The 288358-nt window shown below is 37.3% G+C and overlaps 5 protein-coding genes, 1 long non-coding RNA gene and 1 pseudogene across 17 annotated transcripts; 3 read left to right on the top strand and 4 right to left on the bottom strand.

Annotated features, from left to right (window-relative positions):
* Positions 1 to 58238: 58238 nt before the first annotated feature.
* Tsp42Eq (Tetraspanin 42Eq) lies at positions 58239 to 210818 on the top strand. Of its 7 annotated transcripts, XM_067776058.1 has the most exons (8): positions 58239 to 59023; positions 59119 to 59251; positions 81255 to 81474; positions 180504 to 180604; positions 186248 to 186421; positions 189240 to 189389; positions 209088 to 209285; positions 209352 to 210818. In XM_067776058.1, the coding sequence occupies exons 4-8, from the start codon at positions 180521 to 180523 to the stop codon at positions 209421 to 209423; spliced, it is 678 nt and encodes a 225-aa protein (XP_067632159.1). In that variant the 5' UTR covers positions 58239 to 59023; positions 59119 to 59251; positions 81255 to 81474; positions 180504 to 180520; the 3' UTR covers positions 209424 to 210818. The 7 variants fall into 7 exon arrangements, with proteins under 7 accessions (XP_067632159.1, XP_067632165.1, XP_067632162.1 ...); XM_067776060.1 differs by lacking the exons at positions 58239 to 59023; positions 59119 to 59251; positions 81255 to 81474; positions 180504 to 180604 and adding exons at positions 181003 to 181070; positions 181131 to 181245 and having other exon boundaries at positions 209352 to 210816; XM_067776064.1 differs by lacking the exons at positions 58239 to 59023; positions 59119 to 59251; positions 81255 to 81474; positions 180504 to 180604 and adding an exon at positions 179020 to 179101 and having other exon boundaries at positions 209352 to 210817.
* Positions 152684 to 236524, bottom strand: LOC137245421 (dynein light chain Tctex-type protein 2B). 4 transcript variants are annotated; one of them, XM_067776068.1, is made up of 3 exons: positions 236323 to 236524; positions 156277 to 156606; positions 152684 to 152974 (listed from the first exon to the last, which is right to left on the bottom strand). In XM_067776068.1, exons 2-3 carry the CDS (start codon positions 156573 to 156575, stop codon positions 152809 to 152811), a joined length of 465 nt encoding a protein of 154 aa, XP_067632169.1. In that variant the 5' UTR covers positions 156576 to 156606; positions 236323 to 236524; the 3' UTR covers positions 152684 to 152808. The 4 variants fall into 4 exon arrangements, with proteins under 4 accessions (XP_067632169.1, XP_067632168.1, XP_067632166.1 ...); XM_067776067.1 differs by lacking the exon at positions 236323 to 236524 and adding an exon at positions 166290 to 166373; XM_067776065.1 differs by lacking the exon at positions 236323 to 236524 and adding an exon at positions 156935 to 157141.
* Positions 186653 to 187338, bottom strand: LOC137243699 (uncharacterized; annotated as a pseudogene).
* On the top strand, positions 221546 to 230610 carry Pgant3 (Polypeptide N-Acetylgalactosaminyltransferase 3). The gene is made up of 7 exons (XM_067776055.1): positions 221546 to 222242; positions 222527 to 222627; positions 225128 to 225308; positions 225668 to 225837; positions 228032 to 228489; positions 228561 to 229349; positions 229406 to 230610. The coding sequence occupies exons 1-7, from the start codon at positions 222109 to 222111 to the stop codon at positions 229565 to 229567; spliced, it is 1995 nt and encodes a 664-aa protein (XP_067632156.1). The 5' UTR covers positions 221546 to 222108; the 3' UTR covers positions 229568 to 230610.
* A 38-nt stretch (positions 236525 to 236562) lies between the features above and the next one.
* Positions 236563 to 239415, top strand: Tsp42Ep (Tetraspanin 42Ep). 2 transcript variants are annotated; one of them, XR_010951322.1, is made up of 6 exons: positions 236563 to 236830; positions 237060 to 237233; positions 237315 to 237470; positions 238231 to 238428; positions 238506 to 238786; positions 239099 to 239415. XR_010951322.1 is itself a non-coding variant. In XM_067776057.1 (5 exons), the coding sequence occupies exons 1-5, from the start codon at positions 236771 to 236773 to the stop codon at positions 238665 to 238667; spliced, it is 750 nt and encodes a 249-aa protein (XP_067632158.1). In that variant the 5' UTR covers positions 236563 to 236770; the 3' UTR covers positions 238668 to 239415. The 2 variants fall into 2 exon arrangements, 1 of the variants encoding a protein (XP_067632158.1); XM_067776057.1 differs by having other exon boundaries at positions 238506 to 239415.
* Positions 238810 to 277385, bottom strand: LOC137245423 (tetraspanin-6-like). 2 transcript variants are annotated; one of them, XM_067776069.1, is made up of 5 exons: positions 276963 to 277381; positions 250931 to 251098; positions 248946 to 249101; positions 246454 to 246645; positions 238810 to 239154 (listed from the first exon to the last, which is right to left on the bottom strand). In XM_067776069.1, exons 1-5 carry the CDS (start codon positions 277020 to 277022, stop codon positions 239083 to 239085), a joined length of 648 nt encoding a protein of 215 aa, XP_067632170.1. In that variant the 5' UTR covers positions 277023 to 277381; the 3' UTR covers positions 238810 to 239082. The 2 variants fall into 2 exon arrangements, with proteins under 2 accessions (XP_067632170.1, XP_067632172.1); XM_067776071.1 differs by lacking the exon at positions 238810 to 239154 and adding an exon at positions 246111 to 246382 and having other exon boundaries at positions 276963 to 277385.
* LOC137245424 (uncharacterized) lies at positions 245080 to 246065 on the bottom strand. Its single transcript, XR_010951323.1, has 2 exons — positions 245555 to 246065; positions 245080 to 245503 (listed from the first exon to the last, which is right to left on the bottom strand). It is a non-coding gene; the product is annotated as an uncharacterized lncRNA (long non-coding RNA).
* Positions 277386 to 288358: the final 10973 nt, after the last annotated feature.

Here is a 288358-nt window from a genome sequence, read left to right as displayed (position 1 = left end):
CAGGTCGAAGAGACTTTCATAGAATATTTTCTGTGCGGACATCAAATATGAATAAGGAGTTAATCTTTTCAGCACAAAGTACTTACACCAAAGGCAGGCCAATCGATATTGCATTGCATAGGGTGGCCATAAGTAAAGAGAAAGCCCTGGAACACCAAGGATATGCTCTCGGTGTTTTTCTGGAGCTTACAACAATATTACGAAGCGAATAAACATGGACAGTCTCAACTCAACTAAAGTTCATCCCACTTTTACAAAATGGATCGGCTCGATGTTAAGCTGCAGAGTGATCACTTCAGAATGGGTTCTAAGCATCAAAACCTGTAAACAGAGGAGCGCCGCAAGGATCCCGTCAGGGTCATTTCGCGACTGTTACGGGATCATTTGGGGACCATTCCGGCATCATTTCTGCATGCATTTCAGGATCCGTCCTGGACCCCGTCAGGCAGGGTCTTTTCGGGATCATTTGGGGACCCTTGATTATTTCTTAATGGATTTCAGGATCGGCCCGGGATCCCGTAGTGGTCATTTCGTGACTTTATGGATCTGTCCTGGTCATTTCGTGACTTTTTCGGGATCATTTCTGAATGGATTTCGGGGTCGGTCAAGGATCCCGTCGTGGTCATTTTTTCTGAATCCTTTCAGGAATCATTTAGGGCCCTTCTGAGATAATTTCTGGATCCGTATGGGATCCCGTCGGGGTCATTTCGGGGTTTTTTCGGGACTATTTCGGGATCATTTCTGGATCCGCGCGGGATGCCATCGGGGTAATGTCAGGACTTTTTGGGGACTATTTCGGGATAATTTTGGGACCCTTCCGGGTTTATTTCTGGATGGTTTTTGGGGTTCCGTCCGGGATCCCATCGGGGTCATTTCGTGACTTTTTCTGGACTATGACGGTATAATTAGGGATCCTTCCGGGATAGTTTCTGAGTGGTGTTTGAGATCCGTCCGAAAGCCTGTCAGGGTAATTTTTGAAGTTTTTCGGGACTATTCCAGGATCATTTCGGTACCCTTTAGGGATCATTTCTGTGTGGTTCTCTGTATCAGTCTAGAATCGTGCCGTTGTCATTTCGGGACTTTTTGGGAATATAATATTTCGGAGACTCTTCCGGGCGCATTTCTGGATGGTTTTCTAGATCCGTCCCCGATACCATCGGGGTCATTTCGTGGCTTTTTCTAGATAATTTCGGGATCATTTGTGGACCCTATCAGGTTATCATCTCATTTAGCCCTTTTTTACTCTATTACAAAAATAAAATACATTAAACAGAAAAAAAATGTAAATAGATAATAGACTTGATAAGCAGGCTAACGTGAACAGCCCATATATTTCAAGTTTGGATGTTTGGATGTTTAGATGGTTGGATGTTTGAATGTCCAGACGTTTGTCTTTGTGACTCAATCACGCAAACACGGCTGGACGGATTTGGATCAAATTTGGCACACATATATACAATAGTCTAGGAGGATTTACTAGCTATATTTTTTTTAAAAGGGGGTAGGTCCCCGCCCCTTGGAACAATTATTATTTAATTATTGTATTTTTTCGTCTGTGTGACTGAATCACGCCAGAACGGCTACACGGATTTTGATGAAATTTGGGACACAGATAGACAATATTCTACTGGCAACATTTTTTTCTATAATGGAAAGGGGGGCGGACGGGGTCCCACGACCCATCGACCAATTACTTTTTAATAATTTTTACACATTATAACTTTACATTTACTGACCTTCACCAATATTACAAACTCAGTAGGTCCAACAAGTCGAGGGCTTACAAAGTCAGCAGTAACAACTTCCGTCTCCTCACCCCCATTCCCCCTCTCTTTCTCTCTGGTGCAAAATCCATATATTGTTATAACTCGATATAAATGTTCTCCTAAATCAATAATTTTTGGTATTTGGCTCATACAGATTGAGATCTAAACAATTTTGGAAAAACGATCGGTAGTGCTCTCCTCCCGCCATCTGCCTTCCTTCAATTGTTTTTATTAGCACGCTTTTATTAGCTTTACTTGTATGTTTATTTGTAACACTTCATTCGCTTCAACGCGCCTGCTGCCTTATTAACATGCTTTTATAATTAGCTTCACTTTATTTGCAACCCTGTCAGGGTTATATCGAGACCCTTCCGGGATCATTTCTGCATGGTTTTCGGGATCCGTCCGGGATCCCGTCGGGGTCATTTCGGGACTCTTCCGGGATCATTTCTGGATGGTTTTCGGGATCCGTCCGGTATTCCGTCGGGGTCATTTCGAGACTTTTTCAGGACTATTTCGGGGTCAGTTGCGGACCCTTCAGATATTATTTCTGGATGTTTTCGGCATCCGTCCGGGATCCCGTCTGGGTTATTTCGGTACTATTTCGGGATCATTTTGGGACCCTTCGGGGATAATTTCTGTATAATTTTCGGGATCTGTCCGGGATCCCGTCGAAATTTTTTCTGGACTATTTTGGGATAATTTGCGGACCGTTTAGAGATCAATTCTGGATGGTTTTCGGGATTCGTCCGGGATCCCGTCAGGGTTTTTTCGGCACTATTTCGCAATTATTTTGGGACCCCTCCTGGTTAATTCTGGATGCTCTCTCCGGAATCCCATCGGAGTTAGTTCGGGGTCATTTTGGGACGTTTCCGGGATAATTTCTGTATGATTTTCGGAATGTGTCCGGGATCCCGTCGGAGCTTTTTCGGGACATTTGCCGGGCTATTTCGGGATCATTTGCGGAGCCTATAGAGATCAATTCTGGATGGTTTTCGGAGTCAGGTCAGGGTCTTTCGGGACTTTTTCGGGACTATTTCGGAATCATTTTGGGACCCCTCCGGGATAATTTCTGGATGATTTTCGGGATTTTTCTGAGATCCCGTCAGAGTTTTTTTGGGACTTTTTCTGAACTATTTCGGGATCATTTTGAGACGATTTCGGCATAATTACTGAATGGTTTTCGGGATTCGTTCGAGATCCCGTCGGAGTTATTTCCGGGCTATTTCGGGATTATTTCGGGATCATTTTGGGACCCTTCCGGGATAATCTCTGTATGATTTTCGGGATCTCTCCGTGATCCCGTCGGAGTTTTTTCGGAACATTTTCCGGACGATTGCGGGATCAATTCTGGATGGTTTTCGTGAGAAAGAGGAAAAGTTAGACGAAGATAGAGAGATAGGTTTAGATGGAGCGGAAAAAAATGGGGAAAAGACGGAGAGATAGAAAGAGACGCTGAGAAAGAGAAAGGCAGAGGGTGAATAAAGAGTGAATAAATAGATAAGATAAGGGGGAGAGAGGGGAAGGGAGAGTAAGATGTAAAAACTGCTTAAAGGTTATGCAGATAGAGCAAAGCTAGAGCAGAACAGTGTTTGCCGGATCTGGTAGTCATATTATAATTCTAAGGCATCTTCCAGTAAAGCAGACGGCAGACTCGAAGCGTGGTCGTTTTAGTTCGTAAAATTTCGCTTTCTTTAATCAAACAGAGATTTTTTCTAGAATATCATATTTTCAAATTCATTCTAAGCACAACTTTAGTTGAAAATTAACATTTCAGTAGAGAAAAAAGCCCTAACAGTGTTGCAGTAGTAGTATTAGAAGAGTTGTCGAATGCGTGACTTTATACTATTTTCACAAACACAGATTGCATCTGCAAATATTTTTTTTATTTTTTATGAAATTGGAGTAGGAATTAATTTTAATTGTTTAATATATGTACATATGTATAAAATGTTTATTCTGTTTTGGTTTTTTATGAACGAAAATGAAAAGAATGCTATAAACGTCCCCGTAAACTTTTAGCTATATTTCTTAGCCTTAAACAATTTTATTTAGCTTTTTTTTGTCCATTTAACATTTTTACTAAAAAGTTTTGTCAACACTGTCTATAATGAGTTCCTCACATGCGTGATATAGTAGCACAAGCTAAAATAATATTACCTGCTATCGTCTCTAAGTACCAATAGTTCGCGCATACAATTTGCACAAAACAGCTCCATGAGCCTCTTGTGCGCTTCACTGACTTTGGTACATCATCAATGCTAATGAGAAAATAATTGCGTACAATTTAGAAGCGCGTAAAAATAAATCCGTAGTAATCGATGCGTTGCAATTTGGTATTCTCCATTGCTAAGGCGGATGGATAATAATAAATTGATGTGGCAAAAGGCGAACGCAGAGTTTGGTTACATTGAGAGAGAATACCAATTTGGTAATAGCTTTGACAGAGAATGGGAAAACGCTTCAACTGATAGCTACTATACGTACAAAACTTAGCAAACTCAATACTCTTCAACTGCCAACACAAAATACGCAAATGAGCCTTCTAAGTTTTAAACAATTCAGCTGATAGTGTGCCAACAACAATTAACTGCTCTCTAGTGTCATCAGATCTACAAACACTATAAAATTTGATTGGCTTTAGGGTTCATTTTGTGGTACGGGAAATGACTGTGTTGATGTAAAAATATGTGGGAAATTGTTGTCAAAATACAAACTCAAAATCACAAAACTTAGACAATATTACCGTTATTTTGGGATAACAGTAGAACATTGGAAAACTAAAATCGCTTAGGTAGAATAAGCAGAGGGCTTAAATAAGAGATTTGTGGCTCGTTTTGATGAGGTTTAAGGTATTTATCAAAGCAAACACACAGTCACATCCAATCATGCTCCGGTGAATTCACAGACAATTGATGCAATCGGTATAGAATTAGATTGAGTTAGTCAGCAGCCGTTTTAGGAAGAGAAAAAATCTTTTGACGGCCCTCACTTTTTTATTTGCGAAAAATTGTCGAGTCAAACCTCCTTACATATATTAAATTTATTTCGTTTATTCTTTTTTATACATATTGTGTCATATTGCTGTGTCAACCTTTTTCACGAGTCAACAACTTTCAGTGCTGTACTAAGCTAAAAGCTAAAAACGCAAATGGTGATGTTCTCACAAGGATAAGCTTTGTATAGATGAGAAAGCCCATATTCATAGGTAGTAAGAAGGCTACACATACCAAGTTATCATATTATTGGTTTTCTACACTCTTTTTACTTAAGCAGTAAATCCCGAAGAAATAAAGTGGATTATAATACCACGAAAAACGTATCAACACCTCGAGATCGGGCTCCAATACCGGAGATGCGACATAAGTAATATCATGTAATTTTAATTAAATTTTCGTCACATACTTTAGCCAACAAACATTACAACCCTAGGACGGATTTCTATTTACCTTCCTACAGCGGCTTGAAAGTAATAAAATAAATAGCCTTGTGGAAGTAGGTTTACACTATCAAGTCCAGAATAGTAAGAGATCCCACGTTGTCAGAAAATCATCATCATTAAGTGACGCTTAACCGTCAAAGCAATGTTTGCCGTTGTGCAACAAGTCACGCCATCTATCCCTGGCCAATAAATTGACTGGAGGATTTTTCCCTCACATAATCCAAGGGCAATCTCTTCATCATTACGAGCCATTGATCGCCATAGGTATCATGATAGGCTTCTATAGCTTGATTTTTGTTTTTCGAGATTGGACATTAGATAATGTTAAACTGGCCGATTCCTTTCTGCTTCTAAATCAGATAGCTGTGTCACTCCAGCCTGAAGAGCACAGGACTTGAGCATAGCGAGTGTAAAGTTTTACCTTAAGAATGCACCATAGTACACAAGTCAAATCAGATTTGACCAGCGCCCAGAACACGAGCTCAGCGAATGTGAGGTTTTACCTCACGGATGCACTATAGTATACGGGTCAAAGCAGGTTTGACCATTCTCCAAGGTTCGTTTACCTTGGTATCAATCGATGATCTGAGTGGACACACCATCACCTTAGTGGGGTTGGTGGCCTATCTAACAACTCTTCCATTCTAAGGGCCATGGCAACCGGTTGCAATGCAATTCCACATTCGAGCTAACCAAAATTAGCAAAAACGGAGTAAGCTCCATGGGTTATCTGCTCTCCGTCGTACGGCTTTAGAATTTTCGCAGCCGAAGTTACTACCGGTTGAGTATGCCCTTACTCCGAACCACCCGCCTAAGTGTTGAGGTGGGGTTAGAACCCCATGCGCACTCGCCGATACGCACACATTACCCACTCCCCCCACGATCACCAATTGTGACCCGCGGTCTAGGACACGAGCGCAGTACGAAATAGTCTTGTTGCCGCCGGCAACCCGCACGTCTTTTATCTGCTATCACAAACGATGTCTGTTATATTAGCATATGACGCCAGAAGGCAGTGTCTTCTTAGTAATAGCAGTAGCTTTTGGCTCTTATGTCGTAAGAGAGGGACACGCCTTTCCTGCTTGGTCTTTCATGAGCAGCTCCCGCCTTATTTTATTGGGATGTCTACGATATAAACTTTAAGAAGTGTGCGCATTGTAGCACTTGTTAGCAAGAGCTACTCTCCGTTCGAATACTTAACTGAAATTGTTTTATTTGTTAAAGCTGGTCCCTCACAATCCCGATTTACGTCCGTGAATAGTTCATATCATCATAAGTAGCAAATTCTACTCTCTGCTGGATAAGGCGATTTAGAATGTGAATGCCTGCAAATCTGACGTCAGGTTAGTCGCCACCACGGGAAAGACAGCTCCAACTTCTATTAGGATTTTGCAGGAGAGCCACAGGTTTAGCGTGCCACGTTTGAAGGTTCAGCTGGTTAAGCATAAGTAAAAGGTCCAGTTTTAGCGAGGAGGTCATCATAGTGGAAGCAGACTCAAAGTATTTGGCTGCCAAACGCGAAAAACTTCCGAGAAATCGAAGCCCTGAGCGTAGTTATTAAATATTAGAATGCAAGCTAAAATTACCAAGCTTAAATAAAACATTTCCTCTGAAAGGCTTATTATGTTGTGGTTCTCTCTGCATATAAATCAGATACGTTCCAGAAACTTGCACCATTTAGGTAATAGTGAATCGTCTAGTCTACCTCTTAGGTTGAGGGATCTTAACGGTTAGTTGATACAAGAGTGTAGCTTGCCTTAAATTACCACATCTCTGCTCCTGGTTCGAGAAGGACCTTCGATAAACGTTTTCTTAGATATGGCTCAGTAACTTGCACTCCAAGTTCACAGTTTGGATATATTGGGAGTTCTGCCTGTAATAGTGTGGGTCTGAAAATCGCCCTTGCTTCTCCATCTACAATCAGAATACCACATCATCCAATATTCTGAAGGCATTGAAGTGTACCAGCATCTTTTCAACAAAGCACGCTCTGTTGAACACAAGTTTCGGGGTGGTTTAACAAAGTTGAGGGACAACGCTTTGGAATTGTCCTATTTAAACCGTGATCGTAGTAGAGAACCTGAAGTTTTGCTGAATCTAATAGTCCGATGTAAATGGAAATTTATCTCCATCTCTGAAGTTGATCTCAATCTAAAAGAAACATAGAGTAAGAATACCGCACAATGCCAAAACTCAAACGGGACTATATCCCCCTAACATGACTCGTGTCAATTGTTGTTACACAAAAATGTGTTTAGTGAAACGTAAAAACATATCTGCAACTACGCACAAACCAAATGAAATCTGATAAAAGCTTGCAACTAACAACAAGAACTACAACAAGGAGAAACATAAAAGCGCCCGGTCAAAGATTTGTCGCATAGCTTGGAAAAAAGTAAAGGCGCAAAATATAAATAAAACAACATAAGCAGGGAGCAACAACAACAACCAGCATTACTCTTTCCTCAGATAAAGATTCAATCATATTGGCAGTATGTCAGGAACAACAAAATAACAAGAACAACAACTACGTGCGAAATCTCAGCTCATTCTCGCTTTGGAAGGCATAAAACAAACCGATTGGTTTTTACGGTCGATAGTGGGGGTAATGCTAAGCGGAGGCTTGAAAAATCGGCTTCAAATGGTGGTTGAAGGTAGCAAACGACAACAGAGAATTTATTGTATGTTGCTGATAAGAAGGCAACAAGAGGAGCAAAGTCACATACTACATACGAGCCGACAATACATACATACATACATATTTAGCATATATGCATCGAAGATATGACAATGAACATAAAAACAAATAAAACAAGTAAGGAAGTCTAAGTTCGGGTGAAACCGAACATTACATACCCAGCTGTACACTTGAAATGCTGTTGTTGCTTGTTTTGTGTGCTTAATAGTGTTACAAGGCGCGCAATAATTCATATACATACATATGGTTCTATTCTGAACAAATTTTTCTTCGAGTTATGGCTTCCGAAACATAGAAAATTGTTTAGTCATAAAAAGGGCCGTGCCACGCCCATTTTTTTTTTTTAATTTGAAGTTTTTCCTATTTATTGTTATAAATCCACTTGGGAAATGAAATACCATTGATATGAAGCTTTTTTTTTGCAAAGATATAGCTTATTTTATTCGTCCATGACCCTTTTAAAAATATTTTATATAAAAGTGGGCGTGGTCCTTAACCGATTTCGTTAATTTTTCTTCAAACCATTCCTTATAGTAAGGGCAACCTCTCTGCCGAATTTCGTTACGATAGGTTTAACGATTTTTGATGTATGATTAATAATATTTGGAAAATTGATTTTATCACAAGTGGGCGGTGCCACGCCCATTTAAAAAAAATTTTTTCAATTTTTTATCAAGAGTCTCCATATCAGTCCACTCGTCAAATTTCAACATTCTAGGTGTATTAATTACTAAATAATCATGTTTTTTGTGTTTTCCAAAATGTTATATATATAAAAAGTGGTCGTGGTTATCATCCGAATTCGCTCATTTTCAATACCAATCTATTCTGGATCAAGATAAGCTCGTGTTCCAAATTTGGTGAAAATATCTCAATATTTACTCAAGTTATCGTGTTAACGGACAGACAGACGGTCGGACGGTCGGACGGACGGACATGGCTCAATCAAGTTTTTTTCGATACTGATGATTTTTATATATATGGAAGTCTATATCTATCTCGATTCCTTTATACATGTACAACCAACCGTTATCCAATCAAAGTTATAATACTTTGTGTACAAATACAGCTGGGTATAACAACAGAGAGACAGGTCTCAAGGAAACAAAGCCAAAAACCAATAAATATGTACTAAAAGGGCAATGAGAAAAGCAAAACCGAAATCCTGGAATGCGTACGCAGGAAACGCATAGCAGTGAAGTCATTAAGATAAAGATGAAACGCATTAGGCTACAACAACAACACTGATTTAAGTAACAAAAACAATAACTTATATACCAAGTAAGGGAATGTGCCCAAAAAGGAGCCACTTCCAAAAAGAAAAGCATACAAAGTGAGTTGGCAAATTGACATACAAAACGTCGAAGATGTGTTTAGCAATTAGATCAACAAGCTGTGATAGGTGAACAAATCTATACAAGTCCTCATAAAAAAATGTGTAAGTGATTTGAAAAAAAGGAGTGCTACTTTCTCTGAGGATCGATAAACCTTATAATACAGTAATCCTGTATATAGGAGAGACGAGCGTTGGCATATGAGAGAATTGGATGGAAAGGGGTGGTAAGACAAAAAGAAGGCAGACAGGTGGTAGAAAGGTTGGCAGGCATTTGTCCAATTCAGGAAAGTAAAATCAAATCCAATAAGAGTTAAATAAGGGATGCCGCAGCGTGGCGTTTGGTCTCTATATATCGCAGGTTCCCCCCCCCCCCCTTCCCCTCTTTTTGTGGGTGCGTTTCGATTATGATCTGTATTTTGACGAGCGTGCAGCCGTGTACTAAGTTGCAGAGCCAGAACAAAACCCTCAAGTTCATCCGTGGCATCACCTGGGGAAAAGACAGGGAAAAGTTTAAATGAAACGCATTAGAGGAAACTGCAGGCCTGTCGAATCACCGCGCCCAGAACTGCCGCGGGATGTCTTCTTACGTTGCCAAAGCATTATCTACAAGGTGAGGAGAGAGTACTCCCTATAAAGGCGACAAACAAGATATTCAGAAACGTTCATCCTAGCAGACATCTAATTGAAGACGGCCCTCCTTGCAGCGACAGAATGAATCATCCCCACAACGTACGTAAGAGTACGTAAGAGTAAGACCTAGAAGACAAACAACAAGGAAAACAGCAACGGGTAAAAAAAGCTGATGAAAAAGAAATCGGGAAGGGAGAAGGTACAAAGATAAAGAAGGGGTGTCACAGGGGTATTGCGATAGGAGATGGAGGAAGAAGGAACATGAAAGACATAAAGGAAGCAGAAAATATTTGAGAAGACGGCGATATAAAGAGAACAACATAAGTTGAGGAAAAGTAAGAATGAACAAGAAAGGAGAAAGAGCAGTAAAAATAAGAGCAGCAGTAAGACGCCAAAACGAAAGGAAAGCGCATATGAAGAAAAGTAGGCACAGAAAAAAAAATAAACAACAATGATTTTGATTAGTTTCTAATTATTTTCCTATCAAAATGAGTCACACTGAAGAGAGGCGTGGTTTGCTAAGATGTCGTATCATAAGCGTTCCTGCTTTATGACAACGGGTGCCAAAGGGGAGATCAAGTGTTGTCTCAATTAATCATTGGTAGTGCTCCCCTTCCTCTGTTACAGAAAACGGACACATTTATTCATTACACGATGTTAATTCATCATTTCACTTACTTCGATACACACCGTTGACATCACGGACAGTACCACAAATCTTCCGGCGAACTTTTCTCCCTAACACCCCCCAGGAAATCCCATCTTTCAAAGAAATTCCGTCTGTTTAAAAAAATTGCACGAAATAGAGTTAACTTGTCTGAAGTAGCGTCTTGTTTCTAATGGCTCGGAGATGTACATCCCAATCCTAATAGAAATGCTGGTATTGCTCAACGCTATTTCGCAGACCCCTATTAACTTTGCAGGAAACTAAACTGAAACGTAGTTAACGTAGTTGCACTGAAAAGGAGCGTTCAGTTCGTTGACTTTGTGTGTCAATTTATGGCTCATTGCGCTACATATATTCTTACATTCGACATTAAGTAGATCGGTTTGCGATAATTGGCGCTGTTTTCGATATCGCATTTATGGTGGATTCAGCAGGGCTTACTGAAATTCTAATACGGATTGATGCATGGTCCTTCGTTGATGTTTTAACAGCTTGGCTGGAAGTCCGTCGTTTTTCGGCGCCTGTGCTATATCTTGGCCAAGATATTGGCATTCTCACTTCGTTATAGTAAAGCGGCGCAAAGTTGTACCATCCTCAATATCACCACTAAAATTTCTACAGGCATCCTTCGCGGTATTGAAACACTGGGATATTCCTGTCAGCAAGCATCTGAAAAATTTTACGTTTTTCTGCCCCTCGTTTCTTTTATCCAAGTAGGTGACACACCGCAGTATCCTTTTTTCCCGAGGCAGCGCAAATTTTCTCAAGGTACCAGCTATTTTTCTGGGGTCGCTACAAAAAAATGTTGGTGTTCGCAGTTGCCATACGTAGCATAGTGAAGAAGTCGTCTTCAAACTTTCTTTGGGGTACTACCCGTACTTTATTTGCTTCTCCGAGGTGTATGCGCGTCTTGACTGCTACACGGTGGTCCGAGCCGTAAATTGATCGTTATAGATTGCGGTTATATGGGACACTGGAGCTATGCCCGCCGTCAATCACGACGTGAACGATTTCATGTTCTTCGAACAAAAGGCAGCTAAGTACTTTTAAGCATATTTTTGTGCTCGAACCTGGTGCCACAAATCTCCTTATTTCGAGCTGCGGTGGAGTCAATCAATCCCATATCCGTTGAGAAATCATGGGGGTGAATATTTCATCAGTAAGACCAAATATCCTTTTCTTAACAACATTGACACTTGCAAGGGCTATATTTGGAACAATAAAACGGCTAAATCCTGATTTATTTTTCATCTAAATTTTCTTTAAATAACCCCAAATTGTATTTACCTTATCAGTAAGACTATTATGGTATTTACAGCTGCTACTCTAGAAAATTTTTGCAATTTAAGCAAGGACGACAATAACACTAACAATAAAGCCCTAGATGACTTTAGCAATATTCGACATATCTGATGGTAGTTACTACTTAAAATACTAGTTACAATATATAGCAGCGAACAGAAAAATAGCAGGGAAAGTTTTTACTAAATTTTTATTCAACTTTTTTCTTATGTTCTTATTTGCCATATTTTTGAAATGATGCAAACCAATTACATGAACATTTTAGAAAAAATTCGAAAGTTCGGGATAATTTTATGAAAATTTCGAACTTATTATTTAGAGCTTTTTAAATTTGCATGTGTATGCAGTTGTGTAGCCCAATCTTTTCCAGCTTAACAAAACATAAGTAATAGAACCGCTGGAATACGCACTGATTTTTGAAAATTTTTTTTGTGAAGGGTGTTTCAGATTTTTTAGCCATATAAAAAAAATTGTTCACTGTTCACACTTCGTATGGAGGAAAATCTCAACACACAATTCGGAAAAAAACTATCAATGTGAACATCCAGATGTGTACCAATTCAATTACTAGAGGTTTTTCTCTAGTAACGACAGAGCTTTGACACTCCCAGATTTAAAAATCAAGACGCGTTGCTTTTACGAAGTACGGAAAACGGGGAATAATTCAATCCCCTGCAGCGAAAATTGTAGTAGAAAACTATCTTTAGTGGTATATTGGTAGTGATGCTAATTTTGTAAAAGCCAACAGTCTTGAGGAAATTATTCATTTTTTTCTACTTTTCTATTAAGTCGCTATCATGTTTCCATACGAATTTTTGACCCACGGAAAATTCTTTTTCGGTCTTCTCGTTGAGCTAGACACTTGATACTTAGAACATAGTTCAGATCAGGGAGACATTACAATGCAAGTGAAAAAAATCCGCTAGGTGGCGCACGGATCGAGATATACAGAAAATTGATTTTAAAATGGAAATTTTGCGATCGACTTTTAACTAACTTCTCGGTGATACAGAGACTTGAAACTTAGCGCATAGTTTGCGCGTCGAGGGCACTACAATACGTGGAAAACAAAATGTCGCCAGGTGATAGACGAATCGAGATAAACGAAAATCCCTAAAAAAACGACCTGCTTTTTATTGCCTACCATGCCGTCTGTTAAGCACCAATACTTTAAATCGACCTAAAATTTGTTGTCCTGGCGGATATTCGAAATTCCAAGTATGGAAGAAGCTATAGGATAAACTGCCATCACATGAAAATACTCAAGATCACATTAAATGTTATATTCAATGGCGTTCTTTACAAAATCTAATTCAAAAGGAGGCTACAATTGATATACTTATCAATGAACAGCTATTCACTGAAACTCAAAAGTGGAAAGAAATTTTATATAGAATTTTGGACACTATTTTATTTTTGGGTGAAAGGGATCTAGCTTTCAAGGCGAAGATATATATGTTGGTGAACGAAACGATGGACATTTTTTTGGGCATCTAAGATCCCATAAGCCATTATGATCCCACACTTAGAGATCATTTGGGGAAAGTTAGGATTTCAAAACAGCAGCACAAACGTTTACAAGTTCACTATCTTTCCCCAGACATTCAGAACGAGTTTATAGAAATTTGTGCAAAGCACGTGAGGGAAGCTGGGTCTACCACATCATCCCCAAAATCAAAATCCCCAAAACAAAATCCCCAAATCAAAATCCCCAAAATCAAAATCCACAAAATCAAAATCCCCAAACTCATAATCCCCAACACAAAATCACCATTTTATGTGTGAAATAAATTCAAATTATGTTTAAAATCGCCGCGACCAGAAAAGGCTAATAATCCATACCAACTTTCTGCATAGGCGGCCTTCGGCCGCGCTTATAAAAAATAACCCTGGGCTACGCCATGCCAAGTCCGGGTGTGTGGTATAACCGTGGCTACCGCCACGGTGATGTCCTTCTGCGTAGTACACGCTTCTCTTAGCTTGTTCGAATTAGAGCGACTAGCAGTCCTATATATGGATAAGTAAAAATATGTATTGCCAAAACATGAATATATAATTATACATACATAAATATGAATGAAGGAGGAAAGAGATATTGCTATTTTTTACACGGTCATGATGTTTATCATAGTACTGGGATTTTGATTTTGGGGATTATGTGTTTGGGTATTTTTTTTTTTTCTTTGGGGATTTTGTGTTTGGGTATTTTTTTTTTGTTTGGGATTTCGTGGCACTCCCACAAGGGTACGATAACGGCGCCAATATGAAAGGAGCTTACAACGGAGCACTACGTCACATTCTCGCAAAAAACTCGAATGCTGATTACTCGCCTTGTGCAACCCACAGCCTCAATTTATGTGGTGTTGATGCTGCAGAATGTTGTACGGCTGCAATTACTTTCTTCGGAATTGTACAAAAATGTTTTACTATTTTCAGCAGCACTCCACAACAATGGGACATCCTCAAAAAAAATGTACCGAGCTCTATTCATAGTCTTACAGCCAAAAGTCAAATTTGACTGCGTAAGCATACGGCGCTGTTACTCAAGTACATCAACAAGTTCGAATATATCTTGCTGTCCTCAATTTGGTTCAAAATACTGACTACCATTAATGAAAGAAACGTGGTCCTCCAAGCTAGAGCCGCCGCCTTAGATGTTGAGGTGCGACATCTAAATGCTTTATTAGCTGATTTGAAGTTGATCAGGAACCAATGGGAAATAATTGTAAACGAATGCAAAACAGTTGCTATTCAATTAAACATCTCGCCAAAGTTTCCGGGCATTCGAAAGAAAAAACCCAAAAGACGTTCTGAAGATAATTTAAATGAGATGATTCCGGATGATTCAGAGTCTGATTTTAAAACCAATATATTCCTGGTGATCGTTGATTCGGTAATCACTGGCATTACTGAACGATTTGCAGCTATAAGAATTTTTAGCGAGACGTTTTCCTTTTTGTGGCAATTTGAAGACATGGATGAAACTACGGTTCGGGTGAGCGCAGCAAAATTTGTCGAAAAATACAAGTCGGACATTTCTCAAAGCTTATAATGCGAAATAATTCACTTGAAACACATTTACGAAGCAAATTTTGATAAAGGTCTGTCACCATTGGAATTGCGAAATGCCATCTACATATGTTCAAAATCTGTATACGATTTTCCCCAACATTTGTGTTGCTTTACGTATCTTTTGCACTATACCTGTCACTGTAGCTAGTGCAGAACGTTCCTTCAGCGTCCTTTAAAGAATCAAAAACTTTCATAGCTCGTGTTTATCTCAAGAGCGAGTTTCCGGACTTGCCACGCTTTGTGGTGAATCCGTTTTGGCAAGACAGTTAAATTTTGATATGATTATACAAATTTTGCAGCGAAAAAAGCAAGTAAAGCCACTCTTTGATATCCGAAATTTCTATATTGAATAACTAAATTTATAATCATCATTAAATTTATCAGAAATGTATTAAAATGTTACCAAATAACTAGAAAATATTATTTGTAACAATATGTGGCTGTTAAAAAAGAATTTTATTTCTACGTCAGCTCTTAGTCCAAAAATCATTTAGTTGATGTGGTAAAATTTTTTTTTTTTATGTAATCCATCAATAATTATTCATGAATGGGACGTAATTAATTCAAGTTAATGAAATGTATTAGTGGATTTTTTATAGGGGGCTCGTAAATTGTTTAGTCCCGGGCCCGGATTTTCTCTCTACGGCCCTGTGTGTAGACATAATAGGATGCCTGTTATTTTCAACTTTTTTCCCCGAATCGCTCCATCAAATTTAACTTAAAAATGTAAAACAAATTATCAAACTAATAACGATTATTATAAGTTCTTTAAATCATACCACAAATGCTATATATTTTCCATATAAAATTGTATGGAATTTCCACTTTAAAAAATCTAGAGTACTAATGATTAACAAAGGGGTCAGCAGTTAAACCCGTTCAAAAATGTCAGGAGAGATACCAAAAGAAATGCTTTGAACTAAATAACTTTAATCCCAAGGATGATATTAAAAACTTTACTTCTGTCAAGAGCTTTGTACAAAAAGCATTTGCACATCATGTTGTGGTTCTGGTATTTAAAATATGTATAGTTTTTCTATCATGATTTAAAATGAATGTTATGTAAATATTTTACTTACTTACTTAATTGGCGCTTAACCGTCTAAGCGGTCATGGCCGTCCAACAAGGCGCGCCAGTCGCTCCTTCGCTCCGCCGATCGGCGCCAATTGATCACACCAAGTGAGTTTAAATCGCTTTCCACCAGGTCCTTCCAACGGAATGGGGGCCGCTCTCTATCTCTGCTTCCATAGGCGTGTTCCGATAGAAACACTTTCTTGGCCTGAGCATCATCTTCCATTCGCATAACATGGCCTAGCCAGCGCAGCCGCTGCGTTTTAATTCGCTGGACTATGTTGATGACTGCGTATAGCTCGTACAGATCATCATTAAATCTTCTTCGGTACTCGCCATCGCCAACGCGTAGAGGTCCATACAACTTTCGAAGAACTTTTCTCTCGAACACTCCCAAAGCCGCTTCATCTGCTGATGTCATGATCCATACTTCTGCCCCATATATCAGGACGGGTACGATAAGTGACTTGTAGAATATGATTTTCGTTCGCTGAGAGAGGACTTTACTTTTCAATTGCCTACTTAGTCCAAAGTAGCATATATTGGCAAGATTGATTCTTCGCTTGATTTCAGTGCTGATGTTGTTGCTAGTGTTGACGCTGGTTCCCAAATAAACGAAGTCTTTTATTATTTCGAAATTATGGCTGCCAACAGTAGCGTGATTGCCAAAGCGCGTATGCGCTGACTCTTTGCTCGATGACAGCAGGTACTTCGTTTTGTCCTCATTCACCATCAAACCCATCTTTACCGCTTCTTTTTCCAGTTTGGAGTAAGCACAACTAACAGCGCGGGTGTTTAGGCCAATGATATCAATGTCGTCAGCATATGGCAGTAACTGCACGCTTTTATAGTATATTGTTGCAGTGCGGTTAAGTTCTGCAGCTAGTATAATTTTCTCCAGCATCAAATTAAAAAAATCGCACGATAGGGGGTCACCCTGTCTGAAACCTCGTTTAGTTTCGAACGGCTTGGAGAGGGTCTTCCCAATTCTGACTGAGTTGATGGTGTTGCTCAACGTTATTTTGAACAGCCGTATAAGTTTTGCGGGGTAACCAAATTCAGACATAGCGACATATAGGCAGCTCCTTTTCGTGCTGTCGAAGGCGGCTTTAAAGTCGACGAATAAGTGATGTGTGTCGATTTTCTTTTCACGGGTTTTTTCCAAGATTTGGCGCATTGTGAAAATCTGGTCGATGGTAGATTTACCAGGTCTGAAGCCGCACTGATAACGTCCAATCAGCCGGTTCACGGTGGGCTTCAATCTTTCCCACAATAAACTTGAAAGGACCTTTTATGCGATATTAAGAAGGCTGATTCCACGATAGTTGGTGCATTTTGCAGTATCCCCCTTATTGTGGACTGGGGAAAGAACACTTAGATTTCAACCGTCGGGCATGCACTCGTCCGCCCATACTTTGCTAAGAAGCTGCTGCATGCGCCTTACCAACTCCTCGCCGCAGTACTTGAATAACTCCGCAGGCAATCCATCAGCGCCAACGGCCTTGCTGTTTTTCAATCTGGTTATTGCTATCCTAATTTCGTCATAATCGAGCGGGGGGACATATATTTTTCATCATCGATTGCAGGATCGGGTTCTTCATCTCTGCGCGGTGAATTGCTGTATCCATTTAGGAGAGCAGAGAAGTGTTCCCTCCATAATCTAAGCACTCTCTGGACATCAGTTACAAGGTCGCCGTTTTCGCTCCTACAGTTGTGTGCCCCGGTCTTAAAACCTTCAGTCTGTTGCTGTATTTTTTGGTAAAATTTTCGGGCGTTATTCCTAGTGGCTATCAGCTCAAGCACTCACGGCTTTCTGCTTCTGCTTTTTTTCTTCCTGAAAAGGTGTCTCGCTTCCCTTTTCAACTCACGATAGCGTTCACACACTCCTCTTGTCGCGCTCGCTTTTAACGTAGCCCTGCAGGCAGCGTCTTTTCTTTCGGTTGCAACGCGGCATTCTTCATCGTACCAGTTGTTTTTTCGTGGCCGCCGGTAGATATGCTCCCACTGCTCGTGTATTCCTTCAGAATGAGTTGTGCTCTCAGAGAGCAGGTGTGAGAGTCGAGATGCGAAATCATTGGCAGTCTGTTGTGATTGAAGCTTTTCGACGTCTAGCTTTCCATGTGTTTTTTTGTTCTTTGGTTTTAGCCGCGCTGAGGCGGTGCGTATTTTGGCTGCAACGAGATAATAGTCCAAGTCGATGTTAGGTCCTCGGATCGTGCGCACATCTGAAACACTGGAGGCATGCCGTCCGTATATCACAATCTGATTGCGAGTATTTCGATCAGGAGACAACCATGTAGCTTGATGTATCTTTATGACCATGTTTCGAGCATCGGCAAAGTCAATCAGCCTCAGTCCGTTAGGAGAAGTTTCATTGTGTAGGCTGAACTTCCCAACTGTAGGGCAAAACACACCTTCTTTGCCTACCCTGGCGTTAAAGTCGCCAAGCACGATTGCTCCAAGACAGGCGCTCGCTTGCAGCCGCACCTAGAGGTGTACAGACGCTTCCGATGAGATCTCCCCGGCTAGCCCTTAAACCGATTGTCAGAGTGGCCTAGCCAGGTTGTCACCTTCTCACATTAGCTCACCGCTAAACGGATGTTCAGAGGCTACCCAGAGGATACTTGGCCGCAAGCGACCGGCAGTAGTGAGCTGCTTGAAACGCATGCACAAGAATCGCTACCAAAAACAGAGTAAGTGCTGTCAAAAATTTTCCACAAAAAACCAAATCAACCCTGTTGATTCGAAACTGATGCAGATAGATATCAAGATCACAGCGTTGTTGTTGCATTTGAATGTTAAATTTCTATCCGTATTTTGATCACGCTTGATTGGAACGCAACTAATGACTAAAACATTTCGTTATGGAATTTCTAATATTTCTATTGCTATTTTCAAATGTGTCGATTTTCTGGTCCACTCCTTAACGTTCAACCATGAATTTAAATTTCGAATTCGGTTTCGTTTGTTCGCAGGCTTAAATTTCATACAAATTTCCTTTGTTGGAAACGTTGCTAAAGCAAATGAAAGCTACGGATCGTGAACAACTTTTTTTCTTTTTAAATTTTTTCTTCGTATATTTTGTTTTGTTTTGACAGTTGTTAATTTGCTATTCAAAATTGTAAAAATAAACTACGGCTTTTGATGTTGCTTATTTGCCATGACACAGCAAATGCTTAGCCGTATAATTTTTGGCGTTTTATGTACAAATACTACACCAGTTTGCAAATACAATGATGCTAGACCATTTGCACAAGATCCTGAACTCCCCTTATAGGGGAATTAAGAAAACCCCAAATAAAAAATTCGAAGTTTTCGTAAAATTTTCTCTAGTTTCTAAACTTTTTGGAAAACGCTTTTCCTACTATTTTCCATATTATTATATGTATTGAATAATAGTGAACAGCAGAAGTACTGCTAATAAAAGCACTACTATAAAAATCCAATGTTACTAAGCCCTTAAGCGAGCCTATAAATATTCCACACAATTATGCCTTAAAAGCATATAGATATAGTATGTACCTAAATGGTGAGTAAAGGAATAGCAACAAAAAGGCAATACTTAGAGAACAATTACAAAACAAGCAGCGGGGCATTCATATGGCTGAGTGGTTAAAAGCATCTGCCTTTACACTAGTATAAAGTATGAATGTTGGAGATTTCGAGTTTAATACTCAGCTCCCGAAAAGTTAGCTGATGAAGAAGTAAATTCAGAAACATGTCCTAGTAACCATCGCCGTTTGTAAACTTTCCAATTTTCTCTAATATCAATAATTATTTTCCATAGTGTTAGTTACAAAATGTATAAAAGTTTGTTCTTAAAATATCGAAATGAGGAAAAAAGAATTTAAATGACGAAATTTGAAATTTGGTAAAAATTTACACTGCCATATTTCTGTTCGTTGCTGTACATTTTTTGTACTCAGCAACAGTGAGAAAAATAACAAGCTCTTCAGTTAATAGCTGAAAAAAAACAAAGCTAACAAATACCCTCCTAACATTTTTATTACATATGTGACACTACACATGCCAACATACATAAATATACGAAATAGATGCATATACAGAAGACGCTCACAAATTAGAACTACTTTGTTCTAATTGCTGTACGTTTTTTTATTTGCATAAAACCATAAAAATTAGGTAAATTTCCATTAAAAAAAAACTGCAATGAAATTGTACCTCATTCAGTTTTTTCATAAAAACGGGAAAACATATGGTAACAACAAAGGGGTGGCTTTCCGTAATTCGATAGTCGACGCTCGTTGATTCGATAGTTCAAGTCGATATCGAACGCTCGATTATGCCATTTTAGTTCCCGTATCTTGGTATGATCTCTTTCGTTTGCAGATTTTAAAGGGTGTTTAGAAAGATTTTTGGAGCTACCAAAATATTTTCTTTTATAAATAGCGTTTGCTTCTTAATCTCTGAAGAAATAATCATTCCCTAAATAATCACCAAAGCATAAAATTATAACTTCCAAAAAGGCAATTCGACACCTTATTTGGTATCGGACAGTTTGTATCGAACGTTCGATACGACGCGTCGACATTTTGTGTTACGGAAAGCGAAAACGATTATTTTATACTCGTTCTTGTTCGATATCGAATTACGGAAGCCTCCCCAGTATATGAAAAAAGACATCAAAAAAACAAAACCTCTAATTACAGTAAATATATTTTTTCATTAAAAATACATAAAAGATCGATAGGAACACATTAAAAAAGACAAAATTTAATCAATAACTTCATAACTAATATTCAGCGATGTGCAATGATTTATTGTTAGCCTCATGATAGGTATTAGAAGCAGCGTTTAAAATTGATGATTTATTCGATTTGATATAGCTGATTGCAGATAGCGCCACATCAAATCATCATTCTAGGGCTAACCGATTCCTGTGAACACATTTACCAAGCTTTTTCAAGATCTGAACTTTGGCTTCCATTTCAGCGAATCATTTTCACTTTTAAACAAACAATGCCAAAACACGTGAACGCGTATCGAATTTCACACAAAAACTGTACAGAACCACGACGAAAATCCAAAGACTACCGAGCGTAACATGAATAAATTGGGGATTCCCCTTTTTGTGTCTATTTTGCAACAAAAAACAAAATACGCTCAGAAATTAGAATTTTCGATTCTAATTTCAGATCGTATAATGTATTGAAAAGTTGATTCTAATTTCTGGACATTCTAATTACTGAAGGTTCTAATCTGTGAGCGTCTACTGTATGTAGATCTTAAACTTATTCCACCTCCAACATCTGGACCTACTTGTTTACTGTTGCATCATATGACATTGTTCTGTGGCTAATACTACTACTGCTGCTTCTTCTTTTTGTAATATAACAACATAAATATTTTAAATGGCTTCTTATTACAATTTTTCATTATCACACCAAATCTGACAACTAGAAATTTCAAACCAAACCAGCAATAGCTAAGTAACAAGTCAACAAGACCGCCAGTTAAGCTTGTCTCTTCAGCATTTTACTTCAATATAGCTTATATTAACAATATTTATAGAGCGAGTATAACTTATTGCTGTTGTTGTTGCTGTTATTGTTATTGTTGTTGCTGTTAATATAGTATAACAACAAGCGAATGTTATCAATGAAATTTGCATTTTCATATTAAGAAGCGTACAGCCAAATGGCCACTGTTTCGGCCGAAGAAAAATATTGACCGGGACTAAAGAAAGTAGAAGGAAATACATATGTATGTAGCAGCAAAGAAAGAAAAAAAGAGATACATTACAAAAGGAGCCTGCGGGCAGCAATGGATAACAGTGCTTGGCTGTGATGGCAGTTGACTGAGGCACGGAAGCTACAATTCACGTTGCATAACTTTGAGAAAGAAAAAATAAAACAATAACAATACAATAAAATAAATTGTAAAGAAGTAAGGACGGCACTGTTTTCGGCTGTTCCGAAGACTTCATACCTTTCATGAATGGGTCTTATGACATTCATAATATCCAAATAATCGGCTGTATAAGATATGAAATACATACATATGTAGTGAACAGATGTACATACCTAAGCGATTTTTAAGATAAATATAAAATACTAGCAGAACCGGCAGACGTTGTTCTGCCCTAAATTTGGTCTATCTGCATACATTTTAATAAGCTTTTTCCGTCTAACTCTGCCCTCCCCCCTCTACACTTTTTCCTAATCCTTTTATTTACTCCTCCCTCCGTCTTTTTCGCTTCATCTATCTCCATCTTCGTCTCATTCTATCTCTTTCTCAGTCTCCTTCTCTCCTTTCTCTTCTCTCTTCTCTCAAGTTATTCTTATTCTTCTTCATCCCTTATTTCCAGTCCCCTTCCGAGTCTCAGTCCCAGTCCCACTCCGAGTCTCAGTCCCAGTCCTAGTCCTAATCCCAGTCACAGTCCGTCTCTGGTCTACTTCCCGAAAAAAACGATCATAAATACTAATATAGGCAAATTTATATACCAAACTAAAAATTTCATGACAATCTTTTTATCCGTTCTCGAGTTATGGAGTGACAATCAAAATGTACACTTCTTTTTATTTATTATTTTTTTTTCAAATTTTGAATTTATTCTAAAAAGAAAACATAACTCAAGAATGGCTAAACCGATTTGGGATTTCAAAATCAACTAACCCTCATCCCTCCTTCCTGTATCTTTCCTAAAAATTTCATGGCAATATTTCTATCCGTTCTCGAGATATGGAGTGACAATCAAAATGTACACTTCTTTTTGCATATATATAGATTTAGATAGGGGAAGCAAATTATGCATTCTGGAGTAAACACTACAGGCATAGGTATATGTGCGAAAAACAATAGTTAGTATACATTTGTTAGGACCTCTATTCTATAAAAATTATGCTATATTTTAATTAAGACAAAATGCTACTAATTTATAAAACTCATCTAAATCGCATTACGAATATTATATTTTAGAATAAACCGATTTTTGGTTCACGTCCCAGAAGAAAAATTATTGTTATTTTAATCCAGACATAACGCTACTTACATACCAAATTTCAGGCAAATCGAGCCATATATACGATAATTTAGAACAAATCGGTCCCTGGTCCACTTTCCGGAAGAACAATTATCCGACATTTTATTCTAGATATAACGCTACCTACGTACCAAATTTCAGGCAAATCGCGCCATATATACGATAGTTTAGAAAAAATCGGGCCCTTGTCCACTTCTCGGAAGAAAAATTATCCGACATTTTATTCTATATATAACGCTACCCACATACCAAATTTCAGCAAATCGAGCCATATATACGATAGTTTAGAATAAATCGGTTCCTGGTCCACTACCCGGAAGAAAAATTATCCGACATTGTATTCTAGATATAATGCTACCTACATACCAAATTTCAGACAAATCGAGCCATATATACGACAGTTTAGAATAAATTGATCCCTGGTCCACTTCCAGGAAAAAAAACTTTTCACAAACACTCTCCGGGTTCCTACTAAGTTATCCTAAAAATTTCATGGCAATATTTCTATCCGTTCTCGAGTTATGGAGTGACAATCAAAATGTACACTTCTTTTTATATATGGGGTATTCCATCCCATTTCGACCAATTTTGAACCCGACCCCTTTAGAATTGGCTGAAAGTTTTTCTTCTTTTTCTAGCTTACGAAAGACGTTTTTCAGAATTTTTTCAAATTTTTTCATCCAACTCAAAAAAAGTTATGAATTTAAAAAAAAAAACACTGTTGTTGTTTTCAAAATGCTATAACTTTTTCAAAAATTGACCGTTTGGGATCTTTTTTTTTTAAATTTGTTTTTAAATGTACTTTTCGGAAAAAATAAAAAAAAATTTTTAAAGTTTTTTTTTAATATTTCAGTTTTTCGAGATTTTTCGAATTTCGCCATTTTTTTCTCATAAAAAACTTCAATCAGTTCTGCAATCATCGCCACTAATCCCGGAGTGGGCCGACTTTTTTTATATTTTTTTTTATTTAATTGAAAAAAAAAATTTTCAAAAATAAAAATTTGTTTTTATCAATTTTATTTATATAACAAAAAAATGTAAGAAAATGATTTTTAAGTATTCTTTTCTTTATATATTATGGTAATCTACGATTAAAATAACCAGGATTAATGACTGATACAGTAAACATGTAAGTTTTCTAAAAATAATGTAACAAATTATGAATTTATTTTCTGGCGTTTAAATATTTTACAAATTCTTTGTTCTTCTGAATTTTAAAAGTTTTTAACACACAAACAACCATTTTTGTCAGGAATTATGCAATGTAATTGTTTAGTTCCTGTAATCGATTTTGTTTTCAAAAATCTTTCATTCAAATGGTTGTTTGTATGTTAAAAACTTTTCAAATTCAGAAGAACAAAGAGCTTGTAAAATATTTAAACGCCAGAAAATAAATTCATAATTTGTTACATTATTTTTAGAAAACTTACATTTTTATTGTGTCAGTCATTAATCCTGGTTATCTTAATTGTAGATTACCATAATAAATAAAGAAAATACTTAAAAATCATTTTCTTACATTTTTTGTTATATAAATAAAATTGATAAAAAAAATTTTTATTTTTGAAATTTTTTTTTTTTAATTAAATAAAAAAAAATATAAAAAAAAATCGGCCCACTCCGGGGTTAGTGGGGATGATTGCAGAATTGATTGAAGTTTTTTATGAGAAAAAAAATGGCGAAATTCGAAAAATCTCGAAAAACTGAAAAATTAAAAAAAAAAAAATTTTTTAATTTGTTAGTATTTTTTCCGAAAAGTACATTTAAAAACAAATTTAAAAAAAAACCCAAACGGTCAATTTTGAAAAAGTTATAGCATTTTGAAAACAAAAACAGTGTTTTTTTAAAAATTCATAACTTTTTTTGAGTTGGATGAAAAAATTTTAAAAATTTCTGAAGACGTCTTTCGTAAGCTAGAAAAAGAAGAAAAACTTTCAGCCAATTCTAAAGGGGTCGGGTTCAAAATTGGTCGAAATGGGATGGAATACCCCATATATAGATAAAATATTTGAGAATATAAAGTTTAAAATATAAAATAGGTAAGTACTTTGTGTGAGAATTCAAAGTTTCACGTTTTTTGTGGTCTGCACGAAAACGCTTTGACCATAAATCACTTATCTCAACAATATATGCCGAAAACGAAAGTATTTGATAAAATTTGAAGCTTCTAGCCATTAAAAATGGAGCAGAAATAAAAGTTTATATGTTTTATATAATATATATACCAACGATCTCTATATTTTTTCAGACAACAAGTATTAGGTGAAATTTGAAGGTTCTCGCTGTTAAAATAACGCAGAAGTTACGACAAGTTTCTTATCTGAACAATCTGTTGTAGGGGACATATGCTATATATACGACCGACCTCTTCGATTTTTGCAGACAACAGTATCTGCTATATATGTAAGCATTTGGTGAAATTTGAAGCTTCTAGCTGTTAAAGTGGGGCAGAAATTATGAAAAGTTTCTTATCGGTCGGTTGAATGGGATATATATTAAATATACGACCGATCTATACAATTTTTTCAGAAAACAATATATGCAGTATACGAAAGCATATGGTGAAGTTTGAAGCTTCAATCTGATAAATTGAGGAAAATGTGACAAAAATCCTCTTTTTCTGAAAAATCGGTTGTATTGAGGATATATGCTATAGTGGTTTGTTACGGCCGGTTCCGACAAATGTCTACTCGGACTAGATACACCCGCTCACTAAATTGTATCAAGATATCTCAAAAATTGGGAGACTAGTTTGCATACAAACAGACAGACGGACAGACGGACATGGCTAAATCTGAAGTGTCTACGTAGTCTGGAAAGGCTCCGGCGTACCAGTGAACATTGAACAATCAAGCACTGTATGCACATTGTTTAAGGCATGTTTCCAAATATTCGTAGTAGTCGTAGGTGTCAAGCACGTCTTTACCTATGACGCGGGACTATCAAAGTACAGCAACGTGACCCGACAGACCTAGAGCTTAGCGCTCAACCTACCTCCCGACGGAATACTTGACGGTGGTACCGGGGGGTAATGGTACTCAGACGGTAGGAGGCTTGGTGCGGTTAAAGTCCAACACTAAGTCTGAGGCTTTCGATGCTTCCTCCTCGTAAAAAAAAAACAAAAAAGAACATGGCTAGATCAATTAAGTTCTTCAACCTGAACATTTTGGTATACTTATTTGTGGGTCTATATCTTCTCAATTAAGGACTTACAATTTTGAGGTTCGTGGCAAACTTAGTATACCATTTCATTTTCATGAAAGGCATAAAAAAAATTCTCAAATAAGGCCAGCGACTACATCGACAATTACAACAAAATATCACCTACTCTTGTAATGTAGAATATGTAGTTATAGCCGATATAAAGATACATGTGCACTGATAAATAAGTAAATAAGGAAAGTAAGAAAATTCGCCAACTTGCAGTTGAAAACAAAAGCAAAGGAAGTGAATCGAAAAGAATGAAAATTAAAAAAGAGCAAATAGTCATAAACAGGGATTGAATTGCTAGAGGCGCTTGGATGACAGAGTTGCCTTCGATGCAAATGTGGAGTGTCTTTTGGTTGCTGTGGCTTATAAATGCAAATGAGCTGATGAACATGGCAGGAAGACAATGACTATTGGTATGAAAAAAGATAGCAGCGAAAAATTTTGAAACAAAGAAAAATCGTCGTTGATAAAACTTTTCATAATAAAAAAAATCGCAAATTTTTATTGCTCGTATTATTTGCTTTCATGGTATGCTTCTGTAAATGTGATTAAGAAATAAAAGATAGGAAGACTGTTTTGAACACAAGAATACAGTTTTACATGAACCTACTGGCTCCTATTAAAACATTTTATCCGAAAGATAGCAAAGTATAGATTTGCTGTCCGCTTGAAAAATTTATATTCCGTACTGCCAAAGAAAAACTTATTCTTTCTTAAAAAAAACGCGATTTGTCTCTTATTTCTTACTTCATCTTTATTTTTCATGTAACCGCCAAATATTGGCCGTCTTCAACAAAGAGGGTCAGTCACTTCTTTGTTGTTTTTATTGTGTTGTAGTAATATATACATCCTCAGAGGACTCAGAGGGGTATAAACCAAGAATGAAGCCCGTTTCCGGATATGCACCGCTGCTGTCACATTCTAATATTAGTACGACTGTCGCTAAAGCGATTTGTTTTTCACCTCCAACCTTTGGATTACTCTACAGATCTGCTCTCCAAATATGTAAGCAGTGACATCTATAGTAAAGGAACGCATACGATTGGTAGCGTTAAGTGAGATATATCATTTGTTCCATTTCACTCCTCAGTGGACTCCCCCACTCCCGCCTAACTGTTCGGATGGTGTTCTTGGGACACAAGAAGACAGCCCGTAGCGATTCTGAGAGCAGTGTTTAAAAAGGCCTCTATTTTCCTCCAGTGAGTAATAATTAGGTTCGGCGACCATATCGGTTAGCCGTAGCATGCAAGCGGCTAGCCCATTGCTGTGTAAGATCTGAATACTGTTACCTATCCAGAACCAATCCCGACTTACATTATGTATGTATTGCTAGCAACTTGTCCCACATGACACCAACTATATTTTCAATTGAAATGTGGAACCAATGCCATTTAACACCCATCTCTCTCTCTGGTTCACCCCTGTTAAAACTACAACTTTCCTTGGACTCCCGTAAGAGGGTATTAATGACAATTTGTGAGTAGTTGCACCTATCCCATCGGATGGGGCGAAGCACTGCTAGGCTAAAATTACCAAGAATTACCAATTTGGTGAGTGTTCTTCGATCACGAGAAAACCGTGTCTGTTGCTGATGGAACATGGAAATACGGACAACCTTTTTTCATGTCGTGGCTAAGTGGGTCTACTCCAACCCTTTAGAAGATGGGACCAAAGAATCCTTCCCTACCCATATTGGTGTTTAAGGTACCAATCGTCATTTTCTTGGCAATGCTTTCCATAGTGGATGCAGCGATGATCAATTTTTATTAGTTTTCGTATAAGCAGTCCTTATCCGATTTATCTGTAACCTTACCTTCATACGGAAAGCAGAGAGATGCTTGATCACAGGTGAAAATGTGTCCACTGTAGTATTTCCAGTAGGGCAGTGATGTTAACGTTTGCGTTCACTAACAATATCCTGATGCCGAATATACCCATAGCCCAGTCTCCTAAGGGCCTCTTGCTCTGGATTGTTTACGATGCCCAGGGAGCCAAAATGAAGCATTACAGCGCGACCAAGACTGCTTCGGTGCTTCGCCCTCTGAAAAAGACACATTCACTCAACGAGTTAGTATAAAAATCCTCATCTGGAAGTTCAAAGAAAATATTAGTTTCAAGCGTGTTGGACCTTAAGTCAATGCCACTATTATGTGATGCTAGCATGGCCGCCTACAACACCGAAGGTCCTGGGTTCAAGTCCCGGGAAGAGCAACATCAAATCTTAAGAAAAAAATTATTTTAGTTGTCCCCCGGCAGTGGTTTGACAAACACAACAAAACACATCAAACTCAAAGTTGGAGTTTGTATACGAGTTTACCTTCTCATTTATGTGAAAATTTGAGTTCTGATATTGACATGTCTAGAGCATGAGTTGTGCTGACGCACTCTGGTGGGATGAGGTTGAAAGCCTGCTTATGTTTCTTCTGATCAATGGGTTTTAAACTATTTCCGCGGGTGAACATATTTCGAGCTGCAATGAAGATAACTATCCTTCCCTGTTTCATGGATTTGCCATCATAAAGGCTTAATTTTCTCTCTATGAAATGGGATACTCCTGCCTTTGTATCGATGGCAATATCTTCTCTCATCAACAAGCCGGGCAGAAGGTCTTTCTTTATTCAGACACCGACATTTAAGGAGCACGTCCGAGTACTTGAAGTGGTCTTTGGTCCTTGGTATGTTAGCACTGGTCAATATCACTAATGATTGGCCCTTTTTCATAGAAAATATTGTTTACATAGCGATTTCCAAAATCTATTAACGTACTGCACTACCGGTTATTTCATTTTAATAATATGTGGACTTGGTTGAGACATCCCCACATAGTCTACAATTTCCACAAATACCGCCGTTTTATTCACTCAGTTAGTACTACTCTCTACTAATCAGAGAATTATCATGAAAATACAACTTATCACATACAACGTCCCTCCAGTCAAAAGCCAAAGTAGTCAGCAAACATTCTAGTACATTGACTAAAACTTTGTGGGGCTATTCGCGATAGCTTTCTGTCCGCAATTAGCAATTCATATTTCAGTTAACAAGGCTACATGTTGTACAAATCAACGGGCATATAAACACAAGCACGATCACAGCACACCTCACTGTTACTTCTGCAGATTAATAAAGCCATTAAAACGGTCAAACCTTCTAAATCAATAAGCTCAGATGGAATAGCTATACCGCTGCTAAAATACCTTGGGCATGTTTTCTAACCGTCATTTGTGCATTTGCAATTCGAGAATAGTCCATGTTCACTCTGTTTGAGACGTGGAAGGAAAACGATGGCGTTACGCTATCGACTGTCAATCCCTCCAAAGATCTTAGGTGTGACGCTCGATAGTACTTTTATCTTCAGGGCACATGCCTATGAAATTGTATCTAAAGTACACAGCTCCAAGTCGCTTGCCGGTTGCCGGCAGCATAACTTACAAAACAGTGGTCACTCATGAACTACGCATCACCGGTTTGGTCGCCCGACTTAAAAACACATACACTGGAAAAGTATGCAGGCGTATGCAAAATACTGCCTTAGAATTACCACGGGATATCTTCTTATGAACCCTGAACACCATATACAGAGTGAGGCAAAAGAGCTCAACTTCAAGGAACATAATGAAATGACGAACAGATAGTTTTTGTTGAGTTCTCACAAAGCGGGGAAGCCCAGCACATAAGTGCTTGATCTGGCTCATGAACTACGCGTCACCGGTTTGGTCGCCCGACTTAAAAACACATACAGTGGAAAAGGATGCAGGCGTGTGCAAAATACTGCCTTAGAATTACCACGGGATATCTTCTTATGGCCCCTGAACACCACATACAGAGTGAGGCAAAAGAGCTCAACTTCAAGCAACATAATGAAATGAAGAACAGACAGTTTTTGTTAAATTCTCACAAAGCGGCGAAGCCCAGCAAATAAGTGCTTGATCTGGCCCCGCCTAGCAGAGGGATCAGGAATCATATCCGTAAGCACTACGATGAGATACGGCACCTACCAACTCAGCCTGTTGATTCATATAAGCATAAGGAGGCCCTATGCTTAATACACACTGAGACCGTAAAAACCTCGCTAGGTCGCGCCTGTTGAACACTGTTATCACTACACTATTGCATAAACTAACTAGTATGTCAGTTGGTATGATATTGGTGTGTTAATTGATATGACCTTAATGCATATACTATTTCGCTTTTGGTGTATATATTGACTAGTTTGTCAACAGGTATGATGCTGACGCAGAGAGTGGCTATTGATGTTTTGTGCGACATCGCCGTGTTAAAAGCACCAGTTGCTAATATGGAAAAAAGACAGAACTCAAACTAGTTGGGATTTGTGACAAACCAGTATTCTTCTAGTATACAACTAGTTGGTTTGATTGAAAGGATAATATACAAAAGAATAACCCGTATCAAAAAGAAACTCCGATGTCAGCAGTAGCAAAAATCCATCTCGTATAATAAAAATAACAATAAAGTTGGTACTTAAGTTTTAATCTCAGCTCCAGGCCGTACACAGCCTACACACCAGCCTGCTTCACAGCAATCAAATAAAACCACGCGACAGCATTTAACACCGTACCAAACTGCGCAGAATGACGCAGAGAACAAGCTGCATCAATGTATATAAATTTGTACTTACGCACTGCCGTTGTTAGCTGGATATTATTGTATATAAAATTTTGTTGTTGTTTGCTGTTTATTTGCAAAACGCCAAGCACGACACTTGAGACCAACTGACGCTTTTGGAAGCACAAGCCAACGACAGTGCTTAACATGTTTCAATTGCCTCAATAATTGTTCCAATAATCATAAAAATCACGAAAATTGCGAGTACTCTATGAACTCAAAATGGGCTGACAAAGCGAGACGGTACAGTGCACAGTGTGCCCCGTACACTGTACACTCTTACTGTTACCCTGCAGCCAAAAGCCGAAGTAGCCAGCAAACATTCTAGTTCATTGACTACAATTTTGTGGCGTTATTCATACAAGTTAGTATTTCCGTTTGGATTTTGTCTGTCGAAATCGATGAAATGCGCTAATGCTTTCTGGCGGCAATTTGCAACCGTTACTTCTGCACATTAAAGAAGTCTTTTAAATCGATAGGCCCAGATGGAACAACTATGCCGATGCTAAAATACCTTGTTCATACGGGCATCAGCTACCTAACGCATTGTCTCTACTTGTCATTTAAGCTTTTGCAGTAGCGTAGTGAGGTTTTCTTGCGCCCGGGGAAAATATTTTTTTGGCCCCCCTACCCTATATTAACAAAACAATATAATTTTAAATATTCAAAAATTACTAAACCAATAAAGTCGTAAGCTGAAGATATCATCCATAAGTAGACTCAAATACATATTTAATAATAATATGATTATAAAACACTAGTAAAACTAATATCAATCTGCAAATTTTCTTTGCCTTTGAGGGAGCAAATACATATATCAATGATATCATCAAAATTTTTTCATTTTTAATAATGTTAGGTCACTTAGGCAACCTTGCCCCATCGTTGATTGTAAATATATCAAAATCAGTTTTAATTTTCTGAATGAACGTTCGCAGCTAGCAATTGATACTGAGATTGTCAAGACTATTTGAAGTGCCACTCGCAAGTTTGGAAAAACATATTCTCGATACGAGATTATAAAACTAAGTAATAATAACATAGTTTTAGGTTCAATTTCTTTTCTACTTCGAACTCATATTTTGCAGTCACATATTTCTATAAAAAGTTCTGTTCTATCGAAATCTGTATTATAAAATTCACCCAAGTTCTTACAATTTCTTTTTAAGTCGTTATTATCCTTGTTTAAAAATTTCCAACGTCTAAGAGAAATCCAAATCTAAAATTAAGGTCATTTATTTATGTAAATCTTGTAGGTATTTCGTTTTGGAGACGATCGAGAACACTCTTCATAACGCGAAAAATTTCATACTCTGCGGAAATACCAACATCTCTAGCCGATTATCCGGGCATTTTGCGGCGCCGTCTTACACGTTGTACTATATCAATATCCCATTTTTATACTCAGTTGAGCAGAGTTCACATAGTATATTAACTTTGATTGGATAACGGTTGGTTGTACAGGTATAAAGGAATCGAAATAGATATAGACATCCATATATCAAAATCATGAGTATCGAAAAAAAATTCGATTGAGCCATGTCCGTCCGTCCGTCCGTCCGTCCGTTAACACGATAACTTGAGTAAATTTTGAGGTATCTTGATGAAATTTGGTATGTCTGTTCCTGGGCACTCAGCTCAGGTCGCTATTTAAAATGAACGATGTCGGACTATTACCACGCCCACTTTTTCGATATCGAAAATTTCGAAAATTCGAAAAGTGCGATAATTCATTACCAAATACGGATAAAGCGATTAAACTTGGTAGGTGAGTTGAACTTATGACGCAGAATAGAAACTAGTAAAATTTTGGACAATGGGCGTGGCACCGCCCTCTTTTAAAAGAAGGTAATTTAGAAGCTTTGCATGCTGTAATTTGGCAGTCGTTGAAGATATCATGATGAAATTTGGCAGGAACGTTACTCTTATTACAATATGTATGCTTAATGAAAATTAGCAAAATCGGAGAACGACCACGCCCACTTTTATACAAAAAATTTTTAAAGTCAAATTTTAAAAGAAAAGTTAATATCTTTACTGTATATAAGTAAATTATGTCAACATTCAACGCCAGTAATGATATGGTGCAACAAAATACCAAAATAAAAGAAATTTTCAAAATGGGCGTGGCTCCGCCCTTTTTCATTTAATTTGTCTAGGATACTTTTAATGCCATATGTCGAACAAAACATTACCAATCCTTGTGAAATTTGGTAGAGGCTTAGACTCTAGGACGGTAACTGTTTTCTGTGAAAAAAGGTGAAATCGGTGGAAGCCACGCCCAGTTTTTATACACAGTCGACCGTCTGTCCTTCCGCTCGGCCGTTAACACGATAACTTGAGCAAAAATCGATATATCTTTACTAAACTCAGTTCACGATCTTATCTGAACTCACTTTATATTTGTGTAAAAAAAGGCCGAAATCCGACTATGAACACGCCCACTTTTTCGATATCGAAAATTACTAAAAATGAAAAAAATGCCATAACAATATACCAAATACGAAAAAAGATATGAAACATGGTAATTGGATCGGTTTATTGACGCAAAATATAACTTTAGAAAAAAACTTTGCAAAATGGGTGTGACACCTACCATATTAAGTAGAAGAAAATGAAAAAGTTCTGCAGGGCGAAATCAAAAGCCCTTGGAATCTTAGCAGGAATACTGTTTGTGGTATTATATATATAAATAAATTAGCGGTACCCGACAGATGATGATCTGGGTCACCCTGGTCCACATTTTGGTCGATATCTCGAAAACGCCTTCACATATACAACTACCACCACCCCCATTTAAAACCCTCATTAATACCTTTAATTTGATACCCATATCGTAAAAACATATTTTACAGTCACCCCTGGTCCACCTTTATGGCGATATCTCGAAAAGGCGACCACCTATAGAACTAAGGCCCGCTCCCTTTTAAAATATTCATTATCGCCTTTCGTTTGGTACCCGTATCGTACAAACAAATTCTAGAGTCACCCCTGGTCCACCTTTATGGCGATATCTCGAAAAGGCGTTCACCTATAGAACTAAGGCCCACTCCCTTTTAAAATACTTATTAACACCTTTCATTTGATACCCATATCACACAAACAAATTCTATAGTCAGCCCTGGTCGACCTTTATGGCGATATCTCGAAAAGGCGTCCACCCATAGAACTAAGGCGCACTCCATTTTAAAATACTCATCAACACCTTTCGTTTGATACCCATATTGTACAAACGCATTCTAGAGTCACCCCTGGTCCACGTTTATGGCGATATCTCGAAAAGGCGTCAACTTATAGATTTAAGGCCCACTCCCTTTTAAAATACTCATTAACACCTTTTATTTGATACCCATATCGTACAAAAAAATTCTAGAGTCACCCCTGGTCCACCTTTATGGCGATATCTCGAAAAGGCGTCCACCCATAGAACTAAGGCGCACTCCGTTTTAAAATACTCATTAACACCTTTCATTTGATACCCATATAAAAAAAAATAAATGTAAAGCGCGATAACCTCCGAGGAGATCTAAGGCCGAGCTTCTCTTCCAATTTGCGTCGTGCTCCTCTTGATTTTTCCCTACAAATTGGCCGGACGGGACCTACATGTTTTATGCCGACTCCGAACGGCACCTGCAAGGCAGATGAGTTTTCACTGAGAGCTTTTCATGGCAGAAATACAATCGGAGCGCTTGCCAGACACTGCCGAGGGGCGACCCCGCTTAGAAAAATTTTCTTCTAATTGAAAAATCTTATTTCTAAAATTTTGATGTTGCTTTGCCCGGTAGTTGAACCCAGGGAATACGGTGTGATAGGCGGAGCACGCTAACATCACACCACGGTGGCCGCCATATAGAACTTAGGCCCATTCCCTTTTAAAATACTCATTTACACTTTCATTTGATACCCATATCGAACAAATTCTAGAGTCAGCCCTGGTCCACCGTTATGGCGATATCCCTAAATGGCGCCCATCTATAGAACTATGGCCCACTCCCTCTTAAAATACTCTTTAATACCTTCCATTTGATACACATGTCATACAAACACATTCCAGGGTTACCCTAGGTTCATTTTACTACAAGGTGATTTTCCCTTATTTTGTCTCCATAGCTCTCAACTGAGTATGTAATGTTCGGTTAGACCCGAACTTAGCCTTCCTTACTTGTTCACAAATATACTTCGTTTTTTCTATTGCTTCTTCACAGAGAGTGTCTCAAATTTCGGATAGTTCAGTCGCTAATGATTTAAGATCATGTTGTTGTTGTTGTTGTTGTAGCAATAATGTTGCTCCCCGAAGGCTTTGGGGAGTGTTATCGATGTGATGGTCCTTTGCCGGATATAGATCCGGTACGCTCCGGTATCACACCACCATTAAGGTGCTAGCCGACAATCTCGGGAACGATTTATGTCGTCACATTAAACCTTCAGGTCATTCCTTCCCTCCCCATCCCCAAGCTCCATGAGGAGCTTGGGGTCGCCAGAGCCTCGTCTGTTAGTGAAACAGCATTCGCCGCGGATAGGTGAGGTTGACAGTTGGGTTTGGAGAAGCTATATATTGCGCTGGCAACCGGAAGGGCTGCGCTACACAGCCCCTTGAATCTGGTATTTTAGTCGCCTCTTACGACAGGCATACCTACCGCGGGTATATTCTGATCCCCTGACCCGCTGGGGTGATTTAAGATCATTATACGCTTCTCTAAAATTCATCCCCCGATCTTGTAATCTGAGCTGCACACTATCAATCCTGCGTAAGAAATCATACCAGAAATGAACTAATGTTATGAAACTAAAATTTAGTATATTTTGGAGCACCAGAATTGTAGCTTCGCTTCTGGCGTCACTTGTGATATTAGTGTCCTCTGCTAATTGTTCTAAGTGTTCTATTACATACTCTAGCCCATCGACGATAAAGCTAACCGCTCGTATTCTGGCGCTACATCATGTTTCAGATTCACGTTTGACAGTTTTTTTAAAGCATTTTTTAATAATTCCCATCGTAACGTTGAACGTGAGAAAAAAATATATATGCTTTCAATTATTCCTCAACCTATCGCAAGTGTTCCGGATATATACATGCATTAGTATAGACAATTTTTTCCAGAAATAAGTTATAATAAAAATACAAATTAAATAATAAAAATACAAATTAAAAGAAGTTCTGCTTTGCGGACCATTTGGCGCCCCCTGTGAGTAGCGCCCGGGGCAAGATACCCCCATGGGACGGTGCTCGTGGCACTTGACCTTTTAAAAGCTTTTGCCACAGTCAACCACCATACACTACTCCACGCGGAAAGAGGAAACATCTTCGTAAGCACTACGGTCCCTTCCAACTCAGCCGTTTAATCCAGATCCAGTGGCTGACTAGTGTATTAATTGGTGTGACCCTGATGACTAGTATGTCATCTGGTACGATTCTGGTGCATATAATATCTAGTTTGTCACTGGGTATGTTGCTGACGCAAAGATTGGCAATTGATATTTCATAGGACATTGTCGTGTTAAAAATACCAGAAAAAACACAGAACTTTAAATATTTGGGATTTTTGGCAAACTAGTATTATTCTAGTATACAACTACATATTTGGTTTGCCTGCAGGGTATTAACTAATATTACGTATACGCAATGGTTCTCTAACCCAAATTTCAAAGAATTTTTATACTCAGTTGAGCAGAGCTCACAGAGTATATTAACTTTGATTGGATAACGGTTGGTTGTACAGGTATAAAGGAATCGAGATAGATATAGACTTCCATATATCAAAATCATCAGTATCGAAAAAAAATTTGATTGAGCCATGTCCGCCCGTCCGTCCGTTAACACGATAACTTGAGTAAATTTTGAGGTATCTTAATGAAATTGGTATGTAGGTTCCTGGGCACTCTTCTCAGATCGCTATTTAAAATGAACGATATCGGACTATAACCACGCCCACTTTTTCGATATCGAAAATTTCGAAAAACCGAAAAAATGCGATAATTTATTGCCAAAGACAGAGAAGACGATGAAACTTGGTAGGTGTGTTGGCCTTATGACGCAGAATAGAAAATTTGTAAAATTTTGGACAATGGGCGTCGCACCGCCCTCTTTTAAAAGAAGGTAATTTAGAAGCTTTGCAAGCTGTAATTTGGCAGTCGTTGAAGCTATCATGATGAAATTTGGCAGGAACGTTACTCTTATTACTATATGTATGCTTAATAAAAATTTGCAAAATCGGAGAACGACCACGCCCACTTTTATAAAAAAAAATTTTTTAAGTCAAATTTTAAAAGAAAAGTTAATATCTTTACAGTATATAAGTAAATTATGTCAACATTCAACTCCAGTAATGATATGGTGCAACAAAATGCAAAAATAAAAGAAATTTTCAAAATGGGCGTGGATCCGCCCTTTTTCATCAATTTGTCTAGGATACTTTTAATGCCATATGTCGAACAAAACATTACCAATCTTTGTGAAATTTGGTAGAGGCTTAGATTCTAGGACGATAACTGTTTTCTGTGAAAAAAGGCGAAATCGGATGAAGCCACGCCCAGTTTTTATACACAGTCAACCGTCTGTCCTTCCGCTCGGCCGTTAACACGATAACTTGAGCAAAAATCGATATATCTTTACTAAACTCAGTTCACGTACTTACCTGAACTCACTTTATATTGGTGTAAAAAATGGCCGAAATCCGACTATGAACACGCCCACTTTTCGATATCGAAAATTAATAAAAATGAAAAAAAATGCCATAATAATATACCAAATACGAAAAAAGGGATGAAACGTGGTAATTGGATTGGTTTATTGACGCAAAATATAACTTTAGAAAAAAACTTTGCAAAATGGGTGTGACACCTACCATATTAAGTAGAAGAAAATGAAAAAGTTCTGCAGGGCGAAATCAAAAGCCCTTGGAATCTTAGCAGGAATACTGTTTGTGGTATTATATATATAAATAAATTAGCGGTACCCGACAGATGATGTTCTGGGTCACCCTGGTCCACATTTTGGTCGATATCTCGAAAACGCCTTCACATATACAACTACCACCACCCCCTTTTAAAACCCTCATTAATACCTTTAATTTGATACCCATATCGTAAAAACATATTTTACAGTCACCCCTGGTCCACCTTTATGGCGATATCTCGAAAAGGCGACCACCTATAGAACTAAGGCCCGCTCCCTTTTAAAATACTCATTATCGCCTTTCGTTTGATACCCGTATCGTACAAACAAATTCTAGAGTCACCCCTGGTCCACATTTATGGCGATATCTCGAAAAGGCGTTCACCTATAGATCTAAGGTCCACTCCCTTTTAAAATACTTATTAACACCTTTCATTTGATACCCATATCATACAAACAAATTCTAGAGTCAGCCTTGGTCGACCTTTATGGCGATATCTCGAAAAGGCGTCCACCCATAGAACTAAGGCGCACTCCATTTTAAAATACTCATCAACACCTTTCGTTTGATACCCATATTGTACAAACGCATTCTAGAGTCACCCCTGGTCCACCTTTATGGCGATATCTCGAAAAGGCGTCCACTTATAGATTTAAGGCCCACTCCCTTTTAAAATACTCATTAACACCTTTTATTTGATACCCATATCGTACAAAAAAATTCTAGAGTCGCCCCTGGTCCACCTTTATGGCGATATCTCGAAAAGGCGTCCACCCATAGAACTAAGGCCCACGCCCTTTTAAAATACTCATTAACACCTTTCATTTGATACCCATATCGTACAAACAAATTCTAGAGTCGCCCCTGGTCCACCTTTATGGCGATATCTCGAAAAGGCATCTACCTATAGAACTAGGGCCCACTCCCTTTTAAAATACTCATTAACACCTTTCATTTGACACCCATATCTTACAAACAAATTTTAGAGTCACCCTGGTCCACCTTTATGGCGATATCTCGAAAAGGCGTCCACCTATAGAACTAAGGCTTACGACCTTTTAAAACACTCATTAACACCTTTCATTTGATACCCATATCGAACAAACAAATTCTAGGGTCGCCCCTGGTCCACCTTTATGGCGATATCTCGAAAAGGCGTCCACCTATAGAACTAAAGTCCACTCCGTTTTAAAATACTCATTAACCCTTTCATTTGATACCCATATCGTACAAACAAATTCTAGAGTCGCCCCTGGTCCACCTTTATTGCGATATCTCGAAAAGGCGCCCACCTATAGAAATAAGGCCCACGCCCTTTTAAAATACTCATTAACACCTTTCATTTGACACCCATATCGTACAAACAAATTCTAGAGTCACCCCTGGTCCACTTTTATGGCGGTATCCCGAAATGGCGTCCACCCATAGATCTATGGCCTACTCCCTCTTAAAATACTCTTTGATACCTTCCATTTGATACACATGTCATACAAACACATTACAGGGTTACCCTAGATTAATTTTCCTGCATGGTGATTTTCCCTTATTTTGTCTCCATAGCTCTCAGCTGAGTATGTAATGTTCGGTTACACCCGAACTTAGCCTTCCTTACTTGTTTTTTTTTTTACTAGTAAGAGATCCTTTGTTGCGACGCAACAGCCACTGCTATGTTGTTTCATTAGTTCAGTTAAAGGTTAAGTGGAATAGAAATTAAGCATATTTGTTTTGTAGTCCAGTTACGTGCCTGCTAGTTTAACTTAATTTAAATAATAGACGATTTTTTTCTCTCGGACGTTGTGCCAGCGCACTGCACTCAAGTGGCCCGATGAAACCAGGCTAATCCTCTTCATTTTATTTTACTTCCTTTATATTAGGTCGGTTGAATGTTTGTCCGCTTTTCATACAAATCTTGAAATCGATTTTTAAGTTACTTTTTATTGAGCTACAATCGTGAAACTTTTCACATAGGTTAGAAGACCGTGACAATGCAACAAAAGGAAAAAAATCCATTAGGTGACGCACGGATCGAAATAATTAGATAAGAATTTGAAAGTTTTCAAACCGGGTTTTGAATAACTTCTCGATGAGCTGGAGGCTAAAAATTTAGAGCTTCATTCAGAGGTCGATGACAGCCGATGACACAATACAAATAGTTTCGCTAGAGGGCACACGGACTGAGATATTCAGGAAAATCAAACGGAGTGGAGGGAATTTTGGGATTGATTTTTGTGTAAGTTCTCATTGAGATACAAGCGTAAAACTCAACAAATAGGTTAAGGCGCCGAGGAAATGTAAGAAAAGGTGAAAATAAAAATAAAATTAAAAAATTTTAAACACTTCCTTTATACAAATGGACAAAAATCAGCGAAAAATGTTACCTTATATAAAGAAATATTCTTGCTAAACTTTGATTTTTAAATTTTGACATTGAAATTGCAAAAATATTTATGAGAAGTAAAAATACAAAGGTGGAGCGCAAATGATTGACTAATAATATCTCCTTTCCTACCAACTTTCCAATCCAAGTAATGTGCGCTTCATTTTTATATTTTTACTTCTCATAAATATTTTTGCAATATCTATGTAAAAAAATTTTTATTTTACTTTTATTTTTAATAATATTATTTTCATTCTAATTCTTATTTATGTTTTATTTATAATTTTTATTGTTACCGAGTCTTTGAGAGGCGGTAGCTTCTTAAGCGCCGGAATCTAAAACTGCTCAGCTACAGAGAAACTCATCAACAGAGAAATATAGATTCACAAATACAATAGATTAAAAGTATACTTATAATTTTTTAATTATTAAGAGAAGATAGAACCGTTTTTTTCATGGCAAAGAGTGAGTCCGAAATATCAATTATTCTCGAGTGAGAGATATAATCTTCACACAAACATAGAAAAGGTTCGTTTAGTTGGAAATCGCTTCTACACTGTTTAAGAATTATAGGTTTATAATGCATTGGAACTCGGCATGGAAAATTCAAATTTAATTCGTTCAAAAGAAATGGGCTTGAAATCGATCCATTTAATAGTTTAGCCATAAGTAGTACACCTAGCATTTCTCTACGACTTGCAAGGGTACGAAGATTTAATAGTTTTAACCAATTAGTGTAAGGAGGAAGATTACACAAGGAGTCCCATTGAAGATTTCTCAAGGCGAAAAGTAAAAACTGTTGTTGAAATGATTCTAGCATATCCACATGAACTTGATAACACGGATTCCAAATTATTGATTCATATTCAAATATCGGCTTCACCAATGATGTAAAACGGATTTTTGTAACGTAAGGATCACTAAACTCTTTTGTCCATCTTTTCACAAATGCTAAAACTCCTCTCGCTTTATTGACAATGCATTTATAAAGAGCAAAAACAGAATCGGATGAGATGACTGCCCTGAGGCACACCGGAGGGATCCAGCGAGTTAGGCCAGGTTGAAAGCCAAACAATTCGAGTTTATATACAAGTGATGAGTGGCATACTTTCAGCTGGAACAGCTTTAATCAAGCAATTTAATAGTTCAAACTAAATAAAACAAATCATGTTTAAGTATAAGCCTCTTTGTTCACGGTATAGGGGGTTATACATAGAAAAAAAGTGCGGTGTAGTTAGTAGTTAGTAAGCTGTCTGAGGACTAAGCGTAAGTGTATCCAATACACTGAAGCGTAATGTGGGGATAATGTACGTGGTAGAGCTGTGGTCGAAACTCGCTTCTTCATTGAGTTAACTAGGATTCAGTTGGTTATACCAAAAGAATTTAAAACGCTTTCCACCTGGTCATTCGAGCGAAATCGGGGTCGCCCTGTTCATCTGCTTCCGTAAGCGGGCTCCGATAAAAGTACTTAACCGGGGCATCATCTTTTATTCGCCTAGCCAGCGTAGAAGCTGTGTTTTAATACGCTGGACTATGTATGCCGACTCATCTGATGTTGTCATCGCCCATGCTTCTGTACCATATAGCAAGACGGGTACGATAAGTGACTTGTAGAGTATGATTTTCATTTACCAAGAGAAAACTTTACTTTTCAATTGCCTACCTAGTTCAAAGTAGCATTTATTGGCAAGACTGATTCTTCGCTGGATTTCAAAGTTGATGTTGTTGTTGTTTGTGTTAGTGCTGGTTCCCAAATATATGAAGTCTTTTACTATTTCGAAATTATGGCTGCCAACAGTGGCTTTGTTGCCAAGGTGCAAATGCGCTGACTCTTTGCTTGATGCCAGCAGGTACTCCGTTTTGTCATAATTTACCATCAAACCCATGCCAGAACACTTAGATTCCAATCGTCGGGCATGCACCCGTCCGACCATATGCGGACTTGTACCTTAATGGTGCTTGTTACCGGAACGTACCAGATCTATGGCTTGCAAATGACCATCAATCATCGATAACACTCCTCAAAACCTTCGGGGAGTGTCTTTATCGCTACAATAAAAAGAGGAGGAAGAAAAATAGCAGTATAATAACAAGGTCGATAGTGATGTGGATTCGGATGATAATAATGATGTTTATGGTTGTGGTCGCGGGTGTGGAAATCGAAGCAAGGAATGGAAAGGAAATGAAGAAAAATATAAAAGTAGCGCAGAGGAAAGAACTGAAGTTAAATGCGAAGACAAGCCCGAAAGCGGGCATCACGTTATCAATTGGCTATCGGATTGCTTCCGTTTGTTATCGTTGAGTTCTCGGTTTGTTATATGCAGGTTTGTTATCGACAAAATATAGCCCAGTTATCGATGTGATTCTAAGGTTTATAAATTTTCTATCGATAACTTTATGTATTTTCAATGAGTTATCGGTAATTTATCGAACAGTCGTTGGTTTACTATCGTAAAGTTTGGACTATTCATTGAAAATCAATTGACAAGTTATCGATTTGTTATCAAAAAGCTATAAATTGTTTATCGATAATCTATCAAAAGTGTTAAAAGATATCGATTTGTTATTTAACAGTTATCCATTTTGTTATAAGAATGTTTTAAATTTGTTAAAGTTTTGTCTCCGTTTTGTTATCGGAAATTAATCGATTTGCTACCAAAAAGTTATCAAGTATATATCAAAAAGTTATCGATTTGCTGTTTGGCAGCTATCCATTTTTTTTTTTTTTTTTTGAGAATGTTAGCGATTTGTTATCATCCTTTTATAGCTTTGTTTTGGTTTTGTTGTAGAAATTGGTTACTGAAAAAATATCTACTTGTTATTAAAAACTCATCCATTTGTAATCGAAAGTTTATTGATTTATTTACGAAAAGTTATCGACTATAAAAAGTTCTCTCATGTTATCCAAAATCCATCGACTTTCTATCAGAATGTTACCAATTTTTTACCATTGTATATTAATTTGTTATCAAAAGTTATTGATACCTTATCTGTTTACTGTATTGTTATCGGTTTGTTAACGACGACTCGTCGGCTTGATATGAAACAGATACCGAAAGAACTTCAATATAAAATTGGTGACATATCTGTAAGCCATCGAAAATAATCAATGATAATCAATACGAAGCCGGGGATGATTCGTCGATGACAAGTCGGTAACAAACCGATTATTCGAAGATATTAATTCGCTATCTATAGCATAGGGACCAAGCTTTTCCCCCAAAGCTCAAAATTATTTCTTTTTAGTACAGTTAGTTATGTTGTGGTTTAACTTCAACCCCTGACGAGCTAATTAAAACCTTAGTTCTCTAGACGTACTTATGCCTCTATGTTTAAACATCGCACTTCACAAGTACTTGGCACTGACTCCCTTTTTTGGTGCAAATGAACTAAGACCATGTTTACACATGCACTGATCTACAATAAATCTACAATAGTCAATCTAGGCGTTCACATTTGTCCCGTCAATAGGAACTTGATTATTAGCTGTCAAATTTTCATGTTTCTTTTTTCGTGCTTCTATTTAGGGATTTACATGGGAAATACATTTATTTAATTACTGATTTGTAGTACAAAAATGAAGATAATCTCGTTATATTTAAACTAGGTCACTGTAATGCAGGGATGGGCCTATTTTCGGCTCCTAAATCAGTTTCAATGCCAGCGAGTGCTTGGTGAGAGGTTTGTGTGTTTTGGTGTTTAGGGGAGTTAGGGGAGTAAAAAAATACATTGCAAATATCGTACGCTTTATCTCAAACGATATTCATCGCAAGAAGGTTGCGGAAACACTAAAAAACTGAAATGAAAATATTCTCTCTCAACCTCGAAAACCAATTCCCAAACTGTGTTGCAATAGTACGAAAACAAAAACATGCATTTTTTGGCAAGAAATAAGAAAAACGGAATAACCATAAACTGAAGTCGACTTTATATTAAGCAGCGCATTATTGATATTCATTTCGCCTTCACATACATTTAATTATATGCAAGCCGATTCATTTTGCAATATATACATAAAAGTATTTAAAAAAGTATTTTTAAAGTAGTAGTATTATTTCGTATACAATCGTGGGAAAACGAAACCCTTTTCAGACTTGTTGGCAGTGTTGCCGTGGGCCTAGAAACAAATGTATCAGTATACAAATAAAAAAAGGTACCAATCGCATAAACAACGACTAATTTTACCAGTTTTATTATAAACAAACCTGCTTTCATTTATAAATTCAAATTATGGAGGAATTTTCAAATTTCTTCAACTCACAAACATATATCGTTAAATTCACACTGCAAAAATTGTTGGAGCATGTGTTGCATGTGTGTTTAATTTACGGCGACCATTTTTCTAATTTTAAAACTTGCTTTGTTTATGATTTGAATCATAAAGGAACTTTTAAAATTACAACTGAAAATTCAGTTCGAGTTGTGAACCACAAAAGCGACATTACATATTTGTGGCCTTTAGTGCGAGCCAGGCATGCTTAACCAACGAACCGATATCATTTCGTTACGATAATTAACGTTAAGAACGTCAAATAAAAAAATTTTTTTTTAAGTAAAATTTTAACAAAAAATGTAATATCTTTACAGTATATAAGTAAATTATGTCAGCATTCAACTCCAGTAATGATATGGTGCAACATAATACAAAAATAAAAGAAAATTTCAAAATGGGCGTGGCTCCGCCCTTTGTCATTTAATTTGTCTAGGATACTTTTAATGCCATAAGTCGAACAAAAATTTACCAATCCTTGCGAAATTTGGTAGGGGCTTATATTCTAGGATGATAACTTATTTCTGTGAAAAAGGGCGAAATCGGTTGAAGCCACACCCAGTTTTTATACACAGTCTACCGTCTGTCTTTCCGCTCGACCCTTAACACGATAACTTGAGCAAAAATCGATATATTTTTACTAAACTCAGTTCACGTACTTATCCGAACTCACTTTGAATTGGTATAAAAAATGGCCCAAATCCGACTATGGCCACGCCCACTTTTTAGATATCGAAAATTACGAAAAATGAAAAAATTGCCATAATTCTATACCAAATACGAAAAAAGGAATGAAACATGGTAATTGGATTGGTTTATTAACGCAAAATTTAACTTTAGAAAAAAACTTTGTAAAATGGGTGTGACACCTACCATATTAAGTAGGAGAAAATGAAAAATTTCTGCAGGGCGAAATAAAAAATCCTTGAAATCTTGGCAGGAATACTGTTCGTGGTATTACGTATATAAAATAAATTAGCGGTACCCGACAGATGATGTTCTTGGTCACCCTGGTCCACATTTTGGTCGATATATGGAAAACGCGACATATACAACTACCACCACTCCCTTTTAAAACCCTCATTAATACCTTTAATTTGACACCCATATCGTACGAACACATTCTAGAGTCACTCCTGGTCCACCTTTATGGCGATATCTCGAAAAGGCGTCCACCTATAGAACTAAGCCCCACGCCCTTTTAAAATACTAATTAACACCTTTCATTTGATACCCATATCGTACAAACGCATTCTAGAGTCACCACTGGTCCATCTTTATGGCGATATCTGTTTTTGTTGTTGTTGTAGCGATTAGGTTACTCCCCGAAGGCTTTGGGGAGTTTTATCGATGTGATGGTCCTTTGTCGGATACAGATCCGATACGCTCCGGTAACAGCACCATTAAGGTGCTGGCCCGACCATCTCGAGAACGATTTATATGGCCACATTAAACCTTCAGGCCATCCCTCCCTCCCCACCCCCAAGTTCCCTGAGGAGCTTGGGGTCGCCAGAGCCTCGTCTGTTAGTGAAACGGGATTCGCCGCTCGAAGGTGAGGTTGACAATTGGGTTGGAGAAGCTATATATTGCGCTACACAGCCCCTTGAATCCCTTGGCGATATCTCGAAAAGGCGAGCACCTATACAACTACCATCACTCCCTTTTAAAACACTCATTAACACCTTTCATTTGACACCCATATGGTACAAACAAATTCTAGGGTCACCCCTGGCCACCTTTATGGCGATATCTCGACACGGCGTTCACCTATGGAACTAAGGATCACTCCCTTTTAAAACACTCATTAACACCTTTCATTTGATACCCATATCGTATAAACAAATTCGAGAGTCAACCCTGATCCACCTTTATAGCGATATCCCTAAATGGCGTCCGCCTATAGTACTATGGCCCACTCCCTCATAAAATACTGCCTTTCATTTGATACACATGTCATACAAACACATTCCAGGGTTACCCTCGGTTCATTTGCCTACATGGTTATTTTCCCTTATGTTGTCCCGAATGCTCTCAGCTGAGTATGTAATGTTCGGTTACCCCGAACTTAGCCTTCCTTACTTCTTTTATTTATATTCATTAATGAATTTATATCCGAAAATTTTTGCAAATGTTTGCAAGCGAGGCATTTTTCAATAGTAATGGTGGTGGTAGCATGTTCCGCCTACCATGCCGATGGTCCCGGATTCAACTCCCGGGTAAGGTAACATCAAACTTTAGAAACAAGGTTTTCTAATCAGGGTGACCCCGCGGAGTTGTTTTGACCAACACTTCGAGTGTATTTCTGCCATGAAAAGCTCCTCAGTGAAAATGCATCTGCCTTGAACATGTCGTTCGGAGGCGGTGGAAAAATGTAGGTCCCGTTCAACCAATTTGTAGGGAAAATTTAAAGGAGAACGACGCAATTTTGAAGAGAATTTCGACCTAAATATCCGCGGAGGTAAATCGCGCCAAGTATTTATTTTTATTTTTTTTTATTTTAACAAAACGATGTTTAATGAAATTGTTTACCTTTAAAACAGCCCTTGACATGCAACCGTTTATGCTTGGAGTAAAATAAACAAAAGACATATTACTCCCTTACCTTTTGTTTTTTTTATACCTTTCATGAAAATGAAATGGTATATTAATTTCGTCACGAAACCGAAAATTGTAAGTCCTTAAAGGAAAATAGATAGACCCACCATTAAGTATACCGAAATAATCAGGTTGAAGAGCTGAGTTGATTTAGCCATGTCCGTCTGTCCGTCTGTCTGTTTGTATGCAAACTAGTCCCTCAATTTTTGAGATATCTTGATAAAATTTGGTGAGCGGGTGTATTTGGGTGTCCGATTAGACATTTGTCGGAACCGACCGGATCGGACCACTATAGCATATATCCTCCATACAACCGATTTTTCAGAAAAAGAGGATTTTTGTAATATCTTACCCAATTTAACAGATTGAAGCTTCAAACTTCACCATATACTTTCGTATATTGCACATATTGTTGCCTGAAAAAATTTATGAGATCGGTCATATATATAGTATATATCCCCCACAACCGATTGTTCAGATAAGGAACTTTTCGTAATTACTGCCCTATTTTAAGAGCTAGAGGCTTCAAATTTCAACGAATGCTTACGTATATAGCATATATTGTTGTCTAAAAAAATTATAAAGATCGGTGGCATATATTATATATATGGTGGTATATATAGTATATATATATAGTATATATAAATATATTTTCGCAAATTTTAGCCCCATTTTAACAGCTAGAAGCTTCAACTTTCACCGAATACTTACGTATATAGCATATATTGTTGTCCGAAAAAATCATAGAGATCGGTTGTATATATAGTATATATCGAATACAACCGATTGTTCAGATAAGAAACTTTTCGCAATTTCTACCCCATTTTAACAGCTATAAGCTTCAAATTTCACCGATTGCTTACGTATATAGCATATATTGTTGTCTGAAAAAATTACAGAGATCGGTTGTATATATAGTATATATCTCATACAACCGATTGTTCAGATAAGAAACTTTTCGCAATTTCTACCCCATTTTAACAGCTATAAGCTTCAAATTTCACCGATTGCTTACGTATATAGCATATATTGTTGTCTGAAAAAATTATAGAGATCGGTTGTATATATAGTATATATCTCATACAACCGATTGTTCAGATAAGAAACTTTGCGCAATTTCTGCCCCGTTTTAACAGCTAGAAGCTTCAAATTTCACAAAATGCTTACGTATATAGCATATATTGTTGTCAGAAAAAATCATAGAGATCGGTGGTATATATATTATATACCCCATATAAACTCTAATTTTAACCCCTTTTTTACGGCTAGAAGCTTCAAAATTCATCAAATTTCATCAAATAGTTACGTTTACGTCATATATTTTTGAAATACGTGATTCGTAGTCATAGTTTTTACATGCAGACCACAAAAAACGTGAAGCTTTGCATCCTCACACAGATTACCTACCTATTTTTTATTTTATATTTATCTTAAAAATCGTTTAGATATGTTCAAATTTCACCAAATGCTTACGGGTATAGCATATATTGTTGTCTGAGAAAATCATAGATACCGGTGGTATATATAGTATATATCCCATACAACCGATTGTTCAGAAAAGAAACTTTGCGCAATTTCTTCCCCATTTTAACAGCTAGAAGCTTCAAATTTCACCAAATGCTTACGTGTATAGCATATATTGTTGTCTGGTATATATAGTATATATCTCATACAACCGATTGTTCAGTTAAGAAACTTTGCGCAATTTCTGCCCCTTTTTAACAGCTAGACGCTTCAAATTTCACCATATGCTTACGATATAAAATATATTGTTGTCTGAAAAAATCATAGAGATCGGTGGTATATATAATATATACCCCATATAAACTCTAATTTTTGCCCCCTTTTTACGGCTAGAAGCTTCAAAGTTCATCAAATTTCATCAAATAGTTACGTTTACGTCATATATTGTTGAAATACGTGATTCTTAGTCATAGTTTTTACACGCAGACCACAAAAAACCTGAAACTTTGCATCCTCACACAAAGTACCTACCTGTTTTTTATTTTATATTTATCTTAAAAATCGTTAAGGTATGTAGATCTGTTCACTATATATTTCTTATCTTATACATCCGATTATTCGGAGATTACGAACGGGATAAGATTATTGTTCAGCCCCATTCATGAAAGGTATGAAGTCTTCGGCACAGCCGAAGACAGTCCCGTTCTTACTTGTTTTTTTTTTTGCTCATATACAAAAAAACTTTCCTTTTTCCCGATGAATTGACGAGCCAGGCGTTCTTGCAGCAGTGCACATGAGCTGTGTGCTATTGTATTGTATTGCATTTCATTTAATTTTCCAGCGCAACAATTTGACAAAATTATTTTAAAGTGCTAGTCAAAACAAGATAAGATCAAAAAAATAGTAACAAAAAATTTAATATTTAAAAATATGACAATAAATAATTAAGTAACAATTGATAAGACATTTTCATTAAAAAATAGTTTAATAGAGCTTAGCCTAGGGATGAAGAACAGAAATTAAGGTTAAAGGAGAGTTGCTATAGTAATACGGTAGCAAGTTTAATATATTTATTTTTGGCCAATTTTTTGTTACAATTGTAATTATTTGGAGCTTTTCGGCCGATAAAATAAAGACAAAACACAAGGTTTCTCTTTTCCTCCTTCGTTCTGGCTTAATAAAACTTTTTCAAATTCTTTTTTTGAAGACGGTTGATATACATAATTCTTCTCGGTACCATTTTTGTACAGCTTTTCACACTTGAATTATCATCTAAGTCAACATCGGGTATATTAATAGAAGTATACGTAGATTTGCAGCAGAATACAGCTTCTCTCTTTGCTTCTCTTCTTTTTCAAATTTTTCCACTGCCCTTTCTTGCTTTTTAATGTACTCTTTGTCTTGAGATGAAACGATCATTTTTATCTCAGTTCTTTGGCAAATTGGGCTTTATTTTTCTTTAAAAGTTGCCATTGTGAAAAATCTTAGAGTATTTAACTTCTGAAATTGGAAATTTGTCCCCTCCTTTTGAATTAACTCACCTCTCTAGTGGTAACCTCAAAATGTCCGCTAGAGAAATGATGACGTTTGTACATTTTCTTCCTCTAATAATAGGAAATCGTATTCCAGACGACGACGAATGTTGGTTATTTTTTTTAACACTCCTCAAAATTATTGACATGATACATAGCAGTTCTTTTGATACAAATTCTTTAATTAAGTTAGAGTCTTTAATCACTGCTGATCACTGCAGTGTATTCCAAGCGGAAATTGCTGCGATTAAGGATGCGGTGGATGGAATGCTATCCAGTGCTACCACGGTTAGGGAATTTAACATCTACTCTGATAGCCAATCGGCTATCAAGGCCTTGAGCTCAACTACAGTGCGATCGAGGGTGGTCTGTGAGTGCCTGACCTCGCTTGCCATTGCATCGAATTATTTTACAATTAAGATTATCTGGGTCCCGGGCCATAGTGATATCCCGGGTAACTGTCAAGCGGATCTCTTAGCCCGCATCGGTATAACTGAACCGGATGAAGATGGCTGTAGGGACTTCGGGATCCCGCTGGCCACCTGTGGATTGCTCCTCCATAGCTGTGCCTCGAATCAGCTCAGCAAACGTTGGGCGGATACCACGTCTTGCAGGGTAGCAAGATCTTTCTGGCCGAAAGTGGATGGCAGGAGGTCTGCTGAAATAATTGGGTTCACTAAGGCTCACCTATCAATGGTCATTGGGGTTTTGACAGGGCACTGTCCCATGGGTATCCATGCGATACGTCTCAATATACTGGAAACTCCATCCTGCTGCAGCTGCATGGAGGATGATGAGGTGGAATCACCAAATCACTTTATGCTTGATTGTCCAGCTTTTGCCAGAATTAGGCGAAAGTACTTCGGTCGCGACTCACTTGGATCTCCCGAGGATATATCCAAAGTTGAGATCGGTATCATTCGGAGCTTTATCGTTGCTACCCAACGATTCTCTAAGTAGCTGGATCTAGGTCACCGTTATTTTTGGTGTATGTGGTATCACAACGGACCTTCGTGTTGTCCAAGTGAGCTATCCTTATCAGGGCAGCTACCACCTAACCTATCCTATCCTAGAGTCTTTAATAAAATCGCATAATGAAATGTATTTGAAATTGTTTCACAAATCCCTTAAACCTAAATTTCACTTTTTAACACATTATGTGCGTGTCATTAAACAATTAGGTCCTCTTAAGTACTTATGGACTTTTCGATTCGAATCTAAGCACAAGGAAGCAAAAATGTATGCAAGAAGTATTACTTCCAGAAAAAATATAACATACAGTCTAAGCATGAAGGGATCTTTAAAGTTTACAGCATTTATTAGGGCCCATAACAAAGGGTTTCCAAGCCAAACGCAATATGATAAAACTGAGCATTTTCAAATTAAAGATTGCAGTTATTTTAAAAATATCGTGAACTTTCAAACTTTTGAATCAATGCTCACGAATATTATTAAAGCCAAATTATTCAACTTTAAGGGGACGACGTATAAAAAGGGCTATTTTTTAACAAAAACTACTTAAGAAGTCATTGAACTATATGAAATAAAAGAAATTGTTATTAGTGTCAATAATGAGGCAAAGTTGGTTGTAAAAAGAATGTTATTGAAAAAAAAAAAAATGTTGAATTTTTTACAAGTCTACCTATTCATTTGTACTACATTAACGAAGGAACTCCTGTCATTAGAAATAAGAATTTTTAGTTCCTGTTTATTCATTAAAAAAATATGTAAACAAGTGCCTATTTATTATAAAAAAATAAATTTTATTGAATTGAAAAATAATAATAAATATACTAAAAATAATTTTAATTTGATGTGATCTTCATTTCAAATCAACAGTTTTTAATGCATATTTAACGTTACTTTCACGTAAGCATAATTTCCAATTAACATTTTTAAAATGTTGTTTCAACGTTGCTCTACGTGAGTATTACATAAATATCATGTTAATTATACATGAGTATCATATCAATAATACATGATCGTCATGTTAATTGTACGTGTTTCATGTACATATATATAAATATCATGTTAATTATACATGAGTATCATATCAATAATACATGATCGCCATGTTAATTGTACGTGTTTCATACACATAAATTTCACGTAAAAATGATAGATTCGAAATGATAAAATTAACATTTTTTCATTTCAGTTGAGAATTGTAAACAAAAAATGTTAACTTTACGTGGTTTTTAGTATTTTTTTGGTTCAGTGTGTATTTTCACAGTTGAAATATGGTATTGCTACCATGACCGCATATTTAATGATTAAATGCGGAAAAGTACACGTACCCCAATAATTAACTTCTGTTTGTTTTCAAACTAATTGTGTGATCTATTGTATTCTGCCATAAAACCAGAGTTGGAACACTGCTCGCAGTTAAGTGGGCTAACAAAATCAGCATATAATGTTAAGTATAAGTGAGGCGTTAATTTGTTGTGGATGTTAGTTTCTGAACGGCAATTCTTTGTCACTTCGATCTGTCTTTGGAACACCCTTCCAACTAGAATACGGCAAATAAGTAATGCACTGCATTTCAAGAAAGAGATAATTTTTTTTACAACTGACTATCATTTCCTTTCATAACTTATTTATTTTACTGATTTCTTATCCTGTTTTACTCACCATCTTCAACCTTCTCTAAGGGTTAAACTTACTTACAGCGACAGCTTACAAGGAATAATCGTGACTAATTGCCTGTGACAGCATTTATTTCACGTTACCAATCACAGACTCAAACATAGCTCTCATCACAGGAATAAAATCGCTTCTATGTTATTATGGCGGCCACCGTGGTGTGATGGTAGCGTGCTCCGCCTATCACACCGTATGCCCTGGGTTCAACTCCCGGGCAAAGCAACATCAAAATTTTAGAAATAAGATTTTTCAATTAGAAGAAAATTTTTCTAAGCGGGGTCGCCCCTCGGCAGTGTATGGCAAGCGCTCCGATTGTATTTCTGCCATGAAAAGCTCTCAGTGAAAACTCATCTGCCTTGCAGATGCCGTTCGGAGTCGGCATAAAACATGTAGGTCCCGTCCGGCCAATTTGTAGGGAAAAATCAAGAGGAGCACGACACAAATTGGAAGAGAAGCTCGGCCTTAGATCTCTTCGGAGGTTATCGCGCCTTACATTTATTTATTTTTTTTATGTTATGAACCAGTACAATGAGCAAGTTACTTAAGCTGCGACTGAATAACAGTAGATGCCCCAAAAAATTACGCAGAGTTTATTATTCGCAACACAATCCGCAGGGGATAATATAAAACTGAGGTAATTCTATATGACAGCATAACACTGCTAATACGCGTCCAAAAATATCTTGAGAGGTGTCAAAAGACGCGTATTGACCTCGGCAACAATAATCCGAAGGCCGAAAATAAAAATTTTAGCTCGTTCAAAAAATATTAACGAAAACCCGGAAAACGACCCCTGAGTGCTCCGAAACGGGTTTGGAGACCAAAACTATTTCCGCGTAAAAATCTTCACAATTTTTTTTATGGGTATCACGAAATCTTCAAAATTTCAACAACCACATGAAAATTTTCAATTTCTTTCGCATATATCTCTTGACAGACCCTATATTTTTATTTTCCGTCTTCGGATTATTGTTGTCGAGAACAATACGCATCTTTTGATACCTTTCTCGATATTTTTGGACGCGTATTAGCAGTGTCAAACTGTCGTATAGAATCACCAAAACTGATTCCTCTTGGCGTGTTATTTGTTTTTTTTTCAGTCACAGTTACGGTTAAAAGCCGCTGTGATTGAGAGGTCACCATCACAGATAACATTGTTCCTCATAAATCACGGGATCGGCCAACATTATCTGATAATGCCGTCATATAAGCGCAGTTTAGATTGTTGACGTCTTCTTTAAAATAATAAAGAAGCAGGAAACATGAATGGAGGCAGTAAATTAAATGTAAAGTTTTGTTTATTTATGTTTAGATGTTAAAGTTTCTACGTTATAATTGAATGTAAGTATTATGTTAACAACAGAGTGATGTGAGTTGTGTAATTCTAACTAATGTGTTAATGTTTGTTTTGTTTTATGTCATATTTTATGATAAATATACAGTCTCCCTGATGAAGATGAAAAAATTTCATCGAAACGCGTAGGAGGAAAAGAGAAACCTTGTATTTTGTCTTTATTTTATCGGTCGAAAAACTCCAAGTAAGTTTAACCCTTAGAGAAGGTTGAAGATGGTGAGTAAAACAGGATAAGAAATCAGTAAAATAAATAAGTTATGAAAGGAAATGAGAGTCAGTTGTAAAAAAAATTATCTCTTTCTTGAAATGCAGTGCATTACTTATTTGCCGTATTCTAGTTGGAAGGGTGTTCCAAAGACAGATCGAAGTGACAAAGTATTGTCGTTCAGAAACTAACATCCACAACAAATAAACGCCTCACTTATACTTAACATAATATGCTGACTTTGTTAGCCCACTTAACTTCGAGCAGTGTTCCAACTCTGGTTTTATGGCAGAATACAATAGATCACACAATTAGTTTGAAAACAAACAGAAGTTAATTAGTGGGGTACGTGTACTTTTCCGTATTTAATCACTAAATATGCGGTCATGGTAGCAATACCATATTTCAACTGTGAAAATACATATATGTATAAGGGTGGTTCAAAAATTTAAAGTTTTTTTAGAGACCTAGCGACTCTCCAATTATGTTACATATAACAAAAAAAATAAACTATGCACAATTTCAGAACTTTAGAATATATCGAAGGCAATTCTGTAAAACTTTGATTTAGAAAGTTCTTGCTGTTTTCAGGATTCACCAGTTAAGCATTCTAGAATTTTTCAGCATAAAATTACTGAATTGTAAAATTGTTATAAAGCTTAAAATATAAAGTTTGGAGCAAAGCCCTTGCTCCGGCTAAATATACGAAGGGTTCCATTGAAAAACTATAAAAAGTTCATTTACAATGGCAACTTTTAAAGAAAACTAAAGCCCAATTTGCCAAAGAACTGAGATAAAAATGATCGATTTATCTCAAGGCAAAGAGTACATTAAAAAGCAAGAAAGAGCAGTGGAAAAATTTGAAAAAGAAGAGAAGCAAAGAGAGAAGCCGTATTCTGCTGCAAATCTACGTATACTTCTATTAATATACCCGATGTTGACTTAGATGATAATTCAAGTGTGAAAAGCTGTACAAAAATGGTACCGAGAAGAATTATGTATATAAACCGTCTTCAAAAAAAGAATTTGAAAAAGTTTTATTAAGCCAGAACGAAGATATTTCTGCACTAAAGGTTTAAAACAACTTTTTTGACATGAATGTGGCAAGGGTTTCAGACCGGAATAAATTTTTCGATCGTGAGGCTGTAGACGCCGAGCTATAATGAGGTTTTTCAGATAGATGCGTTCAACGCAATTTTATGCATGCCGATAACATCGCCATAATCACGCAAGGTGTTGCGTTGTTAATATAAAGGAATTTGAGACTTGAAACCTATTTCGTTTATGTTAAAAGCAAATTTCTCGAAAGCAGCATCTCGAAGGATGTTTGCGACAAATGTAGTCTCTTTAAAGCAAATAATACTAAACAAACGGTAGCTTTTGTTCAACTGTATGCGAAACATTTAAATGAAAAAAGATTTACATTAGCTGAGCGTGATGCCGATCTCAAGATTATTGACAAAAATACTGCGGTTTTAGTGTATGATCTACAAAATATATTTTCACTTCCGAAATTATTTGCTTCAAGCTTTTACTGTAAAAGAAAGTTGCCTGTATTTAACCTTACTGGTACGCTTATACTGCCTGGATGCGACAAAGTAACATACTGCGCCTTATGGAACGAAACTTAGAGCGGACGAAGCGGAAACGACATTGCCAGTGCCTTAATTAAAATATTGACTAAAATTTTAGAAGAGCATCCAAATCTTAATACCATTATATTATGGAGTGACTCGTGCGTTCCGCAAAACAGGAATCGTATAACTGCGACTGCTTTTCTATAATTCTTACACGATCATCACATATTATAGAAATTAAGCAAAAATTCAGTGAGCTAGAGCATTCATGCTTACAACTGGTTGATTGTGTTCATAGCGTAATTGAGAAATATTTACGAAACGTCGAAATTCCTGCTTAAAAATACAAACTTTCCAAATACAAAACTCCGTTTGTTGCAAATGGCTGATAGTGACTTTAAGTGCTATTCTTTAAAATCGACAAATATGAATTTTAAAGATGTACAATTTTTTAAACGCAAATCTTTACTATATTCTGGAAATGATTTGTTCAAAATTGGAAGGAAAATTTTATTTGATAATGCTAATTATTCGTTTACAAATATTCAAAAAAACTAGATTTTCAAAATCCATAAACATTTGGGAGAAACCCTTTCGTTTTGTGCCGAAAAAAGCACTTGGTTAAAATAAAAAGATAGACTTAACAAGTGCCATTCCATTCGTGGAAACCAGGAAGATAGAGCTTTTTATCAAGCTTTACTTAAATTTTAAACTACTTAACGCTTTGTTCATTATTATTTATTTATTTGTTTAATTGTTTGTTTATTTAATTTTTGTTTAAAAACTGAATTGTTATGTTTATTTATTTCTTTATGTTATTTGGTGATACATTTAGGTTATTTTAAAACAGAATGTGACTTTTTTTGAAAAGATGCATTCTACTGTGCTTTTATTTGCTGTGAATTAATTAATTTATTTACTTTTATTAGAAATAAAATAAAACATTTAACTAATTTAAAAAATCGTTAATTTGGTTGAAATTGAGAGCACATTTTGTGTATTTTAAATAAATGTGTATTTTTAAATCCTAAGCGCTTCAAGTTAGTTTTACACCAGGTCCTTTGTTAATGAATTTTTGAAAAATATCTATGCTTTCGTCTTACTTCTTTTTCATTTCACTTTTTGAATAGAGCGTATATTCAAAAAAGTGGGTAACTAATATTAAATATATAAATAAGTAATAAATTTTTACTAGTATTAAGTAAACATATCAAATATTACACTGTAAAAAGACTATGTCTTATATGTGCATTAAATAAATTAAATAAAATTTAATTAATTAAATTAAATTAAATTAAAGTAAATTAAATTTTGTCGTACGTTATACATATTACTGCAAACTTACGGCAAAATTTTACTGAAGAAAATCCTTTACAAATTCAAAATAATAAACAATATATAACAGAATTAAAATAATATAAGAATTTCGTGGACTAGAGGTACTCTCCCAGACTTTGTAGATAATGTAATGAGGCGTTTTGGAGAAATACAATTCCAAACCTCAAACCTGTTTCCCCAAAAGTCTTTTAATGCAACATACACGACATAAATTTTTCCGGGCGACGATATACGTAACATTTTGGAAACACACAAAAACCTGATTATTTAGTAAATAATACACCTAGAATGTTGAAATTTGACGTGTGGACTGGTATTGAGGCTCGTGATAAAAATTTGAAAAAAAAAATTTTAAATATTGGTGGACGAATAAAATAAGCTACATATATCTTTGCAAAAAAGAGATTTATATCAATGGTATTTCATTTCCCAAGTGGATTTATAACAATAAATAGGAAAAACTTTAAATTTGGGCGTAGCACCACGAAGAAAAATTAACCGATCGAAACAAAATTGGGTACACAGATTTTCCATATAGCAGGAAATATTTCTAGAACAGTGGAAGAGATCGGTTAAAGACCGCAAGTTTAAAAGGGCCGTAGACTAGAATAATATGCTATAACTTAGCAAAAAATTGTTCTAAATGAATGATATTTCACCTATCAAGTTTCATTGTAAGAGGAAATGCCACGTGTTATGTAGAAAAGTAATTTATATGAAATGAAATGTGCAATTGAAGCTCACGCTAAGTATACAATTTTCGGTTATACCCAAACTTAGACATTTTTTTTTTTTTTTGTTTTTTTTTTTTTTCAGAAATTGTAGAAAAATTTACGTTTCCATTTGTTTCTAACAGCATTGAGCACTATCTTCTAAATGAACTATGATTTTGCAATTTTGATTTTACTATAATATTTTGAAACACCCTAATACATATAAACATATAAGCAAATAAAAGAAATATTTCCTTTGAAACAGAATAACAAATAATTTAGCAAATAATATACTTAATTAGCTTGACTTTGTTATAAGGTAGAACGAAAACTGTTTGTTCACCTGGTTTTGAAAATTTGTGAAACCATAAAAAAAGTATAAATAGTGCTCACAAGAGTTTTATTGCTTTAAGCACTTTAGAATTAGCAATCGGCGGAAAAAGTCAAAAACTGCAATGAATTTACGGAATAAATTCGCGCTGCTGTTTATCCTTTTGAGCGGTGTCAATTCGCAGCCTCGTATTCCTAAAGCCCATATATTGTATCATTAAATTATACTTTGAAATATTTTGAGATGGTTCTTTGGTAAATATGGAAAAAGTGATTACAGCTGCGCATTGCCTGATGCCATCAAAGTTTTAGTTGGTGTAACCAAAACAAACGGTAATGCAAACGGCAATTAAAGTGAGTTCACACTTTATCTCGAGTTCTTCGCACTTGTATACCTTTCTTCAATTTAGCACTGCAAAGCGCAATTTGTTTCACTGCAGAACTCGGGATAAAGGGTGAACTCACGTTAATTGTAATTTTATCTATATAGCAAGTTTTCTTAGTATAACTAAATGCAATAATAAAACGCTCCACCTAATTATCCATCACCTTTTGTTGTGCTTATTATACCAGCTATAACTTTGACATCAGGCAATGCGCACTTGTAATCACTTTTTCCATATTTACCAAACAACCAACGCAAAAATATTTCAAAGTATAATTTAATGATACAATGTATGGGCTTTAAGAATACGAGGCTGCTAATTGACACCGCTCAAAAGGACAAAGAGCAGCGCGAAATTATTCCGTAAATTCATTGCAGTTTTTGACTATTTCCGCCGATTGTTAATTATAAAGGTTTTAAAATAAGAAAACTCCTCTGGACGTTATTTATACGTTTTTTATAGTTTCCGAAAATTTCAAAATCGGTGATGAAACAATTTTCGCTCTACCAAAATAACGAAGTCAATATAATTAAGTATATTATTTGTTAAATTGTTTGCTATTCTGTTTCAAAGGAAATATTTCCTTTAATTGCTTATATGTTTATATGTATTAGGGTGTTTCAAAACATTATAGTAAAAACAAAATTGCAAAATCATGGGTCATTTAGAAGGCAGTGCTCAATGCTGTTTAAAAAATGGAGACGTAAATTTTTCCACAATTTCTGAAAAAAACAAAACAATAGCAATGTTAGTATACAAAACCCAAAATTTATTTGGTTATTTTAAATTAAAGATCTTTTTAAAAATAAGTATACTTTATAGCGAATACAAATTATCACAAACAAATCATTATATTTTGACTTTGGAAGTATACGGTTTCTGTAGGCTTTCTAAAACGGCCTTTTTTGTTGGTTCCGTCGGAACTTATTTTTGATTAGCCTTGTAACGTAGCGTTACAATAAACCACTTGTACTTATGCTTGTATAGCATAGTCAACAACCACTAATAGCAAACCAATGAAAAAGCACAATAATGGTGCGTAGACTTCTCAACCAGTTTCTATAGCATAGCCAAAAACCACTTGTGTAGCATAGTCAACAACCACTGATAGCAAACGAATGAAAAAGCACAATAATGGTGCATTGATTTCTCAACCAGTTTGCGGCACCACCCATATAAACAGCGAATTAGCATTTTTACAATTCAGTCCTCGCAGGTGAGCCAGCGGGAGTGGTTGTCTTTGTAAAGACAAAATTGCCGCTCCGGCTAGCTAGCCGAGTGGAAGGGGGCGCTGTCATGGCGCGGGTCACCCTCCACCAGAGTTGGACGACGCGAGTGGTGTCTTCAGACTATCCTTCCCTCCGTCGCCCACCCTGGTGTTGAGCGGCCCGCTGCCTTAATGACCAAATAACCCCCCTCCCCCGCGGCTCGGACTGAGCCGAAGGTGCGCTGTCATGGCTCGAGTCACCCTTCACCTGGGCTGGGCGACGCGAGTGGTGTCTTCGGACTATCCTTCCCTCCGTCGCCCACCTCGGTTTTGAGCGGCCCGCTGCCTTAATGACCAAATAACCCCCTCCCCCTCAGCTCTGATTTTAGTAGGCTGGCCGGAGCGGAGGGACCACTCCCTCTAGTTAGCTGGGGAGTAGAGGGTGTGGCCGTGGCGTGAGTCACCCCCTGCTGCACCAAAGCAACGCGAGTGGTGTCTTCGGATTGCCCTTCCCTCCGTCGTCCTGGTCTGGTAAGGAATGACTCGCCGCCCGAACGAACGCACGACCCCCTCTCCCCAGCTCTGGCTTCGGTCGTGAGCCAATGCGTGCGCACAAGGGGCTACCGCTGTGCCGTTAAGGTGCACTTCCCCTCCGCCACGGGTCGACCCACGGCGTCTCGGCTGGTACAACCCCACCCCCCTTACGCACCATCTACTAGTGTGCAAGTAGGGAGGCGGGGGTGTCCAGCGGTGAAACGAGCACTAACCCGAGTCCTCGTAGTTTCTCCCGCAGGTGACTGACCCCGCCGATTACCGAGCCTGCCGAAGACGTTCGATCAGCCCGATCCTGCCGAAGCCGACCGACCAATACAAGTCCGCTGGTACGCCCATCCTATCCCGCCCGGAATACGCTGCCGCTGTCCAGGTAAACTCCGTCGCCAGCCCATCTCCCCTCTCACCACGGCCCTGGTACGCGCTCCGTAGCCCACCGACGCATCGTCGCCCCTCTGGTGCCGCCGCTGCTACGACGACCGTTGGCCGTTCGCCATCCTACCGCCGTTAAGCCGCTGCTACGACGTCCGTTGACCGTTCGCCACCCTACCGCCGTTCAGCCGCTGCATCCGTCACGCCGCTGCTACGACGTCCGTTGGCCGTCCGCCATCCTACCGCCGTTAAGCCACTGCATCCGTCCCGCCACTGCGACGACGACCGTTGGCCGGTTGCCATCCTACCGCAGTTAAGCCGTTGCTTCTATCCCACCGCTGCTTCCGTACCGCCGTACCAGTCCGTCCGTTACCCGACCGTTCAGCCGCCCTACCGAACCTCCGTTAGTCGACGCTCCGCCCCCCTCGCCATCTTGCGACGGAAAGCTGCTGTCCGCCTAATATATCCAGCCGTGTGTGCGTGTGCTCGTAACACATAAATATCGTGTATTTATTCAGTAGGGGTTTGTGGGACCTTTACTCGACTCTGGATCGACTGAGCGTTACCCCAGCCTTAGACAAAACCCACCTCGTAGCCTATACAATTTGCAGCAACAACTGTTTTTCCTCCTCATCATTTGTTATGACTTTATTAAAATCTTGAATAAGTTAAATAACTTTTTCGGCGATATTATTGACCACTTTGATTTTATTACCTAAACTTCTAGCCTCTTTTTTAACTCTGGCTCCTGTTCCCATTATCTTGGGTGTTTGTTTAATAAACTTTGCTTCCTCACTTAGTATATTGGTATTTCCTCTAACCATTCCTAGCTACGCAGGGACAGGCATCTTATTCACAAAGTTCTCTTTGTTTACACAGCTTGGTTTCATGGAAAAAAGTGACAATAACTCCAGTACGCTTAGAGCAGGGTAGGCAGAACGGGAGCTCGAGAACCTCGAACTAGCATCAAATTACGAACGTTTAGACGTAGAGGCGACGATGCTGATAGCGTACAAACAGTTGAACGATGCTGCTAGCCGTAAAAATACCCATAAGACGCTACCAGCAGAAGAGAGAGCCTGAAATCTGCGGTTAAAATCCATTCCGTGAGCGCAACGGCGGAACTCAATTGCGCTGCGATTATTGCAGATTAACCTCCAACACAGTGAAGTGACGCCGAGCGATCTCTTCCTTACTAGTGATAGAACGATACGAGTACTGAGCGAGTAGTATCGATACTTTTCCAAAAAATACTCGAGTGTTTTGTACTCGATGCTTTATTCCAAGTTCTGAATAAAGTATCGATACTTTATTTGCTTTATGTGAGAAGAAAATTTCTCCAAGCACTGTGTAAACATTCTCACTATGAAATAAAAAGACTTGCTAACATATTTTCTCTCATATAAAATGTAGTTTTTAACAATGTAAAGGTTATAAAAGTACTAACGTGTGGGAAAATAATTTCACTTGCAAAGTGTGAAAGCACCCTTAGCCAAAGCAAATGTAGAATTCTTCTTCTTATGTTTTGCCTGCAACGAAAATTGGAAGTTGGCTACTTTTTCATATAAAATGATGCGAGTGTCGTTCGATCAACAGTTCTAAATAAAAATACGTGGAAAATCCTCATGAGTCATAATGTTGCGATAAACGTATCTAAAACTGGTTATGTGACGGTGCTTTAAAACTTACTCCTATTCCCGCCGTACTTGACCCTGGTCAGCCAGCATTTCAGCTTTCAAGACGTTCAATAACAAGGTAACGAAAAGCAACAAGGCACATTTTCGACAAGGATGATGTACTCGTATTACCTAGAAGATATCAAAGAACCAATTTTCGTTAATTGAAGTGATTATGCCCCACCCTGCGACGTTCCTCTGTTTATATATTTTGTGGATCGCATAGATCCCATTGCGACGTTATCATTTAGCTGCCTTACACAGAGCTGATCCTGTCGATGATTGCTATGGCAATGCCCAGAAAAACACTTAGAACATACTCCTGGTGCTACAGGGATTTCTCTTTTTTTATGACCACTCTGTGCAATGCAGTTTTAACTTGCCTTTGGTGTAAGTATGTTATGCTAAGGGGAATAATGCTTCATTCATATTCGATTTTATATAGTAATAAAGAAAATATAAATACAAGGCGTGATATACCTCTGAAGAGAATTTAGGCCGAGCTTCTCTTCCAGTTTGCGTCGTGCTCCTTTCAAATTTTTCCTACAAGTTTGCGGTACTATACCTGCGTGTTTTACGCCGACCCCGTACGGCATTTGTTAGGCAGACGTGTTTTCCCTGAGAAGTTTTAAGATGGCGGGGTATTTTATGCAACCCTCAAAGATTGTTCTAAGCTATTTTACAATCTTTCCACCTGCAATATAGCTAGTTGCTAGTAGGTGATTTGAACTGGGGAAATGTTTTTAGTGTCCATTCGATTTTGGTATCTGTCACCAATCTTGGTACATCTCGCTCCTTATGTGGAATTTAGACGTTTTACACAATTCTTCAGTATCATATCCTGATGGAACCGGCTGGCTATCAATGTGTGACCATTACCCGTTCTCCTATTTCATCAGTCCCTGGACTGTATCTCCCGTAGATGGGACTTTCTTCAGACTGTTTCGCTGGAGCATTCTATTACAAAAATTTTTCCATGAAGCCCTGTTTGACCAGCTGATTTTACGTTTAAATATCCCCACCAAATCGAAATTGTTCAAAACCTTCGCGCTGTTCGGACGTGTTTCTAAGCGCTCGCCTGTTTTTGCATGTAATATATAACTTGCTGTTTTAGTTTTGTTATTGTTTTTTCTTTTATTGTATTTTACTTCGTAAATTAACTGAAATGCCTTGCATTTGTGGCATTTGTGTATATATATATATACTCTATATATATAATATAATATATACTCTTTGTTTGCGGACTCAGAGTTGATCGAAGTCAACCGAAAATTCAATGTACTCAGTTCAGTGAATTTTTATACCTTTCATGAACATGAAATGGTATATTAACTTTGGTCCGATGTTTGTAATGTTGAGAAATATAGAAGATAGACTCACCATTAAGTATACCGAATTGATCAGGGCGACAACTGAGTTGATATAGCCATATCCGTCTGTCCGTCCGTCCGTCTGTCTGTTTGAACGCAAACTAGTCCCTCAAATTTTAAGATATCTCAATGAAATTTGACACAAGGATGTATTTTTGTATTATATTAGACATTTGTCGGATCCGGTAGGATCGGACCACTATAACATATATCTCCCATACAACCGATCGTTCAGATAAGACGATTTTCGTCATTCCTGCCGCAATTTAGAAAGTATAAACGTGAAACTCGGTGATATATATTCTAATATATCATAGAAGATATCTTGAAAAAATCACTTTGATCGGAGCTATATATAGTATATATCCCATACAACCGATCGTTCAGATAGAAAGATTTTTGGCAATTGCTCCCTTAATATCCAATATAAAAACGTTAAACTTGGTGATATTTATTCTAATATATCATTGAAGATTTTTTATTTTATAATTATCTTAAAAATCGTTTAGGTATGTACATCTGTTCACTATATATTTCTTATCTTATACATACGATTATTTGGAGATTACGAACGGGATAAGATTATTGTTCAGCCCCATTCATGAAAGCCGAAGACAGTCCCGTCCTTTCTTGTTTACATTGTGCTGGTGTTTTACCTGCTGACATTGAGTTTTTGAGTGAATCTAATACTGTTTTCACACAGACGGCTTATTGAATAATAAAGGCAGTTTTCTACATTAAGACGCTTATTGAGCTCAATCTTCCCTACAAAATTCGAATCTATAATTATTTCATTAGTGACTAATCGAATGCTTAATGAAGTCAAAAGCACAATGCAACTCTGTTGGGAGCGTTCAGTTTCTTAGTTTTTGGTGTGTTCAGTGCTTAAAAATGTCATTTGTCAAAGTAAATGTTATTGCCTGTCATATAGCATTGTCATTTTATTCGCTTGACATTTCATCCTTCATACTAATCGAGCAGTTATGTGTGAAAGCAAAAAATTTAAGATTTCATTAGAAGGTGAAATGAGATCATTTCTGTGTGAAAACAGTATAATATTCCTTTCTATTGCAAGACTTGCGCGTGTGAGCGTCGCGGTTTTATTCGCTCGCCGCCCCCGACTCTTATGCGGCAGTTACTCACGAACGTACGTACCAAAAACGTGTCAGCTGACACGACCTATCTTATGAGTGTGCAATGTAAACGAAAACTCACCGACGTGCAACGCCCGTACGTACGTAGCCCGGAACGTAGAAATCAAAACAATTTTGATTTTTTCCGTAAGAACGTGTCAGCTGATCGCTCTCTCACTAGACAGAGTTGCCTAGTAAACTTTTGTGCGCTAATTTTTGACCGTTTGCAATTTTATGCAAAAACACCTAATTCAAGTTTGAAAAATTGTGAAAATAATTCGAAATAAATATGTAAAACTGCAGATTATAAATATGTAATCTATTTATACTTATTTAATATTTATTCCGGCCTTTTACAATATCAAAAATTAAATTGGAAAAAGTTGATGTTTCCATAAGCATACATTCAAAATGGTCAATGGCAACAGTGCTTATCTGTAAACAATACACACACAAATATGTTATGTACATATACACAGATGCACACATTAATTCCTACGGGCTTGAGAGTTCGGTCAAACGTGCTTCGTACGACAAACGTCCGTACGTACGGCACACGTCTGTGGGTAACTGCCGCATTAAGCGGCAATTACCCACGAACGTACGTACCAAAAACGTGTCAGCTGACACGACCTATCTTATGAGTGTGCAATGTAAACGAAAACTCACCGACGTGCAACGCCCGTACGTACGTAGCCCGGAACGTAGAAATCAAAACAATTTTGATTTTTTCCGTAAGAACGTGTCAGCTGATCGCTCCCTCACTAGACAGAGTTGCCTAGTAAACTTTTGTGCGCTAATTTTTGACCGTTTGCAGTTTTATGCAAAAACACCAAATTAAAGTTTGAAAAATTGTGAAAATAATTCGAAATAAATATGTAAAAGTGCAGATTATAAATATGCAATCTATTTATATTTATTTAATAATAATTCCAGCCTTTTTCAACATCAAAAATTAAAATGGAAAAAGTTGATGTTTCCATAAGCATGCATGCAAACTGGTCATTGGCAACAGTGCTTTGCTCTAAACAATACACACACAAATATGTTATGTACATGTACACAGATGCACACATTGATTCCTACGGGCTTGAGGGTTCGGTCAAACGTGTTTCGTACGACAAACGTCCGTACGTACGGCACACGTCAGTGGGTAACTGCCGCATTAGGGCCATAGTGTACAATACATAGTGTACAACAGGGCTATTCAAAACTGAAAGTGCACCTGTATTAGTGAGAGCACAGTAGTCGCGGTGATCGTGCGGGTGAATTGATTTTTCATTTAGTCGCTTACAAGCCAACCTAATACTATTTTCACACAGACGGCTTATTGAATAATAAAGGCAGTTTTTTACATTAAGACGCTTATTGAGCTCAATCTTCTCTACAAAATTCGAATCTATAATTATTTCATTAGTAGCTAATCGAATGCCTAATGAAGTCAAAATCACAATGCAACTCTGTTGGCCGCGTTCCGCTTCCGTTTCCGCTTCTTAGTTTTTGGTGTGTTCAGTGCTTAAAAATGTCATTGTCTGCATGGCGGAACGATACAAGGTGGCCGCATCGAACAGCTGATTATAACCTTTTTTATTTGATTTGATACATCAACTACCGGCGCAGTACGATTTTGACATTTGTCCATCGAATTTACAAGTACATGGATTTTTTTTTGTTTGTAGGTATGTCACCATGCTCCCACCTTGTATCGTTTCACCATGATTGTCTGTCTCATCCTACATACTAATCGAGCAGTTACTTCTGTGTGAAAGCAAAAAATTTACGATTTCATTAGCAGGTGAAATGAGATCATTAAGTTTCTGTGTGAAAACAGTATAATATAAACGCACGCAAGTCATTTTCTGTCAAAAATGTCTCATGCACATACAACTTGTATGAGAGCAACTCAAATTGAATTTGCTGCGTGAAAAGCTAACTCGATTTCCAATTTTTTTTCTGCGTGACATTTAGATTTGACGATTGCACACATGCTTTACATTGTCGCAACGCATGCTTATTTGGGTTAGGGCAAAAAACGCCGGTTGTTTGCGTGCGCTAAAAAAACGCGGTGCGGTTTTATTAGGTTCGCTTGTTACTAGCAAGCAACGAGCTAACAACAAGCATATGTATCGCGCATAATTTTTCATACATATTTTGATACCGATCAGCCAATACCCATCACCGATGTTGCTACGCCAAGTGCCAAGCGACGACTAAAGCGGCAATTGCCCACCGACGTGTTCCGTACGTACGGACGTTTGTCGTACGAAACACGTATGACCAAACCCTCAAGCCCGTAGGAATCAATGTGTGCGTCTGTGTACATGTACATAGCATATTTGTGTGTGTATTGTTTTCAGATAAGCACTGTTGCCATTGGCCATTTTGCATGCATGCTTATGGAAACATCAACTTTTCCAATTTAATTTTTGATGTTGTAAAAGGCTGGAATTAATATTAAATACATATAAATAAATTACATATGTATAGTTTGCACTTTTACATAATTATTTCGAATTATTTTCACAATTTTTCAAACTTTAATTAGGTGTTTTTGCATAAAACTGCAAACGGTCAAAAATTAGCGCACAAAAGTTTACTAGGCAACTCTGTCTAGTGAAAGAGCGATCAGCTGACACGTTCTTACGGAAAAAATCAAAATTGTTTTGATTTCTACGTTCCGGGCCACGTACGTACGGGTGTTGCACGTCGGTGAGTTTTCGTTTACATTGCACACTCATAAGATAGGTCGTGTCAGCTGACACGTTTTTGGTACGTACGTTCGTGAGTAACTGCCGCATAATGCTTAGAGATAATAAGAGCCAGTTAAGCAAACATTGTTAGATATGTAAGTAGTGCAATGGACAGCGATTTAAGAGGGATCCGGGCTGTTTACCACTATGAACGTTTTTTTTTCAAACATTCGTCACTTGTATGAATTCACAATGGCTTTGATGTTCTTCCATCGTATTTCAGATAGTTTTGGAAACTCTGGCAGTTCTTAAAAGTTGTTAAAAAATTTGCAAATAGCTGTTTTGTCTCCTATGCCCAGATCTGATTTAATGCATACAGAGTTAAATATATCTGATGATGGATTTTCGGGATTATATGTTTAATATAACAGCTACCTACATACATTTGTATAACAGTTGACAATAGGCTAATTTATTTTGGGACTGAAATAAATTGTAGTTAGATGACAAGTAATGTAGAAATAACTTGCATCTGACTATTTTTCGGCCATTATCATACAAACTTACAGATACAACCCATTCGCATTCTTTTAAGAAATTATTTAAATTGGTTATAAATATGTATATAACACGGGTCAACACAAAATTTGACCTTGACTTCAAAGCATTATATTTCAATTCATTAGGTCGTAATTTGATGAAAAAATTATTGCGACGAATATTAGGGACACTAAAGCGGCAATTACCCACCGACGTGTGCCGTGCGTACGGCCGTTTGTCGTACGAAACCTCAAGCCCGTAGGAATCAATGTGTGCGTCTGTGCGTCATGTACATAACATATTTGTGTGTGTATTATTTACAGATAAGCAATGTTGCCATTGACCATTTTGCATGCATGCTTATGGAAACGTCAACTTTTTCCAATTTAATTTTTGATGTTGTAAAAGGCCGGAATTAATATTAAATAAATATAAATAGATTACATATTTATAATGTGCACTTTTACATAATTATTTCGAATTATTTTCACAATTTTTTAAACTTTAATTAGGCGTTTTTGCATAAAACTGCAAACTGTCAAAAATTAGCCCACAAAAGTTTACTAGGCAACTCTGTCTAGTGAGAGAGCGATCAGCTGACACGTTCTTAAGGAAAAAATCAAAATTGTTTTGATTTCTACGTTCCGGGCTACGTACGTACGGGCGTTACACGTCGGTAAGTTTTCGTTTACATTGCACACTCATAAGATAGGTCGTGTCAGCTGACACGTTTTTGGTACGTACATTCGTGAGTAATGCGGCAGTTACCCACCGATGTGTGCCGTACGTACGGACGTTTATCGTACGAATCACGTTTGACCGAAATCTCAAGCCCGTAGGAATCAATGTGTGAGTGTGTGTACATGTACATAACATATTTGTGTGTGTATTGTTTACAGATAAGCACTGTCGCCATTGACCATTTTGCATGTATGCTTATGGAAACATCAACTTTTTCCAATTTAATTTTTGATATTGTAAAGGGCCGGAATACATAATAAATAAGTATAAATAGATTACATATTTATAATCAGCACTTTTACATAATTATTTCGAATTATTTTCACAATTTTTCAAACTTTAATTTGGTGTTTTTGCATAAAACTGGAAACGGTCAAAAATTAGTGCACAAAAGTTTACTAGGCAACTCTGTCTAGTGAGAGAGCGATCAGCTGACACGCTCTTACGGTAAAAATCAAAATTGTTTTGGATTTCTACGTTCCGGGCTACGTACGTATGAGCGTTGCACGTCGGTGAGTTTTCGTTTACATTGCACACTCATAAGATAGGTCGTGTCAGCTGACACGTTTTTGGTACGTACATTCGTGGGTAATGCGGCAGTTACCCACCGACGTGTGCCGTACGTACGGACGTTTGTCGTACGTAGCACGTTTGACCGAATCTCAAGCCCGTAGGAATCAATGTGTGCGTCTGTGTACACGTACATAACATATTTGTGTGTGTATTGTTTACAACAAAGCACTGTTGCCATTGGCCAGTTTGCATGCATGCTTATGGAAACATCAACTTTTTCCAATTTAATTTTTGATATTGTAAAAGGCCGGAATAAATATTAAATAAGTATAAATAGATTACATATTTATAATCTGCACTTTTACATAATTATTTCGAATTATTTTCACAATTTTTCAAACTTTAATTAGGTGTTTTTGCATAAAAATGCAAACGGTTAAAAATTAGCGCACAAAAGTTTACTAGGCAACTCTGTCTAGTGAGAGAGCGATCAGCTGACACGTTCTTACGGAAAAAATCAAAATTGTTTTGATTTCTACGTTCCGGGCTACGTACGTACGGGCGTTGCACGTCGGTGAGTTTTCGTTTACATTGCACACTCATAAGATAGGTCGTGTCAGCTGACACGTTTTTGGTACGTACGCTCGTGAGTAATGCGGCAGTTACCCACCGACGTGTGCCGTACGTACGGACGTTTATCGTACCAATCACGTTTGACCGAAATCTCAAGCCCGTAGGAATCAATGTGTGCGTCTGTGTACATGTACATAAGATATTTGTGTGTGTATTGTTTACAGATAAGCACTGTTGCCATTGACCATTTTGCATGTATGCTTATGGAAACATCAACTTTTTCCAATTTAATTTTTGATATTGTAAAAGGCCGGAATACATATTAAATAAGTATAAATAGATTACATATTTATAATCAGCACTTTTACATAATTATTTAGAATTATTTTCGCAATTTTTCAAACTTTAATTAGGTGTTTTTGCATAAAATTGCAAACGGTCAAAAATTAGCGCACAAAAGTTTCCTAGGCAACTCTGTCTAGTGAGAGGGCGATCAGCTGACACGTTCTTACGGAAAAAATCATAATTGTTTTGATTTATACGTTCCGGGCTACGTACGTACGGGCGTTGCACGTCGGTGAGTTTTCGTTTACATTGCACACTCATAAGATAGGTCGTGTCAGCTGACACGTTTTTGGTACGTACATTCGTGAGTAATGCGGAAGTTACCCACCGACGTGTGCCGTACGTACGGACGTTTATCGTACGAATCACGTTTGACCGAAATCTCAAGCCCGTAGGAATCAATGTGTGAGTCTGTGTACATGTACATAACATATTTGTGTGTGTATTGTTTACAGATAAGCACTTTTGCCATTGACCATTTTGCATGTATGCTTATGGAAACATCAACTTTTTCCAATTTAATTTTTGATATTGTAAAAGGCCGGAATACATATTAAATAAGTATAAATAGATTACATATTTATAATCAGCACTTTTACATAATTATTTCGAATTATTTTCACAATTTTTCAACCTTTAATTAGGTGTTTTTGCATAAAATTGCAAACGGTCAAAAATTAGCGCACAAAAGTTTCCTAGGCAACTCTGTCTAGTGAGAGGGCGATCAGCTGACACGTTCTTACGGAAAAAATCAAAATTGTTTTGATTTATACGTTCCGGGCTACGCACGTACGGGCGTTGCACGTCGGTGAGTTTTCGCTTACATTGCACACTCATAAAATAGGTCGTGTCAGCTGACAGGTTTTTGGTACGTACGTTCGTGAGTAACTGCCGCATTACCCACCGACGTGTGCCGTACGTACGGACGTTTATCGTACGAAACACGTTAGACCGAACTCTCAAGCCCGTAGGAATCAATGTGTGCGTCTGTGTACATGTACATAACATATTTGTGTATTTATTGTTTACAGATAAGCACTGTTGCCATTGACCATTTTGCATGCATGCTTATGGAAACATCAACTTTTTCCAATTTAATATTTGATATTGTAAAAGGCCGGAATAAATATTAAATAAGTATAAATAGATTACATATTTATAATCTGCACTTTTACATAATTATTTCGAATTATTTTCACAATTTTTCAAACTTTAATTAGGTGTTTTTGCGTAAAAGTGCAAACGGTCAAAAATTAGCGCACAAAAGTTTACTAGGCAACTCTGTATAGTGAGAGAGCGAGCAGCTGACACGTTCTTACGGAAAAAAATTAAAATTGTTTTGATTTATACGTTCCGGGCTACGTACGTACGGGCGTTGCACGTCGGTGAGTTTTCGTTTACATTGCACACTCATAAAATAGGTCGTGTCAGCTGACACGTTTTTGGTACATACGTTCGTGAGTAACTGCCGCATTACCCACCGACGTGTTCCGTACGTACGGACGTTTGTCGTACGAAACACGTTTGACCGAACTCTCAAGCCCGTAGGAATCAATGTGTGCGTCTGTGTACATGTACATAACATATTTGTGTGTTTATTGTTTACAGATAAGCACTGTTGCCATTGACCATTTTGCATGCATGCTTATGGAAACATCAACTTTTTCCAATTTAATTTTTGATATTGTAAAATGCCGGAATAAATATTAGATAAGTATAAATAGATTACATATTTATAATCTGCACTTTTACATAATTATTTCGAATTATTTTCACAATTTTTCAAACTTTAATTTGGTGTTTTTGCATAAAACTGGAAACGGTCAAAAATTAGTGCACAAAAGTTTACTAGGCGACTCTGTCTAGTGAGAGAGCGATCAGCTGACACGCTCTTACGGTAAAAATCAAAATTGTTTTGGATTTCTACGTTCCGGGCTACGTACGTACGGGCGTTGCACGTCGGTGAGTTTTCGTTTACATTGCGCACTCATAAGATAGGTCGTGTCAGCTGACACGTTTTTGGTACGTACATTCGTGGGTAATGCGGCAGTTACCCACCGACGTGTGCCGTACGTACGGACGTTTGTCGTACGAAGCACGTTTGACCGAATTCTCAAGCCAACATGCCAGTTTGCATGCATGCTTATGGAAACATCAACTTTTTCCAATTTAATTTTTGATATTGTAAAAGGCCGGAATAAATATTAAATAAGTATAAATAGATTACATATTTATAATCTGCACTTTTAAATAATTATTTCGAATTATTTTCACAATTTTTCAAACTTTAATTAGGTGTTTTTGCATAAAAATGCAAACGGTCAAAAATTAGCGCACAAAAGTTTACTAGGCAACTCCGTCTAGTGAGAGAGCGATCAGCTGACACGTTCTTATGGAAAAAATCAAAATTGTTTTGATTTCTACGTTCCGGGCTACGTACGTACGGGCGTTGCACGTCGGTGAGTTTTCGTTTACATTGCACACTCTTAAGATAGGTCGTGTCAGCTGACACGTTTTTGGTACGTACGTTCGTGAGTAATTGTGGAAATAATTCGAAATAATTATGTAAAAGTGCTGATTATAAATATTTAATCTATTTATACTTATTTAATATGTATTCCGGCCTTTTACAATATCAAAAATTAAATTGGAAAAAGTTAATGTTTCCATAAGCATACATGCAAAATGGTCAATGGCAACAGTGCTTATCTGTAAACAATACACACACAAATATGTTATGTACATGTACACAGACGCACACATTGATTCCTACGGGCTTGAGAGTTCGGTCAAACGTGCTTCGTACGACAAACGTCCTTACGTACGGCACACGTCGGTGGGTAACTGCCGCATAACTGCCGCATAATTGCCGCTTAATGCGGCAGTTGTAAGTAAACTTTTGTGTACTAATTTTTGACCGTTTGCAATTTTATGCAAAAACACCTAATTAAAGTTTGAAAAATTGCGAAAATAATTCTAAATAATTATGTAAAAGTGCTGATTATAAATATGTAATCTATTTATACTTATTTAATATGTATTCCAGCCTTTTACAATATCAAAAATTAAATTGGAAAAAGTTGATGTTTCCATAAGCATACATGCAAAATGGTCAATGGCAACAGTGCTTATCTGTAAACAATACATACACAAATATCTTATGTACATGTACACAGACGCACACATTGATTCCTACGGGCTTGAGGGTTCGGTCAAACGTGTTTCGTACGACCAACGTCCGTACGTACGGCACACGTCGGTGGGTAATTGCCGCATAATGCGGCAGTTATCAATGTGTGAGTCTGTGTACATGCAGAAACGATATAATGTAGAGACATTGCATAGACGAAAAATCGTGTGAGGCAAGCTTCACAAAATTCTAGTAGGTCACATTCACCACTTACCACAGCAGAATTTGTTAAACTACCACTGTCTGTATTTGTTATTTAATAATTATTTGTACACTTTTTATTCAGCTAATTTAAACAGTGTTCAGAATTTTAACTTTTACTCACTAAAACTCCAATCAGTGTATTTCTGTGCTTAAATTATGTTAAAAATTGTGTCATTTGGTGTGGTGAAAGTGACCTACTAGAATTTTGTTACGCTCCGCTGCTTTCCACCGAAGTTCGCGCATGCAATATCTTTATATTCAAAAAGTTTTGGTATTACTTCATCTTTGCAGAGTTCTGTTGCTGCTGATAATGTTAAAAGCAATACTGTTGTGCGTATGTGTGTGTTTAGCAACTCAGGCCAACAAAACAAACGATATGCTGCTGGGTCACAGATGGTTGGTTCTGTTAGTAAAAGCAAACATACTGAAGCAAATAAGCGTCGTAAGCAAAAGACTACAGTGGAACCCATATCTAATTTAACACCTGCAACCACTTCATTTTCTACATCGGAAAAGGTTACTGGTGAGCAATCCGTCAATACTAGGGAAGTGACTGCCGTGCCGCCTCGTAGAGCCATATTTGTATCACGACTGCATGCTTCGATGACTGTTGATGATGTTCGAAATTATATTTATTCTAAGCTTAATATAACTAATAGTGTTAATATTGACATTTTTATACTCAGCTGAGCAGAGCTCACAGAGTATAATAATTTTGTTCGCATAACCGTAACGTTATAAACTAATCGAGATAGATATAGACTTCTATATATCAAAATGATCTGGGCGAAAAAAGAAATTAATTTAGCCATGTCCGTCCGTCCGTCTGCGAGCTATTTAAAATGAACGAAATCGGACTATAACCACGCCCACTTTTTCGATATCGAAAATTTCGAAAAACCGAAAAGGAGCGATAATTCATTACCAAAGACCGATAAAGCAATGAAACTTGGCAGGTGGGCTGACCTTATGACGCAGAATAGAAAATTTGTAAAATTTGGACAATGGGAATGGCACCGCCCACTTTTAATAGCAGTTTTGCAAGCTGTAATTTGGCAGTCGTTGAAGATATCATGATGAAATTTCTCAGGATCGTTACTCCTATTACTAAATGTGTTCTAAATAAAAATTAGCAAAATCAGATGACGAACACGCCCAATTTAAAAAAAAAAAATTTAAGTCAAAGTTTAACAAAAAATTTAGTATCTTTATAGTATATGGGGAAATCCGCCAAACTTTGGTTTTTTTGGAGAAAAAAAATTTTTTTTTTTTAAACATGGTATCACGCAAATACCTTTTTGTTAGGAACATTGAGGGGTAAATTGGAGCTATATTGCATCGCCGTTACCCGTTTTACATAATGCCTCAAAAAGATATAGTCAAAAGATCGAGCAAAATATATATAAATTGAGGTCGCAATGTTAAATATACATTTATTTCAACACTTCTGTACCGATTATATCGAAATTTTATCAAAATGTGGAGATATATGCTATGCTATGTAAAATTTTTTTAATACACGAGACCCAGTTTTGTAGATATCGGTAAAAATATAAAACCGAATAACCGCCAAATATTTTTTACTACAAAGTTTGCAACACATTTATTTTAACACCTTTCTACCGATTCTTTTGAAACTTTAAAAACATATAGATATGTGAACGAAGTATGTTTAAGTAAAAAAGTTTTAATACCCGAGATCCGGTTTTGGAGATATTGATAAAAATATAAACCCGGAAAACCTTAAATTTTGTTTACTTATTTAAGCACTTCTTAACCGATTGTGTAGAAAATTTATCAGGATGTACATACCTATATGGGATATATTTAGGTAAAATTTTGTTGATACCCGAAACGCGGTTTTAGAGATATCGGCAAAAATATGAAACTGGGTACCCGTAAAATATTTCATACCCGCTTGTTAATATTTTCTCTACACCATAGTAGTATACCATGAATTGCCTCATCTTGGAATATTCGCTCAAGGAAAGTTATTTTTACATGGGGAAAATATACGAAATTTTCGCCAAAAATTGGCAATCGTCAAAAAGTGTAGAAAAAAATTTTATTTTTTTTTAAATTTTTGTACCAAATTTGTGTTTATTTTCATTTACTTTTAAAGAAAAACTGGTTTAAAAAAATACAAAAAAAAATTTCTGCTCTTTTTGGCGATTGCCAATTTTTGTCAGAAATTTCGTATATTTGCCCCATGTACAAACATCAATAATTTTCCTTGCGTGAATATTCCAAGATGAGACAATTGATGGTATACTACTGTGGTGTAGAGAAAAAATTAACAAATGGGTATGAAGTGATAAAAGTAAAATTGTAGCTGTGCCCACGAAAAAACATGCTCCTGAAAAAAATTTACGCAACCAAGTGCTTCCACTTTTCTGCACCTACCTTGAAAACTGAAAGGGGCACATCGAATTTGAAGCCCCACGTATTTTTAGTCCCTGGTAGGCTATTATCGTGCATAATCCAAATTTCAATACTCAGTTGCCTCAAAAAGCTATAAGCAAAAAACTGTCAATATTGAAAATGACCAAAAAAAAAGTATCGCTACTTTGATTGATGATAGTTTTGAGTATTGGAGGGGCACATTAATCTTGCTCATACTTTTAGAATCTCCGTCTCAAAAGCAACATTCAGTTTGAATTCCATAGCGTTTCAGCGATGCCTCAAAATTGTATCGAAAAAATTAAAAAAAAAAAAAAATCAAGGGTATCGCTTGAAGAAGTGTAAAAATCGAAGTTTTTTACGTTTCGAAGTTCTGCAAAAACTTACTATCAACTTTCTTGATTTTTAAAATCATCAGATCGGATAGTCAAAAGGTCAAACTTAATACCCTTGTACTTTTTTCTGGTCTTAAGTTTTTTGCCAGTGTGTAAAACCCGAGTATCCAAAAAAGTAAAAGTTTTTGGATTTGCCCATATAAGTAAATTATGTCAAGATTAAACTCCAGTAATGATATGTTGCAACAAAATACAAAAATAAAAGAAAATTTTAAGATGGGCGTGACTCGGCCCTTTTTCATTTAATTTGTATAGAATACTTTTAATGCCATAAGTCGAACAAAAACTCACCAATCCTTATGAAATTTGGTAAGGGCATAGCCTCTATGACGATAACTGTTTTCTGTGAAAATGGGTGAAATCGGTTGTAGCCAAGCCCAGTTTTTATACACAGTCGTCCGTCTGTCCTTCCGCATGGCCCTTAACACGATAACTTGAGCAAAAATCGATATATCTTTACTAAACTCAGTTCGCGTACTTATCTGAACTCACTTTATTTTGGCATGAAAAATTAACGAAATCCGAAAATTACGAAAAATGAAAAAAATGTCATAATTCTATACCAAATACGAAAAAAGGGATGAAATATGGTAAGGTAATTGGATTGCTTTATTGACGCGAAATATAACTTTAGAAAAAACTTTATAAAATGGTTGTGACACCTACCATATTAAGTAGAAGAAAATGAAAAAGTTCTGCAGGGCGAAATAAAAAACCCTTAAAATCTTGGCAGGTATTACATATATAAATAAATTAGCGGTATCCAACAGATGATGTTCTGGGTCACCCTGGTCCACATTTTTGTCGATATCTGGAAAACGCCTTCACATATACAACTACCACCACTCCCTTTTAAAACTCTCATTAATACCTTTAATTTTATACCCATATCGTACAAACTCATTCTAGAGTCACCCCTGGTCCACCTTTATGGCGATATTTCGAAAAGGCGACCACCTATAGAACGAAGGCCCACTCCCTTTTAAAAATACTCATTAACACCTTTCATTTGATACCCATATCGTACAAACAAAGTCTAGAGTCACCCCTGGTACAGAAAGGCCCACTCCCTCTTAAAATACTCATTAACTCCTTTCGTTTGATACCCATATTGCACAAACGAATTCTAGAGTCACCCCTGGCCCACCTTTGTGGCGATATCTCGAAACGGCGTCCACCTATGGAACTAAGGATTACTCCCTTTTAAAATACTCATTAACACCTTTCATTTGATACCCATATCGTACAAACGCATTCTAGAGTCACACCTGGTCCATCTTTATGGCGATATCGCGAAAAGGCGTCCACCTATAGAACTAAGGCCCACTCCCTCTTAAAATACTCATTAACTCCTTTCGTTTGATACCCATATTGCACAAACGAATTCTAGAGTCACCCCTGGTCCACCTTTATCGCGATATCTTGAAAAGGGGTCCACCTATAGAACTAAGCCCCACGCCCTTTTAAAATAATCATTAACACCTTTCATTTGATACCCATATCATACAAACAAATTCTAAAGTCACCCCTGGTCCACCTTTATGGCGATATCTCGAAAAGGCGAACACCTATAAAACGAAGGCCCACTCCCTTTTAAAAATACTCATTAACACCTTTCATTTGATACCCATAACGTACAAACAAAGTCTAGAGTCACCCCTGGTCCATCTTTACGGCGATATCTCGAAAAGGCGTCCATCTATAGAACTTAGGTCCACGCCCTCTTAAAATACTCATTAACTCCTTTCGTTTGATACTCATATTGCACAAACGAATTCTAGAGTCACCCCTGGTCCACCTTTATGGCGATATCTCGAAAAGGGGTCCACCTATAGAACTAAGCCCCACGCCCTTTTAAAATAATTATTAACACCTTTCATTTGATACCCATATCATACAAACAAATTCTAAAGTCACCCCTGGTCCACCTTTATGGCGATATCTCGAAAAGGCGAACACCTATAAAACGAAGGCCCACTCCTTTTTAAAAAGCTTATTAACACCTTTCATTTGATACCCATATCGTACAAACGCATTCTAGAGTCACCCCTGGTCCATCTTTACGGCGATATCTCGAAAAGGCGTCCATCTATAGAACTTAGGTCCACGCCCTTTTAAAATACTCATTAATACCTTTCATTTGATACGCATATCGTACAAACGCATTCTAGAGTCAACCCTGATCCACCTTTATGGCTATATCCCTAAATGGCGTCCACCTATAGAACTATGGCCCACTCCCTCATAAAATACTCTTTAATGCCTTTCATTTGATACACATGTCATACAAACACATTCCAGGGTTTCCCTCGGTTCATTTTCCTACATGGTTATTTTCCCTTATGTTGTCACCATAGCTCTCAACTGAGTATGTAATGTTCGGTTACACCCGAACTTAACCTTCCTTACTTGTTCATTGTGAAATCAATGACAATAGTTTCTGACGAAATATTAAATTCTCTCAAAGAGCGCACCAAAGGTGCATTTCCAGCAAATGCCGTTTTTACTTTGGGTAGATCGAATGGATAAGATACACGAAGGTTACGTCTAGGGAAATTGAAAGTTATTTTATGCAAGAGATATGGGCAATCAACGATGCCTTGCATCATGTTAAACGTAAACGTTGAAGACAAGACAGATCTACAGCTTTCCAGGGATTGCAAGTTTATCAGTTGAAGACGAGTTATATAGGCCGGAACCGGGTTTTCAAAAATCAGAATACGTAAGGCAAATTTAAGGAAAACCTTTTGTACACGCTTAATCCTCTTAATCGGAAGTTGATTATAGGGCCTCCACACGAAGACAGCATACTAAATATGCGAACGCAAAAAGCTTGTAAATAATAGTTTCAAGGTATATGGGTCTGAGAAATTAGTGCTGTTACGACGTACAAACCCCAAAACTGAGTATGCTTTCGCGATGATGAAATTAATGTGGCTGTTGAAAGAGAGTTTTGTGTCAAATATAACTCCTAAGTCTTTAACTTCATTAACATTTAGCAGAATAACATTTGAAATGCTGTAAGACGTACTGCGACATTCAAAATTTTCGCAAAGGTCATTTTGAAACACTTCTTGATATTTAAAGATAAATGTGATTTACCACACCAAAGAGCATTAACGTCCTGCTGCAGCCTTGCTTCATCGAGAGAATCTTTGACTACAGCAAATAACTTAAGATCGTCTGCATAAAGCAAACACTTGGCGAATGAAAAACAACTTCCAATGTCATTAATAAATAGGACAAACAGTAGAGGTCCAAGAACGCTTCCTTGCGGTACGGCTGAAGTGGCCACAAAAGATTTGGAACACATGCCGTCAACAGTAACAACACAGCGTCTATTCGATAAATAGGATTTGATCCATTCCAAGAAGAAGGAATGAAAACCTAAACAAGCAAGTTTTTTAACTAGAATTTTATGGGAGACTTTATCGAAAGCTTTTGAAAAGTCTTTGTATATACAATCTACTTGATGACCATCAGAAAGCGCTGTTATGCAGTAGTCACTTTAGTTTAAACAAGTTGGTTTTAAAGAAATATCTCGAACGATATTTTAATTTAGATACATCAGACACAGTAGGAGGTAGAAAAATATCAAGAGCAATTTCAATAGTAGGGTGTAGTCAATCCTCAGGAAGAGATAATGGAGAAACAGGATTAAGAGTGGTACCCAGAGAGTCTAATACCAAATAAAGAATCTCATTCTTACAATTTAACACATCTTTGATCTGAACTAGAGGTGTATCCAATAGAGAGTTGAAAAATTCATGTTGAATGCTTGGGGTCAAAAAGTTGGAGCCACTTATGTTTATCCAGTTCACCGAGGGCAAATAAAGATCACCAAGAACTACTATACGATTTTTATCTCGTAACTGAGAGTATACATTACAAATAGCTAAGTTATGGTAAGAATAAATAAGCAAATCCGAACGGTGCGGTATATATGCGTTTGAGAAAAGCTTAGAATTTTAGTTATCAGGTTTTAACCATGTTTCGATAAAGCCTACAACTTGCATTCAGAAAGCAAAACTATTAAGAAAAACGGCGTTAAGTTTAGATCGTAAACCACGAACATTTTGGTAGTGGATATTTAGAAAAACTGAGTCAAAGTCAGTTATGTTGCTAACCCTGCGGTATTGGTCAGACCGTTTTTTGGGCTTTGTACTGCTGTAGGCATAGTAGTGACCTGTTTTTTGTACAAGTGAACCACAGTGTTCCGGCCAAAAAGATATATCAAGTACTTTATTAAAATACAGGTCAGGTACTGTTATTTTAAAAGAAGAAATTTCCCTTTCATATTTAAAGTTAAATTTAAGAAGTAAGGAAGGCTAAGTTCGGTTGTAACCGAACATTACATACTCAGCTGAGAGCTTTGGAGACAAAATAAGGGAAAATTACCATGTAGGAAAATGAACCTATGGTAACCCTGGAATGTGTTTGTATGGCATGGGTATCAAATGGAAGGTATTAAAGAGTATTTTAAAAGGGAGTAGGCCATAGTTCTATAGGTGGGCGCCATTTCGGGATATCTCCATAATGGTGGACCATGGGTGACTCTAGAATGTGTTTGTGCGATATAGGTATAAAATGAAAGGTGTTAATGAGTATTTTAAAAGAGAGTGGGCTTTTGTTCTATAGGTGGATTTCGAGATATCGCCATAAAGGTGGACCGGGGGTGACTGCGGCGCTTTTTTCGTTAACTTAAAAAATCTCTGTGCATCTTTTATGAAAATTTGGAATAAAAAATAGCGCGATTTTTTTTTAAGTTTAATGAATAGATTTTCGGCTGCGGCGCTTTGCTTCGATAATTTAAAAACTTATCTCCTTAAATATGTATATTAAATTGCAGATTCTTCAACAAAAGCAAAATCATAGAGCAAGGATTTATATCTGAATTTATGTCGAGCCGCCACCACCTTACATTGTTCCGACTTGAGAAAAGCATAAGTAATTTCTGTTGTTGCTGAGCTGGCATCACTATTCACCTCCATTCGTGTGTGTTCATGTGTTTAACTGCAACAAAGAAATTGGCGAGTTTTTTGATATTTGGTTTTCCTTAATAAGAATAAGTAAGTGATATTCACAGTTATTTTTTCATTAATTCGTGTATATAAATTACATTAATATATCAAATATCGGAATTGAGTTGATTCATGTGCCTACAGTAACGTAATTGGGCCGGAACAAAATGTGCCCAATGGAACAGTTTTTCGCGGATAACTTTTAAACGGGTAAAAAAAGTTACCTTCCGTTTTCGGATTTTTGATCTAGACGTGAATACGCGTTTTACCTACGTTACTCTTAGTTGCTTCTTCGAAAGATGTTTTCCCCTCAGATGCGTTTGTGGAGGGTCAAAGAAGCCACCTTGGTTCTCTAAACAACCTATGAGACTCGATAACATCAAATCTAGGCTTTACAAATATCAGAAATACTATCTGACTTTTCAAAGTATTTAGTTGCTCGCTCCAACTTTCATTGTCTTAATCAAATGTGTTACAAAAATTATTCAACCAGTTGTAAACTTCAGGTTTTAGTAATCCGAAAAAATATTAAATATATATATTATAGTTTTGTTAACCCTAAGAGGAAAACGTTTGGATTTCCAGCTGCCTTCACTTTCGGTTGTAAGAATGCTAATTCCAATAATGGTATCACAAATTTATTTGCAGATTTCTTTTTATCGACTTATTCATCTAAATCATTTCAAACTGGTCAATATCCGTATAAATTAGAAAGTTTTAATTGCATACTAAATCCAGTCATTGATAACAACACTGTTCTTCAGACCGTTTTGGATTTGAAACCATTTTTTTCTCCCGGGCCTGTTGGTATTCCTAGCTGTGTGCTTAAGTACTGTGCCGTGAAACTATTAAAGCCGATTACTAAATTATTTACGCTATCCATGGAATCATGGTATTTGCCATTAATTTGGAAGGAGTCATTTATCATCTCTTTGCACAAAAAATTTAGTAGATCTAATATTGAGAATTTTAGGGGCATAGCCAAGCTTTCAGCTATCCCTAAAACTTTCGAATGAATTATTACTCGTCAACTTTAGCACATGTGTGGCTCTTTACTATCGTCTAGCCGGCATGGTTTTGTACCTCGAAGATCAACCACTACCAACTCGCTAGAGTTTACCTCTTTAGTAATGGACGGATTTTTAAACAAAAAGCAAATTGACGTAATTTACACCAACTTCAGTAAAGCCTTTGACTCTGTCAATCACGAACTTCTAATTTTTAAACTTGATTTTCTTGGGTTTCAGAAGCATTTACTTCTCTGGATTGAAAATTATCTCGCCAACAGGACTCAACAAGTTTGGTTTAAAAATTGTCTTTCTAAGAAGTTTAATGTAACGTCTGGGGTTCGTCAAAGAAATCATTTGGGTCCATTAATTTTTACCCTGTTTTTATGATTTGCCAAAAATTATCTTACCTTCCCGTACTTTTATGTATGCGGATGATATTAAACCTCTGAGTTATCATCTTTCCATCTCTTACAGACCGACTTGTACTCGTTTCAATGCTGGTGTACAGCAAATTTACTAGATTTCAACTGTTCTAAATGCAAGCTGATGACATTTCATCGTGTGAAGCCAATTTTTGCATCTTATACGTTAAATAACACGCTATTGGAGCGTGTATCTGTTGTAAGTGATTTGGGAGTTCTCTTTGATTCGAAACTGTGTTTCAATATGCATATTTCATCAATTGTGAACAAAGCAACAGGGGTACTTGGATTTGTGAAACGGTGATCCAAAGAGTTTGATGATCCATATCTCACGAAGCTCCTTTTCACATATTTAGGTATATACATCGAATTGAGTCGGTTCAGAAACAATTTTTAATTTTCGCACTCCGTGGCGTTAACTGGGATCCTAACCTTCATCTACCACCATACAAAAATAGGCTGCTTCTTATTAGTTTGACAACTTTGGAAAACCGAAGAATATTACTTGGGGTAATGTTCCTGCACAAGCTCATCATTGGTGAGATAGACTCCTCTTACCTTGTCAGTCACCTAAACTTCGCTGTCCCTAGCAGAGCTTTTAGACACTTTGTGCCCTTCCACCTGTTTACTTGCCGACAAAATTTTGCTAAAAATAATCCTTTGCGGAATTGGTGTTCCACTATAAGGATTTGAATAATTGTATCAGCATGGAATACTCTTTTACAACTTTGCATAATTCAATACTCTAATACTCTCATATATGACCTGATTGTTAATTAAAATAATAACAAATTTAATTTTCGTTTAATTTTGTATATAATAAGCTGGTCTGATCTATTTATGTGGGGTGCGAATAAGACAAAGCTTTTTCCACCTTACAGCTCAACGTTAGTAGATTTTTGTTGCACTAAATATTTACGTTAAAAAAACTAAACAATGATATTGTTGCATTAAATTTAACAAAAACATAAACATACAATGTTGATACCATCATTCGTGGTACTCTTGTCATACTAAACTAAACTATAAACATAACAAATAAGTCGCGGCTATTTCATCGGTGTCTTCTTTCTTGTTAATCGTATATTCCCTTTTCTGCATTATACGTAGGCTCTCTAAAGTATATCTCGTCTTTTCTCTTCGTTCCTTATCTAGTATTCTTGTGTTGGCAAAATCAGCTGAGTGGTTGTTTGTTATTGCATGCTGTGATAGTGCTGTGCTGGGTTTTTGTTTTCTTATATCAGCTTCGTGCTCTGCTAGTCTGGTGCTTAAATTTCGCTTCGTAGTCCCGATATAAATCTTGTTGCAATTCTCGTTGTTGTTTCCTTTGCAAGTTACTTCGTACACTACATTACTTTGTTGTTGCTGGTCTATTGGGCTTTTTGTTTTTGTGAAGCATGTCGCTAGTGTGCAATTCGATTTGTAGGCTAAGCATAAGTTTGGTTTTTGTATAATGTTTGTGAAATTTTCTGAGAGCCTGGGAACGAATGTGACGCTAAAGTATCTTTTGGGTTCATTTGTCATATCTGTAGTTGGTGATGGATTTATTATATTTTGCATTTCTATTATTTTTTGTTGAATTAAGTTATTGGTTAAGTGATCTGGGTAATTATTTTTCTTTAGCGTTCTTTTAATTAATTTAATGTTGGCGTCATGAAATTTGGGATGACTTATTGTCAGTATTTTGTGTATGAAGTTTCTCGCAGTATTTACTTTGTATTTTTTAGGCTGTGAGGATAGGAAGTTTATTAGGCGTCCAGATGATGTAGGTTTGGTGTACCAGTCTAATATTATATTGTTGTTGTTCTTGTGTATTCGGACATCGAGAAATGGGATATTGCCGTTTTCCTCCATTTCCATGGTGAAATTTAGTCTTTCATGATATTTATTAGGAGTTTTTAATATGAGTTCCGCGTCATTTCTTTTGATTATAGCGAATATGTCGTCCACATATTTCACTAAAAATTTTATGTTTGTGTTATTTTGTTGTTTTAGTTCTGAGAAAGTATTGTCAAGTATTTCATCCATTACTATATCTGCAATCGTCGGGGAAAGGGGGTTACCCATGGGCATTCCAAATGTTTGAGTATAAATTTTATTGTTGCAAACGAAATAGTTGTTGTCCTTTAGGCAAAAGTCTAATATGCTTTGAAATTTATTCTTTGGTATATTTGTTGTTTCTTTAATTCTGTCCCATTTTTTCATTATTATTTTCGAGGCTAAAGTGGTCGGTATATTAGAGAAGAGAGACACAACATCAAACGACACCAACACATCTTCATCACATATATTTACATTAGATAACCTTTCTTTTAGGTCATACGCATTGTTAATGTTGTATTTCTCAGATATTAAAGTTTGGAGAATTTTTCCAATATGTTTGGACAAAAAATAACACGGGACATTACTGGACGATACAATAGGACGTAGCGGACATTCAGGCTTATGTGATTTGGGTAATCCATAAAGTCGGGGGGCTATGGCTGTCGAGCTTGTCATTTGTTGCTTTTCTTTGCACATATGAGTTTTGCCTTATGAAGATCGTATACAATGTTGTTGTTTTTTCTCTGTAGAGTGTTCGTTGGATCATTACGAATTACCTTGTAAGTTTTCTTGTCTCATAGTAGCTGGTCAATCTTTTCGTTGTATTCCGTTTTGTATAGAGCAACTGTTTTATTCCCCTTGTCTGTGTCTTTGATAATTATGTCATCTTTGTGAAGTTTAAGGAATGTTTTTGTTTTCTTGTATGTTTCAATTATGAATTTTTCTGCTGAGTTATGACGTATGTTTCGCTTGTAAAGTAAAATTCTGTTGCTTAATTTATTTCTTGCTACTTCTTTATCCTTTTCATCCTCTATTGTTTGAAATATTTGTTCCATTTCAGCTATCGTGCGTATGGGTGAGAAATTTTGGTTTGTTGTTGGCAGTGTAAATTTTCTGCCTAGTGAGAGGAGCCATTTAACCTCTTCGGGAAACACAATGTTCGTTCTGTTAACGAACCAGTCGGTGTTTCCGTTGATTCCCAGTTTTCGTAATTTTTCGCGCTTAAGATCATTTATTTAATTTTCGTTTGTTTAGAGTTGAATTTGTAAGATGACCATCGTGGTCATCTTTATTCTTGCGTCGTAGTTGACGCAGGTTATCGCCCAAACGCTTTAACGCAACTTAAGTAAGGCACACAATATTAATTGCGTAGACTTCTCGCACACACACCGCTTTCAATACCAAAACAAGAAACTGATGAACTTTACTTTTTAAATATATAGTCTTTTTGAAATTTTATTTGTTGAATATAAAAATATTCACAAACTTAGAAATTTAATATATATATATGTATATGTGTGAGCTGCTTAAATTTTTTGCTTCTTGACGAGTTGAATGCGCGAAATTAATTGGCGTCATTCAAAGTGACGTTTATGAAGGTAACCCTCATTGTGAGTGATTGGTGTGGTCAAAAAATTGACGTGGTTAATATTTAATGATTGATGTTATGGTCACTCAACACTTATCATAAGGGTTGCCTTACATCATCCCCCTTTGGAAAAAAAGAATTGGCCAAATTCTTCTGTCCCAAACGTGATGTATTTTATCTTAATAAAAGTTTAAGATTGTTAAACTAAATTTAAATCTACATCTATGTTTAGATCTAAATTAAAAATGAAATTCTAAAGTCTAATTCTAAAGTAGGACTTAAATTTAATTTTTATAATTAAAAAAAATTTTTTTGTGTTTGAATTCTACTGTATGAATTAAGTTCTTAATTTTTAATGATTGTTTAAATTTATTTGATTTCATTATCTTTTTTTTTTCTCAAATTTGTAATAAAAAAATTATTTCTAATTTAACAATAGAAATTAACTTTAAATTATCTTTGAATTTAAAAATTTAATTGAATTAATTTTTCTTATTCTATTTTTATGTACTATTTTTTTCTTTTTCGTTTCGTCATCAATTAACGTGACGTTTACGCCGTCAATACCTATTACGGTATACGGACCAATATAGATACTACTATGCTTGTCGCGGGTTCTTTTTCAAGCAATACCTTGTCAAATACCTTGACAGATATTGGTTGTGAACTTTTGTTATATCCGGTTTGATTTTTTAATTTGTGTTCTGTAACTGTTTTATTCGCTAATTCGTGAGTTTTTTGAAAACGAAATTTAACTTCTTTCGAATAGTTTTCTATGTTGTAAATCGGGTCTATTTTATCGGTTTGCAGTTCCTTTGGTAAATTAGCTGCTTTGCCAAAGACTAATTCATATGGTGAGAATTTATTATCGAATACTGTGTTTGTTGTTGTGTTGTGAAGAAAAGTGAAATATTTCAAGTAAACATCCCAGTCGGAAAAATTGGGATTTAGAAAAGATCTTAAATATTCATTGAAAACTCTGTGATTTCGCTCTACTGTGCCAAGAGTTTCATGATGGTACGCTGTGGAAAATTTATGTTCTATTTTTAATAGTTTTGTTAACTCTGAAAAAATTTCATTTTTGTATTCGGTACCTAAATCAGTTTTAATTGTTTTCATAATGCCATATATTAGTATGAAATTTTCAAAAATAGCTGATGCGGCCGTTTTTGCACTTTTGTCAGGTATCGCAATCGTTACTAAGTATTTGCTGAGATCGCATATAATGGTGACAGCGAACTTTTTACCATTATCGGATTGAGGTAGAGGTCCTATAGTGTCAATGACAACAATGTCGAATGGCTTACATGGTGTTTCGGTTAGGACTAAATTTTCTTTTGTTTTTGGCTTAACCTTATTCAAAAAACATTTTTCGCAGTTTTTAACAAATTTCGCTATATCGCGCGTCATACCTTTCCAATAATATTTGGTTGTGAGTTTTGCATAAACTTTTTTGCTACCGAAATGTCCTCCTAAAATTGGGTCGGTATGGTAAATTGTTATTAATTGTTGTTTTTTGTCTTCGTCTGTCACAGTTTCTACGGGTTCGGTTAGGACGATTTCTAAATGTTTTAAAATTTTATTCCCAATGGTTTTCAGATCTGATATCGAAAAATATTTAAAAAGGTTATCATTTTTTTGCAATTCAATTATATTAATATTGCGCTTGCCAGCTTCTTTTTGTAGCTTCAAAAGTAATTCATCTAAATGTATTATTTTGTTAGCACACGCAACCTTAATTAACTCAATCTTTTTGTGTTTTAGATGCGCATTTAATTCAAAATTCGTAATTTTACCACTTTTATCATAACGTATTTGGGATTTTACTCTGGGTATTTTCTTTGAGAATTTGTTTGAAAAATTATCATAAACTTGTAATTTTATGTTTTCTTTTACTTTTTCTTCTTTGAGTATTTCTTGTTGCATTAATTGTTCTTGTTTTGTCTGTGATCTTGTCTGTACTGCTAAAATCGATGTTCCTGAATTTTTTATTTCTTCTATTGTGATGCGAGAGAGTGCATCTGCTCCTACGTTCGTTTTACCTTTTATGTATTCAATAGTGAAGTTGTACTCTGCCAGTTCAAGTCTGATACGTGAAACTTTTGAAGAGGGATCTTTCATATTGAACAAGTAAACTAATCGACGATGATCGGACTTGACTGTAAAGTGTGTGCCATATACGTATGGTCTGAACTGTTTTATTGCAAAAAATATAGCTAAAAGCTCTAACTCAATTATTGATTTCTTTTGTTCTGAATTATTAAATGATTTGGACGCGAAACAAATTGGTAAGTCAATGCCATCTTTATTTTGACTTAAAATGGCACCTTAACCTATTTTTGAAGCGTCGACAGTAATTATAAATTCCTTTTTGAAGTCTGGGTATTGGAGAATTTGAGGAGAAATTAAAGATTTTCGAAGTTTTTCAAATGCTATATCACATGACTGATCCCATTTAAATTCTACTCTTTTCCTGTTAAGTTTATTTAAAGGTGCTGCTATGGAATCAAAATTTGGTATGAACCTTCTGTAATAATTGGCGAATGCCACGAATCGTCTTACTGCATCTTTATCGCAAGGTTTCGGATATTTCTTTATTGCAATTATTTTGGAATCGTCTGGAAGTAGACCTTTTGACGAACATTTGTGTTCTAGGAAAGTGACTTCTGAACGCATGAAGTTGCATTTTTCGGGATTGAGACGCAAATTAAATTTTTTGCATGTTTGAAAGACTTGTTCTAAATTTTTAAGATGGTGAGCTTCGCTACACCCAATGACTATGAGATCATCGACATATAAAAAGGCTTGGTTTGGAGAAATTCCTGAAAAGGCAATTGACATCATTCTTGAGAATGAATTCGGAGCTACGTTTAAACCGAATGGTAAAACTTTCCATCGAAAAGCACCACGATCAGTGCTGAATGAAGTGATGTCTCTAGAATCTTTATTTAATGGGATTTGGTGGAAACCTGAATACAGATCCAATGTAGAAAAATATTTGGCTCTGCCTAGATTATCAAGAATATCGTCTATTCGTGCAAGTGGGAATTTTTCTGCTATCAATTTTTTGTTTACGGCTCTAAAGTCAACACACATCCTGTAGGATTTCTGTCCATTTGGATTTTTCTTTGGCACAAGTATCAATGGACTATTATAGTTGGAATAGCTGTGTTCTATAAGATCGTTTTGCAATAAATTATCAACTTGTTTATTAATTTCCTCTCTCTGACAGTATGGTAAACGGTAATTTTTTATGTAAACAGGATTTGTATCTGTCAATCGTAATTTCTGTTCATAAAAGTTGTTAAGTGTCATACGATCGGTCTTTAGTGCAAAAATATCATCATATTTTAGACATAAATCGAGAAGTTTTGGTTTGGCATAATTTGGCATTTGCTTTTCTAAAATTGATTTTAATTCCTCTGACCTTTTCGAATTTTTTGAAAGATTATTGATTTTATACACGTTGTAGTTGGTGATTTCATCCGTAAGTATGTTGCAATTTCTTACGTATTTTACCTCGTCAGTGACGTTTAATACCTTTATTATCGGATTGTTAGTGTCAACAATACACTTTGCGGTGAACACACCATTACAAATTTCCTGTGCGTCTATAAAAACTGGATGTTTAGATTTTTTCAGCTTAAATAAGCGATAAACTTCGCATCTAGGAGGAATTACCAATGTATTATCGGTTGTATTATGTAAAATTGAAATTGTATGAATATTTTTGCCAATGCCAATTGTTATGCTCTCGTTTGCATAGTCTATGATGCAATTGTATTTTTTCAAAAAGTCTTTGCCTAAAATACCATCTGACGGTATGTTGAATTTGTCATCTACTACATTTAGAGTATGTGGAATTGAAAAATTTGAATAAAAAAGTTCTGTTTTAATGGTACCCAATGTTGAAACTGTATCTGTCGTAACACCCGTTATATTTATAATATTGTTGTTATTTATAGAAACATTTTGTTTTAAACTTGAAAGTTTTATAATTGATATATCAGCCTGTGTATCTACTAAGAAAGTGCATGTTTTAAAAGAGTCATTGCAATTCAGTTCGATAAAATCTGAGTAGTTCAGGTTTAGACAATAAATTGATTTATTTTGAAAAACGTTATTTAATTCAGATTCTGGTCCCCCAGTGTTCGCTCCTGAGGGCCGTTGGCGTTTAAAGTGCGTACACTAGCGTTATTTGTAGTATTTGGACGTCGATTGTTGTTGTTACTGTTGTTATTGCTGTTGTTTCTGTTTACGGGCCGGCTATTGTTATTTCGAAAATTACCATTACTTCGCGAGCCATAATTATTGTTGTTATTATGCCTATAATTGCTATTGTTGTTTCTGTTAAAATTGTTGTTGTACCTCGAAAAGTTGTTCCTATTATATTGATTTGACCTGAAGTTACCTCGAAAACTATTATTTTGCCTGTTATAGCGTGATCTAAACGCTAGTACCTGCCTTTCACTTGTTTGGTTATTTTGTTCTACGATCATTTTCGCAACTACATCCTTAGAATCAGTAAACGTAGTTGACGCTAAAATTGATTTTACTAGGTCTGAGCGAGTGTTAAGCCGACAAACGTTGACGGTTTTTTCGACTGCCATTTCGTGCGCTTTTCCCTGAGTCATTCCTTCTATAACTAATGATCGTTCCAAAGCATCGGAGAGTTCCTCAACACGTTTGGCGAATTCAGTATGATTATTATTAAAAACTTTTAACGATGCAATTTTTCCTGCGACAACTTTTGAGTTGTCAGGTTTTATTCTACCTTTTAATGCATCTTTTATTTGTTGAATTGTTGTTACTTCATTTGGAATTGCCTCACGCGCTTTCCCTTCTAACTTAGATTTTATAAACGAAATGAAAGTATTTGTCAAATTTTCTTCCATCAAATCTTCTATCAAAACTATTTTATCTATAAAGGATGCAAGTGAAAGCGGATCGCCGCTGTAGTTTTCTCTAATTATGGATGCACACATAGTAATAAAAGTTTTCTTTTGCTCTGGAGTCGCCATTGTTGGTTGTTCTTCGCTAATTGTGTCTAAGTTATTATTGTGGAGTGAATTGGAAAATCCAGGGAAATCCTCAAGAAAAGATACGTGACTTTTTTTAATAATATTAGTTTTGTATACTGAAGTTGTCGATGCGTCAGATAATTCTTCCTCAGTGTCAAAATCAGAACTTGATTCGCTTTCTTGTATTAATTCAGAAAGATCTTTGGGTATTTTTATATTGCAGTTAATTCTAGAAAAACATTTAGTGAGTTGTTCTCTGCACTTTGACAAACTTTCGATTATTGAACTAGGCTTATCTCGATTTTCAAAATATGAATTTACTTGTATTATAATTTGGTTATAGCTTTTAATTAAAGCATCTTCATATTCTATTGATTTTTTCGCTGAGATAGATCGGTTATTTAAAACTCGTTTAGTAACTTTAGTGAAATTAGAGCGTAAATTTTTGAAATTGGAATCAAAATCTGACATTTGACAACTGACATCTGAAAACTTTATTACATTTATTGAAAATGTTTACCTCCGTGGCAGAAAAAAAAATGTTTCATAAAAAAAAAAAATTCGGAAAAATGTTAAGATTAACGCTGTAGGCACTGTTTATACAAGAATGAATTTGAAACTATTCATTCGCTCAGTAATTGTGGTTTGTAATTTAAAAAAATTTTTTTTTTTTGTTTAAAAATCAGAGAATATTCGAAATATTCAAAATCGATGAGTTAATTGGTAAATGGTAAAAATTCGCATATTCGAAAGGCACTGTATTTAAGACTTATTTTGTAAATGCAAGTGAATGTTGAAATATTTTAACCGCACTGTATTCGTTTAATAATGCAAAGAGAAAAAACTGTTGGAATATTTGAAAGACACTGTATATAATGCACAGTTTGAAAAGAGTCGCAAATGTAAGATATGTTGAAATATTTGGAATACACTGTATTCGTGTGATGCTTCGAAGGAATTGTTAACTATTTGAATGGCACTGTATTTGTTGCAAAAAAATATGTAAATGTTTATGATATTCACTATGTTCAATTTCCGAAGAAATAATTGGAAAAAGGGAAAAGTAAGCTTTCACCGATAAAATAAATTTTCACCATTACCATTATGTGACTGTAACCTGTCTATATTGATATTTGAAGTCAATGAGAGATTTCAAAATTGATTAGCTTCGAATAATTATCGCAAAATTTGGCGAAAAGGTTTGATATTTTTGGTATTATACATATAAAATTGATGTATAATTTGCGTTTCAAAAAGGTTTTAAAAAAATGTGAAAATTTGAAAAAATATTTTTCCGATTGTATTTATTACGAAGCAGTGTTCGCATTTAAAATAAAAAATTCAAGTTCCATGTTAATGTTTGAAAAAGAAAGAATATAGTAATATATGAGTGATAATTTGCATGTGATGGCCGTATATTTAAAATTACTATGTTTAATGTACATTTGAATTTTTTCGAAATTTGAATGTTTATATTGCAATATAATAATTTTATGTATGTAAGTAATTTGAAAAATTCAATTTCTTAATTTAATTAGTTTAACATGTTATTGGCTTTAAAGTAGAAAAAGTATGTTGCTACATGCGTAGTAAACAAATGTTTAAGAAAAGTACGTTTATAATCAAAAGTGTCAAATTGTGTTGCTACATGCGTAGTAAACAAATGTTTAAGAAAAGTATGTTTATAATCAAAAGTGTCAAATTGTGTTGCTACATGCGAAGGCTACATGTGTATTACGAAAAATTGTTGCTAAGTTTATAGTATACATGTATTTATATTGAGAAAGCCAAACTACCTACGTATGTACAAAGTTAAAATTTTATATACGTATATATTAAGGTACTGTACCGCCCTTTTTCTGCTTTGTTTGCTGCCTTTGCTTGTATACTGCTGAAATTTGTTGTTGTTGGTGTTGTCTTCCGTTGCTGCCGTTACCAAGTTAATCTTTCCCTATTTGCCTCTCTCTTCCGCTATGCTTTTTTTCTTTCTCAGGTTGAGTTGGTGGTGTTGGTGGAGTAAATGGCGTGAATAATTTACCACACTTAACGGTGCTTGGTAATAGCGTCACTGGTGGTTGTGCTTATCATCACCGTTATGGCATATTACAGCCAGTTCAAAAAATTTTTAACATATATGTGTATGTATGTATGTAACACCACAATTTTCCAATAACTTTTCTTTCTTTTTAGTATATTAAATGTATGTATATTTTGGATTTTGTTCCAAAATTTTTGTAAAAGTCCACTTTTAGTTTTAAATTTGGTTTTTATTTACCATTTAAAAATTTTTTTGAAATTGTATTAGTTTTTGTAATTTATAACTTTTTTTTTTTGTAGGTTTTTGAAAATTTTATGATTTTTTTTTTTTTTTTTGTAGATTTTGAAATTTTATACTTTTTTTTTTGTAGTTTTTGGAATTTTATATTTGTTTTGTAGGTTTTGCAATTTTATGATTTTGTATTTTTGAAGTTTTATTAAAATAATGTTAGTAGTCTTTTTGAAATTTTGTAATTTTTTTTTGTAGACTTTTTGTAATTTTGTAGAATTTTTTTTTGTAGTCTTTTTATAATTTTATAACTTTTTTTGTATTTTTTTGAAATTTTATATTTTTTTTTTTGGAATTTTATATATTTTTGTATTTTTTTTGTAATTTTTCGTAAATTTTTGAAATTATCTTACTTCGAGTAATTTTCTTTTTTGCATATATTTTATGAATTTTGCAAAAAAATTTTCTTCATATTGGCACAACCACCACGCACTTTTCCGTCGCAACCACCACGCACATATTCTTCCAGACTTTATTTTTAATTATGCTGCTTTTGTAGTGCAGGGAATTTTTTCCTTCCCCGACGCCAGTTTTTGCCGCAGGCATGGCCACGGTCGCCATGTAAGATGACCATCGTGGTCATCTTTAAGCCCCCATTACTGATACTTAGCATAGACTTGACTTGACTTGGCGTAAACTTGGCAACTTAGCCACGATTATACTCCACTTGGCGCATAATATCTGGCTTCATAATCAGCGTTGAAATTTATTTTTAAATAAATGTCAATTTGTATGACAAAATGTCAAAATGAAATGGAAACAAACAAATGGCATCTCAAAATGTAAACGTCACTTAGAACTTACATAGAAAATCAAAATTCAACAGACTTCTAAGTCAAGTTAAGTTTTGAGTAATCAGTAACATGCAATGTTAATTTAACAGAACTGTAAGTGACAGTTCGCAAGCCAAGTCAAGTCTATGCTAAGTATCAGTAATGGAGCCTTTATTCTTGCGTCGTAGTTGACGCAGGTTATCGCCCAAACGCTTTAACGCAACTTAAGTAAGGCACACAATATTAATTGCGTAGACTTCTCGCACACACACCGCTTTCAATACCAAAACAAGAAACTGATGAACTTTACTTTTTAAATATATAGTCTTTTTCAAATTTTATTTGTTGAATATAAAAATGTTAACAAACTTAGAAATTTAATATATATATATGTATATGTGTGAGCTGCTTAAATTTTTTGCTTCTTGACGAGTTGAATGCGCGAAATTAATTGGCGTCATTCAAAGTGACGTTTATGAAGGTAACCCTCATTGTGAGTGATTGGTGTGGTCAAAAAATTGACGTGGTTAATATTTAATGATTGATGTTATGGTCACTCAACACTTATCATAAGGGTTGCCTTACAAATTTAATTTTTAAAGTTCTTATGTATTTAATCCTAATGTTAGCTTTTAAATTTACAAATATTTTATTAAATTTACAAATAGTTTGTTATTGAATTATATTATTTTTAGTAGTCGACCGCGTTGTGTCTGTTGTTGACTTTAAATAAAATAAAATAAAATAAAAATATTCTCAAATTCCGCAGCATTTTCCAGCTTGAAATTTAATTTCTATACTCCTATAGAAGCCGTATACTACTCATTTCATTTTTCGAATATGCGAATTTCCATAAGAAATTGACGCCTCACTTATACTTAACACAAGATGTTGATTATTTTAGCCCACTTAACTTCGAGCAGTGTTCCAACTCTGGTTTTATGGCAGTATACAATAGATCACACAATTAGTTTGAAAACAAATAGAAGTTAATTAGTGGGGTACGTGTACTTTTCCGTATTTAATCATTAAATATGCGGTCATGGTATCAATACCATATTTCAACTGTGAAAATACATATACCTATGTATTAGGGTGGTTCAAAAATTTTAAGTTTCTTTTTAGAGACCTAGCGACTCTCGAATTATGTTAGGTTAGGTTAGAGTGGCCACCGGTGCGAGCACCAGTGCACTGAGGTCCAAAAAGGTCCCATTGTGATACCACTTGGATCTCTCCACTACTCAAACCAACAGCTCGATACAGCAAACGTCAGGAGTTTCTTAGGTTCCAACTTAGCCCGAACACAAAGATCGTGAAAGAAGGGAGATCCCAGAAATGTCTTCCTCTTATGCCAAAGCGCGGGACAATCGCACAGAAAATGTTTGAATGTTTCTATCTCCTCTTCGTCTTTCCAGCTCCTGCAGTAATCATTATAGGGAGCACCCAGCCGCTGTGCGTGCCTCCCGATTGCTATGTGGTTGGTTATAAGTCCAACCACCAGAGATATGTCCCCCCTACCAAGAAGAAGGAGACTTTTTGTGCGTCTCGCATCCCATTCAGGCCACACGAGCTTGGACTGGTAGTAGAATTCAAGACTGCTCCACCTCACACCCGCTTCCCTAAGGAAAATCCCTTTCAAAATGAGCTTACAGGTACCGAGCGGCATGCTCAATCCCTTCCAGGACGACGAAAGCGGAACGGATGTGCCCGCTCTTGCAAGTTCGTCAACCATCTCATTGCCCGGTATATTCGAGTGTACAGGCACCCATACCAGACTGAGGGAAGTTTGCTCAGCGATCTCGTTAAGAAAAATGCGGAACTTCTCTACTGTCCTGGACTTACATGTGACCGATCCAAGTGCTTTTTTTGCAGCCTGGCTGTCAGAGTAAATACAAATTTGGTTATAGCCGTGAGCAGCCTTCCCCAGGTAATCAGCGGCCTCATTTATAGCAGCCACCTCCGCCTGAAAGACGCTGCAATGTTCAGGTAGGCTATATGATAGATTCCACCCTAGTTGAGGTGCAAAGACACCGCTACCCACCTTATAATCCAGTTTGGAGCCGTCGGTATATATCTGCAGCCTATTGCTCAGATCTGGCGGCTCCTTCAACCAATAATCCCTCCAATTATGTTACATATAACAAAAAAAATAAACTATGCAAAATTTCAGAACTGTAGAATATATGGCAGTTCGGTACAACTTTGATTTAGAAAGTTTTTGTTGTTTTCAGGATTCAGAAGTTAAATATTCTAAGATTTTTCAGCATAAAATTACTGAATTATAAAATTGTTATAAAGCTAAAAATATAAAGGTTGGAGCAAAGCTCTTGTTCCGACTTAATATACGAAGGGTTCGATTGAAAAACTAAAAAAAGTGCATTCACAGTGGCTACTCTTAAAAAAAAAAAACAAGTAAGGAAGGCTAAGTTCGGATGTAACCGAACATTACATACTCAGCTGAGAGCTTTGGAGACAAAATAAGGAAAAATCACCATGTAGGAAAATGAACCTAGGGTAATCCTGGAATGTGTTTGTATGACATGGGTATCAAATGGAACGTATTAAAGAGTATTTTAAAAGGGAGTGGGCAATAGTTCTATAGGTGGAAGTAATTTCGGGATATCGCCATAATGGTGCATCAGGGGTGACTCTAGAATGTGTTTGTACGATATGGATATCGAATTAAAGGTATTAATGAGGGTTTTAAAAGGGAGTGGCCCTTAGTTGTTTAGGTGAAGGCGTTTTCGGGATATCGAACAAAATGTAGATCAGGGTAACCCACAACATCATCTGTCGGATACCGCTAATTTATTTATATATGTCATACCACGAACAGTATTCCTGCCAAGATTCCAAGGGCTTTTGATTTTGTCCTGCAGAACTTTTTCATTTTCTTCTACTTAATATGATAGGTGTCACACCCATTTTACAAAGATTTTTCTAAACTTACATTTTGCGTCAAAAAACCAATCCAATCACCATGTTTCATCCCTTTTTTCGGATTTGGTATAGAATTATGGCATTTTTTTCATTTTTCGAAATTTTCGATATCGAAAAAGTAGGCGTGGTCATAATCGGATTTCGCCCATTTTTAATACCAAGATAAAGTGAGTTCAGAGAATTACGCGAACGAAGTTTAGTAAAGATATATCGATTTTTGCTCTGGTTAACGTGTTAACGGCCGAGCGGAAGGACAGACGGTCGACTGTGTATAAAACCTGGGCGTGGCTTCAACCGATTTCGCCCATTTTCACAGAAAACAGTTATCGTCATAAAATCTATTCACCTACTAAATTTCACAAGAATTGGTAAATTTTTGTTCGACTTATGGCCTTAAAAGTATTCTAGACGAATTAAATGAAAAAGGGCGGAGCCACGCCCATTTTTAAATTTTCTTTTATTTGTGTATTTTGTTGCACCATATCATTACTGGAGTTGAATGTTGACATAATTTACTTATATACTGTAAAGATATTAAATTTGTTGCTAAAATTTGACTTTTCGTCATCCGATTTTGCTAATTTTTATTTAGCACACATAATAATAGGAGTATCGTGCCTGCCAAATTTCATCATGATATCTTCAACGACTGCGAAATTACAGCTTGGAAAACTTTTAAATTACCTTCTTTTAAAAGTGGGCGGTGCCACGCCCTTTGTCCAAAATTTTACTAATTTTCTATTTTGCGTCATAAGGTCAACGTACCTACCAAATTTCATCGCTTTATCCGTCTTTGGTAATGAATTATCTTACTTTTTCGGTTTTTCGAAATATTCGATATCGAAAAAGTGTGCGTGGTTGTAGTCCGATTTCGTTTATTTTAAATAGCAATCTGAGATGAGCGTCCAGGAACATACATACCAAATTTCATCAAGATACCCCAAAATGTACTCAAGTTATCGTGTTTACGGACGGACGGACATGGCTAAATGAATTTCTTTTTCCGCCCAGATTATTTTGGTATATAGAAGTCTATATCTATCTCGTTTAGTTTATGCCGTTATTTATTATCTTTATGCGAACAAAGTTAATATACTCTGTGAGCTCTGCTCAGCTGAGTATAATAAAGCCCAATTGACCAAAGAACTGAGATAAAAATGATCGTTTCATATCAAGACAAAGAGTACATTAAAAAACAAGAAAGAGCACTAGAAAAATTTGAAAAGAAGAGAAGCAAAGAGAAAGAATCCGTATTCTGCTGCAAAATCTACGTCTTCTTCTATTAATATACCCGATGTTGATTTATTGGCCTAGATGGTACCGATGATGAATTATGTATATCAACCTTCTTGCAGAAAAGAATTTGAAAAAGTTTTATTAAGCACGGACCAAGATGTTTTTGCACAAAAGGCAAGGGCTTCAGACCGAAATAAAGTTTTCGAACACGAGGCTGTAAAGGCCGAACTACAATAAAGTTTTTCAGATAGATACGTTCATCGCAATTTTATGCATTCCGGTAACATTGCCATAATCACGCAAGACTTTGCGTTGTTAATATAGAGGAACTTCAAACTTACCAATTGAACTTCTATGGTGTTCATGTTGCCATCACATCAAGGCAATAGTTTAGAGTAGTGTATTTACATTATTTTCGGGTTATTCAAGTTCACCTGAAACTCCCATACTCAAAAGGTTAAAGAATCTTAGAAAAAAGTTGTTCGGTCAGACCACACAACACAATTTTTTCTCCTGGAGAATTTGAGTCAAGAAATAGTGCAACGGAATCCTTGCTATATTATTTTAGTAAAAAGACCAGTTTTGAGATGACTATCTCGAACTTATTTAACTGACGATGTTGGTGTTGGGGCAACCAATATAAAAAGTTCATTGGAGAGCACCTGGACCTAACATCACGCTCGCTGGATGGCTAAGCATATAATTTATTTCTTTTCCATAGTCACGGAGCTTACCTTTGCACCTTACCGATGTTCAGAGAGTACTTAGGTTATGGAGGGAACAGTTATCTGCTCTCCCTAAGGGAGAAAACGATGTGCGTCACAGGGATCATGAGCCCCATTCCGCAATCGATGGTGATGAAATTTAAGTCCCCCCACCCGATTATGACGGAGTCAGAATATCATTACCCAGATTAAAAGGCAACAAGGCTGCGGGCACAGATGGATTGCCTGCGGGGCTATTCAGATACGGTGACGGGGACTTGGTAAAGCGCATGCAGCAGCTTGTTTGCAAAATATAGTCGTATGATTGCATGCCAGGCGATTGAAGGAGGATCCTGCAAATTGCGCAACTATCGCGAAATTAACATTCTTCATATCACATAAAAGGTCCTATCAAATTTATTGCACTCATTTGATAGGACCTTTTATGTTGCAGTTGTTAGCGCCATACTTTCGCTCATTTGGTCTGCAGGTGGAATTTGCAGAATGGTATGCAATACTAATGTCTGGGCAGTATTCACGGCTCCTGTTATGCTGATCATTGACAATCTGCAACGCTCTCAGGTTTTTTGGCATATGTATTTTTTGTCTGGCTCTCCACGAAACTCGGACCCCATACCATTCTTTCGCTCCTCTTGTAGACACCTGCATGTGCCGGCTATTATTACTGAGACGTCAACTGCATATGCCGTGAGGATAAATGGCCCTCTATCAAACCGCTTGAGCAATTAGTTGATGACCTGCGTCCACAGCATAAGTGATTATGCCCCACCCTGCGGCGTTCCTCTGTTTATAGATTTTGTGGCTCGCAAATATCCCATTGCGACGTTATCATTTTGCTGCTTTACACAGAGTTGATCTTGTCGATGATTGCTACGACAATGCCCAGAAAAACACTCAGAACATACTCCAGGTGCGCCAGGGATTTCTCTTTTTTTTACGATCACTCTATGCAATGCAGTTTTAACTTACCTTTGGCTTGCAAAAGGGAATAGTGCTTCATATTCCATATTCGATTTTATATATGTAGTAATAAAGAAAATATAAATACAATATACCTCTGAAGAGAATTTAGGCCGAGCTTCATTTTCAATTTGCGTCGTGATCCTTTTAAATCTTTTCCTACAAATTTGCGGCACTATACATACCTGTGTGTTTTACGCCGACCCCGTACGGCATTTGTAAGGTAAAAGTGTTTTCTCTGAGAAGTTTTTAATGATAGAAATACACTCAGAGTGTTTGCCAAATTACTGCACAAAGACTGTTTCCAAATTTCTGATGTTGTTTTGCACTGGAGTTGAACCCAGAATTTTTGGTGTGGGAAGCAGCGCCCGCTACCACCACACCCCAACTATTAATTTCCCTAACGTTTTAAAAATATGCCAAACTTATAATCCTGCAATCTTGCGGGTGCAGATGGCTGGTTCTTCCCGCTTTAGGTATGATAACCTTCTTCAAGATGGCGGGGCGTGGTTCAGTTTTATGCAACCCTCTAAGCCATTGTACAATCGTTCCACCTGCAACATAGCTAGTTGGTATTAGGTGATTTGAACTAGGCAAAAGTTGTTACTGCCCATTCAATTTTGGTATCTGTCACCAATCTTGGTACATCTCGTTCTGTATGTGGAATGTAGACGTTGTTAAATAATTCTTCAGCATCATATCCTCATGAAACCGTCTGACTATCAATGTGTGATCATTTCCCACGGTCGTATTTCATCCGTCTCTGGACTGTATCTCCCGTAGATGGGACTTTCCTCAGACTTGCTGTTTCGCTGGAGCATTCTATGACAAAAAATTTTCATGAAGCCCTGATTGACCAGATGATTTCACGTTTAGATATCCTCACGAAATCTATATTCTTTCCAGTACTCCTCAAATTCCGCAACATTTGCCAGCTTGAAATTGAATTTATATACTCCTATAGAAGCCGTATACTACTCATTGCATTTTCGAATCTGCGAAAAATGAACAGACCCCTAAATCCATAAGAAATAAACGCCTTACTTTTAACACAAGATGTTGGTTATGGTAGCCCACTTAACTCCGAGCATTGTTCCAACTCTGGTTTTATGGCAGTATACAATAGATCACACAATTAGTTTGAAAACAAATAAAAGTTAATTAGTGCGGTATGTGTACTTTTCCGTATTTAACCATTAAATATGTGCTCATGGTATCAATGTCATATTTCAACTGTGAAAATACAGATATGTATTAGGGTGGTTTAAAAATGAAAGTTTTTTTTTAGAGACCTAGCGACAGTCCAATTATGTTTCATATAACAAAAAAATATACTATGCACAATTTCAGAACTGTAGAACATATGGAAGACATTTCTGTAAAACTTTTTTTTAGAAAGTTCTTGTTGTTTTCAGGATTCAGAAGTTAAATATTCTAAGAATTTTCATAGTGGCTACTTTTAAAGAAAAATAAAGCCCAGGTGACCAAAGAACTGAGATAAAAGTGATCGCTTCATCTCAAGACAAAGACTACATTAAAAAGCAAGAAAGAGCACTGGAAAATTTTTAAAAAGAAGAGAAGCAAAGAGAGAGAATCCGTATTCTGCTACAAAATCTAAATCTCCTTCTATTAATATACCCGATGTTGACTTAGATGATAGTTCAAGTGTTAAAAGCTGTACAAAAATGGTACTGATAATGAATTATGTATCTCAACCTTCTTCCAGAAAAGAATTTGAAAAAGGTGTATTAAGCAAAAACGAAGATGTTTCTGCACCAAAGGTTTAAAACAACCTTTTTAACATTAATGTGGCAAGGGCTTCAGACCGGAATAAATTTTTCGATCGCGAGGCTGTAGAGGCCTAGATACAATGAGGTTTTTCAGATAGATGTGTTCAACGCAATTTTATGCATTCCGGTAATATCGCCATAATCACGCAAGACTTGAGACTTAGCAATTGAAACCTATTTCGTTTATGTGAAAAGCAAATTTCTCGAAGCACTGCTGTTAACATTCTCACTATGAAATAAAAAGACTTGCTAATATATCTTCTCTCCTATTCATATGCTAAAATGTAGTTTTTAACGATGACAAACGTTAGAAAAGTACTAACGTGTGGGAAAAATAATTTCGCTTGCAAAGTGTGAAAGCACCCTTAGCCAAAGCAAATGTCGAATTCTTCTTCTTATGCTTTGCCTGCAACAAAAGTTGGAAGTTGGCTACTTTTTCACATAAGATGGTGCGAGTGTCGCTCGATCAACAGTTCTAAATAAATATACGGCAATATACTCATCAGTCATAATATTGCGATAAACGTGACGGGGCTTTAAGACTTATTCCTATTCCCGCCACACTTGACCATGATCAGCCAGCATTTCAGCTTTCAAGACGTTCAATAACAAGGTAGCGAGAAGCAACAAGGCACGTTTTCGACAGAGATGATGTATTACCTAGATGCTTCGTTAATTGAGACAGCGAAATCTTGCCTGCTTTTTAAGTTCACAAAATGTATATAGGCTACCAACCAGAACCAATTTTCGTTAATTGAGACAGCGAAATCTTGCCTGCTATTTTAAGTTCGCAAAATGTATATAGGCTACCCTAGTGCTGGTTTACTTTTCTGATAGACATGAGAAATTACTGAGGGTGCCAAAAACTGGGTAGTGCAACATGTTAGGAAACTGGAGATGCAGTACTTAAAACTCGTATGACATGGGATCTCGACGATAAAGCAATTGGTACGGGCTTCAGCACAACAGCATACAATAATGGTATCAAGAATGGTGAATGCGTTTTCATTCAGAAATAGCTGAAGAATGAACTTCTATGTGTGACATGTCGCCATCACATAATGACAATAGTTTCGATCTTCAAGTTCACCTGAAACTCCCATACTTAAAAGGTAAAAGAATCTTAGAAAAAAGTTGTTAGATCAGACCACACAATTTTTTTCTCCTGGAGAATCTGAGTTAAGCAATAGTGCAATGGAATGCTTGCTATATTATCTTAGTAAAAATACCAGTTTTGAGATGACTATCTCGAACTTATTGAACTGACGATGTTGATGTTGGGGCAACCAATATAAAAAAAAGGTTGGAAAGTACAGCGAAATTTATGAAGAGATTACTCAAACTGTCAAAAAAGCATTGCAGTAACATTTATGGTACCTCTCCGACGAACTGGTCGGATTATCAGCTTTATTCCAAGAAAGCGGATTATGAAAACAAAGTGAACATTGTGAATAAGATGCCCGTCTCTGAATCACTAAGTAAATTGGCAGACTTTGCTAATAGTGGAACAATGCTGTTGTTTACTAAGCTAACATTAAGCAAAGTTTTTCAAACAAACACCCAAGTTAATGAAAACAGGAGCCAGATTTAAAAAAAGAGGCTAGAACTGTGGCTAATAAAATCAAATTGGTCAATAATAGCGCCGAAAGAGTTATTAAATTTATTCAAGATTTTAACAAAATAAATAACCAAATTAAATAAGGTTTTTGTAAACTAACTTTTCTATTGTTTTTTTTTTCTTCAGAAATTATAGAAAAATTTACGTTATAATTTATTTTAAACAGCATTGAGCACTGCCTTCTAAATGAACTATGATTTTGCAATTTTGATTTTACTATAATATTTTCAAACACCCTAGTACATATAAACATTTAAGCAATTAAAAGAAATATTCCTTTTAAACAGAATAACAAACAATTTAGCAAATAATATACTTAATTAGCTTGACTTTGTTAAAAGGTAGAACGAAAACTGTTTGTTCACTTGGTTTTGAAAATTTGTGAAACCATAAAAAAAGTATAAATAGTGCTCACAAGAGTTATCTCGCTTTAAGCATTTTATAATTAACAATCGACGGAAGAAGTCACAAAGTGCAATGAATTTACCGAATAAATTCGCGTTGCCGTTTATGCTTTTGAGCGCTGTCAATTCGCAGCCTCGTATTCTTGAAGCCCATACATTATATCATTAAATTATGCTTGGAAATATTCTTGCGATGGTTCTTTGGTAAATATGGAAAAAGTGATTACAGCTGCGCATTGCCTGATGCCATCAAAGTTTTAGTTGGTGTAACCAAAACAAACGGTAATGCACAATAGCGCAATGATGATGACAACACGTCACATATAGATGTAGCTGCAATTAAAGTGAGTTCACGCTTTATCTCGAGTTCTTGGAACTTGTATACCTCTTTAATTTAGTACTGCAAAGTGGAATTTGTTTCACTGCACAACTCGGGATAAAGGGTGAACTTATTTTAATTGCAATTATATCTATATAGCAAGTTATCTTATTATAACTACATGGAATAATAAAACGCTCCACCTAATTGTCCATCACTTTTTGTTGTGCTTATACCAGCTATAACTTTGACATCAGGCAATGCGCACTTGTAATCACTTTTTCCATATTTACCAAAGAACCAACGCAAAAATATTTCAAAATATAATTTAATGATATAATGTATGGGCTTCAAGAATACGAGGCTGCGAATTGACACCGCTCAAAAGGATAAACGGCAGAGCGAATTTATTCCGTAAATTCATTGCAGTTTTTGACTATTTCCGCCGATTGTTAATTATAAAGTTTTTAAAACAAGAAAACTCCTCTGGATATTATTTATAACTTTTTGATAGTTTCCGAAAATTTCAATATCGGTGAAGGAACAATTTTCGCTCTACTAAAATAACGAAGTCAATATAATTAAGTATATTATTTGCTAAATTGTTTGTTATTCTGTTGCAAAGGGAATATTTCTTTTAATTGGTTATATGTTTATATGTATTAGGGTGTTTCAAAACATTATAGTAAAAACAAGATTAAATCATGGGTCATTCAGAAAGCAGTGCTCATTGCTGTTTAAAAAATGGAAACCAAATTTTCAATAATTTCTGAAAAAAAAATAAAATAAAAAAAACAATAGCGAAGTTAGTATACAAAACCCAAAATTTATTTGGTTATTTTAAATTAAAGATCTTTTTAAAAATAAGCATATCTTTTAGCGAATACAACTTATCAAAATGAAATCTTTATATATTGCCTTTGGAAGTAGACGGTATCTGTAGGCTTTCTAAAACGCCCTTTTTTGTTGATTCCATCGGAATTTGTTTTTGATTAGCATCTACAATTTGCAGCAACAACTGTTCTTCCTCCTCATCATTTGTTATGACTTTGTTAAAATCTTGAATAAGTTAAATAACTTTTTCGCCGATATTGTTGACCTCTTTGATTTTATTAACTACAGTTGTAGCCTCTTTTTTAACTCTGGTTCCTGTTCCCACTAACTTGGGTGTTTGTTTGAAAAACTTTGCTTCGTCACTTAGTATATTGGTATTTCCTCTAACCATTCTTAGCTGCGCAGGGACAGGCATCTTATTCACAATGTTCACTTTGTTTATATAGCTTGGTTTCTTGGAAAAAAGTGACAATAACTCCAATACGCTTAGAGCAGGGTAGGTAGAAAGGGAGCTCGGGAACCTGGAACTAGCATCAAATGACGTACGTATAGACGTAGAGGCGACGGTGCTGATAGCGCACAAACAGTTGAACGATGTTGCTAGCCGTTAAAATACCCATAAGACGCTGCCAACAGAGGAGAGAGCCTGAAATCAGCGGTTAAAATCCATCGCGTGAGCGCAGTGGCGGAAAATATGAAGGAAGACTCAATGGCGCTGCGATTGTTACAGATTAACCTCCTACACAGGGAAGTGGCGCCGAGCTAACTCCTCCTGACTAGTGATAGAACGATACGAGTACTGAGTGAATAGTATCGATAAGTTTCCAAAAAATACTCGAGTATTTCGTACTCGATGCTTTTTTCAAAGTTCTATGTAAAGTATCGATACTTGACTTTATTTCGTTTATGTGAAAAGAAAATTATTCGAAGCACTGTTGTTAACATTCTCACTATGCAATAAAACGACTTGCTAACATATTTTCTCTCATGTAAAATGTAGTTTTTAACAATGGAAAACGTTATAAAACTAATTTCACTTGCAAAGTGTGAAAACACCCTTAGCCAAAGAAAATGTTGAATTCTGCTTCTTATGCTTTGCCTGCAACAAAAGTTGGAAGTTGGCTCCTTTTTCGTATAAGATGATGCGAGTGTTGCTCGATCAACAGTTCTAAATAAAAATACGTGCAATATACTTATCAGTCATTATATTGCGATAAACCTATCTACACGAAAAACTGCTTATGTGACGGGGCTTTAAGACTTAGTCTTATTCCCGGCTCACTTGACCATGTTCAGCCAGCATTTCAGCTTTCAAGACGTTCAATAACAAGGTAAAGTAAAGCAACAATGCACATTTTTGACGGAGATGTTGTCTTACCTAGAACATATCAAAGAAGCAATTTTCGTTAATTGAAGTGATTATGCCCCATCCTGCGACGGTCCTCTGTTTATAGATTTTGCGGATCGCATAAATCCTATTGCGACGTTATAATTTTGCAGCTTTACATAGAGTTGATCCTGTCAACGTTTGCTACGGCTATGCACAGTGAAACACTCAGAACATTCTCCTGGTGCTCCAAGGATTTATCTTTTTTATGACCACTTGTGCAATGCAGTTTTAGCTTGCCTTTGCTGTGAGCATGTTATGCTAAAGGGAATAGTGCTTCATTTATATAGTAATAAAGAAAATATAAATACAGGGCGTGCTATACCTCTGAAGAGAATTTAGGCCGAGTTTCTATTCCAATTTGCGTCGTGCTCCTTTTAAATTTTCTCCTGCAAATTTGTTGCACTGCTCAACTGCTCAGGCGATTCGATGAGGACCCGTAAAATTTACGGCTTACGCAGATGACGTTGCCATTGTCATAAGTGGAAAGTGCCTTCCAACGATTAGTTTTTTGATGGATCGGGAGCTTCGGGATATTCATACCTGGGCATCTAATGTGGGGTTGAAAGTCAATGCGGAGAAGACGGATATGGTCTTGTTTACAAAGAGGTACAGGGTCCCAAATTGGTTCTGCCCTAAGTTAGGAGGGGTGACCTTACAGGAGAAACCTTGCACAAAATATCTAGGAATCATCCTAGACAGTAAGTTGTCACGGAAGCTCCACGTGGAGGGTGAAGGAGGCCTCAACGGCACTCTATGCATGTAAAAGAATGCAGGGGTGTACGTGGGGCTTATCGCCATCTCTTTCTCATTGGGTTTTTACAGCGATTGTAAGCCCTATTCTATACTATGGAGTTCTTGTTTGGTGCAAAGCCACGCAAAAGACAACATACCTCAAAAAATTAGAGGGGGTATGCAGACTATCGATGTTTAAAATTACGGGAGCCCTGAAAACAACCACGACGGCTGCACTGTATGCCATTCTGCACATTCCACCTGTAGACCTGGTAGCAAAGAACATAGTATTAACAACTGCAACCAGGCTCGGTGCCTCGGGGCAGCTTGAGCGCCGACCATATGGCCATGGTATTATAGCGTCATCAACCACAAGTCGAAGCGACTACCTGATTCCCTATCTGCACTTCGGGGGAGATCTTAAGGCCACAATAGAGATGGACGGTTGGCGCAAGGGTCCGCAAATGGCGGACGAGGCGATACATGTGTACACAGATGGTTCCAAAGTAGTGGAAGGAGTAGGGTCTACGGTATACTGTGCTGATCCGGAAATAAGCAGATCCTATAGGCTGCCGGATTACTGTAGCGTTTTCCAAGCGGAAATTTTAGCCGTAACCTAAGCTGTAGAAACCCTGGAAGAGAATGGCTTAAGCCGCAACCGTATTAACTTTTATATTGACAGTCAAGCAGCAATTAAGGCAATAATCTCGCATAGCATAGCATCTAAATGCGTGTTAGAGTGTAAGCAGTCTCTGAAGAGAATCGGGACAGGGAGAAACATACATCTATATTGGGTTCCAGGGCATATGGGAATAGATGGGAATGAAAAAGCGGACGAACTAGCTAAAAAGGGCGCATCCCTTGAAGCTTGCTCCATAGACATCCCAATTAGACTGGGAGAGATTAAGCGAAGGCGAGAGGTGCACATGATCGACCAAACAGGAAAGGGCTGTAAAGTGGAGAAGATTATGTGTAGGTCTTACAACCTTAGACTAACAAAGTTGATTCTATCATTAAAAAGAGAGGACTGTAGACTCATGACGGGTATTTTGACTGGACACTGCCTTCTGGCGTCACATGCCTTTAAATAAGGCTTGGTCAGTGATAGCAGATGTAGGAAGTGCGGGTTGGAGGAGGAAACGATCGAACACGTTCTGTGCTCGTGCCCTGCACTTGCCAGGCTAAGACTCCAGCTATTAGGAGTGATACAGCTGTCAGATCTAGAAGCAGCAAGTGGATTAATTCCTAGGAAGCTTCTAGTATTTGCCAAGAGGACGGAGTTATTTTATAACATAGGTCATGGTTTTTGATGGGGTTTTTCAGTTTGGTCGTTAAATCAAACTTCTGGTAATACTACGGACTCAATCAGTCTATGTGAGGTCCTCATGGACCGGCCAGTTCAACCTAACCTAACCTAATATCTCGTTACAAAACCCCTCACAAACGAGCAGCCATTTTTCGCAAATTCCATAGCCGGTAAAGTTGAAATCACTCATCAACCTTTTCGGGGAAAAATTTACAAATTTAAAGTTTTTTGTCCTTCCAACTTTAAAATCCCTTCATGGTATCCTCGGAAACGACAGTCTTAGAGATTTGGCAGCCGTGGTTAACATTCTCGACAATACGCTTACAATCGGTAAAAACACAGTCATCAAAATCAAACAAAAATTCTCAGCAGGCGTTAATAAAATCGATATTCGAACTGATCATATAACCGCGCAACAGAAACAGGACATAACCAACCTGACCCCAACCTATTTTCGGAACCAAACGCGAAGCTCACCTACACAACTACTGTAGTTCGAGAAATTAAACATCTTCCGGCAGTCCGGTTTATTCTAAATATTACCCTTATCCTTTAGCCATGAGAGATTTCGTGAGCCAAGAAATCGAAAAATTACTAAGGGACGGAATAATAAAACCTTCCAGATCAGCATATAATTCTCCAATTTGGGTAGTACCAAAAAAAATTGGATGCTTCTGGTCAAAAAAATATAGACTGGTAATCGATTACCGAAAACTCAACGCAGTGACAATTGCAGACAAATACCCAATTCCCGAAATCCACGAAGTAATTTCCCAGCTAGGATGTAGCCAATTTTTCTTGGTTCTCGACCTGAAAAGCGAGTTCCATCCAATTCCATTGAAGGAATGCGATATGAAGAAGACAGCTTTTTCGGTAAATAATGGGAAGTACGAGTTTACTCGACTCCCATTCGGCTTAAAAAATGCACCAGCAATTTTCCAGCGCGCCCTTGACGACATTCTAAGGGACCACATAGGAAAAATCTGTTATGTCTATATAGATGTTGTTGTTGTTGTTGTTGTAGCGATTAGTTACTCCCCGAAGGCTTTGGGGAGTGTTATCGATGTGATGGTCCTTTGTGGGATACAGATCCGATACGCTCCGGTAACACAGCACCATTAAGGTGCTGGCCCGACCATCTCGGGAACGATTTATATGGCCACATTAAACCTTCAGGCCATCCCTCCCTCCCCACCCCCAAGTTCCATGAAGAGCTTGGGGTAGCCAGAGCCTCGTCTGTTAGTGAAACGGGATTCGCCGCTCGAAGGTGAGGTTGACAATTGGGTTGGAGAAGCTATATATTGCGCTACACAACCCCTTGAATCCCGTCTATATAGATGATATTATAGTGCTTGGTAAGGACGAACGTAGCAATTTAGAGAACTTGGGGGCTATTTTCCGGACGCTTGAAAATGCTCGCATGAAAGTACAATTAGACAAGTGCTAATTTTTTAAGCCCGAAGTAGAATTCCTAGGAGTAATTGTTTCACGCGATGGTATAAAAAAAAATCCTGCGAAAGTAAAAGCTAAACATGAATTCCCCTATCATAGAACGTTGAAGGATCTGAGATCGTTTCTCGGTTTTTCAGGATATTACCGACGTTTTATCCGTGACTATGCTAAACTTGCAAAACCATTGACCTCATTTCTAAAAGGAGAAGATGGTCGAGTTTCAAAAACAGCATCAAATAAAAAACTAATAAATCTGAACAACAATGGTAAGCAAGCTTTTGACCAAATTAAGAATTCCTTATTATCAGAAGAAGTTATACTTACGTACCCAAAAATGAAACGGTGGAAATGTATTTGGAGGAATACAACTACGAACTCATATACAAACCCGATAAGACAAACGTCGTGGCAGACGCTCTTTTCAGGCCACCCAAAGCAGAAATAAACATTCTCACGACAACAGATCATAGTGATGAAAGCTCTGCTCACACCAGTTACGGAAGCACCAATTAACGCCTTCAAAAATCAACTATTCCTACGACTTGGAAACGAAAATAGCTACACTTTTGAACTCCCATTCCCTAGTTATCATAGACATGTTATAACGAAAACTGACTACTCCACACAGGACTTCATCATAATCCTTAAACAGCGCTTAAACCCAGCACTTGTAAATGGACTCTTTACGACATAAAACATCATGGGCAGAATTCAAGAAATATACCCTCTACACTTTAGAAACATAAAAATCCGCTTCACACAAACCTTGTTAGAAGATATCGCAAACGAAACCCAGCAGGAAGAAATAATCCTAAGAGAGCACAAGCGAGCTCATAGGACTGGCCGCGAAAACAAAACACAAATATTAAAAAAATATTACTTTCCTAGCATGTTTTCAAAGATAGACAAAAAGGTCAAACAGTGTTCGACCTGTCTTCAACAAAAATATGACAGACACCCTCCCAAACCCGAAATTCAAGTCACACCGATTCCACAAAATCCTGAAGAAATCATCCACGTAGACATTTACTCCACAGAAAAAAGATTCATTCTCACTTCTGTCGATAAATATTCTAAATATGCTCAGGTAAAAATAATCCCATCCAGAGCAGTTGAACCCATAAAGGATCCAATTCGCGAACTTATGATTGCATTTGGAATTCCCACACTTGTAGTTATAGATAATGAAAAGTCACTGAATTTCATCTCTGCTAAAGGACTAAATGAATATTGAAGTTTTCGTACCACCCCCTTATGCTAGCACGACAAATGTACGAGTGGAAAGATTCCACTCAACCCTTTCCGAAATAATGTGATGCTTAAAGTCAGAAAACAATAGCCTACATTTCGAAGAATTACTTTTTAAATCTGTTCAGGAATACAATTCGACAATTCATTCAACTACTAAGAAAAAACCCCTAGAAACATTTTTCGGTACTAGAATTACCACAGACCCTCAGGAGTTGGAAAGACACAGACATGAAAATGTTGATCTACTTAAAAAAAAGCAAATAAAGGACCTTGATTACCATAATAAGACAAGAGAAACAACAAAAGATTATTCCATAGGAGAGGGAATATTTGTCAAAATTAATAAGAGATTAGGCCCAAAACTATCACCTAGATACAAAAAGAAAATAGTTTCAGAAAACAATAGGAGTACAGTAAAGACACATTCAGGCCGAACAGTTCACAAAAGCTATATCAGCAGTTAGTAGCAAAACATTTCCGTTAAGAACTGGTACTTGATTCCTTCGTTCACCGAGCAATAACATATAAAAATAAAAGGAAAAAAGAAAAAAAAAAACACTTTGAAAAAAGAGGTTAATTCGAGTTCCTGAATCGAGTTCCACCGAATCAAATTAATTTAATGGACATTAATTGAACTGAATTGTGTTTAATCAAATTGATAAGAATTTGATTGAAAATTACAAAAATTTTAATCACATTCAAACGAATTTGATTTAAATAAAATTAGGAAACCCATTAAATTAGGAAAATATCGAGTAAAATGCTATAAGCTTTCGGTAGATAATAGGTACATTGAATTGTTATAACTGCCATAGGCCAACGATTAACTAGCTTAAGCCGAAATAGCTATAAGTACATAACTATCATTCTACGGCCTTCGCAGAAACCCAAATCATAGATTACTCGAATGCACAACTTATAACTTTGAGAGAAGGAACAGCAAAAATAAAATAGAGAACATTTAAAATCATTCACATAATAGACACGAAGCAATATGGCATACTAATAAAAGAACTTGAAAATACAATCACGTAGAATATCCGAACCAACCACCCACTATATCCTTTCCTCAATCATGAAATTCTCCAACTTCACACACTTCTTTCAAAACTAACCCCTAGAATTAAAGCTAAACGTTCATTAGATTTTATCGGTACAGCATGGAAATGGGTTGCTGGTAACCCAGACCACAATGACTTGGAAATAATTAGTTAAAATATTGGAAACTTATTGGAAAACAACGATAGACAAGTACTAATAAATAAAAAATGTTTAGAAAAAATTAATGAAGCTAGTAATATAACGAATGAGATTCTAAAAAACTTTAAACAAAATGAAATTTTAAAACTAGAATTAGGTCTTAAAATTAAATACAAATTACAATTAATCAAGGAAGAACTTATTAATATCGAATACGCCTTACACTGTGCAAAATCAAATATTGTAAATTCATTCATATTATCAAATCTTGAAATAAATACGATTGAAGAAATTATCAAAAAAGAAGAGATACCTTACATAAATATTGAAGAAGAATTAGAGTTTACCGATATAAGAGTAGCCTCAAATGGTACGTCAAATATTTATATTTGAAGTTTGCCTACTACCAATAAAGAAATGTGCGAGAAAATTTCACTCAAAAGTGTAAAGAAAGAAAATAAAATTAACAAAATTGATTATGAAAAAATACTAAAATATAAGACGAAAACATATGGAATAAAAAAGGGTTGTAAGGAATATAATAAAATAACAATTTGTAATGAGGAAAATTTAATAGAAGTAAGTAATAATAGTTGTATAAACAATCTTATGAATGGCAAACGCTCTAACTTCACCCGTGTCAACGCAGACCACATAAGCAGCCTAGAAGAATTACAAACGGGAATATTGTTTTTGAATGACTCAACGGGAGAGTTGAAATAGATGGCAAATTTATAGATATGAATGGAACATTTATAATCAAATGCCACAACTCCACCATAAAAGTGCGAAATAAAATTTTTTACGTCCACGAAATGACCAATTTGCAACCCCTACCAGCCGTTTTACAACAATCAAATCAGAAAGCGCCCTTTGAAGAGATATTATCCTTAAAGTTGATGAAGGACCTCCAAATACAAAACACAAAAAAGTTGGAAACGATCGACAAAATTAGTAAAGTTGGTTTAACTTCCAATGCAGCACTCATTATATCCATAGTCATAGCAATAATACTACTCGCTTTAAAAACAAAGAAGCCAAAGGACTTTCAAACTAAATACAATAAATCAAACGACCCTAGCATTCCAAAATCTACGGATTTGAGGGGCGGAGGGAAGGAGCTAACGCTTTACCTCACAAATGCCATTCACAAACAGCAGAGTCATATCTGGATAATACAACACCCCACATGCTCAACTCAGACATTCCAACGATTGCCGTTCCCGTGGGAAACGCCGACTCAGCAAACACAACAATGTGTCCAGTTAGAGCAGTGTTAGAGCAGTTGAGCTTGCATCGTTCACCTTAGAATATTTTTAAGTTAGTTGTAATTTAGGAGCTGTAGTTTAATGTTGAAATAAATGAAGAGGGTGGCGAAAAAATTGTTCGTGTTCGAAAAAGATTTCACCTTATCGGCAACTCTTTGCTCGGGCGAAATGAACAGCGGGGAAACGCAAATTTGTTCACTTATATTTTACAGGCGAACGAGAGGAAAACAAAATTTAAGCAATTTTTTGTTTTGAAATTTGATACTCTTATAATTATATGTTCTTTTATTATTAGAAATTGTTGGAGGTCCTCTAATTTAAAATAAAAACAGCCGCTCTTCTGAACAATAAAGAATGTTTTATTTCGACTTACTTCAACGTCGGTTAGATACACACAGATAGAAAAGAATTATTCGTAAGTTAAAATGGCGAATACAAAGAAAGAATTCGCAAAGCAAAAAATGCGATTACAAGTTGCAAATGAAAAACAGAGTTGCCACATGAAATAGAATTTCAACACTCCTCCTCAAATCTGGTATTCATTTGCAGTCACAAATTAATAATTTAACTCAAAAAAAACTTTGAAGTTATTTTACATGTACTAGATTAAACCTAACAATTTTACAAACTTGTTATGATTTAACTTGCTTAGATTTTTCGTAAATACATCTGCAATATTATCTGAGCTTGAACAATATTGTAATTCAATTAAATTTTTCTGATACATATCTCTTATATGATGATATTTAATTTCTATGTGCTTACATCTTGTATGGTATACAGCATTTTTGATAAGATGTAATGAGCTTAAATTATCACCATTTACAACAATTTTGTCAGGCCTATGTACATTTATTTCGTCCAAAAATTGTTTTATGAACATAACCTCTTTTGCGGCAGTTGACAACGATATGTATTCCGCTTCGGTGCTGCTCAAGGCCACTGTTGATTGCTTCTTCGACTCCCAAGACACCGCACCACCGGCTAAAAGAAATACATAGCCAGTGAACGATTTGCGCTCGAGTGACTCTCCACCCCAATCAGCATCAGCATAGCATTGTATCGGCGTTCCCTTCTTACTGTACGTGAGCGATAAATCAATCGTAGAACATAAATATCTTAACACCCTTTTTGCCGCTGCCAAGTGTTCGCTATGTGGCTCATTATTATGCTGCGCAAGCTTGCACACTGTATGTATAATATCTGGCCTTGTGCACAACGCCAGATACAACAACGAGCCTATCAGCGACTGGTACTCTTGTTTGCCAACGCGCTTGCAACTAGAATCAGCGCATAATATTTGTTGCTTAGGATCAAGTGGTGTTGCTATAGGACGACAGTCTAACATGTCATGTTGTTGCAGCAATTCTTTGATTTGCCCTTTTTGTCGTATAGCTATTGCGCCCCTTTCACCTTCTCTTTCGACTTCCATACTAAGAAATAATTGAACAGGACCCTTATCTACCACTTGCAGTCTTTTCGAAATTTCGTGTTTAATAGAGCTCATCTCTTTCTTGTTTGAGCTGGCTATTAGCAAATCATCTACATACACTGCTAACAAATTGATGTGCCCGTCGTGATGCTTCGTATATACGCAAGGCTCTGTTACACATTGTTTAAAACCAATATTAATTAAAATGTCATGCAACCTCATATTCCATTGACGTCCTGCCTGTTTCAAACCATATAAAGCTTTCTTTAACTTTAAGACTTTATTGGGATACTCGCTGTTTGTAAATGTTTCAGGCTGCACCATATATATTTCGTCATCTATGATACCATTTAAAAACGCAGATGAAACGTCAACATGGTGTAGGTATAGCTGGTACTCTGCAGCTAACGCGAAAATTGTACGGATCGTAGAATACCGCACCACAGGTGAAAACGTATCGGTATAGTTCACCCCATATACTTGGCTGCACCCTTTGGCTACTAGCCTTGCCTTAAATCGATCAATTTCACCGTTCTTGTTTTTCTTGATCGAAAATACCCATTTGCACTTTATGACTTTCTGATTTTTTGGTAAATCTACTAGCTCCCATGTATCGTTGTCTAAAAGAGCTTGATATTCAGCACACATTGCTTTACGCCACTCACTTGCATGGTCACTAGACATGGCTTCACCCACTGTATTCGGAATATCAACATCATTGAGAAAATTTGCATAATGGTATTCTTTCTTTGGCCTTCCTGGTTTCCCTGACCGCACCAACTTAGGCCGACCAGGTCCTACTTGTTTAGTAGCAGGCTCTTCATCACTTTCTTCTTTTGCAGATTTATAATCACTCTCTGGGTCATCTTCAGCACTAACACGTTCATTATCTAGCTTGTCTTCAGTGCTAACACATTCACTTTCTGGCTTGTCTTCAGTGCTAACCCACTCACTCTTTAGCTTGTCTTCAGTGCTTACACATTCACCTTCTGGCTTATCTTGATTTGACTTTAAAATATATAAATCAACGTTTAGATTTTCTTTCGGAATAGTTGGTTCTATAAATGATACATCACGTCTTAAAATAATTCCTCTTGTGGCAGAATCATACAAGCGATAGCCCTTGGTAGCACTACCGTAACCAACCATTACATACGCTTTTCCCTTAGCATTAAATTTACTTTTAGGTTTTTTATCTAAGGCGTAAGCCACTGATCCAAATGTTCTTAGATGTGACACAACTGGTTTTCTTTTATACCATGCCTCATAAGGCGTCATTTCATCGACTGCTTTTGTTGGTGACCTATTTCGCAAGTAGGCTGCAGTATTTACAGCTTCTGCCCATAATGTATCACTCAAATTCGCACCAATTAGCATGCTCCGTGCCATCTCTACCAATGTCCGGTTATAGCGTTCAGCTACACCATTCTGCTGCGGGGTGTAGGGTACCGTGAACTGATGCAAAATGCCACAATCTTTTACATACTCCTGAAACAAATTATTTGTGTATTCAGTGCCATTGTCACTTCTAATAGCTTTAATTAGACACCCAGTTTGACGTTCAGCGAAAACCTTGAATTCTTTAAATTTACTGAAAACTTCGCTTTTGTGCTTCATTAAATAAACAAAACCATATCTTGATTTGTCATCTACAAATGTCAATACGTATTTCGAACCACCAGCCGATGTTTTTACTGGCCCAAATACATCTGTATGTACTAGTTCAAGTAATTCGCTTGCTCGATTTGAACTTGATGTAAATGGTTTTGTTACACATTTACTCTGCATACATACAACACACTGAATAGATTTTGGCACATTTACTTGAAGCCCGTTCACTAAATTTTTGTTTACAAGCATACGCATGCTGTCATAGTTCAAATGACCATACCGTGCATGCCACTTCATTGCTTCATTCTGCTGGCCTGCAAAGAATAACATTTTCTTATTTTCTGTGAACAAAAACATACCACCAACTTTGTTTCCACGCAATATTACGCTGCCGTTGTTTTCATATACCGTGACAAAATCTTTTGCAAATTTAACACAAAGGTTATTTTTCACTGCTTTCGATACTGAAATAAAATTGCATTGCAATACAGGAACATAAAGTACATCAATCAGCTGGATTTCTTTCCCTTCTGCTTTTAGTCGAACTGTTCCCTTTCCCATTGCTTCTATACATTTGTTACCAGCTAACAAAATGTTTTCATTGTATTCATTCAACTCATCGAACATGTTTCTGTCACAACACATATGCGACGTGGCTCCGCTATCGATACACCATACGTTCGACTGCAAGTTGTTTGACTCAAACGCTGAGAACAGAGTAAATGCTTTTGGTTTCTCGTTTGTTTTATCTGTCTGTTCCTGGTTTTTGTTGCTTTTGTTGCATTGTGCAGCAAAATGACCCGTGCGTCCACAACTAAAACATTTTAAGTTCGATCGATTTCTAGAACATTTACTTCGCTGCGACGACTTGCTGCCACTGCTTTTACCCTTTTCATGTGCCATGAAAACTTGCACGCTACTTTCTGCAATAGGCGACACACTCATTTTTCGACGTTGCTCTTCCTCAAGCAATTTAATTTTTAACAAACTCAGCTTTGGAAGCTCATCGCGTGACTCTAACGAGACAACTAAATTTTCGAAAGAGTTCGGAAGACTAGCTAGGAGCATTATTACAAATAACTCCTCCTGCAGATCTATACCAATTTCTGCTAGCTTCTCAACTATACTCGAAAAATTGCTTAGATATTGTTGTACCTTATCACTTTCTGCCATGCGCATATCCAGTAGCTGCTTAAATAAAGACACCTTTCGCGCAGGGCCTTTTGGTCGATGTATATCCTGCAACACACTCCATGCTTCTTTTGCTGTTTTGCATTTTTTCACGTAGGCAATTTGTATTGGCGTTAGGCTTAACACAATTGTTGCCATGGCCTTCTCATCACTCGATTTCCATGCTTTTTGTTCAGCGTCTTCGGCTTCTGTAGCTGGCTGCATAAGTGCACCTGACACCACATCCCAGAGCTCCTTGTATACAAGTATACTTTTTACTTGAACGCACCATGCGTCATAGTTGGACTCATCCAACTTCTCAACATTAAAAAACGAGGAATTGTTCATTTTTCTTAGCACTTTATGTAGGGGCTGGGCCCATAACCTGTTGGAGGTCCTCTAATTTAAAATAAAAACAGCCGCTCTTCTGAACAATAAAGAATGTTTTATTTCGACTTACTTCAACGTCGGTTAGATACACACAGATAGAAAAGAATTATTCGTAAGTTAAAATGGCGAATACAAAGAAAGAATTCGCAAAGCAAAAAATGCGATTACAAGTTGCAAATGAAAAACAGAGTTGCCACATGAAATAGAATTTCAACAGAAATAAATCAATAAGTAATGCACAATTGGAAGCTGAGTGGAAAAAGTGAAATTCCTGTATTGCTGTAAATTCTATTTTTTATGACAACGTATCAGTCGGCCAAGTTATCCATTGTGGACAAGGCAACGGTTCCAAAATGTTGAGCACCTCACTGAAACAAGATTGTTAAAGACCCACTTTATGGTCCTTTCCGACGCCTTTTCCCTATGCGAAAAAACGAAGACATGTACACAATTTTACAATTGGTGGAACTCCAAATTTTTGCTTCAATGGTGGCAAGGAGTGGTAAGAATAACTGACAAATATTAGAATGCCGACTTGTTTAGCCTGTAATATTGGCGAAAACTAATTGAAAAAAATTAACTTATTCAAATGTGCTGCAAATAGTAATTGTTAGTTTACAGTGAATCATTTAGCTCCAACTGTCCCTTAATTGCCTCCGAACCGCTTTCTCATTCATGTATATTCTCCTCACGCTCAATCAATACCAACCTAAGTGCAATACTAAACATTATTTTATAAATTTTTTATTTCTATTTTTGTTGTATTTTAAGGAAATATATGCTTGGTTACAAAATTTACACAATTGTAAGTAAATTATTTGTTCACTGCCAATTCGCAATAGAGCATCAGCTGTTTGAAGTGAACTTTTTTTCGCCCGAAATTTGCCGATAGGCGGAAAAAGTTCACCCGAAAAAAAGAAGTGAAGGCGAACACTTTTTCGCGTGAACTTCGCGATAAGGGTGATTTTGTTTATATTGAAATACCATCATATGGTATAACTTATATTTGCACAGTTTGTGTTATTCAATTGAGAAAGACTATGTGATATACTGTTTGTATTTTTAATGAACAACCACAGAAAAGAACATGGTACGGCGGATTTTGCTTCGATTGTGGACTCTATGCGTCGCTAAAATTGCAGCACCTGTTGTTGTTGCGATTGCTTCAAGTTTCCAAATAATACGCGGGTGATTCTTAGTAATTTAGCATTAATGATTTGAAAGTAAATTTCTAATTAATAAAGCACTAAATTATACAAATATTATTTAGCGACTCTGGCGGTCATATATGCGCTAAACCGCATGTAGTTTCACAAATTCTAATTACACTGGTTTACAGCCAAAATGCATCAGAGACGCCATTATGAAACTCCTATGTAAAATCACCCCCTGATTCCGAAAACCAAGGTTATTTTTAAGTCTATGGTACCGTTTTTGAGATGTTTGCGAATTACCATTTTTTCCAAAAAAAAAAAAAAAATTTGGGTCCACTTAATCATATATATCTCAGAACGAATTGAGCAATTCCAAAACGGAAGCTTTCCTATAAACTGTGAATAGAACACTTTTTGCTGGTCCCTGCAGATTCAAAGATAACGAACAATCATTACGGATTTTTTCAATTTTTTTTGTAAGAATATAAAAAAATTTGTACTTTGCGAGGAAGGATCTCGAAAACTTTCTATTTTTTGCAATTTTTTTTTTTGCTCTCTAAGCTCTGTTTTATTACAAAAAAAAAAAAGCTTTTAATGAACAAAATTGATGGACTAATACAAAAGTTATAAGCATTCAAGTAAATATATCCATTTAATACTTCGTATATCAGTTATTTAGCAGGTAGTTTCGAAGGGTTATTAGATACAAAAAAATGTTAGTTTCGTTTTCTCAAACCCAGGTACATTTCAAGCAAGAGCATATTTTTAAGGCAAGTAGTGTTTTCTTTGTAGAACTAAGGAACCTTTTTGTCTAGGTAGGCTTGAATTTTTACTTGATCTAAGTATAAATAAGAGTACATGCGCCTTGTTCCTTCATAATATCTGCATGGCTCGCCGGATACTGTTCAGTTTATAATTGCAGTTTATAACCCGTCATTTACTTAAAAATATAATATGAATAAAAGGGCGCGAGAGTTTGGGTGTACAAATGATCCAGATATGTTCTGTTTCATCTGCGGCCAATTTATCGTTAAAAGGATGCGACGTGTGTTTTCAAATCCTTTGAAAGTTACATACTATAAGTATTTTGGAATTGAGCCCAAAAACCATGGACACCGAATACTGTGTGCACCACATGTCGAGTGGAATTGTTTTTTTCGGAAACCGGAACAAAAAGGTGCGTTGTAAAAATTTGGAATTTGCTCCATTTTAAAGCATAGCTGACTAATTTCTGAAACTATCTATTTAGGCGACATATGAAATTTATTACACCAATGAAGTGGAGGGAACCAACTTGCCATTCAACGGACTGCTATATTTGTACTACAAAAGTACATGGGGTTGGATAGTCAAGAAAAGTAACCTATGCGAGCGTATCTACAGTGTCATTACAAGAACTAAATTCAACGGAAGCTACATTGTCACAATCAAATTTAACTTTAGTCCCGGCTCCAGTTTCATTGTCAACAGCAGTATCTGATTACGTGGCATCATGTTGTACTGGATTTCAAAAGGAAAAGGAAAGAACCTCTTTGCCACAAGCGCAACTCAATGATTGGATAAGGGATTTGGAATTGTCAAAGGCCGAACTACATGCCTCTCGTATGCAACAATTTAAATTTGCTTCATCCGATGTTAAGGTAACATATTATAGGACTCGTGACGAACAATTTTCCAAGTACTATACGAAGGAGGACAGTGTTTGTTACTGCAAAAACATTGCTGGTCTATTCAAACAGTTTGGTGAACCACATGATTCAAAAGAGTGGCGATTGTTCATAGACGGCAATAAATTAAGTTTGAAGGTCGTATTATTGCATATTGGCAACCAAAAGCCATCTATCCCGAGCGCGCATGCAGTAAATACGAAGGAAACGTGTGAGATAATGCAAAAATTGCTCATATTAATCAAATACGAAGAACATGATTGGAAAATATGTGCCGATCTTAAAGTCGTTAGAATGCTATGTGGTCTACAAAGTGGATACACAAAATACTGTTGCTTTCTATGCAAATGGGAAAGCCGAGCTCATCAAGACGACTGCATCATAAAGGATTGGCCAGAACGAATCGAGTTCCAAGTTGGGGTGGATAACATAAAATACTCCCCACTTATAAAGAAGGAAAAAATAATTCTACCTCCGCTCCACATCAAGCTCGGCCTTATCAAAAACTTTGTCAAGGCTTTCGACGAAAAGGCGAAGCTTTTCATCATTTGAAGACAATTTCCAGAGATTTCAGAAGCAAGAATAAAGGAAGGGATTTTTGTGGGACCGCAAATAAGGAAAATGATGACCAATAACCATTTCAAAGAACTATTGACATCAGTGGAGGCAGCAGCGAGGGATTCTTTTGAAAAGGTCGTTACTTCTTTTTTAGACAAACACAAAAGTCCTAACTACGAGATAATAGTGAACGACTAAATCAAAAACTATGCGGAATGGGTAAATAAAAAAACATATTTAAGACCGTTTTCTCAGTTAACTTTAAAACCTATCTGCCCGATAAACAAAAATTTGTATAAAAATTTTTAAATTTACATGAGAATATATTGCCCTAAAGCTGAATTCATCGTCCAGTTCCGAACAAACAAGAACGAGAAAAATATAAACAAAAAATTTGTTCTGAATTAAAGGACAAATCCAGCCTAAGAACATTATATACTAATGTGTCACTTATGTATTTATCTAATATACTTTTTTATTTTCTTTCAGGAGTAAATACGTCTTTAAAAATTCATTTTCTACACTCCCATTTGAATTTTTTCCCGCAAAGCTTGGCGACGAAAGTGACGAGTCTTTCCAACCTTTGATTCGGGGGGATGGTATAATGGTGTGAAGATGATAGCGTGCGACAACATCGCGAGCTTGCGGTGGCTGGAGGAACTGGTTCCAAACCTCCAAAGGCAAGACACGAACGCGCGGTTTGAGGTGGTTAATAAAGCGCAAATCACCACGGTACCAAAAGTTAAGGTATGGATACAATACGTAATGAAGTCGGAGGATACACTGCGGCTTCTGCAGAATGAGAATCCGAACATACCGACACAGGATTGGAAGGTACATCTTCCAAATAAACAAGCAGGCAGAGGATATTTTGTACACGCAGCTTGGCAAAATGTCCTTTTGCACTGGCAAAATTTACATGTGACTCAGGAAATGAAGTCCCGAGGATTAAAATCCTAACACGCTAGAGGTGGGCGAAGTCGAAAAGGACCTCAAAAGCCTAAGGGAAAAACGACAGTTGGAGGTCCCCGACGTCACCACGAAGTTGTTAGCAGAGAACCAACCGCCAAATGGTGATGTGACTCGCACAGAGGAACACCCGGCACAACAGTTACGAGAGGCTAAAGGGGGCCTCGAATATTCTAAAGCAAAAGAGCAAGGGGAGGACGATGACGTCACGGCGAAGGTTCTGGAGGGGAACAAACAGCCCAATGGTTCTGCGAGTCCTACAGATAAACCTCCAACACAGTAAAGTGGCGTCGAGCGAACTCCTCCTAACCCTGGAGGAGGGTTCGTTTGACGTGGCGTTGATCCAGGAGACGTAGCTCTCATCGGGAGGAAAGGTTTCTGGACTTAGCGCTTGCGGGTTTGGTTTTTACTACGCGCAAACGGAAGGACGGGTGCGAGCTGCAGTAATGGTAAGGAAACAGCTGCATTCATATATGCTGCCTAATTACACTACTGAGGACCTCGTAGTGGTGGCCGTTGAGCAAAGGAATAAGAAGGCATTTATCCTGGTGTCCTACTACATGGCCCAAGCTGCGGAGGTTCCACCGATGGAGTGCAAAAGGTTACTACAGGAGGAAGGGCGCAAATGGCGGTTGGTCATAGGCGCAGATGCAAATGCGCACCACAATGCGTGGGAAGGAGCAGATACGAACGAGAGAGGCGTCACGTAATAGTGAGGAATCCCTTGAGGTGCTTCTCGACAAACATTTCCCATCGGGAGACGGTTTAGAAGAGCCAGCAGACATCACTCACACTTCGATCACGGAGCGGGTAGTGCCGGGCTTGGTGACCGAAACCAAGACCGAATGGGCAGTGAAAACGTTTTCTAAGTTTAAATCGCCGGGCCCAGACGGAATATTCCCGGCCATGCCACAAGTTTCAAGTATAGCGGTCGTGGAATGGCTTAAAATAACATTCGATGGGTGCAAACCGCACTCTTGGAGAACTGCTCGTGTAGCTTTCCTACTAAAGGTGGGGAAGATCGGTCACGTGTATCCCAAAGACTATAGACCCATTATCTTGACATCATTTCTGCTCAAAACCTTTGAGAAGTTGAAAGATGTGTACCTAAAGTCCAACGTGGATGAAAAGCTGCTCTCCACAACACAGCATGCGTACACCAAAGGCAAGTCGGTAGATACCGCATTGCATAGGGTGGTAATTAGCATAGAGAAATCCCTGGAATATAAGGAGTCTAGAAGTCTTCTTGGACATTGCCGGGGCTTTCAATAATGTTTCAAAATGGGCGATTATGGATGGTCTTAATTACATTAAATCCCGGCTAAATCAGATGGATCGGCTGCATGTTAAATTGCAGGAAGATTATATCACAATGGGGATTGTGGATCGGGCGCTTCGGGATATTCATACCTGGGCATCTAATGTCGGGTTGAAAGTCAATGCGGAGAAGACGGATATGGTCTTGTTTACAAAGGGGTACAAGTTCTCAAATTGGGATCTAGGAATAATCCTAGACAGTAAGTTTTAATGGAAGCTCAACGTGGAGGAGAGCGTTAAGAAGGCCTCAACGGCACTCTATGCATGTAAAAGAATGCTGAGGTGTACGTGGGGCTTATCGCCATCTCTTTCTCATTGGGTTTTTACAGCGATCGTAAGCCCTAATCTACACTATGGAGTTCTTGTTTGGTGCAAAGCCAGCCAAAAAACAAGATATCTCAAAAAATTAGAGGGGGTATGCAGACTATCGATGCTTAGCATTACGGGAGCCCTAAAACCAACCCCGACGGCTGCACTGTATGCCATTCTGCACATTCCACCTGTAGACGTGATAGCAAAGAACATAGTATTAACAACTACAACCAGGCTCGGTGCCTCGGGGCAGCTTGAGCGCCGACCATATGGCCATAGTAGTATAGCGTCATCAACCACAAGACGAACAGACTACCTGATTCCCTATTTGGGCTTCAAGGGAGATCTTAAGACCACAATAGAGGTGGACGGTTGGCGCAAGGGTGCGCAAATGGCGGACGAGGCGATACATGTGTACACAGATGGTTCCAAAGTAGTGGAGGGTCTGCGGTATATCGTGCTGATCCGGAAATAGGCAGATCCTACAGGCTGCCGGATTACTGTAGCGCTTTCTAAGCGGAAATTTTAGCCGTAACCAAAGCAGTAGAAACCCTGGAAGAGAATAGCTTAAGCTGCAATCGTGTTAACTTTTATATTTACAGTCAAGCAGCAATTAAGGCAACAATCTCGCATAGCACAGCATCTAAAAGCGTGTTAGAGTGTAAGCAGTCTCTGAATAGAATCGGGACAGGGAGATGCATACATCTATATTGGGTCCCAGGGCATATGGGAATAGATGGGAATGAAAAAGCGGACGAACTAGCTAAAAAGGGCGCATCCATTGAAGCTTGCTCCATAGACGTCCCAATTAGACTGGGTGAGATTAAGCGAAGGCGACGGGTGCACATGATCGACCAAGCAGGAAAGGCGTGGGTTCAAGCGCGGGGCTGTATAGTGCCGAAGATTATGTGTGACGGGTATTCTGACTGGACACTGCCTTCTGGCGTCATATGCCTTTAAATTAGGCTTGGTCAGTGATAGCAGATGTAGGAAGTGCTGGTTGGAGGCGGAAACGATCGAGCACGTTCTGTGCTCGTGCCCTGCACTTGCCAGGCTAAGACTCCAGCTATTAGGAGTGATACAGCTGTCAGATCTAGAAGCAGCAAGGGGCTTAAGTGCTACACTCAGAGAAAAATCGCGTTTTAAAATCAAAAATAAAATTTGAATTCTTCTCATGCACGTTCTAAACGAGGTCATTCTCGTTTTAAAAATGAAAATTTTCAAAATAAAACAAATCATCTTTAAATTAAAAATGGAATTTTTAAAATAGACATGCATTTTGCATTTTAAAATGTTTTATATTTGATTTAAAAAAATTACACATTACAAATAAAACTTGATTTTAAGATCATGTACCCTGATAAGGAAGATAGTTTGTATTCGAAACGGGAAATGTTAACCAACAAAATTCAACGATTTTATGAAACTAATCTCCACAGTGATTCCTGCAAACAACCCTTTGCCAATGCTTCAACGAACAAAGGTAAATAAAAACAAGTAAGGGAGGCTAAGTTCGGGTGTAACCGAACATTACACACTCAGCTGACAGCTTTGGAGACAAAATAAGGGAAAATAACCACGTAGGAAAATAAACCTAGGGTAACCCTGGAATGTGTTTGTATGACATGGGTTTAAAAGGGAAGGTATTAAAGAGTATTTTAAAAGGGAATGGGCCATAGTTCTACAGGTGGACGCCATTTCGAGATATCGCGATAAAGGTGGGCCAAAGGTGACTCTAGAATGTGCTTCTACGATATGGGTATCAAATGAAAGGTGTTAATGAGTATTTTAAAAGGGAGTGGGACTTAGTTCTATAGGTGGACGCCTTTTCGAGATATTGACCAAAATGTGGACCAGAGTGACCCAGGACATCATCTGTCGGGTACCGCTAATTTATTTGTATATGTAATACCACGAACAGTATTCCTGCCAAGATTCCAAGGGATTTTGATTTCGCCCTGCAGAACTTTTTCATTTTCTTTCACTTAATATGGTAGGTGTCACACCCATTTTACAAAGTTTTTTTCCAAAGTTATATTTTGCGTCAATAAACCAATCCAATTACCATGTTTCATCCCTTTTTTCGTATTTGGTATAGAATTATGGCATTTTTTCATTTTCGTAATTTCCGATATCGAAAAAGTGGGCGTGGTTATAGTCGGATTTGGGCCATTTTTTATACCAAGATAAAGTGAGTTCAGATAAGTACGTGGACTAAGTTTAGTAAAGATATACCGGTTTTTGCTCAAGTTATCGTGTTAACGGCCGAGCAGAAGGGCAGACGGTCGACTGTGTATAAAAAATGGTCGTGGCTTCAACAGATTTCGCCCTTTTTCACAGAAAGCAGTAACCGTCATAGAATCTATTCCCCTACCAAATTTCACAAGGATTGGTAAATTTTTGTTCGACTTACGGCATTAAAAGTATTCTAAACGAATTAAATGAAAAAGAGCGGAGCCACGCCCATTTTGAAATTTTCTTTTATTTTTGTATTCTGTTGCACCATATCATTACGGGAGTTGAATGTTGACATAATTTACTTATATACTGTAAAAATATTCAATTTTTTGTTAAAATTTGACTTTTAAAAAATTGTTTTTAAAAAGTGGGCGTGTTCTTCATCCCATTTTGCTAATTTTTATTTAGCACATCGGATAGTAGTAACGTACCTGCCAAATTTCATCATGATATCTTCAACGACTGCCAAATTACAGATTGCAAAACTTTTAAATTACCTTCTTTTAAAAGTGTGCGGTGCCACGCGATATCGAAAATTTCGAAAAATCGAAAAAATGCGATAATTCATTGCCAAAGACGGATAAAGCGATGAAACTTGGTAGGGGGTTGAACTTATGATGCAGAATAGAAAATTAGTAAAATTTTGGACAATGGGCGGGGCCCGCCCACTTTTAAAAGAAGGTAATTTAAACTTTTGCAAGCTGTAATTTGGGAGTCGTTGAAGATATCATGATGAAATTTGGCAGGAACGTTACACCTATTACTATATGTATGCTTAATACAAATTAGCAAAATCGGAGAACGATCACGCTCAATTTTAAAAAAAAATTTTTTTAAGTCAAAATTTAACAAAAAATTTAATAATTTTGCAGTATATAAGTAAATTATGTCAACATTCAACTCCAGTAATGATATGGTGCAACAAAATGCAAAAATAAAAGAAAATTTTAAAATGGGCGTGGCTCCGCCCTTTTTCATTTAATTTGTCTAGGATACTTTTAATACCATAAGTCGAACAAACATTTACCAATCCTTGTGAAATTTGGTAGGGGCTTAGATTTTGGGACGATATCTTATTTCTGTGAAAAAGGGCGAAATCGGTTGAAGCCACGACCAGTTTTTATACACAGTCGACCGTTGGCCTTCCGCTCGGCCGTTAACACGATAACTTGAGCAAAAATCGATATATCTTTACTAAACTCAGTTCACGTACTTATCTGAACTCACTCTGAAATCCGACTATGACCACACCCACTTTTTCGATATCGAAAATTACGAAAAATGAAAAAATGCCATAATTCTATACCAAATACGAAAAAAGGGATGAAACATGGTAATTGGATTGGTTTATTGACGCAAAATATAACTTTAGAAAAAAACTTTGTAAAATGGGTGTGACACCTACCATATTAAGTGAAAGAAAATGGCAGGAATACTGTTGGTGGTATTACATATACAAATAAATTAGCGGTACCCGACAGATGATGTCCTGGGTCACTCTGGTCCACATTTTGGTCAATATCTCGAAAAGGCGTCCACCTATAGAACTAAGGCCCACTCCCTTTTAAAATACTCATTAACACTATATCGGTGAAGGAACAATTTTCGCTCTACCAAAATAACGAAGTCAATATAATTAAGTATATTATTTGCTAAATTGTTTGTTATTCTGTTACAAAGAGAATATTTATTATTTGCTTATATGTTTATATATACTAGGGTGGTTCAAAATATTATAGTAAAAACAAAATTGCAAAGTCCTGGGTCATTTAGAAGGCAGTGCTCAATGCTGTTTAAAAAATGGAGACATAAATTTTTCTACAATTTCTGAAAAAAAAAAACAGAAATAGATAAGTTAGTATACAAAACCCTAAATTTATTTGGTTATTTTAAATTAAATACTTTTTTAAAAATAAGTATATTTTATAGCGAATACAACTTATCAAAATGAAATATTTATATATTGCCTTTGGAAGTAGACGGTATCTGTAGGCTTTCTAAAACGACCTTTTTTGTTGGTTCAGTGGGAACTTGTTTTTGATTGGCATCTACAATCTGCAGCAACAACTGTTTCTCCTCCTCATCATTTGTTATGACTTTGTTAAAATCTTGAATAAGTTAAATAACATTTTCGGCGATATTATTGACCACTTTGATTTTATTAACTACAGTTCTAGCTTAATTTTTAAATCTGGCTCCTGTTGCCATTTACTTGGGTGTTTGTTTGAAAAACTTTGCTTCGTCACTTAGTATATTGGTATTTCCTCTAACCATTCTTAGAGATGCAGGGACAGGCATCTTATTCACAATGTTCACTTTGTTCCTTGGAAAAAATTTACAATAACCCCAATACGCTTAGAGCAGGTTAGGCATAAAGGGACCCCGATAACCTGGAACTAGCATCAAATGAAGAGCGTATAGACGTAGAGGCGGCGGTGCTGATGGCATACAAACAGTTGAACGATGCTGCTAGCCGTAAAAATACCCATAAGACGCTGTCAGCAGAGGAGGTGGAAACGGACTTCCAGGTATCTGCAAGGCAGACGAGTTTTCACTAATAAACTCTCATGGCAGAGGGAGTCGACCACGCTTAGAAAAATTTTCCTCTTATTGAAAAACTTGTTTCTAAAATTTTGATGTTGCTTTGCTCGGGACGTGAATCCAGGATAGTCGCTGTGGTAGCCGGAGCACGCTACCATCAAACCACGGCGAAAAAGCAGCTAGCTCCATAGAATTTCAATACATTTTAATTTGTCATGCAGTAGAGCTATTTCGTTCTACTTTGAAATTTTGGTGGATGGAGTTAGCAGCATTTATAGCATCGTCGACGATATTGGTATTGAAAATGGTCAAAATCAGATTTAATTCACGCCTACTTTGAAAAATACAAATGAAAACTTGTATTATATATAGATCCGATCAAAAGCGGATAAAGACCTGGCCTATTTTGACGAAAGAACGGTATTTAACATGCGCGAGAAGCATTGACCTTGTTGAATGAATAAATTGGAGCCTTCGAAATAGGTAATGAGGTTCTTTGATGTAAATTATCTTATGTAAGGTAGTAAGAGTTCTAACCTTTAGAAGGTTGCCAAAAGATATGTCTAGCAACTTTTCAGAGAAATAGGAAACGTGATCAAGCCTATTCAGCCCACATACTCGTAGATATCTGGCAATGTTATTTTAAGCAACATTTAACTTCTTTTTGCTCGCATAGTCACAGCTAGAAAAAATCTCACAGCCATAAAGAAGCATAGGTATTAAGTACGCTTTGGATAAAATTAATCGTATATCTAGCGGAATGAAATACTGTATCAACCACAGTGTACGGAGCATTCCGCTATCAGAATAAATTTTTAGCACGCAGCTCAAGTGTCTGCTGACTCGAGTAGGGCACATTCACACAAATCATGAAACTGCGAAAACAAATCGATAAGTCCTCAATGTCATTTCGATAACTAACCGATAATAAATGGATAACAAATCCATATTTCGCTGTAATGAAATTGATTAAAACCCGTCGATAACAATCTGATAACTAGCCGATAAGGTTTTTGATGGATACCAGCCTATTAAATCGTCGATAACAAATCGGTAAAACGACAAAACAAACTTATAGCCCAATGATAACAATACGATTACTATTCGTTAAAAAACCGGTAGCACTTTGATAATAAACCGATAACTTTTCAATAACAAATCGAAAAACTCATTGATAACATTAGTTTGCGATAATAAAACGATAAGAAAGAAATGTATGACATCCATCGATAACAATGGCATAACTCATTGGTAACGGTTGTTATCAATAACAAACCGCTAACATCTGGATAAAAAATCGGTAACACGCCGCCCGTTTTCGATTTCAATTTAGGTTTCTCATCTCTCCTTTCTACTGCCCGTGTTTTTTCCTTTTTCCCTGCCTTTCATTTCCTTTACACCCATCACATAGAGTAAACCAATTCCAGACATTAAGCTTACACTTAATACATTGTTGAGTTTAAATAAACTTCTAAATAAAATTACCTCGTTTAGGTGAAACGTTTTGTGATATGTCCCTAATAATTTAACTGCTGGGTCTTCGTAAATTTTTGTACTAAGCTATTTATATTCAAATTTACATAAATACAACGATTGTGAACTATGTCCGAAAACATTCTACAATAAACTCAGCAATAAAAGCACACGTGAATGTCCTGTCGTCAAAGGCGGCAAGCTTTTAACATCCACCTACCTCTCGTTCAGTAAAAGCTCAGCACTCGTTAGCTATGGAAGCTCGTTTATTCTTTATATACCAAAAATAGAGTTACCACCATATAATAAGATGGTCGTTCGTATACCAAATTTGTAAAATTGTCAATTTTTTCATCCATCAAATTCCGCATCCGGAAGCTGAGGCCTTGATTTTTTCTTCTATTATGGATAGGAAACACACAATGCGATGCCTATGAGCAAAAGAATGAAAAATAAATTGTGTATTATAGAATACAAATATTTTACTCGGTACTTTAAAATAGAGGGAGGAGGAATATTTGGTTAAGATAGTGGGTTATGTAAAGTAATGATTTTGAAGGCGTGTGACATTTTTAAAAGAGTTTAAATAAAATAAGCTGTTCGAAGACGGGCCGGTATCATATAACACCAACACAGATCGAAAACCATTTTCATACAATGACTAATTTAAAACTATCAACCTTTTTGCAAACTAAATAAAATCAAGTAAGGAACGCTAAGTTCGGGTGTAACCGAACATTACATACTCAGTTGAGAGCTGTGGAGACAAAATAAGGGAAAATCACCATGTAGTAAAAAGAACCTAGGGTAACCCTGGAATGTGTTTGTATGACATGTGTATCAAATGGAAGGTATTCAAGAGTATTTTAAGAGGGAGGGGGCCATAGTTCTATAGATGGACGCCATTTAGGGATATCGCCAAAAAGGTGGACCAGATGTGACTCTAGAATTTGTTTGTACGATATGGGTATCAAATGAAAGGTGTTAATGAGTATTTTAAATGGGAGTGGGCCTTAGTTCTATAAGTGGACGTCTTTTCGAGATATCGTCATAAACGTGGACCAGGGGTGACTCTAGAATGTGTTTGTACGATATGGGTATCACATTAAAGGTATTAATGAGTGTTTTAAAAGGGAGTGTATATGTGAAGGCGTTTTCGAGATATCGACCAAAATGTGGACCAGGGTGATCCAGAACATCATCTGTCGGGCACCGCTAATTTATTTATATATGTACTACCACGAACAGTATTCCTTCCAAAATTCCAAGGGCTTTTGATTTCGCCCTGCAGAACTTTTTCATTTCATTCTACTTAATATGGTAGGTGTCACACCCATTTTACAAAGTTTTTTTCTAAAGTTATATTTTGCGTCAATAGACCAATACAATTACCATATTTCATCCCTTTTTCGTATTTGGTATATAATTATGGCATTTTTTTCATTTTTCGTAATTTTGGATATCGAAAAAGTGGGCGTGATCATAGTCGGATTTCGGCCATTTTTTACACCAATACAAAGTGAGTTCAGATAAGTACGTGAACTGAGTTTAGTAAAGATATATAGATTTTTGCTCAAGTTATCGTGTTAACGGCCGAGCGAAAGGACAGACGGTCGACCGGGTATAAACACTGGGCGTGGCTTCAACTTATTTCGCCGTTTTTCACAGAAAACAGTTATCGTCCTAGAATCTAAGCCTCTACCAAATTTCATAAGGAATGGTAAACTTTTGTTCGACTTATGGCATTAAAAATATCCTAGACAAATTAAATGAAAAAGGGCGGATCCAGGCCCATTTTGAAATTTTCTTTTATGTTGACATAATAAATAAAATTTTTTTTTAAAAAGTGGGCGTGGTCGTTCTCCGATTTTGCTAATTTTTATTAAGCATACATATAGTAATAGGATTAACGTTCCTGCCAAATTTCATCATGATATCTTCAACGACTGCCAAATTACAGCTTGCAAAACTTCTAACTTACCTTCTTTTAAAAGTGGGCGGTGCCACGCCCGTTGTCCAAAATTTTATTAGTTTTCTATTCTGCGTCATAAGTTCAACTCACCTACCAAGTTCCATCGCTTAATCCGTATTTGGTAATGAATTATCACACTTTTTCGATTTTTCGAAATTTTCGATATCGAAAAAGTGGGCGTGGTTATATTCCAATATCGTTCATTTTAAATAGCGATCTGAGGTGAGTGCCCAGGAACCTACATACCAAATTTCATCAAGATACCTCAAAATTTACTGAAGTTGTCGTGTTAACGGACGGACGGACGGACATGGCTCAATCGAATTTTTTTTCGATACTTATGATTTTGATATATGGAATTCTATATCTATCTCGATTCCTTTATACCTGTACAACCAACCGTTATCCAATCAAAGTTAATATACTCTGTGAGCTCTGCTCAACTGAGTATAAAAACCAAATATGAATCTTATGAGGAAGCATTTTTAGTAGTTCAAATATATAATTTTTCAGATTCAAAACTACCGAGCTATGGTGTGTTAAAAAATGGTCTTGGATCACGAATTGTAAAACACGAGATGGGCACTGAAGTGTTGAGTTTTCTTTTTCAGTGAAAAATAACCGTGAAAGCTTTTATTAGCTGTTCTGGCTATGCTGAGATTCGATGTATATTCGGCAACGTGTAGAATTGATCAAGCTTTTCCTTACGCCCAAGAATATTGGCACTGTCACAAATGTGACAATGGGCTAGCAGGCTTATCTGTAATTGTGGCTGCTATTCTTAACAGTTACAGCTTCGCTGATACTTTAGTTGCTGAAATTCATAGGAAATTCCACATTGCAACTGCTGGACGTAATGTCCCACTGGGAAACAGGGAATCCTTATAATGACCCTTATTCAGAGGTCTGATTCTAGGATGGATTGAAATTCGATGACAGAAGAACGGGTGCTAGCATCAATGGGCCGAACTTCAAGAAATCGATACCAATGGGATGCTAACCGAACATATTTCAGACAGAAATCCATACAATAGAAGTCTGCGGAGAGGCTCATTCTCGAAGAGCATTTACATTATGTCGGACAGCCAGGCGGTCCTAGGTGCCTTGCAATCCTACACAGTTACATCTAAACTAGTAGACTACTGCATTAAAATCCCTAATGACCTGGGAGCCAAAAACAAGGTTTTGTTAGGATGGGTTCCCGAACATCAGGGGCGTGAAGGTAATGAACATGCAGATTACCTAGCAAAGCAGGGTGCTATAAAAAATAGTCTATGGTCCAGAGCCCTTTTGTGGACTCACAAAAGCATACCAGGGAAACCATTAGTAACTGGGAAACAAAACAATTCAGACGTCACTGGATTGACTGTCCACGGCAAAGGCAGGCCAAACTGTTTATACCTGCGTAAGTTAAATCTATCCATACTCAAATTTATCATTTCTGTGAGCTAGAGGATGAAACGCCGGTTCACATTCTCTGCGAATGTGTCGGTCTGGCAAGGCAGAGACTACCCGTCTAGCTGGTGTTACTCTTAATCCTTCTGTAATGTAGAGTAAAAAGCCTGAAGAGGTACTTAGATACGTCAATAGCCTCTACATACAAAATTAGGCTGAAAGGTCATGCGCAATAGATATTCGAAGTTCCAGGTATGGAAGAAGCTACACGATAAACTGTCATCAGACGAAAATACTGAAGATCACATTAAATGTTATATTCAAAAGGAGGCTACAATTGATGCACTTATCAATGAACAGCTAATCACTGAATCTCAAAAGTGGAAAGAAATTTTATATAGAATTTTGGAACACTATTTTATTTTTGGGTAAAAGAGGTCTAGCTTTCAAAAGCGAAAGTATATATCTTGGTGAACGAAACAATGGACATTTTTTGGGCATCTAAGATCTCACAAACGTTCACAAGTTCACTATCTTTCCCCAGAAATTCAGAACGAGTTTATAGAATTTTGTGCAAAGCAAAGCACGTAAGGGAAACTATATTAGATCAAGGCATTAAAGCCAAGTATTTTGCTATTATCGTTGATGCTACGTCTGATGCTAGTCACGTTGACTACGTTCATTTTGCGCCAACTCCATTTTAATTCGAAAGCAACAAATTGTACAATTCAAGAACGGTTTTTGGCTTTCGTGAATTGCAACCAACTTTGTTAGCTGACCTAATCATGTGAAAACGACTTCATTAAACGGAAAAGTGAAGCTTTTCAAGACCAAAATAATGACATATCAATTTTAAAAATCGGACGTCAAATAACCAAGTTACAACGAAAAAACCTTTTCGGCTGTATTTCGAAGGATCAGAAAAAATTAAAAAAAAAAATTTACGAAACCCTCTCAGCATAATCTTTAAATTTAGGGGCGGACATTAGCAACTTTTTTTCGACCCAGTCTATGGGACATCCTCAAAAAAAATTCACCGAGCTCTCTTCATAATCTTTCAGACAAAAGCCACATTTGACTGCGCAAGCATACGGAGATGTTACCGGCATTTTCAGGTACATCAACAAGTTCGAATGCTGTCCTCAAAATACTGACTACCATTAATGAAAGAAATGTGGTCGTCCAAGCTAGAGACGGCACAATAGACGTTGAGGTCCGATATCTAAATGCCTTATTAGCTGATATGAAGTTGATCAGGTACCAATGGGAAACAATTTTAAACGAATGCAAAAGAGTTGCTATTCAATTGAACATCTCGCCAAAGTTTCCGGACATTCGAAAGAGAAAACCCAACAGACGTTCTGAAGATAATTTAAATGAAATGATTACGGATGATTCATAGTCTGATTTTAAAAACAATACATTCCTGGTGATTGTTGATTCGGTAATCACTGGCATTACTGAGCGAGACGTTTTCCTTTTTGTGGCAATTTGAAGACATGGATGAAACTACGGTTCGGGCGAGCGTAGCAAAATTTGTCGAAAAATACAAGTCGGACATTTTTCAAAGCTTAGAATGCGAAATAATTCACTTGAAACACATTTACGAAGCAAATTTTGATAAAGGTCTGTCACCATTGGAATTGCTAAATGTCGTCTATGTTCAATATCTGTATACAATTTTCCCCAACATTTGTGTTGCTTTACGTATCTTTTGCACTATACCTGTCACTGTAGCTAGTGCAGAACGTTCCTTCAGCGTCCTTTCAAGAATCAAAAACTTTCATAGATCGTGTTCATCTAAAGAGCGAGGTTTAGGACTTGCCACGCTTTGGGTTGAATCCGTTTTGGCAAGACAGTTAAATTTTGATATGATTATAAAAATGTTGCAGCGAAAAAAGCAAGAAAAGCCACTCTTTGATATCCGAACCTTCCAAATTGAATTATTAAAAGTTATAATCATCATTAAATTTATCAGAAATGTATTAAAATGTTACCAAATAACTAGATAGGATTATTTGAAACAATATGTGGCTGTTAAAAGAGAATTTTATTTCTACGTTACAATAAAATAGGATAAATAGTAAATATTCTGTGTTAATTTTATTTTCAGCTCTTAGTCCAAAAATCATTTAATTGATGTGGCAAACATTTTTTTTGATGTAATCCATCAATAGATTCATGAATGAGACACCATTAATTCAAATTAATTAAATGTATTAGTGGTTTTTTTATAGAGGCCGTGAATTGTTTAGTCCCGGGCCCGAATTTTTTCTCTACGGCCCTGGGCGTAAGCATGTTATGCTAAAGGGAATAGTGCTTCATTAATATTCGATTTTATATAGTAATAAAGAAAATATAAATACAGGCGTGATATACCTCTGAAAAGAATTGTGGCCGAGCTTCTCTTCCAATTTGCGTCGTGCTCCTTTTAAATTTGTTCCTACAAATTTGCGGCACTATACATACATGTGTGTTTTACGCCGACCCCGTACGGCATTTGTAAGGCAAAAGTGTTTTCTCTGAGAAGTTTTTAATGATAGAAATACACTCAGAGTGTTTGCCAAATTACTGCACAAAGACTGTTTCCAAATTTCTGATGTTGCTTTGCCGGGGAGTAGGTGTGGTAGGCAGCGCACGCTACCACCACACTCCAACTATTAATTTCTCTAGAGTTTTAAGAAAAAAGATGCTAAACTAATAAGTCTGTAATCTTGTGGGTGCAGATGACAGGTATGATAACTTTTCGAGCCATTCTTCAAGATGGCGGAGCGTGGTTCAGTTTTATGCAACCCTCAAAGATTGTTCTAAGCCATTGTACAATCGTTCCACCTGTAACATAGCGAGTTGGTAGTAAGTGATTTGAACTAGGCAAAAGTTTTTACTGTCCATTCACTTTTGGTATCTGTCACCAATCTTGGTACATCTCGCTCCGTGTGTGGAATGTAGATGTTGTTACACAACTCTTCAGGATCATATCCTGATGAAGCCATCTGACAATCAATGTGTGACCATTTCTCGTCCTCCTATTTCATCAGTCCCTGGACTGTATCTCCCGTAGATGGGACTTTCCTCATACTTGCTGTTTCGCTGGAGCATTCTATGACAAAAAAGTTTCAATGATGCCCTGTTTGACCAGCTGATTTCACGTTTAAATATCCCCACCAAATCTATATTCTTTCCAGTACTCTTCAAATTCCGCAACATTTGCCAGCTTGAAATTGAATTTCTATACTCCTATAGAAGCCGTATAATACTCATTACATTTTTCGAATATGCGAAAGATGAACATGCTCTTAAATCCATAAGAAATTAACGCCTCACATTTAACACAAGATATTGACTATGTTAGCCCAATTAACTTCGAGCATTGCTCCAACTCTGGTTTTATGGCTGTATACAATAAATCACATAATTAGTTTGATAACAAATAGAAGTTAATTAGTGTGGTACGTGTACTTTTCCGTATTTAATCATTAAATATGCGATCATGGTATCAATGCCATATTTCAACTGCGAAAATACAGACACGTATTAGGGTGGTTCAAAAATTTAAATAACGCCCAATTGACCAAAGAATTGAGATAAAAATGATCGTTTCATCTCAAGGCAAAGAGTACATAAAAAAAAGACAGTAAAAAGCAACAAAGAACACTAGAAAAATTTGAAAAGGAAGAGAAGCAAAGAGAGAACCCGTATTCTGCTGAAAAATCTACATCTTCTTCTATTAATATACCCGATATTGACTTACATGATGGTTCAAGTGTTAAAAGCTGTACAAAAATTGTATTGATGGTGTATTATGTATATCAACCTTCATCCAAAAAAGAATTTGAAGATGTCTCTGCACCAAAGGTTTAAAACAACCTTTTTGACATTAATGTGGCAAGGGCTTCAGACCGGAATAAAGTTTTCGATCGTGAGGCTGTAAAGGCCGAGCTACAATGAGGTTTTTCAGATAGATGCGTTCAACGCAATTTTATGCATTCCAATAACATGGCCATAATCACGCAAGATGTTGCGTTGTTAATATAAAAGAACTTGAGACTTAGCAATTGAAAACTCTTTCGTTTATATGAAAGGGAAATTTCTCGAAGAACTGTTGTTAACATTCTCACTATGAAACAAAAAGTCTTGCTAACATATTTTCTCACCTATTCATATTCTAAAATGTAGTTTTTGACAGTGAAAACCGTTGTAAAAGTACTAACGTGTGGGAAAAATAATTTCACTTGCAAAGTGTGAAAGCACCGCCAAAGCAAATATCGAATTCTTCTTCTTTTGTTTTGCCTGCAACAAAAGTTGCAAGTTGGCAACTTTTTCATATAAGATGATGCGAGTGTCGCTCGATCAACAGTTCTAAATAAAAATACCTGCAATATACTCATCAGTCATAAGATTGCGATAAACGTATCTATAGACTTATTCCTCCTATTCCCGCCGTACTTGTCCATGATCAGCCAGGATTCCAGCTTTCAAGACGCTCAATAACAATGTAACGAGAAGCAACAAGGCACAATTTCGACAGAGATGATGTATTACCTAGTAGATATCAAAGAACCAATTTTCGTTAAGGTTAAAGAATCTTAGAAAAAAGTTGTTCGATCAGACCACACACCACAATTTTTTCTCCTGGAGAATCTGAGTTAAGAAGAAGTGCAATGGAATCCTTGCTACATTATCTTAGTAAAAATACCAGTTTTGAGATGACTATCTCGAACTTGTTGAACTGACGATGTTGGTGTTGGGGCAACCAATATAAAAAGTTCATTGAAGAGCACCTTGGCCTATACATTACATTCGCTGGATGGCCAAGCATATAAATTGTTTCTTTTCCATAGCCATCAGCAATAATGCAGCTTTCAATTACCTAGTTTTTTGAAAAAAAAAAAGGTTGGAAAATACAGCGAAATTGATTAAGATATAACTTAAACTGTCAAAAAAGCATTGCAGTAACATTTATGGTACCTATCCGATGAACTGGTCGGATTATCAGCTTTATTCCAAGAAAGCGAATTATGAAAACAAAGCGAACATTGTGAATAAGATGCCCGTCTCTGAATCACTAAGTAAATTGGCAGACTTTGCTAATAGTGGAACAATGCTGTTGTTTACTAAGCTAACATTAAGCATAGTTTTTCAAACAAACACCCAAGTTAATGGAAACAGGAGCCAGATTTAAAAAAAGAGGCTAGAACTGTGGCTAATAAACTCAAATTGGTCAATAATAGCGCCGAAAGAGTTATTAAATTTATTCAAGATTTTAACAAAGTCATAACAAATGATGAGCAGGAAAACCAATTGGTGCTGCAGATTTTAGAGGCTAATCAAAAACAAGTTCCGACTAAACCATTTAGTTTTAGAAAGACTACAGAAACTGTCTAATTCCAAAGGCAAAACATAAAGATCTGATTTTAATTTGTATTCCCTATAAAATGTACTTTTTTCCAAAAAGTTTCTTACTTTAAAGTAACCAATTTAATTTAAATTTTTTTATACTAACTTTTCTATTTTTTGTTTTTTTCAGAAATTATAGAAAAATTTAAGTTTCCATTTGTTTTAAACAGCATTGAGCATTGCCTTCTAAATGAACTATGATTTTGCAATTTTGATTTTACTATAATATTTTGAAACACCCTAATACATATAAACATATAAGCAATTAAAAGAAATATTTCCTTTTAAACAGAATAACAAACAATTTAGCAAATAACATACTTAATTAGCTTGACTTTGTTAAAAGGTAGAACGAAAACTGTTTGTTCACTTGGTTTTGAAAATTTGCAGTTCTCTGATCCGAGCCTTCCATATTAAATAATTAAAAGTTATAATCATCATTAAATTTATCAGAAATGTATTAAAATGTTACCAAATAACTAGATAAGATTATTTGAAACAATATGTGGCTGTTGAAAGAGAATTTTATTTCTACGTTACAATAAAATAGGATAAATAGGAAATATTCTGTGTTAATTTTATTTTCAGCTCTAATTCCAAAAATCATTTAATTGATGTGTTTTCCAAATTACTGCACAAAGAATGTTTCCAAATTTGTGATGTTGCTTTGCCAGGGAGTTGAACCCAGGATCTTCGGTGTGGTAGGCAGCGCACGCTACCACCACACTCCAACTATTAATTTCTCTAGAGTTTTAAGAAAAAAGATGCTAAACTAATAAGTCTGTAATCTTGTGGGTGAAGATGACTGGTATGATAACTTTTCGAGCCATTCTTCAAGATAGCGGGGCGTGGTTCAGTTTTATGCATCCCTCAAGGATTGTTCTAAGCCATTGTACAATCGTTCCACATGTAACATAGCGAGTTGATAGTAGGTGATTTGAACTAGGCAAAAGTTTTTACTGCCCATTCACTTTTGGTATCTGTCACCAATCTTGGTACATCTCGCTCCGTGTGTGGAATGTAGATGTTGTTACACAATTCTTCAGGATCATATCCTGATGGAGCCATCTGACAATCAATGTGTGACCATTTCCTGTCCTCCTATTTCATCAGTCCCTGGACTGTATCTCCCGTAGATGGGACTTTCCTCATACTTGCTGTTTCGCTGGAGCATTCTATGACAACAAATTTTCAATGATGCCCTGTTTGACCAGCTGATTTCATGTTTAAATATCACACCAAATCTATATTCTTTCCAGTACTCTTCAAATTCCGCAACATTTGCCAGCTTGAAATTGAATTTCTATACTCCTATAGACGCCGTATAATACTCATTACATTTTTCGAATATGCGAAAGATGAACATGCTCTTAAATCCATAAGAAATTAACGCCTCACATTTAACACAAGATATTGATATCCCACTTAACTTCGAGCATTGTTCCAACTCTGGTTTTATGGCTGTATACAAATAGATCAAATAATTAGTTTGATAACAAATAGAAGTTAATTAGTGGGGTACGTGTACTTTTCCGTATTTAATCATTAAATATGCGATCATGGTATCAATGCCATATTTCAACTGTGAAAATACATATACGTATTAAGGTGGTTGGGTGGTTCAAACATTTAAATAAAGCCCAATTGACCAAAGAACTGAGATTAAAATGATCGTTTCATCTCAAGACAAAGAGTACATAAAAAGGAGACAGTAAAAAGCAAGAAAGAACACTAGAAAAATTTGAAAAGGAAGAGAAGCAAAGAGAGAACCCTATTCTGCTGCAAAATCTACATTTTCTTCTATTAATATACCCGATGTTGACTTACATGATGGTTCAAGTGTTAAAAGCTGTACAAAAATGGTATTGATGGTGTATTATGTATACCAACCTTCATCCAAAAAAGAATTTGAAAAAGTTTTATTAAGCAAGAACGAAGATGTTTCTGCACCATAGGTTTAAAACAACCTTTTTGACATTAATGTGACAAGGGCTTCAGACCGGAATAAAGTTTTCAATCGTGAGGCTGTAAAGGCCGAGCTACAATGAGGTTTTTCAGATAGATGCGTTCAACGCAATTTTATGCATTCCAATAACATGGCCATAATCACGCAAGATGTTGTGTTGTTAATATAAAAGAACTTGAGACTTAGCAATTGAAACCTCTTTCGTTTATATGAAAGGGAAATTTCTCGAAGAACTGTTGTTAACATTCTCACTATGAAACAAAAAGACTTGCTAACATATTTTCTCTCCTATTCATATTCTAAAATGTAGTTTTTGACAGTGAAAACCGTTATTAAAGTACTAACGTGTGGGGAAAATAATTTCACTTGCAAAGTGTGAAAGCACCGCCAAAGCAAATATCGAATTCTTCTTCTTATGTTTTGCCTGCAACAAAAGTTGCAAGTTGGCAACTTTTTCATATAAGATGATGCGAGTGTCGCTCGATCAACAGTTCTAAATAAAAATACCTGCAATATACTCATCAGTCATAAGATTGCGATAAACGTATCTATAGACTTATTCCTCCTATTCCCGCTGTACTTGTCCATGATCAGCCAGGATTTCAGCTTTCAAGACGTTCAATAACAATGTAACGAGAAGCAACAAGGCACAATTTCGACAGAGATGATGTATTACCTAGTAGATATCAAAGAACCAATTTTCGTTAAGGTTAAAGAATCTTAGAAAAAAGTTGTTCGATCAGACCACACACAACAATTTTTTCTCCTGGAGAATCTGAGTTAAGAAGTAGTGCAATGGAATCCTTGCTACATTATCTTAGTAAAAAGACCAGTTTTGAGATGACTATCTCCAACTTATTGAACTGACGATGTTGGTGTTGGGGCAACCAATATAAAAAGTTCATTGGAGAGCACCTTGGCCTATACATTACATTCGCTGGATGGCCAAGCATATAAATTGTTTCTTTTCCATAGCCATCAGCAGTAATGCAGCTTTCAATTACCTAGTTTTTTGAAAAAAAAAAAATGTTGGAAAATATAGCGAAATTGATTAAGATATAACTTAAACTGTCAAAAAAGCATTGCAGTAACATTTATGGTACCTATCCGATGAACTGGTCGGATTATCAGCTTTATTCCAAGAAAGCGAATTATGAAAACAAAGTGAACATTGTGAATAAGATGCCCGTCTCTGAATCACTAAGTAAATTGGCAGACTTTGCTAATAGTGGAACAATGCTGTTGTTTACTAAGCTAACATTAAGCAAAGATTTTCAAACAAACACCCATGTGTCGTATATATACCGAATGTCGTCACACATGTATATACACGATATATTACTTACGTATCAGGATGTTCGTTTACTAATAAAAGCGTTCAAATGTTAGTTAAAATTAGTAGATATAATTAGTAATCATTTTATAGCAAAAGTATTTGTGATTACAGAGTTATGAATTAATATATGATATTTTATATGAAACCGCACTGCTCGTACTCGTATGACCGCTCTTCGGAGATATTCGTTTACTAGTGACGCCGGTAGAGTCGTGTTGTCAGTGTTGAACTTGTAGGGATGCATTTTAATAGGCGTGACAGCTCGGCTATTCCTGACCTGAATCGTCCTCGATTTCGTCGTCGGATTCAAGTTCAGGGCTATTGCTACACCAAGGTTTTATCTTATCGGAGGAGTAAACGGAGCAAAATTTCTTGTTTGTTATTTGGTAACCTGGGATGTCTTCCAATAAATAGCGATCATTTCCCAGGGCTTTTCGAACTATGTATGGCCCACGGTATTTAGGCTCAAGCTTTCTTGATTCACCCGTCGAAGGTGGTTCATTCTCTATTACAAGTAGGTCTTCTTCGGTGTATATTTTTGGCTTTTTATGTCGTTGATCGAAACGTTTCTTCCATTTCTCACGTTCGTTGACAATGTTGACTTCGGCTTGATTGCGTTTTTCTAAAGCAGTCAACTTTGATGGCTCTTCGTCGATATCACTATGTATGGCGGCAAGTAATTCGTTAGATACGACGTCTCGGAGTTTAAAATCGAAGACAAGTTCGTTTGGACTAAAACCTGTCGTAGCATTTTTACGCGAATTAACTGACCATTGGAGATCTCTCAATTGCAGATCCCAGTCTTTCGGATTTTCGGTGGTAGTTCGCAGAAATGTTAGAATACATTGGTTCGCGCGCTCAACCTGACCATTTGCACGAGGTGTGCGAACAGCAGTTTTTGTGCGTTTAATGTTATTTTCATTGCAAAAATCTTCAAAGGCTTTCGAAGTAAAAGATGTTCCTCTATCGGTTACGATGTGCGATGGAAGACCAAAATACGATGACATTTCGTTAAGGGACTTAAGAACGTGCAATGTTTTAGTATCGCGAGCGGGCTTTACAACAAGAAATTTACTAAATGCATCAGAAATAGCAATTACGTAGCTATTTCCTCGCTTGCTGCGAATAAAGGGACCTAGGTGATCTATATGAATACGATAGAACGGAATTGGCTTAATAGCGTCGATATAGAGGCTGCCTTCGCTTTTGTCAGTACGTTGTCTTTGATAGCAGCATTTTATACAAGCAGCTATATAGCTCTTTACGTACCTTCTCATATTTGGAAACCAGTACGTCTGTTGAATGCGTTCGAGCATTTTTTCAAGAGCGGGATGACCTGTCTGATCATGGCATAATTGAACAATGCGCCATCGTACACCTTTGGGTACAACAAATTTTGCACCACCAGGTTGTTTTCTATACAAACGGTTGTTACGGAGTTGATATTCTGATTTTATTGCTTGTGTTTGCGATGACTTTACTGTACCATTTAAATTATTTATGTGTTGTCGTAGTTTTTCGTCCTGCATTTGCATCGTAAGGAGCCAATCATTCATGTCGATATTTACGTTCAATACGAATCCAGCTGGCTCAACCTCCCTAGCAGGTTGGTCAGGCATTCGGCTCAATGCATCAACATGTTGTAACCTACTACCTTGACGATGTACGCATTCAAAATCGTACTCGGGTAATTTTAGCCACCAGCGTGCTATTTTGGACTTAAGTTCTTTATTCTGCTTTACTTGCGCGATTGCAGAGCAGTCTGTTACAAGACGAAAGGGTTTTCCTAGTAGGTATATGCGAAAACGTTGTAGTGTTTCCACAACAGCGAGAACTTCGAGCTCGTAGCTGTGGTATCGAGTTTCGGTATCGGTGCAATGACGACTATAATAAAATACGGGCCGCAATTCACCCCCATCGGTTGATTGTAGAAGTAGACCTGCTAACCCAGCACTACTTGCGTCGGTATGTACTTCATGTTGGGCATTGTAGTCATATAACACAAGGATTGGTTCATTCGTTAGTAGGGAAATTAATGTTTCGAAAGCATGCTGTTGCTCAGAACCCTAAGTAAATTTTTCCTGATTATTTTTAGTTAGTAAAATGCAGAGTGGTTTCGATAAAATTGAATAGTCCTTTACGAATTTTCGAAAGAAACCCGTGAGACATAAAAATCTTCTTACCTCCGTTAAATTGGTAGGCCGTTGAAAATTCTTTATGGCGTTGACCTTATGTAGTCCCGGTGTAATGCCGTTCTCGTTAATGCCGTGTCCAAGGTGCTCAATCTCTGTTGCCAGGAACTTACACTTATTAGGGCGTAGTGTAAGTCCTGCTTCTTTTAAAAGTTTTAGGAACCGCTCTAAACGTAGCAGTCCTTCACATACAGTTTTACTTGGTATTACGATGTCGTCTAAATAAATTACAACTTCGCCCGAATTCATTTTAGCCGCGATTTTATTCATTATAGACTGGAAAGTTGCCGGCGCGTTTACGAGACCGAAAGGCATACGGTTAAACTCGAAGTGTCCATCTGACGTTACGAACGCGGTATATTGTTTTGACGGCTCATCGATTTCTATCTGATGATAGCCCATACGGAGGTCGAGAGTACTAAAATACCGGTTACCCGCGAGTTGCGCAAACTGTTCCTCCATGTTCGGCATGGGGAATGGTTGTTTCACTGTGTTTTTGTTAAGGCAACGGTAATCTATGCAGAGTCTATGCTCTTTGTTCTTTTTCTCCACTAAAACAACTGGAGACGAAAACGAAGATTCGCTCGGACGAATTATATTATTTTCTAACAACTCCGAAATTATTTGCGATATTATCGGACGTTTAGCAAACGGAACTCGATATGGTTTTAACTGAATCGGCGTATCATTCTTTAGAACAATTTTCATTTTTGAAACCCCGCATTTTCCAATATTTTCGATATTACTTGCAAACACTCCTCTGTACTCGTTTAGTACGTTTTCGAATTGTTGATTCTCTTTTTCATTTAACCCGTGTGGACTAGTTATGTTACGAACTTGCTCGATACGACATTCATCGTTTTCAATTATTAAACGCGTACTCGAACCGCACAGTACATCCTTCCCGAGGAGTACGTTTTCCGAAATTAGCTCGTCACTAATAACCACTAGATTTGCTTCAAATGCGTGATCATCAATCTTTAACAATACATTCATTACGCAAGTGGAAATGTATTCTCCACCACCAAAACCTCGTAGCACTGTTATTACGTTTTTGAGTGTTCCTATACGGTTAGCAAATGTTTTTCGTACTAGCGTACGGGTACTATCTGGGTCGACGAAACCATTTGTGGCATGACCATTTACGCTTATATTTTTCACGATACCGTCGTTATTTTTTTTTAACATTTTTATAAACAACCGGAGCTTCTATTGTGTTTACGATATCTTTCTTTGGGGCCGGACACTCTTCACTTCTATGTGTCGTGCGTTGACACTTTGAACACCTTTGTTTTTTCTGTGGCTCTGTACAATTAATAGCTAAGTGACCGAATTTAGCACAATTATAGCACTTTAGATTATTTGTTGCACGCGGGATTTGTTTATTGTTAGACGAATCAACGCATTCTTTCACAACTACTGGTTGCGATTTTGTTGTGGAATAACTTATTTTTGGTTTATATGCACTTTGTTGTACGTCGTTATAAACATTGTAACTCATTATGTCCTTCAACAAATCTTGACACCGCGTATATTCGTTCGATATTTTGCGTTTAAGATCGTTATCATTTACACCATTTATAATGTGTCGCGCAATACTAGATTCTGTTAACCCACCTTTATTTCCGAGTGCTAACATTTTATAAAAGTATTCAACCGGCGATTCGTTTTGGTGACGTTTTGTTCGCGAGAGTTTTATATGCGAATCCGCTTCATTAATCGTACACGGAAAATCTGTTAAGAATTTGTTTACAAACTGTGGCCAATTTACAAACGCGCACTGTAGTGAATCGATCCATAATTTTGCGGCACCACGCATTTTTTTTTGCACAGCAAAAATTATGGCACTTTCTTGCCAATTATAGGCATTTTTCAGCATTTCAACACGTTTAACGAATTGTATTGAATTTAAAGATGTTTCGCTTGTTGGGTTATAATCAGGTAATAGCTCAACAATATCTTTGATCTTATAAGAAGAATATTCGGAATACAATGGGATTGGAACACTATTTGCATGAAAAACATTGCTTCCAATTGGAATTTGTTGGAAAGGTGCAGTTGGTATCTCTGCCCTCTGCCACTGCGGCATGAAATTGCCACTTACATACGTTGTTGTTGTTGTTGGTTGCATATTTGTATTACACGTATACACGGGTGTAACAGGTGATGACGATATTGTCGGCTCGAAATTTTGCGTACGCATATTCACTCGCGCATTTACATTTGTCGTTGTTTGTTTATTTCCTAGGCGCTCAATAGTTTTCTCGAGCGCAGATATACGTTCTACCATAGTGACTTCGTCTGCTTCACTTTCATATTCGCTAAGATTATTTTCTTCATTTGTATTTAAACGTTGCAGGAGTTGGTTTTTCGTGCCAGAAGTTGGCAAACCAGCGTCCTTGCATTTTTTTCGCAATTCTTTTAAAGTGATATTTATTTTCGACATTTTGTTTTGATTGCTTTATTCGATGTTAGTTGTATACACGACAACACAAATGTACGAGCGATTAGTAATGACACACGTGCGAGTACGAGATAGATATAGACACGATTTTTGAAACGTTAGCGAATGCGTATTATGAAACACAAACCAAATATAAAACGAAAATACAAAGGGATGCGACAATTGATGTATGTATGCACGAATTGCAAAACTACCAATTCGAATTTTGCCGTTGAGCGCAGCTACAAAGCGTATGTCGCTGGAGCCCTAAAATTTGCCGGAGTCTCACAAAATGTGTGGTTATGTTTCGTGTTAAAACGTTTGACACTGAAACTTTCTACTTCACGCATTTTCACAATTAAACCCGTTTTGTTATTTAGTTTTGATAACGCTTGTTGCAGTTACGCATTTTATTAATATTTTAAATTAATAATTTCACAAATTTTCGCACCGTTCGTAGGCGTAGTTCAATCTTACTTCTGAACTGTCGTATATATACCGAATGTCGTCACACATGTATATACACGATATATTACTTACGTATCAGGATGTTCGTTTACTAATAAAAGCGTTCAAATGTTAGTTAAAATTAGTAGATATAATTAGTAATCATTTTATAGCAAAGGTATTTGTGATTACAGAGTTATGAATTAATATATGATATTTTATATGAAACCGCACTGCTCGTACTCGTATGACCGCTCTTCGGAGATATTCGTTTACTAGTGACGCCGGTAGAGTCGTGTTGTCAGTGTTGAACTTGTAGGGATGCATTTTAATAGGCGTGACACATGTTAATGGAAACAGGAGCCAGATTTAAAAAAAAGAGGCTAGAACTGTGGCTAATAAACTCAAATTGGTCAATAATAGCGCCGAAAGAGTTATTAAATTTATTCAAGATTTTAACAAAGTCATAACAAATGATGAGCAGGAAAACCAATTGTTGCTGCAGATTTTAGAGGCTAATCAAAAACAAGTTCCGACTAAACCAACAAAAAGGCCGTTTTAGAAAGACTACAGAAACTGTCTAATTCCAAAGGCAAAATATAAAGATCTGATTTTAATAATTTGTATTCCCTATAAAATGTAATTTTTTTCCAAAAAGTTTCTTACTTTAAAGTAACCAGTTTAATTTAAATTTTTTTATACTAACTTTTCTATTTTTTGTTTTTTTCAGAAATTATAGAAAAATTTAAGTTTCCATTTGTTTTAAACAGCATTGAGCATTGCCTTCTAAATGAACTATGATTTTGCAATTTTGATTTTACTATAATATTTTGAACCACCCTAATACATATAAACATATAAGCAATTAAAAGAAATATTTCCCTTTAAACAGAATAACAAACAATTTAGCAAATAATATACTTAATTAGCTTGACTTTGTTAAAAGGTAGAACGAAAACTGTTTGTTCACTTGGTTTTGAAAATTTGTGAAACCATAAAAAAAGTATAAATAGTGCTCACAAGAGTTTTCTCGCTTTAAGCATTTTATAATTAACAATCGACGGAAGAAGTCACAAACTGCAATGAATTTACCGAATAAATTCGCGTTGCTGTTTATGCTTTTGAGCGCTGTCAATTCGCAGCCTCGTATTCTTGAAGCCCATACATTATATCATTAAATTATACTTTGAAATATTTTTTCGTGGGTTCTTTGGTAAATATGGAAAAAGTGATTACAGTTGCGCATGTCCTTATGTCAAAGTTTTAGTTGGTTTAACCAAAACAAACGGTAATGCACAATAGCGCAATGATGATGACAAAACGTCACATATAAGATGTAGCTGCAATTAAAGTGAGTTCACGCTTTATCTCGAGTTCTTGGAACTTGTATACCTCTTTAATTTAGTACTGCAAAGCGCAATTTGTTTCACTGCACAACTCGGGATAAAGGGTGAACTTATTTTAATTGCAATTATATCTATATTACAGCAAGTTATCTTATTATAACTACATGGAATAATAAAACGCTCCACCTAATTGTCCATCACCTTTTGTTGTGCTTATACCAGCTACAACTTTGACATCAGGCAATGCGCAACTGTAATCACTTTTTCCATATTTACCAAAAAACCAACGCAAACATATTTCAAAGTATAATTTAATGATACAATGTATGGGCTTTAAGAATACGAGGCTGCGAATTGACACCGCTCAAAAGGACAAATAGCAGCGCGAAATTATTCCGTAAATTCATTGCAGTTTTTGACTTTTTCCGCAGATTGTTAATTATAAAGTTTTTAAAACAAAAAACTCCTCTGGATATTATTTATAACTTTTTGATAGTTTCCGAAAATTTCAAAATCGGTGAAGAAACAGGTTTCGCTCTGCCAAAATAACGAAGTCAAGTATATTATTTGCTAAATTGTTTGTTATTCTGTTTCAAAGGAAATATTTCTTTTAATTGGTTATATGTTTATATGTACTAGGGTGTTTCAAAATATTATAGTAAAAACAAAATTGCAAAATCATGGGTCATTTAGACGGCAGTGCTCGATGCTGTTTCAAAAATGGAGACGTAAATTTTTCTACAATTTCTGAAAAAACAAAAGAATAGCAAAGTTAATATACAAAACCCTAAATTTATTTGGTTATTTTAAATTAAATACCTTTTTAAAAATAAGTATATTTTATAGCGAATACAACTTATCAAAATGAAATCTTTATATATTGCCTTTGGAAGTAGACGGTATCTGTAGGCTTTCTAAAACGACAAAAAAGGTTCAGTGGGAACTTGTTTTTGATTGGCCTCTACAATCTGCAGCAACAACTGTTTCTCCTCCTCATCATTTGTTATGACTTTGTTAAAATCTTTAATAAGTTAAATAACTTTTTCGGCGATATTATTGACCACTTTGATTTTATTAACTACAGTTCTAGCTTCTTTTTTTAACTCTGGCTCCTGTTGCCATTTACTTGGGTGTTTGTTTGAAAAACTTTGCTTCGTCACTTAGTATATTGGTATTTCCTCTAAACATTCTTAGAGATGCAGGGACAGGCATCTTATTCACAATGTTCACTTTGTTTCTTGGAAAAAATTTACAATAACCCCAACACACTTAGAGCAGGTTAGGCAGAAAGGGACCCCGATAACCTGGAACTAGCATCAAATGAAGAACGTATAGACGTAGAGGCGGCGGTGCTGATAGCGTACAAACAGCTGAACGATACTGCTAGCCATAAAAATTGAATTGCCCTTCAAATTAAGAGCGAATAGTCGTAGAGGCGGCGATGCTGATGGCGTACAAACAGTTGAACGATGCTGCCGTAAATTACCCATAAGACGCTGCCAGGAGAGGAGGTGGAAACGGACTTCCAGGCATCTGAAAGGCAGACAAGTTTTCACTGATAAGCTTTCATGGCAGAGGGAGACAAATTTTTTCTAAAATTTTGATGTTGCTTTGCCCGGGGCGTGAATACAGGATAGTCGGTGTGGTTGGCGGAGCACGCTACCATCAAACCACGGCGAAAAAGCAGCTAGCTCCATAAAATTTCAATACATTTTAACTTGTCATGCAGTAGAGCTATTTCGTTCTACTGTGAAATTTTGGTGGATGGAGTTAGCAGCATTTACAGCATCGTCGACGATAGTGGTATTGAAAATGGTCAAAATCAGATTTAATTCACGCCTACTTTGAAAAATACAAATGAAAACGTGTATTATATATAGACCCGATCAAAAGCGGATAAAGACCTGGCCTATTTTGACGAAAGAACGGTATTTAACATGCGCGAGAAGCATTGACCTTGTTGAATGAAGAAATTGAAGCCTTCGAAATAGGCAATGAAGTTCTTTGGTGTAAATTATCTTATGTAAGGTAGTAAGAGTTCTATCCTTTAGAAGGTTGCCAAAGGATATGTCTAGCAACTTTTCAGAGAAATAGGGAACGTGATCAAGCCTATTCAGCCCACATACTCGTAGATATCTGGCAATGTTATTTTAAGCAACATTTAACTTCTTTTTGCTCGCATAGTCACAGCTAGAAAAAATCTCACAGCCATAAAGAAGCGTGGGTATTAAGTACGTTTTGGATAAAATTAATCGTATATGTAGCGGAATGAAATACTGTATCAAGCACAGTGTACGGAGCATTCCGCTATCAGAATAAATTTTTAGCACGCAGCTCAATTGTCTGCTGACTCGAGTAGGACACATTCACACATGTGTGCTTTATATATAAAACATTTATGCGCATACTCTTGTGCTTTCCATGAAGCTTCTGAGGATATTAATTGTACTAAACCCATAACCCTTTACTTTCAGTTCATGCCCATGTACATAACTTTAACAGCACAAGGCACTTTTTTCTCAATAATCCTTCCTATGGCACACACTTGAGCTATGTGCTAATTTTTTTTTCAACTTTGAACAGCTCATGTGTATGAGCATCGAATTTAGTGAGCAATTCTTTCCCACATGAATGTGTGCTATGTGTGTGTGTGCAAATACGAACCCTGATAGTTTTCTTCACCAAAAGAGTTGTAGCCCTTTAAGAAATATCAAAACCTCCTATTTGAACAGGACTGGTGAGCAAAAAAAGATCGTCTATATTATCAACATCTAACGTTAATTTTCGATCAAAAAAAACATGAAACTGCGAAAACAAATCGATAACTCCTCAATGTCATTTCGATAACAAACCGATAATAAATGGATAACAAATCCATATTTCGTTGTAATGAAATTTATGAAAACCCGTCGATAACAATCTGATAACTTGCCGATAACGTTTTTGATGGATACCAGCCTATTAAATCGTCGATAACAAATCGGTAAAACGACAAAACAAACTTATAGCCCAATGATAACAATACGATTACTATTCGTTAAAAAACCGGTAGCACTTTGATAATAAACCGATAACTTTTCAATAACAAATCGAAAAACTCATTGATAACATTAGTTTGCCTTAATAAAACGATAAGAAAGGAAATGTATGACATCCATCGATAACAATGGTATAACTCTTTGGTATCGGTTATTATCAATAACAAACCGTTAACATCTGGATAAAAAATCGGTAACACGCCGCCCGGTTTCGATTTCGATTTAGGATTCTCATCTCCCCTTTCAACTGCCCGTTTTTTCCTTTTTCTCTGCCTTTCGTTTCCTTTACACCAATCACATAGAGTAAACCAATTCCAAACATTAAGCTTACACTTAATACATTTTTGAGTTTAAATAAATTTCTAAATAAAATTACCTCGTTTTCGTGAAACGTTTTGTGATATGTCCCTAATCATTAACTGCTGGGTCTACGTAAATTTTTGTACTAAGCTATTTATATTCAAATTTACATAAATACAACGGTTGTGAACTATGTCCGAAAACATTCTACAATAAACTCAGCAATAAAAGCACACGTGAATGTCCTGTCGTCAAAGTCGGCAAGCTTTTAACATCCACCTACATATCGTTCAGTAAAAGCTCAGCACTCGTTAGCTTTGGAAGCTCGTTTATTCTTTATATACCAAAAATAGAGTTACCACCATATAATAAGATGGTCGTTCGTATACCAAATTCGTAAAATTGTCCATTTTTTCATCCATCAAATGCCGCATCCGGAAGCTGAGGCCTTGATTGTTTCTTTCTATTATGGATAGGAAACACACAATGCGATGCCTATGAGCAAAATAATGGAAAATAAATTGTGTATTATAGAAAACAAATATTTTACTCGGTACTTTAAAATAGAGGGAGGAATAGGAATATTTGGTTAAGATAGTGGGTTATGTAAAGTAATGATTTTGAAGGCGTGTGACATTTTTAAAGGAGTTTAAATAAAATAAGCTGTTCGAAGCCGGGCCGGTATCATATAACACCAACACAGATCGAAAACCTTTTTCATACAATGATTAATTTAAAACTATCAACCTTTTTGCAAACTAAATAAAAAACCAAAAATGAATCTTTTGAGGAAGCATTTTTAGTAGTTCAAATATATCATTTTTCAGATGGTGTGTTAAAAAATGGTCTTCGATCACGAATCGTAAAACACGAGATGGGCACTAAAGTGTTAAGTTTTTTTTTCAGTGAAAAATAACCGTGAAAGCTTTTATTAGCCGTTCTGGCTATGCTGAGATTCGATGTATATTCGGCAACGTGTAGAATTGATCAAGCTTTTCCTTACGCCCAAGAATATTGGCACTGTCACAAATGTGACAATGGGCTAGCAGGCTTATCTGTAATTGTGGCTCCTATTCTTAACAGTTACACCTTCGCTGATACGTTAGTCGCTCAAATTCATAGGAAATTCCACATTACAACTGCGGGACGTAATGTCCCACTGGGAAACAGGGAATCCTTATAATGACCCTGACTCAGAGGTCTGATTCACGGATGGATTGAAATTCGATTACAGAAGAACGGGAGCTGGCATCAATGGGCCGAACTTCAAGAAATCGATACCAATGGGATGCTAACCCAACATATTTCAGGCAGAAATCCATACAATAGAAGTCTGCGGTAGAGAATGTCTGAGGAGAGGCTCATCCTCGAAGAGCATCTACATTATGTCGGACAGCCAGGCGGTCCTGAGTGCCTTGCAATCCTACACAGTTACATCTAAGCTAGTAGATTACTGCATTAAAATCCCTAATGACCTGGGAGCCAAAAACAAGGTTTTGTTAGGATGGGTTCCGTGAAGGTAATGAACATGTAGATTACCTAGCAAAGCAGGGTGATATACAAACATTATTTGGTCCAGAGCCCTTTTGTGGACTCACAAAATCACACCAGGGAAACCATAAGTAAATGGGAAACAAAACAATTCAGACATCACTGGATTGACTGTCCACGGCAAAGACAGGCCAAACTGTGTATACCTGTGTAAGTTAAATCTATCCATACTGAAATTTGTCGTTTCTGTGAGCTAGAGGATGAAACGCCGGTTCACATTCTCTGCGAATGTGTCGGTCTGACAAGGCAGAGACTCTCCCATCTAGGTGGTGTGACTTTTAATCCGTCTGTAATGTAGAGTAAAAAGCCAGAAGAGGTACTTAGATACATTAATAGCCTTTACGTACAAAATTACAATTAGGCTGAAAGGTCATGCACAATAGATCTGCACAAAAGTCGCAGTGCTTCCAGGCCTAATAATAGTAATAGTCTCTCATTGGGCCCACAATAATATCACTTTTACTACCAACAACAAACAAATCGATTTCGGCAGAATACGAACATAACATCACAAACTATGAGGATATACTCTGCGGTATCCGCAAATACACCAATGTAGCGTACTATTTATATAAGAAACAAAATTATGTCCACGATAACAATACTTCTATATCAGATGACAAGCTGTTACATCCAACGACTTTTTCCAGCATTTCCCATGGACATATCTGAAGGATTGAACCGTAAACAACGCAGGGTTTTCAGATCATTGCCTACCGACAGAGCATCTACGTAGTAAGAGGGCACGCGGTAAAATGTCCATGTGACTTCTCATCAGATAAGCTCATGGAAACTAAGATTGGAAAGATGCATATGGGTGCCCTATTAGGGGAACAAGAATTTTAACAGCAGAGCACTACAGACTCTGAAGATCAGCACGCATGGACTGGACATGAAATCAAGAAGCCTCAGTCGATTCTTTGACGGAAGAAACTGCTGACCACATACTAAAAGGTTGCAAAACTCGAAAAATATAACAAGTTCTTTGTTACCAGGAACCAAAATTTGGTGGGGTGCTGCGAAGTTTAGGTTACAGCTTTTTCTGTGACTGTGTATTCAATCGCAGCAATTTTTATTGTTATATAGATATTGTGGCGAATGTTGACATCACTAGGCTGTTAGTAAATAATCATAATCACGGAACAACAAAAACATGAAGCATCCACTCTTATATACATGTCCACGTTACAGCTAGCAACAATTATGAATAAGGCGACGAAGTGATATCTCACACACACACATGTAGTCATCAGCCGAAGTAGTTACTCACACATACACACGCATATGGCTATAAACTACAAATATACACGTATATAGCTCATAACAAACCAGAAGGTGAAACGTCTAGACCTTTGGAGAAATGTGCAGACGAGGCAACAGAGAGTATAAAAGCAGCGCAACTGAATAATAACTAATCAGTTTTGATTTAAACGCGCTATTGGTTGTGACGTTTAATTGTGAAGTACTACTCCCAAAGTAAACTAAATAAAGACCATTTTGCAATACAGAATATTGCAGTGATTTATTCAACAGTTTAGCGATTCGAACGTCAGCAGAAGGTTTCAAATAAGTGGAATTTCCCCTAAATTCGTTACAATATTATCTCAGCTGCAATTCGCAAGACAATATGAACCCACGTATCCATTACTTTTTCTGCTGGCCTGCAGGGATGCCTACTAGTTTCAAACAAAACTTCTGAATATATTTCTTTTTTGGCTTTGATTTTTATTTTAAACAAGCCAAATGAAGCCCACTTGCAGAACGGCAAGTAAAATTTTCAACTCAAGACCTTGGGAAGTGTCAACGATGTTGACGGTCATTTGCCGGATGCAGATCCGTTACGTTCCGTTAACAAGCACCATTAAGGCGCCAGCCCAACCATCTCGGGAACGATTTAGTATGACCACATGAAACCTTCAAGGCCATAACATCCTCCCACCCCCTAGATCCATGAGGAGCTTGGACCATACCTGGCTGTTAAAGTTACAGATTCGCCACGGGTAGGTGAGGTTGAGAATTGGGTTGGAGAAGCTATATTTGGCGTTGGCAACACCTTGAAAGGCTTTTGCTACACAACCCCTTGAATAAATTTGGTATTTCAGTCGCCTCTTATGACAAGCATACCTGCCGCTGGTATATTCTAAGCCCCCTAACCCGTTGGGGCCGAGCTGGGCAGTCAAATTAGGTTTCAATAACCTAAGCTCCCTATAGATTTCTGAACTACCTCAATATACACATAATCTTACCTCTTATGCTGTAATCGCTTAACACGATCTCTTATATCTGCAGCCAAAGTTGCAGCCATTTGTAGTGAACGCCACGAATCGTACGAACGTCCAAAACGATCCCATGTCAAACGTTCTTCAATCGCTTTCGCAATCAACTTATAAACAGCTTCCATACTAAAATTATTACGAAAAAATTCCCAATCACGTTCTGGGTTTTCTACTGCATTTTCGGCAACTTCATCCTCACCACCACTTGAGTTCAATTTTTGTAAAGCGCGCTTCTTACCCAACATCGATTCCATAAGCAGTGCATTCATGCGATTTGTGGTGCGCACAGAGGCTGTGATACTGTTTAGAGTAAATAGATGAAGGAAAGGTTATAGAATGTTTTTTTTTTAATAAAGGCATGTTTAAAGAATCTTATTTTCCGAAACAAATTAATGAATTCAAATATTACCGCGTACGCACGCCAGTCCATGTGGCCATTTTCGATAGTCGATAAATTTCTTTATTATTCCGTGGTGGTTTTACTTAACTTTCAAATAAAGTTATTAAACAAATATATTTTTCATCTCGCCGGAACTTGCCACTTTATCGAAAATGCAACTCGCATACAACTGTATCACTGAATTGACACCAGAAAGCGACAAACCCACAGCACGCGCCAAATACTCACCGCCAATTGACTGATTTGTTTAACGCTATGATGTACGAATACGTTTTTACGTTTACAACAACAACAGTTTTATTTTCACAAATACACACATCCACGCTATCATATACCGTTAGGAAAGCTTTCAATGCCAAACATTCTTTGCCAGTCCAAACTTCCCCCATGTATTGCATATGTAGAAGTTGCGATTATTTCAAAAATATTGTGACATTTGAGGTTTGATTTCAATTGAACTATTAGCGTGTTGCAAGTAATAAATCACCAGTTTTACCAGAACCTTTGCGATTGCACCCACCCACTCACCAGCACCATGCTGCGAAATCAATGAGCGATCAACTGCAAACTGTAAACTTTTATTGGGTGGTAAGGCATAACAGAGCAATATGGTAAAGTGTATGACAGTAGTGGTGTTTAAGTGCGACCTTCACTCTAATGGTGTTGGCATATGTTTACTAAATATGCATGCAGTATAAAAATATTGATAGCAAGGTGGCGCAAGGCTTCGCTTAAGATAATTTTAAACTATTTACAATGAAAATTCACTGCCGCAGACATCAACATGAGCTCTACGCAGACATCGACATAGTCCAGCGAATTAAAACGCAGCGGCTGCGCTGGCTAGGCCATGTTATGCGAATGAAAGATGACGCTCCGGCCAAGAAAGTGTTTCTATCGGAACCCGCCTAGGGAAGCAGTGGTAGAGGGCGGCACCAACTCCGCTGGAAGGACCAGGTGGAAAACGATTTAAACTCCCTTGGTGTAACCAATTGGCGCTTTCTTGTTTATTTGCTGGATGTAGTGCTGACCTAATGGAAGTACCTTCCATTCTAGTGTCGGTATATTCAGGTTCCACTGCTGCAGTAAGTTCGGATAGTCCTTTAACTTTAGCGCACATGATATTCATGACATGCCTTTAGAAGTTTGGAAAAACTTCTTGTAAATATTTTAAAGTTTTAATATTGCTGCGCCTTATCATCTGAACTACGTTACACCATCCCGATGAACCTTAGAGTGGTAAAGTTGATTCGCTCCGTTTATTCGCTAGGGACACACGGAGTCATAGCGTTTTCTCCCTTAGGTATCTCTGAATAAACCAGAGTTTAGACCACCGCCACTTCGCAAAGCGGCCTAGTGCGGGGAATACTTTGAAATGCAGCACACCGAACTGGTGCAAGCGCCTTAGCCATGTAGTAGGACACTGTGGAACCCTCACACCAGTGACAAACTAGTTTAAGACCCAAAAGGAGAGAGGACTATTGGTAGTTGGGTCAAGTTTAGAGTAACCGGTATAATCAACCGAGTACAAACGATCAAGCTACATCTTAACTAAGCCATTGCTTTCAATCTAGAAAACGTAGAAAGCATACAATTAATTTCATCTTCTGTAGACCAAATATAACGCACTCAGAGAACACACACTTATACCCCCGAATTTATATACTAATAACAATTTTTACGGACAAAATTTCAATAATATTTGTGATGCCAAATCCATCGGCAGGAGTTGGCATGGAATGTCCCATATGTAATACTGATTGCATTATCGATTGTATGTGTATGTATGTTATTTAGCAACTATTTAAAGTTTTGGGTTTGTGATATTGCGCCATCATGCGTGTGGCGAACGTTTACTCTAACTTAATAGCTGTTTATGCTGACTTATCTATATACTTAATTCATTTATAACGCCACTGCTCACCAAGAAAAAGCTTGGTCAAAATTTCAAGTTGCTTTCTTCACGAGTTTTTCTGAACATAGAGCTACATTGAGCGAAATCAGTGAGCTTTGATCCGAATATCATTGCTTGGAATTACTGTTACTATCACGGTTACCACTTTGGTCCATTTGGATCAATAATGGTCCTTTCCAATCCCATTTAGTCCGCTGGTCCCTTTTTTTTCAATTTTGGTCCTTTTTAGGCTGTAATCAAGATTGTTTGTTTTCACTGAGGGAAAAATGTGCAACACCGCCCACAAAATTTCCCACCTTCATTAACACTTAGCTAATTTACAATTTACCTCAATGGATTTCTTACAAAAAAATTGCTGTCATTAAAATGTAGGAGAACAATGGCACTTCACCTAACAAGTAGTTTAGAAAACTGTTGGACCTTGAAGCAAACCAAATTTCGTTAATTGTTGATGAAGCAAGTGGGCAATCAGAAAATCTTATTTTGGTGGCTAGATATTTCGATCGGTTATCAAAAACTTTTCGTGATAGCTTTTTGTCACTGTTTGAGCTTAAAAAAGTTGTTGCAAATGGACGTGCATCTCAAAGAAATTTTACTTAGTTGTCCACTGATGAAGACAATCTTGCATTGAAAGCTAAATCAAAGCATGAGACTAAGTTTTTTTAAACGGTTTTATTTAACTTGAGTTGACAGGCTGCACGGCCGCATGCACGGCCGTTGTGCAAGAATCTTGTAATTGAAATTTAAGTAACTTCCCGATAAGCTACAAGCTTGAAACTTGGAATATAGTTCAGAACCCGATGACAATGCAATAATAAGAAAAAAATCGCCGCTAGGTGGCGCATGGATGGAGATATTCGCAAAATTCGCATTTGTGGTTCGATTTGGCTCATATTTGGAATACATAATACATGCAAGAATGGAAATCGACCTGTGAAAACAATCGCCGCTAGGTGGCTCATGGATCGAGATATTCGCAAAATTCGCATTTGTGGTCCGATTTGGCTCATATTCGGAACACATAATACATGCAAGAATAGAAATCGACCTGTGAAAAAAAATCGCCGCTAGGTGGCGCATGGATGGAGATATTCGCAAAATTCGCATTTGTGGTCCGATTTGGCTCATATTTGGAACACATAATACATGCAAGAATAAAAAACGACTTATGAAAAAAATCACCGCTAGGTGGCGCAAGGATCTAGATATTCACAAAAATCGTATTTGTGGTCCGACTTGGCTCATGCTTGGAACACATAATACATACAAGAATAGAAAGCGACCTATCAAAAAAATCGCCGCTAGGTGGCGCATAGATCGAGATATTCGCAAAATTCGCATTTGTGGTCTGATTTTGCTCATATTTGGAACACATAATACATGCAAGAATAGAAATCGACCTGTGAAAAGAAATCGCCGTTAGGTGGCGCAAGGATCGAGATATTCACAAAAATCGTATTTGTGGTCCGATTTGATTTGGTTCATATTTGGAACACATAATACATACATGAATAGAAAGCGACCTATGATGTCCGATTTGGCTCATATTTGGAACAAATATTGCATACAGTCCAGTAGAAGTGACATCAAAATATTTTGGAGTTGGAGGAGGGACAAGCATACGTGGCGCAGAGTCGAGTAAAGTCTTTGGAAGGATTATGTATTGAGGACTTAGGTTGTAACAAATTGTCAGGAAAGAGTCCTTGTAATAATGAGTCACTAAATAAATTAAATATAATGAGAAATAAAAGGCAATTAAATAAAGACTAAAAACTTGAAAATAAAATAATTAAAAAAAAAGTTTTAAGTTAAACGGTTTTATTGAAAACAATACTTACATGAAATAATAATAATACGAAAAGCTAGAAAATAATTAGGTAGTTCCTAGGTACTAGTCATCACACTCCTTATCAATCTAGGGCGTTGATCAGACAATTAAATAAAAGCGTTAGACGCGTCATATTTATATTGATAGTCATATATAAGACCAACTGAACCTTAATCAGGTTATGCTACGCCTCACATTTTTAGAAATTTCACGCGCCCAACGCTTTTATTTAATTGTCTGATCAACGCCCTAGATTGATAAGGAGTGTGATGACTAGTACCTAGGACCTACCTAATTATTTTCTAGCTTTTCGTATTATTATTATTTCATGTAAGTATTGTTTTCAATAAAACCGTTTAATTAAAAATTTTTTTTTTATTATTTTATTTTATATTAAGCGCACTTACCACTGTTTTATGTTCAAGTTATGCGTGCAAGCATATCGATAGGCCAAACAAAATGACTCCTAAGAATTTTTTACAAAGAAATCCTATTTAAGATTTTTGATAGTGTTTCTTTTCATTTGGGGTATCGATTTTTAAATTTTTCTCACACAGCAGAAAACAAATTGACGAGTTTTAGGAGTTCCAAGGCTATTGTGGAGAGTATTCTTCACACTTCGATGCGGCTATATTTTCTATTTTTTGTGTCTGGAAGTTAATGGCATTTCTGGTATACAACTGTCAAATTCAAAATCAGTTACAGAATTAAAATTTTCTTTATATTTCCGGCCTGTGCTAAAGAGTTCAATCAGAAAAAGTTAGTCTGCTGATAATATTTCATCAATATGAAGCACCTTTTGAGTAATTTAAGGTACAATGATTATATAAAAATATTGGAAATTTAAAAAGCGGCAGTGTACATAATTTCACTGAAAGAAAAAGACTGGTAAAATCAACCGAAATACGGATCAATTCAAAAAAAATTTCTGTCAATTTTTATCCATCGCAACAAGATGTTGAATCAACTGCGCGCAAATCGTTGATTCGTAATTGACCGTTTTAGTGTCAAATGAACAAAAAAAAAGTTGTTGCGACAGCTTTATACGAAAGTACCTATGTTGTCATATACATACATACATAAATATGTGAATACATAAATACGCAGGCTTGCTACATATACATACATACATATGTACGCACTTACTAACCGAACTTCAGTTGGCCGCACATCAAATATGCTGGCACACATTAAACATTATACGCTTTATTATTTTGTTTTATTAAACGCACTTTCACCAAATTTTATATTTTATAATTTATTTAATTTATAGTTTTGAAATTCGCTTTGCGAATAGAAATGAAAATAGTAGTCACAAAACTGATTCTCAATTCTTTCAGTTGCAGCTCAGCTCATTCTCAATTTTTTCTATCGCATGTAGTTGCCACACTGGATTGTTTCGAACAAAACTTGTAGTATAAGTTTGTCATAACATTTTAAATAGAGAACTTGTAAGTTATAGAAAAGTAAAGAATTAAATCGCAGGAAGGTAATTCACCACTGGAGTAACTTTACATGTAATTCGGCAAGCTTAATTCTCGTAACACTTTATTTTGAAACGATCCCAAAACAACTCAGAATTTTATGCTGTCGGAAACATCAACATTAAAAAAGGATATTTTTTTTATCTTATTAGATTCGTTCGCGTGAGTGAAAATTTGTAAAAACTTGAACAAAATGTTACTAACTTTGGAATAATCCTGTTAATTCAAACAAAACTTTTGCAACAAGAGGGCGCAATATTGCATTTGCAGTTAGACTTATTAGAAATCTGTCAATTTTACAGAATTTTGTTAACTTAAGAGCCATAATTTCTCTTTTGTTGAAATAACTAAACTAATTTGTTCGCTTGACAAAGAACTCTGCCGAATTAACCATAATTCGATCAATTTCACCGAATCTCCGTCAAGTCAAGAACAACAGAACCGATTTGTTGATTTTACTAGTACTACTACTAGTGTTAGAATACTAAGTATCTTAACCAAAGAAATATTTTTATTGGAAGTAAGGCAGAAATATTTTTTGAAATCGTTAACTTTACAAATGCTCAACGTAGATCTGATACAAACGCTTTGTGGCAAACTATTCCCATTGGAGAACAGACCCCAGAAACTTTAATTTCTCGTATCTAGTCAAATGGAATTTTGACCATTACTACATAGTTGGAACTTTTAAAACTTTGCAATGGTCATTCTAAGGACGTTGGCTTGATTAAATAAATGTTAGTTTGTGAGTATAATACAATTATATGGAAAAAAGTGTACATTTCAAAATGCGCACTTACTGAATCTAGGCCATAGATGGAAAAATTGAAGCGCGCTATTGGAAAGAATTTTTTTTAACTTTTAGACTGATTTTATAATAAAATTGATACAACCGAGCTCTGGAGAAATTTAGTTTAAAAATAAGATTCTTATGTACATAAAACAGAACTAGTTTAGCTGGGTTTTCCTCTAATGGTTTTCTTTGAAACAATTATTTATATAATGCTTTTTATTAAAATGAAGGTGTGTGTGTGACCTTGTACTTCACCACAACCTGGAATTAAGGATTTTCCAACGATTTCGATACATTCGTGAATTGCCGAGTTGTTTGTAAGCCAATTAAAATTACAAAAATGTTGGTCCATTTCTTTGAGATTGGGTCCTTTTTATACTCAGCGTGCTTTGCAAACAGAGTATTTGATTGGATAACGGTTGGTTGTACTGGTATAAAAGAATCGAGATAGATATAGACTTCCATATATCAAAATCATCAGTATCGAAAAAAAATTTGATTGAGCCATGTCCGTCCGTCCGTCCGTCCGTCGGTCCGTCTGCCCCTTAACACGATAACTTGAGTAAATATTGAGTTATCTTCACCAAATTTGGTACACGAGCTTATCTGGACCCAGAATAGATTGGTATTGAAAATGAGCGAAATCGGATGATAACAACGCCCACTTTTTATATATATAATATTTTGGAAAACAGAAAAAACTTGATTATTTAGTAAATAATACACCTAGAATGTTGAAATTTGACGTGTGGACTGATATTTAGACTCGTGATAAAAATTTGAAAAGATTTTTTAAAATGGGCGTGGCACCGCCCACTTGTGATAAAATCAATTTTACAAATATTATTAATCAAATAAAAATCGTTAAACCTATCGTAACAAACTTCGGCAGAGAGGTTGCCTTTACTATAAGGAATGCTTTGAAGAAAAATTAACGAAATCGGTTAAGGACCACGCCCACTTTTATATAAAAGATTTCTAAAAGGGTCGTGGACGAATAAAATAAGCTACATCTTCGCAAAAAAGAACTTTATATCAACGATATTTCATTTCCCAAGTAGATTTATAACAATAAATAGAAAAAACTCCAAATTTAAAAAAATGGGCGTGGCTCCACCCCTTTTATGACGAAGAAATTTTCTATGTTTCGGGAGCCACAACTCAAAGAAAACTTAACGGATCGTAATAAAATTGAGTACACGAAATTTCCCTATAACAGGAAATATTTCTAGAAAAAATTAACGAGATCGGTTAAAGACCACGCCCACTTGTATATAAAAGATATTTAAAAAGGTCGTAGACTAGAATAATAAGCTATAACTTAGCAAAAAATAGTTTTGAATCAATGATATTTCACTTATCAAGTTTTGTTGTAAGAGGAGATGGGGAGACATTTTTTTTTTTTAAACGGGCGGTGCCACGTGTTAGTAGAAAAGTAATTTATCTGAAATGAAATGTACAATTGAAGCTCACGCTGAGTACATAATGTTCGGTTACACCCGAACTTAGACACCTTTACTTGTTGCGATTAATTTTGGTTCCAAATGAAAACATAGTGTGGCAACCGTGGTATAGTTTATGAAAAAACAGTGGAACTGACCTGCAAAAATCGCGAGTACTCCATGCATGCATGTATGGAGTACTCGCTATGGACCAAGCGAGTGCTCCAAAATTAACCACAATTCATACAATAAATATGGTCTAATTAACATTGCGATTTCCTAGGACTGGACCATATACTTCAGCTCCAGTGGCGGATCCAGGCTGCTTTTTGAGGGGGGTCGATTTCAGTCAGTAATTATCAGTAACAAAGTTCACATCAAGATACTTTATACGTGAAAATGCAAGAAAAAACAACAGTCGAAACATATAGCAGACCTCTATTTTTTAGGGATAAATTTATTAGTATTTTTTTGCATTGTTTAATAATTTCATACACATATTTGGTTTCATTTAGTTATTCAAATTAACAATAGTACATCCAATTTTTTAACATCATTTTTATCTTCTGCATAGTTCATATTCACATACTAAGTTTAATTCTACGCTTCCCTTTTTTTACATATCTTTCAATATTAAGGTCAATATCAATCTCAATATCGAAATGGGTATTTAAAAGTGCAAGATCAGTGAGTCTGTTCTCGGACATTGTGAACCGTAACCACGTTTTCAACCGGCGAAGTGTCGAAAAACTCCTTTCAGCACAAGCATTGCTAGCTGGAAGCGTGGCCAGAATTTTGATAAGAGCATTTATTGATGGAAACCCATATTCATTACAATCATTTAAAACTTTTTCAGCTGATAGTGGAATTGGTTTTTTGTGTTCCTTATCAGACCAGCTTGCGTGGTAGAAGTGGCAGAACTTCAATTAAAAGAAAAATGGTGGTAGATCTACCACTTTAGTGGTAGAAGTTCGAACACTGGCGATTAACTTTCTCGCGATTCTACTGAAATTGAATATGTGCACTGCTGTTTCTACAGAGATGACAAATGGCCAGTAGAAAGTGGTGAAAAATGTGTAGAGTGAGAGTGAAGATTCCGAATAAACTTTATTCAATAAAGTAAGGTTTGTGCCAGTATGTTATCAACAGCGCAAATATTTCTGAGCATTGGACTGATTTGCATGAGCATTCTTACTGTTGACCGCTAATAATATTTGAAAATTGATACTCAATTAAAGCATGCATACAAAAACTGCATCATGAAAAGTAATGATCAAATATCCATCATTATATTTATACAAATACTGCATATAAAGAGTGGGTTTCTGGGACTCCGTGAAAAAAATTTTGTTCCGAATAAATTTTGGAAAAAAATATCTAATCTGTCGCTACTGTCCAGCTAAGCATTACATCAGAGTAATCCATGGAGTACTCCAGTGTGACACAAGTGGACCACATGATCCACCGATTTTTGCAGGGTGTGATCACACATACATACATGAATTTATCTTGAATGCATTAGCATTGAATCCAAATAAAGCTCAAAACGCCTTGTTGTGCACCATGGCGTATGAGTGTCAGCAAAACGATGAAATTCAATGCACGTCAGATAGGCAAATTTGTATTGTTGTTTACATACCAATTTTCAATAATAGCGCAACTTTTAAATTGCAATTAAAGTGTTACATGAACTTTTCGAAACTTAAGCGCATCCGAACTACTTTACTGTGCATGTCTTGTTATGGTAAAGTAATTATTTAGTGTGAAATCCTCATTATTAACAAAATAAGCAGTGGAAGTTAATGAAACTTTTTAACGCATTAACCGCTTAAACTTGAAACGAAAGTTGGTTCTTTTAAAATGCTAGCTAAAATGTGGGGAATAGCATAAGAAACAATTTTCATGTCTCTTTCCTCGCGATAGCAAAGCTTGCGGTTGTTTTTTCTTAAACTCAGTCACTCATTGCATTTCATTTCACTTACTATTTATAACTGTTTTATTTTTTTTTTTTTTTCTGCACTTAATCTCAAGTTGGATTTCCTTATCGAAATCTTTTTATCGTCTATTTTCAATTTTTTATTTTTTTTTTTTTTTTTTTTTTTTGCACTCCGCCCTACTTACGCCTTTACTCGATCCATTGCAGCCAATCTTTGTTATTCGTTCCTCCTACGTTTGCTAATTTCACTGTAATAAATTGTACTGAATTGCTTGGCTGTCTTAAAAGCACATTTTGGCTATTTATTTGCCATATTGTTAGTTTTTCGTTGAGCTATCAATATACACATCTACGTTCATACAAACAAACTGGTAACTGCATATCCTTCTATTGAAATCTAATTCTTTGTTAAGCGTGTTTTAGGCACTCAACCATTTTTTCCATTAGTCTATCTACTTTCATCGCTTCTAATGTTTTTACATTCTTTAAGCCTTAATACATTTTCCCAAGCAATTTTTTGCAAGTGTGTGTAGTTGTGTGGTTGTTTTTTAACTGATTTTGGCTCTGCAGGTGCCAAAAGTTGAACTCTACACCTACTTACGCTTTACAGGGTGCAGCGAATTTGCTTTAAGAATTATCTTTTATTTAAGGACACAAGAACTTCCAAATGCGAAGCTAGTTGGTTAATTAGTTGATGGCATAGGTGTCCACTGCCTGCAGTTAACGCTGACGAGCCGTTATTATGACACAACTCGTAAACATCCCTGTTGCTCTGCAGGTCAGCCACTAGAATTTTAAACCAGTTGTAGCTCGGACAACCCCCGCTTATACACATTCTCTGCCCTTTTAACATTGACACATCTTTATAACTGGCGTCTTTTCACTCTTAGCAAACTAAATGACTTGAGAGATATCACATTCTTACCTCCTGTCAAAAACTGCAGCCTTCAACGTATACTTTTTCTGAATATATCCATTATTGTAAACTTAATGCTTTCAGAAATATCCATCAAATAGGCTTTGTAATGGGATTTGTAATGCTATCTTATCCTTCCTTTTCATGTTCCTCTCTCTTCCCTCCCATCTTATTTTGAATATAAATAAAAGTATTAAATAGGTCAAAAAACTACTCACGTACTAAAGTTCAGTGAGGTTGCATCATACATCATTTTGTTTCAAATTTATCGATCTCTGATTCACTTCACAAAAAAGAGCATCCAATCCTCTCTCTAAAATAATAAGCTATCAACGTACCAAATCCTGTTACATAAGAGTAACCAGATCCGCAATAGCAATCGATTCAAAACACTGTCCGGATTCGAAAAACTACTCGGTTCTGAAAAAGTACCCGGTTCCGAATGCACCCATTTCTTGAAAAGTACCAGGATCCGAATAAGTGCTCAGATCCGAAACAATACAAAGTTCCGAAAAAATACCCGGCTTTAAAGAAAGTGCTTAATTCTTAGATATGTCGCTAATTTACTTCAATGTTAAAAGTAGCCGAACTCCAAAAATTATCCGGTTCTAAAAAAGACTCAGATCCTTAAGAGGGCCTGGATTAAAAAAAAAGATTTTAAAGAGAAGCAGGATCCGTCAAAGCATATGGCTCTCAAAAAATAACCGGATTCGGAAAACTGCTCGGTTCTAAAAAAGTTTCTGGGTCAAAAAAGAATCCGCATAGTTTTTTGACCCGATTACTTATTAAGAATCGAGCACTTTTGCGCATTCGGGTAGTTTTTTGATTATTGGTAAAAGTTCCTGGATCTACAAAACTAGCCGACTCCAAAAATGTACCCAGATTGAGAAAGGACCCGCTTCTGAAAAAGTACCCGTATTCACACAAATACCCGGCTCTAGAAAAGTATTCGGATCCAAAAAAACTACATGGTTCTAAAAAAGTAGCCGTTTGTAAAAAAACGCCTGGATAATTTTTCACATCCGGGTACTTTTCCTATTCAGTCAGTATTTTAGAAACAAAAACAAATATAACAAAGTCACAACATTCGAACCTAAACTTATGTGAATACCTTTTCACACATCCATACATACATACATAAGGATTTATATATTGTAGTAAAATATTAGTAACGGAAAAAATAAACACGAAGTACCAGATATTTTGACATATATTTTCATTTAAATAACAGACAAGTGAAAAGTACGGATTGGTATTTGTTTTTCGGTTCCAAATGTACTGTTGTTGCTATTTTAGCAGTGATTCGCCCCATCCAATAGGTGCGACCGATCACAAATTTTAATTAATATCCTCTAACGGGAGTTCAAGGAAACTTGCTGTTTCAACAGGGGGGACCATAATGAGAGGGGTATTAGAGGGTTGGTTCAACATTACAATTGAAGAGATGGTTGGTGTCATGTGGGGACACGTTGCAAACAGGGCTTACATTTTGTATGTCGGGGTTGATTCTGGATATGTAAGAGTTTAACTTGTTACAGTATCCAGATCGAAGTTGAGCTAGAGTGACTCGTGTTTTCCTGGGGAGTGTGCGTATCTCTTCTGCAAGTTTTGGATATTGTCCTTTGAGTACTAGATTCACCGGACAATTCCTGGCATAAAGGTCCGACGCATGTTTGTGGAGTTCACTGAGGGCCTGTTTGTGTTTTTTGGCTTCATACGGCTGTGTTCGCAGGTGTCGTATTTCCTCATAATGCTTACGGAGATCACTCCAGGGGCTTACCCTGGGCGGTGTTGACTCATCAATCAGATGTCTGTTCGGATTCCCAGGTTTCTAGGTATTTAGCAGGAACTGTTTGGTTGGCATCTCATTTCTCTCCCTGATGGGGAGTATTCTCGCCTCATTTGTAGATGGTGTTCTGGGGACATAAGAAGACAATCCGTGGCGGTTCTTAGAGCAATATTTTGGCAGGCCTGTAGCTTCTTCCAGTGGGCAGTCTTTTGGCTTGGCGACCATATAGGGGACGCGTGGCATGCAATCGGCTGGCAAATTGCTTTATAAGTGGTAATGAGCGTTTCTTTGTCTTTTCCCCAAGTACTGCCAGCAATTAAGTTAATAGTATATAGTGAAGCAGAAAGAGTTCAAAATATATAATTTGTTCTAAATAATGTCCAAAATGCGCCTCTAAGTCTTAGTTCACTCTGTCATTCTTCTTCCGTCCGAATTAGATCTAATTTCATTAAAAATCACATTTAAAATCAAGCCAAACCATTAGCTGGTATTTCATTCAGTACAATGTCATGAAGTTCTACTCTAACCTCGATGATTTCCCTAACTTTTACTAGAAGCTTATCGAAATGTGACAAAAAGCAGGAAACGATCAACAAAAATAAAACAAAAACGAAAAAGAAAATTATATTTACAGCTCTTTATTTGACATAAATCGGTCGGTGTTGTGTCAGATTTTGTTATATAGCATATATAAGTCATAGAAATTGTATCGCCTAATAAGACCTCGTTCACATAATCCGAGATAACCTTCATTATACTCAGTTGAGCAGAGCTCACAGAGTATATTAAGTTTGATTGGATAACGGTTGGTTGTACATATATAAAGGAATCGAGATAGATATAGACTTCCATATATCAAAATAATCACGATCGAAAAAAAATTTGATTGAGCCATGTCCGTCCGTCCGTCCGTCCGTTAACACGATAACTTCAGTAAATTTTGAGGTATCTTGATGAAATTTGGTATGTAGGTTCCTGTGCACTCATCTCAGATCGCTATTTAAAATGAACGATATCGGACTATAACCACGCCCACTTTTTCGATATCGAACATTTCGAAAAACCGAAAAAGTGCGATAATTCATTACCAAATACAGATAAAGCGACGAAACTTGATAAATGAGTTGAATTTATGACGCAGAATAGAAAATTAGTAAAATTTTGGTTAATGGGCGTGGCATCGCCCACTTTTAAAAGAAGGTAATTTAAAATTTTGCAAGCTGTAATTTGTCAGTCGTTGAAGATATCATGATGAAATTTAGCAGGGACGTTACTCCTATTACTATATATACGCCTAATAAAAATTAGCAAAATCGGAGAAGAACCACGCCCACTTTTAAAAAAAGATTTTTTGAAAGTAAAATTTTAACAAAAAATTTAATATCTTTAGAGTATATAAGTAAATTATGTCAACATTCAACTCCAGTAATGATATGGTGCAACAAAATACAAAAATAAAAGAAAATTTAAAAATGGGCGTGGCTCCGCCCTTTTTCATTTAATTTGTCTAGGATACTTTTAACGCCACAAGTCGAACAAACATTAACCAATCCTTTTGAAATTTGGTAGGGGCATAGATTTTATGATGCTAACTGTTTTCTGTGAAAACGGGCGAAATCGGTTGATTCCACGCCCAGTTTTTATACACAGTCGTTCGTCTGTCCTTCCGCATGGCCGTTAACACGATAACTTCAGCAAAAATCGACATATCTTTAATGAACTTAGTTCATGTACTTACTTGAACTCACTTTATCTTGGTATGAAAAATGAACGAAATCCGACAATGACCACGCCCACTTTTTCGATATCGAAAATTACGAAAAATTAAAAAAATGCCATAATTCTATACCAAATACGAAAAAAGGGATGAAACATGGTGAGGTAATTGGATTGGTTTATTGACGCGAAATATATGTAACTTTAGAAAAAACTTTATAAAATGGTTGTGACACCTACCATATTAAGTAGAAGAAAATGAAAAAGTTCTGCAGGGCGAAATAAAAAACCATTAAAATCTTGACAGTTATTACATATATAAATAAATTAGCGGTATCCAACAGATGATGTTCTGGGTCACCCTGGTCCACATTTTGGTCGATATCTGGAAAACGCCTTCACATATACAACTACCACCACTCCCTTTTAAAATCTCATTATTACCTTTAATTTGATACCCATATCGTACAAACACATTCTAGGGTCACCCCTGGTCCACCTTTATGGCGATATCTCGAAAAGGCGTCCACCTATAGAACTAAGCCCCACGCCCTTTTAAAATACTCATTAACACCTTTCATTTGCTACCCATATCGTACAAACATATTCTAAAGTCACGCCTGGTCCGCCTTTATGGCGATATCTCGAAAAGGCGAGCACCTATAGAACGAAGGCCCACTCCCTTTTAAAAATACTCATTAACTCCTTTCATTTGATACCCATATCGTACAAACAAAGTCTAGAGTCACCCCTGGTCCACCTTTATTGCGAAACCTCGAAAAGGCGTCCACCTATAGAACTAAGGCCCCCTCCCTTTTAAAATACCCATTAACACCTTTCGTTTGATACCCATATTGCACAAACGAATTCTAGGGTCACCCCTGCTCCACCCTTATGGCGATATCTCAACACGGCGTCCACCTATGGAACTAAGGATTACTCCCTTTTAAAATACTCATTAACACCTTTCTTTTGATATCCATATTGTACAAACAAATTCTAGAGTCACCCCTGGTCCACCTTTATGGCGATATCTCGAAAATGCGACCACCTATACAACAACCACCACTCCCTTTTAAAACCCTAATTAGTACATTTAATTTGATACCCATATCATACAAACACATTCTAGAGTCACCCCTGGTCCACCTTTGTGGCGATATTTCGAAACGGCGTCCACCTATAGAACTAAGGCCCACTCCCTTTTAAAATACTCATTAACAACTTTCGCTTGATGCCCATATTGTACAAACAAATTCTAGGGTCACCCCTGGTCCACCTTTATGGCGATGTCTCGAAACGGCGTCCACCTATGGAACTAAGGATTACTCGCTTTTAAAATACTCATTAACACCTTTCATTTGATACCCATATCGTACAAACGCATTCTAGAGTCACCCCTGGCCACCTTTATGGCGATATCACGAAAAGGCGGCCACCTATACAACAACCACCACTCCCTTTTAAAACCCTCATTAATACCTTTAATTTGATACCCATATCGTACAAACACATTCTAGAGTCACCCCTGGTCTACCTTTATGGCGATATTTCGAAACGGCGTCCACCTATAGAACTAAGGCCCACTCCCTTTTAAAATACTCATTAACACCATTCGTTTGATGCCCATATTGTACAGACAAATTCTAGGGTCACCCCTGGTCCACCTTTGTGGCGATATCTCGAAACGGCGCCCACCTATGGAACTAAGGATTACTCCCTTTTAAAATACTCATTAACACCTTTCTTTTGATACCCATATTGTACAAACAAATTCTAGGGTCACCCCTGGTCCACCTTTATGGCGATATCTCGAAACGGCGTCCACCTATGGAACTAAGGATTACTCCCTTTTAAAATACTCATTAACACCTTTCTTTTGATACCCATATTGTACAAACAAATTCTAGGGTCACCCCTGATCCACCTTTATGGCTATATCCCTAAATGGCGTCCACCTATAGAACTATGGCCCATTCCCTCATAAAATACTCTTTAATGACTTTCATTTGATACACATGTCATACAAACACATTCCAGGGTTTTCCTCGGTTCATTTTCCTACATGGTTATTTTCCCTTATGTTGTCACCATAGCTCTCAACTGAGTATGTAATGTTCGGTTACACCCGAACTTAACCTTCCTTACTTGTTTTCGTATAAATTTTCACTTCGATAATCGGTAGTTATGAACAAATTTTAGAAATGTCGGCTTTTTTGCAAGACCTAAACCATCTCTCGCATGTCAACTCTAAATAAAAGCAGGAAATTAAAAAAAAAAACTCTTCTGGCTTGACCTTTTCATAGTTACACCGACATATTTCGAAACAAAATTAAAAATTATGTCGGTTTGGCATAATCAAATAAACATTTAACAAACATCTGCAAAATGCTTTCTTCTTTAGAGACTGCTCCAACTGCCGTCTTTGAAACTGATTGCCAAAATAATACCACAAGTAACTGCGGCGACCTGAAAAACGGAAAAAAAATGATTGAGTATCATGTACCCGTGAAGTTCTATGTATAAAATATAGGAAAATAATAACTTAAAGTTAAATAGGGGTTAACTGAGGTAACTTTACCAGAAACAAATAATTTTGAGATTTTTGAGAAGAGCTCCGCCGGCTCTGATATCGACAAGTTATTGTTTCATTATCGGCTTTAAATCGATAGCAAGTTATTACCGTCAAGTTACCGCTTTGTCATCATTGGCTTGTCATTGCTTTTTGGTTTTTGTATTTTATACTGAAGTTTTATCTGTATCTGTTTCATTTAAAACCGATGAGTCGTCTATAATAGTTCTTTAGACCGCCGATAATAGACTGTATAGAAATCGATAACATTCACATCCACAACTTTGCGATATCACATCCGTAACAAATAGAAATAGGACAGGTCGACAGCATCTCAGACCCAGAAACCGGACTATATATTTTGATGCGATGAATCGAAATCTGGCCTCAAAATTGCCCTATCAGCACTGGTTTTCGAGATATCCTAACCTAAAAGTTGAGGTTTGAGGTTATGTAGCCTTGCAGATGTTTTCTTTCCAAAATTAAAGTATTCTTCTTTCAAATGGCGTTGAGCTTGCTCAAATATCATTTTTTTTTTTCGCTGAGATATCGCATTTTGAAATTTTCATGTTTTTAAATTTTCCTACACCTGAAAATCGATTGAGATAACATAGACATGATATAGTCGATTACTAATTTTCTTGAATTGTGTCTTATTTTTTTTAAATTTTGTCTCACACCATAAGTGTGCTAACTCACCACACCCCTCACTATCTCACCCTCGGGTACCGAGTCACACACAGCCCTGGCCCCTAGAAACCACCCCTATCATACCGCAAGCAGGATAACCCACTTAACCCTGGGGACCGCGTTTACTCGCATATTTTTCTTAAAATAAGTCTTATTTATCTAGATATCTCACACCACAGGTGGGCTAACCAACTTTACTCCTAATCCACCAACCCTCACGTATCTCCTAAAGAAACATGAAAATTTCAAAATGCGATATCTCAGCGAAAAAAATTATATTTGAGCAAACTCAACGCCATTTGAAAGAAGAAGACTTGTGTTTAAAGATGCCATCCTTTAATTTTGGTGAAAGAAAACAATTGCAAGGCTACATAACCTCAAATATGGGCAAAAACGGTGTTTTTAGCACTTTTAGGTCAGGATATCTCTATAGAAAAATTCTGAAGCCAGATTTGGATTCAGCGCATCATAAATCTTCGGGAATATATAGTCTAGTTTCTGGGTCTGAATGTTGGTTAAATTTTTGTCGGCCTGTGTAATGGATAACTTTCCAATAATATATCCTTAGCTTTCGATAAATAAACGGAAACTTTTCCACAGTAAATCGGAAGTTTTCGACAACTTTTTGTTAAATATAGATAAATTTTCGATAACAAATTGATAAAGCGCCCATAAAAAATTGATTAAACTTTTATTACAAATCGATAACTCGCTATAAAAAATGTCCATATCTTTTGGCTAAATTTTCTATACTTTGTCGATTATTAGTCGATTATCATTTTAAAAGAAACCGTTTACCCGTCGATAAAAAATCGATAACCTTTCCTATCAACAGCAAATTTATAACTACTCGACATCAAATCCACAACTCTTTATCTCGTCGATAACACACCGATAGCAAAGCGATAACTCTTCGATAAGAAATGCATAAAACATGCATAACCGATCGTCGATAGCAAACCAATAACTCATATTTAATAGTTCTTTAAAGTTTCGATAGTAAATATAACATGCCGTCCCTGATTTCGGGTTTGTATATAATCTTTCCGCTCCTTTCCTCTCCTTTCTTTTCTTCTCCTTTCCTTTCTTTTTCTTTCCTTTCCTTTCCTTTCCTTTCCTTTCCTTTTCGTGCGTTGAATTGAAAACCGTAGCGATATTCATAAGCATCGTTACTTTTTACCGTCTTTCAGTGAGTTTTACAGCTCTTAGGAATGCTCTGGATCATTGAGAGACTTGAGAAGCAGATGTCGTGAAATTTTCGCACACGTGAAATGTGATAGGCAGATGTCGCCGCTGTTTTTCATTTAAATCATACGGCGAAAGGCTAAGCAGCGACATCTATTTTTGAAAAAGTAGGTATATTAAAGGCAGCGTTGCCAACCTAAAAAGAAATAATTAACAAATTATCTGGCACACAAATTGAACGAGACTTCTATCTGGATTTATCTGGCTCAAATCGTTGTTGCTGCATTTACATGCAAAATTATTTATCTGGCTCATGATTTTGCCACCGGATGATAGCTTTTATCCACATCATTATCGACATTATTACTAGCTACTATTTTTCGTCCTCCTCTTTTTCTGTTTGATCTTCTCTACATTTACTTCTATTCGTTATCTCCTTTATATTGGCTTTTCTATCGTTCTTAATATCCATTACTGATTTGCTGTCGGATCATATCAACTCTACCCCGTACTTTCTTTCCACATAACGCTACATCTTAGTGACTATACTTACGGTTACATCCTTTTTCCCCCATACCGTGAGCAAAGAGGTTTACGCATCAAAAAAAACGTCCCTTCCCGCCTTACATTCTAACCGCATGCACTGTGCCTACAGCCCCGCAAGCTACGCAACCAATCGTTACAATTTTCTCGAATTAAGATAAATGGATTTACTCTGGAAGTTTTCTAAAAATTGAATCACACTAACCTGAAAAACTAATGATGACCATGAAAAGCCCTTTATCCACACTTGCGAAATAGCGTAGTGCTCCTTTCCTTTTCATAACAGCCCACCTTATATAGTTCATTTCCGATAATTTCGCCTTTTTGATAACAACTCGTTGGTATAATGGAATTTTGTTTTGGGTAATCTTCGGGACCATTTTTGCCCCAACATTGCAGGTAAATTTGAGAAGAAAATGATAAATTAATATGTGAAGAGTTGTTTTATATAAAATAATTATTTCGTAATAGTCTTGCCTCTTTTTGAATTTGTATCATTTTGTCTTTATTACAACTCATATATGCTTTCCAAGCATCATCAACATCTTTATGTGCAACTTTATCACTCTCAATATGTCCAACGAAACCAAAAAGAGAAATAATATTCGCTATGACTAATGCAAGCAAACTGATGTTATGCTAAACAAAAAAAGAGTTAGTTTTAGTTTACGAATTTAAATATAATCAAAAGGCTATTCGTTTAGGCGTTCCAATTTACGAAACGTCATAAGTTAATCAGCTAAAGACGTTAGCGTAATTATAACCGTTACACCAGAGTTGCACTTTATAAGTCTTTTAACATACCTGTCCAAATTTATAGCTCGGATAAGAGGACGATGAGTTGGCCTTTGCAATATTCGAAAAAAGAGCTAGACAATGGTCCTTCCCGCGATTGCAACGCCGTACAGTGAAGGCAACTTAATGATAAAACTTCTTTGACTTAACACCAATTTGGTGCCAGTTATCGCAAAGCAGAACTGATTGGCGTACATTGCCTCGTAAAGCCAAAATCACGAGGCGGCTAATCAAAAGTTGTTCATTAAACGAGTGATACCTCGTTTTCACACGCAATGCATTAAAAATATATTGGCCTGCTCAACCATAAAGTCAGTGACCTATCCATACATGTCCTGCATGACAAAATGAGAGACATTCACGCAAAACGACAGTCTCGCATTACAAGCATACGAATTTACTCCGAATTGGTGCTAAAAGTATGCTCAGAGAAACGGTTGATAGAGATACTTGTAGCAACTGCGCTACGCTATATGTACCATGTATAGAAAGGCCTTTTGTTGAACTGGTGCCCTTCTAGTGCATCCGAAACCATTACTAGTTCGACCTCAATCCTTTTTACATGCTTGCAACTGGAGAATTGAATAGTGCTTATTTGATGATGTATACCTACAGTTCTGAATCAGAAATTTCTATCATTAGTTACTGACTTCTATATATAGGGCGAACAGACTCGGAAAGAGATCCTGGGACCACAATATAGTCGAAGTGTTGGTGCAAGGATGCGGAAATGGGGGAACATACTATACAGGCGTATACCGATGGTGCCAAATTTACGGAAAAGTTCGGGTCTGCTATTTACTGCGCCGATCCAGAAGTACGCAGATTCTACAGGCCCCTTGATCGCTGTAGTGTCTTTCAGGTGGAAAGTTTTCCCGTGAATAAACCAGCAGAATTTCCCAAGAAAGCATGCTTAAGCTGCAAGCGCCTCAACAAATATATATATATTGATAATCAGACGGTCATTAAGGCAATAGTCTCACATAGAACGCCATCAAGAAGTGCCCTGGACTGCAAACAGGATAGACTTCGATCAGGCCAGACCATGCATCTATACTTGGATCACATTCATAAACGGGGGGGAGGGTAACGAACAGTCTGATGAGTTGGCAAAGGAGCCAACACTGCGAGTCCGCTTGGGAGAAATCAAAAAGAGGCAAGAGCTGCATATGATCCAGCAAGCAGGAAAGGCGTGGACAGAAGCGCAGGGCTGAAAATTTCTAAGATCATTTGCAAATCCAACTTTAATGTTCTTTCAATGTTTCTCCTATCTCTAAAGAGCGAAGACTGAAGGCTCATGATAGGCATACTAACTGTACACTGCCCTTTGCTGTCACAGGCCTATAAGTTAGGTCTCGGCAGTAACGGCAGATGTGAGATACGGATTGATAGGCACGTTTTGTGTTTTTATGTCCTGCGCTCGCGAAGTTAAGACTCCACTAGGGCGGCAGAATTGCCAGGCGTCGAGGCGGCATTTAAGCTAAGTCCACGAAAACTTTTAGTATTTTTCAAGTTATTTTGTAACATAGTCCTGATACCTCGATGGGGTTTTCCGTTTAGTCGTTAAAAAAGTTCTGGTAACACCACGAACACATTCGGCCTATGGAAGAGCTTCATGGACCCACCAGTTCAACTTAATCTGACCTACTGACACCCACACAGGTTCAGTCAGCGGAAAACTATCTGATTTACTAGGGTGATTGCAAATTATATCTCCAACTATTTGTTGGTCAGTCAAAAGTTTTATTGCAACAACGAAGTCTCGAACAAATGTTAATTCCTCTTCGGAGAAGTTTTTTCGTAGGGTCTTACGCCGAATTACTTGCGCTTTAGTTTTGGCAACTAAACATCTGTCTGAATTAACGTCTATACATACCCTACAAAACATCTAAGGAATAGTGAAATCTGTTTGCTAAAAATGTGAGCCGTAGCATAACCTGATTAAGGTTCTGTTGGTCTTACTTATGACTATCAATAGAAGCAGGGCCGGATTAACCCTCAACGGGGCCTTAGGCAAACGTCATTTTGGGGCCCTTTTTTCACGTCCGTTCTCTTTTTTCGATTAAAAAATACAAGATTATATGTTTCATAAAAATTTTAATGTAATAAGCAAAGAGTCAGCGCATACGCGCCTTGGCAACCACGCTATTGTTGCCAGCCATAATTTCGAAGTAATAAAAGACTTCGTTTATTTGGGAACCAGCATCAACACTAGCAATAACATCAGCACTGAAATCCAGCGAAGAATCAATCTTGCCAATAAATGCTACTTTGGACTAGGTAGGCAATTGAAAAGTAAAGTCCTCTTTCGGCGAACGAAAATCATACTCTACAAGTCACTTATCGTACCCGTCCTGCTATATGGGGCAGAGGCATGGACCATTACAACAGCAGTTGAAGCGGCTTTGGGAGTGTTCGAGAGAAAAGTTCTTCGAAAGATTTATGAACCTCTACGCGTTGGCGATGACGAGTACCGAAGAAGATTTAATGATGAGCTGTACGAGCTATACGCAGACATCCACATAGTCCAGCGAATTAAAACGCAGCAGCTGCGCTGGCTAGGCCATGTTATGCGAATGAAAGATGATGCTCCGGCCAAGAAAGACTTTCTATCGGAAGCCGCCTATGGAAGCAGAGGTAGAGGGCGGTCCCCACTCCGTTGGATGGACCAGGTGGAAAACGATTTAAACACCCTTGGTGTGACCAATTGGCGCCGGTTGGCGGAACGAAGGAGCGACTGGCACGCCTTGTTGGACGGCCATAACCGTTTAGACGGTTAAGCGCCAATTAAGTAAGTAATGTAATAATATCAATAAAATTATTATCTACATTTTAAACATGTCATTATCTACATTTGTTTTCGGCAAATTCATCAATTATATCATCAATATCGATTTTGTTCAATAAATCTGACTCAATGCAAAGTATACCTAATATCTCGAGTCGTACTTATCTGGTTGAAGCTCTTTCAGCAGCTTTCATTCTTTTTAATTGCGAGAAGGATCATTCGGCAGAACAATTTGTGATCATTAATGTTAACAAAATCCGAAGAGCTATTTCTGTGTTGGGAAATACATCGGCTAATTGATCTTCCATTAGAATCTTATACACATTACTATGAGTTTTTTTTTGCATCAGTGTATCTGGGGTTCACGTAACTTTGGAATTGTTTCATTTCAATGAAACATTTTTCCAAGTCTAGAATAAAAAATAACTCAGTTATTTATAGCTTCGTAGAGAAAAGTTGATGAGAAATGCAAATCTTTCTGAAACGTCCATATACTTTCACTGTGAAGATTGTCGATGATTTCGAGGAAATCTTTTGTCTTAAAATCATCGCGAGGCGAAAATTCTACTACTGGAGCATTTCCGTCATTAGGTTGTTTTTTTTGTTTTTCTACGACGAGTACGTTTTACGATTTTTGTATAACGTACACCAGTTAATAATTGTTTTGTTTTTTCCTCGAAATCATTGAACTTTTCACGGAATGAAACTAAACTCTCTTCTAACGATCCGTGCAAAAAAGCACACGTTTTCAAATCTGCTTTTTCACTTTGCAATGACTTACACACTGAACGCGTAGCAGTCAAAATAGAGTTGAAGGCTTCTACACACTCTCTTTCAAAAAATAACCGAAATTTACCAAAATAAAAACCATCAGTGTACATTTTGAGATAATTCTTTTTTATTATTCTATATACTCTCCTTCACTTCGATACACTTTTTTCACGCTAATACAATTTGTCAAATGAGTCGGAAATATCCTTTTTAGGAACCTTGTTTAGTTCGTCGGTCGTTGCCTTTTGAATGCGGTCAATTGAGTTTTATTTATTTGAGTAAAAATTATTTTCAATTCTGATTATATTTTTCTTTCACTATTAGAATTTTATGTTTGTAAGAAAATTTTAAAAGTCTTTTTCATTTTTCGGGGGCCCTCTAAATTGGGGGGGCCCAGGCAACTGTCTATTCTGCCTACTTGTTAATGCGGCCCTGAATATAAGTTGACGCGTCTAACGCTTTTATTTAATTGTCGGATCAACGCCCTAGTTTGATGAGGAGTGTGATGACTAGTACCTAGGACCTACATAAGTATTTTCTAGCTTTTAGTAATATTATTACTTAATGTAAGTATTGTTTTCATTAAAACCGTTTAACTTAAAAATTTGTTTTTTTTTTAATTATTTTATTTTAGATCCGTGTCAAATTAGCATGGTTTTGCTTCACATTAGGAGGCATTGCTTACTCCGAAAAAATAATTTTTGTACGCATATTTTTGAAGAAAAGGCATGCAAGGTGAGATGGTCGTACGAAAAGTGTAAACCACTTTTTACCATAACAGGGAAATAAAATTACCCCAAATATTGAGAATTGTTATTATTTTATTTTCTTTTTTCCTTGTTTCTGCTTAGCTTGCAAACTCACTATTTTTCCTATAGTTTCTACAAATTAAATACAATAAACATTTCTCTAACAATCTTTGAGCTTTCATATTTAGTTTATGTTATCTCATGCTTGTCTTATCAGTAACGCGAACGATAACTTATACGCGATTTCGAGTTAAGCCTTTTCAAAAGCACTAACTGTTCGAACAAGTGCCATTTATGATAAAAGTGCCATACATATTTATGTAGAACCATACTTTCCGATTTTTAATGTTATTTAGTAGATTATTAACAACTGTGTAAAGTAGATGTAAATCCAGCCACAAACTTCGAGTGAATTTTTAAAAGCGATTAAAGTGAGACAATAAATAAACAATTGTAGTTTATAAAGCGAAATGAGCACATAAATAGCAAATATAGTGCATATGTTCAAATATATTGAAAAAGCGCGAAAGAAGTTAACCTAATTAGCTCCATCTGATTTAGATCAAGATGTCTTGTGCAACGTCTACATTAAAGTTGTTGGCTTTTCTAATGGATATAATTTGTTGCGTGAGTAATTATCAATTGGTCACTTTTTGATCCACTTTAGCATTGAGTTTGTTTATTTACACGGTTAGAAACCTGAGTCTAAATTTTAAACCATTCTTCGGTTTATGCACTTTTGGAAAAATGTGTCTACTAAAATGAAAACCTCTCAACTTACTACTATGTTTTTTTAATTTTCATCGATTTCAATTTAAAACTTGTCTTAACAATAAATTTAAATCTTAAAATTATTTTAAATAAAACCAAAAAAGTCTCAAAATCCAAAAAGAGAAACTTATAGTCACTTACTGGTTAAGAAAAAAAAAGTTTCACAAATCTCGAAATAGAAACTTGTAGCCATTTCTAGGTTAAAAACAATACCAAAAAGTTTTAAAAATCTAAAAACAGAAACTTGTGTACACACCTGGTTTTAAAACAAACCCAAAAGTTTTAAACCGGGGGTGTTTGAAAGTTTCAAGTTTTAAAAAAGTGCTGCAAGTCACAGATTCTTCTTCGGAACATTATGTTATACAGATAAGGTGGTATGATTTGATTTCATACGCAGATGTGAAAGCTCAGTGGAAAAGAAAAGCATGCTCTGAAATCATCACAAAACAGTACTGAAATAAAGTCTTGAACAAGCTCCAAATAAATTTGAAAGTAATGCCGTATAGTCTCGTCATGTATCATAAAATGTTCACAAATTTAATTATCTCCAAAGTCATCCCGAGGGGGGTATTGCAAAGCTCTCTAAAACAATTCAGAAAAAGTGCCAATTTACCCTTGAATCACTCTGAAATAGTTCCCAAAACCAGCGCCGAAATTGTCACGAAACAGCCTAGTTATTCTTAAAACAGTTCCGGAATTACTTCGTAGAAGTCCCGAAATAACACCAAAATAATGCCGAACATTATGTCTGAACATAGTTCTGAATTAGCGCCACAAATATACATAAAAACAAGTAAGAACGGGACTGTCTTCGGCTGTGCCGAAGACTTCATACCTTTCATGAATGGGGCTGAACAATAATCTTATCCCGTTCGTAATCTCCGAATAATCGGATGTATAAGATAAGAAATATATAGTGAACAGATCTACATACCTTAACGATTTTTAAGATAAATATAAAATAAAAAACAGGTAGGTACTTTGTGTGAGGATGCAAAGTTTCAGGTTTTTTGTGGTCTGCGTGTAAAAACTATGACTACGAATCACGTATTTCAAAAATATATGACGAAAACGTAACTATTTGATGAAATTTGATGAATTTTGAAGATTCTAGCCGTAAAAAAGGGGTCAAAATGACAGTTTATATGAAGTATATAATATATATATCACCGATCTCTATGATTTTTTTAGACAACAATATATGCTATATACGTAAGCATTTTGTGAAATTTGAAGCTTCTAACTGTTAAAACGGGGCAGAAATTGCGCAAAGTTTCTTATCTGAACAATCGGTTGTATGAGATATATACTATGTGTACCACCGATCTCAATGATTTTTTTCAGACATCAATATATGCTATACACGTAAGCAGTTGGTGAAATTTGAAGCTTCTAGCTGTTAAAATGGGGCCGAAATCGTAAAAAAAATATATATATACTATATATATATACTATATATACCATCATATATATATTATATATATCACCGACCTCTGTGATTTTTTGACACAACAATACATACTATATACGTAAGCAATCGGTGAAATTTGAAGCTTATAACTGTTAAAATGGGGAAGAAATTGCGCAAAGTTTCTTATCTGAACAATCGGTTGTATGGGATATATACTATATATACAACCGGTATCTATGATTTTCTCAGACAACAATATATGCTATACACGTACGCATTTGGTGAAATTTGAACATATCTAAACGATTTTTAAGATAAATTTAAAATAAAAAATAGGTAGGGAATCTGTGTGAGGATGCAATGCTTCACGTTTTTTGTGGTCTGCATGTAAAAACTATGGCTACGAATCACGTATTTCAAAAATATATGACGTAAACGTAACTATTTGATGAAATTTGATGAATCTTGAAGCTTCTAGCCGTAAAAAAGGGGTCAATATGACAGTTTATATGAAGTATATAATATATATACCACCGATCTCTATGATTTTTTCAGACAACAATATATGCTATATACGAAAGCATTTTGTGAAATTTGAAGCTTCTAACTGTTAAAACGGGGCAGAAATTGCGCAAAGTTTCTTATCTGAACAATCGGTTGTATGAGATATATACTATGTATACCACCGATCTCAATGATTTTTTCAGACATCAATATATGCTATACACGTAAGCAGTTGGTGAAATTTGAAGCTTCTAGCTGTTAAAATGGGGTAGAAATTGCGAAAAGTTTCTTATCTGAACAATCGGTTGTATGAGATATATACTATATATACAACCGATCTCTATGATTTTTTCAGACAACAATATATGCTATATACGTAAGCAATCAGTGAAATTTGAAGCTTATAGCTGTTAAAATTGGGTAGAAATTGCGAAAAGTTTCTTATCTGAACAATCGGTTGTATGAGATATATACTATATATACAACCGATCTCTATGATTTTTGCAGACAACAATATATGCTATGCTTATAGCTGTTAAAATAGGGTAGAAATTGCGAAAAGTTTCTTATCTGAACAATCGGTTGTATGAGATATATACTATATATACAACCGATCTCTATGATTTTTTCAGACAACAATATATGCTATATAAGTAAATATTCGGTGAAATTTGAAGCTTCTAGCTGTTAAAATGGGGCTAAAATTTGCGAAAATATATATATATATACTATATATATATACTATATATATATACTATATATACCACCATATATATACTATATATACCACCGATCTTTATGATTTTTTCAGACAACAATATATGCTATATACGTAAGCATTCGCTGAAATTTGAAGCCTCTAGCTCTTAAAATAGGGCAGTAATTACGAAAAGTTCCTTATCTGAACAATCGGTTGTGGGGGATATATACTATATATACGACCGATCTCATAAATTTTTTCAGGCAACAATATGTGCAATATACGAAAGTATATGGTGAAGTTTGAAGCTTCAATCTGTTAAATTGGGTAAGATATTACAAAAATCCTCTTTTTCTGAAAAATCGGTTGTATGGAGGATATATGCTATAGTGGTCCGATCCGGTCGGTTCCGACAATGTCTAATCGGACACCCAAATACACCTGCTCACCAAATTTTATCAAGATATCTCAAAAATTGAGGGACTAGTTTGCATACAAACAGACAGACGGACAGACGGACAGACGGACATGGCTAAATCAACTCAGCTCTTCAACCTGATTATTTCGGTATACTTAATGGTGGGTCTATCTATTTTCCTTTAAGGACTTACAATTTTCGGTTTCGTGACGAAATTAATATACCATTTCATTTTCATGAAAGGTATAAAAAAATATACCGAAATACAGCACCCCAGAATTGTTTATACTGTATACAGCAACCACGTGAACATTGCCAGCTCCCGATATTTTTGGACGCGTATTAGCAGTCGACCGTTGCTCTAGGCTGCAGTGCTGTGATGGCAGCATGCTCCGAAAACCACACCGATGGTCCAAAAAAACACCAAAAACTTAGAAAAAAATTGCCAAGCGGTGTTGCCCCTCGACAGTGACTAGGCAAATACTCCGAATGTATTTCTGCCATTAATAGCCTCTTAGTGAAAACTCATCTGGCGTGTGGAGTTGGCATAGAATATATAGGTCCCGTTCCACTAATTTGTAGGGAAATTTAAAAAGTACCACGACACAAATCAAAAGAACAAAACAAAAGCTCGCCCTTAACCTCTTCGGAGGTAAATCTAGTCAAGTAGTTATTATTTTATTACCATAAAATCAAAACATAATAATATTAATGAATTATGCTTTTCAAATCTTATTTGAAATTGTAAATTTTTTGCCCCCTGTTTCTACTACTTAATAATTTTCATGAGTTTGCAAAGAAACAACAGGGTTAATGGATGTCAATTCAAGTTGGGAGCAAGATGGCTGCATTTGTCAAAAAAATGTTGTCAGCCGTGCAAACCTACTCTGGCTGGCCCGTTAAGATCAAAATGAATTCGATTTTGTCGGCGAGTTAACACGTGCACAGCTGACTCGCGAGTCAGACTTATCGTGTGTAGACCTTATACAAGAAAAATTTTCATTTGCCAGAAGAAATTATGAAAAAATTGCCTTATTAAGGGAGTTCAGGATTTTGTGCAAATGGTCCAGCATCATTGCATTGCAAACTTGTGTAGCATATTTTTACAATACACTAACAAAATATACAGCAATGCATTTGTTAGGTCATGGCAAATACGCAACATCAAAAACCGTAGTTTATTTTTTCAATTTTAAATAGCAAATCAACAACTCTTAAAACAAAGTATGCAAAGAAGAAATCGAAAATGAAAAACTTTTTCACGATCCGAAACGTTCATTCGCTATAGCAAAGTTTCCAACATTGAGTCACAAAATTTTGAATACCCTTATTGTATTTTTCTTGTTTCGTATTTTGGAAGAGGTATTAGAATGTAAAACGACGAAAAATTTAAGAAAATATGCAAGAAAATATATAGTGTCATATAGGTATTACAAAAGGAAAATAAAAAAAAAGTTTTTAAACGTTTTCTTGTGATCGGGGTACCGCGCTTTGCTCGGTAAAAATATTAATGTTGAAAACTTTAAAAAGGATAATAATATCTAGGTCGTGATCCGCCTGTGAAAAGTCCTCTGAAAATTCTTTCCTTAACTTTTTAATTTTCTTCAAACTTAGACCATCCTTGTTTAAAACAAATATTTTGAGATTGAAACGAAATATTCCAAACTGTACGCAAATCCGCGAGCACGCTTTTGGTTTCCCAATATTGCTAGCATTACTCAATAAATAATAAATATTAGATAATAATAATTGTTCTATTGTTGTTTTTTTTTTTTCATTTCATGACACATGCACAACTGCATACCGAAAAATCGAAAATGATTAGATAGCAGGAGCTTTCATGATATCAGCCAGTGCATATTCCTTAATACAATTTAATGCCAGCGACTCCATCAAGGTACCATGCGTTATGGGTATTGTGTTAGGTGGGTTACTTTTCACTACGACAATAGTGGGTTGTTGCGGGACAATACGTGAATCACCGCGTACTATTTTTTTTGTAAGTATAAGTAAGATACCATAAGGAAGACATAAGGGATATCCTCAAACTGGGCTTGTAACATGTATTTTTAACCTTAGAACCGTGACATGGCCATACAACCTAATCTCGTGTCTTGGGCACTCAGTGCCCAGTAATGTATTTTGTATGAAAATTTAAGCTTTTTTTAAGGTTGTTTTATGAAAAAGCCAATATTTCGTTTATTTATTTATATAATTCAATGAAACATATTTATTTTATTATAAACAGATATTTTTTAATATATAAAAGTAAAAATCTTATAAAGTTTAAGTTTTGGACCTCTCGAATGGGTGAAGTTCTCTGCTGTCTTTTTGATGCGTTGTGACTTGCTGTTGACGTTGTTGGAATATTGTCCTCGTCTTCACCAATATCTGAGTGCGTATCAGCTTCGGCATTGTATTTTTCGAAGTAACACTTTTCGCAAGTCCTTAACTAGTGTTTGGTGCAGGTCGGAGTAAGACAATGGTCGCAAATTGCCGTTGTTTTGTTGTCGACTTTAGCAGTTCTGCAGGTTCCACACCGTCGTTTCAAAGTGTTTACCTGGGAAAGAAAAATAATGAAATTATTTTTAAATTATATAAGCTCGGAGAACTTACCTGTACTGTTGGACGCGATCTCGATACGGAAGGAACTATTTTAAAATCTATCAAATCCATTGCAATTTTATTTGCAGAATTAATTTTTGTTTTGGATCGATTGTGCAATTGTTTCTGTGCTAGCTCCATTGCCAAGTCTTTCAAAAATATTTTGCGCTTTTCAGACTTATGGATGTTCCATGTAGGGTTACTATGCTCAAAAAGCCTGAGTGCAGCAAGTGCAGCAACGTCCAGCATATTATAAAACAATGCCATGCGCCAGCGGTTTGTTTTTCTTTTGCCTCTGAATCCGCGTAGCATTTTATCAAAAGTATCGACTCCTCCTTTATGCTCATTATAGTCATGTATTACTTGTGGTTTTTTTGTCACAGGATTCACTTCTTCACTGGCATGGGCTGTTGAAAATAGTAGGACGTTTTTCTTTGAATGTGATGTAAAGCTTACCAATTGTATTGAATTTGAAAAGCAAAACACTGATTCAAATGTACCCCTTTTTTTTTGCTTCTTCAGAAGATGTAAAAAGCTTTGGCAATTGGGGCTTATTTCCTCTTATTGTGCCCACCAAGGTCGTATTCCGTGCAAGCAATTCCTCTGCCAAGTCGTAGCTTGTGAAAAGGTTGTCCATCGTGATATTTACACCCTTATCCAAATAGCGATTACTGAGTCGCATTACGAGACTGCGCGCGATGCCAGTAGACCTCTGTTCATTAGGCTGTGAACCCAAATATACCTCACCTGAAACGGGATAATTGGTTTTTGCGTCAACAAGCCAAAATATTTTTATGCCATATTTTCCAGTCTGAGATGGAATATATTGGCGGAAACTGCATCGGTTTCTTGTTGAAAGTAACTGCTCATCAATTGTCAATTCCTTACATGGAATGTAGGGCGTCGTCAAATTCTCCAAGAAAAATGTCCATACATGACGAATAGGCGCCAACTTATCGTGCCGTAATCTCTCAGCGCGAGTCCTGGAATCGTCAAAGCATAAAAAGCAGCACAATTGCTCAAATCGATACAATGACATCACTGCTCTATAAAAGGGCATGTTCATTTTGTGAAAAAGATCCTTGGATTGAACTAAGTTTGCTTTTTCAGCACCGGCGTATAAAATTATTGCAATAAAAGCATATATTTTATTAACATTCGTGTCCTGCCAATATCTTAATTTTTTTGGAACTGCTTGACGCATATTGGCTTCAATTACTCTTTTAGCTTTCCTATTCCTTTCAAGAGCAATACCTTCAACAAGAGACACTGGGAAAACACGTATGAATGCGTCCCTTTTTGACTCAAATCTTTCCGTGCATATGGACATTGATTGTCTGCGCATTTCCAATGCCAGTTCTGTTCGCCGTTCTTCAGTTTGAATTGGCATTGACCACCATACAGTTCGGTCGTTGCTTCCTTGGCCACAATATTTTTCTCCACGATTTCTCCCAATAGCGGAACTTGAAAAAGATACGTTTTCAGCGGGATCCATATCTAGCGGTGCTTCCTCGTGGTCATATTCTTCAAAACGTGGGTTTGGAATGGGCGGTGCATTTTCGTCTCCAAAGTCAGACTGGTCGCTGGGTATTGGTTCATCATCGCCTTCAAATGTAGGGTCGTTTCCACCATCATCATCATCGTTTTCGTGCTCATTGAAATAATTTGCAAGATTTTCCTCTTCTTCTTCAGTCAATTCACGGCGTAGGTTTGCCAAATAAACTGCTAATTGCTCACTCATTTCAAACAAAATTTTTATAAAATATGTAATCAAACTGTTCACTTGAAACTTTTAGGCAGAACTGATAAAAATGCAGAATATCCTCCAAAATCCGTTAAAAATTTATATGTTTCCATACAAAATATATGAATAAATATTATGGGCACTGAGTGCCCCAATTCACGTACAGAGAACCAACCATATGAAATGCCGTTACTATTTTATTTTAACAGTTATACACCTGAAATTTTAAAACACCATAAAGAAATCTACAATTTATCAGTCTGCCAAAAAGAAATTTAATAAGACTTCCCGGTCCCCAGTAATTCAACATCAAAACCTAATATGGGCACTGAGTGCCCAACTCACGGTTCTAAGGTTAAAACGTAAAAAAAATCGGTCGCTTATTTCAGAAAAAAATAGGGTTAGTTTGAGAATACCCTTTTAATAGTTTTTAGCTAAAAAAAACATGGTTTTCAAAACATTTTTCAAGTATGCCATATTCTTGTTGCTACTGTTGGGTGCACAAATCGCTGTGATATTTTTACTACCAATCAACTTTCATAATCTCGCCGCAGAAACAATACAAAATGCTTGGAATCGTCAAATGAGTGATGAAAGCATGAATAATTATCAAATTAGGGTAAGTAAAATGTAATCATTTAATTAAAATGAGATTGAGCTTTATGATCATAAGTAGAATTAGGGCTTACCTTCCGTATATTTATTTTGTATATTAGCAAAAAAAAACTTAACGAAAAATGCCAAAATTACCTATCCCGGCTACAGATGCGATTTTAACACAATTCCAACTTGAGCATGTCCTTCTACTTACTTAATTGGTAGAGATGGGAAAGTGGTAAATACCCAAATGGTAAATACCCAGTAAATTGGTTATTTATTTATTTATTAAGCTATTGCATAGATTTTATCGCGGGCTTGGCGACTAAATCAAAAAAAACCGTAACGGATATTTGTCAAAAAAGATCCAAAAAGCTCGAAAAGGTTCGAAAATGTTCGTAAAGGTTCGGTGTTAGCAACAGGCCAAATACATAAAATTGGATCTCTATCATAAACAGCGGTGGGCACACATTTACACGGTTACCAAATTGAGAATGTGTTAGTAAACACGAACGCGTAGCGAGCACGAAAGCAAAATCAATTATTTATTTAGTTTGATTTCAATCATAGTGTACAAGTACAAGTATAGGTACACTATGATTTCAATGCTTGAACGTTGAGCATGTGTCACACGCACTCTTTGGTACTCTGTTTTAAGCGCGCGTGCGACACTTCCTCACCGTACGACCATCGACATCAAACTCATAGTGTACCTATACAAGTGTGTCAACTAATCGATAAACGTCAAAACTACAAACAGCCTCGCTCACCTGATGCAAATCTCAGGTCTAGAGTTGCATTTTTGGTACGTAAGAGTATTTCAAGCTAAGTTGCATTTGATAATTAAATAAAACTTTGTAGTATTTACAGATGAAATAGTTGCATATATTTCCGCGGAAATTGATATAAAATTAAAATGTTGTGGAAAAGGAGCAACACTTTTGTGACTACATAAACCCTTTTTCTATCTTTTACGACTCTGCACAGAACCATAATTGACCGTTTTCAGCAGAAACAACAATGGCAGCCCAGACTTTCCCGTTATGCTCACTTAAGCGAGTGCCTGTCAGAAAGAAGTCAACACACTTGTACTTGTACACTATGATCAAACTAAAGCCGGAGTCATTGGTGCCGTATGTCGTATCGCTGTATCCGTATCCCTAACGTAATCAGCTGTTTATCGTTACGACGGTAAACCAAAACCCAATTGGTTGGCTACGATACGGTTACGACCTTAGCGGCACCAATAATCGATTGCATTGATTCTCATAAGGTTGGTCGAATCAGCTGTTATAAGGTTACCGATACGGTTACCGATAAAGCACCAATGTCTCCAGCTTAAAAGAGCTGTCGTTGATTTTCACGAAGTAGCCATTATGCTATCGCTTATCGTATAAATATATGGCCGCTTACAAGCCAACCTAATAAAACCGCACTGCGTTTTTTTAGCGCACGCAAACAACCGGCGTTTTTTGGCCGAACCCAAATAAGCATGCGTTGCGACAATGTAAAGCATGTGTGCAAACGTCAAATCTAAATGTCACGCAGAACAAAAATTGGAAATCGAGTTAGGTTTTCACGCAGCAAATCCAATTTGAGTTGCTCTCATACAAGTTGTATTTGCATGACAGAAAATGACTTGCGTGCGTTTACATTAGGTTGGTTTGTTAGCAGGTGCTCACGCCCACCCCGGATCATAAAGTTAAAGTTAAAGCGAAAGTTAAAGTTAAAATTAAAGTTAAAGTTAAATTTAAAGATATTTAAGCCTCACTGCGAGACTCTCCGAGTGTAGGACTCCCTTCTTCCATGAAGGCCTACCCACTAAAACCTAACCTCCCACGGCCCGCGCAAATCCCCGTACCTGGGACCGCGTTTAGCATTACTTCGGGTACGGGTGCGCGCTACGTGAGCTCTATGGCTACTCTCACGCTAATGGGCTAGGCATCCGTCTTCTCGTTTACTGGTAAGTATATGCCTCACATATGTGCTGACCGTATCCCATCTGTCTCTTCGACAGGTCATGTTATTAATGACACTGCCCGGGGATAGGTCGCCAAGTACCTCTTCTACCCTCCTTCGCTGATGGGAGAAGTGCCTGCATTCGAAGAAGGTGTGGCGTACATCGTCTATTTCCCCACAGTACAGACAGCTCGGGCTATCAACCTTACCCATTCTGTGTAGGTATTTGCGGAAGTAACCATGTCCCGTTAGAAACTGGGTCAGGTAAAAGTCTACCTCTCCGTGCGGTCGCTTCAACCATGGATCAAGTTCAGGGATTAGTTCCCTAGTCCACTTTCCTACGATGCTGTTGCTCCACTGATCTTGCCAACGTCGGATCGATTCTTCTCGCGCCTGCATGGCAACAGCAGCTCTACTTGCTTGCGATCCGTTGTCATATATTGTTTTTCTTTCCTCAACGAGAAGATATATCGGTATGGTTCCCGCAACGACCAGGACAGCTTCAGCTGATACCGTGCGGTAAGCCGAAGATATTCGCAGCGCCCCTCTGCGTTGGACCGAGGTGAGGGCGACTCGGTTCTTCCGGTATTTCATTGCGTCCGCCCAGATTTCTGCACCATATAAGAGTATAGAATCCGAGGCTGATGCAAGCAACTTCCTTGTGCATGGCTTTGGGCCACCTGTGTTTGCCATTAATCTACTCAACTGCGCTATTATGCGCGCAGCTCTTTCGCAGGTCCCTCGTATGTGATCCGAGAAGTTGAGTTTGCTGTCTAACCTCACTCCCAGATATTTCGTTGAAGCGAGTGTTTCTATTGGCTGGTCCCCAACCATCATGTTCCTGGTAGTGGGAATACGTCTCTTTGTGAGGATGACGATCTCCGTTTTGGCTGCTGCTAACTGGAGACCGTGCTCAGCCATCCACCTATTTACATTACGCATGACCTGGTTTAATTTTAGCTGTGCCAGCTCGCAGCTTGGTGCTGTTATCAGAGCTGCCACGTCGTCTGCAAATGCAACGAGGAAGGTGCTTTCTGGCATGTCTAATCGAAGAAGACTGTCGTAAGTTATATTCCAGAGATCGGGACCTAGTACCGAACCCTGGGCTGCTCCACCTGTTATTTTTACCTTTTTTTGACCGTGAGTACTTTCATATATTAGATACCTCTCTCTTAGGTAGTCCCTTAAAATTTCTAACAAATATTGCGGTACTTTGAAAGTGCTTTCTAGTGCCTCAAGCATGTCCTCCCACCTAGCTGAGTTAAAAGCGTTTTTGACGTCCAGCGTGACCAGCAACACTATAGGTCTTGCTCTGTGGCACGCTGTCTCGGCTTTCTTGACTGCGTCTATAACTTCTGCTATGGCATCTATTGTAGAGTGCCCCTCCGAAAACCATGCTGTCTGGGCGACAGTCCTCCGGCGTCCTGTAACGCTCTGGTGAGGCGTTGCTTCAGGAGACTCTCCATCAATTTCCCTGCTGTGTCCAACATACATAGGGGACGGTAGGATGATGGAGAGTTGGGATCTCCTTTCCCTTTTGGAATGAGAACCAGTCGTGCTGTCTTCCATATGGTGGGGAAAATTCTTTCTTCGAGACATTTGTTGTACATGTGCAACATAAGTTCTGGGCAGTCGTTTGCAGCTAGTCTAATTGCCTCCGCGGGTATTCCGTCGGGCCCAGATGCTTTCCTAGGTTTCATAGTTCGCACGGCAGTTTTAAGCTCTTCTTCTTGGAATGGTTCCACGTTGCGATCTTCATGGGTAACGTACCCGCCCTCCCTAGGCAGTTGGGTGGGAAACAGGCCATCCACAATGTTCCTTATTTGGTTCTCGTCCATCAGCTGGTTTGGCGGACGGAACTTCTTCATTACTATCTTATATCCCTGCCCCCATGGGTCTCGATCCACTTCCTCGCAAAGCGCTTTCCAGCACTTAAGCTTGCTTTGCTTAATGGCAGCACTAAGAGCTTTCTTCGCTCCTTTGTACGCTTCCGACTTTTCTAGAGCCTCAGGCCTGCCGCGCGCGCGAGTTGCTAGCCTTCGCATCCTGTGGCATTTTCCGCAGCTCCGCGATTTCGCTATTCCACCAGTATACCTGCTTTTTACCCCTCCACACTCCCCTCCGTGGCATAGAGAGGTTGCAAGCGTGGCGAAGACAGCTCATTGTCTTTTCAACCGTCTCTTCCGTCGGACTGGAGTTGTTGATTATCCGTCGGGCATCCCCCAGTACTGATGCGGAGAACGTGGCAGAGTCGACCTTGGATGCGTCCCATGCTTTTGTTCTGCGTGGCCCGTTCGGAATCTGCCTCTGACCGGGATCGTTTAGGTGGAAAGTGATGTAGTTGTGATCGCTGCCAGTCAGATCCTCTATGACTCTCCGTCCAGCAGCGGTCAGCAGCAGGCTTTCTGACACTAGTGTTACATCGGGGATCGAGTATCCAAAGCCTGGCCGTAGGTATGTAGGGGTCCTACCAGTGTTAAGCACGTTCAAACCGAGCCTGGCTGCCATCTCAAGGACTAACCTTCCACGGGTGTTAGTCTGCGGCATTCCCCATTCGAGTGCTCTTGCGTTAAAGTCTCCCGCCACAACCAGGTTACTAGTTAAGTCCCTCAGGTCGTCTTCAATAAGTTCAAGCTTCTCCCTGAACGTTTGAATGGGATCATTCGGGGACAAGTAGCAGCTTACTATTGTGGTATTATTCGTAGTTAGGCGGACGTAGCCTTGTCCGGCAACACGGTTCACAATATTGGCGTTTGCATCTGTCATCCAGATTGAGGCGGTGCCGGTGTTGTCTATATGCCAATCATTTCGGGCTCTATAGGGTTCGCTGATGATAACGCTGTTAGCTTTATGGTCTAAGACCAACTGTTGTAGTAGCTCATCAGCAAGTCTGCTCCGGTTTAGGTTGCCTTGGATAAAACTAATCACTATTGAATTGAGACTTTGGCCTTTGCAACAGCGAGTGCCGCTCTGAAAATGCTGCATGCTCCAGATCCAGGGACATGATCGAGCTTCTGTGTATTACACAGGTAACATTTTGGAGCTGCGGTACAGGCCGAAGCTTTGTGGCCGCTTTGCCCACACTTCCAGCAGGCGTTACTCCTGTCTGGACCCTTGCATTCTGCCTTCCGGTGTCCGTAGCCGAGACACCTAAAGCAGCGTTGTACTTCTGCTCGCTGTCTGATTCGGCACTGTATCCATCCGATCGGAATTAAGTTAAGTTAAAGTTAAGGTTAAAGTAAAAGTTAAAGTTAAAGTCAAAGTTAAAGTTAAAGTCAAAGTTAAAGTTAAAGTTAAGGTTAAAGTTAAAGTTAAAGTTAAAGTTAAAGCGAAAGTTAAAGTTAAAAATAAAGTTAAAATGAAAGTTAAAGTTAAAGTTAAAGTAAAAGTTAAAGTTAAAGTGAATGTTAAAGTTAAAGCGAAAGTTAAAGTTAAAGTTAAAAATAAAGTTAAAATGAAAGTTCAAGTTAAAGTCAAATTTAAAGTTAAAGTTAAAGTTAAGGTTAAAGTTAAAGTTCAAGTTAAAATCAAAGTTAAAGTTAAAGTTAAAATTTAAGTTTAAGTTAAGGTTAAAGTTAAATTTAAAGTTAAAGTTACAGTTAAAGTTAAAGTTAAAGTTAAAGTGAATGTTAAAGTTAAAGTTGAAAATAAAGTTAAAGTTAAAGTTAAAGTGAATGTTAAAGTTAAAGTGAAAATTAAAGTTAAAGTTAAAAATAAAGTTAAAGTTAAATTTAAAGTTGAAGTTAAAGTTAAAAATAAAGTTAAAGTTAAAGTGAAAGTTAAAGTTAAAGTTGAAAATAAAGTTAAAGTTAAAGTGAATCTTAAAGTTAAAGTTAAAGTTAAAGTTGAAAATAAAGTTAAAGTTAAAGTGAATCTTAAAGTTAAAGTTAAAGTTAAAGTTAAAAATAAAGTTAAAGTTAAAGTTAAAGTTAAAGTTAAAGTTAAAGTTAAAAATAAAGTTAAAGTTAAAGTGAATGTTAAAGTTAAAGTTGAAAATAAAGTTAAAGTTAAAGTTAAAGTGAAAGTTTAAGTTAAAAATAAAGTTAAAGTTAAAGGTAAAGTTAAAGTGAATGTTAAAGTTAAAGTTGAAAATAAAGTTAAAGTTAAAGTTAAAGTGAATGTTAAAGTTAAAGTGAAAGTGAATGTTAAAGTTAAAGTTAAAAATAAAGTTAAAGTTAAAGTGAAAGTTAAAGTTAAAAATAAAGTTAAAGTTAAAGGTAAAGTTAAAGTGAATGTTAAAGTTAAAGTTGAAAATAAAGTTAAAGTTAAAGTTAAAGTGAATGTTAAAGTTAAAGTGAAAGTGAATGTTAAAGTTAAAGTTAAAAATAAAGTTAAAGTTAAAGTTAAAGTTTTTTTTTTTTTTTTTTTTTTTTGTCTCGTGGAAGGAGGAAATGCTTTATGCACTGACCGGGATATTTAAGCCTCACTGCGAGACTCTCCGAGTGTAGGACTCCCTTCTTCCATGAAGGCCTACCCACTAAAACCTAACCTCCCACGGCCCGCGCAAATCCCCGTACCTGGGACCGCGTTTAGCATTACTTCGGGTACGGGTGCGCGCTACGTGAGCTCTATGGCTACTCTCACGCTAATGGGCTAGGCATCCGTCTTCTCGTTTACTGGTAAGTATATGCCTCACATATGTGCTGACCGTATCCCATCTGTCTCTTCGACAGGTCATGTTATTGATGACACTGCCCGGGGATAGGTCGCCAAGTACCTCTTCTACCCTTCTTCGCTGATGGGAGAAGTGCCTGCATTCGAAGAAGGTGTGGCGTACATCGTATATTTCCCCACAGTACAAACAGCTCGGGCTATCAACCTTACCCATTCTGTGTAGGTATTTGCGGAAGTAACCATGTCCCGTTAGAAACTGGGTCAGGTAAAAGTCTACCTCTCCGTGCGGTCGCTTCAACCATGGATCAAGTTCAGGGATTAGTTCCCTAGTCCACTTTCCTACGATGCTGTTGCTCCACTGATCTTGCCAACGTCGGATCGATTCTTCTCGCGCCTGCATGGCAACAGCAGCTCTACTTGCTTGCGATCCGTTGTCATATATTGTTTTTCTTTCCTCAACGAGAAGATATATCGGTATGGTTCCCGCAACGACCAGGACAGCTTCAGCTGATACCGTGCGGTAAGCCGAAGATATTCGCAGCGCCCCTCTGCGTTGGACCGAGGTGAGGGCGACTCGGTTCTTCCGGTATTTCATTGCGTCCGCCCAGATTTCTGCACCATATAAGAGTATAGAATCCGAGGCTGATGCAAGCAACTTCCTTGTGCATGGTTTGGGCCACCTGTGTTTGCCATTAATCTACTCAACTGCGCTATTATGCGCGCAGCTCTTTCGCAGGTCCCTCGTATGTGATCCGAGAAGTTGAGTTTGCTGTCTAACCTCACTCCCAGATATTTCGTTGAAGCGAGTGTTGCTATTGGCTGGTCCCCAACCATCATGTTCCTGGTAGTGGGAATACGTCTCTTTGTGAGGATGACGATCTCCGTTTTGGCTGTTGCTAACTGAAGACCGTGCTCAGCCATCCACCTATTTACATTACGCATGACCTGGTTTAATTTTAGCTGTGCCAGCTCGCAGCTTGGTGCTGTTATCACAGCTGCCACGTCGTCTGCAAATGCAACGAGGAAGGTGCTTTCTGGCATGTCTAATCGAAGAAGACTGTCGTAAGTTATATTCCAGAGATCAGGACCTAGTACCGAACCCTGGGCTGCTCCACCTGTTATTTTTACCTTTTTTTGACCGTGAGTACTTTCATATATTAGATACCTCTCTCTTAGGTAGTCCCTTAAAATTTCTAACAAATATTGCGGTACTTTGAAAGTGCTTTCTAGTGCCTCAAGCATGTCCTCCCACATAGCTGAGTTAAAAGCGTTTTTGACGTCCAGCGTGACCAGCAACACTATAGGTCTTGCTCTGTGGCACGCTGTCTCGGCTTTCTTGACTGCGTCTATAACTTCTGCTATGGCATCTATTGTAGAGTGCCCCCTCCGAAAACCATGCTGTCTGGGCGACAGTCCTCCGGCGTCCTGTAACGCTCTGGTGAGGCGTTGCTTCAGGAGACTCTCCATCAATTTTCCTGCTGTGTCCCACATACATAGGGGACGGTAGGATGATGGAGAGCTGGGATCTCCTTTCCCTTTTGGAATGAGAACCAGTCGTGCTGTCTTCCATATGGTGGGGAAAATTCTTTCTTCGAGACATTTGTTGTACATGTGCAACATAAGTTCTGGGCAGTCGTTTGCAGCTAGTCTAATTGCCTCTGCGGGTATTCCGTCGGGCCCAGATGCTTTCCTAGGTTTCATAGTTCGCACGGCAGTTTTAAGCTCTTCTTCTTGGAATGGTTCCACGTTGCGATCTTCATGGGTAACGTACCCGCCCTCCCTAGGCAGTTGGGTGGGAAACAGGCCATCCACAATGTTCCTTATTTGGTTCTCGTCCATCAGCAGGTTTGGCGGACGGAACTTCTTCATTACTATCTTATATCCCTGCCCCCATGGGTCTCGATCCACTTCCTCGCAAAGCGCTTTCCAGCACTTAAGCTTGCTTTGCTTAATGGCAGCACTAAGAGCTTTCTTCGCTCCTTTGTACGCTTCCGACTTTTCTAGAGCCTCAGGCCTGCCGCGCGCGCGAGTTGCTAGCCTTCGCATCCTGTGGCATATTTTCCGCAGCTCCGCGATTTCGCTATTCCACCAGTATACCTGCTTTTTACCCCTCCACACTCCCCTCCGTGGCATAGAGAGGTTGCAAGCGTGGCGAAGACAGCTCATTGTCTTTTCAACCGTCTCTTCCGTCGGACTGGAGTTGTTGATTATCCGTCGGGCATCCCCCAGTACTGATGCGGAGAACGTGGCAGAGTCGACCTTGGATGCGTCCCATGCTTTTGTTCTGCGTGGCCCGTTCGGAATCTGCCTCTGACCGGGATCGTTTAGGTGGAAAGTGATGTAGTTGTGATCGCTGCCAGTCAGATCCTCTATGACTCTCCATCCAGCAGCGGTCAGCAGCAGGCTTTCTGACACTAGTGTTACATCGGGGATCGAGTATCCAAAGCCTGGCCGTCGGTATGTAGGGGTCGTACCAGTGTTAAGCACGTTCAAACCGAGCCTGGCTGCCATCTCAAGGACTAACCTTCCACGGGTGTTAGTCTGCGGCATTCCCCATTCGACGGCTCTTGCGTTAAAGTCTCCCGCCACAACCAGGTTACTAGTTAAGTCCCTCAGGTCGTCTTCAATAAGTTCAAGCTTCTCCCTGAACGTTTGAATGGGATCATTCGGGGACAAGTAGCAGCTTACTATTGTGGTATTATTCGTAGTTAGGCGGACGTAGCCTTGTCCGGCAACACGGTTCACAATATTGGCGTTTGCATCTGTCATCCAGATTGCGGCGGTGCCGGTGTTGTCTATATGCCAATCATTTCGGGCTCTATAGGGTTCGCTGATGATAACGCTGTTAGCTTTATGGTCTAAGACCAACTGTTGTAGTAGCTCATCAGCAAGTCTGCTCCGGTTTAGGTTGCCTTGGATAAAACTAATCACTATTGAATTGAGACTTTGGCCTTTGCAACAGCGAGTGCCGCTCTGAAAATGCTGCATGCTCCAGATCCAGGGACATGATCGAGCTTCTGTGTATTACACAGGTAACATTTTGGAGCTGCGGTACAGGCCGAAGCTTTGTGGCCGCTTTGCCCACACTTCCAGCAGGCGTTACTCCTGTCTGGACCCTTGCATTCTGCCTTCCGGTGTCCGTAGCCGAGACACCTAAAGCAGCGTTGTACTTCTGCTCGCTGTCTGATTCGGCACTGTATCCATCCGATAGGAATTTTACCTTTCTTTAGTAGGGCGTTGCCAATATTCTCGTCCACTTCGACGACCGCCATTTTCTGTTCTCTTTGGTTTGCTGCGAACACAGAGACACGGAGAGGTCTAGTGATTTCTTCTTTTCCGACCTCCCTCCTTATTGCGTCTTGGATTTCTGTTTCAGTTGTGAGACAGTCCATGCCAAGTACTTCCAACTTCATCCGCTTGGAGAGCTGTTGTGCTTCACCGACCTCTCCTACTGCACTACCTATAGCTGCTCTGAAGGCCGTCCGGTCACTGCAGCGCGCCGTTGCAATCAGTACGTTACCAGATTTGGTTTTTCGTACTGACCGTACCACCGTACCTGTGTCATTAGGGCGGATCTGGCCGCGTATGGCCCCTAGTACCTGGGCATAGCTTTTGCCTTCCACAGGTTTTACCACGAAAGTTGCTGCTTGTCTCCTCTTTCTCGCCCGTTTTTGAGCTTTAGGAGCTTGGACGGGGGTTGCCTGCTTGGTTGGCTGGGCCCGCTGTTTCAGCCTCCGGCGCGCTACATTGGACCAAGACTCACCTTGTGAAAGCGTATTTGTTCTTTCATCTCGTTTCTTTTTGGCTTCCAAGTCCTCCGAGTGGGAATCTGAGCTCGTTCGTGCCCTCTTGTTTTTCGGCCCGATTCTCTGCTCTCATCTACCTTTTGGGCCCTTAACGATCCCATGCAGCTTAACGCTTCCTCGAGAAGAGCCATACCGGTTTTTATGTCCTTGGACACGGTCTTCTGCTTGAGAGCGGTTTCCTGCATCTCGCGCAGCACTGATACCGCGTACTCCAGCAGTTCGTCTTGGCTCTTCCCTTCGAGGCTTGTGTAGGAGAGTGAGCCTCTTGGCGGAGTCGCACGTTTCTCCTTCCCAACAGCGCGCTGTGCAACGACATTGGGTGAGCTGACCGACGCTTTTTCCCTTGCAGTAGCAGGTGTTGACTGGCTGGGGTTATTGCGCAGCTGTGCTTTCGCTGCCTTTGTCTTTTCCGCCGATTCGGTGCCTTGTGTGGGCATTACCGACAAGGTCGCTTTAGCGGGGGTTGTTAAAACCGGCGATCTCAACACTTTAGTGCTCTTCTTGAACACCGCTTCATCGCCCCTTTCTTTCTCGCTTTCTCTACTTTTATCTTCCTTTGTTGTTTTTATTTTGTTGGTCATTTGTTCTATTGGGTCTCCGCTTCAAGCCGCTATCTCCGCACGATGTGCAGTCGCCGTCTTCAATTCCCGTGGTTATCTTTGCAGAAGCAGGGAGGCCACGCGTGGGTTGACACAGGTCCTTATGGGAGTCTGTGTTCAGAGCCAGAATACAGCGTTAGTCAGGAGTCGTCTCAACTGAGCCTGCACCACCAACTTAATGGCGACGTGCTTCGAACGTACTTGAAGACCTGCCAAGGTTTTAACGAGACGGAGACGATGCCGATATTAACCTACCAGCCGTTTCGGCAAGGTGTCACCCTTGCTTATTAAGGTAGTAGCCTATCGTCATCGCCAGCCCGTAGCAATCAGTTCATAATCATATTTCCAGTTTTGGTCAACAGGATCTTACTGGTCTCGATCCTGTGGATGCTTGATGGGGTATTTTAGGGCGGCATCCTATCGCCCTTCCACCGGAACTTTGGGATGTGTTGCCCTTAGAGCAACACATTCCCATTTTTCCACTGGATTGCTCGTTTTGGTTCGCCCTGAGTACTTAATTCACTCAGTACCTCCCGTCTTGTGGGAAGCGTTCCTCTATCCACCACCTGAGGAGGCGCCCGGTAGGGGACCGATACCCCCGCGGGAAAGTTAAAGTTAAAGTGAATGTTAAAGTTAAAGTTAAAAATAAAGTTAAAGTTAAAGTGAAAGTTAAAGTTAACAAGTAAGGAAGGTTAAGTTCGGGTGTAACCGAACATTACATACTCAGTTGAGAGATATGGTGACAACATAAGGGAAAATAACCATGTAGGAAAATGAACCGAGGAAAACCCTGGAATGTGTTTGTATGACATGTGTATCAAATGAAAGGCATTAAAGAGTATTTTATGAGGGAGTGGGCCATAGTTATATAGGTGGACGCCATTTAGGGATATAGCCATAAAGGTGGATCAGGGTTGACTCTAGAATGCGTTTGTACGATATGGGTATCAAATGAAAGGTGTTAATGAGTATTTTAAAAGGGAGTAATCCTTAGTTCCATAGGTGGACGCCGTTTCGAGATATCGCCATAAAGGTGGACCAGGGGTGACCCTAGAATTTGTTTGTACAATATGGGTATAAAAAGAAAGGTGTTAATGAGTATTTTAAAAGGGAGTGATGCTTAGTTCCACAGGTGGACGCCGTTTCGAGATATCGCCATAAAGGTGTACCAGGTGTGACCCTAGAATTTGTTTGTACGATATGGGTATCAAATTAAAGGTATTAATGAGGGTTTTAAAAGGGAGTGGGCCTTAGTTCTATAGGTGGACGCCGTTTCGAAATATCACCATAAAGGTGGACCAGGGGTGACTCTAGAATGCGTTTGTACGATATGGGTATCAAATGATAGGTGTTAATGAGTATTTTAAAAGGGAGTAATTCTTAGTTCCATAGGTGGACGCCGTTTCGAGATATCGCCATAAAGGTGGACCAGAGGTGACCCTAGAATTTGTTTGTACAATATGGGTATCAAAAGAAAGGTATTAATGAGTATTTTAAAAGGGAGTAATCCTTAGTTCCATAGGTGGACGCCGTTTCGAGATATCGCCACAAAGGTGGACCAGGGGTGACCCTAGAATTTGTTTGTACAATATGGGCATCAAACGAATGGTGTTAATGAGTATTTTAAAAGGGAGTGGGCCTTAGTTCTATAGGTGGACGCCGTTTCGAAATATCACCATAAAGGTGGACCAGGGGTGACTCTAGAATTCGTTTGTGCAATATGGGCATCAAACGAATGGTGTTAATGAGTATTTTAAAAGGGAGTGAGCCTTAGTTCTATAGGTGGATGCCGTTTCGAAATATCGCCATAAAGGTGGACCAGGGGTGACCCTAGAATTTGTTTGTACAATATCGGTATCAAAAGAAAGGTGTTAATGAGTATTTTAAAAGGGAGTAATCGTTAGTTCCATAGGTGGACGCCGTTTCGAGATATCGCCATAAAGGTGGAGCAGGGGTGACCCTAGAATTTGTTTGTACAATATGGGTATCAAAAGAAAGGTGTTAATGAGTATTTTAAAAGGGAGTAATCCCTAGTTCCATAGGTGGACGCCGTTTCGAGATACCGCCATAAAGGTGGACCAGGGGTGACTCTAGAATTCGTTTGTGCAATATGGGTATCAAACAAAAGGTGTTAATGAGTATTTTAAAAGGGAGGGGCCTTAGTTCTATAGGTGAACGCCTTTTCGAGGTATCGCAATAAAGGTGGACCAGGGGTGACTCTAGAATGTGTTTGTACGATATGGGTACCAAATTAAAGGTATTAATGAGAGTTTTAAAAGGGAGTGGTGGTAGTTGTATATGTGAAGGCGTTTTCCAGATATCGACCAAAATGTGGACCAGGGTGACCCAGAACATCATCTGTTGGATACCGCTAATTTATTTATATATGTAATACCTGCCAAGATTTTAGGAGTTTTTTATTTCGCCCTGCAGACCTTTTTCATTTTCTTCTACTTAATATTGTAGGTGTCACAACCATTTTATAAAGTTTTTTCTAAAGTTATATTTCGCGTCAATAAACCAATCCAATTACCTCACCATGTTTCATCCCTTTTTTCGTATTTGGTATAGAATTATGGCATTTTTTCATTTTTTGTAATTTTCGATATCGAAAAAGTGGGCGTGGTCATTGTCGGATTTCGTTCATTTTTCATACCAAGATAAAGTGAGTTCAAGTAAGTACGTGAACTAAGTTCGTTAAAGATATGTCGATTTTTGCTCAAGTTATCGTGTTAACGGCCATGCGGAAGGACAGACGAACGACTGTGTATAAAAACTGGGCGTGGCATGAACCGATTTCGCCCTTTTTCACAGAAGATAGTTAACATCATAAAATCTATGCCCCTACCAAATTTCAAAAGGATTCGTTAATTTTTGTTCGACTTATGGCGTTAAAAGTATCCTAGACAAATTAAATGAAAAAGGGCGGAGCCACGCCCATTTTGAAATTTTCTTTTATTTTTGTATTTTGTTGCACCATATCATTACTGGAGTTGAATGTTGACATAATTTACTTATATACTGTAAAGATATTAAATTTTTTGTTAAAATTTTACTTTAAAAATTTTTTTTTGTAAAAGTGGGCGTAGTCCTGCTCCGATTTTGCTAATTTTTATTAAGCGTACATATAGTAGTAGGAGTAACGTTCCTGCCAAATTTCATCATGATATCTTCAACGACTGCCAAATTACAGCTTGCAAAATTATAATTACCTTCTTTTAAAAGTGGGCGGTGCCACGCCCATTGTCAAAAATTTTACTAATTTTCTATTCTGCATCATAAGTTCAACTCATCTGCCGAGTTTCGTCGCTTTATCGGTCTTTTGTAATGAATTATCGCACTTTTTCGGTTTTTCGAAATTTTCGATATCGAAAAAGTGGGCGTGGTTATAGTCCGATATCGTTCATTTTAAATAGCGATCTGAGATGAGTGCTCAGGAACCTACATCCCAAATTTCATCAAGATATCTCAAAATTTACTCAAGTTATCGTGTTAACGGACGGACGGACGGACGGACATGGCTCAATCAAATTTTTTTTCGATCCTGATTATTTTGATATATGGAAGTCTATATCTATCTCGATTCCTTTATGTATGTACAACCAACCGTTATCCAATCAAACTTAATATACTCTGTGAGCTCTGCTCAACTGAGTATAAAAATAAAGTTAAAGTTAAAGTTAAAGTTAAAGCTAAAGTTAAAGTTAAAAATAAAGTTAAAGTTGAGGTTAAAAATAAAGTTAAGGTTAAAGTTAAAGTGAATGTTAAAGTTAAAGTTGAAAATAAAGTTAAAGTGAAAGTGAATGTTAAAGTTAAAGTGAAAGTTAAAGTTAAAAATAAAGTTAAGGTTAAAGTTAAAGTGAATGTTAAAGTTAAAGTTGAAAATAAAGTTAAAGTAAAAGTTAAAGTGAATGTTAAAGTTAAAGTGAATGTTAAATTTAAAGTGAAAGTTAAAGTTAAAAATAAAGTTAAAGTTAAAGTTAAAGTGAATGTTAAAGGTAAAGTTGAAAATAAAGTTAAAGTTAAAGTTAAAAATAAAGTTAAAGTGAATGTTAAAGTTAAAGTTGAAAATAAAGTTAAAGTTAAAGTGAAAGTTAAAGTTAAAATGAATGTTAAAGTTAAAGTTGAAAATAAAGTTAAAGTGAATGTTAAAGTTAAAGTGAATGTTAAAGTTAAAGTTGAAAATAAAGTTAAAGTTAAAGTTAAAAATAAAGTTAAAGTTAAAGTGAATGTTAAAGTTAAAGTTGAAAATAAAGTTCAAGTTAAAGTTAAAGTGAATGTTAAAGTTAAAGTGAAAGTGAATGTTAAAGTTAAAGTGAAAGTTAAAGTTAAAAATAAAGTTAAAGTTAAAGTGAATGTTAAAGTTAAAGTTGAAAATAAAGTTAAAGTTAAAGTAAAAGTGAAAGTTAAAGTTAAAAATAAAGGTAAAGTTAAAGTTGAAGTTAAAGTTAAAGTTAAAAATAAAGTTAAAGTTAAAGCGAATATTAAAGTTAAAGCGAATATTAAAGTTAAAGTGAAAGTTAAATATTCATTTTTATTTATTCAATAAAAGTAAAAAATTTGTTTTTTTATCGGTCACCACGCTTAAAAAGGTTAACTTGAATTAATATCAAAGAAAACAAAATGTTGCATAAATATTATAATTGCATAAGTTGATAATATGCAATAGCTTTACCGCGGCAGTCCCCGAGTGCCATACGTCCTTTTTTTTATTTATTTATTTATTTATTTATTTATTTATTTATTAGTCTACAATTTAAAAATGTATACAGACTAAGATGTTCAATTTACTTAAAATATGTAGTATATGCGATATAATTAACATATTTATTCTACAAATTTAAAAGAAGGATAGATTTTTGTGCATCAATTCTTATACGTATGCCCAAGCAGGCAGCCGTCGTGAGGATCTCTGAAGGACGATAATTGCTCAGAAAGGAGCTGTGTGCCCATTAGGGAGCCGAAGTGAAGTGCTCATAAAGGAGCCAACGAGAAATGCTCATGAGGGAGCTATTTGCCCAGTAGGGGGCTCTCGTGAGATGTAATGTATGTTGTAGATGACGCTGTGATCAGTACGTTTTTGTAATGTATTTATTAGGCGTATGATCTTATCACACTTTTAAGTGTTTTGATTTACCTATGCTTGCATTAGATAAGCATTTTCTAATTTAGGTTAAATAGTATACTTTCCTTTATTAAGAAAGGCGAGTCTGAAATATCGAAATTGATGTAGTGCTTGTTGAAATCCAGACACAAACAACGAAAAGCTTCGTGCATTTCAACATTAGTCTTTATCTCACTAAGTAAAAATGGGCTATTCACAATATATATGGAAAAAATGTATAAATACCCAAATATTTACCCAAAAGAAAGGTGAAAATAAACTTTTGGTAAATATGGGAAACAAACACACAAATTCGTTCCAAAATGTACCGGATTTGTAATGTATTGGTGGGTAGTTATCCATTGCGCTCTCGGTTGAATTAGTTTTAATCTGTAATCCACCGTTTTTAATAAATCATTACCCGATTATGCATACCGTTGCCCAAATTTTAACCCAGTAAAAATTTTAAGTCAAAAAAGAGTCAGAAAAAATTTCTAAATTGGAGCGTCTACAGTCGCTATGAGCTCATTTTGGAGGCCGAGACCAATGTATTTCCGTTCTTGCAATGGTCGTCCTATATGATGCTATTAAAGTATATCATTTGAGCCTAAATAAGAGTCCGAAATGAGTGTCAAAGGCGTTTAAAGAGATCATATTATACTCTACTGGAACACTTGCCTGCGTCATTATAAACTCCGATTGTATGACATCTATTTGGCCTATTTATTAGGCATCGTCAGCGGTTATTGGGGATATATATAGTTCGACACACCTGGACAGAGCGTGGCAGCTTGCGGTCACATTAAAATTGCCGAGAAGCGTGCATGAGCGGAAAAACGTCAATGCTTATAAAAAAAAGAACAGCAAGAGTAACAATAATGTACAAATGTAATTCATTTTGTATTAAAATGGAAAATTGTTGTAACAAAGTATCAATATTTGTTCCGAATTCGCTGATAATTGATAATTTTTGCATGCTAGGTTAGGAGCTTTTAGGCCGTTAAATAAAAGCCAAAAATTAAATTTTCTTTTACTCTCCTACGTAATCTGGACGCTTTTCTGATTCCTACATTGTCCACTTATTTTGGACTCGTTTCGGATTCTTAAATTATGAGTGTCGTGAGAATGTTTGAGGGGTAGCTTTGTTTACGTAAATATGTGTACCCTATAAACATTCTCGAAGCGCGCACAGTTCTGGTGTTCAATAAGGGTCCGAAATATGTGAAAAATATCAGACTCAAAAATAGTATCACCTTAGAGTCGTTTATGACTTCAATTTGACGAAATTATGAACAAACGAAAAATATTAAAATTAGTACACTAGGCAGCTCCGGAATAAAAACTCAGAAATTTTTCTGCGACAATTTATTCTAAATAAAAATTTAATGCAACTAATACTAATTTCATTTCAATCTTACCCTTATGAGAGATTTATCACAAAATTGTATCCCTATGTTTTCCGGGCAAAAATTCTGCTTAAAATACCTGAAAAATTGTCATTCAAAAACACAAAATTAGTAGTATACGAAACCAATAAGGCTCATATATGATATCGGAAGGAGGCCTGTATAAGACTTATGTTAGAGGTAAAATATGAGCGTGCTAGAATTCATATAGCTTAACCGTTTAATCGGTTATGGCCATCCAACAAGGCGCACCAGTGGCTTCTTTTCTCTGCCAACTGGCTCCAATTAGTCACACCAAGGCAGTTTAAATCGTTCTCCTCTTCCTCTGCTTCCACAGGCGGGTTCCGATAAAAACTCTTTCTTAGCCGGAGCGTCATCTTTTATTCGCGCAACATGGCCTAGCCAGCATAGCCGCTGCATTTTAATTTTATTTTTTTCCTTTATTAACAACTTTGGTATACAATATGTATACATACATCAATTTTCTCAAAAAATATAAAATTTTGTGCGAGAAGATAACGACGTGTAGAGGTTCATAAATCGTTTGAAGAACTTTTCTCTCGAACACTCCCAGAGGGTGGATCCGCGTGTAGAAGTTTACGAAAGTGGGGAAATGTGATTGGCCAGAGCGATTCTTTTGCATGCTGTTCAAGCAGCTCACTAGTTCCGGTCGCTTGTGGCCAAGTATCCTCTGGGTAGCCACTGAACATCCGTTTAGTGGTGAGCTAGTGTGAGAAGGTTACAACCTGGCTTGGCCACTCTGACATACTCGGTTTAAGGGCTAGCTTGGGGATCTTTCATCGGCAGCGTCTGTCCACCACGAGGTACGGCTGCAAGTGGGTGTCTGAATTGGATCAAGCGGTTTGCTATATAAAAGTGCAAATAATATTTTCATCCCCACTGAGCGGGTTGTTCGCTGGGCTTGTCAAAACACACTCCAATGAAAAGCAACAACAAGCCTCGGATAAGAAGACAACCCTTTACTGGTGACGACCTTGGCAAACGTTAAAAGGACAATGATTTGAGGGCATGCATCTGGAACGTCCGTTCCCTGAATATTATTGATGCACATGCCCGGCAGGTTGATGTCCTCGTCAAAGCAAAAATAACACAATCATCATCATTCATTAATTGACGATTAACCGCCTTAGCGATTTTGGCCATTTCATTAAAAGACACGCTAGCTATCCCTATTAATCGATAACCGAGCTAAGGGAGGTCTGGTCTTTCTCCACTTACTTCTCCCAACTTAGTGCTGGTCTCTCCCTTTATCTAATTCTAATAACACACTCATAAAGTTACCTACCCAGAGAATCTCTATATCTCTTCCGATGTCCGTCATCCGATCACGTACAGGACCATAAATCTGCCTTAGAACTTTTCTCTCGAATTCTCCAAGGGATAGCATCGAGCCAGGTTAAGTATTTTAGAGAGTGGACCATAAACCTGCCAATTCGATAGATTAGTGTATAATGAAATATCTCATGTCCCAGCTGACATCTTCCGGCCGTGAAAGAAATGGTGGAGTACACAAAGTCGGATGGTTCAGCATACTGCTCTGCTAGTACTAAGCTCCTTGGAAAGTAATTTTTCTCTCTCAAGAACTTAGGGATATTAAAACTTAGGAGTTTCTCAGATACTTTCACCCATTCATGTATCAACTGTAGAAACTATACAGGAACACTTGAAGAAACAGCACTAAAGATACGGCAGACGCAAAATGCTCAGCCATTTCATCCTCCAGATAAGTGAGGCCAGTTAAGAGACAAAACTGACTGATACATTTGAGTATTCAGTCGAACCCCCAGCGGGTTAGGTGGCTTAGAATATACTCGCGGCAGGTATGCCTATCGTAACAGGTGACAAAAATACCATATTGTTTCAAGGGGTTGTGTATCGGAACCCTTTCAAGGGGTTGCCAGCGTAATTTATAGCTTCTCCAACCCAATTAGCAACCTCACCTACCCGTGGCGATTCCTATTTCTTTAAAAGCCGAGGCTCTGGCTACCCCGAGTTCCTCATGGATATAGGGGATGGGAGGGCGTGATGGCCTAGAAGGTTTCATGTGGTCATACTAAATCCTTCCTGAGATGGTCGGGCTTGTGCATTAATGGTGCTTATTACCGGAACCAAAACAAATTTCCTATCGATATAAACATTTAATTGTAAACGCATTTGTGTCTTAATTTTTCACTTTTTACCAAATATCAAACCTGGATATTTTCTTTTTAGTATGACTGTTGTGGAAAAAATGGTCCAAATGATTACATGGATAGCGGTCTCAGCATACCGCCAAGCTGTTACCTCAATCGCAAACCTTCCATACCCAATGATCTTTATACGTCGGGCTGTATTGATAAGCTGGCGCAAGCATTTGGAAATGGTTCACGCATCGAAGTGATCAGCGATTGGACATTGGTGGGCGTAGAGGTAAATTGGCTTATTTTTGTCATCTTTCCTTTTAAATACTTGATATGTTTTTCATTTTTGTTTCAGGGCAGCACCATTATTGTCGCTTGCATCTTGGGCATAAACTTTAAGAATATGGAAAGAAGACGACGCTTTTAAAAAAAATCTTCAATATTAGTAGCTTCTCACGAGTTTTTACAGTATTTTTTTTTTGTGCATATTTTTGTAAAAAAAATTTTTATTTTAAGTAACCAAATAGTATGACCAAAGATTTCAGCATTAAAATTTAGAACATAGCCTAAGTGCTTCAAAAATTTAACACTTAAAAAAGCTTCAGGTGGTAACACTGGTTTTCTTAAGAATTCCATGTCGGAGAAGTTAATTCATCCATTTGGTTGTATTGCATTTTTTTTTTTTTTGTGCATATTTTTGTAAAAAAATTTTTTATTTTAAGTAACCAAATAGTATGACCAAAGATTTCAGCATTAAAATTTAGAACATAGCCTAAGTGCTTCAAAAATTTAACACTTATAAAAGCTTCAGGTGGTAACACTGGTTTCCTTAAGAATTCCATGTCGGAGAAGTTAGTTCATCCATTTGGTTATAGTCAATCGACTGCTTCGCAGCTAATAATATGGTCATCAGCATAAGGAGATTCACGGCTGGCAGAGCAGAATACAAGGCGCGATACATCACCGAAGAGATTTAGGCCGAGCTGCTTTTTGAATTTACGTCGTTCTCCTTATAATTTGTCTCCGAACGGCATCTGCAAGGCAAATGCGTTTACACTGAGAGCTTTTTTTTTTTTTTTTTTTTTTTTTATGTATCCTAATTCTTATTTATGTGTTATTTATAATTTTTTTGTTACCGAGTCTTTGAGAGGCAGTGGCTTCTTAAGCGCGGAGATATAAAACCGCTCAGCTACAGAGAAACTCATCAGCTGAGAAATATAGATTCACAAAAGTGTGAACCTCTTGTTAACTTACGAAATCATAAGCAACGAAGTCGGCTGCACTAACAAAACACGTGTCTCTCCAGATGCTTTGATTTTTCCAAAACTAATTTCAACAATTTAAATAAAGAGCTTTCTGAGATAACGTGGCCTCGATATAAAGAGGATGTAGAGGAAAACGTTTTACATTTTAATAAAACCATTTATACTTTATTTGAAAAACATGTGCCCAAACGCACATGCTCGTACATTGAACCAGTGCAAGCTTGGTTTACTAAAGATGTAAAAGCTTTAAAAAATAAGAAATCACGTTTATTCAAATTATATAAGAGAACCGGTTTACATTCTCATTATGCACAGTACGCTATTTTCCGTCATAAGTATTTTGAACTTAATAAAAAGTGTTATAAAGCTTACATATGTAAAATTAAAAGAAACATTATTTGCCACCCGAAGTCTTTTTATGATTTCGTAAATTCTAAACGCAGAACTAACGGGTTTCCTTCTGCCATGAAGTTTAGAAATAGCATTTCCAGCGACGATCAAGAGATTGCAAACTTCTTCGCTCAATTTTTTCACTCTAATTACTCTGCTGTGGTTGATTCGTCACATACAAATTATCCGTATGAGCTCCATTCTAGTAGCTCAATATATGCCCCACATTTGTTGCCTGAAGATGTTCTACTACATCTAAAGACCCTAAAAGAATCCTTCAAATACGGTCCCGATTTGATCCCAACATGTTTTCTTAAAAAATGTGCGGAATGCATTTACCAGCCCCTTACTGATCTGTTTAACCTCTCTTTAAAAAATGGCATTTTCCCGACGGCTTGGAAGGAATCTTTTCTTATCCCACTCCATAAAAAAGGAAGCAAGTCGTCTATTGAAAACTATCGTGGAATAGCAAAGCTCTCCGCTATCCCTAAGCTTTTAGAAGCAATCGTTACTAATCACCTTACATTTTCGATTTCTACATTGATAGATATTTCTCAGCATGGCTTTTGTAGAGCCAAATCAACCACAACCAATTTGCTTGAATTTACAACTCACGTCTTTAATGGGTTTAGAAACAATCATCATACCGACGTTAATTACACTGATTTCAGCAAAGCATTCGACAAAGTACGCCACTCATTTCTTGTTTATAAACTCGAATTGCTTGGTTTTCAACCTGGCCTAACTCGCTGGATCTCCTGCTATCTTTGCGGTAGAACTCAAAGAGTCATTTTTAAAAACCTTTGTTCGAATGTCATCGATGTTCCCTCCGGTGTGCCTCAGGGCAGTCATCTCGGTCCTATATTGTTTTTGATCTTTATAAACGATGTTTCCACGACTATAAAATATTCTAAAATTTTAATGTATGCCGACGACGTAAAACTTTTTAAGTCATACGCGTAGGTTGAAGAACTTTCTGGACTCCAGGCGGATTTAAATCGTTTAGTTACTTGGTGCAATGCGAATTTTATGCCTCTCAACATAGAAAAATGTAAATCCATGTGTTTTTCACGTGGGAACATACAGCCAGCTTCCTACACAATTAATGGCCAAACTCTGGAAAGCGTTGATGTTTTTGTCGACTTGGGAGTTACAATGAATTGCAAACTTAGTTTCAACCCTCATTAATGCCACAGTCAATAAAGCGAGAGGGGTTTTAGCATTTGTGAAAAGATGGGCAACAGAGTTTGGTGATCCTTACGTTACAAAAACCCTTTTTACATCATTGGTGAGGCCGATATTAGAATATGGATCGATAATTTGGAATCCGCGTTATCAAGTTGTGGATAGACTAGAATCAATTCAAAAACAGTTTTTACTTTTCGCCTTGATAAATCTTCAATGGGACTCTCCGTATAATCTTCCTCCTTACACTAATCGATTAAAACTAATAAATCTTCCTACACTTGCAAGTCGTAGAGAAATGCTAGGTATACTATTTATGGCTAGACTTTTAAATGGATCGATTTCAAGCCCATTTCTTTTGAACGAAGTAAACTTGAATGTTCAATGCCGAGTTTCAAGGCATTATAAACCTATAATTCTTAAACAATGCAGAAGCAATTTCCAACTACGCGAACGTTTTCTATGGTTGTGTGAATATTATAACTCTCACTCGAGAATAATTGATGTTTCGGACTCGCTCTTTGCCATAAAAAAGACGGTTCTATCTTCTCATGACAGAAATACACTCAGAGTGTTTGCCAAATCACTAGCGAGGGCCGACCCCGCTTAGAGAAACTTTTTTTAAATTCTGATTGAAACAAGTAAGGAAGGTTAAGTTCGGGTGTAACCGAACATTACATACTCAGTTGAGAGCTATGGTGACAACATAAGGGAAAATAACCATGTAGGAAAATGAACCGAGGGAAACCCTGGAATATGTTTGTATGACATGTGTATCAAATGAAAGGCATTAAAGAGTATTTTATAAGGGAGTGGGCCATAGTTCTATAGGTGGACGCCATTTAGGGATATAGCCATAAAGGTGGATCAGGGTTGACTCTAGAATGCGTTTGTACGATATGGGTATCAAATGAAAGGTGTTAATGAGTATTTTAAAAGAGAGTAGTCCTTAGTTCCATAGGTGGACGCCGTTTCGAGATATCGCCACAAAGGTGGACCAGGGGTGACTCTAGAATGTGTTTGTACGATATGGGTATCAAATTATAGGTATTAATGAGGGTTTTAAAAGGGAGTGGTGGTTGTTGTATAGGTGGTCGCCTTTTCGAGATATCGCCATAAAGGTGGACCAGGGGTGACTCTAGAATGCGTTTGTACGATATGGGTATCAAATGAAAGGTGTTAATGAGTATTTTAAAAGGGAGTAATCCTTAGTTCCATAGGTGGACGCCGTTTCGAGATATCGCCATAAAGGTGGACCAGGGATGACCCTAGAATTTGTTTGTTCAATACGGGCATCAAACGAATGGTGTTAATGAGTATTTTAAAAGGGAGTGGGGCTTAGTTCTATAGGTGGATGCCGTTTCGAAGTATCGCCATAAAGATGGACCAGGGGTGACTCTAGAATGTGTTTGTACGATATGGGTATCAAATTAAAGGTATTAATGAGGGTTTCAAAAGGGAGTGGTGGTTGTTGTATAGGTGGTCGCCTTTTCGAGATATCGCCATAAAGGTGGACCAGGGGTGACTTTAGAATGCGTTTGTACGATATGGGTATCAAATGAAAGGTGTTAATGAGTATTTTAAAAGGGAGTAATCCTTAGTTCCATAGGTGGACGCCGTTTCGAGATATCGCCATAAAGGTGGACCAGGGGTGACCCTAGAATTTGTTTGTTCAATACGGGCATCAAACGAATGGTGTTAATGAGTATTTTAAAAGGGAGTGGGCCTTAGTTCTATAGGTGGATGCCGTTTCGAAATATCGCCATAAAGGTGGACCAGGGGTGACTCTAGAATGCGTTTGTACGATATGGGTATCAAATGAAAGGTGTTAATGAGTATTTTAAAAGGGAGTAATCCTTAGTTCCATAGGTGGACGCCGTTTCGAGATATCGCCATAAAGGTGGACCAGGGGTGACCCTAGAATTTGTTTGTTCAATACGGGCATCAAACGAATGGTGTTAATGAGTATTTTAAAAGGGAGTGGGCCTTAGTTCTATAGGTGGATGCCGTTTCGAGATATCGCCATAAAGGTGGACCAGGGGTGACTCTAGAATGCGTTTGTACGATATGGGTATCAAATGAAAGGTGTTAATGAGTATTTTAAAAGGGAGTAATCCTTAGTTCCATAGGTGGACGCCGTTTCGAGATATCGCCATAAAGGTGGACCAGGGGTGACCCTAGAATTTGTTTGTACAATATGGGTATCAAAAGAAAGGTGTTAATGAGTATTTTAAAAGGGAGTGGGCCTTAGTTCTATAGGTGTACGCCTTTTCGAGGTATCGCAATAAAGGTGGACCAGGGGTGACTCTAGACTTTGTTTGTACGATATGGGTATCAAATGAAAGGTGTTAATGAGTATTTTTAAAAGGGAGTGGGCCTTCGTTCTATAGGTGCTCGCCTTTTCGAGATATCGCCATAAAGGTGGACCAGGGGTGACTTTAGAATATGTTTGTACGATATGGGTATCAAATGAAAGGTGTTAATGAGTATTTTAAAAGGGCGTGGGACTTAGTTCTATAGGTGGACGCCTTTTCGAGATATCGCCATAAAGGTGGACCAGGGGTGACTCTAGAATAAGTTTGTACGATATGGGTATCAAATTAAAGGTATTAATGAGAGTTTTAAAAGGGAGTGGTGGTAGTTGTATATGTGAAGGCATTTTCCAGATATCGACCAAAATGTGGACCAGGGTGACCCAGAACATCATCTGTTGGATACCGCTAATTTATTTATATATGTAGTACCTGCCAAGATTTTAGGGGTTTTTTATTTCGCCCTGCAGAACTTTTTTCATTTTCTTCTACTTAATATGGTAGGTGTCACAACCATTTTATAAAGTTTTTTCTAAAGTTATATTTCGCGTCAATAAAACAATCCAATTACCTTACCATGTTTCATCCCTTTTTTCGTATTTGGTATAGAATTATGGCATTTTTTCATTTTTCGTAATTTTCGATGTCGAAAAAGTGGGCGTGGTCATAGTCGAATTTCGTTCATTTTTCATACCAAGATAAAGTGAGTTCAAGTAAGCACGTGAACTAACTTCATTAAAGATATGCCGATTTTTGCTCAAGTTATCGTGTTAACGGCCATGCGGAAGGACAGACGGACGACTGTGTATAAAAACTGGGCGTGGCATCAACGGATTTCGCCCATTTTCACAGAAAACAGTTAACGTCATAAAATCTATGCCCCTACCAAATTTCAAAAGGATTGGTTAATTTTTGTTCGAATTATGGCGTTAAAAGTATCCTAGACAAATTAAATGAAAAAGGGCGGAGCCACGCCCATTTTGAAATTTTCTTTTATTTTTGTATTTTGTTGCACCACATCATTACTGGAGTTGAATGTTGACATAATTTACTTATATACTGTAAAGATATTAAATTTCTTGTTAAAATTTTACTTTAAAAAAAATTTTTTTTTAAAAGTAGGCGTGGTCCTTCTCCGATTTTGCTAATTTGTATTAAGCGTACATATAGTAATAGAAGTAACGTTCCTGCCAAAGTTCATCGTGCTATCTTCAACGACTGCCAAATTACAGCTTGCAAAACTTCTAAATTACCTTCTTTTAAAAGTGGGCGGTGCCACGCCCATTGTCCAAAATTTTACTAATTTTCTATTCTGCGTCATAAGTTCAACTCATCTACCAAGTTTCGTCGCTTTATCTGTTTTTTGTAATGAATTATCGCACTTTTTCTGTTTTTCGAAATTTTCGATATCGAAAAAGTGGGCGTGGTTATAGTCCGATATCGTTCATTTTAAATAGCGATCTGTGATGAGTGCTCAGGAATCTGCATACCAAATTTCATCAAGATACCTCAAAATTTACTCAAGTTATCGTGTTAACGGACGGACGGACATGGCTCAATCAAATTTTTTTTCGATCCTGATTATTTTGATATATGGAAGTCTATATCTATCTCGATTCCTTTATATATGTACAACCAACCGTTATCCAATCAAACTTAATATACTCTGTGAGCTCTGCTCAACTGAGTATAAAAACTTGTTTCTATATTTTTGATGTTGCTTTATCCGGGAGTTGAACCCAGGATCTTCGGTGTGGTATGCAGGGCACGCTACCACCACACCACGGCGGCAGCTGGAAGAACAGAACAGATAGCAAAAAGAGTCATGGATGTACGCTTTATAAGAGGTCTAATTATCGAATTGGATTCTATGCAGCAGCGAAAAGGCTATGATTACAAGTTTGGCGCGGCCATGGCGGAGAAGGTTTTTGCCTACTGGGCAACATTGTAGAGCACTACAATCTATCGGTCTTGTATGCACTCATTACATCAGAGTTTCGTATCCAAGCTCATTCAACAAGGAAGAATTACTGTCAGCTAGTTTTCGTAGTCCAACATCGTTTGCCCAAATTCGAATTTAACAGAAGTTGGGAACGATTGGCTCCCTCGAGGTAAGGACAGGGCAGCGCACCAGCCAACCAACGGACTTATAAAGAGGTGAATGAACTGGGAATTGCGGTGAAAAGGGGCAAAGGCGTAGTTCGTTTCTCCCTCGCAGAAGGAACCAGCGCATTCCTGTATTGACAGTCAGCTCCCTTTTGCCAGATATAAATAAGGAACTGTCTTGGTCTATATAGGAATCAGCGTTAACAGCGAAATCAGCATTTAACTTTTGGGTCCGGTTTTTCAGTACAAGTTCAACTCAGTTTGTCAGTTAAAATACGCTTAAACTTATTCTGCTGTTTTTCAGTCTAATTTAACTGAATTTTAAGCTGATCTCAGGTGATCGATCTGGCCGGGTTAAACTCTAATTCACCTAACGGTGATTTGCGTTCGTTCGAAATGGCGTCGAATATACGCAAAAAGCATTTGGGCTTGAGTACCATTAAAGATCATGTTGATAACTAGCATACGTCTTAAATCTTAAGATTTGTTACGACACAGTCGCTCAACTTGAGAGTCATAGTGTACACAGCAAAAGAGAGAATTTTTTATAAAGCGAGAAGTGCTATTACTTAAGTTGAATAAATAATAGTTTAAAAAATACTAAAAAAAACATGCTTTATTGCTAACCGAACTAAAAAATAGAAAATAATTTTCAATTAAAAAGAGGTTATATAACAGTAGTAGAAGGTCAAACAATCATTTATAGTTAATCACCTCAAAAGAAAATTATAATAAAATTTAAGTTATTAACAGAATAATTTAATTCACAGTAAAAAGCGTGGGGTGCTTGATATTGAATGTTACAATAATTCCATTTGCAACTATCTGAGAGGAAAGAATTGAAATGTAGTCAAATGCACCCCACGCTTTTTAATCTGAATTGAATTATTCTGTTAATACCTTAAATTTTATTATACTTTTATTTTGAACTGATTAACTATAAATGATTGTTTGACCTTCTACTAATGTTATATAAACTATTTTTAATTGAAATTTATTTTCTATTTTTTAGTTGGGTTAGCTATAAAGCGTGTTTTCTTAATTTTTTTAAACTGTTATTTATTTTTAATTTTTTAGTTCAAGTAATTTTAAAAGTTTTAGTCCAGAGTGATGAAACCTCGAAACGCCAACGGTCCATGGATGAATCCAACCCCACGGCACCGAAAAGGGCCAAGACGCAGGGAGGCTGGACGCGGTCTTTCGCCGAAATTGCCAAGGATCGGAAGATCATTGCCATTATAGACGAGAGCAGCGAAGATGGCAGGATCCCGAAACAACAGTGGAAGTGGATCGAGGCCGCGATCGCTACGGTGGCCGTTAAGGTTAAGAAAGACAACCCTGGTCCACCGCCATATTACACCGATGCAGAGTGCTTCCAGGGCAATGTCAAGCTAATTGCCTGTGACGACGCCAGGTCGGTAAACCTCTATAGGGCCGCCGTCGCGCTAATAAGGGTGGTATATCCGGGCGCGCGCCTCAAGGGTGTGGAGGCGCGTGATATCCCCTCACGACCAAGTGCTAGAGCCTGGGTTCCAGTGACGCCAACGAACCCAGCTGACATCCTGGAGCTGCTTCAGGATTACGTCCAAAAGCCGGATGGGCACTGGACGGACTCCAGCGCTGAAACCATAAACTTGCTTATGGATACACACTTCCCTGCAAGCGCGGGCGTGTCTTCAAATATTGTTAGCGGAGGGTCACCTAATGATCAGCTAATAAACGAAATCACAGATGATAAAAGGATTGATTGGGCTTTACAGACCTTCAAGCCCTATAAATCGCCGGGGCCGGATGGAATTTTTACGGCTCAGCTACAGTATACTGCTGAACTTATGAGGCCCTGGATAAAAGGAATGTGTATAGATTGTCTTAGGCTCAATTACGTACCAGCATCGTGGAGAGAAGTCAACGTGGTCTTTATTCCCAAGGCAGGGAAAACCTCCCACTCTAAACCAAATAATTATAGGCCTATAAGCTTATCTTCTTTTCTACTAAAAGCATTTAAAAGACCCCTAGAGGACTACATCAGGAGGAGGATTGAGCCATCGCTTCTTTCGCAAGCTCAACATGTCTATACTAAGAGTAGGTCAACTGACACGGCCGTATCCGTTATCGAAAGGTCACTTGACCTCAAGGAATACACACTGGTGGCATTTCTAGATATAGCGGGTGCCTTCAACAACGTTCTCCCTGAGGCTATCATCTCGGCGCTGGCCGATCTGGGGGTTGACGCGTGCTTGGTGGGGTTTATATACAATCTGCTTACGCGTAGGCAGATTAAAACTAAGCTAGTTGGATGCGTGATCCGCAGACCGGTCTGCAGAGGCACTCCGCAGGGCGGCGTTCTCTCTCCGCTACTTTGGGTGGTTACCGTAGACCAACTACTACGTCTCATGGAGGCAGAAGGTCACCAAGTGATCGCGTATGCAGATGACATCTGCGTCACCATGCGGGGGAAATTTCCGCAAACTCTTTGCAACCTAATGGAAGGGGCACTGTCCAAAATTTCGCACTGGGCCACATCCACAGTTTTGGAAGTCAACCTGGATAAAACCGAGCTTGTCCTTTTCACGAGGAGGTACAAAGTACCAAATCTTACACCGCCAAGAATTGGGAGTACGTTCTTAGTTTTTAGTGATCAAGTCAAGTATTTGGGAGTCATTCTGGATAGGAAGCTATTATGGAGTGACCATATAGTGGAGCAATTCAAGAAGGCAGCAGCAGAGCTGTTCACCTGCAAGAGGGCAATTGGCACCTCCTGGGGATTCTCCCCTAAGGTGACCTACTGGATTTACACAGCCATTGTGCCCCCGATTCTTCTTTATAGTGCCTTGGTCTGGTGGCCTGCACTAGCTAAAAGTACCTATCTTAAAATGCTTCAAAAGGTGCAACGGAGTTCGGAGCTCTGCATTACCGGAGCTCTCGGCTCCACTCCAGATTTCGTTACATACATATATGGATACATAGATGCATAGATAGATACAGGCCAAGCTAATAAAAGCGTATTAAAAAGGGCTCCAGTATGCTCTTTTGTAGATGTGCCATGCATCCACTTTTATCATTAATAAAGGAATGCGTTTTTCGCATTATGTGCAAGGTTTCAAATCTATGGCCATTTGGGGTGGTCATAAGTTCAATTGACCTTATGTCCGTTAACCTTATGTCATCTTATGTTATCGAGCCTTTATACGTGTGCAAAGTTTCAATAAAACTTATGGCCATTCAAAGTGGTAATAAGGCCAATTGACTTTATGGCCGTTGACCTTATGTCACCACACCATCACATTAATGTATTGTCATCGAGCCTTGATACGTGTGCAAAGTTTCAATCAAACTTATGGCCATTCAAAGTGGTAATAAGGCCAATTGACCTTATGGCCGTTGACCTTGTGTCACCCCACCATCACATTAATGCATTGTCATCGAGCCCTGATACGTGTTGAAAGTTTCAATCATACTTATGGTCATTCAAAGTGGTAATAAGGCCAATTGACAGTATGGCCGTTGACCAAATGTCACCACACCATCACATTAATGCATTGTCATCGGTCCTTGATACGTATGCAAAGTTTAAAATTAATCAGACTTCTAGAAACCGGTGAAAATTAAGCTCAAAAATTCCGTTACATAGGTACAAGCTAAGCTAATAAAAGCGTGTTAAAAATGATAGTTTCCAACTTGTGGTTCTTTGACTGGAGTCAAGTGTAAGATTCCAATACTACAGTATTGTCACGAAACATAAAATAAAATATATATAATTTATTTTTCAGAAATTACGCTTCTTTACGGCTATCAATCAGATGTTTATTTCTCACAAAAAAAGCTGTTTGCTTTGGTGGTACCACCGTAGAGATTTTTTTAACTTCACCTTAACTCGATATCCAATGTAGGATATCAACTGGAGAAACGTGGTGAATATTCATTTGAAAACTTTATATTTCTCAAAATATCCCAAAGGTTGTATAATAATTTGAAAATGCTAATGACGTTGGAGATCAACTCGAGAACTATAAATTTACCCCCACCAGGTTAGGGGGTTAGAATATATCCGCGGTAGGTATGCCTGTCGTAAGACGCGAATAAAATACCAGATTCAAGGGGTGCGCAACCCTTTCAGATTTCACCTATCAGCGGCGAATCCTGTTTCATTAACAGCCGAGGCCCTGGCGACCCCGCACTCCTCATGGACCTGTGGCCTTCAAGATCGCATGTGGTCATAACAAATCGTTCCCGAGATGGTCGGGCTTGGTACGGGAACGTACCGGATCTACATCCGGCAAAGGAGCATCAACATCGATAACACTCCCCAAGGCTTTCGGGGAGTGTCCTTATCGCTACAGCAACAACAACAGAACTATACATTTTACAAAATTTTTCAAAGATTGGACAGTGGTTGGAGAATGAAGTTGGATATCAGCTTGAGAACTATCGGGTTTAAGAATAACTAGATAATGATGGTGGATATCACCTCCGGAACTAGAAATATCTTTCTTGTTGGGTAAGCAAAATCCAGCTGTTGTCGTATCTACAAATTATCTAGATAATAAAAAACCAATGTTGCCGTACAAAAAAGGCTACCCCAAAGGCGGCCTTAAACTGTGACTGAAAAACTTTTCAGTAGTTTAACGGGAGTTTAAATTTTACTAGAGTATAAGCTTAGCTTAACCAACTACTGAAAACCCGGGACTTAAGGGACAATTAAACTTTCTTAACCCTAACGCCATAGTCTTAACCATACCCATATCCATAACCATATCCAATGTGATCGATTAATGGTGCATTAACCTAAAAGGCGTGAAAGTTTTCATAAAAATGAAGAAACCCCAAAAAATTACAAACATATTCCACAAAAAATAAGTCTCTTAGTCATATATCCAAAACAAAAATTAAAATCTACAAAAAGTTATTAAATTCACCAACTCAAATATTTTTAATATGGCGAGACCCCAAAAACTAATTGGTTGGCTATGGTATGGTTATGGCGTTAGCGTTATGGTATGGCACCATTAATCGATTACATTGATTTCCATAAGGTAGGTTCGATCAGCTGTTTTATCTGGTTATGGTTTTAAGGTTATAAGTCACTATTAATTGCCCCTTTAAGGTAATGAACGGCAAAGTTCAGCATATTTCATGTCCGCCTAATTGAATGCTACATTTATTTCATTGCATTGAGGTTTGCGACCATGGTGAAAGTGGTAGGTCACGGAATTGAAGTGTTTGAAAGTATAAGGTGTTTTGTGTCTACAAAATATTAAGGCACCTGCAATGCAACCCTGTTTGTGACAGCTGGCAGCTTTTCTACTGTTTACACAAGTTATGCAAATAAAATTCGGTCGTCAATAATTTTTAGTGGTTTATTCGTTTAATTGCTCCGCTTTAGCGGTTATAAACAAAAACAAAACCTGTTAGCATGAAATATTATTATTTGTTGCAGTGTCCAATTGCAAGTGCAGCAAATTAGAAATATCAGTTCCAGCTTTAGCAACAATCACCTTTAACTCCAATTGGAATAACAAAGCAAAACGACCATTCAATTTTTCAGTGCCGGAGTCTCTTCGCCCGTCATACATTGTAAACAAAAACAAGTCAACAAACATTTGCTGAACTCATTCACGTACTGACCAAGCAGCCAAGTGGTAAGGGTAATCGGCTCACAAGAACGCGCTTAAACGAAAGAAAACCGCTAAGACAACATTTGGCTTGATTGCATATATACATATCTACTTAAGTAGTGATAGTGGTGCTGCTAGTTATGGTCATATAAATTGCAATAACAACAACAAAACGATTAGAATACGGAATAGTTTCGCTATTAGTAAGAAGAGCGCTTAATAGAAGAACATAAATAGTGATGGGTTTGAGATTTCAACAATTGAAGAAGCTATGGCTACTTTACCTGTTTCTATTGTTTTTTGCGTTTTTCATGTTTGCTCTAAGCATTAATTTATATGTGTCCAGTATACAAGGATATGATCCGGAAGCAGTGTAAGTAGATGCATGTGCATAATTTTAAGTTATACAAATGTACCCAAATACTTACAAACATGGCATACCAAGCAGCAAGCGTGTGCACCGTTATAATAGTGGTTTGGCCAATCACGCTTCTGCTCTGTGGTAACCGACCATCATAGTTGAACGCTTTATTTTTTTTTTTATTTTTTTTTTTTTTTTTTTTTTGAAATACCTTTTCCTAGCATTTTAATACACATTTTTTATTGTTCTGTTTGTCTTTTCGTTTTGCTTATCAACATTGCATACGCAATAATTAGCCATCCGAAACCGCAACCCCACCGCCGCTCGCTCTGGCATCCGAGGAATATTGTGGCGCATTATATTGGTAAAGGCGATATATTTGGCAATATGACTGCAGGTAAAAAAAAATGTTTTAATTATTTATGTGTTATTTACTTGATACACACTTGCATACAGGGTTAACTAAAAAAAATTGCACTCAAGTTGAAGGTAGTTGATCGCGTAACTTTTTTTATAACAAATATCGATTTGAAAATAATTTAGAAAATCTTAACCGATTATACTTAGAACTGAGGAATGAAACGATTTGGGATGTCGCTAGAGTTCAAGGCTTTTCCGAGAACCATTCACTAACCTTCCGTGTAGGCTCGAAACTCCAAAACAAAAGGGGCAGGGTATATTGGGTTTCTTATTTATTACGTCCTTGCCCTAGGGCAGTTCAGGAGTATGTTTCAAGTGGAAGTAATCGATATAAGGCTGTAGGCAGAAATTAACCTGCAATGTGGATGTTCCAATCAGTAAGCTACTAAGTAAGCCACTCTCAAAGATATGTTTTTATGGGCGATGAGAAAAGAGGAGACCACCCACAAAGTCTAAAGCTGATAAGTATAACACCTATAATTTTAGCTATGGCGTCGCATACCATTAAAAAAGTCTCTAGGGCAAACAAGGCTAGCACAGGTAACAGACCAAAATCAAAAGCAATGCTGAAAATTCAAAAACCCGAAAGTTCAGTGTGTCAAAAAAGTCTGCCGAGACAGACGGGCTAGTATTACGAGGTGCTAGTACCGATACGCACAGGACTCAACCCGTCAAAAGACTGCCTACACCCGTACCACTCTAAGTCTTCGGTTGTTTTTGTTGTTGTTGAGATAAAGCCACTCCTGAAAAGTTTCGGGGAGTAATGTCCAATTGCTGCATATAGATCCGATACGCTCCGGTATCAATCATCATAATGTTACTGGCCCGACCATCTCGGGAACGATTTAATATGACCACATTGAGCCTTCTAGGCCATCCCAACCCCCCATTTACTGGTTCCATGAGGAACTTAGCGTCGCCTGCTAAGTATGTGTTTGATAAATTCATATTTGTAACAGGATTCGCCTCGCGTGGGTGAGGTTGACAATGCATTGAATCCCCGAAGCCTTCGGCAAAGAAAAAAGCATTTGCTGTGATGCCGTGAAGAGATGGTTTCACAATAAATGAATAGGACGAAGTACACTACCTCAAATAACAATTACACTGCGCTTGGAGTCCTTTTGTCTTAGAAACCATTACTTCTATTTCCGTTTTTGATCAATAATAACTAACGAATATGTTAATGGAGAGGGAATTAACCCAGAAAAGTTACGTCTTCATCAACAGCAACTTTCGTTTATTTTTGTGTGGCCGACTGTGACTGGCTAACTATCACAATTTAAATTCCTTCGGCGGGGATTCAGATGTAATTTAACTTTTTTATGTACCTATCGTCCTCTGCATGTACATACCTGCCTTCTGAGTTACATTATTAATAGCGTCCGTTTTGATCGATCTTGTCACTCACAGTTCGGCCACACCAGAAAAACTAAAATAAACACTCAACCAAATGACAGCGTAACGTTAATCAACTCAACCAAATTAATATGAACTAAATCCTGAAAATGCGATCTTAAGAAAGAGTTGAAGTAGGAAACGCAAAGTGCGTGCCCTATCATTGTCTGCAACAACGTGCCATACAAAGAACGATCGGAATAACTAACTGCTTAGATTCTGTGGATGCGCACTATGTTTCAATTTTCCAAAGTGTGTTCCATATCAGCATCCCTTTAGAGATAACAACTCCCGTTGGTGTATTTAAATCGGGGTTCCTAATCCGGGAAAGGGTTACAATCAAATTATTGTTGTTGCTACTATACACTCACACCCCTTCCCGTAAGTTGAAGGAGGATTACCGTCATTTGCGACATATAAACAAGTTGTTCTTGTTGTTGTTGTAATTATAAAGACAGGTTTTGTGGAGTCTTATCGATGTTGATGGTCCTTTGTAGGATATATATCCAGTAGGCCACCCCGCCTCCCACCCTCTAGAGCCATAAGTAACTTGCGGTCGCCAGACCTCGGCTGCTAAAGAAACAGCATTCGCTACAGGTATTGAAAATTGGGTTGGAGAAGCTGTAAATTGCTCTGGCAACCCCTAGAATAATTTAGGTATTTAAGTCGCCCCTCTCGACAGGCATACCTTCTCGGGTATATTCTAACCCCCCTAACCCGCTGGGGGTGTATATATACATGAAACGCTCTGGCACGGTCAGCAGAGACTATGCCGTCTACCGTAGAAGTGATTTCTTTGACCACGCAAACTTTTTGCTCGACTCATCTCAAAACCACCTGTCACGTCATTTTAAACTTTCAGAAGCAAAACGATGTAAGAAGATAGGCCTAAGTAAATATATAAATAAAATATCATCTGAATGCTTTGCTCTATATTTTTTGAGTTTAATGTCATTTATTATGCACATTTATTACGTAGGTGTACATAGATATGTATATCAGTAAATATGCACATAAATATTTGTATATCTCATATAATCGATATTCCCAAAACTATACATTTCTACCTTCTTATCGTACAGATGATTACAACATAAATCTGTTCAAGCCCATTGATGGCGAAGGTGCTGAGGGACGTCCAGTTGTGGTACCTGCTCGCGAAAGCTTCCGCATGCAAAGATTTTTTAGACTAAATAGCTTTAATATATTGGCCAGTGACCGCATACCCTTGAATCGCACGTTGAAAGATTACAGAATAGGAGAGTAAGTGCATTAATAATACAATCAATTCATTGAGCATGAACAATTATGAATTAAACATTTTTTAAAAAACAAAGCGTGAAACAAACAAACAAACATCATCAACAACTATTTGTATAAACAGTAGTATATATGTAAAATCAGAAATAACAACAAAACTTAGAAGCCATGCCTAACAACAAAAATTATAGTAATTTAAGCATTTTACTGGCATATTGCAATGACCGTGGGACGCTGACAAAGCAAAACTAAAAAATAACCCGAAACAAAAAAAAAATTTAAATCTCATTTGCTGTTTTGCCTTTATTTATATAGCACTTACTTATAGGTATTTATAGCTTTTGTTTTATCTTGTTTTAAAGATGTCGCGACAAAAAATATGTCATCACTGAAATGCCCACAACAACGGTAATTATAGTTTTCCATAATGAGGCTTGGTCGGTATTGTTGCGCACAATAACCAGCGTTATCAATCGGTCGCCGCGGAAACTACTTAAAGAAATCATATTGGTTGATGATGCCAGCGATCGCAGTGAGTTATTATACAAGAAAAATTAAACTTTGAAAAATATTGATGAGCCATTCCATGTCAAATTGGCTAATGTTGAGCATTGAACTATTTCGACTTGAATGATTTTGATGGCTTATCCCAGATCGACTAAAGGAAAGTCATTGCAAATTAAAAAGAAGGTTTAATCGAGATTTATTCACGTTTTTTAAATATTTTTACAGGTCTTGTATACTCCGAACCCCATATGATTTTTTTTTAGAAGATTTCCATGGAACGTGAGAGTTTTCGAAACCACCATACCACAACGGCCGGATTTTGTTTGTCCCGAGTTTTTACAGGCCGAGGTTTGTTAAGCGTTGAGATCTAAAACTGATCAGCTACACAATAAATATCCACAGCTGAGTATTATACATAACAGTTGGAAATAATAAATATACTACATTGTTGAATAAGTGAACATTTTATATAAAGATTTTATTTTTATTTTTTATTTATTTATTTTATTTTTTTTTTTTTTTTTTTTTTTTTTTTTTTTTGTTACGAGTTAAGATAGGATAGGACAGTTTTCTTTATAGTAAAAAGTGAATCTGTTATATCAAACGAGTTCGAATGAGAGTTTAAATCGTGACACAAACACCGAAAAGGTTCATTTAATTCGAAATTAGTTCTTCACTGCCTCAAAAGAAGTAGTTTGTAAGGTCTTGACGCTCGTGATGGGACATTAAAGTTTACTTCGTTCAATAGAAAGTGGCTAGAAATCAGTCCATTCAGTAGTTTAGCCATGAATAATACGCCTAGCATTTCTCTACGACTTGCGAGAGTTGGAAGATTGATAAGCTTTAACTGACTAGTATAAGATGGAAGATTATACCCAGAGTCCCAATGAAAATTCCTTAAAGATAAAAGTAAAAATTGCTTCTGTATTGAATCTAGTCTATCTGCATGAACTTGATATCGCGAATTCCAGACTATTGATCCGTATCGGTCTAACTAATGTGGTAAAAAGGGCTTTAGTTACATAAGGGTCACTAAATTCTTTAGACCATCGTTTCACGAATGATAGAACACCTCTAGCCATAATAGCCATAGTAGCCATAATATGAAGGTTGAAACTAATTTTAGCATCCATCGTAACTCCCAAGTCAACAAATTAATTTACTGATGCGAGACAAAAAATATTAATTGCGTAAGGGGCTGCTGGCAAAGATCTCCGAGAGAGGCAGATGAATTTACATTTATTGAGGTTCAGCGGCATTGAGTTTGCGTTGCACCAATCAACTAAGCAGTTTAAATCCGCTTGAAGCAAGGGACGTTCGTAAATAGACGCATAGGACCTAAAAAGTTTTACATCATCAGCATACATTAAAATTTTGGAATATTTTATTGTGGTACAGATGTCATAAATAAACAGCAAGAACAGAATTGGACCGAGATGACTGCCCTGTGGGATGCCAGAGGGAACATTAATAACATTTGAAAGAGTATTTTTTAAAATTAATTTTTGCGTTCTACCGCTGAGATACGAAGAGATCCCCTGGGTGAGACCAGGTTGGAAGCCAAGTGGATCAAGCTTGTGGATAAGTAAGGAGTGGGAAACTTTATCAAATGCTTTACTGAAATCAGTGTATATAACATCGGTGTGAAGATTTTCTCTAAATCCATTAGAAACATGAGTTGTGAATTCCAGTAGGTTGGTAATGGTAGATTTGCCTTTACAGAACCCGTGCTGTGATCTGTAATCAACGTAGAAATGGAAAATGTTAGCTGATTAGTAACAATGGCTTCAAATACCTTTGGGATGGCAGATAATTTTGCAATTCCCCAATAATTTTCTACACATGACCTACTGCCGTTTTTATGAAGGGGTATAAGAAAATATTCCTTCCAAGCAGCAGGAAAAAATCCATGTTTTAGGGACATATTGAATAAGTCAGTTAGGGGCTGATAAATATGTTCAGCGCATTTTTTAAGTAATAGTTAAATCTAAAATATTAAAAATTGTAATACTTCGCGACAAAAGAAAATTTTAATTTTGCATAACTTTGAAAGCAGCTCTTTTTACAGTCCAGTTCTTTGTATAAAATCACGACACGTTTCGTTGCGCTAACAAATCATTCACTTTAAAAGTAGTCGACTCCAACACTTGATCGATTTGACATGCAATGACCCATATAAATAATAAGCTGATCTAATTTTCTTTACTCGTGTTTTTTAGCTTATCTAAAGAAACAATTAGAAGCCTATATCAAAGTGCTCACAGTGCCAACACTCTTGTTGCGTATACAAAAACGTGGTGGATTAGTGCCAGCACGTTTACTGGGCGCAGAACATGCTAAAGGCGATGTGCTCACTTTTTTGGACGCGCACTGCGAATGTACGCGAGGTTGGCTAGAGCCACTGCTACATCGTGTCAAAGAGTCGCGTACCAGTGTAGTCGCACCAGTTATAGATATTATATCGGACGACAATTTTAGTTATACGAAAACATTTGAAAACCATTGGGGTGCATTTAATTGGCAATTGAGTTTTCGCTGGTTCGGCACAAAACGACGCACAGCGCTAAGAAGTGCAGATCCCACACAACCAATTGCTTCACCAGCAATGGCTGGTGGTCTATTTGCTATAGATAAGCATTACTTCTTTGAAGTTGGTGCATATGATAAAGAGATGAGAGTATGTAGCTATTATATGAGAAAACGAAATTTGAGTGTTTACTAAAACTATTTTATTTTACTTCCGAACAGATTTGGGGTGGCGAAAACGTTGAGATGTCTTTCCGCATATGGCAATGTGGTGGACACGTCGAAATTTGTCCTTGCTCACATGTTGGACACGTATTTCGTAGTACTACACCTTACACCTTTCCCGGCGGCATGAGCGAGGTATTGGGCAACAATTTAGCGCGCGCTGCTATGACATGGATGGATGATTGGCAATATTTTATATTACTCTATACATCTGGTCTATCATTGGAAACACGTTCACGCATTGATGTTAGCGAACGTTTGTCGTTGCGTGAGAAATTGAAATGCAAACCATTTTCATGGTATTTGGAAAATATTTGGCCAGAACACTTCTTCCCAGCACCCGATCGATTCTTTGGAAAAATCACTTGGCTCGATGGTCAGACAGAGAGTGCACAAACATATACAGCACATATGCGAAATTTACCAGGAAATCGTTTAACGCGTGATTGGTCACGCGTCATTAATGAAATTGATAGTAATGCTGAAAAGTTTATGGCAACAATCGATTTGGATCGCGACAAGTGTTTGCGTCCAATGGAAAAGGATGTGCCGCGTAATTCTTTACAATCAGTTACGGTGGGTGATTGTAATGTGCATACAAAATCGATGGATATGTTTGTTATAACGCCAAAAGGTCAGATAATGACTAACGACAATGTGTGTCTGACTTATAGTGAGCCACGCCTGGGCATCATACAGCAGTTAAAAAGTCGTAATATAACAACAAATGTGCAGTTGACACAATGTTTAGATGATCCACGACAATTGTGGATTTACGACATGGATGTAAGTGGTGGAGATTGTAAAATAGTATTTCCTCTAATTTTTTTATTTTTTTGTAGACTCAACACCTTTCGCATCGAGAATCAAAACTTTGCCTTACATTGAAGGCAGCTAAAATGCCACGTACCCAAAAAAAGGAAAAAATCGTTGTTGCCATTAATTGTGATTCTAAAGACATTACACAAAAGTGGGGTCTCATACCACTGCCATGGAGAGTTTAAAACAATATAGAAAAACAGTATTTAGGGAATAAAAACAAACAAAAATATAACATAAAGATGCGCATACGTAATAAACAATTATTAAATGCCAATTAACTTAAACAATTTTACACAACAATAATTAGGTAATAAAAAACTAGTAAAGAAGGCGCGCGAAAATGCGCTAAAACATAAAACAAAAAGAACAACGGAACGCAACACAAAATGAAGAATTAACGCCTGCATAGTGTATTTGTGATATTTTTTTACTTAAAAATTTTGGATAGTCAAAAAACGAGTTTTATGTTCGTCCACCGTACATATGTATTTACATACTTTCATATATGGAAATCAAAACCACCAACAGTCACAGAAGGAAACACAGCACAAATATAACGGAGTTAATATCAACAAAAGAAGAACAAAAACCACCAAGTAACATTATCAATATTCTAACCTACTATATATCTACCTACATACAAATATCTACATTTATTTATATATATTTATTACTTTAAATGCTTTTATATTTGTTTAATAGGTTTTTACTAAGTTTTGTGCAACATTAATATATAGATATTATTTATTTTAACATGTAATTTTAAAACATGTATTGTAAACAAGGAAAAAACACACATAAGTTTTTTGTATACAAAAAATATTTAACTGGTACATATTTATATACTGAATAAGATTTATACTTAAAATTAAGAACAAAAAATTAAATACTCTCACCTAGATTGTTGGGCTCACCTGCAGAACTTCTTAACTCAGAGTTAATTTTTAAAATTTGTCATATTGTGTAAGGGGTAGAACCTCAAGAGCAGCTAACTCTGAGTTAAAAAGACAAAACTTGTCGTTCGGCAAGTGGGCTTTAGTCAATTATATACCATACAGGCTACTAAATCAAGCTCAATCGCAAGCATATGTCATGAGCTTTTATCGCTTTATTACTATTTATGAACTGCTACTGCTTCTAGTGAATTTAAATAAATTTGTTTTTTATAAAACCTAAAAAACTGAAAACTCGCAAATTAACTACTTCATTATACTCAGCTGAGCAGAGCTCACAGAGTACAATAACTTTGATTGGATAACGGTTGGTTGTACAGGTATAAAGGAATCGAGATAGATATAGGGTTCCGTATATCAAAATCATCAGTATCGAAAAAAAATTTGATTAAGCCATCTCCGTCCGTCCGTCCGTCCGTTAACACGATAACTTGAGTAAGTTTTGAGGTATCTTGATGAAATTTTGTATGTAGGTTCCTGGGCACTCATCTCGCTATTTAAAATGAACGAAATCGGGCTATAACCACGCCCACTTTTTCGATATCGAAAATTTCGAAAAACAAAAAGTGCGATAATTCATTACCAAAGACGGATAAGGCGATGAAACTTGGTAGGTGAGTTGAACTTATGACGCAGAATAGAAAATTAGTAAAATTTTGGACAATGGGCGTGGCACCGCCCACTTTCAAAAGAAGGTAATTTAAAAGTTTTGCAAGCTGTAATTGGGCAGTCCTTGACGATATTATGATGAAATTTGGCAGGAACGTTTCTCCTATTACTATATGTGTTCTAAATAAAAATTTGCAAAATCGGAGAACGACCACGCCCACTTAAAAAAAATCTATAGTATATAAGTAAATTATGTCAACATTCAACTCCAGTAATGATATGGTGCAACAAAATACCAAAAAGATAATCTCAAAATGGGCGTGGCTCCGCCCTTTTTCATTTCATTTATCTAGGATACTTTTAATGCCATAAGTCGAACAAAAATTTACCAATCCTTGTGAAATTTGGTAGGGGCTTAGATTCTAGGACGATAACTATTTTCTGTGAAAATGGGCGGAGTCGGCTGAAGCCACGCCCAGTTTTTATACACAATCGACCGTCTGTCCTTCTGCTCGGCCGTTAACACGATAACTTGAGCAAAAATCGATATATCTTTACTAAACTCAGTTCACGTACTTATCTGAACTCACTTTGTATTGGTATAAAAAATGGCCGAAATCCGACTATGACCACGTCCACTTTTTCGATTTCGAAAATTACGAAAAATTAAAAAAATGCCATAATTCTATACCAAATACAAAAAAAGGGATGAAACATGGTAATTTGATTAGTAATTGGCGCAAAATATTACTGATTCAAGGTTCGATTCGAGCTCAAGGCCAGAAAAATATTTTTTTTTTTTAATGATAATTATTGTTTTTTTAATTTTTCTAAATTTGAAAAATTGTATTTTGTTTTTGGAATAGTAAGTGGAAAATTTTCCAGACAACCGGCTAAGCGTTCATCATCAGTACGCTTTAGGCATGCTGCGCTAACCATTTAGCTATACAGCGGTGGTTTGTTTGACTGGAAAATTTGCTACTTATATTCCTTTTTACCAAGCCCTTGGAATCATGGCAGGAATACTGTTCGTGGTATTACATATATAAATATATTAGCGGTACCCGACAGATGATGTTCTGGGTCACCCTGGTCCACATTTTGGTCGATATCTCGAAAACGCCTTCACATATACAACTAAGGGCCACTTCCTTTTGAAGCCCTTATTAATACCTTTAATTCGATACCAATATCGTACAAACACATTCTAGAGTAACCCCTGGTCCACTTTTATGGCGATATCTCGAAAAGGCGTCCACCTATAGAACTATTGCCCACTCCCTTTTAAAATACTCTTTAATACCTTCCATTTGATACCCATGTCATACAAACACATTCCAGGGTTACCCTAGGTTCATTTTCCTACATGGTGATTTTCCCCTATTTTGTCTCCAAAGCTCTCAGCTGAGTATGTAATGTTCAGTTATACCCGAATTTAGCCTTCCTTACTTGTTTTTGTTGTGTTTTGTATACAAATTTCTTGTTGAATATCTGATAAGCAATAACTCGAACTACCCAAAACAATTTATAATTTTTATGAGTTTAATTAATTATGTATGCATTAACTATATTTCAAATATGTACCCAAGTACATTAATAATTATTTGATCGCTTAGCGCGCAATCCAAATCTAAATGGGCAATGAACGTTTAACGTGCTTAAGAAAAAAGTTAAGGTACCCAATCTAGCATTAACCGAAAATTTGTCTGCGTTCGTATTTGTGTATGCGCGTAGTCAATATGTTTTAAAATAACTCATTATCAAATTATCAACAATGTGGTTCATTAGCATGCCCTGCGTGATGGGAGGGAAGCACAATAATACCTACCCATCATCCAGTATAATGAAATACCCAATCAACCAGAATGTCAGATAAGAGAATGTGCTTGAGCTTTAAAGGCACTTCAGCAACATTTTACTTAAAGCTTGGCATTTTATAAATAAGGAAATGTAAACATATTTTAATTACCGACCACAAGCAAATTATCGAATCCCGATTCGGTCCCCAGACCATTCTTATCCATGCATCACTCTTTTAGTGCTTGGGACTGAAGAAAGAAACAGTCAAATCCACTATGCGTCCGTGAACTAAAAATGGCCCAGAATATAGTACAACGCCGAAACTGGACTGTCTCCAAAACAAATATGACGGAAAATCGTTCCAATATACAAAAATTATACACCATGTGAAACTATGGAAAAATCGAAAAAAGCATGCCGAGGTATACACCACAGCCCAGAAAAGTGTTTTCTATGTATGGACCCACTAGTAAGCTTTCCGAACTTTTAACTCCATACATCAATATTAAGAAGCCGCGATTACGAGCTATTGTAAAGTTTCAATGATATTAAACAATTTGAAAGATCGACCGACATACGCAATGTATATATGTATGTCACTCAAAGTCATTGGCTGCCTACCAGTTGTTGTTGTAGCGATAAAAACGCTTTCCGAAGGTTTTGGGGAGTGTTGCCGAAGTTTATGGTACTTTGATAACGTCGCCCACCAGTGACCTCACCTATAGAAACGATATAGTTTCTATAACTATCGTTAGATAAGCAAATTACTAATGGTAGCGCGTTGACGCTAACGGCAGCGAACTTTCCCTATGTCTTCGAAGATTAGTTTACCAATGCACAATTAAACTTCCGCGCAGTTCAATTATTTTCAACAGCCTTGCCGAAACCACTCCTCCGGGTCAAACTGTAGAAGCTCACAATATGGATGAATTGTTTAAAAAAGACGGAGATGGCAGCATATATGTCTTCAGAAGGCTTACTAAAGATTTAAAAAAAATCAGAGCACATATATCGGTCCTATAGTCAACCACTGACTTGCCGCGGTAAACGTATGTATGCATATGTTGGCAGTTCTTCTCCGAAACTTATCAGGTACTATAGCATGTCTGTTGTTGTAGGCCAAAGGTTCTAGGGGACAAACAAAATGGTTCCCGATATTTTGATAAGACCTATACTGAGCTTCATAGAGCGATATATATTTTTTCCCCATCATACTGGTGGTTTTACGTCAACTTGAAGCCTAACAAGTTGTGGATTGGAAACCTCCAACCTTGTGAGAAGCGTGCTCCATATAAAAACGTCAGTTTGGGCACTTAGGCTTTCCAATGGGCTACACCTTTTCCAGTTTAAGTTCAGAAAATTACAATTTAAGTGCAGAAATTCCAATTTAAATTCATAAAATTACAATTCAAGTTCAGAATTTTCATTTCAATTTCAGAAAATTACAATTCAAGTTTAGAAAAGTGCATTTCAAGTTCAGAAAATTACAATTCAAACTCAGAAAATTGCAAGTAGGGTGTTATTTTTTTTAAGTTATTCCAATTCATACTACATAATGTAATACTTATATGTTATTTGCGGAAGTGTTGATGCTTCGTTGACAATGGTGGCTTGGATATACTGTACCCCAAGTTTTCTCCAAGGCGTGTACATCCCGAGCTAAGAAATCAAACGGAGGATAACTCTTTGCAACAAGTGCATGAAGATGCTCCGGCCATGAAAGAACTTGGAAAGTAACTGGAAGGGGGAGACCTCCATAGAGTTGCGAGAGGCAGGTGGAGGAAGACTTGATCTGTGCACACAGTACGTATATGTTACTTGTGGGATTGTGGACGCTCAGTGGATTTCGCCATCACTGCTGTAATACTCAATGCAGATCTATGCTTGTGACCTTTATAATATAGCTGGATGTCCTTGTAACTCACCTCTTATGAGAGGAGGAGAGAGAAGAGAGGAAAGGGTTTTTTCTTAGCTATCTCCTTAATGTTAGCAAAATTGAGTTAAGGGAGTTAAGAAGTCCAATGCTTCTTTAACAGATAGTAGGCCTTCATATCCTTGTATCAAATTATTAGCGCTAAAATTTACCATCTTACATACTTCAATTTCCATTGCATGAAAGAAAAAATTCCTGACAAACTTTCTTGAACTGTAATTATCTGAACTTAAATCGTAATTTTCTGAACTTGATTTGTAATTTTCTGAACTTGAATTGTAATTTTCTGAACTTGAAATGAAAATTCTGAATTGTAAATAGCTGAATTTAAATTGGAAATTCTGAATTTAAATTGGAAATTCTGAACTTTAATTGTAATTTTCTGAACTTAAACTGGAAAAGATGTAGTAAGTACAAACGGACGTAAGTCTAGCTGTGGAACTTGCGCTTTTCTGTCAAGCTGAGCATAATAGGCGAAGGTAAAAAAGTGAAGTCACGGTTCGGAAACAAGGTGATTTTAAAACGTTCTTTCTGATTTAAGTATCAGTGGGACTTACGGCGACTCGTAGCTTGAACTGGAAGTATGGTGTGATTGTATGTAGTAAACGCATGTTGGGCAAGATTGACTACCGTTTGTAGGTCAACAGTCAAGAACCTGGTACGGTAGTCTTGTAAATCTCTTGAAAATCGACTATGGCGATTATCGCCTATCGACTGGTTATTTAGATTCGAATTGTAACGGATTCGACTGTTCAAGTAGTTAATTTTTTTGTTGGTTTTATTCAGTTCTGCGGTTCTAAAAGACGTTGAGGAGTTATTGTAAGCCATTTATAGTTCATATATATTTTGTGATTTGCTCCTTTGGAACCTTTATGGAACCGTCAGTACTCGAATATTGACAGTTAATCGATTGCTTTATGTGTTGAATTCAAATTGGATTTTAGAAAGAGCATTTTGAGTTTTAGTCCAGTTTATAGTCAGCTGGATTTTCGAAAGCATCAGTTGGAATTCAGAATTGCCAATTGGGATTGTGAATGTCTCATTTGGATTTCAGAATTGTCATTTGGATTTTAGAAATGTAAATTGGATTTTTGAAGAACCGAAGTGGATTTTAGAAAACTTCTATTGGAATTTAGAAAATTAAAAAAAAAATGATTCACACTATCCAATTTAAAATTTTTAAAATCCAATTGCCTGTTCTTCTATCTTCTAAGAAAACACAAATTGGATTTTAGAAAGGGTCAATTGGATTTCAGAAAGTGAAAATATAATCCTTTTAAACGTTTTCTTAAATCCAATTGATACTTTACAAAATCCAAATGACGTCTTCTGAAATCCAATGGACAGTTCTAATATACAAATGACGCTTTTAAAATTCCAATTGTTAGTTCTAAATTCCAACATATGCATTCGAAAATCTAATTGATAGTTCCGAAATCCAATTGACGCTTTCCAAAATGCAACTGACTATTATAAATTCCAATTAATCCTTTCTAAAATCTATCTGGAAATGATGTAGTCGATTTTCAATCAATGCAAAAGTTTCTACTCGCCTAATCGGTTTGCCGAATAATCGATTGTAAACTATAGCCCTAATTGTAACCCCATCAAATGGGTTAGGATTAGTGTTCAAACCACCTACCTTGTGCAAAAAAACAACGGTAACGATGAACGGTATGGGCCGGATGATATGGCAAACTCTGGAAGAGCTCAACGTCTTACGAAAGTAAGAATCCACAAGAACTCAAATTAAAAGCATACAGCAGCTATCTTTCCATGCAAAGTTTGTAGGTACGATTAAGCCGGTATTCATTTTAATTAAAAAACTGTACCGAATCACTTATGTAAACCCTTACCTCACCGCTCATACTATTAATGTGTTCATTGGGCTCAGACAGCAAAACGAATGTAAAAAAATTTCATTGACAATCAATGTTTAATATTTATTTCATTACATACAATTTTCTCGCATCAACTTCAGTAACCGCTTCGAGGTGTAAAAGGAAACAAATCGCGTGCACTGAACGACTATTTTTTCTCTTATTTTTAATTTTAACGCGGTTTAGCAGTGAAATTTAATAAAAATAAAAATGAGTGTAATATTTTCGACGGTCAAAGGTTTCGTATTTGTCTTTAATTTCTTTAGTTTGGTGAGTATACAGAGAAGCCGATAAGCAACAAAAAATCCATAAGCAAATGTTTAATCTCTCAAACCATCTTCAACAGAATCGACTTATTAATTAATATTAGCACTTGTTGTTGTGCTAGCAAAATTTGTTTGACCTACATATTTATTTATTTATAATTTACTGTTTGTATTCTTTTTTTTTTTCCGCCGCTAATTTGGCTTTCTCCACCTTTGGTCCGGCACCTCTCCAGCTACTTGGCGTTTGCATTATTTGTTTAAACATTTACGGTCTGGAATTTGCCGTACCGAATACGGATCAGCACACTTATTGCATAGTTGGTATTATTTTGGGCACTTTTGTATGCATGGCCACGCTCTTTGGATTTTATGGCGTTGTTAGCGAGTCGTTGGGTGTCATTGTGATGGTATGTGTAGTGCAAATTCATATTCCTTATTTCTACTTTTTTAATTTTTGTTGGTGTCATATTCGCAACTCCTCTTTACAGTATTCATTCTTCATGCTAATGTTGTTAGCGACTCAGCTGCTGCAAATGCAAACATATCAGCATCAGAATTTCTATACGAATGCGTTGGATTTGCTGGAGGAGACATGGAATGATGTGGACGGGAATCCTAAGAGAATGCGTTCAGTGGAGATAAATGTAAGTACAATTATTATTTTGGTTTATTTGACTTGTTTACGCGTGATTTGAGTTGACTGTGATATGATTGGGGCCCACCTTTTTTATTGGATGTGACGTGATTTTTTTAATATGATGTGATCTGAATTGTTATTGTACTATGTGATTGGTTTGAAGTCATTTCGTTTGGTCTTTTCACGTCACCACAATTATCAGTTTAAAGATTAATTCTGTCAACTGCCCGAAATGTGATGTAATTTTACAGAATTGAATGTAATGACATTTTCTTCAATTGCAAGCTATGTGATGTGATTCATTTGGATTTGATCTGATTGGTTGCCATGTGAGGTGATGTAATGTGTATTTTTTTAATGTGATTTTATTCGATTTAATTGTTTTGCTTAAACTTTTTTTTTTGCATAATGTGATTGTGGTAAAAAAGATGTAAGAGTAGAAAAGAAAGAAGGGTCACTATGATGATAATACTGACGACGATGGTAGTCGTTATGCCATGATATCATGGCCTGTCATACGGTGTTACATTTAGTGCTGTGATAGCTAACCTTATACCACACGATGTTGTAAGATGAAATAATGTGATCAAATCTCGATATGATAAAAATTAAATTTAAAATGCATTTATTTTAATTATATTGGCTTTTTAGTTGTTTTGTTTTTTTTTTTTTACTTATCTTCATTTATTATTATTAATTTCCTTATGGTTTCATGTCATATTTGTTTTAATTAACTGTAATTATATTACATATAATTATCTCTTCAGTTTTACTGTTGCGGTCTTTACAATGCCAATGACTACAAATATCGTCGCATGGAGACGCCAATCAGTTGTTATCGCTATCAAAATGCCACGGTTGAATCGAATATATTTTCGCGCGGCTGTGTCGAAGCACTCGAAACATCATACCGCAAAACAATGGAGCGTGGAAATATTTTCAATTGGTCGCTGCTGATATGTGAAGTAAGTAGAGCGATTTCCGAAACAAAAATTTAGTTCATTTTAAAATCTCATAAATTTTTCTTAATCTTCAATTCGAGTGCGCTGTCTTTCTGTACTCATGCATTTTCAGTATATTACTTTACAAGCGTTATCGCTCAACGGATCGCACATCAGATTTTGAGAATAATTATGTGCCCAATCAACCAGTGCTGGCACGCATGAATCATGTCAACTCGCGTAGTCATCTACTATCCAATTAATGACTTTGAATACAAACTTTATTATAGAAAAATAAATTAAAAGACAAAACAGCACATAAATCAAATGCAAGAAAGCAAACAAAGAAATCAAAACTTAAAATGAACAACATTTTTGGGCAGTATGTATCGTAATTGTATGCTATTTTTGTTTTTTTTTTGTTCTTAATATCATGAGTAGTGTAAACAAATAAATTATAAGTGACTATATATAAATTTATTTATATGTATGTATGTATCTTTATAAATAGAAAGTTTAAAAAATTCGAGATATAAATTCATATTTTATCAAACATTTCATCATTCACTTCAACAAATCATGTAGTGTTTTAAAACCAGCGATTAAACGAATTTCGCTGATAGAAAATTTTATTTTAAAAGTTAAGATATCTTATATTAGTGTTAGCTAATCACCTTACTATAACTCTTGATAGGCACCCGTTCTTTGATGTATGAAAGCTAAGGCAGTGGAAAATATTGCAGCCAGCAACTGGAACGAAAAGCATGAGATCATATAATTTTCGTTGATGCTAATATTGCAATTAAGTAGTAACACGATATCGAATTCAAAGTATCGATGCGATACTAATGTCAAGTACATATCGCTATAAAAATATCGGTTAACATCAATAGCACAAGAAAAAATTTTCTGTTAGAACTAATGTTACTACACCCCACCAAATGTACTGGCCTTGAGTATGATCATCTTTAAAGTGGAAATATAATATTACTAGCCTTTACCCGCGGCCCCGTCCGCAAGGAGAAAATGAAATATGTGGGCTATTCACGTTAGCCTGCTTATAAAGTTATCTGTTTAAAATTTTTTTTCTGTCTAATGCATTTTATTTTTGTAATTGAGTAAAAAAAAGAACTTTATGAGCTGATAACCTGATAGGATCCCAAAATGATAACGAAATTATCCAGAAAAAGCCACGAAATGACCCCGACGCTATCGCGGACGGATCCCGAAAACCATCCAGAAACGCCCCGGAAGTGTTTCCAAAAGTTCCCGAAGTAGTCCCAAAAAAGCCCGAAATGACAACGACACGATTCTAGACTTATCCAGATAACCACACAGAAATGACGCCAAATTGATCCCGAAATAGTCCCGAAAAAGTTCCGAAATTACCCTGACGGGCTCCCGGACGGATCTCAGAAACCATCCAGAAAATATCCAGGAAGGGTCCCTAAATTATCCCGACTAACTCCAGAAAAAGTTCCGAAATGGCTCCGAGGGGATCCACGATGGATCGCGAAAACCATACAGAAATGATTCCGGAAGGATTCCAAAATGATCCCGAAATAGTCCGGAATTGACCCAGATGGGATCCCGCACAGATCCAGAAATGATCCCGGAGGGGTGCAAAAACTATCCCGGAAAAGTAACAAAAAATCCCGAAATGGCTCCTACGGCATCCCGGACGGATCCAGAAATGATCTCGGAAGGGTCACCAAATGATCCCAAAATAGTCCCGAAATGACCCTGATGGATCCGGCAAACCATCCCGAAATAATACAGAAAAAGTCACGAAACGACCCCTAGAGGATCCCCAAATGATCCCGTATTAGCCCCGAAAAGGTCCCGAAATAACCCCGACGGGATCCCGGACAAATCCCGAAAACCATCCAGAAATGATGCCGGAAGGAATCCCAAATGATTCCGTAAAAGTCCCGCATTGATTCCGACGGGATCCCGAACGAATACCGAAAATCATCCAGAAGTGACGCCGGAAAGGTCCTCAAATGATCACCTAATAGTCCCGAAATGACCCTTAAGGGGTCATGGACGGATCCCATAAACCATCCAGAAATGATCCCGATATATTCCCGAAGAAGTCCCGAAATGACCCTGACGGGATCTCGAACGCACCCCTAAATGACCCTGACGGGATCCCGGACAGATCCCGAAATCCATCCAGAAATGATCTTGGGAGGGACCCCAAATGATCCCGAAAAAGTCCCGCAATGATTCCGAGGGGATCCTGATCGGATACCGATAACCATCCAGAAGTGATGCCGGAAAGGTCCTCAAATGATCACCTAATACCAAAATGACCCTGACGGCATCCCGGACTGATCCCAAAATCCATCCAGAAATGATCTTGGGAAGGTCCCAAAATTATCCCGAAATAGTCTCGGAAAAGTTCAGAAATTACCCTGACGGGTTCCCGGACGAATCCTGAAAGCCATCTCTAAATGATCCCGATAAAGTCCCGAAATGACCCTGACTGGACCCCGAAAGGATCCCGAAAACTATCCAGAAATGATGCCGAAAGGGTTCCCAAATGATCCCGTATTAGTCGCGAAAAAGTCCCGAAATGACCCCGACGGGATCCCGGATGGATCCCGAAAACCATCCAGAAATGATGCCGGATGAGCCCCAAAATGATCCCGAAAAAGTCCCCAAATGACCCCGACGAGATCCCGGACGGATCCCGAAAACCATCCAGAAATGATGTCGGAAGAGCCCCCAAATGATCCCGAAAAAGTCCCCAAATGACCCCGACGATATCCCGGACGGATCCCGAAAACCATCCAGAAATGATGCCGGAAGAGCCCTCAAATGATCCCGAAAAAGTCCCCATATGACCCCGACGAGATCCCGCACGGATCCCGAAAACCATCCAGAAATGATGCCGGAAGGGTCCCCAAATGATCGCGAAATAGTCCCGAAATGATTCCGGAATAGTCCCGAAAATGTTCCAAAATAACCCCGACGGGATCCCGGACGGATCCCGTAAACTATACAGAAATGATCCCGGAAGGGTCCCAAAATGATCCCGAAATAGTCCCGAAAAAGTCCCGAAATTACCCCGGCGCAATCCCGGACCGATCCCGAAAACCATCCAGAAATGATCCCGGAAGGGTCTCGATATGACCCTTACGGGATTACAAATAAGGTGAAGCTAATTATAAAACCATGTTAATAAGGCAGCAGGCGCATTGGAGCGAATAAAAAGTTAGATAGAAACATACAGGTAAAGCTAATAAAAGCGTGCTAATAAAAACAGTTGATGGAGGGCGGATGGCGGGAGTAGAGGAGAGGACCACTGATCGTTCCTCCAAAATTGTCTAGATCTCGTTCTGTATGTACCAGATACCAAAAACTATTGATTTAGGAGAAAATTTAGATTGAGTTATAACAATTTATGGATTTTACACCAGAGGGGGAGATAAAGGGGGGCGGGAGGAGGGTGCCACTGCTTACTTTGTAAGCCCTCGACCTATTTGACCCCTTGAGTCTGTGATATTGGTGAAGGCCAGTATACGTAAAGTTATAATGTGTAAAAATTATGAAAAATAATTTCTCGAAGGGTCGTGGGACCCCCACCCCTCTTTCCATGTTCGAAAAAAATTTCGCTAGTAGACTACTGTCTGTGTCTCAAATTTCATCAAAATCCGTGTAGCCATCCTGGCGTGATTCAGACGCAAAGACGAAAAAATATAATAATTAAATTATAACTGTTCCTAGGGGGCGGGGACCACGCCCCTTTTGAAAAATATATAGCTAGTAGATCCTTCTAGACTATTGGCTATATGTGTGCAAAATTTCATCCAAATCGGTCCAGCCGTTCTTGCGTTATTGAGTCACAAAGACAAACGTCTGGACAAACATCCAAACATCCAAACATCCAAACATCCAAACATCCAAACATCTAAACATCCAAACATCCAACCATCTTAACATCCAAACTTTCCCATTTATAATATATATTAGATTAGATTATTGTAAGCTAACGCAAGATATATTTAACCCGTAAGTGTGGAAAGCAGTGAAGTATGCACTAAATTCTCTCTTCGTGAAAAACCGTGTGAACAAAAACCCGAGTCCATTTGTGTGCAGTCCTCGCCGTCGCACTATGGAAAATCGTTGAACAACTGCTGATTAAAAATGGTTTTTTCAATATCGCTTGCGTCATGCTTTTTTATTTTAATCAATAGTTTAAGGAACAAACTAGACTATAATATCAAAAAATTATATATATTATATGAAATTATTTTTTTACACCATCACAAACTTTATAGTTTTAACGGACGTCCATGTTAAGCCCGTTCCCTTCATAACTTTCAAATTGATTTTAATGTTATACGTTACAGGAAAAGGTATGATGTATTATATATTTCTGGAAACTTCGTTTTTTGAATAATATGAAACAACTAATATGTTTTTAATATTATGTTAATGTTTACCTTAAAATAATTGCAAAATAAAATATCGTGAAAAAGTGTTTTAAAGTTCATCGAGACTTTTGACAGTTGCCCATGTTTACCCACGCTTTACATTTTATGTTGATTTGTAGCCTAGCTATCCATACATATAATCAAATAAAAAAAGCTGCGGAAATTTGCGATTTCCGGAGTAACTAGTAAAAATGTGATAAAAGTTAGAAAACTGAAAACCGCTCGCTATCTATTGGGGTTTTAAATGTTACTGTTTACATCAATAGTTTGCAGTAAGTTTTGTAATTTTTCATTGACATTGTGACATTAATAAACAAGTTCCACACCAGAGAACAGCGCTTTTTCTTAATAAAAATCACAGTTTTCTCGAGTGACCGTGAGGGTTGAATACAGGTTTAAACAATAATAAAAAAAGTAATGTATTATCTTTTCAAATGTCATAACAAAAACACTAATTGCAGTTTTGCCTAAGTTTTTGAATTTCAGTGGACGGATATATATTATTACTATGTATTATTCCTATTTTTTTATCAATAAAAATTCCAGTTCTCAATTCGAAACTTTGTGGGCGGATAATACATTAAACTAAGAATTTTTAGTTTTTTATATTTTATTAGGTAGACTGAATGAGTGCGAAGCATGTGCATGGGCACATTTGGTTTCTACCTTCTTGCGCAAGGAACTTAGGCATATGTTTACGAGTACTTATGAATGTAGACCTTAGGTAGGAAACTAACGAGGTTAAAAGCGATTATAACGGAATTTCCAAAATACCCTTTGTTTTAACGCACTACCCTCATATTTCATATTAGTATATAAACAGAACAAAATATTGGCGAATTAACAGAAGTGTAATTGTTACGAATACAAATAACTACGTGTTTTGTAGTCCTTGCAAAATGTCTACTTTCAAGTGTTTTAAACGTGAAATAATACTTTCGTATATTGAAGAAGGAAAATCATTGGAGGCATTATCAACAGTTTTAAAAGAAAATTATCATGTATCTGAAGACAACTTATGTTTCATCTTCAGTGATTTTCAAAGACATATTATTCCTACTTTTAATAAACGATAGAAGCTTCACGGAAAAATGATACATTTTTAATGAAAAACAGTAATTGACTAGAAACAGAATATTCAGTAAATTTACCGAACTCTGAAGACGTTACAACCGACTCCACACCATCTAATTCTTCCGGAAAACGTGAGAGACCGTGCGTATCTTATCCAGATTTGTCAGAATCCAGTAAAAGAAGAAAAAATACAATGCTACTTAATGAACAAGCTCTGCTGAAATTACAGGAGTGAATATAAATTTTATTAAACGACTTTACATAATTCCGTAAGCTCTTTCATCGGGTGTAATGATAAATGCTAAAAATTTGGCAGTTATGCTATGGAGACTGTCATGATCTATGTGAGCAATTGAATGGTACTACATGCCATCTTCAGTTCACAAAATTTTGATTCATGGAGAAAATGTCATAAAGTATTTTGCAGTACTTCCTATTGGTCAACTTTCGGAAGATGCACAAGAATCCCGTAATAAGGATTATAAAAATTTTCGTCTGCATCATGCTAGAAAATGCTTAAGATCCGCTACAAACGACATATTTCATACTCTTCTTTATACGTCAGATCCTTACATAACCAGCATTAGAAAACTGTGAAGAAACTTGATGAAGATACCTTAGATCTTTTGAAAGTGAACGGATTTATTTTAGATCCCGAAGTTCATCAAGTATAAATAACATAATAAACATATATGTACAATAACAATAGTAAACATTACAATAAATTAATTAATCTGTGCTCAATTTCAATCGCCATTTTTTTATGTTTTAATTATTTAAATTGATTTGAATTTTTATGTACTATTTGATTTTTGTGGGCATTATAATAATAGTATTCATTGTTAAAAAATAAGTATTGCATATTTTTGATAACTTTGAATTTCTTTTATTTTTTAAGGTATGGTTTTAAATTAAATCATAATAGAATATATTGCATTTTAAGCCATAAACCCTATTCTATATCTGTGCAAAATTTTAGAACATAATCACCCTTATCGCGAGTTTTATTTTCACCCGAAAATATTCACAGTTTTTGTTCACCCTATCGCAGAGGGTGGCGAAAAAATATTTCGTGTTCGAAAAAGATTTCACCTTATCGGCAACTCTTTGTTCGGGCGAAATGAACACCCAAATTTGTTCACTTATATTTTACAGGCGAACGAGAGGAAAACAAAATTTAAGTAATTTTTTGTTTTGAAATTTGATACTCTTATAATTATATGTTCTTTTATTATTAGAAATAAATCAATAAATAATGCACAATCGGAAGCTGAGTGGAAGAAGTGAAATTCCTGTATTGCTGTAAATTCTATTTTTTATGACAACGTATCAGTTGGCCAAGTTATCCATTGTGGACAAAGCAACGGTTCCAAAATGTTGAGCACCTCACTGAAACAAGATTGGATAAGACCCACTTCATGGTCCTTTCCGACGCCTTTTCCCTATGCGAAAAAACGAAGGCATGTACACAATTTTACAATTAGTGGAACTCCAAATTTTTGCTTCAATGGTGGCAAGGAGTGGTAAGAATAACTAGCAAATATTAGAATGCCGACTTGTTTAGCCTGTAATATTGGCGAAAACTAATTGAAAAAAATTAACTTGTTATTCAAAAATATCAATTTTTAGCTTACAGTGAATCATTTAGCTCCAAAGGGTTAGAACTTTCCCTTAATTGCCTCCGAACCGCTTTCACATTTATGTATATTCTCCTCACGCTCAATCAATACCAACCTAAGTGCAATACTAAACATTATTTTATACATTTTTTATTTCCATTTTTGTTGTATTTTAAGGAAATATATGCTTGGTTACAAAATTTACACAATTGTAAGTAAATTATTTGTTCACTGCCAATTCGCAATAGAGCATCAGCTGTTTCGAAGTGAACTTTTGTTCGCCCGAAATTGCCAATAGGCGGAAAAAGTTCACCCATACAAAAGAAGTGAAGGCGAACACTTTTCCGCGTGAACTTCGCGATAAGGGTGAATATTCAGAAATAAAAAAAGTTTTTGATTTTTAATCAGAAGCAGGCCTTTATTTTCCATAGTGCGTCGGCTGCGCAAGTGATGAATCTATCTCTCTTCCTTCTTCAACTTCAGACGAACTAAAGTACTCTCGTTTCAGGTTTTTGTTTGAGAAATAAGCTCACCCCCCCCCCTCCCCCCTTCCAAACATGACCATAAGGATCTTGACACTTCGCATTCATTCCCGTCCACAGAAAGTTTGTTGTTCTAATTGAACATTTTGAAACCTTTCCTGTTCAACTGATCTGTAAATTGGTTCCCTTCATCTTTTCTATTTCCAAACAAAGGCAGGCATTGAGAGAACACTATGGACACTATGTGGATCGGCGCCCACGTATGATATATTTCGTTGTAAGTGAGAACGAGGCACGCCTAATGATTTTATCAGCACATAATTTTCGTCTTGTGCGAACGAGTTCCAAATATGGCAGCGGTCTTACAATCAGTCCAAACAGACTATTATATTTTTACTTTATACGATAAACAAACTCATCCACAATACTCACCTGCGTGGCATTTAGTGTGAACCCAGCGACGGACAATGCCTTGCTAGCGCGACATGCAGCAAATGTCACCTTCTCCAAGCAGCCATTATTATAATGTACCCAGGCATCATTTTCTACATAAAAGCAACTCACAGGCAAGGGCATATTGGCAATTGTGTAATCACTGTAATTATGTAAACCACAACAATGAAACTGAAATTTTAGAAAACATTTTAATCAAATATTGTTGTAATTAAAATTAGTTATTTGAAGTTTTACTGAACTTTATTAAAAACTTCAATAAGAAATAAATCTTAAACTGTCCCTGAATATAGAAATAGTGTAACCATCATTTAAAGCATTGGCAGTAAAGGAAATACTTCCCTGGGGAGTGTTATCGATGTTGAAGGTCCTTTGCCGAATTGGGAATGATTTGGTATGACCATGTGAAACCTTCTAGGCCATAATGCCCTCCCACCCTCTAGATCCATAACGAACTTGGGGTAGCCAGAGCCTCGGCTGTTAAAAAAAGGATTCGCCACGGATAGGTAAGGTTGACAATTGGATTGGAGAATCTATACATTGCGCTGACAATCCCTTGAAAGGGTTGCGCTACACAACCCCTTGAATCAATTTGGTATTTTAGACGCCTCTTACGACACTTCATTCACTTTGTAATTCTATTACCCTTTTTATCGCTTACCACTTTATATCACAGCAAAATTTTACTATTTTGAGCTTATGTAAGGTTAGGCTGAACTGGTCTATATGTAAGAACCTCACATAGACTGAATGAGTCCGTAGTGGTACCTACCAGATTTTGGTTTAACAACAAAACTGAAAAACTATATCAAAAAGCAGGACCTATGTTTTAAAATAAATCCGTCCTCTTGGCAAATACTAGACCGACGCCGCTTGCTGCTTCTAGATTTGACAGCTGTATCACTGCTAATAGCTGGAGTCGTATCAAGCGCAGGGCTCTGGTCCAAAACCTGCTCCATCTTTTCCTCCTCCAACCGGCACTTTTTAAATCTGCTTTCACTAACCAAGACTAATTTAAAGGCATATGACACCAGAAGGCAGTATCCAGTGAGAATACTCGTCATGAGTGATAAGTACCTTTGTGAGTCTAAGGTTGTAAGACCTACACATGATCTTTGACACTTCACAGCTCCGCGCTTGGGTATATGGCTTTCCCGCATCATGTGCAACTCTGATCCGCTTTTTCATTCCCATCTATTCCCATATGCCCTGGGACGCAATTTAGATGTATGCTTCTCTATATCCCGATTATTTGCAGGGACTGTTTGCACTCTAACACACTTTAAGTTTAAGCTATTTCCTACTGGTGTTTCTACTGCCTTGGTTACGGCTAATACTTGCGCGTGAAAAACGATACAGTGATCTGCCAACTCTTAAGATCTGTTTTGTTTCGGGATCAGCATAGTATACCCCACACACTACTTCTACCTCTACTTTGGAGCCATCTATGTACACTAGGCCGGTCGATTTAAAAATCGCTTATTGCTCTGTGAAAATCGTATTCTAGGGATCAAAATAAGAAACTTTACCGAAGGAACCATACCTTTAAAACGAATTCTGATCCCCCCCCCCCCCCCCCCCCCCCTTTGGGTCGAACTTTTGGGTAGGGGCAATTTCAATTCTACCTGCTGTGTCTTGTGGTGGCGATCTGCAATTGTGTCACAGTGATACCTTCATTTTTTAAAACGGTTGAATAAAAAACCCACACAACTATGTTTACGACATGCAAATGCATCACAGTGATGCCTTGGTTTTAAAAGGGGGTTGTAAAAACGCTAATTTCTAATAATTTTTTCTTAATTTCTTTTCTATTACTAAGTTAAATTCAATTTTTCGTTTACATATGTTCTGACTAAATAAATTTCTAAAGAGAAAAATAAACTCCAAAAAGAAAAAACATAGGCATTTCAAAGTGGGATTTTTCAAAATTTGCCCCTACGACCCAAAGGGAGGGACATCAGAATTCGTTTTAGAGGTATGGTTCCTTCGGCAAAGTTTCTTATTTTGATCCCTAGAATATGATTTTCACAGAGCAATGGGCGATTTTTTGCCTCCCCACAAATCGACCCGGCCTAATGTACACATATATCGCCTAGGCCGCCATTTGGGCACCGACATGAAAATTTACTATACTTTATATGATATTCGAATAAATTTTGCCCAACTCTGACGACAACCCCTATTATGGCTCTAAATGCACTTTTGATGACGCTTCACTACTATGGCCGTATGGTCTCCGCTTAGGTTGTCCCGAGGCACTGAACCTCGTTGCAGTTGTTAACGCTATGTTCTTTGCCACCAGGTCAATAGGTGGAATGTGCGGAATAGCATACAGTGCAGCCGTCGTGGTTGTTTTCAGGCCTCCCGTAATCGTACAGTATTTCGAGCTTAAGGATCCATACAATTTAAGTGGCATACAGTGTTTTTATTACCTAATTGTTCACATTCTTATTGTATTATCTACTACTTACCCTGCTTTCAATGCTAGCCATTGAACCTTCACTTCTCATTTCTCTTTCCCAAAGCAAATGTAAGTTTTCCACTGTCGACGTAATTACATTGCTGGCTTGAAAATGTATTACAATATACAATTGAGTGAGGAATAAAATTGTAACTAAAGCACAATGCTGAAAAGAGGAAAATAATTCAATGAGTACATATTTGAGGTACTTAATTAACATTTTGATATATTTAAAAAAATGTGCTGAACGGCCCATGTGGTTTTGCCCGACACGTATGTACCTATAGATATCAAATCATTACACATCTGCGTAAAGCTTGTATTCCTCACGGAGCTATTGGATTGGTGTTATAAAACATCAATTGGCATATCCGTCGATGGCATTACGATACCAACTGTCTTACTTCCAAAAATACTGGGTGTGACGTTCGATCAGGATCTACATTTTGGCTAGCATGCATCCACAATTGTACTTTAAATCCAGAGCCGTAACAAAATCCTCAAATATCTTGCCTGCAGCACTTGGGGTAAAGATAAAGGAAACGCTCATTACTACTTACAAAACAATTAGCCGGCCGTTTGCATACTACGCGTCCCCAATATGGTCGCCAATCCTAAGTGATACACACTGGACGAAGCTACAGGCCTTTGAAAACACGGCTCTCAGATGAGGGGGTTGTATTCGTATGTCCCCAGAACGCCATCTACAGAGTGAGGCGAGAGTACTCGCCATATGGGAGAAAAATTAAAGGCTGAACAAACAGTTTCTGTTGAATATCCAGAAACCTGGCGATCTCAACAAACATCTGATTAAAGACGCCCAGCCTATCAGCGGCTTAATTAGTCATCTCCGCAAGCATTTTGAGGAAATACGCCACTTGAGAGCTCAGCCATATGTAGAATAAAAGCATAAAGAAGTGAGTTATATGCACAAAAAGGCGTTTGACCTCTATGCCAGAATTGCTCGGCAAACCTCGTTCTCAAAGTAAACTAACCTGCACTCGCTGTACAGGAAAGTAAACTCCTGTAGCTCATTTTTTTCTGGGAACTGTAATAGGTTAAACACTTACATATCCAGAATTAACCCCGACATAAGTAATAAATGTCCTGCTTACAACGTGTCTCCACATGACACCAACCATCTTTTCAATTGCAATGTGGAACCGACCCTCTTAACACCCCTTTCCTTCTGGTCCTGCCCTGTTGAAACTGCAAAGTTTCCTCGGAATCCCGTTAGATATTATTGTTATTGGATGAGGCGAAGCACTGGTACAACAAAAATAACATACATATGCGCAACTCAAATTCAGACAGGCAGCTTCTGCTCGCAATGTCAAAAGCTTGTTTTAGAAACCACGAAGGAGTAGTGCTTGCCGTTTATCTTAGGATTGATCTTTGATAAATCTACCAAATATGAAGCATCACTTATAAGTGTCAATATTAATCAGACTGTTTACGGCTCATTATCTTCCTTGCTATTCAGCAATGATGATAAGTGCTCCCCCCCCCCCCCCCCCCCCCCCCCCCATATGCTTGAGTATACTTTAAGCGTCAGTTATCAATTCATCTGCTCGAAACGGTCTTGAAACATTTAGTCATTCGCCCAAGTCTCTATTGAAACTTTTTGGCAGTTATATATTCAAATGAGCCAGCATTTTAAGTCCCTCGCACTCATGCGTTTCGGCTTCATGTTTCTTTTTTCTAACTAGGTATGTACCTCATTTGCCATTTTCATAATTGTTGTTTTGACCGCCAAAACAAAACGGATATAGAAATTCCTTTTTCGGATATAAATCCAATATGTTCTGCTACTACCATTTTCAGATACTAGCCCGATTGTCGCGGGTACGAATGTTTTGACATTCTGCCTTACCGCCGGTATATTGTAAGCCCCCCGTAACCCGCAGGCTTATTGACCAAAAAATCATTAAATCTTTTTCTAGGATTATGATATTTTATACCTTATTATATATAATTATTGTATATAATTCTTACCAACCACAGCATCATTGCCTCCGATTGCTTCATAACTCCATAGCCAATTATAGCAGATAGTACTGTTAGTGAGCCGGTTATTAAACCAAATAAACAGTAAGCTAAGTGGAAATCAAGTACGGAATTCATGAATATCATGCAAAGTAATATCATTATAAGACCAACAATCTGTAAAATAATAAGATTTAATGAGCTAGAGTTGGTTAAAAACGCAGTGCAACGAAATCAGAAACACGACATCGTATAGAATATAGTTACGGTCCAGCACGTCTGAGTTCTTTGTTCTTAAAATAAATCACAAAGGGTCTTTGGTGAAGTTGAATAAAATGGAAAATGTTTAACATTTCATACACACTTCATTTCTCCCTCATTAGTCCTCCGGTTTTTTTCCAAGTTAATAATTTTAAAGGAAATCTTTAGCAAAAAGTTGCGCTAAAGAATAGCAATTTTATGATGTCTTAGGAAAGAACTGTAAAAAATGGCGGTTACAGAAAAGGGGCGATTCAAAGTGCTAGTGTGAGATGTTTTAAATTTTATAAGAATTATTATAGCCTGGCTCACCAAAGTTGAAGCTATTCAGAACTCTACACATATAGCTCAAAAACATTTTGTGACCATATAAGCCTTGAAATGCAAATTTAAAAGAAATTGTAAGAGTCCAATGGTTTAGGGTTTTTTGGAAAAAGCTTTTTTATTTTTGGTTACTCTGTTGTAAACATGATGTTGTACAGTGTATTTATTGTTAATAAATTATTATATTTTACTAGCGGCCCGGTACGTGCTTCTCTACGTATAAAGTGAAATATTAAATCAAACTCATTTATTACAAAAAAAAAAAGATATTTTATTATTTGCTAGCTATTTTAAAACTTAATCCAAAACATTTGGATAAACAATATTTTTTGTCTTTCCATTTTGAACATGAATAAACAAACGGCTGGGGGTGCCGACTCTGGAACAGGCAACATAAAGTTGCCATGTGAAAAACATGATTCCTCCAAATTCACACCACAAACGTTAAGTGTTTTCCCTTAGGCTTTGTTGATGGACATCGCAAATGATAAACGCACAGGATATTTTAATCGTTTGAATTCAAGTGGCATATCAGTTGAAATCATAGGGATACGCGGTATTAAACAAACTTCTCCTTTTGATTTACCAGTTAAGATCGTAGCTTCAATCAAATTTGGCAATAAATTGTTCACTGCCGATCTGGTGCCACTGCACAGTTTTGGTGGATTAATATTTCGCAATAATATAATCAAAGAACCCACTTTCAGATTCAAACAATGCGGTGGCATACCAGCCGGTTCTAATGAATTTAAAAATTCAATTGGATAATTCATTGCCTCATCTTGATTCATAGCACTGTCAATTGATTTTTATGTCGTGACTACACCTGGGAGTTTTGCTTGAATTTGAAAATTAATGGCATTGATATGAATGTTCTTCGGCGCTAAAATGGCGCGTTCTCTCAACCAATCATGATTTCTGTAATTCTGAAGAATATTTGGAAAAACACATTCAATCAATTCATATATCGATTTCGTAATTTTACAAAAATTGTTCGGTACAGTGATCAATCAGTTGTTTCTGTCGATTTTTATTTCGCCATCACCAATTTCTAACAATTGTTTTGAAAACTCATGGGCAGCTGGATCATTTTGTAGGTGAATACGCATATTAATGTTCAGTGTAAATTTTTGTACATATCTCCAAAGAACTGATGACTTCAAACAGGCATTTATTTCATCAGCAGGAGTTGATCGAGGAATGACAGGCAATGTTTGTCGAAAATCCCCTGACAGTAATATCAAAGCACCACCAAAAAGCTGTTGATTACCACGTAAATCTTGCATTGTTCGATTAAATGCTTCTAGTAATTTTTCATTTGCCATTGTACACTCATCCCATAAAATAAGTGACGTTAATCGCAGAACTTTTGCCAAGCAGAATTTCTCGAAATGTTGCAAGTTGGAGTTTCAATCACCTGTACATTCAATGGCAATTTTAACGCAGAGTGTGCTGTCCGACCACCTTCTAATAATGTAGCAGCAATTCCCGAAGATGCAAGTGCCAATGCAATTTTCTGTTCCGATCGAATAGTCGCTAAAATCAGTGATATAATGAACATTTTGCCTGTACCACCAGGCGCATCCAAGAAATATAATCCGCCTGCATTATGGGAAATGGCTTGCATGATTTTGTCATATACATGTTTTTGCTGAATATTCATTTTGGTTATATTCGATTGTACAAATAAACGAAAATCATTAGAATTGAATTCCTGCTCACGTTGCAATTCACGATCAAACAGATCATACATCTCACGATTTGGTGCGATCATACCCAATTGTACTAATATTTTATTTGCAATCGTTAGACACATATCTTCAATTATTATCAAAGCTTCGTTTTATATTTCCAAAGTTATCAACAAATCAGGATTTCTTGCATGATGACGCATACGAATTAAAATATCTTCTGCAATATAATGTTTATATGTTTTCCATAATTCAAGTGGATTTGATAGCATACATGTGGATAATATAATGGCAAATAGCATTCTTATTTGTTGAGGATGAGCCGAAATAGATGCATCATGAAGTGTTGAATCCCAATGTGCATCATCCTCTAACAAATGCAAAAGTTTGCATGCTTAACGATATGTTTGACACAAATGACCGTTGACTGTTCTCAATTCTTGAAATGATTTTGGGCCATTCGCGTTAAGTAATAACAATCTCAAATAAAAACACTCAACATTGTTTGGATGTACTGTATATATTCTCCCAATTGCATCTGTTTGGAAAATGCCAGGATGACCATGAACTGCTGTTAAATTTTTTCGAAGACACATTCCATGTGTAATACTGAGGCACTTCAGAATATATCAGGCAATGTATCAGTTTCGCATAATTTCAAAAAATCTGTTAACGTAGTTGCTGGTGGTTGTGCTGCTCTTTCCAATACATTTGCTACATTAAAATAAACACGTTGGCCATTCTCAAGATGTACAGACAAGTGAACAACCGCATGATGTCTTTCGTGCATTGGAAACGACATAATCCTCCAGACAGCTTCATTGCTACTAATATAGCGCCCCATTTGATACTGAGTAATTTCATCATTTGTATTATCACCAGCAACACGGAACATTGCCATATCGCTCCCTTTATTTACATACTTGCAAACATATTTGATGGATTTGACAGAATTACAATATTCCACATTTATATGAGCATTGAATATTTTCGATAATAATGGACAATACGGAACCACCCAACGATTATCAACTTCAACTTCCTGGTTATGCATTCTAATGGTTGCCGTTTTGCCATTATCATTAGGTGATCTACGTCGATACAACGGATTTCCGTCATTACCCGTTATTGTGTCTGAAGTAAATTGCCTTGGGTATCGTTTCGAACACTTTTCATCAATCATACATAGTGAATTCACATTTAGTTCACCACACGGTCCATGTATCATGTTTTTAACGACAACTTGAAATAACTCAGGATCAGCAGTGTGATTAGGAATTTCAGCTGATATAAGGTTATCGATTTGATCCGGTTATCCGGTTAAGGTTATCGATGTACCAGCCAAATTAGTATATGTGCGTGCAGCAATCCCCTTTTCTGCCATTCGATGGAGTACATATGGCAACGCACCTCCCCAAATACATATAATTTCACAATTAAATCCATAAGTGCTTTACATTTTTGCCGAAAAACACGCGCAAACACGCGCAGTAATGTCATGACGATCGGTTGTCGACTGTCTTGCAAATAAATTGTTTTTGATGTCATCCCACTGCGGATTACATGTAAATATAATGAACAGATCCGGTCGTTCATATTCCGTGGGCTGCCAATATACGAAGATGGCAGTATAGTTAAACGTCCGATATCATTAATATTAGCATCACTCGCTATCGCATCTCGCAAATGAATATATTGTTCAGATCTTTATTTTGCTTGGTTTAAACGAATAAAATTAAGACGTACTGTTTCTATTTTGGCATACATATTGTAACGAATTTGCTTGCAAATCCTCTTATTTGCAATCCTCTGCTAAGTTCGAATCACTAAACTGTTGAATAAATAACTCCAATTTGTAATAATGCAAAATGGCCTTTATTAAAGTACTTCACAATACACTCAACTGTGCAACGAATAGCTTGCTTAATAACCACACTGATTGATAGCTCAATGAAACTCTACTATTCAAAATAATACTGCTATTGCTCGCTAGATATCGTCTTAATCGCAACTGCTTGACAACTCAAATCAAACTGAATTCTTCTTACTCGCCTGCACCGCTTTTATAGTTTACGCTGCATACTTCTAGGCTCTTCGATTTCCAGAAGTTACTAGTTAGTTCGGCTACAAAATTGCCAGCCACAACTACGTGCACAAATTATTGCTCTCTCTTGTGACAACTCAAATAAGATATATGCATGTGTTTGTAGTTTACAGTCTCCCGCACACACATAAGCGTATAAGTAAATTCATTGGTGTGTGACATCTCATCTCTCGCTGCCTTGTATGTAAATGTTGCTCGTCGGAATGTGTACATATGTGTAGACGCAAGTATTGATTCGTTTATGTAGATACATAATGATTGAATTATTGATGTGAATTCACGTCACTGCTTAGCATCGGCCTGGAGATGGCAGCACTCCTCAGTTTTGCTAATAATCGTAACACTGCCCTCCACCTAAGTCTGATCGTCCCGATCAGACAAATCTCCCAATCTAAACGCCGCTAGCATCTCCAAATGCACCACTCTTCTACTCCGTGGTTTCTCAATGCTTTGTATGCGGTAGATGGTATCACTGATCTTCTTCACAACCTTGTACGGGCCTTCCCAACTGCACCGAAATTTGGATGGAACACCTTTCCGCCGGTGAGGTTTGTATAACAGTACCAAATCTCCCGCCAAGAAACCTTTCGAATTATTGTTCTCATGGTACCTGTGTTTCATCGTACCACTCAATACCCTGGTTCGTTCCTTCACACTCTGTTGTTTGGCCAATGAACCACTTCGTAGAGCTTGCGCTGTACGAATTTTCTTTGCATAATCGGTATCGTTCCCACATTTTACAACAGTAGTGCGCTCCGGCTTGAAACTGCCCTCGCATTCTTTCTCGGAAATTCGTTGCTTCGTTTTCCTGCGTCTTTTAGGTTTTGTCAATGCCAGTGTTTCTCTCGCAGGTACTTTTGATTTTGATTTATTTGGCCCATTCGTTTCATCAACCTTTACCTTTGACTTTCGTGGCCTTTGTCGACTTTTCTCCACCAGTACTCTATTACTGCTGAAACCTTTTTCCAAACTGAAGTTAATTGGCACATCCTGGTTCTTATAATGCATCGCCCTTCTCCGCATATCGATCTTGATGTCATGGTCAACCAAGAAATCCACTCCCAATATAACTTCATCGACAATCTCCGCCACAACGAATTTGTGTAAAACCATGACCTTCCCAATTAAGACTTCACATATTACTTCTCCCTGGACTTGATTATACTCGCCAGTGACCGTACGCAACCTTGCTCCAGGTAACGGTTTTACTCTCCTGTTGACCAAGTCAGATCGGATCAAGGAATGAGATGCGCCCGTATCTACAGTCAGTACTCGTTCTTTGCCATCCACATTCCCTCTGACGGTAAGACTGCTTGATTTCCTTCCAATTTGCGACACAGATATCACAGGGCATTCAATAGCTGGATCTAGCTCTCTACCTCTTACTCGCTCTTGCTCATCTCCTCCAGCTTTGCGTTTACGGCCACCCACATTGTTGGAACTATTAAGACCAAGATCGCAATGACGTGCTATGTGACCGGACTTCCCGCATTTGAAGCATTTGATAACTTTTTCACTTCGCTTTTGCGATCCTTTCAGTGCCTCCAATATTGCGTCTACCCACTCTGGCCTTTCTACTTCCACACGGCGTGCTTTGAAAACTGGCCTACACAGAAGAGACGCCGTTTCCTGAATCAGAGCTTGTGACACCGTTTCTGCGAATGTTAGCTTTGGGTTCGCGTATGTGGCTCGCTTCGTTTCGACGTCCCTTATGCCATTTATAAAGCTCTGAATCTTCACTCTTTCTGTGTATTCCACGGGTGCATCCGCATTTGCAAGATGAGCCAATCTTTCAATATCTGAAGCAAACTCCTGTAATGTCTCATTTGCTTTTTGGTAGCGGTTTTGCAACTCAATTTGGAATATCTGTTTCCTATGCTCGCTTCCGTAACGTCTCTCTAAAGCGCTCATCAATGTTTCGTAGTGGTTCCGCCCGTACTCTGGGATGGTCTGTAAGATTTCCGCGGCAGGCCCTTTCAGTGCCACGAACAGAGCTGCAACTTTATCTTCAGCATTCCATTGGCTCACTGCTGCGGCCTTCTCAAACTGTAGCTTAAAGACCTGAAAAGGAACAGAACCGTCAAAGGATGGTGTCTTTACCTTTGGATTACTCGCTGAAACAGCTGGGCGGTTTAGTTGTAACTGCTCCATACGACCTTTTAACGCTTCTATTTCGGCATCAATTTTGTCCTCGAGTTGTAAAATTTTTGCATCCTGCTCTTCCAGTTTCACAAAGAGCTGCGCTGATACCTGTTCCGAAATTTGTGCCGACATTTCAGATATACGTGCCTCTTGCGCTTCCAGTTGAGATGCCAAATATGTCTTCTGTTCTTCCAATTGTGTCTCCATCTTTGATGTAATCTGTGTCGACATTTCTGCCATACGCGTTTCTTATGCTTCAATTTTCGATGTTATTCGTGTCTCTTGGGATTCCATCTGTGATGACATTGTCGATGTTTGAGCAGATATTGCAGCCAAAATCATGTTCAAGTCTGTGCTCGTAACTGTCTGCGATGTTTCGTTTTTCTCTTCAACTTTTGTTACTTCCTCGCCATCAAGATGAAAGTCATACTTTTCCACATCAATTCCTTCCCCTTCCATTGCCTCTCGTAGCCGTGCCTGAAGTTCAAGTTTAACGCCGCTTGTATTCAATCCACGGCTCTCCAACTCCTTCTTTAGTTGCTGGATCTTCAATTCACTGAACTTTGCCATGTCCTTGTTGTCCTCTGGAATTTATTCAACAATTCCTCTTCTGACACCAATTGTAACGAATTTGCTTGCAAATCCTCTTATTTGCAATCCTCTGCTAAGTTCGAATCACTAAACTGTTGAATAAATAACTCCAATTTGTAATAATGCAAAATGGCCTTTATTAAAGTACTTCACAATAACACTCAAACTGTGCAACGAATAGCTTGCTTAATAACCACACTGATTGATAGCTCAATGAAACTCTACTATTCAAAATAATACTGCTATTGCTCGCTAGATATCGTCTTAATCGCAACTGCTTGACAACTCAAATCAAACTGAATTCTTCTTACTCGCCTGCACCGCTTTTATAGTTTACGCTGCATACTTCTAGGCTCTTCGATTTCCAGAAGTTACTAGTTAGTTCGGCTACAAAATTGCCAGCCACAACTACGTGCACAAATTATTGCTCTCTCTTGTGACAACTCAAATAAGATATATGCATGTGTTTGTAGTTTACAGTCTCCCGCACACACATAAGCGTATAAGTAAATTCATCGGTGTGTGACATCTCATCTCTCGCTGCCTTGTATGTAAATGTTGCTCGTCGGAATGTGTACATATGTGTAGACGCAAGTATTGATTCGTTTATGTAGATACATAATGATTGAATTATTGATGTGAATTCACGTCACTGCTTAGCATCGGCCTGGAGATGGCAGCACTCCTCAGTTTTGCTAATAATCGTAACAATATCAACGATGTACTGATGATATGGTTTACCACATCTCAAGATATAATTTTGTTTTTGTGGACGAACCATCAATTGATACGAATAAAAATTCATGGCACTAAGTTTTTTCTGTACATGTAGACCTGAAAATAAGTGCAAAATGTGACTTAAGAAATTTATGCAAATGATGAAATGTCAACACACTGAAAATATTATTTACCTGTTCGTGGATCAATCATTGGTATACCATATCCTAGCCATCGTCACCTTTGCAATATTGGGTATTGTAATGCGTCGTAACTACGATGAAGATCCGAAACACGTTGCAATTGCTCATTTCTGCAATGAAGTATAATATCACGGGATTGAAACTGATCACCAACAATTACAATTGCAACCTCATCAATTGTCGGTGCATTGAATCGCCTTTCATGCTCTCCAAAAGGTGTTCTATCAGCCCTTATTACGATTTTGTGATTATCAGATGGCATACGATGGAGAGCAATTTTGAACAATTGAACTAATACGTTATGCTGATGGAGAAACCTTTGTAGCTAACAAATAATTTCTCGTCTTGTATTCAAAGCAATTGCACAACGTTGATCCAATTCACGATATTCATCACCAATAAAATAAATTTGCAAAAATTTATAATCAGCGTCGGGGTATGGCAATAACTAACCAGATTGATGATAAATTTGGCCCTGAATCTGCAAAATGTATGCAATTTTAGGTATATTTTGCATAATAATTTTTAAAAATATAGAATAAATTTATGATTCAGATTGATTGGGACAATCTTGTTTAAGTATTTACCTTAAACGTCGGCATAAAATTATATCTAACAATGTTAGTAGCACCAAAAGAAGTCATTTGAAATGCCGAATTGTATTGTTGAATATGACTCAAAAAGTGCTTCGAATTTTCAGAAGTCCCAAAAATTAATGAAGACAATGGTTCGGGTGAAGTTTCTATTGCTAGCAATCTCACTTTGCCATTAGCACCACACATGCCGGGCGTTTCATCTGCAAAATTTAGCCGCATAACAATGTGAAGATATTGCGTCCATTATTCCAATATATCCGTACATACTGTAATCAATCTGACTGTTGTTATTAAAAGCAGCACGCATAATACAACAGATCTATTTCGTGCATTACGTTCACGCTGCGATGCATTAGCTTGTGCTCGTTCATCTGGAGTCTGTGATCGCCTTTCTAATGCCGCAGCATTTACATGACGCGTTCGGTGACCTCTATTTCCTCGTGTAGGTCGTCGCATTTTTCTTTCAATTAAAAAAGAATAAATTAAATTTAAAAAAATGTCTACATTAATAGTGGTACACCATATGTTTTTTCAAATAAGGAAACACACATGCGTTCGTGTAATTCACTTCAATAGTTCAAAACTTACTGTTTTTTGCTCGGAAATTCGCTTTGCGCTATATTTCTTCTTTTCACAAATTCACACAAACTTCAATAATTATTAAACAAAAACACTATTTGCATTTTTATGTAATAATTTGCCCCGCGTAATTTCGGACACTACTGAACGTATTGGGCTGCTTCGTTTATTCTGCTATCGAATGGTGTTGAGGCCACAGAAAACGCTCCAGCGATGTTTACACTCCAATGCCATTTATTCTCCTAATTCGAATTTTCTTAATGCTAAGAGCCAAAGCTCTATATACCTATCTATACAAAATATTCATGTATTTCTCTATGCAAAAAAAAAATGCACCGTAATATTGTTAGATGTCTTTTCAAAGCCTACTTTGTTTGTCGATCTGCCTGCTACATACATACATGTTGATATAAATATAATGCAAGTAAGTTTGTAGGTGGGAATAATAAGTAAGCTTATTAAGACGAAAGTACATAAATTTTGAGAGCGAAGGAGCGTAGCTAAGTAGGTAACAAACCGTTTAGTAAATGACTAAACTATTATTGATTTGTGTTGGTAATAGGTTTTTTTGACCAATCGTTTCTTAATTGCAAATAAAGATATTTATTTCAATTTTTCCACCTAACGTTTCGCTAGACTTCCTAGCATAATCAGAGGTGATGTAATATATTTGTTATTTAAATATTAAAACTAAATGGTACTAATGCTTTTACATCACCTCTGATGATGCTAGGAAGTCTAGCGAAACGTTAGGTGGAAAAATTGAAATAAATATCTTTATTTGCAATTAAGAAACGATTGGTCAAAAAAGCCTATTACCAACAAAAATCTACAAAAATAAATTGACCGGAAAAATCATAATATTATTGATTTGTTTATGTTAATATGAAAACGTATAATCCGCTGGCTAAGTGGGATGAATCTAACCAAAAAATTGGTTTTTGGTGTGTTTTTCAAAATAATTTCACCATAAATTGAGCGCTTTTCAGCTCCTTCAGGTAAAAAGATTATATTGTTATGTGATTGAATATACCATTTTAACTGGTTGTAGTACATAAGAATGCAATCTCTTAACCTGAAGGCGAGTTCCCAATTGGTCTATATCTTGAGTTCTTAGTTACCCAGCGAAAAGAAAATCCCTCTTTTCATTAGCATTTACCAACAACTTACAATGGATACTCATGTGGTTCAAACACATCCTAGGGTTATCCGGGTCCACGTTTTGGTCTAAATCTCGATACCCTAGTCACGGAGGGGCAATCATCAACAGCTCCCATTTGCTACCCGTATTGTACAAACACATCCTAAAGTTATCCGGGTCCACATTTTGGTCTATATCTCGAGACCCTAGTCAAAACACAAACCATCTACTGAATAGTCAGAACAAAGCCTAAAAATTTGGTTTGGATAGGTGAGCCCGTTCTTGAGTTATAAAATCACAACGAAAAATGGCATTCTTTTTTATATTGTAACGAAATTGCTTGCAAATCCTCTTATTTGCAATCCTCTGCTAAGTTCGAATCACTAAACTGTTGAATAAATAACTCCAATATTGAATAATGGAAAAATGGCCTGTATTAAAGTACATACTTCACAATACACTTATACTTTGCTACTCGCTGGCTTAATAACCAAACTGATTGATAACTCAAATGAAACTCAACTATTGGCCGCCAGATCGCGTGCTTAATCAATAACTGATTGATTGCTCAACACAAACTGAATTGCAGCGCCTCTACATCTGTTGCCTTTTATACCCTTTGGTTTCCTCGTTCGCATTTTTCCAGAATCTACTAGCATTGTCCATGAGCTCTCAAACTTCTCAGCTATAACTAAAATTGCACAATTTTATACATCTTTTAGGCGCTTTCAGAATCTACTAGTCCAGTAGCTCTCAAACTTCGCAGATATATGCATGTGTTTGCGCATTGACTCTCCGCTGCTCGTATTCGTACATGGTACATATGTGTAGACGCAATTATTTCTTCGTTTATGTAGATACATAAAGATTGAATTATTGATGTGAATGTTTGTAGTTTACAGTCTCTCGCGCGCACATAGGCGTATAAGTAAATGCATCTGTGTGTGACATCTCTCTGGGCTGCCTTATATATGTGTATACTTGATTTGATTATTAACGTAAATACTGCTTGGCATGGCCTTAGCATCGCCTTAGTGATGGGATAACTTAGTGATGGTAATATCCGTGACACTGCCCTCCACCTAAGTCTGATCGTCCCGATCAGACAAATTTCTCGATCTAAACGTTGGCAGCCTTTCCAAATGGACCACTTTCATTTTGGTTCGTGGTTTACCGATGGTTTGTATGCGGTACACTACATCGTTGATCCGTTTTACAACTTTGTATGGGCCTTCCCAATTACACTGCAATTTCGGGGACAAACCTTTTTTACGTTGTGGGTTGTATAACAGCACCAAATCTCCTTCCTGAAAACCTTCTGAATTAATTGCTTTATCATATCTGGCTTTCATCTTGTCACTCATAATCTTTGTTCGTTGCCTTATCAGATCATGTATTTCTCTTAGCTCTTCTCCCAAATCACTAGTGGATTTCCTAACATTTCTCTCCGCACTGGCATCTATCCCAAACTTCAAATCAGCTGGCAGTCTAAGGTCATTGCCAAAAATTACTTTTTCAGGGGTTTGGCCCGTTGTCTCATACACTGCTGATCGGTAAGCCATCAAGAATAATGGTATGCGGGTATCCCATTCCTTATGGTACTTGTCTACTACTTTCCTTAAGTGCTCCTCCAATGTTCTATTGAAACGTTCCACCATACCATCGGACTGAGGATGCAATGCAGTTGTCCGTGTTTTCCGAATGCCCAACTTCTTGCATATTTCCTGGAACACAGCTGATTCAAAATTCCTGCCTTGGTCAGAATGTAACTCCATTGGTACACCATACCTTGCAACCCATTCGTTTTTAACCACTTCTGCTACTGTTTCTGCTTCTTGGTTTGGGATTGGGTATACCTCTGGCCATTTACTGAAATAATCCATAACCACCAGTACGTATTTGTTTCCGCGGTTGCTAGTAGGAAATGAACCTGCGACATCCATGGCGATCCTTTCAAATGGCGCACCTGAGTTATATTGCCTCATCTGGCCATGACTTCGTGTTCTGGGCCCTTTCGCTCTGCTGCAAACCTCGCAGCTCGCAATCCACTCAGTGACCGACTGACGGCAACCAACCCAATAGAATCTCTGTTTAATCTTCTCGAGCGTCTTCGTAATTCCAAGATGACTTCCGCTTGGACCATTATGTGACAGATCTATATCTTCTAGCTGACAATTTCTTAGTTGTTCCTTGTCCCATTCATCCGTACACGTTATAGTCATTAGCCGGACATCTATAATGTCTTCTTTAGCCTCGGCCTTTGAGCAGTGCTTGCATTCCAGACTACATGGTCTTCGTGACATTGCATCAGCATTTCCATGGGTACTACCTTTTCGATGCTCAATGGAAAGGTCATAGATTTGTAGTCGATCGATCCACCGTGCCAATTGTCCTTCCGGATTACGGAACTGCAGAAGCCATTTCAACGCTGCGTGATCTGTCCTGACACGGAATCGCTGGCCGTAGAGGTATTTGTGAAAATGTTTAATGCACTCTACCAATGCCAACAGCTCTCTCCGTGTAACGCAATAGTTCCTCTCTGGTTTTCCAATTGAACGGCTGTAATATGCAACTACCTTCTCTTGTCCATCGACCAGTTGTGATAAAACGCCTCCTATAGCATATTATTGGGGCAGTGCACAACCGCTCTTTCAATGTTTGGAAAGCTACTTCTTGCTCCTTCTTCCATTCAAAAGCTTTATTTTTTTCTTGTTAGCTCATGGAGACTATGGGCTACGCTGGCAAAATTTGGTACAAATCGGCGGTAATATGTGCACAGCCCAAAGAAACTTCTCAATTCATGCAGATTCTGTGGTCTTGGCCAATCCTTTACTGCCTCTATCTTTTCATTCGCTGTACAGACACCTTCTGTCGTTACCTTGTGGCCCAAATAATTTACTTCCTTTTTAAACAGCGTACACTTTTTGGGACTTAACTTCAGACCAGCGCCAGCTATTCTCTGGAAAACTTCCTCCAAGTTCTTAAGATGTTCATCAAAGCTCTTGCCCAATACGATGATGTCGTCCAGGTACACCAAGCATGTTTTCCAATGTAGTCCTTTCAGTACCTGGTCCATGAGTCTCTCAAAAGTAGCTGGTGCATTACAAAGTCCAAAAGGCATCACTGTAAATTGCCAAAGACCATCACCGACACTGAAGGCTGTTTTCTCTTTATCTTCCTCCTTCACCTCAATTTGCCAGTAGCCGCTTTTCAAGTCCAGTGTGGAAAACCATTTCGTACCAGATAGCGAGTCCAGAGTGTCGTCAATTCTTGGTGACGGGTAGCTATCCTTTTTCGTAACGTCATTCAACTTCCGGTAGTCCACGCAAAACCTCATTTTTCCATCCTTCTTCTTTACAAGTACTACCGGTGAGCTCCATGGACTAGCTGATGGTTCGATGACGCCGCTGTCACTCATTTCTTGTATGATTTGACTCACAACTTCCCGCTTCGCCAGTGGAACACTACGTGGAGCTTGACGGATCGGCCTCGCATCTCCAGTGTCAATTTGATGTTTCACAACATTGGTGCGGCCTGGTTTGGAACCATCCTGGTCAAATATGTTCGCGTATTTTATGAGCAGTTGTTTTGCCTTACTCTGATAGGCTTCCTCTAGCCCATACGTCCATGCCGTGATATATTTGAAAGATCAGTATTTCCAGATGAAACGTGTTCCTGGAGCTGTTCACAGTTAATAACTACTTCGGCCTCTTGGCATCTTCCCAAAATAGCTCCTTTGGTCAAATTGAATGGTGACTTGAACTCATTGAGTACTCTTAGAGGAATACGTCCATCTTGTTTTGTCATAGCCAGGGTTTTTCCTACAAGTATGTTCAGTGCTGATTTATTTGCTGCTTCGACTACCCACAATTTGTTTGTCCCACAATCTCCATCAATCTTTGCCCAGATGACTGCTTCTGATTTTGGTGGTATTTGCTGACTCTCTTCCACCAGCACTCGTTTACTGCTGTAGCCTCTCTCGTAGCCGAAATTAAGTGGCACATCCATGTTCTTATATCGCATCGTCTTGCTTTGCATATCGATCTTGATGCCTTGGTTGATTAAGAAGTCCACTCCAATTATGATTTCATCAACAATACCTGCCACTATAAAATTGTGAAGTACCGTGACGTTCCCAATTGCTACTTCCATTCTACTTCTCCAATTACCTGGGTGTCCTCTCCCGTGGCTGTACGTAATCTTGCTCCAAGCAATGGTCTTATCTTCTTGTTGACTAAATCTGATCGAATGATGGAATGGGATGAAAACCGTATCTACAGTTAGTAAATGTTCCTTTCCATCCACATGTCCTCCGACAGTAAGATTGCTTGACCTTCTTCCAATTTGCGAGATAGAGATTATGGGGCATTAAATTGAGGGAGCCAGCCGTCGCCCCTTGCGGCTGACTCGCTTTAGTTTAACGATTGAGTGGATTTGGAGATTTGCTCGTCTCCTTCAGCTCTGCGTTTACGGCCACCCACATTGTTGGAACTATTGGAATTGCTACTGCAATGACGTGCAATGTGACCTGGGTTACCGCACTTGAAACATTTCATAACTCCGGCATTTTTCTATTGTGATCCCTTCAGAGCTTCCAAAATTGTATCTACCCACTCCGGCCTTTCTACTTCCACACGATGAGCTTTGTATGCTGGTTTACTCAATAACGACGCCGTTTCCTGAGTCAATGTTTGCTTTGGGTTCGCGTATGTGGCTCGCTTCGTTTCGACGTCCCGTATGCCATTTATAAAGCTCTGAACCTTTACTCTTTCCGTGTATTCCACGGGTGCATCCGCATTTGCAAGATGAGCCAATCTTTCAATGTCCGAAGCAAACTCCTGCAAAGTCTCGTTAGCTTTTTGGTAGCGGTTTTGCAATTCTATTTGAAATATCTGTTTCCTGTGTTCGCTTCCGTATCGCCGTTCTATCAATGCGTCATAACTGTTCCGTTCGTACTATGGAATAGTCTGTAAGATTTCGGCAGCTGGTCCTTTCAATGCTACGAAGAGTGCGGCGACTTTATCTTCCACATTCCAGTTGTTCACTGCTGCGGTCTTCTCAAGCTGTAGCTTAAAGACCTGGAAAGGAACAGAACCGTCAAAGGATGAAGTTTTTACCTTTGGATTACTCGCTGAAACTGCTGGACGATTTAATTGTAACTGCTGAATCCGATCTTTCAAGGCATCCATCTCCGCTTCCATTTTATCTTGTCGTTCACTAAAACCCTCCAACTGCGATGATATGCGATCCTCTTGCGCTTTCAACTGCTGAGCCAACTGAGATATCATATATGTCTTCTGTTCTTCCAGTTGCGATGCCATATATGTCTTCTGTTCTTCCAGTTGAGATGACATTTGCGACGACATTTCTGAAATACGCGTTTCTTGTGCTTCCATTTGTGATGACATATACGTTTTCTGTTCTTCTAATTGTGATGACATTTGTGCCGATATTGCAACCAATATCATGTTCAGGTCTGTGTTCGCCATTGTCTGCGGTGTTTCATTTTTCTCTTCAATTTTTGTTGTTGTCTCGTCCTCATCAGGATAAAAAACATACTCGTCCACATCAATTCCTTCTGCTTCCATTGCCTCTCGTAGCCGTGCCTGAAGTTCGAGTTTAACGCCGCTTGTATTCAATCCACGGGCTTCCAACTCCTTCTTTAGTTGCTGGATCTTCAATTCACTGAACTTTGCCATGTCCTTGTTGTCCTCTGGAATTTATTCAACAATTCCTCTTCTGACACCAATTGTAACGAAATTGCTTGCAAATACTCTTATTTGCAATCCTCTGCTAAGTTCGAATCACTAAACTGTTGAATAAATAACTCCAATATTGAATAATGGAAAAATGGCCTGTATTAAAGTACATACTTCACAATACACTTATACTTTGCTACTCGCTGGCTTAATAACCAAACTGATTGATAACTCAAATGAAACTCTACTATTGGCCGCCAGATCGCGTGCTTAATCAATAACTGATTGATTGCTCAACTCAAACTGAATTGCAGCGCCTCTACATCTGTTGCCTTTTATACCCTTTGGTTTCCTCGTTCGCATTTTTCCAGAATGTACTAGCATTGTCCATGAGCTTTCAAACTTCTCAGCTATAACTAAAATTGCACAATTTTATACATCTTTTAGGCGCTTCCAGAATCTACTAGTCCAGTAGCTCTCAAACTTCTCAGATATATGCATGTGTTTGCGCATTGACTCTCCGCTGCTTGTATTCGTACATGGTACATATGTGTAGACGCAATTATTTCTTCGTTTATGTAGATACATAAAGATTGAATTATTGATGTGAATGTTTGTAGTTTACAGTCTCTCGCGCGCACATAGGCATATAAGTAAATGCATCTGTGTATGACATCTCTCTGGGCTGCTTTATATATGTGTATACTTGATTTGATTATTAACATAAATACTGCTTGGTATGGCCTTAGAATCGTCTTAGTGATGGGATAACTTAGTGATGGTAATATCCGTGACAATATATATAAGATGTTATTAAAGGAGTTCAGGGTTGTCTGCATTTAGTAAGAAAATGTATCCCATAGCAAATGTACGTAAACAAATAAAATATGGATTGAAATAATGATTAATTTTCTATTTAAAATGTGTTCTTTTCTTTCTTCATTTTTCAAACTTCATGGCTCATTTATATGGTTGGCTCATCTCATCAGCTGTTTTTCATTTCACTGGTATAGGGACTGCCAAAAGGAGATGGAAAATGCAAAACGTCCAGTAGCTCTCAAACTTCGCAGATATATGCATGTGTTTGCGCATTGACTCTCCGCTGCTCGTATTCGTACATGGTACATATGTGTAGACGCAATTATTTATTCGTTTATGTAGATACATAAAGATTGAATTATTGATGTGAATGTTTGTAGTTTACAGTCTCTCGCGCGCACATAGGCGTATAAGTAAATGCATCTGTGTGTGACATCTCTTGGCTGCCTTATATATGTGTATACATGATTTGATTATTGACGTAAATATCGCTTAGCATGGCCTTAGTGATGGTATAGCTTAGTGATGCTAATATCCGTGACACTGCCCTCCACCTAAGTCTGATCGTCGCGATCAGACAAATCTCTCAATCTAAACGCTGCTAATCTCCCCAAATGAACCACTTTCATTTTGGTTCGTGGTTTGGTAGTGGTTTGTATGCGGTACACTACATCGTTGATCCGTTTTACAACTTTGTATGGACCTTCCCAGTTACACTGCAATTTTGGGGACAAACCTTTTTTTCGTTGTGGATTGTATAGCAGCACCAAATCTCCTTCCTGAAACCCTTCCGAATTAATTGCTTTATCGTACCTCGCTTTCATCTTGTCACTCATAATCTTTGCTCGTTGCCTTACCAGATTGTGTATCTCTCTCAGCTCTTCTTCCAAGACACCAGTGGATTTCTTGACATTCCTCTCCGCATCGGCATCTATCCCATACTTCAAATCAGCTGGCAGTCGAAGGTCATTGCCAAAAATTACCTTTGCGGGAGTTTGGCCCGTTGTGTCATGTAATGCCGATCGGTAGGCCATCAAGAATAATGATATGTGTGTATCCCAGTCCTTATGGTACTTGTCTACTACTTTCCTTAAATGCTCCTCCAATGTTCTATTGAAACGTTCCACCATACCATCGGACTGAGGATGCAATGCAGTTGTCCGTGTTTTCCGAATGCCCAACTTCTTGCATATTTCCTGGAACACAGCTGATTCAAAATTCCTGCCTTGGTCAGAATGTAACTCCATTGGTACACCATACCTTGCAACCCATTCGTTTTTAACCACTTCTGCTACTGTTTCTGCTTCTTGGTTTGGGATTGGGTATACCTCTGGCCATTTACTGAAATAATCCATAACCACCAGTACGTATTTGTTTCCGCGGTTGCTAGTAGGAAATGGACCTGCGACATCCATGGCGATCCTTTCAAATGGTGCACCTGAAATATACTGCTTCATCTGGCCATGACTTCGGGTTTTGGGCCCTTTCGCTCTGTTGCATACCTCGCAATTGGCAATCCACTCGGTGACCGACTGACGGCAACCAACCCAATAGAATCTCTGCTTAATTTTCTCGAGTGTCTTCGTCATTCCAAGATGACCTCCACTTGGACCATTTTGCAGCTCGCTGAGCACGTCAGGAATCCTCTTTCTGGGAACAACTATCAGTTTCTTCTTGCATTGACCATCCTCACTCTCCCTTCGTGACATTGCATCAGCATTTCCATGGGTACTACCTTTTCGATGCTCAATGGAAAAGTCATAGATTTGTAGTCGCTCGATCCACCGTGCCAATTGTCCTTCCGGATTACGGAACTGCACAAGCCATTTCAACGCTGCGTGATCTGTCCTGACACGGAATCACTGGCCGTAGAGGTATTTGTGAAAATGTTTAATGCACTCTACCAATGCCAACAGCTCTCTCCGTGTAACGCAATAGTTCCTCTCTGGTTTTCCAATTGAACGGCTGTAATATGCAACTACCTTCTCTTGTCCATCGACCAGTTGTGATAAAACGCCTCCTATAGCATATCATTGGGGCAGTGCACAACCGCTCTTTCAATGTTTGGAAAGCTACTTCTTGCTCCTTCTTCCATTCAAAAGCTTTATTTTTTTTTGTTAGCTCATGGAGACTATGGGCTACGCTGGCAAAATTTGGTACAAATCGGCGGTAATATGTGCACAGCCAAAGGAAACTTCTCAATTCATGCAGATTCTGTGATTCTGTCTTGGCCAATCCTTTACTGCCTCTATCTTTTCATTCGCTGTACAGACACCTTCTGTCGTAACCTTGTGGCCCAAATAATTTACTTCCTTTTTAAACAGCGTACACTTTTTGGGACTTAACTTCAGACCAGCGCCAGCTATTCTCTGGAAAACTTCCTCCAAGTTCTTAAGATATTCATCAAAACTCTTGCCCAATACGATGATGTCGTCCAGGTACACCAAGCATGTTTTCCAATGTAGTCCTTTCAGTACCTGGTCCATGAGTCTCTCAAAAGTAGCTGGTGCATTACAAAGTCCAAAAGGCATCACTGTAAATTGCCAAAGACCATCACCGACACTGAAGGCTGTTTTCTCTTTATCTTCCTCCTTCACCTCAACTTGCCAGTAGCCGCTTTTCAAGTCCAGTGTGGAAAACCATTTCGTACCAGATAGCGAGTCCAGAGTGTCGTCAATTCTTGGTAACGGGTAGCTATCCTTTTTCGTAACGTCATTCAACTTCCGGTAGTCCACGCAAAACCTCATTTTTCCATCCTTCTTCTTTACAAGTACTACCGGTGAGCTCCATGGACTAGCTGATGGTTCGATGACGCCGCTGTCACTCATTTCTTGTATGATTTGACTCACAACTTCCCGCTTCGCCAGTGGAACACTACGTGGAGCTTGACGGATCGGCCTCGCATCTCCATTGTCAATTTGATGTTTCACAACATTGGTGCGGCCTGGTTTGGAACCATCCTGGTCAAATATGTTCGCGTATTTTATGAGCAGTTGTTTTGCCTTACTCTGACAGGCTTCCTCTAGCCCATGCGTCCATGCCGTGATATCATTTGAAAGATCAGTATTTCCAGATGAAACGTGTTCCTGGAGCTGTTCACAGTTAATAACTACTTCGGCCTCTTGGCATCTTCCCAAAATAGCTCCTTTGGTCAAATTGAATGATGACTTGAACTCATTGAGTACTCTTACCGGAATACGTCCATCTTGTTTTGTCATAGCCAGGGTTTTCCTACAAGTATGTTCAGTGCTGATTTATTTGCTGCTTCGACTACCCACAATTTGTTTGTCCCACAATCTCCATCAATCTTTGCCCAGATGACTGCTTCTGATTTTGGTGGTATTTGCTAACTCTCTTCCACCAGCACTCGTTTACTGCTGTAGCCTCTCTCGTAGCCGAAATTAAGTGGCACATCCATGTTCTTATACCGCATCGTCTTGCTTTGCATATCGATTTTGATGCCTTGGTTGATTAAGAAGTCCACTCCAATTATGATTTCATCAACAATACCTGCCACTATAAAATTGTGTAGTACCGTGACGTTCCCAATTGCTACTTCACATTCTACTTCTCCAATTACCTGGGTGTCTTCCCCAGTGGCTGTACGCAATATTGCTCCATGTAATGGTCTTATCTTCTTGTTGACTAAATCCGCTCGAATGATGGAATGAGATGCACCCGTATCTACAGTCAGTAAATGTTCCTTTCCATCCACATGTCCTCCGACAGTAAGATTGCTCGACCTTCTTCCAATTTGTGAGATAGAGATTATGGGGCATTCAATTGAGGGAGTCAGCTGTCGCCCCTTGCTGCTGACTCGCTTTAGTTTAACGATTGATTTGTCTTGGATATTTGCTCATCTCCTTCTGCTCTGCGTTTACGACCACCCACATTGTTGGAACTGTTAGGTTTGGTGTTGCAATAACGCGCAATATGCCCTGGCTTTCCACACTTAAAGCATTTGACTGTATCATTATTCTTCTGCTGCGTACCCTTCAATGCTTCCAAAATTGCGTCTACCCAGTCAGGCTTTTCCACTTCCACTCGATGAGCTTTGTACCCTGGCTTACTCAAAAGTGAGGCTGTTTCCTGAGTCAGTGCATGCGATACCGTTTCAGCAAACGTTAGTTTTGGATTCGCATATGTAGCCCGCTTCGTTTCCACATCTCGTATGCCATTTATGAAGCTCTGGATTTTTACCCTTTCAGTGTATTCCACGGGTGCGTCCGCATTTGCAAGATGAGCCAATCTTTCAATATCTGAAGCAAACTCCTGCAATGTCTCATTTGCTTTTTGGTAGCGGTTTTGCAACTCAATTTGGAATATCTGTTTTCTATGCTCGCTTCCATAACGTCGTTCTACAGCAGCCATCAATGCTTCATAATTGTTCCGCTCTCCTTCGGGAATCGTCTGTAGGATTTCCGCTGCTGGCCCCTTCAATGCCACGAACAGTGCAGCAACTTTATCTTCCGCATTCCAGTTGTTCACTGCTGCGGTCTTCTCAAACTGTAGCTTGAACACCTGGAAAGGAACAGAACCGTCAAAGGATGGTGTTTTTACCTTTGGATTACTCGCTGAAACTGCTGGACGATTTAGTTGTAACTGCTCGATACGTCCTCTCAAAGCATCCACCTCGGCCTCGATTTTATCCTGTCGACCACTGAAGCCTTCATGAAACTGGGTTAGTTTTTCTTCCATATGCGCTTCCAGTTTAGATGATATACGGACTTCCTGCTCTTCTAGTTGTGTGGAGATCTGAGATGATATCTGTGCCGACATTTCTGAAATACGCGTTTCTTGTGCTTCAATCTTTGATGTTATTTCTGACGACATTTCTGCAATATGTGTCTTCTGTTCTTCCAGTTGAGTTTCCATCTTGGATGTTATACGTGCCTCCTGTGATTCCAGTTGAGATGCCATTGTCGATGTTTGAGCAGATATTGCAGCCAAAATCATGTTCAAGTCTGTGCTCGTAACTGTCTGCGTAACTGTCTCTTCCATTTATGTTGTTTCCTCGCCATCAAGATGAAAGTCATACTCTTCCACGTCAATTCCTTCTACTTCCATTGCCTCTCGTAGCCGTGCCTGAAGTTCAAGTTTAACGCCGCTTGTATTCAATCCACGGCTCTCCAACTCCCTCTTCAGTTGCTGGATCTTCAATTCACTGAACTTTGCCATGTCCTTGTTGTCCTCTGGAATTTATTCAACATTTCCCCTTCTGACACAAATTGTAACGAATTTGCTGCAAATCCTCTTATTTGCAATCCTCTGCTAAGTTCGAATCACTAAACTGTTGAATAAATAACTCCAATATTGAATAATGGAAAAATGGCCTTTATTAAAGTACTACACAATGACACTTATACTTTGCTACTCGCTGGCTTAATAACCAAACTGATTGATAACTCAAATTGAACTCTACTATTGGCCGCCAGATCGCGTGCTTAATCAATAACTGATTGATTGCTCAACTCAAACTGAATTGCAGCGCCTCTACATATGTTGCCTTTTATACCCTTTGGTTTCCTCGTTCGCATTTTTCCAGAATCTACTAGCATTGTCCATGAGCTCTCAAAAGTTCTCAGCTATAACTAAAATTGCACAACTTTATACATCTTTTAGGCGCTTCCAGAATCTACTAGTCCAGTAGCTCTCAAACTTCGCAGATATATGCATGTGTTTGCGCATTGACTCTCCGTTGCTCGTATTCGTACATGGTACATATGTGTAGACGCAATTATTTATTCGTTTATGTAGATACATAAAGATTGAATTATTGATGTGAATGTTTGTAGTTTACAGTCTCTCGCGCGCACATAGGCGTATAAGTAAATGCATCTGTGTGTGACATCTCTTGGCTGCCTTATATATGTGTATACATGATTTGATTATTGACGTAAATATCGCTTAGCATGGCCTTAGTGATGGTATAGCTTAGTGATGCTAATATCCGTGACAATATTGATAATTATTTGCTGCCGTAGTGGTAAGTTTTTTATAAAAAAGTAGTTTCACATCACTTTAAGTTATTTTTTAGTAAATGCATCTTATTTAGCGCATTATTTTCCCGCAATATGCAAGAATAGCAAAGTTTTATTTTTTCTCTCCATTCCATTCGCCTAACACCAACACGCTAATTTTGACAATCTGGACAAAGGTACGTTGTTGCAGTAGATATGAGCCAACCATATAGTTGAACTACGTTCAAATTTTTTATAGCAAGTTATGTTCCGTCCCAATCCGATATATTTTTTTATTTAAAACATTCGCCCTTAGTGAAATCAGCTTTTTCTATGGCCAGGTCTTCCGATTCCGTGATAGTGCTTGGCGACTTCATTCTACCCGTGCGTCTTGGAGAATCATAGACGGCTTGTTGCCCCTTCCTCTTCTAGTGCTACCTTCTATGACTTCCTAAATGGCCTTGTTGATGTTGGACTTCGCCAACTAAATAGTATACCTTATAATTTTGGAAAATGTCTGGACTTAATATTTACAGACGACACATAGAATAGTTCGATTAATCGATGTAATCCATTCGTATTGCTTGAAGATGTATATCATCCAGCTCTTGCGTTATTTTTATAATCGCACAATCTTTCCTAGCAATGTTCAACCAACCTGAGAGAGATTCCTCGTCGGCTTCTCTTTCTGAAAGATAAGTGGTCTGAGTTAATCATTGAAATTTGAAAAAATAACTTGGCCCGAGTACAATGGAGATATTGAAAAAAGTATCTTTCCGAGTTCTCAGTTTGTGGAGTCTCGAAACTCTCGTTTGTGTTCGAGAAGAAATCGTAAGCACTACAAGAAACTGCCGCGAACAAAAATTTTTTATTTTAGTTTTCAACATTAATTTCAATTTTATGAATTTACTATTCAAATAGACATTTTTTATTGCATGTACGAAACTTTTGACAGTGAAATATGTTTTACATATAGAGAATACCCCTAATACTTAGGCGAAGTTGTTATATATATTCTACATTATCTATTAATCTACGTGATACCATTTTCATTGCAATTGGGTTCATTTTCAAATTCAAGTGTTTACAACTCAGTTTTGTTTGGAAGGTTCGAGGAACTTTGCTATCGTTTTACATGCATTTTCTTCTGATCGACTTCCGGTATCGCACCGATATAGTGTTATTCCATCACGAATCGAAAACCTTTGCCCTCAATCGATAAATGTGAAAATGTATATCTCTTTATAAAAGTAATCACCAATTATGGATTTAGTGAATACGTTACATCACTAGTACACACATGACATTAATCCGATTCACCATTCCCGAGTTACTGTGATTTAAACAAAACTTTTCTATCACGGATTGTTATTGTGTGTAATAATGCACAATAATGGCCACAGGCCCGGGCCGAAAGATCGATGAGCTTTGCAACAGAATAAACGGCTACCTCCCTTCTCTCCAGTTTTTTTTTCTTCGCCTCGCCTGGCATTATCACCGACTAAATCATCCGCGACCCTATTTTGAACTTGACGTCCCAAATGTCGACCATTTTGAACATCCACGACGATGGCACTACGCTACCGACTGTCCTACACCCCAAAATCTTGGGTGTGACGTTTGATCATGATCTACATTTTGGTGAGCACGCAGCCGCAATTGTTCCAAAAATCCAGAGCCGTAATAAAATCCTCAAATCCCTTGCTGGCAGTACTTGGGGAAAAGACAAAGAAACGCTCATTACCACATACAAAGCAATTGGCCAGCACCGGCTAGGGACTTAAGGAGTCATCTCTGTAAGCATTTTGAGGAAATACAGCACCTGAGAACTCAGCCGTATGAAGCAAAAAAAACACAAGCAAGTCCTTGGTGGAATCCACAAACAGGCGTCGGACCTTTATGCCGGGAATTGCTCGGTGAATCCGGTACTCGGGGAACAGTACCCAAAACTTGAGGAAGAGGAACGCATACTCCCCAGGGAAACGCGAGTCACTCTGGCTCAACTTCGTTCTGGATACTGTAACAGGTTAAACTCTTACATATCCAGAATCAACCCCGACATACAAAATGTATGCCCCGCTTGCAATGTGTCCCCACATGACACCAACCATCTCTTTAATTGTAATGTGGAACCAACGCCTCTAACACCCCTTTCATTATGGTCCACCCCTGTCGAAACAGCAAGTTTCCTTGGACTCCCGTTAGAGGATATTGTCACGGATATTAACATCACTAAGTTATACCATCACTAAGGCGATGCCAAGGCCACGATAAGCAGTATTTACGTCAATAATCAAATCATGTATACACATATATAAGGCAGCCGAAAGATGTCACACACAGATGCATTTACTCATACGCCTATGTATGCGCGAGAGACTGTAAACTACAAACATTCACATCAATAATTCAATCATTATGTATCTACATAAACGAATAAATAATTGCGTCTACACATATGTACGTATACGAGCAGCGGAGCGGTAATGCACAAACACATGCATATATCTTATCTGAGTTGTCACAAGAGAGAGCAATAATTTGTGCACGTAGTTGTGGCTGGCGATTTTGTAGCCGAAACTAACTAGTAACTTCTGGAAATCGAAGAGCCTAGAAGTATGCAGCGTAAACTATAAAAGCGGGGCAGGCGAGTAAGAAGTAATTCAGTTTGATTTGAGTTGTCAAGCAGTTGCAATTAAGACGATATCTAGCGAGCAATAGCAGTATTATTTTGAATAGTAGAGTTTCATTGAGCTATCAATCAGTGTGGTTATTAAGCAAGCTATTCGTTGCACAGTTTGAGTGTTATTGTGAAGTACTTTAATAAAGGCCATTTTTCCATTATTCAATATTGGAGTTATTTATTCAACAGTTTAGTGATTCGAACTTAGCAGAGGATTGCAAATAAGAGGATTTGCAAGTAAATTCGTTACAATATTGATGACAATTTGTGATCGGTCGCAGCTATTAGGTGGGGCGAAACATTGCTACAACAACAACATCACGGATTGTTACACACTATACTCACTATACACACTATAGCCCAGAAGTCTAAATCAAGGGGTATCTCCGACCTTTTTAAATCGGAGCCAAAGCTCGGCAAAGCTCTAGCTGAAAGTTGTATCAATTGTTTGTGAATACCCGCAACACGCATGCGTTCACGCTGACTCACATACATACATACAATACATATTTCTATGCATACAAATATACATACCAAGCAAAATGCGTTGGAACACCAAAATATACGTCGAACTAAATTGTGCGTGCAAATCATATTGCAGTATGAGTTGTAGAGTTTTAATAATTTTTTTTTTTTTTTAATTTACAATGAATTTATTATTTTCCGTAGCGCTGCACATCAAATGCTATATAATTGTTATTATAATTGTTTTTCTTTTTTTAACGGTTTTGAATTTTGTTTGCAGTAAAATTTATGTGATATTAATGAAAGTTCAAGGAAGTTGTGTTACGAAATAAATTAAACTCATTCATGAATTAATTAAAAATGTCTTTTATATTGTGGGCGTACTTCTCAATGAAGTGTACTCTTCAACCGCGTGTTATAATTAAACTGATTCTGTCTCCCACTAAACACCATTAAGCTTACTCACTTAGAATACAAGTAAGTAGCACATTTTGCAAAATCTCCTTAAAATACGTGTGATTTTTTTAGAACATCGTGTTTATTCTTATTTACCACCACTGCAGAGCGTATTGTGTAGGTTCTTTTTTAATCAAGTTGCCTACATTCTGCATAGCTGACTTACTGTACAAACGTAATAGTTTTAAGCGGGAGTCATTGGTGCCGTATGTCGTATCGCTGTAGTCGTATCCCTAACGTAATCAGCTGTTTATCGTTACGATGGTAAACCAAAAACCAATTGGTTGGCTACGATACGGTTACGACCTTAGCGGCACCTATAATCGATTGCATTGATTCCCATAACGTTGGTCGAATCAGCTGTTATAAGGTTACCGATACGGTTACCGATAAAGCACCAATGTCTGCAGCTTTAAAAGCAGTGATACTTCTCTGTAAGAGCCAGTTGTTCATCTCATGTTAACGATACCCTTCAGTTTAGCCGTAGCTGGTACAAACAGCGCATAGTATATCTTACTTTTGGTTTAAGCTAATGGGTAATTTCTCAATTTTGCCTTTTTCCCTGTTTCTTTTTATAACCAGCTGTATGTGTACACAATCGGTTAGTGGTGAATTTTAATTAACCAAACATTAGCTGTGATTTTTATTACTTTCATTTACATCTGCATTTAAACTTTGTGTGGACTGCTAAGTGCACAACTTTATCCACACTTATGAAATAATGTTTTTAAACCAGTACTATCAAGTTTCATTATGTAGTTTTTATCGACTTGTTTATTGTTTTACCATCCCTAATTAAAAAACGAGATGCCAACAAGAGGAAATGTAACTAATGTAGTTCAATTGTTTTGATATTGCGAGCCAATGTTGCCAAATATTTTATTAGGCTATGCGCAATTGCAATGAAAGATTCGTTAGTCGCAAATGTAGATGCATATACATGTAAAAAAAGACAGCTTTTATATACTCAGCCAAGATCTTTTATCGTACATTTTATTTAATTGCAGTTTACATACTAAGTAGTATCGAACTTGGGTGCGCTTATTAAACGATTTCTCCCAGTCTTATTAGAAATATACCACTTGATAGAAAAAATAAGTGTACCGAGTTTTTTCACGATTGATGAATTTCTTTCTGGTTATGTCTACAGAAACGTGGAAGCACGATTGATAAAAAAGGGGCGGTTCCACGCCCATTTTCATATTTTATTTTTTCCACCGATTTTAAGTTATTTTTCGAAAAGATAATGAATTTTTTATTCGTTTACGATTATCTCAGAAAAGTGGGCGTGGTCCTCAAGCAGTTTCGTCCATTTTTTAAGGCGTTATAAGAGAAATACTATGCCTTTTACATTAGCTTGGGACTTTAATGGGCCAATTAAACTTCCTTAACCAACGTCATAGTCGTAACCATACTTATATCCATAACAATCTCCATTTTACATCATTACATCCAAATTACAAACATATTCCACAAAAAATAAGTCTCTTAGTCATAACGTATCCAAAACAATGAATAAAATCTACAAAATTTTATTAAATTCACCAACTCAAATATTTTTAGGTTATGGATATGGCGAGAAACCGAAAACCAATTGGTTGGCTATGGTATGGTTATGGCGTTAGCGTTATGGTATGGCACCATTAATCGATTACATTGATTTCCATAAGGTAGGTTCGATCAGCTGTTTTATCTGGTTATGGTTTTGTGGTTATAAGTCCGAATTAATTGGCCCTTAAAAATCTTTTATGTGAAAGTGGGCCGATCCCTCAACCGCTTTCGTCAAATTTCTCGGGCTTATTTCTTATAACAAGAGTAATTAGTTTACAGCGTTTTGTATTGACAACTTTAACGGTTTTCGATATATGGTAAATTAAGTTTGAAGTTATCATGTTTACAGCCGGACGAACGGAAATGGCTTAATGAAATTTTCTACCTTATCATTTTGGTATACGGAAGTCTACATCTATCTGCATTGGTTAATGCTGTTACAAGCTTCCGTTATGCGAACAGATTTAATATACTTTTTCAGTAGATCCTTCCACATTATCTTAGAAGCCATGCTGTAGTTGAAAAGCATTATCTCTGTAACTAAATGAGCTATATAAAAAAGATGCCCAATTCCATTTTGAGCATACGATTTCTCGTACTTGTTTGAGGAGAGATTTCTCGTAACTATCTGCTTCTAGCGAGATTCTCGAAATACTCGTAGAGCTTGCGAGCTTTTTGAAATTCAATTTAATCGATGCTTTGACTGCTTTATATAGAGCTTACGATTTCTTCTAGAGCACAAGCGAAAATTTCCACAATAAAAAAAAAAACACAAGTAAAAAAACAGAGTATATAAATACTGTTAATGTAGAGAAGCTCGCGAGATTTACGAGTGCTTCCAGATATGAGAATCTCGCGAGAAGCCAAGTTCTCGATTTCTCGTATCTCGAAATACTCGCTTGTATTCGAGAAGAAATCATAGGCTCTAATTTCATTTGCTCTAACTATTATTAATTATTATATAGTATTCTAATCACATTCCGTTAAAGTCAGTAATTTGTCGGGCTTTTTGGTTGAACTGAAAGTTTAAATAGGCCTCAAGGTTGGCTTTGTGCTTCCTTCTACCGTTATGGCGGAGTTGAGAGATGCAATGCTTCCCTGACCTAAAGTCAGGGTGGTGGTTTTGCACTCCTAACAGGAATCAGTGAATTCATATTGAAGTTTAAAAACTGGCGTGGTGCCATATAAAAACCAAATTACTATTGATTTTGTCCCTGGCGTGGTGCCGTTTAATAACCAAAAAAATAACATTTCGAGAAATACCGGAACTTAAATATTATTGAATAACGGAGATATTGCAAATACTCATAGAACCGTGCCATTGGTCCCAAATCACAAGCCACGTACTGTAACGGTCATTCTCATATGTTTTATTTACTTTAGTCGTCTTGTGCAGCGTTTATTGTTATAAATAAGCAAAAATTTAAAGTGATTTTATACCGCCCTCAAAAGTCTGCATAGCTTCGTCAAAAATACGTTCTGTATATGGATTAGAGCAGACCTAACATATTCTGTGACTCATTCTTCGATACAACATATTTTTTTCTTGTACTTTGAGTTGCATTGTGTATATTTATATTGTTATCAGTTTCTTTTTCTCTGGCTTCACTATTTATACGACCAGCTGGTGAGTTCGTTATTTCAATTAAAAAAATACGCGATTGTTTGGATTTTTAATACGTAGTACACATACGTACATTAGATCGTACCGCGATGCACGGAGATCACGAAGATCCCCTACCTGTCAAATAATAACCGACAGGTAGAATGGCTGTCGCAAATGGCCAGAGAATAGAAGAAAGGTTTGTTTTTTGCTTGCCTTTATTAAATTGAAGTGTCATGAATTGCCCATTTGTGTTTCAAATCAATTTTTCTTGTAAATATGTATACAAAAAATCAGACTATTTCAATTCTAAAATCTAGTTAATAGATAAAATATGAGCAGCCAGTTTTGCAAACATTTTAAAATATGTAAAAAATGCGAAAATGTTTGAAAAACACTGTTTAGCAAATGGTTTAAGTAATCACTTGTGAAATTAAAGACAAATTGGACCTCTACCTGTCACAACTGAAATATAAATAAATATCAGAAACACCGCACGATAACGAATATCATTGACAATTTAGCTTTTTAAGCTCTAGAGCAGAGCCGGCCAAAAGTTGCACATTGTGCAATTTGAGTTCGTATTTTCACACAGATACTAACGATGTGTGATCACGATCATTTGCTTTCGCTTGTCACTCACTAAAATCAACAGTGAATGCAAAAGGAAAAGTCCATGGTACTTTTTGGGCACATAATAAAAACAATATGCTGCAATGTTAAAGTGACTTTTAAAACGTTTTAGTTAGAATTATTAAGTTCCGTTGAACATACATATTAACATTGACAATTTAAATATTAATACTTAATAAATAATTTTATTTTTTTATTTTTTAACTTTTTATACGTTCTACTTAGTTTTATAAATTTTTATACATTTTTTTTTATTGAATAACTTTATGTTTTGAAAATATATATTTCTATCTTTACATTTACTTTGTTTTGTAGTTCTTACTTAATGAAAAAGTGATTTTTTTAAGTAAATTTTGCATTGAAGCAACACCATACCTTCTTTTATAAAAATTTTTATCTGGCTAGCTCGACCTCCACATTCTTAGTTATATGAATATAAGTAAATATTGTTAGGATTAGCTTGAAATCAAATAACCAGAGTCGTTTTTAATTTCGAACTTCACAGTCCACATTTTCTTTTAGCACACTGTGGGGAGTTGTCACTCAATTTTTACACACACTTATGCAATTGTTTTAGTATTTGTGTGGCCGGCTCTGCTCTAGAGTATATCGCCGGCCACAAGAAAGACTAGCACGTTTCAATTACCATGGAAGATTAACATGATTCGTTGTTCGCGTGGAAGACTAACACGTTTCAGTTGTTTATTTTATCTTTGCACCGTAATATTTATTTATGACTTTATTCAATAAAAATATAATGAGGGTAAAAAATAAATGGAATTTCATCACAAATTCAATATAGTTCTCGAGATATTGATGAAAAAATATATGACAATTTATTTTTCCTGTATAACTTTAAAGTAACGTTGGATAATTAGCCTCGTTATACATCGACATCCTCCGTAGTGTAGCCCTCGAAGATCCAAAATAAAAAAAATTTGAATTTTTTTTTTTTTTCAATAAGAAAAATGTTTGGAAGAGACTCGTTTTCTCAAAATGAGCTAAAAAATATGGAATTCTGTTTCTAAAGCCTATCATTGAACCAGAACGTTTCCGTGAGCAATGAGCACTATACGGAGCTAAGAAACTCGCCTGATGATGGTTAATGTTTGTTTGGCCACAGCAGGAAGCAAGTCAATAGAAAGCCGAATATTACAAGTGAAGATGTTAAGGATGTAACCTTAAAGCTTATTACGTAAAAGACTGAAGTATTACTATCTCTTACTCCGAACACAAGTTTTTAAAACCAAGTGAAGAAAATCATGCTTCAGTAAAGTATTTCACTATAATTGTTTTAACAGTTGCTCCCTTTGACGACGTACATAAAGCTGCAGACATTGGTGCTTTATCGGTAACCGTATCGTTAACCTTATAACAGCTGATTCGACCAACCTTATGAGAATCAATGCAATCTATTATTGGTGCCGCTAAGGTCGTTACCGTATCGTAGCCAACCAATTGGTTATTGGTTTAAGGGGGAGTCATTGGTGCCGTATGTCGCATCGCTGTAGTCGTATCCCTAACGTAATCAGCTGTTTATCGTTACGACGGTAAACCAAAAACCAATTGGTTGGCTGCGTTACGGTTACGACCTTAGCGGCACCAATAATCGATTGATTTGATTCCCATAAGGTTGGTCGAATCAGCTGTTATAAGGTTACCGATACGGTTACCGATAAAGCACCAATGTCTGCAGATTTACCGTCGTAACGATAAACAGCTGGTTATGTTAAGAATACGACTACAGCGATTCGACAAACGGCACCAATGACTACAGCTTAAATAACACAAGTGTGGAAACTTTGAGGCAAATATGTGCATAGTGAATTTGTGAGCATAAAGAGAAAGGCAAACAAATAAATCCCTGTAGAAAAATCTAGAGCAAGTAATGAATGTGCCTGATATGGAAGTAGTACAAAATTATTAAAAGAAAATGATTTCACCGTAAAGAAATGAGTTCCCATCTTAGGAAAATGTGTAAGATAAAATTAAGTGATTTATTTTTTTTAGGTGAAATAGTAGTGTCCAAGAAAATTTTACATTTCCTTTATATCTGTGTTTTCTATGAAGCGGTGTCACTTACCTGCAAGACGCAAACAACAGACTGAGTATTGCATCAGAAGCAAATTTGTCAAAATTGACACATACAAATTGTAATCGCCCTCGAGTAAAAGAGAATAAGCTGAACAAGAAAAGAAGAACACTTAAGCTCAAAAAGAATTGCAAACATTTATTCTAAAACCTCTGGTATTTGACTGACTGTGTTCTTACAGGGTCTTTGATCAAGAAATAATGAAAATTTAATTCTTGACGAAACCAGGGCACCCTGCTACATTTCCACTGCACCAAATGCGTAATTTTTAATGAAACATTTTAAATACGACGCATTTCTGAAATGACTACCTTAAGCGGGAGTCATTGGTGCCGTATGTCGTATCGCTGTAGTCGTATCCCTAACATAATCAGCTGTTTATCGTTACGACGGTAAACGAAAAACCAATTGGTTGGCTACGATACTGTTACAACCTTAGCGGCAGCAATAATCGATTGCGTTGATTCCCATAAGGTTGGTCGAATCAGCTGTTATAAGGTAACCGATACGGTTACCGATAAAGCACCATTGTCTGCAGCTTTAATCGCATATGTAAATGCGATCCACACACGCTTTTGACATTTCTTTGCCAAAAGAAACCCCACAAGAACATAATAGTTAACCGATGTGCTATATAGTTTACTGTGCCAACTTATAAATAGGAGTTCCCACAAATTTTTCAAAGCCAAACCGGCAAGTCTACCAGAAACAGCTCTGTATTTTTTATATCTTTTCTTTTTTTTTTTTAGTCTGCTATCAATGATGTCAGTGTCATGTATTGCGATAGAGTGGTGTACTGGTAGACGAGTCTTGCAGGGAAGTTTATCTGAAATGCGAATGGAGCTAATAGCCATCATCCGGTGGCAAAGATCCTGGGCCAGATAAATAATTTTGCATGTAAATGCAACAACGACGATTTGAGCCAGATAAATCCAGATAGAAGTCTGGTTCAATTTGTGAGCCAGATAATTTGTTAATTACTTGTCTTTAGTTTGGCAACGCTGCCTTTAATAAACCTACTTTTTTAAAAATAGCTGTCGCTGCTTAGCCTTTCGCCGTATGAGTTAAACGAAAAAGCGCGCCGACATCTGCCTATCATATTTCACGTGTGCAAAAATATCAGGATCTGCTTCTCAAGTCTCTCAATGATTCAGAGCATTCCCGTGAGAATTGAGCGTGATCCGGAGCTGTAAAACTCACTGGATGGCGGCTAATGGTAACGCTTTCAAATGGCTAATTTGAGACCAATGTAAATGCAATATAGTTGAACACGTGACCGAGGCTGTTTACTATTGTAAACGTTTTTTACAAACATTCGACACTTATGTGAATTCACAATGGTTATAATGTTCCCTAAAAAGAAAGGAAAAGTTTGTGCCACCCTGTAAAAAAGCGAAACTATTTGAAACAAATTCTGAAATTGGGCGTTTTTGAAAAGGATTTGATATATATTCATTTGTTTTAAATGTTTTTTAAAGAAAAATATTGTTTTTCTAATATATTAAAAACTAAGTTTGACTTGTCTTGGACTTGTTCTTACAAAAATCAGTCTTTTTCGAAGGATCTCAGTTTATAGCAAAAAAATTTAAATAAAATACAGTTTTTTGTACTTCAATTGAATGAATTAACTGTTTTAAACTATACTTAAAAAATATTAGCTTAAATTGCCATTTTTGGGAAAAATTACATATAAAATTTGTAGTCACGTAAAAAATAACGATACGTCTCTTAGACGTATTTTTAAAAAACAATCGTATATACAGCAGTTTCTTGATTTTACGAACGCCATCGTTGCAGGGTTTGTTCGTAAAATCGAGCACCATAACATTTCTCATATATTCTTGATTAAAATAACTAAAATAACCAGAGAAAGTACACGTGTTCTTTAAAATTGGTTCTACTCAAATAACAAATGCAAAAAAAGAACAAAAAGTAAAAAATAATTTCAATTGTTATCACCGTATAGCATACATGCATATTGCATATTTTAGCTTAGGTGTATGCTCAGAAAAGTTCGAACAATACCTACCATGTGCTTAAATCAGTAAGAGAGTATTTAATGTTTAAATTGTTTATGTAAAAAATTGATTAATCATTGTTTGTTTGACAGGAATATTGAGGTAACTGTTTACTGCAGCTTTTTAAAGCTCCGTCAAAACAACCAAATTTGAAGCCTCAACATTGTTTTGCTTGGCCCACCGAATGCACGTGCCAAAACTTTCAATAGCGTCTGTATGCTCAACTTTTGGCTCTTCAACTAAAATTTTTTATGATACAAAACACAAAATGTGTTAGTTGTTCGTACAACCAAGTACTATCGATGCACGTTTGTTCGTACTATAAAGTACTCAATGTAAAAATTTTGATTGTATTCAAAGTATGTTTGAGCTCTAGGCCAATATATACATATGTTTATTAAAATACAGCAAATGTGTTTAAACAATGTATATTTATTTGTCGAATGGTTTGTCTTGCCAATATTTCGACTTCAATCTGAAGTCATCTTCAGGAACTTATGACTGCACCAGTCGACCAGGTGCAGTCATAAGTTCCTGAAGATGACTTCAGATTGAAGTCGAAATATTGGCAAGACAAACCATTCGACAAATAAATATACATTGTTTAAACACATTTGCTGTATTTTAATAAACATATGTATATATTGGCCTAGAGCTCAAACATACTTTGAATATATTAACTAAAAGGCCGGAATACAAGAAATTAATTTTGATTGTTCGTAAAATCGAAATTTCGTAGAATCGAATGTTCGTAATATCAAGAAACTACTGTATTTCAGCAAACAAAACAGTTACTACTGAAAAACACCCCCCACTGACAAGCTGGTAATGGTAGCTGAGAAAACTGAGAATGTTCTCTCTTTACGATTGTGGGAGACTGAGAGCAAAATTAAAATGACGGGTGTCTCACAGACGTACGTTATCTCACTGGGGTTAAAAATCTTAGAAGGTATATTCACTTTAGAATTTGGGAGTAATCCCCAATTTTTTATTGAAACTTAACATTGTAACTATACGCTATAACTATTATATAGCATTATTGAGCCGCTCATTTGTATCATAAACTAGCGTACCCTACATACTTTGTTCTGCACGAGACACATACTCAAATATTGATAGTTTGAGCCAAACATACTCGGATTTTTGGGAGGATGATATTTATTTATTTATTTTGGGCATGGCCCAACTCACTTTTTCAAACATTTTTATGAATTACAAATTTTCAAATCCCTTTGAGCGCACAAAAAAATGTCATCAAAATCGGTCCAGTCATTTGTAAGGACTACAGTGACATACACTCACACGCACACAACACGTCTACCGGCGGCAAAGGTCATTTGCCATCAAAATTACTTATTTTTTATTTAACATTTTTTTTACCACATAATGAACGAAACTTTAAAAAATGATTGAAATTGGTTCAACCGATTTGAGGTTTCAGCGAGATTAACGCACAGCAATTCATTTTTATATTTATAGATTTAGTACCGATAGTTTAAGTATGGATTCTTTTTGATTCAATACCAGCAGATATCCGTTACTTGAAGAGCGACACCTGTTATCAGCACCGTACCGATACTTTGCATTCGATATCGTGTCTCTAAGTCAGTGTTCGGCAAAAATTAAAATACAAATGTACTAGTGAGAGCGAGAGCACTAGCATCCCAGCAGGAAATAAAAGTAAAAACTGCAACATGCAGTTGGTGAGTTTGTTAAAAACAATTACATCAAACATTTTGAAAACTTTGATTTTTGATTTAGAAATATTCCCTTTACTCATCAAGTTGTACTCGATTCGAAGGGTAGCCGATTTTTTAAAAATGAAAATGCACGTGAAACTTGGTTTATCAAAGCGGCTTAACGCGGCAAATATTGGCGCCGTCACCAGAGAAGTATACAATATTTAAAAAATATGTGGCTGTTTAAAAAAGAAAACATAGAGATACATTCAGATAATTTATTGAATACTTCTCTAAGTTACTTTTAATATTCTATCGTAATTTTTTACGGAGAAGGGGTTTAACTTTCTCGTTTATTTTTTTCTCAGAAAAAAGTACGTGCAAAAAGAAGTAACAAAAAAACTAACATTAATTTAAAACCTAAACATGGTTGGAAGATGAGTTAATTATCGAGAGGCCATCTTACCAGTTGCGTTTGCCCATCATAATATTTCTCACAGGGAATCTTAACATTTGTGTGACAGCCGTGCGCAGTGTTTATTCGTTGCTGTCCCACCAACAACTGAAGGCGGTGGCATAAGGAAGGACATTTTTCATATAGATGCGTTTAACACAAGCTTATGCATTCCAATAACATCGCCACAATCAGCCAAGATGTTGCGTTTGTAAATATGAAGGAACTTCAGACTTGGCAATTGAAGTTTATTACGCCTTGCCCATTCACATACAAAATTTCGCGAAGCACTGTTGTAAACATTCTCCCTATACAACAAAAATACTTGCTAACATATTTGGTGTCGTATTCGATTGTTATATTGCAATTTTTAATTGCGAAAAAAGTTAGAAAATTTACCAACCAGTGGGAAAAATAATTCACTTGCAAAGTGTGCCAACACCCTTAGACAAAGCAAATGTCAAATTCTTCTTCTTATGATTTGCTTGGAACAAAATTGGGGAGTTGGCCACTTTTCAATATCAGATGTCGCCAGTGTCGCTCATTCTACCCTTCTCCATAAAAATACTTGCAATATACTCGTAATGCATAAGCATGTGTTAAACTCATCTATAAGAAAAATTGTTTATGTGTCGGACCTATGAACGATGGAGATTAAGAATCACCCTTATTGTCATTGTCGTCGTCGTCACTAAACGACGACGTGTTAAATTCGGTATTGCCATTGCCGTTTTCGATAACTATTGACGACTATCGACACATTTTTGGTATTGGCTAAGCAAATTTGCTATCGTCGTCGCCATTTTCGTCGACGCTGTTTTTACTGACGTCAGAAGGAAAATTTGTAAGTAAAACATATCTTTTTTAATTAATTAAATATACAAGCATGTAATATGCATTGTTTTTTTAGATATTCAAAATGAAAATAACGAGTGCGCAACAATTCGAGTTTCTTATAGCTGAGCTAGAAAAAAATCCT

Source organism: Eurosta solidaginis, chromosome 3 (assembly GCF_040869045.1).
Source record: "Eurosta solidaginis isolate ZX-2024a chromosome 3, ASM4086904v1, whole genome shotgun sequence".
NCBI lineage: Eukaryota > Metazoa > Arthropoda > Insecta > Diptera > Tephritidae > Eurosta > Eurosta solidaginis.
Note: the sequence above shows the minus strand (reverse complement) of the source record. Positions and strands in the feature narration are given on the sequence as shown.

Bases quoted from the DNA above. Each gene is read 5' to 3' on its own strand.
- Pgant3 (XM_067776055.1), top strand. From the start codon at position 222,109: ATGGGTTTGAGATTTCAACAATTGAAGAAGCTATGGCTACTTTACCTG. The intron at 225,838-228,031 runs GTGAGTTATTAT...CGTGTTTTTTAG, and splicing joins TGATGATGCCAGCGATCGCA to CTTATCTAAAGAAACAATTA. The intron at 229,350-229,405 runs GTAAGTGGTGGA...ATTTTTTTGTAG, and splicing joins TGTGGATTTACGACATGGAT to ACTCAACACCTTTCGCATCG.
- LOC137245421 (XM_067776065.1), bottom strand. From the start codon at position 157,104: ATGCAATACATGGGGGAAGTTTGGACTGGCAAAGAATGTTTGGCATTG. The intron at 156,607-156,934 runs GTGAGTATTTGG...TACTCTAAACAG, and splicing joins AACAAATCAGTCAATTGGCG to TATCACAGCCTCTGTGCGCA. The intron at 152,975-156,276 runs GTAAGATTATGT...TTTTGCTCATAG, and splicing joins AAGCGATTACAGCATAAGAG to GCATCGCATTGTGTGTTTCC.
- Tsp42Ep (XM_067776057.1), top strand. From the start codon at position 236,771: ATGAGTGTAATATTTTCGACGGTCAAAGGTTTCGTATTTGTCTTTAAT. The intron at 236,831-237,059 runs GTGAGTATACAG...GCACCTCTCCAG, and splicing joins TCTTTAATTTCTTTAGTTTG to CTACTTGGCGTTTGCATTAT. The intron at 237,471-238,230 runs GTAAGTACAATT...TTATCTCTTCAG, and splicing joins TGCGTTCAGTGGAGATAAAT to TTTTACTGTTGCGGTCTTTA.
- LOC137245423 (XM_067776069.1), bottom strand. From the start codon at position 277,022: ATGATTTGCACGCACAATTTAGTTCGACGTATATTTTGGTGTTCCAAC. The intron at 249,102-250,930 runs GTAAGAATTATA...TCCTCTTTTCAG, and splicing joins AGGCAATGATGCTGTGGTTG to CATTGTGCTTTAGTTACAAT. The intron at 246,646-248,945 runs GTAAGTAGTAGA...CTAAAATTTCAG, and splicing joins TGGCTAGCATTGAAAGCAGG to TTTCATTGTTGTGGTTTACA.
- Tsp42Eq (XM_067776058.1), top strand. From the start codon at position 180,521: ATGGTTTTGCTTCACATTAGGAGGCATTGCTTACTCCGAAAAAATAAT. The intron at 180,605-186,247 runs GTGAGATGGTCG...GAAAATGATTAG, and splicing joins TTGAAGAAAAGGCATGCAAG to ATAGCAGGAGCTTTCATGAT. The intron at 186,422-189,239 runs GTAAGTATAAGT...ACATTTTTCAAG, and splicing joins CACCGCGTACTATTTTTTTT to TATGCCATATTCTTGTTGCT.